The sequence below is a fragment of the Gopherus flavomarginatus genome, chromosome 8 (assembly GCF_025201925.1).
Source record: "Gopherus flavomarginatus isolate rGopFla2 chromosome 8, rGopFla2.mat.asm, whole genome shotgun sequence".
Lineage (NCBI taxonomy): Eukaryota > Metazoa > Chordata > Testudines > Testudinidae > Gopherus > Gopherus flavomarginatus.
The window spans coordinates 92,939,582-93,227,939 of NC_066624.1; the positions used below are offsets into that span (position 1 = coordinate 92,939,582).

General features: G+C 41.8%; 3 protein-coding genes and 1 long non-coding RNA gene across 12 annotated transcripts; 2 read left to right on the forward strand and 2 right to left on the reverse strand.

Annotated features, from left to right (window-relative positions):
- Nucleotides 1–20,295: 20,295 nt before the first annotated feature.
- Nucleotides 20,296–20,883, reverse strand: ARL14 (ADP ribosylation factor like GTPase 14). Its single transcript, XM_050966181.1, has one exon. It carries the CDS (start codon nucleotides 20,881–20,883, stop codon nucleotides 20,296–20,298), a length of 588 nt encoding a protein of 195 aa, XP_050822138.1.
- A 7,102-nt stretch (nucleotides 20,884–27,985) lies between these two features.
- B3GALNT1 (beta-1,3-N-acetylgalactosaminyltransferase 1 (globoside blood group)) lies at nucleotides 27,986–42,556 on the forward strand. 7 transcript variants are annotated; one of them, XM_050966108.1, is made up of 7 exons: nucleotides 28,008–28,079; nucleotides 30,576–30,715; nucleotides 31,833–31,986; nucleotides 34,592–34,691; nucleotides 35,029–35,163; nucleotides 35,577–35,716; nucleotides 38,922–42,556. In XM_050966108.1, the coding sequence occupies exon 7, from the start codon at nucleotides 39,016–39,018 to the stop codon at nucleotides 39,976–39,978; it is 963 nt and encodes a 320-aa protein (XP_050822065.1). In that variant the 5' UTR covers nucleotides 28,008–28,079; nucleotides 30,576–30,715; nucleotides 31,833–31,986; nucleotides 34,592–34,691; nucleotides 35,029–35,163; nucleotides 35,577–35,716; nucleotides 38,922–39,015; the 3' UTR covers nucleotides 39,979–42,556. The 7 variants fall into 7 exon arrangements, with proteins under 7 accessions (XP_050822061.1, XP_050822065.1, XP_050822062.1 ...); XM_050966104.1 differs by lacking the exon at nucleotides 30,576–30,715 and having other exon boundaries at nucleotides 27,986–28,079; XM_050966105.1 differs by lacking the exons at nucleotides 28,008–28,079; nucleotides 30,576–30,715 and adding an exon at nucleotides 28,094–28,269.
- Nucleotides 42,557–46,669: 4,113 nt separating this feature from the next.
- Nucleotides 46,670–223,400, reverse strand: PPM1L (protein phosphatase, Mg2+/Mn2+ dependent 1L). 3 transcript variants are annotated; one of them, XM_050966075.1, is made up of 4 exons: nucleotides 222,202–223,400; nucleotides 109,787–109,957; nucleotides 60,597–60,758; nucleotides 46,670–51,285 (listed from the first exon to the last, which is right to left on the reverse strand). In XM_050966075.1, exons 1-4 carry the CDS (start codon nucleotides 222,602–222,604, stop codon nucleotides 50,942–50,944), a joined length of 1,080 nt encoding a protein of 359 aa, XP_050822032.1. In that variant the 5' UTR covers nucleotides 222,605–223,400; the 3' UTR covers nucleotides 46,670–50,941. The 3 variants fall into 3 exon arrangements, with proteins under 3 accessions (XP_050822032.1, XP_050822030.1, XP_050822033.1); XM_050966073.1 differs by having other exon boundaries at nucleotides 109,787–109,961; nucleotides 222,206–223,398; XM_050966076.1 differs by lacking the exon at nucleotides 222,202–223,400 and adding an exon at nucleotides 111,219–111,476 and having other exon boundaries at nucleotides 109,787–109,961.
- Nucleotides 223,401–266,605: 43,205 nt separating this feature from the next.
- LOC127057296 (uncharacterized) lies at nucleotides 266,606–283,959 on the forward strand. Its single transcript, XR_007776041.1, has 2 exons — nucleotides 266,606–270,319; nucleotides 283,287–283,959. It is a non-coding gene; the product is annotated as an uncharacterized LOC127057296 (long non-coding RNA).
- Nucleotides 283,960–288,358: the final 4,399 nt, after the last annotated feature.

Sequence of the window (288,358 nt, forward strand, 5' to 3'; positions counted from 1 at the left end):
CAATTTGAATAGTGTGAAGGGATTCCCCTGAGAAACAAACACAGTTCTTAGTTCTTTCAGTATGTATTCATAATACAGTAAAACAACCCAGAAGATATTTATCTATAACCGTACAGTTGTAGCGCTGTAAGATCTCCCATGTAGCCACTGTATGCTGACGGACTAGAGCTTTGCTGTCAGTATAATTAAACTACCCCCAATGAGCTGTGGTGGATATGACAACGGGAGAGCATCTCCCACTGACATAGCACTGTCCACATTGGCATTGGTGGTGAAACTTATGTCGGTTGGCGGGGTGTTTTTTCACACCCCGACCAACAAAAGTTTTGCTGACAAAAGTGCTAGGGTAGATAAAGCTTTAGTCAGTGTTCTTGTGTGGTGTGATATATATTTGAATATCCCAAAATATTTTAATGGGATTTTATTAAAATATGTACAAAAGATCTCTCTGCCCTCCTGGGTAGTAGCGTTCAGTCAGAGTAGAAAAATCCAAAGGTTCAGCAGGTCCCACCTACCAGGGATTCACTGAGAACACAGGACTGTGAAAGCTGGCTGACCCCCCCTTAATAGATTACAAGCGGCCAGTAGGGTGGGAGTAAGTACTGCTCATGGACACAGTAGCCTGAATTTTTGCACTCTCTCTTTTTCTCTGCCTCAAAGCAGGAAGATCCTGCTCCAAACCAGTCAGTACTACCCAGATAAGGGGAACATGAGATTTTACACTTACCAATCAAGTATTAACACGCCAGGGTCTTTGTCTGAATGTGTATAAAAGGTTTGTGAAATTTGTGTAAGACAGAGTCATTTGTACCAAGGTACAGGCTCTCCTTTTTCTGCAGAATAAAGCATTTTTCCTTATCCCTGTCAGGCTGCTAATTGGCTCTCAGCTAGGCAGACCCAATATTTCGGTAACAGTTTCTGTTACAGTCTCTGGGTAAACCCTCTAAAGGGGTTTGGATTATATGTTAAGTAAATGGCCTTTACCTGGTGTTCAGAAAGGAATGTCAAGAGGAAATTGAATAGTTAAACGCCAATGGACCATGCGTTTTTGCCCAGGTGGCAAGCCTCACGAGGGAGGACTCGGGTAGTCTTGTGAGTAAGAATGTTTAAGGGAAGAGACCAGGAAGGGTGGGGGCTAATTGAGAAGCCCACCCTCCTAGCTAAACTGCTAGTGGAACAAGTTGGTGCCCATGGAAGGGATGGTTCAGCGAGAAAAGCAGGATCAGGCCCAGGCTGGCAGGCAACAGACAGAGAGATTGGAAAACAGGTTGGAAATTCTGAGGGTATAGTGGAAGGAAGGAGTAAGTAAGTGTAAGCATGGGGATTTCAAAAACCCAGGACAATATCTTGAAATGGTGATTTGAGTTGATAAAAGTGGCTGTTGGGAGACAAGCAAGTGATTTAAGAAAGAGTGAGAAGTTAACTCTGTAGTTGCTGGAGGGAACAGCAGTTGAACTTTGTAAAATGCTAAAGAGAAAAGTTCTTGATGTCTTTGAAATGTTTGTAAATAAATTCAGGCAAGAAAATTATTAGATTGCAATCATTTGGCTATGAACAATTTAGTTGAATTAGCTAAAGAAATACATATAGTGCTATGTAATTGAAATTTTATTAGGCTCTAAGGGGCACTATAAGTAGTGATGTTTTCTTTCAGTGTTTGAAAGCAGGAGTTAAAAGTAAAAAGCAATCAAAATTCTGGTAAAGTTAATTATGTCCCTTTTAAGGTAAGAATCTTTAAGCTGTGGATAGCTTTGGATCCAAAAGCAAGCCAGAAAGCATCTGTATTAATGCGAATTATCTAACTGATAAGGTAGAAGCCACTGAAACCTGGGCTGCCTATGAAACTAATACAAAAAAAATATGGAGTAATTCCTTCGTTTTGCCTGAAATCAACAAGGGTATTCGTATATTAAAGTAATGATTGACTGCTCAGAAGGGGTAGACCTCTGATTTTCGTCTTTCAGATAATCAGAGAAAACTGATGCCAGCTGAACAGCATTCAACATATCATGCATTGACTGGCACAATAGAAATTATGTTTTGTGTTCTATGTTCTGTCTTGTGGTGTTTGTCTCGTGGCCGGAATTGTTGTGTTTAGTGTTTTCATGGGATGGTCTGGTTTGGAATCAGGCAGAGGGGTTGGATTGGAATGCAGATACTTGTTTTATTCAACTTGGAATACAAAGTGTTTGGATAAATCAGAAAAATGTGATATACTAAAGTCTAACACATTTGCTTAAGTAAAAAAAAAGAAACTTCATTGGCCAAATCTTTTAATTAAAAATTGTTATTAAAATTTGCATACCAACAGTTTTTGGGAGCAAGGACATGAAAAGTTAACCCATTCCCCATATTGTACATGGGATCCTTCTGGCTACCTCAGATTTCTAGCCAGAGGGCTGGGGATGGTGGGAAGCTATTGGACTAAAGGTTGTATTGAATGAACTCCTCAAAGTGGGTGTGCTTGTCCTGGCTTGTTGCTCCAAAGCTCTGTAATAAAGTTATTTTAGTGGAAGGGTATATGTGGCATACATTGAATAATAAGACTAATATACTGTATAATGGCAATGTTTATGTGTTTGTTGTGGGGAAAAGGTGTATGAGTGAAGAGTGAAAGTTTCCTTTGTAGGTTAAAAGAAGCCAAAAAGGGAGAAGGGAAAAAAACAGAATGAGTTAACTGGAAAGAAAAAAAATAATAGCTAGCAGACTGAAGATAAGACACTGGCTCCATTCAAGGACACTGCTCACAGCTAAGACTTGGCTGATAACCAAGAAAAGGCGGGGGGTGTGGATGTGCCCAAGCAGCTATGAGATCTGCAAAACACTGCCAGGCACTAATGAAATGTGTTAGGTTCCTTTTCTCACAGGTAAAGAAGCGCTACCCAAAGACCCTAGCAGCCCTGCTACTCCTTGGAATCAGGAGACTGGATCAATGTAAAGGTCCACCAACAAAAGACTGCTCTGGCTCCACGCTAGAAAGGCCCTTATTAAGTCCTGCTGACTACCAACACCGCTGTGAAGTGCCAAAGACTGACTACTTGGACCCATGATTCTCACTGCAAAAAGACCCCTCCACATCAGGAGAATTCTCCTACTGATGATTAGCCTATTTCTCCTTCTAGCTCCACTGTGCCTTCAGGACAGCAGGGAAAAAGTACAAGGTGAAGTGCTAGTAACCTCTCCCTTGTCCACTGACAGATCTACTGTGCCTTTGAATTTTTCTAGAAGAATCAAAACCATTACAGGGTGATGTGCTGGTAACCTCTCCCTTGTAGGATGCTGAACCACGACTGTTTCGGGGAAGAAGGAACACTCACTCCACTAAAATTTCTAAAGTCCAGGGATTCCTGACTAGAAAGGACATTAAAAACTGACCCTGGTGAAGAAACAAAGAATTATACACTGGCAGAAAAAAAAATTGTGGGACCCATGCTTGGGATTGTGGTATTAATTGGATTTTGGGGTTTGTTCTACAGGCTGCACCCTGTGTTCTGGATAAATCCTTCAGTATGTATTGCTGTCCCTAATTAGATTTAAAATGACAGGTACCACAGGCACCTTGTTGCCCCTGCCATCTCCCCTGTTACCCTGTAATACACCCCCTCCTAGGCTATTAATGTTAATGCCTTTTGAAAATATCGAGGATACATAAATAACAGATGTAATATAGTACTACACCAAGGAAAGATGGTATTGAATATCACTGAGGCTGGGAAGGCATTGCAGTGGAATCTAGTATGTTTAGAAATTCAGGATTTCCTGAATGACCAGCTGATGGCCATTCAGAGTGATTTTGAGCACCAGACTTGGCCCACTGCCCTTACAGACACATCAGGAGTACCACCTGATCTGTGGTCATGGAGACATATTTGGACACTTTCTGAGTGGAAGTGTGGACATTCACAGTGCTCCTTCCAAGCATTTGGACCAGTTAGGGGTGTGTGCGCTTCCACATACCGAATCCTGACGGGTCCATGGGGAGGATGCATGTGGGACTGGATTATTCACCGAGACATTTGGGAAATTAGACCACCTGGTATACCTAACTGATTTATAGTCAGTGCCCCAATCCCTTAGTTGTCAGACAAACAGGATTCCATTCTTTTGTCCGTGCAATCATTCCTGAGTTGGGGGTAGCTGAACTAGAGAGAGCAGTTGTAAATAGTTCTGCAGAGCTTAAGAAAGCAGCTAATGCATTAATAGATGCTTTTCAAAAGTTACAGCGAGAGATTGATAAAGTAGCAGAAGTGGCTTTGCAAAATAGACGTGTGCTAGATGCTATGAATGCTGAAATAGAGGGGGCTTGTGCTCGCATCGGGGAAAAATGTTGCTTTTATGTTAATCACTCTGGCTTAATTGAACAGGATTTACAAGCTATTAAGAAAGCTGCTGTTGTTTTTCATGCTGTATCTCTTGATCACACCTTTAATTTTGAGGATCTTCTCCCAGACCTTGGGTAATGGTTTACTGGCCTTTTTCGTACAATTGTTAAATGGATTATTTTCTGTCTGTTCTTCCTACGTATTGTTTGAATAGTAATACAATGCGCAAAATGTCTGTATAATGCTGTAACCAAAGGTTCTGCTGTCCGTAAGCCAACTCAGTACCTGTCTCTTCAGCTTGATCATAAATTATGTAACGGGCCTGGCAATCTGGGCTTGCCAACCACACAGAAGAACAAAATAGAAACTTTTGGAAATGTTATAGGGCAGATTCTATGGTGTTAGTGTAGGGAGTTGTAAATTATACCTCCCTGTACCAACAAAGCCCCCTTGAGGAGAATTCATCCCAAGAGGACACACTTACCTTCCCTGGAATTTGTTGGATTATGAATAGAAGCCCCATGAACAAAAGCTGGCAGACAACCAAGAGGAAAGTTAATTCAGGTAAAAGCTGTATTAATATAGTGTGGACTGGAGCCTCCTCTGCACTGAGGACCCTTTTTGAATGGCAAGAGACCATGTGCAAGTACTGGTAAGGAAATCCTTGACAGTGCAGCTTCAAACAGAACCACATACAGGGAAAGCTGCAAGAGGCTAAGAGGTGGTGCAGAGATACAGGACTTCTCAGTGAATTCCTGATATTTGTAGGCCGCTGGACCTGTTGTCTTCCTTCACATGGAATAAACCATTGTTCATCCTTTCTCACCCCTCCCAAAAATTAGAAGAAATTCTACAGGAAAAGTCAGTTTCCTGGCCCATCTGTGATTACTTCCACACGGGGAAATAGTCTGAGTCAGAATTAAGTACAAACTGGAGGCCAGATCAAAGTCTTAAAGAAACTAATGGGAGTTCTGCCTGAGTAGGGCCTGATTATAGCTGACCAAGGATTTGGTCCTACAACTGTCTTCAGTTACTCTGGCATTTTGTGGCCTTGTCTATGCAAAAGAAATTTTGTAAAAGTTTCACAGTGTTAACAGAATATTAGCTCCACTGGTGGAAACAAAGTTGGGAGCCTTACTATAGACAGGTTCTCAGTTCCCACTGACATTTTAGGCACTATGTTATCTAAAAATTTAGCGCAGGTCTAATTGATGTGCTTAAAAGGGTGGCACAGCAGCTGGCAGCCTATCCACACTGGCCCCTCTCTCAACATTGGTAATGCTGGTGAAGCTGAACTGGGAGTAGCAACAAAAGGAAATTTTTGCAAAAATTGTCTACAGGGCTTGTGAAACGATAGAATGGTTGTGTTGCTGCAAGCGAAGTTCTCTGTACCTTCATAGTTCAATCAGGAAGAACTGGTTGGAAAAAACCTATTGATGACTCAGGTTTCACAATACTTGTCAAAAGAATTTTAAAATGTCACTTTCAGGTCAAGGTCACATGTATACCGTGTCCAATTACAATACAACTCTGTCTTTCTAAAGATAATATGAACCAACCAAACTAGTGACTGATTCAGATTCAACATATAATAAAACAAAACACAAAGCACAGCAAATCTTCACATTACAATACAAAATGATTACGATAAAATAAATGATCTAAAAAATTAGTTTCTATTTTTTTCTCATTTGAGTGATCAAAGCACAAGCAAAATGTACTTATCAGAACATGAATATACAGAGTAAAGATTAAAGGTAAACTATAAAGCAGGAAACAAAACAAAGTGCCCTTTTTTGCCTCTTTATCCTGAATAGAGAAGCCAAAGAGTTTTTGGTTTTCTGCATGTTTTCTACATTAGAAATTTTTTTAAAAAGTCTTGACTTCCCTGTTGTTGGTGGCAATGATACTCTCAAAGGCAGTGGTTCATTTGTCAAATTCAAATGCAGCATTTCTATGATTAGGGAGAGAACTTCTCAGCTGTAGATGTTTAAAACAGTGGGTCTGGGGTGGAGTATATTATCTCTTGAGCACCTTAAATGTCAGTCAGGTAAAGTGAGACAGCCAGGACCTCATGTCATAGGCTTGTTCACACTTTAATGGCCTGTCTAAGCAGAACATTTAGCTTAATTATAAACAGACTAATTTTAGAGAGGAACTTTTGGTTAAGGTGTCTCAAGTAGGTCATTCAAAAACTGAAACAAGTGTACACTTTTTGAAAAGTTACACTTAAAGGTCATATAGAATGCCTCTGACAGAGCCAGGACTAGAATCCAGAAGTCTAAAGTCTGGATCAACCACAACAAAAAACAAACAAAATCCTCCCACCTGTAATGGTAACTGACTAGAGCATTAGCAGGTAGAATTGGTTGGGAATTTTCCATTGGAAAATCATTTCAATGGAAAATTCACTTTCTACATCACCATAATTTTGACTTTTTCATCAGGAAAATTTAAATATTTCATTTTAGTTTTCTAGAGAGAAAATCCAAACTCTGAAATATTTCATTTCATATCAGTTTAACCTGAATCATAATAATTCATTTTATGAACTGACCCAGAACCTTTCATTTTCAATCAGTTGAACAAAACATTTCTTTATCATGACACATTATCTTATGGAAGTTGTAGTTTGGGCCAATGTCTTCTGTATGGGTTATATATATGGACTACATCTCCCATTAGGCAATATAGATTTCCATCTGACTGAGCTCTCCATCTGGGCCACTAAGTAGTTCAGATCTCCTTCTGGTGTTTACATTGTACAACTGTAGACCACTTGCCTGGTGGGCTACAGGGGTGGGAAGGGGGGAAGACTTAGGCCTGCCATCCAGGGACCCTAAGAACTGCAGCCACACACCTCCACATCCATGTAACAAAACTGCTTTCAGTTCCCCGGGCCATATCCTCACAGCCCAGCCTTCACTAAAGCTTCACCCCTACCTCAAGGGCCTTTTATGTTAGGCCTAATTGCCAGCCAGGAGCTCTTCCTTGCTCCCCTGGTCCCTGCCAGCACTGAGCTGTCCATGTTACAGTTCTCTTCATCCAACCAGGAACCTCCTTTGGCTCTAGCAAGAAACTGGCTGTTGCTAGTGCTGCAGCTCCTTTTTATAAAGCCATGCTGGGCCCTGATTGGCTGTTCCCTACAGCGTTTGATTGGCTACTTCCCTTGCAGCCTCCCCTCCTGATTGGCTGCTTCCCACACATCCTCTCTAGGTTGCTTGGAGGACTTCGCTCCCATACTCTTTTCCTGGAATAGGTGTATCAGGACCCTGAGGCCTCCAGAAGGGGGCCTCTGGGCTTAGTCTATCCTGCCACACAGACAATCATTATCTTGGACTATTTCAAACTAGGGTGACCAGATGTACTGATTTTATAGGGACAGTCCCTATTTTGGGATATTTTTCTTATATAGGCTCCTATTACCCCCCACCTCCGTCCCGATTTTTCACATTTGCTGTCTGGTCACCCTATTTCAAACATACAGATAAGCCCATCCTGGCCCTTTCTATCCAGGGAGACGATCCTAACTTCCAAACTCAAATGGCTTCCACTACATGGAATAATAATAATAATCATAATTATATAAATGTCAGGCTGGAAGGAACTTCAAGAAGATATCTTAGCCCTGTTCTTGTAAACCTCTAACGATGGGGATGCCACAACCTCCCTTGGAAGCCTGTTCCAGTGCTTAACTATCCTTATGTATCTAGAGCAGTAGTTTTATATGTTATATTTTGAAAATATGTATGGCTTCAAAACTGCTCTCCATGGAGCAGTAGTGATTTTTACAGCACTATTTTTCTTTCAGCAGTGCCATTTTTATTTACATACATCTTGCTGCATTCACTGAATAATATGAAGCCTACTTGTAAAAATCGTTGTTTAAAGTTACTGCAAGAATTTAATCTGTTCCTGTATTTTGTACAGTATCTGTCTGTTAATGTTGCACTTTGCTATTTGAGATCCAATCCTGCTAACATACACGAGTAATTTTCTTCATGTATGTATATAGTTCCATATGTGAGAATGTCTGTACCAGCAAACTCTTACATTTAACAGTAAGGTTTACTAAAACGAAAAGCTTGCAGTGCAATTACAAAGTTACATGCATATAGTCACTGACAGAAATGTGATGTTATGATTTTCCCCAATCAAAATACTTTTTTTTTTTACATTTAAAAGATGAATTTGACCAAATCTCTTATTGAACAGTTAACAAAAAAACCCAGCTAGAATGCCATGTCACAAAGCTGGAAAAAAACAACTATTCACTCTGTTCCTGTGAACTACATTAAGAAAGATTAAATTCAGGGCCTCATTTTCTACTACATGGATTACTGCCATATACTGGAGTGGAACTCCTAGAGGTTCCTTCTACTTCTTTCTTCAATCCCCTCAATTTCTTTGTGCTTTCTTCCTCCAGCAATTCTAATCCAAGTCCCTTACTCTATAGCTGTCCTTTCATTATCCTCTTACTTCTCATTCCTTCCCTATCTTGATATTGTAACTTTCCCTTTTCTTAATATGCTCCTACAATATATTCTTTCCTCATGCCACCTCCATACTCCCATCTTCTGTCTGTTTCCTTACTGTAGTTTCTCTCTTACCTGATAAGGTTCTCAGCCCAGAATATTCCTCTGCCCAACATTCAAATCAACAGATACCCAAGGTGTGGTGGAGATAACTTTTCAAAGTGCTGCTTGTTTGTGTTGTTGAATGCTTTTATATATGTTGACATCATCGCTGCATCATAATAAACTGGGACTTGGTATTTCCGATGGTTGGGAAAAGGAAGAAGAGGTGAAATTACAAACTGTATATACAACATAGAGTCAATTAAAAAAGGAAATAAAATGTGAGGCAGTGTATAACATTTGTTGTACTTAGAACAATTTTCATTCTTCTATCTCTAGCTATAATTTTTCTCCTAACTGACAGTGGACTCTCCCTATTATGATTTATTTTCAAGGTGATTACTTATTGGTGCAAAAAGAGAGCAAACATTTCAGTGCAGATGTACAGGAGTTGTGTCAAAATCAAAATGGTGGCATTGTGTTTTACTTGATGTCAACTGAAGGGACAATGTTAATCTTTTCATATTTAAAAAATTAAGATACTGTTAACAGAAAGGTAGAAGCTAATTTTTTTTTTCTGATTCAGTCTCTTCTACTTATATTGGCTCAGGGGGAGGAGGACCTCATCTGAACTAGAACAAAATAACCTAAGAAAAAGATTGCTTAGAGATTGAAAACCATGAAAAAATGGTGCTGCATAGAGACAGGTTGGTCTGCCAGCCTGAGTAGTACTGAAAGACAAAGGAATCCTCTCTCATAAGCCAGGGAGTCACAGTAGAACTGTTCTGCTGCAACTGTAGCCTACTTGCAATAATGGTCTCAATTGTCCTTGTCCCTGGAAATCCACAAGAAGTGTGGTGATTCACTAGGTAGTGAGAGAAATCATACTCTTTTTCTTTCAGAGTGGTAGCCATGTTAGTCTGTATCAGCAAAAACAAGGAGGAGTACTTGTGGCACCTTAGAGACTAACAAATTTATCTGAGCATAAGCTTTCGTGGGCTAAAACCCACTTCATTGGATGCATGCATAAATTTGTTACTCTCTAAGTTGCCACAAGTACTCTTCATTCTTTTTACTCTTCTTCTTGGTTCTTCAGGTCATTATTGTTGTCTGTATGGCTGAATAAACATAGGGAACCTGCAGGTGACAGATTTCTAATTAAGGTTATGCTTAACCATAGTGGGCAAATAATGTGACATATCTGCAGTTCATGTATAGTTTTAATTCCATTTGTCAGAGTTCTCCTTAAATTCTAACATCATAGTTTCATTAGACTGTAATGCAAAAAGTTAATGGCTACAGGGCAATGTTCTAAGGTAAAAGTCATTGCAGATGTGTATTTCTAAGTAGGTATCTTATGAACCGAAATACATGACCTGATTCTGCTCTTAAATATACCACTTTTGCACTCCAGTAATTCCACAGACTCCAGTAGAGTCACTCCATATTTACACTGTGAGAATTAGTGGAGAATCAAGAGGAGAATCAGGCTCAGGGAATGCAGCGAAAGTATGGGTGCATGATGGAGGAAATATCAGTATTAATTGAGCATTATTATTCAAAATAAAGACAAGGAGTTTGATTCTGTTCTTACGTCTTGTCTAGATGAGAAAGTGGCAAGTGAGAAAGTTTAAACTAGCTCAAAATAAGCCACTCTGAACAAAAATAAAAATGTCCACACAGGGTTTATATTGGTTTAACTGAATTGATTTAAAAAACAATTTAAGTTAAACTGGTGGGACTAGTGGCAGGCAGGATGAATGCACCTCTTCAGGAAATTAGGCTTCATCTGAGTACTAGAACCACTCCAGCACAGTTAGGGTATTTTGTGCCTTTGTGGTCACAAAGGAAGTGGCAAGACTCACTCCTTTGAGCATTTTTGCCAGATTTCTGCCCATTTTGTTGAACAGGTTGCCAACTTTAGTGAGAGAGAGTATGTTTAGTGGCTGAAGAAGGGGGCAGGGAGATGGATTATCTGGCTTCTATTTGAGCTCCCCAACTGATTTTATGACCTCAGACAAGTCACTTAAAGAAGCTGAAACACAAATGGATTATTTGTAAAATGGGCATAATAATCCCTTATTAAAGAAAGTCTATAGTATACTACAGTAATAATTTGGAGACTGCATTTTACAATACTGATACTTCAAAATTGGGAGGGGCTGTTAGTGGTTACTGTAGTGTAGAACACTGTAGTATTTATATAAGGGTTACCTTCAACCCAAGGGGGTTGTAAGGTTTAATTATTGGTTGTAAACCACTCTGAGACCTTGAATGTTACAGAAGTACAAAATTATGAGCTGAGAGATTAATTTCAAATACAATAGTTAAGTATAGGCAAAATGTCATTTTTTAAAATGTTTATGACTTGCATCAGTATCACATGATAGGCTCTTGTGTGAATTGACTGCAGCCCTCAATACAAACACGGCTTCCCAGAACGATAAATCAGAATGAAAACCTTGGGAGACTAACATTTTTCAGTATTTAATTTATGTGCCCTAGATAAAAATATAACTGAAAAGTATTGATTAAGGCATGTGGCACCTTAGAGACTAACAAATTTATTTCAGCATGAGTTTTCGTGACCTACAGCTCACTTCTTCAGATGCATAGAATGGAACACACAGACAGGAGATATTTATACATACAGAGAACATGAAAAGGTGAAAGTATGCATACCAACAGGAAGAGTCTAGTCAATTGAGATGAGCTATCATCAGCAGGAAATGATGGTTTTTTAGACTCTTATGTGCCCTAGATAAAAATATAACTGAAAAGTATTGATTAAGGCATGTAGCACCTTAGAGACTAACAAATTTATTTCAGCATGAGCTTTCGTGAGCTACAGCTCACTTCTTCGGATGCATAGAATGGAACACACAGACAGGAGATATTTATACATACAGAGAACATGAAAAGGTGGAAGCATGCATACCAACAGGAAGAGTCTAATCAATTGAAATGAGGTATCATCAGCAGGAGATGATGGTTTTTTTTCTCCTGCTGATGATAGCTCATCTCAATTGATTAGACTCTTCCTGTTGGTATGCATACTTCCACCTTTTCATGTTCTCTGTATGTATAAATGTCTGTGTGTTCCATTCTATGCATCCGAAGAAGTGAGCTGTAGCTCACGAAAGCTCATGCTGAAATAAATTTGTTAGTCTCTAAGGTGCCACAAGTACTCCTGTTCTTTTTGCAGATACAGACTAACACGGCTGCTACTCTGAAACCTGTGATTAAGGCATGATTGTCCATAAACAGTCCAACACAAATATTGTAGGCAGATTACCTTTCCTTCTGTTGGAATCAGTGAAGTTGCTGCAATATTCCTCAACAAATGCCAAGTATAACAAATCATACTTGTTAGAAAGAACATACAGCGTTCCATTTTCAGAAGCAGAAGTTGAAAACATCTCAAGTTGTACGTGAAAGGTTTTGAATGCCCATTTTTAGGTGCCCCAGTACCTTTGGATTGATGCATAGTTTGTTTTAATTCTAGGCACTCAAATTTAGAGGTTGGGTTTTGTCATTGTTTCATAAGTTTAGGGAACCATCACTGCATTAGGTGCTAGGACCAACATTTTCAACAGGGGTCACTAGTTCAGGCCACCGAGACATCTAATGATGTGATTCTCTTCTAACTTACACAGGTATACATCAACCATATGTGTAACTCCATTGAAATCAATGAATGCACATTGGTGTAAAAATGGTTTATGTGCCAGGAGAAACAATCCAGAGGTGTCTCACAATGAGCAACCAAAATCAGTGGCCACTTTTGAAAATGTTGGCCTACAGCTATTGCCTCTCATATATAAGGTGTAGAGAGCGTTCGTCCCACTCTGGGGCAGTGGGGAACCACACCGCCTCCTTAGTCCTTGCATGGCCCCTTGGGGAATCAGTCTGGCCACAGGAGTCCTGGCTCAAGCTGTCCGGCAGGGGGCTGAGTACACATAGGTATCAATTAACAGATAACAAGCCCAGGCCCTGGGTCAGGGCGGGGCAGCAAAGAGTCCAAGGCTCAGGCCCTCAGGCAGAGGCTGATCAACCACAAGTAAGTAGCACACCCAGGCTTCAGGCTCCAAGTGGCCTGGGAGAGGGGGAGACTGCCACCCACACATTGGGTGGTAGTGGGGGCGCAGGCCCTCCCACTCGACTGCGTCCCAGCCTGGGGCCCTAGCAGCAGCCACAGGCCTGCTGCTGTGTCAGTGGGGATCCTGGCTGGAACACACTGACATGGGTTCTGGCTGTTTTGCAGCCAGACTCAGATCAGCTGCCACGCAGCTACTTCCTCACTCCCCTTCTGGAGGTACCTGAGTTGAGGTGGTGTCCTCAGGGAGGGTCGATCACCACTGGAGCTTTGAGGTAGCTGGCGAGGGGTAGGCTCAGCGCCTCTTCTGAGTAGCTGGCGAGGGGTAGGCTTGGCAACTCTCCCACACGCTGGCCCACATCAAGTGTCAACCAGTCAGGCCAGTCTCCAGGTCCATTGCTGGAGTCTCCCTAGGGGGAGCTGGGCCAGAGGTGTCTGGCCTCTCCAGTGGCTGCCTCCCAAGTGAGCTCTGGGGTTGAGTTCTTATACTTCCTGTCCGGCATCTGACCCTCTGGGGGACATGCTTGGAGTGTTCTGGCTCCGCCCACTCTGGTGTCCAGCCCACAGAGGCGGCTTTAGACATTTTGCCGCCCCAAGCATGGCGTCATCCCACAGGGGATGCTCTGCAGCTCACCGGTCCCGTGGACCTCCCGCAGGCGTGCCAGTGGAGGGTCCTCTGGTCCCGCAGCTCCAGTGGACCTCCTGCAGGCATGCCACTGAAGGCACTCTACTGCCGCCCTCCCGATGACCGGCAGAGCGCCCCCTGCAGCATGCCGCCCCAAGCACGAGCTTGGCGTGCTGGGGCCTGGAGCCGCCCCTGCCAGCCCAGCTCATCCCTCTCTGGAATACCGGGGAACCACACTGCCTTCCTACATAGGGTCTGATCCTGCTTCCACTAAATGAATGGCAAAACTTCCTTTGAGTTAATTAGAAGCAGGGTTGAGTCCACAGAATCCTGGGAGTTTTTAGTCTGCAGAGAATGCCAGATCAAGGCTATAATACTTTTTGGGACTAGTTGAATTTTTTGGACTAGTTTTATAAATAGTTTGTTGAATCAGGAGTTTTTAAAGGATCATTTGGGATTTAATAAAATGTTGTAAGTGTAATCAAGCATGAAATTTAACTATAAATAAAATGTTCATAGTACTAATCTACTTTTGTGAACTTGAAATCAAAAGACAATCACTGACACAAAGAAACAAAAATGTTCTCTAGTGAGAACCAAACAATAATTTTTGGACATTGATTTCAGCAGCAGGGCTCCTTTGAAATTTCCACAAATGAGGAAGGTAAGCACTGGGACCGGAACAGAGGTGGATGGCTGTAAAAGAAGTCTACTGTTAAAAAGATGAAGAGGAGCTTGTAATGGCCTGTGATACAGGGACAGAAATCTTAAACTCCGTAGAGAATTAGTGTATTATCTTCACAGTCATATTAGTATGATGCTGTTCAAGCTCCAAGTCACATGGTACAGGAGCGCCAGCAGTATCCCTCCGGCATAACAATCTGTCCCTAGTGGAGCAGGACACTCTAGGAATACAGTACCCTGAAATGTCCAGGTTGGCAGCATTTTCTGACCTGGCCCTCCCTAGGTTCCTTTAAGTATTGTATAGCATAGAAAAAACAAAAAATAATTACTTATGTTGCAGACTATCAAGTAATGAGAAGCACAGATAATTTCTTATTCTTTGACTACAGCTTTAAGGAATACATTTTCCTCAAATCAGTTTCAGTGTGTCATTTTGTCTAATTAGAGAAATCAGTGCTAGGGTGATCAGATGTCCCGATTTTATAAGGACGGTCCCGATATTTGGGGCTTTGTCTTATATAGACTCCTATTACCCTCCAACCCCTGTCCCGATTTTTCACACTTGATGTCTGGTCACTCTAATCAGTGCCCTTATTAAAAGCAATGTCAGTAAGAGCAAATGTCCCTGAGGAGGTCCTCAGTCTACTGAACTGGATTAAGGTTTATAAAATCAACATGTAATTAGATTAAGGTAAATACCAATAGTTTATACAATGGGAGAATTAAACGTATGTCAAAATACTTACAAAGCTCTCCATCTAGAATGTTACATTCTTTCTCTATTTAACATTTATTGGGATCACAGCAGAAAAAAGAATGCTTCTGCTTCTCATTTCTCAGCATGATTGGATCAGAACCTGACATGGCACTTCAAAGGACTAGGCCAGACCTTGAAAGGGCCTGAACGCTAGCAAGTATCTGCCTGTAGAAATACAAATGTTCAGCATGACTCAGGATCTGGCCCACTATCATAAATATAAGTTTTAATAGAAAGTTCTGTTAAGAAACCCTCTTCTGTTTACCTTGCTGACTTTTCTTGAATATTTTTTGAATGAGTCAACATGTTATTGCTGGATGCTTTCCTTCTTGCTTAGCACTTGTGAAATCTGATATTCCAAAGGCCCTGTAGTTCTACCTGTTTTCATGGTAACTTGCATGTAGGAAGAACTGAAATAATCTTTTACACATGAATTACTTAGTGCATAAATTTTGCCACTGGGGAAAACAGGCACATTGAAATTGGCAGTAGCTTTCTCAGAAGGGGCTATAGGGAAGTACATTTTATCAGTGGGGAACAGAAGCACAAAGAGAGTAAGGGCTTGGCTACACTTGTGAGTTACAGTGCATTAAAGCAGCCCCGAGCGCACTAGTTTACGCCCCGTCCACACTGGCAAGGCACTTAGAGTGCTCTGACTCCGTGGCTACAGCGCTGCTGGTACTCCACCTCGGCGAGTGGAATAATGTTTGCTCCGCGCCCGCTGGAGCACCGCAGGGCCAGTGTGGACGAGGTGTTGCATTACTGCACTCTGATTGATCTCTGGAAGTGTCCCATAATCCCCTTAAGTCAAGTGACCACTCTTCTCATTGTTTTGAACTTGCTGTAGGAATGCGGATATGACATTTGAAAGCTCCGTTTCTGACAGCCAGCTGCTTATCTGCTCCGAGACAGATAAGTGTGTTCCAAGACAGATTAGTGTGGAATGCTGTGTGTGAGAGAGAGAGAGGCGGGGGGGTGTGTGTGTGTGGTCTGCTGCTGTCTGAACTTACAGCATGCTGACATGCTCTCAGCCCCCCAAAAACCCACTCTCTCTCCCCCCACATACATACAACACACTCCCTTGCACTCTCCACTCCACCCCAACCCATTTGAAAAGCACGTTGCAGTCACTTGCATGCTGGAATAGCTGCCCATAATGCACCGCTCCCAATGCTGCTGCAAGTACCACAAATTGCCAGTGTGCAAGCAGCTGTCAGTGTGGACAGACTGCAGCACTTTCCCTACTGCACTCTCTGAAGGCGGGTTTAACTCACAACGCTCTACATCTGCAAGTGTAGCCATGCCCAAAGTGACTTGCCCATGGTCTGAGAAGCCTATGGTAGAAACAGGGAAATGAAACCCTCCTCTCCTGGGTCCAAAGCAAGCACCTTAAACACTGGGCTACCCTTCCTTTCCTCCGAGAGGGCTGCAGATTGCTCAAAATGGCTGGGAATGTAACATTATTTAAACTATAAATGGGCTGGGGTTACTGGTGGAAATATAGGAATAATAATCTCATTATGCCTCTTCTCCCTGCTGACAAGGCAAGTTACCCATGTAAAATGTCTAACATAAATTAAATCTGTCACAGGCACCATTACTTTTTTTAGCCTTAGAATTAAATTATGTTAAATTCACAACACTGGGGAAAGGGTGATTTCAACTATTATTGTTTTAATTCAGTATCTTGAATTTTTAACTGGTTTGGCCACGGAGGATTATGGATACAATGAAAAAAATCAAGCTTTATTTTGCTCCAGTTATCAAATTGTTAACATTCCCTTACTGGAATCCCCAATGGTAAAAGTACATAAGAAAAAGATACTTGACTGTGCTTGTGTTCTTTATGGTGTTATTTTTGTCTTCAGTAAGGATTCCTGCTATGTATTCCAATAAATTATGAATGGGAGATTCTGTGATCAGGTGGCATTTTATATATTTACTGAGTATATGTATATAACAAATATATGCTGTAATAAAATACAGAGAGAAAAATCATAACATTTTCCAATGGCTGGGCAATTAATTATCTGCATTAAAAAATTAGATCTTGTTAGTTCCATGGCAGATTTTAAATGTGTCCTGAAGAAGCATCATTATATAATATGCTACAGTGTAGCAATAGGTCCTTATAAAAAAACCCAAGTTCTAAATGCCTCCAAACTTTTTGGAAGTTTGTATCTAGATCCAAATGTGACAGACTTGTCACATTTCTACTATTTAAGATTTTGGTGCTTAATCAAAATTGCTGTGTCAGAATTAGGCCTAAATGCTTAACAAACTAATGAGGGGATGGGCAGGTCCACCCAGTGCTCCCTTTTGAGTTTTTGTTTGTTTTTAAAGACTTTGGTCAAAATTTGAGGATGGATGTGGGTACTTGCTAACTAAAAACCAAGAAAAGGGGAAAGAGTGAGATTCACCCTCATGCCTGTCTTCCCACCATCTCCTGGGATCCACTATGACATCACTGAGTCTTCAGCATCCTAATTCCAAGAAAAGTCCTGACAAGACTGGGCCAAAGAAAGAGACTCTGTGCCATTGCCACCTCCACCGGCTCTGGCAAAATTCTAAACACCATCTGGGATGTGATACTTTGTCACACACTGCTCACCCCATGTGTCTTTTTCTTTTACCACCTTATTTCTTTTCTTTCCTGTCCCTCTTCTTGTGCCTTCTGTCTAGTACAAGTTTGGCTTGGCAATCCTGGATGATGTAGTTTGCAACACTGCTGTAAGCCCATGACCAGACAAACCAATAAAAACAGTATCAGTATCAGGCTGCTTAGAGCAAGACTGGTGAGTCTTGAAGTGTCTAACAAGACCATGGGCTGTGCCTTTATTTCTCCAGCAGTAAGGCTACAAGTAAGACTTTGTCTACACTCGCAAGTGAAAGACAAAACTTTTGTTATTCAGCGGTGTTAAAAAAACACTTCCCCCCAAGACAAAAGTTTTGTCAACCACAAATACTGGTGTGAACCCTGCTTTATAGGCAGTAGAGCTCTCTCCTACCAACAAACAGCAGCTACACTGTGTGCCTTTTAGTGGCATGGCTGTATTGGCACAGCCATGTCGCTGAAAACTGCATAGTGTAGACATAGCCTAAGAGTCAACACCAGAGACAGAAGCTGCATTTTTCTGTCTTTGCTGCTGTATTCTCTCCCCCATGTGTGTTTTGTTTTTTAGGAAATGGCATTGGATTTTAACAACAGCTCTACCCCATCCCAACTAATTTCTTCTGTTTTTCCCCCAAAAGAGAAAGTTATTGCCATCTTTAATACCATCTCAAAGACTGTCAGACAAGGGGTTTTCCTTACAAAAACTATCTACATCTATAGGGAAAGGGAATGAGGGTTATGGTTAATATAAAAGCCTTACTTAATACTTTACATTTAAAATGTTTTAACTGTTTTTCCTGTCTTTTCTGTATCTTTAATATAAAGTTTAAAAGATTTTTAATAATGTGTTTGCCGTGGTACTAAGCAGGCTAAAGTCTTTGTATACCAAACCCTGAACTTTGTGTTATGGTAGACAGTTTCAGGGTCAAGTTAACACCTTTGACTCTTTGGGCCCCTTTATTCCATCTAAATTAATAGAACATGACCTACAATATCAGAGCAGCAATACACAAAGCAAAAATTATGCACACAGCAAGGATAGCCATGACTAATGCCAGTGTTTTCTGGCAACAAAAACAGAATAATTTCTGATTTTCAAAGATTTATATTTTTAAAATGTCAGATATGCATTATATTAATACAAAAAATATGTATAGACAAACATGGGCAATATGTAATCCTTTACAGCACAAAAATGCAGTAGTCTACATTATTGTACATCTGAAAGTCAGTTTTAGAACATAAAAATGTATTAAGTGATCACAAAACAAGTCTGACTGCTGCCAGGTCTCTGCTTCAAGCTGGGCTGCTACCCAGGCTCCTGGCTTGTGCTGCCACCCAGGCTTCGCATTGGGATCCCAGCTTCCCGCTTCCTAGCAGGAGCATGGCAGCTGACCCGGGCTCCAGAGGCGGATCTCCCTGGGTGGCTTCCTGCCTACTCCTGACTGGGAGTGGGAAGGCAAGAAGCCCCAGGGGGCAGCTGGGCTCCCTGTGGGGGGCTGTAGGGAGCTGAGAGCCCTGGCTCTCTGTCCCACATACTACCCCTCTTCAGTCTGTGGAAACGCTCCTGGTGAGGATGCGCACCACTGACAGAAGGAGGTTATTGTGGACATCAGCCACTGCAGTAATTAACGTGTTGACTGTTAAGTCAACCTAATATAAGTCGACTTAAGATTGTACTGTAGACATAGCCTAAGTCTTGGCAAATGTTTGTCCATGCTTTCCAAAACAAGAGAGAGAAATTTCATTGGTACTAGGCAGTTCATTTACAATGTTCAAGTAAACTGCCCACTAACCTTCAAGGTACAGAACTCAGCAGAACTCTGTTCGTAGCCACTGAAGTTGGGAGAGTATACAAACTTGATTGGGATGAAGGATTCTCACATTGCAAAAAAATCTGTATACTGGCTGTTTGTCTGTATTTAAGTACCCCTGCAGGTGCTCTACACAGCTTTGAAAAACTTGACATTTGAGATTGTCCAGTGCATTCTGTCCTTTGTACTCAAGTCTTGCCAGCAGATCAGATGCAATGTTGTACACTTCTGTTAGTAATGTCAATCGTGATTCAAATTTAAGTACTGTCTAAACAAGTGGAATTGCTTTTAAGTATTGGTAAAATGATATGAGTTAAAAATAAATTAGCTATCAAAATTACTTTCTAGTGCAAGAATTTATATATGCCTGTATAATAAACATATTCACAAAGCACTTACAAATACAGTATGTTATGTAATATGAAATAATGTTTTTTACTTTTTCTTTGCTTGCTCAATGACCCATTTATCTCAGCTCTTGTACATTTTGTGTAATTAAACAAGCATAAATAAAATGACTGTAGTACATTTAAAATGTTTAAATGCACCTTTTTACTATTATATCATGCAGTTTAGCACTGCCATATATCTGGACTTAGGCTACATATGTGCCATTTAATTAAAATGCTGTGAAACAGTAGTTCTGAAAGAGTATGCAAATGTAATAACATAGTAATTTAGCTTGCTCTGACTACATTTTGCTATATAATAGTCTTCTAAAAGATCTGCAGAATTCAATATGCAGATTTAATTCCCATAATAAACTCTCCATGTTAGCTTTCCCTAGATTGGGCTAATGAAGACTCTTACAACTTTTCATCTTGCCTGAAAATTGTAAAAGCTTCTTCTCTTGATTTTTTGCAGTTTTTTGCAAATGCTGTTATTCTCTGGAATGCTTCTGCCAGACCTTCCCCAGTGATCGCACAACAAGGCTGTACATACCAATTTCTATCACTGCAATGTTTCTGCATGTTGAATTTCCTGGTTATTTCCTCAGCGTTCAAAGCTCCAGGAAGATCCTGCTTGTTAGCTAACAAAACAATAGGCACATTCTTTAGAAATTCATTCTTTAAGAGAAGTTCAAATTCTTTCTTTGAATCTTCCAGACGTTGCTTATCAGTGCTGTCCACAACGTACACTAGGCCATCTGCATTTTCAAAGTAATTGCACCAAAATGTCCTCATTTTCTGTTGCCCGCCAACATCCCAGATTGTTATAGCAATATTTTGCCCTGTTTCAATCATCTCCACGTTAAAACCGATTGTTGGGAGTGTTAGGAAAACATCATTAAACTTTAACTTGTACAATAGTGTAGATTTCCCGGCTGAATCGAGTCCTAGCATTAATACCTTAGCTGGTTTGACTTTGGAGTGTTTGGAACTCAGCAGACCCATTCTTGCTGTAATTATCTGTATTATGTCTTAAAGATATTATTTCTTCTATAAGGGTGATTTTTGTCAGAAAGCCCTTCTTTCTCCATAAGATGAAGCAAAAAAAGTAAAAGAAGAGGAAGTGGAGAAGAGGCTTTGTGCTATGAAGAAAGAATAAGCCTTTGTGTATTTATATAGAGTCCTTATCAACCTGATAATAGGCAAACAGTATTTTATGAAGGTGCAATGTTCACTGCCTAGCCTATGGGTGGAGCAGACATGAGAATATAATAATTAGTCACGGAGCCCAAAGGTTACAGTATTTCTGAACATGCTGAACAGTGGCAATGCCATACTTATATAAAAAGCCTGCTCTTGTGGTTTATGGGCTACTTAGATGTTATAAGAGGAGGAGGGCTAGCTCAGTGGTTTGAGCATTGGCCTGCTAAACACAGGGTTATGTGTTCAATCCTTAAGGGGGGGCGTGGTTTGGGAACTGGGGTAAAAATCTGTCTGGGGATAGGTCCTGCTTTGAGCAGGGGGTTGGACTAGATGACCTCCTGAGGTCTCTTCCAACCCTGATATTCTATGATTTTATAAACACATAAAACAGTGTTCTAGACACTGAACAGGCAGTGGATTTGTAACTACACACAGAGCATATGCTTGGAAATCACCAATTTTGGAGTTCTAATCCTGACTTACTGTGTGGCCATGAGAAAAAACACTTAACCTCTCTCCCTCAATTTCCCTTTCTGTGAAACATGAATAATAATTCTTACTTACTTACCTCATGGGTGGGTGGAAGTGTTGCATGGATTTCTGATCATTTCAAAAGTACAAGATGACAAAGTTCCTGGTCTGATCATGCAAACCCTCCTTATTTGAGTTGTCCCATGACCTAGAATAAGACATAACACAATGAGTGATAATCACAGACAAATACATTAACTAACTAGTTAATGTTTTTATGGGACATTGAATGTTTATGGCTTGATCTTCAACAGTGCTCAGCACTCACAACTCTCACTAATGTTAATAAGAGTTGTAGGTGCTTGGCAAGTCAAAAGAAGAGCCATAAAGTGGTATATCAATAATATTATTAATAATTATTAGAAGGAAAGCATTTTACAGAGGATTTTCAGGCCCTAACTGCACTGGCCTTTAAAATCTGCATGGATGTGTGCCAACTCTTTTACACACTGTTTCACCTAAACTGGTTTCTAATATAATTTATCAGGCTATAGCAGCAAAGAGTCCTGTGGCACCTTATAGACTAAGAGATGTATTGGAGCATGAGCTTTTGTGGGTGAATACCCACTTCATTGGGTGCTCCAATACGTCTGTTAGTCTATAAGATGCCACAGGACTCTTCACTGCTTTTACAGATCCAGACTAACACAGCTACCCCTTTGATACTTATCAGGCTATGTTGACCAATTCAAACCATAATAGCTTAAAGCAGGGGTGGGCAAACATTTTGGCCCAAGGGCCACATTGAGTTGCAAAACTGTATGGAGGGCCAGGTAGGGAAGGCTGTGCATTCCCAAACAGACTGGCCCCCATCCCCCCGTCTGACCTCTCCCATTTCCCACTCCCTGACTGCCCCCCTCAGAGCCCTCGACCCATCCAATGCCCCCCCCACTCCTTACCCCCTAACTGCCCCCTCCCTGGACCCCCCGCCCCTAACCACCCCAGGACCCCACCCCCTATCCAACTCCCCTGCTCCCAGTCCCCTGACTGCTCTGACTCCTATCCACACCCCCACCCCCTGACAGGCCCCCTGGGACTCCCATGCTTATCCAACCCCACATCCCCTGATCGCTCCCCCCACAGAACCACCACTCCATCCAACTGCCCCCTGCTCCCTGTACCCTGACTGCCCCTGGGGACCCCCTGCCCCTTAGCCAATCCCCCGGCCCTGGCCCCCTTACTATGCCGCTCAGAACAGCATGTCTGGCAGCTGAGCTGCCCGGTTGGAGCTACACACGCTGCTGCGCTGCCTGGCAGGAGCGCGCAACCTGGCCGCCCAGAGCGCTGCCCATGCAGCGGCATGGCTGTGGGGGAGGGGAGACAGTGGGGGAGGGGCCGGGGGCTAGCCTCCCCAGCTGGGAGCTCAAGGGCCGGGCAGGATGGTCCTGCGGGCCGGATGTGGCCCGCAGGGCGTAGTTTGTCCACCTCTGGCCTCAAGAAACATATTTTTAGTTCATTCATTTACTCCTGCTTATTCATTACCTGAAGGCATCGTCTTTGATTGTAACATCAGCGTTGGTTGCTGAGGAAGTTATAGTCACAAACAGCAAATTTGTTACATTTGTGTCTAATTGTTTATAAAGGTGCTCTGCCTCTCAGAGTCAGCATACATACCATCTGATACAGCCCTTGATAAGATGCAACTTTGCCTGAAATCATAATCTTCTGTTTGTTTCTGTATCATCACGCCCACAGCGACAACTTGTGATGGTACAACAAATAAAGATTTTGTTTTTGCACCAATATGCTAGGCAACGGAACAAGGTGGGGAGAGAGGAGAGAAGCCAAATCAAGAGAGTCTAATTGTTTCTAAACAGTATGACACTCATAGTTTTCCAGAACTTTCTGTGGCTCTACATAGGGATCAAGCCTTCAGTGATCTTCCCCGGGGCTCTTTTAAATGTTGCAGTAATTTAGAACTATATTGAACACCCAGAAGTATTATTATTTAGGGTTACCATTTATCTCCACCTAAGTAACATACTATACAGAATCACTAGTTTTCTTTTACAAATGTTCTGTGTTTTCATTATTAGTGGAATTGGGACTCAAATGCAACCTCAAAACTGGACAGAGCCTATTTTCCAAATCTGGTTCAGATGCAGGCCAAGGTGACAGAAATCTCTCAAGAACAGTTTGTGAGATTTTGGTGCTGTCAAATGTAAACCCAAATCCTAGCCATGGGATAGCTGCATGTTGATGAGCAGCCTATTTCAATGCAAATACCACCTCCTTGGCCCAAAGCTAATTATTATTTACATAGAAAATTCCAGAGCTTGAGCTACACCCTTTTCAGCTAACTCTGAGCCTGGTCTTGTAATGTGCTGAGCACCTTCAGTTATGAAGTCTGTTGCAGATGTTAGGGTTCCCATCACCTTTCAGAAGATGTCAATGCCTCAGAGGATCAGGCCGATGTTTCCATTTAGAATTAAACAATTTTGTGGTGTCTTACTGCTTTCAAATAAATAAAACTTTGAGTCTCAGGTCCTAATAGACAAAGCAAGTCCTAGTTTTTCCTTATAATTTCTTTTAAATGATAGAGCCACTCAAGGTGATTGTCCTAAAATGTTACATATGATTAATTTATTTTGATTCATTAACATGAAAAGGACCTATCCATTGATCTAGAGATAATTGTAAATACATTTGTTATTACAGCTCCTTTTATTATCATCCTTACTCCAGTAATTATGCCAGACCCTTAACTGTCAACAGGCAGCCAAAATAAAGATCAAAAGAAATTCCTTCCTCTTTCACCACTAACCACTGTCATAATGCTCATCCCTGTTCAAAACCTAGAGAGAGAGCAGAGCAGCTCTGTAGCTGGGCAGTGAATTTAAAGTGAAGGGGCCTTCATAAAAAACATCTAGAAGCAGAGGAGAATTCTGTGAGAATTCTAAAGCACGGTGAGACAGAAACTTAGGGCATGTCTACACTTATCTCAGAAGCAATCAATCCAGCAGGCGTCGATTTATCGTGTCTAGTGAAGACACGATAAATTGACTGCCGAGCACTCTCCTGTTGACTCTGGTACAGTAACTCCTCGCTTAACCTTGTAGTTATGTTTCTAAAAAATGTGACTTTAAGTGAAACGATGTTAAACGAATCCAATTTTCCCATAAGAATTAATGTAAATGGGGTGGGAGGGAGAGGTTAGGTTCCAAGGAATTTTTTTTCACCAGACAAAAGACTATATTTTACATACACAGTCTATATACACAGTGTAAGTTTTAAACACACAATTTAATACTGCACGCAGCAATAATGATTGTGAAGCTTGGTTGAGGTGGTGAAGTCAGAAGGTGGAAGAGGGTGGGATATTTCCCAGGGAATGCCTTAGTGCTAAATGAAGAACAAGCACTTGGCTGAGCCATCAAGGGTTAATACATTGTTGTTAATGTAGCCTCACACTCTACAAGGCAGCACAAATGGTGGGAGGGGAGACAGCATGGCAGATAGAAACAGAAACACACCATGTGTGTGAGAGAGAGATGTGCATTGCCCCTTTAAGAATGCTGACCCCACTCTAAGTACATTGCTCTTTTAAGTAGATCAGCAAGTTGAGACAGCAGCTGCTGCCAGCAAGCTCCCTCCATCCTGAGCCCTGTCATGTGACATCCCTCCAGGGCTGGTGCAAGGATGTTTCGCGCCCTAGGCGAAACTTCCACCTTGCACCCTCCCTCCCCCCTGCCCCTGCCCTGAGGTGCCCCCTACCCCCTGCGGCAGCTCCCCACCCTCCCCCCACCCTGAGCAACCCCCCCCATCCCAGCTCACCCCTACTCTGCCTCCTCGCCCGAGCACACTGAGGTTGCTTCACTTCTCCTGCCTCCCAGGCTTTCGGTGCCCATCAGCTTAGGTGCTGCAAGCCTGGGAGGTGGGAGAAGTGAAGCAGCTCACCCCTGCCCCCGGCATGCTTGGGGAGGAGGTGGGGCAGGGGTGAGCTGAGGCGTGGAGTTCCCCTGCGTGCCGCCCCCCCACTTGCACTTGCTTCAGACGGCCCTTCCCGTGATACCCTGCCCCAGCTCCCTCTGCCTAAATGCCAGCAGCGACCGGAGCACCCAAAGATCCAGCTGCCGTGGTCGCTGCTGAAGAAAATGCCGCCCCCCGAAATCCTACCACCCTAGGCAACCGCCTAGGTCGCCTAAACTGTTGCACCGACCCTGCATCCCTCCCCCACACTCTATAGACAAGGGGTAAGTGGGGGGCAGGAGCAGGGGGGAGGGGGACACCCTAACATTAGCCCCCCTCCTTCCCCAGCTCCCCCCACCCCCAGCAAGCAGGAGGCTTCCAGGATCTATGATTCTATGATTCTATGTAAGCGCAGCTTCAAGGCAGAGGGCAGGATTGGCACATGGCAGTGGGAGGAGGTCCAGCTGAACTGCAGGCAATTGATAGCCTGCTTGGCGGCTGCCGCACAGGGCACTTAGGGGAGCGGGGAGCTGATGGGGGGGGTTTCTGGAACACCCAGGTTCCAAGCCCCCCATCAGCTAGCTGCAACGAGCTGCTCTTTCTGCAAGCAGTGGACGAAGTAGGTGGCTCCAAACAACATTATATGGGAGCATTGAGCAACTTTAAATGAGCAGGTTGTCTAATTTATCAGCAACGTAACAACAAAACAACGTTAACTGGAATGACTTTAAGTGAGGAGTTACTGTACTCCACTGGAGCGAGAAGTGTAGGCGGAGTCGAGGCGGGGAGCAATAACAGTCGACCTACCACAGTGAAGACATTGCGGTAAGTAGCTCTAAGTACGTCGACTTCAGCTATGCTATTTTCATAGCTGAAGTTGCGTAATTTAGACCGACTAAGCTCGTCCCCCTCCCCCAGTGTAGAGCAGGCTTTAGGCATGATAATGCTAAGCATTGACATCCCCAACTTTAGAATCACTGGGCTGATGAAAGAGAATGACTCTGTAGCCTGGCAGCCAGAGCACTTAGCCACCATGTGGGAGATTCAGGAGGTGATTTTCCTACTCCAAAGATACTTTATTATTTATCCACAGTGGAACAGCTTCAACACATCAAACTATCCCATAGCGCAATAGTTAGGTCACTCCCCTAAGAGATAGCAGATCTCTGTTCAAACCTCTATTCCCACTCAGATGGAGGGGAAACTTGAACAAGGGTAAGTGCCCTAACCACTGGGCTAAAAGTTATGAGCATCCTCTACATCACAGCTGTTTGGGGGAGCTTGCGTGCAGGGCCCAATCCCATAAGCAGGCGCCGAGGCTGCTTACCATATTGGGCCCCAAAGCCAAGTTAGGTGAAGGAGTGTGTATCTTCCCCTGGTTTGTCCATTGCACTGGAATGTAGGCATCCAGACACATAGAGTGATTCTGCAGTACATATGTTCAGAGGTAGAAACTGAGGTACCTACCAGGTTTCTGAATACCAATGGCATCTCATGCTGGGATTTAAACATCTAGGGCAGTGATGGGCAACCTGTGGGCAACCTGTGGCCCGTCAAGGTAATCCGCCGGTGGGCCGTGACACAGTTTATTTACATTGACAGTCCTTCAGGCATGGCCGCTCGCACCTCTCATTGGCTGGGAACAGCGAACCGCAGCTACTGAGAGCTGTGGGCGGCTGTGCCTGAGGGACAGTCAATGTAAACACACTGTCTCGCAGCCCACCAGCAGATTACCTTGATGGGCCGCAGGTTGCCCGCCACTAGGGCCTTTCGTGAATCGAGCCTATAGTTCCTAGGCCACTTAGGGCTTTTTAGGTCTACTTAATTGCCTTTAGCTCTAAGCAACATTTATTAAAAGATGACAACTACCTTGATGTCCTTTTAGCTACCAGTCCAAGATGTAAAGTTTGGCTCTGAGCCAAAATTCCCCAAAATTTGAGTGTCTCTGTATTCAGAAATGTAGTTAAGCCCATTAAGCCGATAGTGCTGTACAGAAAGGGATAGGAGACAGTTGCAAAATTGAGATCCAGATGTGAAACCAAGTGATTCAATGTTTGGATCTGGGCCTTTGTTCACACAGCTCTATTATGTTTTAGCAGTGAGATGTGGGATTTTGGTCAATAGGATCCATTGTTTTTCTTTATACACATTTTAGTATAAAACACACCTGTTAGTACTGTAACTTCGGGACTAAGCCTTCAGACACTACTTAGTCTCAGGAGGAGTGCTTACTGACATGAGGAATCAATATCATACTCGTAGTAAGTCACGCGGAGCCTGGAAATGAAGTCGCTGGAGCTATGCAGGCTTGTAGGTCCGCACTGGAACAGAGGCGTCTAGCGGGGCAGTTGGGCATGTACGTCCGACCCTGGGTTCTCAAATTCCCGTATAGCTGCTGCAGGCTGGGCGGGGGTAGGGGATGGGGGCCCGGCGCCGCGCTCGGAGGAGGTGCGGGGCTCCGGCCGGAAGGGGCGGACCAGCGGCCTGGACTCCTGGCTGGGTGTGGAGGATTGATCCGCCGCCCATGCGCAGGGCTGAGGTATGCGGGCGGCCCGAAGGTGAGTAGGCGCGGGATCAGCTTCTTAGGAGGGGCATGAGGCTGGCCCCATCGCCTCACTGGGGATGAGGGCTGGGCGCTCACCCGCCCTGGAGCGCGGCTGGCGGCTTGGGACGTGTGAGCGCCGGGGAGGGTTGCGCCTTCACCCCCACTCCGGTTACCGTGGTGTCAGGGCCGTTATTCCATAGAAGGTTAGTGCGCATGCTCAGTAACGTCTGCCTAAGCCTCCCCTGACTGGCCCTGAGAACAGCTGCTGCTCTGGAGCGGGGCTAAAGGGAGAGAAGGAGGGTGGGGGATGGGTGCAGCTTGCCCCCGGGGTGGAAGGAGGGGCAGGAGCTGGGGTTAACAATGGTGGCCATGGGATGGCAGGGGGGGGACACCTGCAGAGTGGTTTGAAGTGACCATGGATGGGGGGAGCCACCTGCAGTGGTTGCCAGAGGGGCAGGTGTTCCTGGCTGGCTGTGCTGCCTCAGCGCCCCTGCCCCAGGGTTGTGGACTTTAGAAGTGCAGTGTGGCTCTATGCTGAGGTGTTGCAGCTCTTGTCAGTCTGAAACAAGGTACTGAGTGGCCAAAAGAAAGTTGGTTCCCTGACACAACTGACATGTCCACCACCCTAAAACTGGTAACAATGCTGCCTGGGTTTGTGTGAGGAGAATGCTTCTGCAGGTGTAACGTGTCTGTAAGGAGCCTTACAGCAGTGCCAGGTTTGGCTTAGCTACTACGGTGTGCCTGCCTGGGACTCAGTTTCCTGTTTCCCACTGTAAATGGTGCATCTTACTATTTATTTTACTTATTTGGTTTTAAAATGGTATTTTATTACTAATTGCCCTTAGCACACAATCCGTTCCCTTGAATAACTCTATTCAGGTGTGTGTCATTCTTTACCTGTAACTAAGTTATGCACTGTATCACGTTATAGCTCCAGTTCCACTTCTTTTTCCTGTTCAAATGGTTTACCTTTGCCAATGTAGCAGCAACATTGCAAACTTCTAGTGTCTTTGTAATACACTGTAGATCATCATGACCTTTAAAAACAGGCAGGCTGTGAACTGCAGCAGATCAAGATTACAATATCTTTACTAGGGCATTTTCACTGATGTGTCTATTGTCGGTGTATGAAACATAGATCCAAAAACAGGCCTACTAACTGAGTGATTAGACAAGATTAATATTTTATTGGCGCTGCAACAGTATAGCCGCACCATAACAACATGTTAGTGTGGAAAAATTAAGCTAAATAATAAATACTTTGAGATGTACAAGTTGTCAACCAATGATTTAAAATTATAGTAACTTATCCTCCCTTAGACAATTTGCTTCGCATTACAGATTAAAATTTTTATATATTTCCTATATAATTGACTATGTAAATAAGACCGGATGTTTCCAATGAATAATTGTCTTAGAGCAACTTCATATTACAGGTAAAAATGTAAGGAAAAAAATCATTAAGGTTAAATCATGCTGCCTCCTGCAGTGAGGAGGGTGCGCCAGACTTGCCTTTCCCCATGCTGGTGCTGCTAAAGGAAGAGGGGGAGGTCAGAGTTGTGCAGGGAAGTATGGGGTGCATAGGAGGGGTCCATACATGTCCTCCATATTTATTTTCCTTCAAAAAATAGGCCTGACTCCATGTAAGTTCCTGCATTGTTCCTGCATCCCTTCCCAGCTTCTTAACTTGCAGGACCTCTGCTGCTGTCTGCTCTGGCATGGGGAGCACGGAAGACCAATCTGTTGAACAGGCAGAGAGACAGGAGGCCCCTGAGTTGGGGAGATGATGTTGGACAGTAAAGGAATTAACATGCAAATTGTCTTCAGTGACACTGGTAATCATCAAGTAGTCAGTGGCTGTGGACAGGGGGACCTGGGTTATGGAGATACTGAGAAATTATATATTTAAAAAGAAGAAGAAAAATAAAACCAAGCCCAAGGAAATTAACTGCCTAAAAACTTTAATACAGAATTAAGGTTGCCAAGTGCTGCTTCATGCCTGTGCAGAGAGCAGATAAACTTAAACCTCTAAAAAACAGGAAGTACAAATTTAAAGTAGCAAAGAGTCTTCTGGAACCTTGTAGACTAACAGACGTATTGAAGCATGAGCTTTTGTGGGTGAATACCCACTTCGTCAGATGCATGCGGATGCAAATTAAGGGATGCAAATAAAGGTATGTGCCACCCTTGCAATGTGACCTTAACTTTCCTCCCTTTTAGCAATGCCCAATAACACACATACACCTCTACCTTGATATAAGGCTGTCCTCGGGAGCCAAAAAATCTTACCGCGTTATAGGTGAAACTGCGTTATATTGAACTTGCTTTGATTCACCAGGGTGTGCAGCCCTGCCGCCCCCGGAGCACTGCTTTACCACGTTATATCAGGTCGCATTATATCGAGGTAAAGGTGTACTATCACTTTATCCTTAGAGATGCTGCAGCACACTTTGGGAACGCAGCACATGAGCATTATATAACAAAGTCTAACTCTTTCTCTTTGCTACAGCGAAACGTGGGCTTAGGTTCAGCTAAACAAACTGGAGCTACCCACACTTAGACACTGAGCCTGCTCCACACAGCCCATCCCAGACTGACAAAACATACAGAACTCAGTGCTGAAATGAGACATATCTGAGATCCCCCAAGGTACATATGCATCTCTCATATCCCAGGCACAGATCTGCAATTCAATAAAGTTAAATCTAACACAATTAATGGCAGCTGGAGTGCATGCAGATAAGTGCTGGAATTTGAATCTGTAGAACACAACACAAACAATGGCTTAGTCTCTTAGTCGTGCCTCATGTTTGCTTATTATGGCAGCACTGTTACTGAAGCATTGCCAGTGGCTTTTGCTAGCTCCACGGGGCAGCAGTAAATCAAATTTTATTCAAAACTGACATCACAAGGATGGGGAAAAGTGAGGAGCAGCAAATTCTGACAAGGACAACCCTCCTATTATAATTTGCTGCTTCTGGACCAGGGGACTGAGAAAGGTGAAGGCAGCAAATTTTGCCTCACATCAGCTTTTGCTACAGGTAGCAGTTTCTGACTTTGCTCGAGTGTTGCTGGCCCTTAGCTTTGGTATAGTGGTTGTATGCCCTCGAGCATTGGTGGGGTTAAATTTTAGAGCAGATGATGTGTTTCCACGCTGGTATGGTTTTGCCATTGAAAGGTGTGTGCTTGCACACAAGGTAGTTTCCAGGTTGCTAATATATAGAGCAGGGGTAGACAACCTATGGCACAGGTGCCAAAGGCAGCACATGAGCTGATTTTCAGTGGCACTCACAGTGCCTGGGTCCTGGCCACCAGTCCGGGAGGCTCTGCATTTTAATTTAATTTTAAATGAAACTTCTTAAACATTTTAAAAACCTTATTTACTTTACATACAACAATAGTTTAGTTATATATTATAGACTTAGAGAGAGAGACCTTCTAAAAAGGTTAAAATGTATTACTGGCACATGAAACCTTCAATTAGAGTGAATAAATGAAGACTTGGCAGACCGCTTCTGAAAGGTTGCTGACCCTGACATAGAGAGACCGGTAGCTCTGTTGCAAGCCCATTCCATGTTGTCCCTTCATAACTCTCTGAAGAGGGAAAGAAAGGAGGAGTCTCAGAGGGCTGTGTAGACTTGATTGCAGGGTTGATAACATTTGTGGCTTCTGGATGGTGTGTATTTAAGCCAGGATACGGTGTGAAGAGGAAACAAGTGAGGGCGTTTGTTTAGATGCTCCTACTTCTGCATTTCTGTTCCGTTAGGGAAGAAGAGGAGATGGAGTTGGGGGCCTCTTCATCCTCCATCTCATCATTACCAAAAACAGAAGGCAATCACTCCTCTGCTAGGCCATGAAACTGTCTTCCCCTCCCCATCTGTCACTGGTGGTGAGAGTAATCTGGAATTAACATCACAATGGTAGGTTTGGGGATGTTTTCTATGATCCACATATGTTCCTTGGACAAGCTAGTAGGGATCCACAGTCTAGCTTGCTGTTGTGACTTATAACAAGCTTGTGATACTTGGTATCTTTTTTAAAGTACCTAGGGTCATGTGATTACATGAGAATCTCAGCTGTCATTTAAAAAAATAACTTTCTAGCCCTTGTACTTGTGAACAAAAGCTCAAGAAGGCCCAAAAACTAGAAGGCAAACAAATAGCACTGTAAACTTTTTTTTAAAAATCTTGTGATTTTTGAACATTTGGAGTTGCCAATACCGTTGTGCCAGTTTAAGGTAGGGGTCCAAATTGCTGTCATGATCACATATATCAATCCTGTCCTGGAGCCCCTGTTTCCATTTTTTTAGGAGGAGAATGGTACATGCGTTTCTAGCATCCTGAGCCTGGATCCAGAGTTGGATCCAGGCAGTGGTTTTATCACATGGAGGGAGAACATCACTGACATCCAACCATGATTGCCTCCACACACTCCCTTTTAGATAGGGGAATAAACCCGGTTCTCTTCTAAAATACGGTTTTACATTTCTTATAACTATATTAAATGATACACAGAGTGTCAGTGAAAAGCAACTGCCTCTGAAGTGAAAGGGAACATCCAGGCATATAGCATATCTTATGAGGTGAGCAAGGGGAAATTCCATATGAACTGTAATGTCCATGTAAGAGAAGACTGAATAAGATCTTCTTGTAAATAGGAAGAGTGACTGAACTTCCCAAGATGTAGTGAATCTGATTTGTTTGGTAATGCCATACCATTACTTATTAGCAGGAATCCCAGTTTTCCGTGGAACCCCACCCCAAATACTCTGATAAAATCCATAAGTATCTGTGTCTTTCTGCAATTAAAATGAAACGCTGAACTTCAGTTTTCCTAGCCACAATATATACAGAAATCAGGTGAACACAATGTTTATCCAAGCCTCCATTATCCAACTCATTGTGTTAGCTGAACCACCAGCTGCCCGAGGCTGACTGCCCAAGCCCCCATCTTAAAATAAGGGATAGAAAGCTCTTTGCCCATTCTTCTGATTATCAGAATTTTTGATTATCCGATTTGTCCCTGATCTCAATTAGATAGGATAAATGAGGGTTTCACTGTGTATGTTTTTATTTGTTCACAAAATGTAAAAACTAAAGATTCTCTGTTTAAAAACAAATTCTGTGTTTTTCTGTGGCAAACAGATTTCTAGGATCCCTGCTTATTAGCAATAGCTCAAAACTGAACACATTAGAACTTAAGTATCAGAGGGGTAGCCGTGTTAGTCTGGATCTGTAAAAGCAGCAAAGAGTCCTGTGGCACCTTATAGACTAACAGACGTTTTGGAGCATGAGCTTTCGTGGGTGAATACCCACTTTGTCAGATGCATGTTTTGTTTCCTTACTTAATTGAACATTAGAACTTGTTTATTTGGGAATACCTAATCTCTTGTATGGTGCAGATGGGCATATTTCATCTTTTTTTTTAAGAGCCTTCCAAAGATACCATTTCTGATCATATTGGGGTAGCGATTTTTGCACATTGAGCTTTAACACTGCCACTGCTGTAGCATAACTGCCAGCACTCATTATGTTAATGACTATATTGTGTGAAATTCTGTGTCAGCTTTGGGAGACTACTGTGAGAGAATGGATCAGCTAGGGTGTGTGTGTGCGTATACATTTCAGATTGCTAGCTTGTATCTTCTACTCTCTGTGCTGCTATCTTCTTCCAATTCTTACATTATCTGTAAAGCAACCAAGCAGTAGAAACAGAAGGGATAGGGTTAGTCCTGCTCCCATTATAGTTGATAGCAAGACTCCAATTGACTGCAGTGAGAATAGAATCAGGCCTGTAGTTTGTATTCTGGAATGGGATTCATATGTATTTTCTGAGTAGCAGCCGTGTTAGTCTGTATCCATAAAAGGAACAGGAGTACTTGTGGCACCTTAGAGACTAACAAATTTATTTGAGCATAAGCTTTCGTGGACTACAGCCCACTTCTTTGGATGCATGGAATGGAACATATATTGAGGAGATATATATACACATACAGAGAGCATGAAAAGGTGGGAGTTGCCTTACCAACTCTGAGGCCAATTAAGTAAGGAAAAAAACCAAAAACTTTTGAAGTGATAATCAAGATAGCCCAGTACAGACAGTTTGATAAGAAGTGTGAGAATACTTACCAGGGGAGATAGATTCAATGTTTGTAATGGCTCAGCCATTCCCAGTCCCTATTTAAACATAAGGTGATTGTATCTAGTTTGCATATCAATTCCAGCTAAGGCAACTCCCACCTTTTCATGCTCTCTGTATGTGTATATATATCTCCTCAATATGTGTTCCATTCCATGCATCCGAAGAAGTGGGCTGTAGCCCACGAAAGCTTATGCTCAAGTAAATTTGTTAGTCTCTAAGGTGCCACAAGTACTCCTGTTCTTTATATGTATTTTCTGTTGAATGGCAGTGCTGTTCATGCCAGCGTGTTGCTCTGATAGCTTGAATCACATGCTGCTTGGTAGTTTTGTGATGTTATGGCATAAGCTTTACTTTGTTTACTGACTGACCCTTCTTTCCTTTCAGGATAAGACATACTTGGCTCTTCCTGTCCATAGAAGGAGGAATTGCTAGTTGGGATATGACATTCCGTAAGAGGTTTCCTGCTGTCCTCTGAGGCCCAGGAGTAAGGGCATCTGTTATTAATAAACTTAGCAGAATAAAAATGTCTTTGGTAACTGCCTTTTCCACCATAGCTTCCTCAGTTTGTTCTGCTTCTTAGGGATAATTCCTCTTTTCCTTGCTTAGTGAAAAATCTCATTGACTTCATTGGAGTCTTGAGTAAGGGGATCAGGATTCTTAGTGCTATCAGCTGCATTCCCCTGCTGTATTTGATTAATTTCATCTGGTTTTTTTTTTTTTGGGCGGGGGGGTGGATTGTAGGGTTTTTTGGGTTTTAGGTCTGCAGTGGAATTCAATATTTTCCTCTTTCATAATGAAGTAAAAGATCTTAAATTTCTTAGACAGTCTAACAGCATCATACTTTGACGACATCTCCAGGGCATTATCGAAGAGAAATGTTCACAGAAACTTTTCCTGTATAGTGGATGAATAAGAGGATGAAGGAATACTACAAACAGCAGCAATATAGTTGACAGGTAAACATTCTCTCCCTTTAGTGCTCTGAAACATATCATTATGCTAAAGTAATTTTTAATTGGAAAGTTAAACTGCTGTAATATAAAAGCAAAGTATACATAGACAATTTCTAATTTGCAAAATTGGAGATTCAAAATATCTTTCCATAACACTTAGAATTTCTTTCAAAAATACTCATATTATGTAAGCACCTAAATAATGCACATAGAAGCACATGCTAAATTGCAGCGACACAGTTCTGTATATGTTGAAGCCACACAGTATTGCATGTAGTTATTAGGATATTCTGGCTTGACCAGATTATCCTAAAAGTCATAGTACACAAAAATATGTATTAGAAAGTCAGTATACTAGAATTCTTTTAATAGTGAGTAGTGTCACTTCTCTCCTCTTCTTCCCCCTTCTCCCTCAGAGTCCCTTTTCCCTTGGATAACTTCACTGTAAGCAGAACTGTGGTACCATTGCAAAAGTGGAGTGTGCTGAAGTAGGTTGGGACACTTGCACTACTTCACTATAAAGGAAATTCCAAGACAAAAATATATTGAAATGGAGGTAAAGTTGAAAGTACATATCTGTAACTTAAGTAAAACACACTTCAGCTATTACAAACCCAGGAATTCAGATTTAAGGTTACGTTTAAGAGAAATCCAAACACGTTAAGGTATGGCAAACAACCTTAACTGTGCCCTGTAGTGAGTCTGCACAATACCAATGGATTATGATTCAGGTTAGATTAAGCTGATTTTTAAAGATCAGTTTATTTTAATATTTTTCTGAGTTTTAACTTGTTTTGTTTTGTTTTTACAAAAAATACATGTGCTGAAAACTAGTTAAGTGTCCAGTTATATTTTGTATTCTGGGCTGTGGTCTCATCTGAGTGAGGGTAAAGCGCAGTGCAGAGTGATAAAATGTTTATATCACAGTTGTCTTTTAAATAAAGCAGTCTAAGTCTATTTTTGTTTAATATCAGCAGGGGGCATTAGATTTCTTTTTTAGTAAGCTAAGCTTTTAGACTCTTTGTAGGTCTATAAATACATGCAACGCTGTTTGAAAAAGATTACTCAAGATTGTTCAGACTCTTTAAAAAAAAACCAAGTAGTTTTTTGAAGTCTTGTTACAATGTATCTGAATTAAAAGTCTGAGGAAGAGCTCTTTGTAGCTCAAAAACTTGTCTTTCACCAACAGAAGTTCCTCTAATAAAAGATATTTGCTCACCCCTCCTTTGTCTCTCTAGTAATCATTATGAGCTAGCATCTTCCAAAGGATGCCTTGTACATGTTCTATTGGTGATCTATGTCCTTCAGGAAAATAAGCAGAAGCAAAGAAATTAGACATTGTATTTTCAGATAATTTGTGCCTGTTAGCTAGAAAAAGATTGGATTTTTTTCTGTGGTGTTTGTAAGCATCTAGGTTTGAATACCATGGGTTATGAACTTCTGGAGGGGAACCACATAGCGCTATGATTGTATAAGAGATGGTGCAATCTTGTCAGCGCTGGAAGTCTTAAAAGGCAGACAAGGGGTAGGTGGAAAAAAATGGTCATTTCTAGTCTTTGTATTGGTGACTGAGGCAGACAGAGATGTGGAGCCAGATCTTGGCTCATACTGAGGTACCTGATCAAGACCCACATTTCTGAAGTGCTGAGCACCCAGCTGTTCCCATTGTGACACTTATAGGCAGACTTTCAAAGTGCTCAGCACCCACTTACTTTGGCGTCTAATTGGCAGCTGACCTCTTTTAAAATCTGGTCCTGATTGTGGGTGCAGAGTTGTCTTGAAAATCATACCCAAGGTCAGACAGGGAGTCTGAGACAGGGCTGGGAATAGAATTCAGGTGTCCTGAGTCCCAGTCGGATGCTGTAATAAGAGGGCCCTCTTCCATCCCATGAGGATTAATTAGTGCCATTCCTTTCCAGTTTGTCTGACTGGCAGGCTTCTACTTACACTGAAGTCATTGTGTCCAAGGTTAACTGGCTCATAATGCTTGTAATGTTTTAGATTTTTTACATACATTGGCTGCTAGTAATTAGTGGTGCCATCTTTACTCCTTTCTTTTCCCCAGAGTTCTCTTCAGTCCTTGGAGCACATTGTTCTCCAACCTGTTGTTTAATATTTGGAATCATGTCCTCTGCACTTTTAAGTAAGTAGGGATCCGCCTTGGTAGAACTTGTTCCCTTTCACATCAGGAGTAGGGGAAACTTTCTGGTCTTTGGTTTTTGTTTTGTAAACTTTGGTTGTCAAGCCCTGTGACATGCATACTATGGAGTGCTATTTACTTAACATTAAGTCTGTATACCAAAGGTGAGGTTATTAGATGATCTGAAGAGCCGTCATCAGAAACAAGCAGCTGTACAGAGTATGAATAGAGGGAAACAGTTTTCCCCGCCCTCTAAGCTGACTATGTATGGGAGGAGGTGGGAATCTTCTGTCAGTATTGTAATGGGTACCCTAATGACACCTCTACCTTGATATAATGCAACCTGATATAACACGAATTCGGATATAACGCAGTAAAGCAGTGCTCCGGGGGGGCGGGGCTGTGCACTCTGGTGGATCAAAGCAAGTTCGATATAACGTGGTTTCACCTATAACTGTTCATTATTATTTGCATTTCATGCAGCTTGAACTATGAAAGAAGACTAGTCCAATTCACTTTCTGGCTCTCATGCACTGTCACAGTCTTGCAATATTGGGATTAGAGACACTGCAGGGAAATATTTGAATAGGAACAAATCCTTTCTTAAATCTGTTTCATGACGACAGGGGTATTTTTTGTAAAGGTGTATGTGTTTACATGCTAAGCTTGCAAACTTCTGGCACAAACCTTAAGGTTTGAACCTGATCTACTTTACAGTGGACCAGTCCTGCTCCCATTTAAGTCAATGACAAAGCTGTTTGGCAGGATTGGGTAGATTCTCCATTTATGTAGTTGGCTAGTTCAATATGTGCATAACTAATTGTTTTTATTGTATAGGTTTTTTTGAAGGAAATAGCCATTTCTTTGTGTGTTCAGCATATTATAAGGAGCTTGGTCTGTGTCACTGAAATACTTACGGATGTAGGCTTGTAATTCTAATATTTGTTTAGTTTGCTTGTATAGAGGTTGACTCTTCACTAGCATATTCAGCCAAGAGCAAGCAGTTCATGAGGAGATGAGGCTGTGCCAGGTCTAAAAATGGGAAGAGACAGCATATTTGTCTGCACTTGTTTGTGTCTTTTTGTGTTTATATCCTCCTGGTCACTTCCTGCTTACATAAAAAAACTCAATAACTACAAATGTAATACAATTATTTACCTCTTTTCCATCAAAAGAAATTGCCAACTGTTACCAGGTTTTGAGCAGTAATTTAAAAAAACACTTTAGTCATCTGTTTTTGTGTGTCACCATCCTTCCAGCATCAAGCTTTAAATGAGTATAAGACACTGGGTTGATGTGCTGAGAGCCCTTAACTATCTCTGGAATTAAGGGTGCTCTATACTTCATCCTTTAGTAGATGAGACTCCAAAGGAGAAAGCTGTTCATGAATAAGATCAGTCACCACTCATCTAGTCACCAGCAAACTTCAATCATAATCAGAATGTGGTGTTCAAAATATAAGTGGTGGCTAAAGAACAGTGTTTAGCAGGGCCAGTGTAGTTTTCCTTTTCTGATCTCATGATACCAAGCCACATTTTGTCGTTACAATTTTAGGCAGATGATAAAATGAGTACAAGTGCATTCTTAATGTACTAACCTTTTCCATCTGCATTTCTTTCAGCAAGAAGCTGGCTCCCAAAAGTTGTGACCCAGGATTTTGTAAGCCTCTTGAAGTTCTGCTGCACACATCTATCTTGTAGCTGCTTCTAGTGAATATGTCTATGAAATACTTAAAATGGAGTTTTTTGGCACTTTCGATGCTTTCTGTCATAATAATGACATGGTACCTGACACTTCCTTTGCATACTGTGATAGAGCATACAAACTGGATGTATTTCTATGAATATGAGCCAGTTTACAAGCAGAACTTCCTCTTCACGCTGCGGGAACGTTTGAAATGCAAAGATACAAATCCGTTTCTGGTCATCTTGGTGTCTTCACAACCTATGGAGATAGAGGCAAGGCAGGCCATTAGAATAACATGGGGTTCTAAAAAATCCTGGGGGGACAGTCAGGTTCTAATACTGTTCTTACTAGGACAAGGAGCTGAAAGAGAAGACAGCTTAGCATTATCAATAGAAGATGAAAGTATTCTGTATGGCGACATAATTCGCCAAGATTTTATGGATACTTACAACAATCTTACCTTGAAAACAATCATGGCATTCAGATGGGTGTCTGAGTTTTGTTCAAATACTAAATACATTATGAAGACTGATTCTGATGTTTTCATCAACGCTGGCAACTTATTAATGTTTCTTCAAAATGTCAATTCTTCAGACAGTTTTTTTACTGGTTACCCTCTAATTGATAACTTTTCCTACAGAGGGTTTTACAGAAAAAGATATATTTCTTATGACGAATATCCATTTAAGGTATATCCTCCCTACTGTAGTGGAATGGGGTATATACTTGATGGAAAACTGGCTCTGAAGATTTATGAAATGATGAGTCATATCAAACCTATTAAATTTGAAGATGTTTATGTTGGCATTTGCTTAAATATACTAAATGTGAACATCCATATTCTAGAAGATACACAACTCTTCTTTTTATACAAAATTAACTTTAACATCTGTAAATATAGACACTTGATTGCGGTACATGGTGTGTCTTCAAGTGAAATGATCAGATTTTGGCAGGATTTATTGACTGACACCTCACTCACTTGCCACTGATCCCAATTAATATATGTCTGTCAAAAGCTGACCTTTGTCCTGGCCTCTTGGTTTGAATTGCACTGTAGAAAGTGTCTAAATTGAGTTTTGTAGAACAAGGAAATGGAAATGGGGTTTTAGGAAGGATCACTCAGGCTTATGGGACCATCTTGATTTCGAGCACCATTAAAACAGCAGAATATCTCTATAGAGGGTTTTCAGTATTGTGGTTTTAAATTGAGAATGAGACTTTGTTGCACCTTTTTTATTTCAGAATTATTTAGATTATATAGTAACAGTATTCTGCTCACTCTACTCCTCTGCTTCATTTCTGAACAGTCTGCTGCAAGTATAGGGTCATCCTGCCACCTCCCCAGGAATCTGTTGTCCTGGGATTTATGGAACTACAGCAGCATCATCCCTTTTTCCTCTCAAAGAACTCTCCCACAAACCTAGACCCTGGGGAAAACTCCTGTTTTCCTTCATATGGATACCCAGCCCATTCTAGGGAGTGTCTCATCCTGTGTCCCCATCAACACATGAACTCCTCCTCTGCACTTCATGATGCTCAAAGTTGCTTGCTTAGTCAACACGAATTCCTTTAGAAATATTGTGCCAAGATTTTCAAAATTAGGAGCCTAAAATTAAACAGCCATGTTTTCACTGAAGTCAGCAGAATTTCCAGGTACTCTGCATTTCAGAAAATCTGGCTTCTTTTTTAGGTGCCTATATATGTATTTTATAGAATTGCTTTAATGACTTCAGATAGCTGCATAATTTTATGTAGTGGTAATTGTGTTCTGAGTATATTAAAGTAGAGGGCCAGTCTACTTAGTTCAAATAAACTTACTTTCAAGTTGCTCTGCAATATAGGACAGCAAAATTTATGCACTAATAGGCCCATCTCCACACCTATCAGAATCCAGGCAGGGAGAATAAGCAATGAGATTTGCTGTGAAACTTGTCAGTTTAAATGGCTTTCAAATGCTGAGATCAGCTTCCATTTGCAAAATGAACTCTTTGCTTCAGAGTTTAAAATAAAAATTTGGAAATATTGTTACTAGACTTTTCTCTAACAGGAATTTTAACAAAAGAAAACAAATGCAATTTTGTATGTAAAGTCCAGTATTTTATTGTCTTAGTCATATCAGCAAGGCCATGTTTCCAGTAGTTTACGCTTCTGGTAGACAATACAGAATCTGCAATTGCATTATCATAGTTGTTATTCTTGATACATCTAAAATCTATCACATACCAAAGATACAACAGTTACATCCTGTACATCTAGCACTGCCACTTTACTTCTAGTCATACTATAGCTAATGTTATGATATTTACATTTAATTTGACTTTTAAGTAGTCTCTTAGAGACAAATGTAGAATAGATATAAAAAAACTCCACTACTAATACCACGAATGAGGTTTCATCAATATTTTTTATGTGCACTATGATCAGTGTTGAATTTTGATAACTTTGTAATAGTAACAGCTTATTATTTTAAACCTACTATGACTTGAACATTTGTTTATTTTAATTGTGAGTGTTTGCCCCATGAACACTGAAATTCAGTATAGCCGGACAGTGGTTAGTATTGCTTTAAAAAAAATACATTAGATTGAATCACAAAAAGACTTTGCAGTCTTCACAAATCTGATGTAAGGCAGACGGCTCCAGCTGAGAAAATAGGTATGACAATAAGAGAAAAGTAACTAATTTTCTCCGAGCAAGATATTTTTGTGCCTGACAAGGTTCTATGGCCCAGAGTGAGAAACACTGATCAGCGATTGCAGGGCTTTTGCCTTCAGAAATGTAGATTTATACATTGTTTATTCAACCTGAAATTGTAACTTAAAGTGACAAAAAGTAACTTAAAGTGACAAAACTGATCTTTTATTTTGAAACAACCTCCTAGTAACAGACATTTTTCTTGCTTCCCCCATTTCCAAACATCTGAATTTATTACTAGAAGCATAAAAATATGTATTGCTGCTTGCCATGTTACTTCAACAGAAATGTTTGCTATTTTTAAAAAAACAAACCTGATTGTAAGAGGGGAATTTAAAATAATCTTGTGAATTTACACCATCAGTCAATTTTAATGTAGACTACAATCTGGGCCTGGACTACTATGTCCCCTTAACATGTTCTGATGAAAATGAAGTGTAAACTTCAGGCCAAGATTTGTTTATGACCCTGTTTATGAACTTATTGGCCTTGCAAATGATGCAGATGAAGCAGGTCAAGCATCCTTCAGGACCATACATGTTCTTAGAGAGAGCTGGTATGAACAAAAATGCCTCAAACAGTGTTTGGTATTTAGAGTTTTATTCTAGTTATTGAAAATAGCATTCACAATGTAAAATTACCACTGTATCTATCACCTGTATAGTCTGCCAGTAGTGTTTGCATATTTAACTGTTTAGACATTTTTACTGGGATTCATTGATTGCGTACCTTCAAATACAAATAGTAAATACTTAACCTGACTAGGTGCATTGCAGGATTAACCATGTTAATGAAGACCAGAGACTACATAAATTGTTTGCCTGTACCTTGTTTTGGCATTGTTTTATGTCTGCCATTTGTACAGTAATAAAAGAAGAAAATTTACAGCAGTATTTACAGCAAATTGTGTTAAATCCCCTGTTTCATTTATCTTGGTATAATTAGTTTTTAAAAGTTTGAGTAATTTAAACTGAATTTAGTTATGCTTGAAGTCTGTATTCAGTGTACATAATATACCACACAAACTTGAACTAGAAACTGATTGAGGGTAAACTATATAGGATGTGAACACTGAATTCCTAATCTGTCTATATCAGACATGTTACTATATGTTACTTAAGTTATAAAACCCAGAAGCTGCAAACGTGGGACTCATGCTGCACTCCTTAGACAAGATTCCCAGTGACATCAAGGGGATTGGGGTTGAGTGATGTTTTGGATCCTTATAGGAAAACTGTAGCTCTTCCTATTCTTGAAATAGAATCTGTGATTTGGGAGGGATTTGAAATGTGTTCCTCTGAATGCTGCTTGTTAAAGTGATCTACTTGATGCTATATACACACATACTACACTTCAAAGATTGAAAAATCATGTTTGTATACTAGTAGTAACGTGATGGAAGGGAAACAAACACTTTCCACAAAGCAAGGATATATGGCTTTTGTCTTATTTCCATGTGTAGTGGGGTCTATGTTTTCTAAAATATTAAAACTGTAACTTGGTTTATAAATATATGTTGGGCTTCTGATAATCATAAAGGGATTATAATCCCTAACAGGCCAATGTGGTTTTAGATTGTTTTTCTGTAGATGCCTGCTAAGAAGGTATCTTTCTAATCTCTGAGAGAATATAACCTGTGCTGTATTATGGTTTGTCTCACCTTCAGTTTTAGGGCTTTATTTTGCATCCTTAAAACAAGCAAATGCTGTAATGTATTGAAAATATCAAGTAGAATAAATTAAAGCCAACTGAGCCTAATCATTAGGTGTTAACTTTATAGCTAAAACTTCACTAGCTCTAGCCTTGTGACTGAAGTTACTTATAACATTACTTTCTGCAATCCACGTTAATCTGACTGGCTATTAAAAATCAGACTTTTAAAAGTTCATTTAAGGTGTCAATAGTATATACATGCTGACTCACTATGCAAGATATGGAAAATTTAATCTGCTGTCTTGCCCAGGACTCTTTGTAATGCATTGTCTGCAGTGTTCCTTAAAGCTATAGAGAAGACCTTTCTCTCACAATTTAGATTTTTGAAGTAAAAATGCAAACTCTAAGTGCTTTTGGTTTTGAATGAAAAGCAACTGCAAACTTTGTAAAGCATAGAGAGGATCTTGGATATGATGATGTAAATGTTAAACAACACTACTTGTTTTAACAGTGTGGTTTAGTTACTGTCATACCTCAGGCTCTGCTCTTTTAATCCACAAAATACTGCACTGATCTGATCTAACAACCCAAACAGCAATCATTAAAAAAGTAAGCATTTTTCCTGAGCAGTCTTCCATATACCAGGGCCAGACATGGTTCTACAACCTCTAACTGCAATACTGGTCTTTGTATTATTACTTCTAAAGTACCCTGCTGCCCACCCCCAACCCCTTCTCCTCATCCCACTACAGCAGTAGAATCACAGGGATCCCACTTAATTATAATTAATTAAAAAGTGAATGGTCATGAAACTAGACAAGGACTAGGTCTTTTTGGTAAAACCTGCCTTGGTAAACCACTGTCTATATTTCATACCTCACACCTGTATAATCTGAGTAGTTTGTTAAGGAGAGTTGAATTGAGTCAATATAGAACAAAAACTACTTCAGAAATTTAGCTTTTGAACACTAATGCTCTAAAGGGATGTTCCCTGTGTGATAATCTTTAAAAAGTGGTATTTTACTTAGAGACACTCGACAGACAGACACGATTGTCTGTTCTGGGACCAATGTTATTTGACCACTAACCGAAACCAATGTGTTATGGTTTAATAGATTATGCACTGAGATTTATAAAGAATGTAACCATAACTGATTAGTAATTTACTGTGAATTACCTGTATAGAATACACACTGAACTGGATTTCTGAGCAGCTGGTTCCCTATAAACTAATGCACCTCCCAAGGTTCAAGGGATAGAGCTGTTGAAACCCAGGACTTGTAAATGCAGGGAAATACTGTCCCCCTTTCCATTTGTGGCTCAAGGAATATGGACTTTTTCCTCTCTTGGTCTTACGAAGATACAAGAAACTAGCCTCTTCTAAAATTAGGATTCAAACCTTTTTCCTCCAGAAGGCCTCTAATGTGGTTTTCACAATCATATTTATAGTTTTAGATAAGCCTCAGTTGCTTTGACCTTTTACATTTTACGGTACCTAAGATACTCATATAATAGTTGATTCTATATATACTCCATATTCAGAGGTCCTGCTCAATGAAACTTTTGCATATGACGCACAAAAACCAAGTCCTTCAGTGCTATATAAACAAACCTAGTAATTCAATATACAAAAGTATACTTCAGTTAGAATGTAAATGTCCTATGAAGTTCCAGTCTTTAAATTTGGAAAGATAATTATAAACTTAACCACCATTAAAGATTAGCAGCTATATCACATGTCTGCTAAACCTCAAGCTGCTAGTCAAATTAATTGCCTGTAGCTTTAATAAAAAAACCTGAACCTTCCATTTTTCAAAACTACTTTTTTAAGGGCCTGATCCTAGATGTTACTCTGGACTGGTGGTAGATTGCTGCAGAACAGCCTTCAAGATTGAGGCCTAAAACCTATTTTAGAAAATGGAAGGCTGAGGTTTAAAAAAAAAAATACAGATTTTTTTCCTCTCCATATGAAATAAACACTCATGTATCACCAGTATCTTCCTACTTTTTAGGGCAGTGATATCTTGTCTGTTAAAAGGTAGCTGGTTTCTTGAAAAGCTTTTTTTTATATTTTCAAAATACAGAGTTAGAACTTATTTAGCAAATATATTGTTACTTCAAGCTGGCCTAACTGCTCTAAAGCAAAGAATTTCTTCTGACTTACTAATAAAGTTAAAGCACCATCAGACAGCTCGGGTCGGCAACCTTTCAGGAGTGGTGTGCCAAGTCTTCATTTATTCACTCTAATATAAGGTTTCATGTGCTAGTAATGCATTTGAACTTTTTTAGAAGGTCTCTTTCTATAAATCTATAATATATAACAACTATTGTTGTATGTAAAGTAAATAAGGTTTATAAAATGTTTAAGAAGTGTCATTTAAAGTTAAAACACAGAGCCCTCCGGACTGGTGGCCAGGACCCGGGCAGTGTGAGTGCCACTGAAAATCAGCTTGCGTGCCACCTTTGGCATGCATGCCAGAGGTTGCCTACCCCTGTGATAACTGTTTTACAGAGTGAACACTAAACCTCTTACCCACCACAAGAAGGTTACCATAAAAATAATGTCACTATACAAACAATAACCTAATACTGATTTTACAATTGATCCTTTCACTTAATGACAAATCTTCCACTCACTTCAATGGGAGTAAGATCACTATTCCTGCCCTTTATTTTTAAAAATAATCTTCTGGCACATTTCACTGACCAGACACTTGCATTTCAAACGCTGTGCTTAATACTAAATGTTACAGGAAAAAAAAGTTACAAAATAAAACAGCTGGTGCTGCCAACCTGGAGACGATCTGTGAATTTCAGAACCTGCATGTTTGGCCACGGTGGCCAGAACAAGCTGTACCGTCACCAAACTTTTGGATGCCACAAACAAACAGTTAAGTTGCTTCACATGCATTCACTGATACGATAAGGTAAGACAACCATGTTTGGAGAGATCTTGGCAAGAAAGACCAGGCAAGTTGATGACATGGCTCTAAATGCCAAACAGGTCCTCAAACTTTTTGGTGGCTAAATTCTGCTCTTGGATCTGTATACGTAATAAACCATGGGTGCATATGTCCAGACACCACAATCATCAGTGGAGACTGAATCTGGGACCTTCAACACTAGTATAAAGTGCACTTCTGTGCAGTGGGAATGCGTAGACCTTACACAGGACCTCTGCACTGGGGTAAATTTCATGCATCGTCTGCTTGTGCTAAAGGAGCTACTACAGTAACACCTCAGAGTTATGACCACCTCAGGAACGGAGGTTGTTCGGAACTCTGAAGAAAATGTTATGGTGGTTCTTTCAAAAGTTTACAACTGAACATTGACTTAATGCAGCTTTGAAACTTTATTATGCAGAAGAAAAATGCTGCTTTTAACCATCTTAATTTAAATGAAACAAGCACAAAGTTTCTGTACCTTGTCAAATCTTTTTTTAAAATGTTCCCTTGTTTTTTTCAGTAGTTTACATTTAACACAGTACTATACTGTATTTGCCTTTTTTGGGGGGTGGGGTGCGGTGGGGGTGGGGGACGGCTCTACTCCTGCCTGACTGCAGTTCCAAATGAGGTACGTGGTTGACCGGTTAGTTTGTAACTAGTGTTTGTAACTGAGGTTTTACTGTGTTAACTTTCAGTCAGTAGGCTACTATACTTGGGCAAGACACTAGAGGGAGAGATGATCACACAGAAAGGCAGTGTGTTATGCACATCAGGACCTTGCTGACAGACAGAATATGAGGATAGATTATAGTTCTTTAATTATTAAAGCACAGACTTTGTGAAGAGTTCATAGTACAGCACGCGTATAACACAACACAGTAAAACTGCAAGGGTCTGCTATAAGAATATGTATCAAAGTGTACTCAGTTAATTTGGCTCTGGAAAACCACCAGTTTAGAATACCATTGCCAAGAAGAGCAACATTTTTTTAAAAAGTGAAGGGTAACTACAAGTTTACAATATTTAATAATGAACAATACACATATGTTGGACACTGGCACCAGTTTAACATAGCAGCCTCTCTCATCTGGACACACAGACTCAAGGTTCCAGGTACTTGGAAATGGATACAGCCACTTTAGGCTAGATCCACAAAGGGACTTAGGTGCCTAGCTGCCCCTTTAGATGCTTAAGTCCACACTTAGGTGCCACTGAAATCCTCAAAACCCCTGCTCAGATGCTGCCTAACCCTGCACCCACCTAAGCTCCCCAGTAGATCTGCTACTGGGCCTGTGCAAGAGCACCGAAGGTAATACCACCAAGCTGCTCACTGCAAGTGAGGCATTCCCTGCCTCTCTTGCCTGTGGTGCCTGATCCAATAGGTATGTGCTGAGCACCTCTAACCCCCTTAAAGACAGCGTGGGGCAACGAGATCAGGACATTTTTTGGGGAGTGGGGGCAAAGCAATGTGTGTCCACCCCCACCAGGAATACATAATAGGCCAGTGGTTTGAGCATGCATCTGAGAGACAGGAGGCCTGTTTTCAAATCCCCACTTTGATGTGGAGCTGTGCCTTGAGCCTTGGTTTCCCACATTCCAGATGAGTGTCCCAACCACCTGAACATTAAAGGCTTTTATAAGTGAGATGCAGATCATCTTAGTCTTGTCCCTAGTAGGTAGCCGTCCACCTCAGAAAATCGCTATAGATTTCAGCATGGCTCCGTATGACTGGCAGGGTTTACTTAGGAAAGTAGGTTTTTAAGGTAGATGCATTGACAGAATATGGGGGCAAATTTGCACAGTTCCTGCCCTCTTCATATACCACTTTCTTTAACTCTAAAGTGAGTCAGCCCCCCCCATTTTTTTTTTTTTTAAGAATAAAATCCACCATTTGTATCAAACACAGATGGTGGAAGTGAATTTCTTTGGCAAAGGAAGGGAGTTATTGCAATTATTGACAGTGCTATGGCAGACTAGTAAAGCCACAGGTTTCATACACCATGCATAGCAAAGAAGTTAATGGTCAAGGAACACAATAAAAGGAAAATTCAAGACAGACAACAATAACTAATGCTTTCCCGAATGCAAACATTGAACATAGGCTGAAATAGCTTTGTTCAGGTATCAGACGAGAGTAAGTTCTGAGAATTAATCCTGGAATAAATACGAAGGTCAGTGCTACCCACAAAGCAATTCTGTGATCCAGTACTGGGTTTCTCAAATGCTTCCGGATTGTGGGAGAGCCCAGCCTTGCGGGAGGACTAGGATCACACAGATCCTGCTGCCATAACAGTGGGAGCAGGCTTAAAGAATAGTCCTGTGCAGGGCTCTAGACTGCAGCTCACTGCTAAGGCAACAGTATCTCATGGATCACCTACCTGCCTTCCCAATCACCACCCCACACCTTACCTGTGTCAGCTATGGTACTTGAATGTGTACATGTACAGTTAACAGCACAGTCAAATCCTTTTTCCTGGGCTCCTGATACAGGCCTAGCTACTTCACAGTAGGTGGAGTGATTCTAGCTGCATGCCTGTAGAGCTCTGGAGTTCCCTTCTGTGATCTGCTGGCTGAGCTAAAGGGAGCGTACAGGGCCTAATCTTGGTACCTGCTTTAAGAAATTCCCTTTAGCTCATGTGGTAGAGGCATAGAGAGGGGGGTTTTGGTAGCTGAAGGACCATCATCCCCACCTGTGTATGTATGGAAGACTTAACTGATAGATTCATTACAGCAAGATTGTAGCTATAGGCTGAAGGGATTCAGCTTTCTGCTGAAGTACTTGATTGAGATAGCTCCAGGGCTATATTCCCTGCTCATGCCTACTGGTTCCTCCTCTACATTTGTAGTGGTCCCTTAGTAGAGTAAACCTCACAGTCTCTCTTTCCCCTAAGCAGCTGTTTCCACAACCATTTGGGTTCTTTTCTGCAAGGAGGGGCCTGTCTGCCTCTTAAAGCAGATGGAAAGCGGAAGGTAAAGCTTCACGATGTGACCAGCAAGTGCTCCTTGGAGCCCACTTTGAGAATTCCTGCTCCAGCATTGTACACGGTTTCACACTTAAAAGGACCATCATGAAACCTCTGCAAAACATTCACATCATTTCAGAGTACTCTAACCTGGAAGAGCTTTAGAAATGAGATCAGTGCAATTTAACTGAAGCATGATCATTAATATTTCCTCTTACCACTTCAGTTTGATTGCAAGGTACAATTAAAAATCCGCTAAATTTGATTTTTTCCCTTAGTACAGCAGTTGGATCTTTTAATTAAATCTTTCACTTAAAGAATCAATTCCATGAAGGTCTCAAAACGACGTAAGAAGCCTGTGCCCACACTCTTCTTTCAGTTTTAGATTTTCTGGTTTTCATTAGTATGTATGACCTATTATTCACAAAGAGAATTCAAGGTTTCTGCTAAGACACTATCTAGTCTCTGTTACTGTTCTGTTTCCAGATCACTATATGATAAAGCAACCAGTAATGCCTAAAATTTCCAGATCTATACCAGATTTGGAAGGTTGCTGTCTATAATAAAATGTACATTATTCACAGATTCCAAATACAATTATTGTTGAAAATCAGAACTTAAAAGTTTTGTGGTTAGAGTTATGAGAACATTTCACCACTAAAGCATATTCCCAATAACTTACATGGCAATGATGGTGTACAGAGTTGAACCCTCAGCCTTGTAAATCTTGTTTTAGGTTTTTCTTCCTTGACAAATATTTTGAATTAAGCTTCAGTGTTACTGAAATTCCTTAGAATATCATAAAAAGTTCTGCCTTGCTTGAAAGCATCTTGAATTTTTTTCTCTACTTGTCTCTGAAAATTCTTTGCTAAAAAGCAGAAGAAAGTGTGAATGAATCAATGCTAGGCATTCTTCAACAATGAGAGAACTAGTTCCTTGGTGACTGAAGGCATCAGACCTCACAGTTTGCTGAGGGAGTTTATCAGTTGAATTGAATACAGTATGGCACAGGGGAAGGTAATGAAAATCATACACGGAATGGATTGTCATATGGATGCAGGGAACTCAATTATTTACCTAATTATGTAGTAGAAAGGGCATATTTAATTTTAAAAAATGAAGAGCGTGGCCAATTGTGGACTGGCAGATGCTAGTGTTTAACTTCTCTTTTTCCTTCATGTAAAACACAGACCAATAATTACAAATCTTTTTCAATCTATCACTGCAGATTAGATAAACAAGGATGCGAAGCACTGAAGAGTGCAGTTGTGAGGTTAGTTACATATATGAGTGAAAAGCAGTGTCATTCCTATCGCTCGCTTATGACTGCCTTACCCCTTCAGTGCCAATCTGAATACAGCTTCAGCTATTAGAAGGGAAAGTTAAGAAATAATCAGTATTTCAAAAAACCTTAGGCAGGAATTTTAAACCTTAGAAATAACTATAATATGACTCCACCCTTCCATTTCAAAGGAGGGGCAGGTCATGTGAGACAGGACAATGTGGGAAACTTAATTATTATAACTATCCAAAACATACTTGCCGTGTTGTTCTTTTTGTTCAGCAAAGAACAGATCAGATCTTTTCCATTCCTTTTACATACAATCCTAATGATAATTACTAGAACTTTCTACTACATTAAAATGCAAGAGTTTGTTTTAAGTTCACCAGAGAAGAAGGAGAGAGCTGTTATAAATTCACTGTTCTGTTTTGCTGCTATTCCTGAACTTCACTACCATAACTGTTATGTTATCAGGACATCCTCTATAAAATGATTGCAGAACTATACTCTTTGCACCAAAATGTGGTTCATCCAGGCGTTCCTTGATGAATCGAATAGCCTCTTCATTGCTGAAAGCATCCCACAGGCCATCAGATGCTAAGATCATGAACTCCGGCTGTAGTTTGTCCAGATCAAAGGTCAGAATATCTGGGTCAGGGATAACAACATTCAGATTTTTCAGTGGATAATCTCCTAGCGAGCGGGACATGGCCAGAATACCCTGAACACGCCAGGAGCCGTTAAAGCTTATGAAGCCACCTGCAATAAAACACAAACTCTGTTAAATTGCATTTCTCTGACTTACTGCTAGATTCACTGTAAAATCTGTGATATTCCCAGGTAGAAACATTACATATCTCAAAAAGTAGAAATGCCTGAAGTAAGATAAACATCAATACAATGCAGTGAAGAGTTAGATTGGGTCTACACGTGAGCCAGTGCTATTGAAATACCTGGAACATAACATCACAAACCTCCTTTCAAAATGAAGCACAGCTTTGTGTTTTTTACTCAACTGAGTCTGACAAACTGCTGTGAACAGAGGTCTCCCTTATTCCAGTGAGCCTTGTGTCAGTCCTTACACAATACACTGAAAGTGAATCTCTTGATTCTGGTTTTAATAAAGCTCTTCGTCTGCTTTTGTACAATTCACCAACAGGTTTCCCCTCATTTAGAAGGATGTATGAAGGAAATGGAACATTGAAAACACTCGCAGCAAGACCAAAATCTCACTCTAAGGCACATATACAAAAGCATTTATGGACACCTCCATCAAGTTGTCTTGGGTGAGCTGTAATGATAATAACCCAGAACACTCTTGTTCTGAAAATAATGCTTGCTACGAACAGCAGCACCATCCTCAAAGCTAAGCATAATTCATGATGAATGGAGGGGGAAGAGGGGCAAATTATGGTCACACCCAAGTCAACCACAAAATTCCCTTCTGACTTCAATGTGGTCAGGCTTTGGTCCTTAAACAATAAGATTTAAAAAGGCAGTTTGTGTGCTAGGTAACTGTATAATGCTCAAGCACAAGGCATCGAACTAACAGATCAAGATTTATTTATATTTTAATACACTTTTTGTTCTCTTTAAAATATGAGCATTAAAGTTATGGAAGTTCTTCATCCAAAAAAGAAAAATCAGTAAAATTGTCACTTTGTCTTCACTGTGGATGACATATGCATGAAAAATTCACATTTGATAAATGCAGTCATTTTTCATGATTTACAAATTGTCCAGATTTTTTTTTCTTTTTTACAAATTTGCGATTCAAAATTATATTTTTTGCCTTGCAAATAAATTGCAGCCTATTATTGCTTTCAAACTATTTACTGCAACTATATTATTCACAATTGATTATTTGGATTTGCGTGACAGGTCACATAAGTCACATGATTCCCCGTTCCCTAGCTGGATGACCTAATCTTTAAACTATTTCTGCTTCCACTTGAAACTGTATTTCAGTTAATGAGTAATTGATTCTTGGTTAAAACCCAAAACTAAATTTATGTGAACATCAGTTTGAGCAGAACATTTTTGCCTGAATGTTTGCAAAGTGAATAATGAGGGGCATGAAGGAAAATTCTATTCAGAAGTCTCAAATATTTGTGCATAATTCTCACTCCCTGCCCACCTCTATTGAAGACTTTTAAAATGGAGTCTCAATATTAAGATATGCACAGTTCCCAACAGTGGGAATTTCTAAGCCTGTATTTGAAATACCTTTTCAAACGTGCAGTCAACCAAACCCTGGGCAGTTGCTATATGCAATTGTACATTTCTGAGTGGCCTCTTGGAACGACATGTAGCCAGTGCACTTATTTGCCTTTGCAGAAGATCCAAAGGACAAACTGGCGGAAAAAACATGATTACAAGAGAGCAAATAGTCAGAATGTAGTCTTGTGTGTTTTGGGATGATAGGAAAAGGATAAATTTGCAATACATGACAGTTAATTTTAGAGCATGCCATACACCTGTAATTCAAGGAATGCATTGCCTGCATCTTTTATTATGCTTACAGAGAAGACATCTGATGCAACAGACTCATTTTATCTACTTATTCGAATTTTTACAGCCAGAACCAGGGGTGGCTCTAGGCATTTTGCCGCCTCAAGCATGGCAGGTAGGCTGCCTTCGGCGGCTTGCCTGTAGGAAGTCACCGTCCCGCGGATTCAGTGGCACGCCTGAGGGAGGTCTGCCAAAGCCATGGGACCAGTGGACCCTCCGCAGGCATACCGCTGGAGGCAGCCTGCCTGCTGCCCTCGCGGTGACCAGCAGAGCGCCCCACATGGCTTGCCACCCCAAGCACGCGCTTGGCGTGCTGGTGCCTGGAGCCGTCCTGGGCCAGAACTGATGGATACAAAATGATTGTTTTGCTGTCTTTGTAAGGCAATGACTGAAGTTTTTCTATGGCACATGTTGTATACCACAGGGCTAGATGAAAAAGTATTTTTTACTACTTTTAATGTTTTCTTTGTTCAATCATACAAACAAAATACTAAAAAATTCTCATTAAAACGAAATATTCTGCGTCTCTAACTATTACTGATGAGGAATAATCCCTATTTACAGAAAAAAGATTTGGCAACAATACAAAATTTTGCTTTTTAGACAGCAAAGGATTATAAAGTTCAAGGTGAATAACTTGCGTTTACATCAGTGACAGTCAGTTTGTGGCTCCAAAATTGCATGTGGCTCTTCACAACCCTAAATGGAATCCTTTCAAGGCAAGCATCTAATTTGATGCTTCACAGCCGACTCTACTTGGGTCTCTGAGCTTCCATCAACACAGCTACCAAAAATCCCCTATTCCAAACGAAAATCCCCTTCTGTCAGGCTGCAGTGGTTGTAGACTGCATTTATGCTACAGGGCTATACCACCATAGCTATGTCAGCATAGTCTCCATAGTGTAGACCTCTGGTTCTCAACTAAGGGTATGTGAACCCCTGGGGTACACAGAGGTCTTCCAGAAGGTACATCAACTCATCTAGATATTTGCCTAGTTTTACAACAGGCTACATAGAAAGCACTAGCGAAGTCAGTACAAACTAAAATTTCATACAGACAATGACTTGTTGATACTGCTCTACATTCTATAGACTCATTCTATAGACTGAAATGTAAGTACAGTATTTATATTCCAATTGATTTATTTTATAATTATAAGGTAAAAAGAAGAAAGTTAAGAATTTTTTTTAGTAACACTATGGTGTGACGCTTTTATGTTTTTATGTCTGATTTTGTAAGCAAGTATTTTTAAGTGAGGTGAAACTTGAGGGTGCGCAAGATAACTCAGATTCCTGAAAGGGATACAGTAGTCTGGAAAGGCTGACAGCCATTGGTGTAGACATATCCTAAGTTATGATCAAGTTCCTGTGACTTAAGCAACACATTAGTTCTAGTATCAGAGGGTAGCCGTGTTAGTCTGGATCTGTAAAAGCAGCAAAGAATCCTGTGGCACCTTATAGACTAACAGAGGTTTTGGAGCATGAGCTTTCGTGGGTGAATACCCACTTCCTCAGATGCATGTAATGGAAATATCCAGGGGCAGGTATATATATGTGTGCTAGCAAGCAAGCTAGAGATAACGAGGTCAGTTCAATCAGGGAGGATGAGGCCCTGTTCTAGCAGTTGAGGTGTGAAAACCAAGAGAGGAGAAACTGGTTCTGTAATTGGCAAGCCACAGTCTTGCCAATTACAGAACCAGTTTCTCCTCTCTTGGTTTTCACACCTCAACTGCTAGAACAGGGCCTCATCCTCCCTGATTGAACTGACCTCGTTATCTCTAGCTTGCTTGCTAGCACACATATATATACCTGCCCCTGGATATTTCCATTACATGCATCTGAGGAAGTGGGTATTCACCCACGAAAGCTCATGCTCCAAAACCTCTGTTAGTCTATAAGGTGCCACAGGATTCTTTGCTGCTTTTACATTAGTTCTAAACTATGTGGCAAAGACCCCAGTATTATGCGGTGTCTCACTCCCAAAACCCGTTTCTCCCCTCTCCTAGTCCAGTCAGTCTTGTGTTATTTACTTTGGTATTAGATTTAGTTTATTTTAGGCAGCCCCCAAAATTTGTACTTTCAAAGTGCTGCAAGGTTTGTTCTGACAATGAAGAGCAGCAGTGAAGGACCTGTCAGGAGAATATGGAGGTTTTGTTGTTAGGTAGGGAACACCAGGAGGGTTTAGCTCACAGGAAGCTGTGAGGTTGTTTTGAGAGCCAGCTGAGGGGTTTGGCATTGAGGAGAGGATTCTTTCCCTTCCGCTTTTGGCTGTGAATAGAGGCGTGTCTACAATGAGATGAGAGGGAGGGGGCTTGAATTCCTCATCCCTCACTCCAGCAACCCTTGACCCACCCCAGTCCTCTCCCACCGCACTATCTGCCACTACATACAAAAGTGACAGATCAGGTGATATTTGTCACCTCACTGTTAACATGCTGTTGAGATGTACAGGAAAGTTAACATTTTCTCTGAGCCATTGTTTCAGGCTATTGTTTGCAGACTAAGGCAGAGATTACTGCATCAGTTTATACCAGGTTCACATTCTGATGGTTGTCTTCTCCGCCCCAGGGCTAGGGACTTAACTTTCAAGTGAAATCTCATCCTGCAACACAATTATGCAGCTGCATAATTGTATTACATAGGGGGCCCCTGATTGTGATACTGCCTTCTAATGGAATGTGATGAGGAAAAATTGTAATTCAGCATCATGATGTGGTTATTTTGTGTCTTTCTGTAATTGCATTTGATAAGATTAACTGTCCACCTCTTCAAAGGTAATATCATGGTTTTAAATCTTTATAAATGTATTAGCATAAAAATCTTATGATCAGTTAATGGAAAAATGGAGCAAAATGGGGTGACAGATATATTATGGTATTGCTATAGACTTCATAATTACAATTTTAGCACCCTGTGTCTATGTTATATTTATTGTAAATATTAAAATCTCAAGGGTTGTTAAGCAATATGTAAAAGTATCTAGCAGTTGTATGGATTGATGTCTGCGTTGTTAATAGCACTGTCTACATTATAAAAGCAGAAGGTTATATTAATCATGATAATAAAAATGGGACAACACACAATAGAGAGGAAAACACATTAAGTTATTAGGCTAGCAAGAGTATTTTTTGTTGAGTGGCAGAGAGCTGGAACATTAATCTTTCTAATGAGACTTGTTCTTCTGGAGATAAGAAAAAAAAATCAAGAAGTTCAGTGTCCCTGTGTAGACAAGCCCTTAGAGACGATCTAGGCCAAAAACACAGGAACAGGGAATTATCAGAACAGACCTTTAGAGTTTTCAAGTTTATTAGAAAACTTGGCTAGCTCTTGCTTCTGCTCCGTTCTGGAGCGCTGCTCCAAGTAGTCTTGCCTAGCATCCAGAGAAAAAGGTATTGGTCTAATAACAACAATGATAATTATAATAAAATCTGAAAATGAAAGGAACTCCAACCAAAAGGAAATATGTCAGAAAAGCCTAAACTCTCGGCTGATCATGCTCAGAATAAGCACAGTGTGCTCCATTGAAATTCAAGATTGGGGATTAGAAAAGGAAGCCACAGTTTATGGAAACTGTTCTTTTATTGCAATACTTTGGTGGAGGACATGCTACACAGATGGGTTTGCCATTACGATCTTCTCAATATCCCCTTAAAAGCAGCAAAGAATCCTGTGGCACCTTATAGACTAACAGACGTTTTGGAGCATGAGATTTCGTCACATGCATCTGACGAAGTGGGTATTCACCCATGAAAGCTCATGCTCCAAAACGTCTGTTAGTCTATAAGGTGCCACAGGATTCTTTGCTGCTTTTACAGATCCAGACTAACACGGCTACCCCTCTGATACTCAATATCCCCTTATTGCTGCCAGATATTTGCCTTTTCTACTGCCATTACTGAGAGAGTGTCCTGCATTTAACATTAGGTATTACTACTGCTGCAACTGTACTTTGTGGATAAAGAGGACGTTGATATTAATTGGGTTCCCTAAAGGCCCACAGTCACAGCCAGTACTGAAAGAAAAGGCATCAGGAGAGAGGGCTGTATTGAAAACAGACCCTGTAGCCCCTGGGGGCACTATGAAACATGGTAAAAGACAAAACAAATTCATAACTAACATTCATCCTCATAAAATGAAAGGAATGGAGAATGCAGATGTCTGGTACACATTTAGAAAAACAGGAATGAGAAGGAACAATAATAAATACAGTGCTAATAGAATCCATTCTGAAATCCCATTTTGTGGTGGGAAATTTCTAGGGAATTTTTAAGAAGTGGGAAGAGAACGGTCTCAGGAGACTGCAAGCTCCACTCCCTGGTGATAACACTGAGCACTTATCACAGTTTTAATTCACAGATCTCTAAATGCTTTACAATGGGGATAAGCATTATCATCTCCATTTTACAGACAGAGAAACTAAGGCACAGCACAGAAGTGCTTGTGCTAAGGCCAAACATCAGTTCAGTGATAGCATTTTAGGAATGGAAGCCAGGTCTCCTGACTTCCAGTCTGCTGCTCTGTTAAATGTAATATTCTGCCTCCCAAGGCCACCATAACAAAGATGTGATTAGCTGCCTGTTTAAGATACAAGAGTTAAAGGTATGGTAATTTCCTGCATTATTCTTGAAACACCTTGCTGAATTGTGTTTAAGTATCCTTGGAGTCTATTGTATTAAATGAATGATTTATGTATTAGTGTCAGCCAAGTCTGTATGTAACTTCTGTAGGGTGAGGGGGAGAGGCAATGTGAACTCTGAGAAGTATTATGAACTTCAAAGGCCTGTACTGCATAATGTGCCAAACAAAAATGAACTTTTGGACAAAGCGGTGTCAAGAGGTTTGCCTGGGGAATCTCTAAGGGGAGGTGAATGCAAGTTCCCCACCTCCGTTTATGCAAAAGCCCAGCCTTTTGCACCTATGCCCTGAGAAGGAGACCAATGTCTACTGATCACCTGTTCCTAGAGTCTCAAGTTCAAAGGACCAGCTACATAAAGGAAAGACGGAGCTATTCATGGGGGTGCTAATTCTCAGCTGGGGCTGGTATGAATTTGTAGCCACAGAAAAACCTCTTAGCGTCTGAAGGACTGACTCCTACCAGAGCCCTTGTTGAAGTTGGGCTGATCTCTGGTAAGCTTATTAGCATATGGGTAGGTTATTTTTTGTTTTTAATGTTTTCTCTGTAATGCTTCCACCATAAGAATAAATGTGCTTGCTTAGGAAGAACTGTGTAGCTGCAGGCAATTACAGCTGTTCATAGCTTCCTGAAAGACAGCAAAGTGCACATGCTAGCCTGTTTAGGCAGTCTTGCTTACTTGGAGTATCATAGTGTAGGTAGGGAACTGTACAGTCTGGAAAAATTCCTGGTCAGGAGGGAGAGTTGTGGGTTTCCACCCAAGAGAAATGACAGCTGAGGAGCTAGGAGCCTACAGTGGGTGCCCTTGAGAATCCACGGTGGGTGAATACAGGTGCTATTGCCTTAAACTATGACAATGATAATCGCTAAATGATGGGTGTTGTCTAAGTGCAAAAATTCATCAGAATGAGGCTCTGAGGCTTATTTTTCTTTAAAAGACAAAGGGTTAAGGAAGATGGAAAAGGTAGATTTGAGCAGCACAAATGCTAGATACAGACAATGCTGTCATGGAGTCAATGTGACTGGAGGTCTTTCAAGTACTGAGACACCAGCATCCCTTGTTATAAAACACCACCCCTGGGAAGATGCCTCTGTCATACAGGATGATTATGATATCCCAAGACAGATGTAAGAGGAGTGGGTGACAAGGATGGGGAAGGCACTTTTCTATCAGCAAATTTATTTTCTGCAATTTGTTTATCTAATCTTCTCAGGTGAGGGATGAGCAATTCCAAGAAGGGGTTACAATGGTTTAAAACAAGCATGTCTACTGTATCTTTGTGAATACTCAAGCGGCTGAAAAACTATAAGGAGCATCTGCAAGTTTTTGTTTTCTCGGGACAAAGAACAAACAAAAAATGCTTGTGCTCATTTACACAGGAAGACAGGAATTGACATATTGGATCAGATCCAAGGTCCATCTAGTTCAGGATCCTGTCTCTGACAGTGGCGGCCACCAGATGCTTCAGAAGAACGTAGTAATGGCCCACTGGGTCAGACCAGTGGTCCATCTAGCCCAGTATCCTGTCTTCTGACAGTGGCCAGTGCCAGATGTTTCAGAGGGAATGAACTGAACAGGGTAATTACTGAGTGATCCATCCCCTGCTGTCCAGTCACAACTTCTAGCTGTCAGAAGTTCAGGGACACCCGGAGCATGGGATTGGGAGAAACCCAGCAATAAGCAGAGGTGAGACAGTCTGACCTTATGAAGATCTCATTCTAATCCTAATAGTTAGATTGGTTTAAACTCTGAAGCATGTGGTTTTACCTCTATTCCAAAACTCTTTGTTAGCATTTAATATTTAGTCCTGCCTTGAGTGCAGGGGACTGGACTAGAAAACATATCGAGTACCCATCCAGTCTACGATCCAATTCTATGATTAACTAATGTAACTGGATATTTTTGTTGTCCATACAAATGTCCAATTCCTCAGTCTTTAATTCTTGGCTTCAAGCTACATATCTACCCTAAAAGAATATATACCACTCACTAAATATGAAACATCTTCCTAAGCCCTTCATGACTGTGGTTCAGAACTCAAGTTATTATCACACAAGTGTTATGTTCTGAAACCTCAATTCCAGCTGACATCCTTGATAGCAGCTTCAGGGGAGATGTTGGGTGGGATGGGAACTGAGTTACTGCAGAGAATTCCTTCTTGGGTGCTGGCTGGTGAGTCTTGCCCACATGCTCAGGGTTTAGCTGATCGCCATATTTGGGGTCGGGAAGGAATTTTCCTCCAGGGCGGATTGGCAGGGGCCCTGGAGGTTTTTCGCCTTCCTCTGCAGCGTGGGGCCTGGGTCGCTTGCTGGTGGATTCTCTGCAGTTTGAGGTCTTCAAACCAGTTTTGAGGATTTCAATAACTCAGTCCTGGATTAGGGGTTGTATAAAAGTGGATGGGTAGGGTTCTGTGGCCTGCCTTGTGCAGGAGGTCAGACTAGATGATCATATTGGTCCCTTCTGACCTATCAGTCTATGAGTCTATGAGTAAGGTTCAAACAGGTTATGCAGACTCAACTGCCCTCATTCCTAGAGGTGGTCTCTTGCTGCAAAAGTTGTTGGTGTTGTATGGAGAAGCTTGCACTGCTGCTGCCACTGATTAACCTATCTGTGGAAGTAAGCAACCGGGTGCATTGGATAGTATCAGGAGACTTGGGAGCTATTGCCAGCTTTGCCACTGCCTTGCTAACGAATCCTGGACAAATCGCTGACTCAGCCTCTATTTCCCCATGTGCACTTTGAGATCTATGGCTGAGAAGTGCTATATAAGTGCTCAATATTCTATACCACAGAAATGTCATTCTCCAAGATGTCAACTTGGCAAACTTTCAGGAGCATACATACATGAAAAAAATAATTGTCTATTATCTACAGAATAAATCATTAAAGAATGCCTTATTTGAACTGACAAGTTTATAATCTTACCAGCTCTTTTAATCCTCTTTCTCTCCTTCAGTTGATAGGGTTTGTGATCATGTGACAAAGGGATAGCATTTCCATCCTTATCACATAGGACTCCCCGTGAATCACCAACATTGGCCACTGTAAGTTCTTTATCTGACAGCAATGCAATCAAACAGGTAGTACCTGAAAAAGAAGGGGGAGAAAAAGAGGCAAGACAATGAAATAAACGTCGCCACTAGTTACATTGCAGTTTCCTCCCTTGTTATCTGTACTCAGCAGCCATAGGGAACAGTAGCAACACATGTATCTGACTGAAACATCTAGTACTTTGATGACAATCTATTTAATGGGATTGATCAAATGTGACAGTCCATTTTGTCTAACAATATTTTTAGTTTATCAGATTTTAACTCTGATGTACTGGGAGAATGACCCTGTAATCCCAGCCTAGCATCTCTCATCTGCTTTGTCGTTTAGACATGTTTAAAATGACTCTATATCATAAACCTGCTTGGAAACAGAAACTTCTTCCAGGACATAGCTTGTATATTTCTCTCATTGGATGATGGGTAAAATCGCTGTTAAAAAATAAGGTGTCTATTGCTCAGACCTGATAAAATTCACTAGCAGGAGAATGTGCTCCAAATTAAGAAAGGCAGAGAGAAGGTGGGATAGGGGGAAATCGGTTCCCATTTTAGGCCTGATAGCTGTCTTCTCCTGCTGGTCAAGGAAAGTAATAGAGAAAAGTTCTCTCAGCACAACAGCCTAGTAACAGCCTTACTGAATGGCAGCTACTACTTAAAAAAACCTGCATTCATAAAATAAATCTGGTAGAAGTATAACCCTCTGGGTGCCTTTACGGAAAGAACAGGTGTCAAATTGGGAGCTTTTGTACATCTGGCCATGCCAACCCTCAGCATTAGATGTAAATAGATTGTACATCCTCTGCAGGGAGCTATCAGGGTATGAAGTATGATTTAAGATAGTGGTAAGGGCGAACTTGAGGATATGTTGCACTGTATATTCGATGACAAGACAAGAGCAGAGTGGCTAAGGTCACTGTTAGTAAATAAGAGATTTGAAGGATGTAGTATGTTGGTTGTTGTATCAAATAAATAAGGATACCCAGGTATTGGGGCTCATTTGTCCATTCAGTAGAAATTAAAATGAAAAAAGGCCAAGTTTAATCAAGCCATTATTTCATATTTTCCATCTGATTAACTTGATTTTATGTATAAAGTTTTATATACACATTGTATCTTGTATTAGTTTGAGGAAGGCAAAAGACAGATATAAAGTCAAACTGAAATCATTGTGTGACCTGGAGGCCCAGACAAGTTATCTATATGAAAATATGAAGTTTTGTAACAAAAGATAACTTCAAAATTGTCATTACATTAATGCTTATTGCTTATGGATCACACTTGCACCTGGACAAGATGGTGTAAATGCTCCAAAACACTGAAGAGTCACAGAAATAAAACAAGAATTTGAGTTTATAAAAACAGCCTGCAAAATAAATAAAAATGAACAGTTTACAGTCATGAACCCCACAACCTAGCTGTGAGCTAGGTAAATATTATATAATCCATTTTTGCACTGTTGCACTTTCAGTTTGGTTTGCACTATTTATTTAAAGGTTTGCTTTTTGTTGCTTAGTCAGATTGTTTTGGTAAACATATTTTCAAACAAAAAGCAATTGTTAGTTATCCATCAGTTCATTCAAACCTTATTTCTGGGTTTTGTTACGGTTTCATAATAAAAACCGTTTATAATCCATTTTAGTCTATTATGAGTCATCACTGCATGTAATATAAAATCCTTTAAATACAGCTAAAATAATCATACAGTTTTACAAAAATATATAATTTCCCACTTCCACCATCCATAAGCAATACTGCACTGCTCACTATCTACCCCCATCTTTCCCTCCACAGATTAGCATGTTCAAGATAGAGACTCAAAATATAAACAATAGGAATCCAAACAATATTCTGCAGGGTGTGAGAGTTCTCTCTGGGGCACGTTGCTGGCTGCTCAAATCACCAAGCCTCTGTGCCCTATGCTCCCACCCATCGTTAAGGCTTTCTCCTTTAGTCTCACAGATATTGGGCAGAGCACAGACTGCAGCTATAATTGTCGGGATGTTTTTTTCTGTTGCTTCCAAATGATTGCATAAGCAGCACCATTTGCCTTTCAAACAGCTCAAAGAACACTCGACCTCCATTCTGCAGCTACTCAGGTGATAGTTAAAATGTTCCTTCCTTCTGTCCAAGCAGCCTGTGAATCAATTCATTAATCAGGGCACCAGAGGATAAGTGGGGTCTCCCAGAGTACTGGACCATCCTCTATACCATTAATGTCCACAGTGGGCACTGGGGCAAACAGTCCTTTCTCCATTAATTTAAATAAAACTGAGTTCCAAAAGATCCTTGCCTTGCGGACCCTGCCAGACCACCCAACATTTATGTCTGTAAGCCTCCCAGGGTGGACCACCAGTCTTTGGAGAAGGATGGAGAAATACCCCTTTCTATTTATAAATTCTCTGCTGTGATCCTACGGAGTGTGTGTGTGTGTGTGTGGGAATGATAGGCACCTGGGTGCCATCAATTGCTTCTATACAGTTTGGGCACCCTATGCATGCAAAGCCATCAATAATCGACTTAGCGTTACCCAGCTTTACAACCCAGCTAAACAGTACCTTATCTCCACTAGAGCGGCAGCTCCAGGGCCAGTTCTGCACAAATCTTAAGAAAAGATGGCCCTCCCCCATTCTGAAATTCTCTCACTACTGCTGGTCACCCCAAGTCTGCAAAACAATCCTCCCCCACCTATCCATGCTGGTTTGCTGGGCCTAGAAACAGTTCTGAACGCTGTGTAGCTGAGTCAGGAACTGGTCCTTTAGTTCCAACAGTTCAGTGTCCTCGTCCTGCTGCAACAGCTTTGTAGGGTTCTCCTGCTGCTGCTGTTGAATATTCCCCTGCACCCAGCACCACCTGTTCAGTGGTGCAGCGGGCAAGGTCTAGTGCCAAATGTATTCAGTTTTGAATGCTGTAATACAGTGAAGGAGCCACTGCATATTCGTGCTAGTCACCATGACAGTGCAGTGCATTTCTGGGTACATGCTGGCATGCAGCAATTCACAAATGGCGCGAGCAGGGGAAACAGCAGAAACATTTTTTTTAAATAGTTTGAACCTACCTGGCTTCCCCTTTGCATCCTACAATTCACAGCAAAAAAATCTCATGCTGCACTCTGTTCAGCCGCAAAGCAAAGGACCACAGGATACCCCTGAGAATGTAACTCCCTCTCACTTCACAGCACCTGCCATCGTGCGTTCACACAATGCAAACTGAAAACGGGACAGGTGCCTCACCTGCATGCTAGTGGTGCAATTTACCATTAACCCCCCCCCATCTGAACATACTTTAACTTTCATGCTGTTATTGAAAACAAAGAACCAGGAGTCGTTAGAAATAAATAATACAAGCATGTTATTGTGGAGTATCAGAGGGAACAATGATGGTAAACATTTTGGAGGTGTATCTGTTGTTTCTGTTCCTGCATTTCTGTCCCTTTTCCCTAAACTCCTTAGTCTCTTGAAATTGGAGGTCAGAAAAAACCCCCAAACTGATACCTTGTAAATCATCCTAACTACAAAACATACTGTCTGCATGACAATTGTTGATAATCCCTTCCCTATTTTCCTTTCTGCACTATTTCATTATAGCTGGCAAGGATATACGCCTCTCTTCTAGACACCTATTGTGTTTTCATCTCTGGACAATATGACAAATACTCATGTACTAGCAAGTTCTGTTTTAGGCAAGATATATTTTACAGAATACTTCCCGACAAACGGCTCTGTGTAAAGAGAATATCCTTGAATTACGGAATAGTATTTACCTATTTCAGATGCCTATGACATTTATAAACACATCAGAAGATGATTATTTTTAGTACAATGATTTATCAATATAAATAAAATTACTCCAGCAAAAACTAACAATGAAAAAATAGCAGATAAACATTAAAACATCACTGAACAAACCAGCTTTTCTGAGAGAGAGAAGCATGTTCTTGGGGTTTGCTTTAATTCTTGATGAAAGGCCCTATTGTACTGTTAACTGAAAATCAGCAAGCAAAATTTCCAATGGACATGGCAGCAAAAGCTTTGATACTTTAAGCCTTCCACAATTCGTGCTTCATGAACTGCTGGAGAGAGTGATTACATGGCTAGAACACCCATCAAAACAAATGCCAACAATGTAAATCGCCAGTAGGGAACCCAGAGATGCAACAAAGAAATACAGGAAGGCATGGCTATCCACCATCATCATCAGGCCCAGGGTTCTTAATATTCCTCATCCACTCACACAGGTGGTAGTGGTCAATACTGATGTGTCATCCCAGTTCCATCATCTTTTTAAAAACTGAAATGGCAGCAAAGAATCCTGTGGCACCTTATAGACTAACAGACATTTTGGAGCATGAGCTTTCGTGGGTGAATACCCACTTCGTCAGATGCATGTAGTCTACATGCATCTGACGAAGTGGGTATTCACCCACGAAAGCTCATGCTCCAAAATGTCTGTTGTCTATAAGGTGCCACAGGATTCTTTGCTGCTTTTACAGATCCAGACTAACACGGCTACCCCTCTGATACTTAAAACTGAAATGTTATTCGTTTCCAATATTTAATTGATAGAGTACAAAAGCTGCACAAAACTAAAACCAACAAAGAAAACACATTCTGTTTTTTCTTCTTTTCCATCACTACAATATATTGATGGTCATATACATTTGAACTCTAGCTTTTTAAAAATATTGCCCTGCTTTAGAGGACTTTAGACTTCCTATCACAATTTAATGAATATTTTAAAGGAGCAAGCAAGCAAACAAGCCTTTTTCAATGTTCATTTACATAGTTTCAAAGAAAGTTACTGACATTTAGCTGAGACTACGGAGTACTGCTGAAATTAATTTAGTTTCACATCAATATAACCCATACTCCAGTATAATTTAACAGTAAATAAAATTAAATTCCATGACTGCTTTCTTTTTTTTTTTTTTTTAGTACAAGGTGAATTTTCACCTGTTAGTTAATTTATATCTGATTATTCATAAGAGTGAGGTTTTTACCATCTCACATAATAGAGGCTAACAAGGAAAAATAGCGTAAGCTGGGAAAAGACAGGGATGGCGGTATCCAAAATCTTTCATAACTTTTCTGACATGTATTTATTTATCTACATTAGAAGGAGTATGGCGCATAAAGCGATCTTGATAAAAATGGAACTCAGAAAACACAAAACACTTCTACAGCACGTATATGCCCATCCTTACGTGGATCACAGGAAAATAGATAAACCAAACTCTCACAGAAATGGACTAGGCAAATCAGGAGGGCTGCACATAGGAGAAGAACACCTGCAATTATGGAATCTGCCTGTAGCTCCTAGGACTATCTAAGGTAAATAGCTAATGATGCAGAACCACTATGCAGCCAAAAGGAAGGAGGTGGAGGGGAACAGCTACGCTACATAGCATGTTCCATGGAGAAACTACAACTTAGAACATAAAGCCCATATGTTACTGCTGTACTGTGGTCATATGCGGCCAGTTAGTAGCAGGGAAGCCGCTTCTTGTGAGCAGAGGGCAACAGGATGATCTAGCCATGATGCCAGTGCCAGGGAGGGGACCGTGGGAGCTGCATGGAGCTGGTAGGTGGGTTATATAAGATGGAGTTCTGCAAGAAGTTCCTGATGGCATGTCCTACAGATGTTGGTCTAGTGGGAATTTGAGATCATAGATTTAGCAATGCTAGCAAGCCTGCTTCACCAAGGGCTCATATCATGGCTTCTCAGGAGTACATGGAGTGCTTTCAAAGCAGGATCTCCCCACTTGAATCTTTTTAAACAAAGATTTTAAAGATTCAGAGAATTCATCAAACTAGAAGTCCTATACATCCAACTATTAGCAGTGACTTCAGGCATCTGTGCCTTGACTTCTGCAGAGATGATTTAGGATTTGAGCTTATGTTCTGGGGGTTTTAAATCTAAATCCTTATAATGTCAGTGACTTGCTGTGTGGTTGTCCACATCAGAAATTACAGTGTTTCAGTGTTGCAATCCCTGTGTTCATACTTGATAATGTCATGACTGGTATAAGTAAAATATTCTGTTTAGATGCACTGTATGGGTTCTCAAGGGTGACTTTTAAAATAAGGCTCTGCTCTGCACAGTTCAACGTGGAAATATTTTTCACTATACAGTTGGTTATATAATTTTTTTGCAGCTGACTGAAAGGTTATAAAACTAAGTGGGAACAGCTTCCAGTTTGTTGCTAAGAAAAAAAAATATTAATTTTAGCATGATGAGACGCACAGTCAGGAAAGTAACTAAAGTACTTTCCTCATGGATTGTATTTTCTAAATGGACAACCTACCTAATTCTCAATTACTGAGGGACAATCTCCACGCATTGTTATATTTTGCTTTCCACAACCAAATCTCTGTACAACTTTTCATGAGTTATGTACCTGAGTATTCGGATTCTAATATCTAAACTGTATTGTTAAATCTATTCACCTAAATTTGGGTTATTGCTGATTATGTATTCTATGTATCATATGACTTTAAAAACAAACTTCGTATTTCTGGATTATATAATCTAAGCACTATACCCAGATGTAGAGACACTCTTTTCTCAAACTATGTACTATATAATTTTTTTAAAAGTTTTAATAACATTGTTGAGGGTTCACCTAATTACAGTATATATAGAGAAGCCTCTTATGCAAAAACCCAAGGTGCCAACAAAAATCAGTTGCCTGTCAGAAACATTCTTTAACTAAATGTCAAACAAAATTGTACTGAAGTCACTGAGTTTATTTAAAATGGACACATTAAAAGGGCCAGTTGTAATCTACAGGATTGAGCACCATGCAACCTGTATTCTATTACCAACTCTGCCATATGCTCACCTCATAGCTTTAGCTTATCTGATCTTATCTGTACCAGGTATGAAAAATTTCCCACAAGTGCAGCTGCATTGGTGGTAGTAATGCTGATAGCACTAACACAGACAAGGCACCAGTGGCTACTAGTGTTACTGTGTTGTATTGACCTGATCTAAGCAGATTTACAGGACTCTGTGATTTAAACACTAGCACCTTCTGAGAGCACTGTCTGTACTAGCATTTCCATCATTACTTACCACCAATGGAGATACACCAGTAACAACAATGGTGGAAACTTTTCTTTAAAAGCCTAGTATGTATACAATCTTAATGATTCATTTACCTCTATTTGTAAATTAGGGATGATGATCCTTACTCAGGGCCGGTGCTTCCATTTAAGCGGCCTAGGCAATCGCCTAGGGCGCCAGGATTATTGGTGGGCGGCATTTTGCTGGAGGGGGTGGCAGGCGGCTCCGGTGGAGCTGCCATAGTCGTGCCTGCGGACGGTCGGCTGCTCCCGCGGCTCCGGTGGACCTCCCGCAGGCACCACTGCAGCAGCTCCACCGGAGCTGCGGACCAGCGGACCCTTCGCAGGCACGAGTGCGGCAGCTCCACCGGAGCCGCGGGACCAGGACGGCGAAATTGCCGTGCGCCTAGGGCGCTAAAACCCCTAGCGCCGGTCCTGTCCTTACTCATATTTGTGAAGTTATCTGAGATCTATGAATAAGTGTTCCTGTTAAATATTACTATTATTAGTATTACTGCTTAAGATGACAGGGATTTGCCAGCTGGAGCTAGCCCTTAGTATAGGATAAGATTGCTACCTTTCAGGACCCTGGGTAGCAAGCCTGTTAGTCTGCAGTTCAAAATGAAGGATGCAAACTATTTTGGCACAGTGCAGTTGTTCATTCGAACTAAAAAACAACATACAGCAAGTTTGAGGTCACTGAATTCTCTGCCTGAACAACAGTTTATCAGTTTTTCAGTTGCACAAAGCTCCTTCTGAATAAGAAAATTAAGGCAGGAGACTACACCCTCATGTACCCTCATTTACTTCCTGTGTCAGAGGTACAAGTAAGTAAGTAAAATGCTGTCAGACTGCAGGGATCTAGAGAGTCCTGAAATCTGCTGACTGCCATTTTGTATATGCTCCTAAGACCTAACAAAACATATTCTTTAACATTTTTTAAAGCTTTGTTTTCAAGCCAAATATGGTGGAGCAAAGGTAAAGGTCAAATAACCCATCTGAACTGAAAATAAAGCTGAAAAGGACTCATTGCATCTCAGGAGTGAAATCCAAAATAGCAACCAGATGTAACAGGACTCACAAACAGTACAACAGCTGGTATTATCTGTACATTTGCCACACTTTTACAATTATTATTACTTTCAGAGTTTCAAGAGTAACACTGGAAAGACATAGTAATTGAAAGGTGAGTGGATAGCATAAAACCTCAGTTTTTAACCTTAGTTGCCTTCTTAGTTTGACATTTGGAACAGACTCCATTGTCTCTCATGTGAACAAATTTGTCTTGATGCTCAGCAAATAACCTTCCCCTTTTCTAGTGATGCTAACAGAACATATATTTTTTCCCATTGACTATGTAAATAAGGTAAAAACGAATACCATCAGGTGTACAGAAACCTGAAGAATATACAGGTAAGAAAAATATTACAGATGACACTCTGGAGATCAAGATATTTACAAAGAAAAATATTTCATAAACGTAATTTTTGTTTACCATTTGTAATTATGGATGTAACTATTAATATAGCCTTACGGTATATATGTGCTATGTGAGCATGAGAGAAAAGACCTCAAGACAGGATATAATTTCCAGTTTGATTTATGAAAGTTCAGTAGTTTCAATCTTTACCACACTGCCTGAATGATGGCTGAGTTAGCACTGAATCCCTGACCTCACTATGCACCCTGTCATTGCATGAGAAAGCAAACTTATTTTACTTTGTTTTCTTTTCCATCTATTTTATTTCATTCGTTTAACCTTGTATAGAGGTAGAAAACATTGTGCTCATCAGTTGCATCCAGATTTAATGCAATTGCACAGTGGAAAATTCCCAACATAAAGGGTCAGAAATTGAGAACATGTTGTATTAGTCCCTAGTTACAACCAGCTGTGCAGTTTAAAAAGAAATCACCAGGAAATTGAAACCCTGTAGTATACTGGCTGCACAGACAATTTTTTTTTAATGGAATAAGATTTCTACAATTAGAATTTAGAGTTAAAAGTACAAATGGTAAACGTCAAGGATGCACTGACTCTACTGGGTTTTACATAATTATTTTGTCTAAAGAAGAAAAATTAATCAGAAAATAAGAGAAACCTGGTTAAAAGTAATTACATAGTACAGGCAAGATCCAACTCTCTTTACAGTCCATTGAAGGATTCCCATTTACTTCCTTGGGAGTTGGATATGACCTTATATGGGTCTACAAAGTGGGTCAGGGTATTTGCAACTGGATACAATGCTTTCCATCTTCATCAGGTCATTGGTTCAGTCTCACTCTGATGAATAGTCATTGCCAGCTGAAGGCTGTTCAGTGGGCTATGAAAAATGAGTTGGTGTTGTAAGTCCAGTATCTATTGGACAAACATCCACACAGTTAAATAAATAAAATCAACCACCAGTCACAACTGGCACAGTGATTAGCGGTCTCTGCAGAAGGGCTATGGTTTAACTGATTCTGTAGATTTCCTCTCAGGACTAGGTTCAGCTTTAGGCATTGTATTTTAGGGGAGAAATGCAAAGAATTGTGCACCAGTGACCTTTCTTGGGAACAAAGTCCTTTTTTTAAAGCACAGAAGTTATACACCCCAGTTATACATTTCTTTGCACTGCCACTGCCTGGGTTCTAGGACTTCTATGGCTACAAAAGAGGACTTTATTCACAATGTATGTCCATGTAGTTTTTTTCATGGACACTATATTCACCTTGTAAAGAAAAATACCGACAAACGAAGACCTTATTTTGTTGTTATGGCAACTAATGTTCCATAAATTACTATAATCAAAGAAATATTATTGAACAGTTTGCTTTATATTCCCTTTATTGATGCTCTGAACAGTCCTTTTAATTTCCAAATCTGCCGAGGAGGAGCAGCATCAGCACCAGCCATTATTTCATCGAGGTGAAAAAAAATTAACAAAAAAAGAGAGAAAACGAAATTGGGCCATGTGGGAAAAAGAATAAAGCAGCATAAGATTGACATAGATAAATATGGAGAAGAGCACAGACTGAATCTAAAAATAGTTGAAGGTGCCCTCCTCTTGCTAACAGGATTTCACGTTTGGATATATTCCCTGAAGGATGTTATGGGGGGAGCTAAGAGATGATGTAGCTGATGCAGGCAGAAAGGGACAAAGTGGATGTCCGGGACCAACATCTATACACAAAAGTAATTCCAAAGGCTGAATTCAAAAGGAGCAGTGAAGGACTGGAACTTAGTGAATAACAATGCGGACAAGGCGAACACACATTGACAATCACACAACAGGGAAAGATTAAATAAGTAGATGTAAAACGAGGACTAAGTTCTTTGGGACAGGGACTATCTTTGTTTTGTGCTAGGTGCTGTAAAAACACTGAAGTCATGGACCAGGACCCTAAGGCACTACAATAATACAAATAATAACCACCACCACCACCACCACCAAGATTACAGCAACTGTGTAAGGCTGTCCAGACAGCTTTAAATATCAGCTCTTTATCTGATCTGCAGTCCTGGATCAACTCTCTCACTCCTCAAAACAGCTATTTGCTTTACTTGATCTTCACCAAATGCTGCTCTCTCTCAGATCAATGAGTTGTTGCACTTCTCCTCTCTGACCATAACCACCTTGTTGGAGAGACACGGTAAGGTAATATCTTTTATTAATCCAACTTCTGTTGGTGAGAAAGCAAGCTTTTGAGCTTACACAGAACTTTTCTTCTGACCACAAGTGAAGAAGAGCTCTGTGTAGCTTGAAAGCTTGTCTCTCTTATCAACATAAGTTGGCCCAATAAAAGATACTACCTCACCCACCTTGTTTCTCTAATATCCTGGGACCAACACAGCTACAACAACACTGCATACATAACCACCTAGTCTCTTTCAGCGTCACCCATCACCCCCAACTTACCCTCTCACGTCACACTTCCATGACTTCCAGTCTGTCAGCATAGATGACCTCTCATTTGCTCTGCGCATTCTCCTCCCTGTGCTCTCTTCTTTCTTCCATTGATGTGGTTGTTGATTTTCTCCAGATGTCATTCCTCTTCACCACTGACTCTTTTGCCTCTCTCTCATCCCTTCCACCAACCCCCAGTCTGGCTAACCTGCAATATTCACTTCCCCTGCTCCTGCCCCTCACTCTGTGGAGTGTCTCTGGTGGAAAGCCCGTGACCGTCTCCAACTTAATTGAATTCTACCTGCCTTTTCGCCACCTTTGACTCAGCCCTGAAGCCCTCCCGATCTTCTGCCTCGACTTCTCTCTGTGCACAGGATCTTGCTGATCTCTTTCAAGAGCAAAATTAACAAAATATCACATGACCATTCCCTTCCCATCAAGTTGCCTTTCCTCTTCTACAACTGTCTCCTCCTTCCCTGTCACAGACATAGACATTTCTTGTCTGCTCTTCTGTTCTAATGCCTCCACTTGTGTCAGTGACCCCATCCCAACCCATCTCCTCAATCTCTCACTCTCTGTTGGCTCATTCCCTTCACAATGGAAACATTCTTTAGTCTTCTCCGTCTTAAAAAACCCTCCCTTGACCCCACTTTCCTCTCCAACTACTGCCCCATCTCCCTTTCATCTCTAAGCTTATTGAGTGCACTGTCTATAACAGGAATAGGCAACCTATGGCATGGGTGCCGAAGGCGGCACACAAGTTGATTTTCAGCAGCACTTACACTGCCTGGGTCCTGGCCACCGGTCCAGGGGGCTCTGCGTTTTAATTTAATTTTAAATGAAGCTTCTTAAGCATTCTGAAACCTTATTTACTTTACATACAACAATAGTTTAGTTACATATTATAGACATAGAAAAAGGCCTTCTAAAAAGGTTAAAATGTATTACTGGCATGCGAAACCTTAAATTAAAGTGAATAAATGAAGACTCGGCACACCACTTCTGAAAGGTTGCCAACTCCTGGTCTATAATCAGTCTGGAATTCCTCTCTGCCAATTCCATCCTAGACCCAATCTAGCTTCCACCCCTTGCACTCAAATGAGCAGCTCTGGCAAAGTCTCTAATGACCTCTTCATAAATAAAGCTCAGAACCAGTACTTCATCCTCATCCTCATCCTCCTTGACCCGTGAGCCACATTCAACACCATCAACCATACTATTCTTGAAATCTTGTCCTCCCTTGACTTCTGTGACTCTGTTTTCTTCTGATTCTACCCTATATATATATAATCACTCCTTTGATGCATCTTTCAGAGGATCCTCCTCATTCCCTTTCCAAATTTTTTGTGGTGATTCCATGGGGCTCTGTCCTTGGTTTTCTTCTCTTCTTCCTCCATACCTGAACTCAAGTAATCTCATCCACAAACAAATTCAGCTACTAGCTTTATGCCGACAACACATAAATCTGCATCTCTTCTTCAGACCTGTCTCCGTCTGTCCAAACTAAAGTCTTGGCCCATCTGACATCTCCTCATGTCTAGCTGCCAGCACAAGCTCAACATGGCTAAAACAGAGCTTTTGGTCTTTCCTCCCAAACTCTCCTCCACACCTTCTTCCTGATTACTGTGGACACCACCACCATCTTGCCTGTCACTAAGGCCCATAACTGGGACATGGTCTTTCACTTGGAACTCTCTCCAGGTCCTCATTTCAAGGCTATGTCTAAGTCTTGTAGATTCTTTCTGCATAACATCTGTAAGATATGACCTTTCCTATCCATCCACACAGTTTAAATGCTAATCCAGGCTCTCATCATCTCAAGTACTACAACCACCCTTTTTCTGGCCTTGACAAATGCAATCTTACCGCACTCATAACCATTTAGAATGCTTCGTCCAAGACCATTTTCCTAACCTGTCCCTTTGACCATGTCCTCCTTCTCATTGAATCCCTTCACCAGCTTCTCCCTCTCTATCATACCAAACATAAGCTGTGCGACTTCACTTTCAGGCTCTTCGTAACCTTCCCTCCTATACACACACACATCATTTTTCACTCACTACTGAGATATGAACTCCTGCCTCTGATTGGCCTGTGGTGGAAGCTTCCATCACCCACTTGCTGAATTTTCAAACAAGCACCTTTGTGCTTTCTCCGATGCAGATCTTTAGGGTTGGGAAGAGCTCCCCAAACACCTCACAAACACCTGATTGTCCTCCTTAAAATTCTCCTTTGCTATGATTCCTACAAAATCTTGACACTGGGTAGGCTGCTGGTGTGCTGAGACGACTGCCTACCATCCTTGCCAATACTGTATCATTGTTTCTTGTACTTCCTTGTCAGTCTGTCTGTACCCATCTGTTGTCTCTTGTCTTATGCTTTGATTGTAACTTCTATGGGGCAAGGACCATCTTGATCTGTGTATGCACAGAGCCTAGCAAAATAGGGTTGTGGTCCATGACTAGGGCTCCTAAGTTCTCTGGTAATACAAATAGTAATGAGGGCAGCAAGGCAACAAGACTATAGCAACTGTGTCAAGCTGTCCAGGAAGATTTAAGTCATAGATGGTACAAAACACAGCATTGGCCTCAAGATGGACAAGGAGATTGAAAGTACCAGGGTTAGAAGTTAAAAAAAAAAAAAAAAAGCCCTCATTACACCCTGCCCCCTCCCGTCACAGGGAAGTTCCAATACTGGGAATGGGTGGGGGGAACAAATCACTGAAGTTATTTTGGGAGAGGTGGCTGAATATGTGAGAATAGGACTTTTCTCAAGATTTTTCTAAAAACAAGGAGGGTTGAAGGTGGGACAGTGGCCCATGGGGAAAAAATTGTTTGAGAAAAATTTCTGGGAAGTAAGGCGCTGGCAGAAGCTTTGAAAGCATGTGAAAAATACACCAGCAGCTGTTTATTATAGTGGCACAGTATGTGAAGGTTGAGATAGAAGAAGCAGGGGCGCTGGAACAGGAGGGCTGGGGGCCCATCACTTTTTACCAGCTGCAAGGGCAAGTGATGGGAGAGGAGGGGGTGGAAAGGAGTGAGCAGGAGGGTGAGGCCTTGGGGAAGAGGTAGAGTGAGTGGGAGGCAGGGCCCCGGTTTGGGTGCCAGTGGCCCCCCACTTTTAGGGAGCTTCTGCAGCTCCTGATGAGAAGAGACAAGGCAAAAGGGAATACATCTGAGAGGTGAGAACCAGGGAGATAAATAGGAGAATAAAGATATGGAGCTAAAAGCGGAGCGGAGCGTTTATATTGGTAGAGAAGGAACAAAGCATAACTTCTTAAAATGTCATCTGCATTCTAAATTAAACCAGAAAAAATGTGTCTGCTGAGCTTGAAATCTATTTAAAGTAGAGAACCTCTTTTCATGGGAAGAATCTCTTGGGGCAAATTGTTTACAGAGCTGCATTTTCAACAGAATTAGGTGAAAGTTCTAAATCTGTATCAGTGGGGCACAGCCTAGAACTCCAAAACTGGTACTTGGAATAGACAGAAGCACATCTCCAGTCAAGGAAGGAAGGGATCTGTTTAAAATAAAATTATACCTTGTTGCTCTTGATGTCTGCATTTCACTAGCTGGCTTTCTACTCAATTGCCCTTTGCTGTTACTTGTCTCTTTCATTGCTGTTTTCGGATGGCTAGAGGCTTAAAGAGGCAAAGCGAGAATTGCTTTTGCTCCATTGGTTGCTAAACCTGAATAATAAAAACTGCTAACACTAAATTACTATGCGTGGCTTTACTGCCACTTCAGACTCTTTATTATCAAGACATACCTGAATACCCATAGTTATGTTACGTAATTAATAATTTTCTGGTTTGCCTACCCAACAACACTGCGATTTAGAAATTAATAAAAATAAAATCTACAACGTGCTGCAGGAATGGAAAATTATTTGGTTTGTAGTTCTGCTCCTCTGAAGATAGCATCAGGCAACATTCTTACTTATGGGTCTTGTGCCTCAGGTGTAAAGCTTTCCTAGTGTTCAAGGTTTTTGACTCTCTGCAGCACAAAACTTGCTCTAATCTCAGAGGCCTCAGAAAATTCAAGCCAGGATCTTTCAAAAGCAGCAGATAACAGATCCCCATACTTTTAATTACATACAAAATGCAACAATTTTCCACTTCTCTCCTCACTTCTTAATGAAAAAGGGGTCCGAGAAAAGAAAATGGGCAATGGAAAAATAAGTATCCAAAAGAGAGACACCTGACACACAACCTCATTATTTTAATCCCCTAACTCTGAGAGGAAGTGGGTGAGAGAAAAAATTTGCATAATGATATCTTCAGAGGAGAATTACAAGGCAAGTAATTTTCCCTTCTCTAAAGATACCAGCAGAGAAGGACTCTCACTCCTTGAGAATATGTAACTCGAAGAATGTTGCAGTAAACAATGTCATAATAAATGCAACAATAGACAGTATGAAAAACATATCCAAACAATTGACAAGAGAGGCTGTTTTTTCTTATTTAAGTTAGAAGGGGATAAGATACCTCCTCAGGTATGAGAATTAAATAGAAATGCGATAAAACTCTCAAGAAATGGAGGAAGAATGAGCAAGGGAAGCCACCCAAGCTCCAAAACTTACTTTTCAGAGCAAAGGCACCTGGGAAAAGAATTGGCAAATCACCATATTCACTGAGTGCAATTTGCCACCGTAAAATAAAAATAACAATAGAGCCCTCTTGGCTGTGAAAAGGAGCAAAATCCCTCAATGAAATTACTTCCAAGTGCATTTAAAAATTGTAGGCTAGTCAGATCATCCCAAGAGGGAACCCAGCCACAAACTAGCTAAGTGAGAAAAATTCCTTGCAGTACAATGTTAATTTATTTTGCAGGGAATGAAGGGGTGGCAGACTGGCAGGGCACACATTGAATTTTCACATGATCACAGTAAACAGTGGTATTTAATTTTAAAATTAGCAATAGATTGGGAGATTTTGAAAGGCTCCAGAGGACATCTCTCATCACAGCAAGCAGCATGCATGCAGAAAACAGCTCAGAAGGTAGCTGTAAAAAAAAAAAAAAGAAAAAAAAAAGAAAAAAAAAAGCTTACCTGGACAAGAAGAATGGCCTGTGGTAAAGAAATTGTAGGTCAAGCAGATTTTCATTAGGACCGGGAATATTGGTGACTGAAAACAGAGACCCTGCCAGCTTTTGTAGTATTAAATGAAGAAGTTTTTGAGCTGGTAATGAAAACATAACCAAGACCAATATAACCAGTTTGCTAAGGATGAGAGTGGATATATGGATGCAGAAACAAATATAGGTACATTGCTTTGAAAAGCACCTGCTGTGGGCTCAAGAACCAGACAGACAATTACAAAAGGTCACAACTCCTCATTCTGCATTCCACTAGAAACATACAGCTGCACGCACCAAGACTGACAGACAGTGGCTGAATATATTGGGCCAAATTTCTGCTCCCAGCTTCATCTGTGTAACTCCAGAGTATTTTCCTGACTTCAGTGGTTATACCAGGTGGTCCTCACCTCTTGAAGTCAGGCCACTTATTTAATTAGTGCCTAACCTTAGGCACCCAAATTAGGAAATTTTGTCTACTGCATACTGACCTGTGGTTTTACCTGTAACTAAATCAGTCCTTTATCCAAATACATTTTATATCCCCCTCATCTTGTTTGTCTAATCAATACTTTACTATTAGTGACTTGAGGCTGAATGGTAAGGAAAAAAATCAGCTACTTTTGGAAAGTATAGATTCCATTTTGATTCATTTGTTGGTATACAGTTTCTTCACTGCTTCCATGATTTTTGGCACTAGAACGCAAATCCATCATATCCACTGAGTGTAAACGCATACAGAGAGACTGAGAATCAGGTATTAATTTAGCAGGACGAAAATGAACCTTTCCTGCTTTTATTCAGTGGTGCTCAGGCATGAATTTACACCATCATTAAGCAAGGTCTAATATTTTCAAGCTTAAATAGTCTCCCAAAGATGATACAATTATTCAAAGCAATTCAAGACAATGGAAAAATTGAAACAGATTTATATGTACACTTACACTCTTGTGCCAAACCACAGTACATGTAGTTTCCCTCCTTATTTATACACCATATAGTTTATCTTGGAAGAATTTTAGCTTATAACTAATAAATGTAGTGTAGTTTCTGGGTCCAGATATGTAATTTTCTCTATTATTGTAGTTCTTATCTTCATCACCCTTAAATTCAGGTTCTGCCCTAGACTTGTCATGCAGCTCTTGCTATGTAGCTACTAGACTGGTGATCTGCATGGGCCTCAGGCAATGTGAGCAAAATGCAGATCACAGCGTGTAGAGCAAGGAGCAAGGCAGTGGACAGGTGCGAGGGAATAAAAGAATCTCCGCCCCCGCTTCCCAATAGCCAGGAGGAGCATGGGATAGAAAGGGGATAATACTGTTCCATAGTCAATATAACAACATTGCACGTCATGCCACAAACATTACAAAGCAGCAAGTCCATTTGAAGATTGAGGGTATGTCCAGACTAGTAGTGATCTATTTTTTGGGGATCAATATATTGCGTCTTATCTAGATGTGATACATCGATCCCCGAACGTGCTCCCATCGACTCTGGAACTCCACCGCAGCAAGCAGCGGTAGTGGAGTCGACACGGGGAGCCGTGGACGTTGATCCCGCGCGGTGAGGATGGGAGGTAAGTCGGAATAAGATACTTCGACTTCAGCTACGATATTTCCGTAGCTGAAGTTGCGTATCTTACATCGACAGCCCCCCACTCCCAGTGTAAACCAGGCCAGAGTGGCTCTCCATTTGATCTAGGTTGAATCCCCCCTCTGCTTTAACTTCTTTCCCCACAGTTGTAATTGGCCACATCTTTTCTAGAGCTGATCTGAAAATGGGTGTTTCTTGCACAGAAAACGTCTATGAAACCCAAAACAAATGAAGGTTACTTATCCATAACCAGAGTTCTTTCGGATCAGCCTCTCTATATTCACACTTGTGGGATCAAGGTGCCTGCACTGCAAACTCCCGGAACCTTCTGGAAAGTAGCGTACTTTCACATACAGGGAGGGTGCCCTGTCCGCGCTAGCGGCTTATAAACTAAGGCTTTTTTTTTTTTTTTTTTTTACAGGTTACTTACACAGGAGAGGCTAACGAGGATGGTCACGACCCTCCTACACCTGCCTTCAGCAAAGAGCGTCGGCTAGTTTTAGGGAGATGGTGCCGCTTACTTTGATTGCGTCCAGTCAGATGATCAGACTGTCAGTAGCCCACACGGAAAGGAAAGGGGGAGGGAAGATGGGTTCACACGCTCCTAGACCCAGGTAGCTTTCTTGCTGGATGATGCCAGGCCGAGTCAGCCGACCGTGGGTTGGATCTCCTAAAGTTCCACTAATTACCGGGCTTGCATTAGAGTAGTTCTGGTTACGAGCTTTTGCTTCGCAGGGTACTTTGGGCATTTTTTGGTAACAGTTACTTATATTGGTGTACACACACACCCACCAAGGCCTTTATTTTTAAATACCACGATGCATTTGTACTTTACGTTCGGACCCAATACCATGAGGCGGTATAACAATCCCTCTTGAGGCGGTAAAAACCCCTCAGCACTGGTGCATACTGTGATAGGCCCAGGCCAGTTGGATACAGCAGACTAGCAGAAGGCAGATATACTGGCCACTGGATTAACAGTTTTCTGTTCCCTGACTGACCAGAGCAGGGGCTGCTCCTGGCTAATGAGAACACCTGACTCTAATTAACCTGCAAAGAGTCAGGTGAGGCCATTAAGTTAATGTGACCACCTGACTAATTAAGGCCCTGCTGATACGATAAAAAGGGCTTACTCCAGTCAGGCAGAGGAGAGCCAGGGAGCCAGAGGAGAGGAAGTGCGGCTGAAGGGCTGGTTACTGAAGACACCCTCAAACCATCATTAAGGGAGCCTTAAGGTAAGGATGAAGAAGGGAGAAGCAGGAGATCTGTGGGGAAGTGGCCCAGGGAAATGTAGCAACTCTGGTAGTGAAAGGTTGGCTGCCAACAGCTGTTACCATTAGGGTCCCTGGGCCGGAACCCAGAGTAGAGGGCGGGCCCGGGTTCCCCCCAACCCACCCCTACAGGAACATCTCCTGGAGGGGAAGTCAGGCCACTGTCAGGACAGGAGGCTAAACAGAGACTGTGAGAGTTCTCTCACCAACCTCCTTGCTGGCCTATGATGAAAAGGGCTCAGTAGACTGGAACCCTGGCTCTAGAGAGAGAAGGGCTACGTGGAGGGTCACAGTGAGCCACTGAGGCTAGCATAAACCGCCTAGAAGTGCAGGACCCACGGGAGCAAAGTCAGAGCTCCGCCACAATACCTAATGCATTTCACTGTGCATTAACCTTATTGGCCAACCAAGCAGTTCCCCAGTACTGCTACAAACTAACCTTGTTGGGGTGGCAAAACCATTCCCCAATACCACTCTGCATCTGATCTTGCTGCACAGTCAATAAGTTCAGATGGCGTGAGTCCAACAGGGACAGACGTCCCCACGGACAGTCCTTCTTCGACACCCCAATAGAGATTTCAAAAGGTCTCTTACCTTTATTGTGGCGCCATGGGGTTTGAAGGGGAATGATCCATAGCAGCCGTCTGTGGGTCCGTGGGCATTGCCATCCTGGACGAGCCCCCAAATTGTCGGAGAAAAACTTAGTTCTCGCTTTTTGTTTTGCTGCACCCAAACAAAAAGCGAGAACTGAGTTTTTCTCTGACAGGCATAAGCTTTTGTGGGCTAAAACCCACTTCATCAGATGCATGGAGTTGAAAATACAGTAGAGAGGTATAAATACACAGCACATGAAAAGATGTGAGTTGCCTTTCCAAGTGGGGGGGTCAGTGCTAACGAGCCAATTCAATTAAGGTGGAAGTGGGCTAGTCTCAACAGTTGATAAGAAAGGAAGGGAAAAAATCATATTTGTAGTGCTAATGAGTTCAGTGTAATCAAAGTGGCCCATTTCAAACAGTTGACAAGAAGGTGTGAGTATCAGCAGGGGAAAATTACTTTTTCTAGTGACCCATCCACTCCCAGTTTTTATTCAGGCCTAATTTGATGGTGTCCAGTTTGCAAATTAATTCCAGTTCTGCAGTTTCTCGTTGGAGTCTGTTTTTGAAGTTTTTTTGTTGAAGAATTGCCACTTTTACGTCTGTTATTGAGTGTCCAGGGAGACTGAAGTGTTCTCCTACTGATTTTTGAATGTTACAATTCTTGATGTCAGATTTGTGTCCATTTATTCTTTTGCATAGAGACTGTCCGGTTTGGCCAATATACATGGCAGAGGGGCACTGCTGGCACACGATGGCATATATCACATTAGTAGATGTGCAGGTGAAAGAGACCCTGATGGTGTGGCTGATGTGGTTAAGTTCTATGATGGTGTCCCTTGAATAGATATGAGGAGAGAGTTGGCACCGGGGTTTGTTGCAGGGTTTGGTTCCTGAGTTATTGTTTTTGTTGTATGGTGTGTTGTTGCTGGTGAAGAACTCCCTGAAGAAGCACAGGAACAAATCCACACAGACACATCCCTAGAGCCTCAACCAGGGGTATTCTATCTGCTACCCAACATCCATGAACCTTGGAATCCTGGTCCAAAAGGACTCCTCTTTGTTCTTCCTATCTTCATTGAGTGGCCTCTGCATATTCCCACTTGTGGGACTTAGCAAGCAGTATAACTGCCAGGAAGGGCTGAGGATAATCCCTTCTGACTTTAAAGTCTATGGATCTATGAGACACCAGAACTGACAAACAAGTATCAGCTCTGGATGTCAGGTCAAGAGTAAATAGAAGCAAATCGATTTTGCTCTCCTAAACACGTCTTAAAGAAGGAACATCTTTGCTAAAAAACACATTTCACTGCACTGTCAGTCATACAACATGATTAGATGACAATAGCTTGAGGGCATTCGTGGATGCTGCCTTTGTCCTATATGAGGACTAACAATTCCAGGAAGCTGAAGCCCTGTCAGATCATGATAAATGTGAAAATATGCAATATATGGCCAGCACTGAACAGTCAGATGTCAGATCCTCATGCTGGCTAGATGCCAAATAAATGGGATCCATTCTTGGCAACTGTGCTTGGCTGTCCTTTATGTTTGACTTTGGAATCTGGATTCAGGCTCTTCCTGTGGATCCAGATAGATCCAAAGCCATAGACAGTAGTGCACAGTTGGTTTTTTTGTTTTTTGTTTTGGGTAACTCTGGATCTGTGTTCTGTTCTGGATCCAGGTTTGCAGCCCCAATCCATACTAGGCTGCTGGATCAGAATTATGTGGATCCAGATCCTTTGGAAACTGGAACCAACAGCTAGAGAGCCAGACCCAGTTTAGGCACATAGCTAGGTCTCCTAGGTCAACCTGGACAGACCCAGGGAACCTTAGCAGTGACTAGCCTGAGATGACTCCCTCATGCAGGGGTGCAAGAGATGGCCAAACCCACTCCTGTGGGACAATCTTTGAAGCTGACACTGAATTTATTCAGTGCCATCCTCATCCACTAAGCCTGTGAGCAGAGGTGCATGAGCTGACCCAACCTGCTCCTGAGGGACACGTCTCAAAGTAGATGCTGAATGTATTCAATTTCAAATGATACTATGTTAAAGCTCATTAGGGAACTTTTAGTGCTCACCAGCAGGATCTTGGTGCTCAATACTTTAGTGCACTTTACAAATCTCACCCCTGTAGCGTGTACTACCACATCACGCAGACATGGCTTCTGTGGGCGCAAGGACAGAATCTAAAAATCGTTGTTTCTCAGGTATGAAAACAACCGTTAGCAGATAACGAAAACCTTCTGGTGACATTAAGGTCTGGTCTACACTAGGAAATTAGGTTGGTATGACTATGGCACTCAAGACTGTGAAAAATCCACACCCCTGAGCAATACAGTTAAATCGACCTAGCCCCCAGAGTAGACACTGTAGGTTCACCTATGCTGATGGGAGAAACCCTCCTGTTGGTGTAGGCAGTGTCTTCACTGAAGGGCTGCAGTGGTGCAGCTGCACTGCTGTCGCATTTTGAGGCTAGATATGCCTTAAGTTTTGGGTGTGAAGTAACGAAAGATAATTACGGAAAAAATTGAACTACTTGTTAACAGCCTCTCCATCTTCTAGACCATTCACTGTATTGCCTCATCAATACAGTGCAGCTCTCACAGCACAAAAATGGATAGCAATTCAGTACTTCCATCTTCACACCAGTCAAAACCAACGTGATTAATTTCTCTCTTATAAGAGAGATAATCTGAGTACAAAAGGGAACTTCATATCAGTTCAAAAATGTTTTTCTTGGCATTGTTCCTAAATTTAGTTTCACAACAGTTTAGTTTACTGGCTAGGAAAATGTTTTGCAGCTAGATATTCTTTTTCTTACTGGTACTAAGAATACCTTGACCGTGGATGCTGGGAGTCTCATCCCTGGTGCAGTTAACTGAAATGTTCAGGATGCAGGTGATGTGTCAGAGGAGAGGTGGCCTCTGTGACAGCTTAAGCCAAGGCCATTGAAAGGCTTGTTAGATGTTAATCAGCAATTTGAATTTCACCTAGAAAACTGACTAACAGCTAATTCAGAACACAGGTAAAATATATTTCAACAGATGGGCGACTTGATTCTACGTTACCAGAATCTTCTAAGTAAAGCCAGACAGGAACTTTACATGGGGCTATTGGCTATTTTAAGGCACTCTCTCATTTTTTCCACATCCTGATGTGGAATGGAAACAATTGTTAAAACCGTGAAGTTTTTTGCAAAATTGAATTCTTGTTTTCTGGCTACCCCTACTTCCAAGGGGTCTTCACTGCACTGTGTTGCAGCAGTCTACTTTGCACATATCAAAGGAGAGGAAGGCCTTGGCAAGGTCTTCACATGAAAGAAAAGGAAGTCTCTTGCCAATGCTTCCCTGTGAGCCTTGTACTTCTGGAGACTGAAGTAGTAAAATAAATAATCAGTTTAACACAACCACTTATATACGTGCTACAAATATAAATTGTTCTAATTATAAAATCCCTCCAAGCACCAGCAACAAAACTAACCGTATACACAGCATTCCCGCTAGCCACATACGCTGCTACTGCTGTTCAGAAATGTATAAAGGTCTTTTATTGACTATTAAATAACTCAAGCCACTGAACAAACAAAATAAACAAACAAAGGAACTATCTTTATAGTAACATGAATAGTCTGGGTTAGAGTAAAGTTTAAAAAGTAACTAAGCAAAGAACAAAGACACCCAGCATCTTTTTTTTCCCCCTCAGATTCAGTCCCATTGAGTCTAGTGACAACAGTATATTTTTGTATTGCTGTTTACTTTTAGTACTGCTGAGCTACCCCAACTGAGAAAGTGTGAGCTGGATTGTAACAGGGTGGGCTAGCCCATGAAGGGCTGAGGCCAGCCATCTGACAAAATTCCCATTGACTTGAGTGGGACTAGGATTTCACACCTAGAGCCTGCTTTTTTCAGAGGTCCACAAACCCAGTTGCACTCAATAAGAACAGCAGATGCTCAGTACCTCCAACATTCATGCTCTAGGACTCTCAAGTTGGATACTCAAAGAATTAGGTATGCAAAACTGGTGGACTGTTTTTGCAAATGTTGGTATGACTGCCTTATCCTGGTTCACAGAGTGAGTCAACAGCAGATTTGGGAACACAACTGAGGAGAGTCCAGATTCCGTCTCCTGCTCTCAAAAACAACCAGACTACCTCTCTACAATCCCTATTCACACAGTCTGAACCTAAGCTAACAAATAGCATTGCAATGGTAGGCTTAATCAAGTTCTCAGTGTTACTTTAAAACAGATTGGGACTTAATGTAATTTGTGAAATGACAATGCATGTTCAAATGGTTAAAGCAGAGGACCAGGAGACCTGGGTTCCATTTTGGCCTTCTTATATATGTTGTGTGAATGTGGGGAAGTCACTTAGCTTCTCTGTGCCTCAGTTTCTCCATCCAAAAGAGTGAGATAATGCCTACTTTTCAGGGTGGTACATACCTAAATTCATTCATATTTGTGAAGGCACAATGTAGAAACTGCAGCCTTTCAAAAAACCCAAAAAAGTCCACGTTGAGGATTTTTTCTTCTTTTGATGGGTGACTAAAATATCACTAGTTTATTCATTATCAATCATCAAGGTCAGACAGAGAGTAGATTTTGTGCTTGCACTGATACATTTTCATGACAATTTTGCAAGGCTGGAATTTTATACCACCAAATTCCAACTTTTTACACTGTGATATTACTAGTTTCAAAGAGCTTTTGGACCACAGTACACTAAACATAAAACCACCTTAGTTTCATATAATGAATATACTCTGTGCACCATATGACAAAATAAGTTCCCAAGGTTTCTAATATTTTATTTTTTAAAGCGATAAACAGCTAATGTGCATGGGAAATAACTACTTTACATGTGACTTAAAATATTCCTTCTGCAAAACACCACAAAAAAACAGCCAACATTATAAACAAGAAACCTGTGATACGCTATGCAACAAACGGACAAGAAAGTAACTGTGTAGCATGCAAAAAAAGTGCCTTGAACCACAAAGCTACTGTGGTTTTCCTTTTGTATGTTAAAAAGTACTAAACTAATTAAAATATCATTCAGAAATTCTCCTTATCTTGGCTGAAGTTTGAAATCTTAATTGATAAGTTGAAATAATAGCTGTATAACTGGTTTACAGCAAAACGTGTTACATCACTATGATCATACCAAAATGCTCTCTAGAAACAAAATGCTACATTTTGCTAACTGGATTTAATTCAAAAATCTGAATATTCTTTCCTCTTCAATTACTTTGTTAATTATGTATGAAATATGCAGAGTACATTGTGTAATTCCAATTATACAAATAGGCAGTTTCAGGCTTTTGTATTAATCAGAAAACAAATGGTTATATATAATGGTACACAAAGGAACATAAAAATAAAATAAATGAAAGGATTTGTTTTTAGTATTTTCTTGCTCAAAAGTCAGAGCTATATTGTGATCTATGAACTAAAATTCACCATTTCTACCTTAATCTCTAGTTATGGTTGTTACTTCCAACTAGGAATTAAATTGATTTTTCTCAGTCTACTCTTAAATGTGTTTTCTCCAATTCTTACACTAAAGTGCCCAGTTAAAGTCTAAGGGCAATTTCATGTTATTTATCTATTTTGATCTGGAGTCACTCTTATAAACCATCTGTTTAATTTTAACTCAAGTCACTATGCTAAGTGAATTTCATTTTAGTTTGGCAATTGTACTGAATAATCTCAAAGTCCTGATAGAACAGAGCTGATGCCTTTCTATTGGGTCAAAACAGAACATAGTAGAGGAATCAAATGCGCTAATTACCCTTCAATCATAGGAAAATATTGTCTCTCTCTAGCAGGGGCGGCTCTAGGCATTTTGCCGCCCCAAGCACGGCAGGCAGGCTGCCTTCGGCAGCTTGCCTATGGAGGGTCTGCTGGTCCCTGCGGGAGAGTCTGCTGAAGCCAGCAGAGCGCCCCCCGCGGCTTGCTGCCCCAAGCATGCACTTGGCGTGCTGGGGCCTGGAGCCACCCCTGCTCTCTAGACTCAAATGGGGATGGAATAAAATGTGCAGGATAAGTGTGTAAGGCATTTAGTGCATCTCATCAGCAACACGGGCTACTGCAAACATATCAAACCTGTCCTTTGCCTTCTAGACTAGCTTCCCATAGAATCTCAAATCAAGTCCAAGGTCTTAATCCTTATCTTCAAAGCACTCCATGGCCTGGTCCCAGGATATCTAAAAGATTGTTTAAAGATCCAAGAGAAAGGTCATGGTTGACAAGTACTCTCCTCTGGTTAGTTGAGAATGGAATTCTCAACTATAAAAGTAAAGCTTGTCTGTGCAGGGCACAAACCTTCTCTGGGGGCAGTCTGACTGTGGGACGAACTCCCCGAGTAACTCAGGACCACAACAAACTTTACCACCTTCTGCTTCAATTGCAAGGCACGTTTCTTTGACCTTGCCTTTTCTGACATAAACACATAACAGGTGTATATATTTTTCCCTGTATAAAACACTTCAAAAACATGATGCTCCATTGCACAAGCTTCTCCCTCTGGAGAGAGGGTGAGAGAACTAACAACACATGACAGATGTTAGTCATGTGGCTTAAAGGACTACCAGAAGGAACTCAAATACTACAGTGATAAGTATGATATAAAAACCTATACAGAATAGAATGGAAAAAAATAGGGTGATTCAGTGAGAATCCCAGCAACTTATCTATACGGAAGAATGGACAGAGTTTAAAGGAAAAAGCATAAACTAATGAAGATCTTACAGGAAGATAGTATTCAATGTCTTCTGTTGAGAGAGATCCCAGATTCAATGAAATGTCTTCATAAGGCTGATGTACCACTGTGGGTTCACTGTGTCTATTGATCCACTAGGAGCTACATCACTGTCAAAAGTTTAGCACTATTAGTATTTTCCATGCACTGCAGCTAGAGAAGACAATTGCTGTTTAAGATAAATGTTTGATTTAACACACACACACACATGCGCACACACACACACACAAAGGGCAGATAGGTGGGTGGACTTCGTTCCACATTCTTCTAGCATTAGATTAGTCACTAAACCCAGAGCTCATAAATAATTTAGAAATGTTTCTTCTTTTCCATGCAAATCATCAACAAAGACATTGCTGAATATTTCTCAGGCAACATATTAACTGGGAATCAACAGGAAGACTTAGCTGCTAAGCTTTAATGCAGACATTAAATTGAAATAAAGCCATATATGGATATGAGACATCAAATAAAAAAAATCAAAGCTCTGGCCCACCGTACAAAGCTATAGCAATATCACCAAATTGCCAACAAACTAAAGAATTTCATTAAACCAAAGACTATATTCAAGTATGGAAATAACCCAAACTTAAAAGTAAAACAGAATCTGCAGAGGTGATTTTATCTTTTGGAATTACCATCATTTTAGTGTTTTCAGACAAACATCAGATGCTATAACCTCAAAGCCAATAATATTTCAAGATTTGTATTTGTGGCACTAATTTGCTTTGAAGAAGTAAATTACACAATGACCTGCAACCGAATCAGGGTCTACATTTTAAGCACAACAGACTGCTTTGGGCAGTATAAGGGCAGTCAAAATGCTTAGTGATTGTGAGTTTTGCTGTGAAATGCAGAAATTTCCCAGAACAGCAAAAATAGCCTAGAGCCAGCCCTGACCTTCAGTATTCCAATATTTGCTCTGTCCTCTTGCAAACAGGCTAATGGACAACTTGGTATCCTTTTCAAATGATGTTGGCTATAAAGCTATGTGAACAGAGAGGCTGGACACAACCACAGGTCACTTGTGCCAAAGGCTAAAAATTGAATTAGAGTTCTGTGACTTAAAGTAACTGGTTAGAATAACACACAGAACATGTTTAACTGATTTTAGTTAGCTCAAGTAACTAGACTGGCAATCAAATCAAGACTGAAAATTAAACAGACTAGCAGTCAGTGGAACAGGAAAACTGGTTGAAAAGTTGAAAACATAAGAAGGATCTTGTTCTCCTCTCATTTGCACCAGGTTTATACCAGTGTAACTCTACTGAGTTCCATGGAGTTACTCTTAATTCACACTGTGGTGAGTTAGTGAAGAATCAGGCATAATCTGATTGATAATATATCATATTTAATCTGAAACAAAAAAATGAACCTGGATTTTCTGGGCTATCTACCTTAATAAGCATCAGCTGTGAGAAAAGTCTCAGCTGGTAGGTACTAAAATCAATTTAAGGGATTTAATTAGAAAATCTATCACAAGAAGTATAAATAACAACTAGTTTATAGATGCTGTGAACATCTGATTGCTCAGTCAGCACTAGCATTAACAGGACACATCTGTTCGAAAATCCCCTTCAGGACTGGAGATTGCATTTGACAAACTGTTTTTACTACAAATGCATTATCCATAGGCTCTCACAATCAAGTTTTATGAAGGATTAACAAATATCAGTTGCACAATCATATGTCAGAATGCAGCCAATTTAATTGAGGACCACTGTAAATAACTGTCATGCTTTTCTGCTATCTTAAACATGCTTAAGTGAAAGATCACTTGCATTAACTCCTAACCAAATAAAACTTATTAGCATATAAATGGGGTTTTACAGTAGGTAGGCATTTAAGAATTATTTAATCAGTAGTCAAAGTAGTCTGTTTAAAAAACAAACAGAAAAGATGGATTGTAAACTCTTTGGGCAGGGTCCAACACTGGAAATTGTGCCAATGGGAAGAATAAAGGACGTGGAAAAGATGGAGAAAAGAGAGGCTGTAGGGTATAATAACTTTAAGTGGTTATCTAGGCTTGTTTCTGGCACATCTTAGTTTACCCATTTGGATACGTCTTCACTGAAGAAGTAACCCAGACTCTTACCCAGGTGATATCCCCAACCCTCCTACTGTCCACACAAAAAAACATCTGACACGAGTTTGGTGGTGATTTAAACCTGGGCTAGCTGGCCAGGCTGGTCATATAGGTTTGAGCCCAGGCTGGTAACCTGCCTACTTTCCACTGAGGACATAGGCTAATGAAGCACAAGTTCTGACAGTCCTCCAATGCCTTCCCACAATTCCATATGGACCATATTTTCTTACCCTCTACCTACTCCCTTCTTCTGCATCAAAAGTCACCTTCCAGTTTCTACAGTGACTGTTTTAGGGTTCAGTTAGGACAGTCTCTGGCTGGAGTCATGGAAACTCTTTGGGGAGGAAACTGAGGAGCAGAGAGGACACAGAAGAGGAACCAGCATCGCTGTAGCTGGGTAAGACATAAGAACCGCCAAACTGAGTCAGACCAAAGGTCCATCTAGCCCAGTACCCTGTCTACCAACAGTGGCTAATGCCAGGTGCTTCAGAGGGGATGAACAGAGCAGGTAATCATCAAGTGATCCACCCCCTGTTGCCCATCTCCAGCTTCTGGCAAAACTGAGGCTAGGCACACCATCCCTGCCCATCCTGGCTAGTAGCCATTGATGGACCTATCCTCCATTAATTTACCTAGTTCTTTTTTGAACCTTGTTATAGTCTTGGCCTTCATAATATCCTCTAGCAAGGAGTTCCACAAGTTGACCATGCATTGTGTGAAGAAATACTTCTTTTTGTTTGTTTTAAACCTGCTGCCTATTAATTTCATTTGGTGATGCCTAGTTCTCGTGTTATGTGAAGGAGTAAATAGTACTTCTTTATTTTCTCCACACCTGTCATGATTTTATAGATCTCTATCATATCCAACCTTACTCATATCATTTTTGAGATGGGGCGACCACATCTGCATGCAGTATTCAAAATGTGGGTGTACCATGGATTTATAAAGAGGAAATATATTTTCTGTCTCATTATCCATCACTTTCTTAATGATTACCAACATTCTGTTAGCTTTTTTGACTGCCTCTGCATATTGAGTGGATGTTTTCAGAGAACTACAATGACTCCAAGATCTTTTTCTCGAATGGTAAAGCTCATTTAGACCCCATCATTTTATATGTATAGTTGGGATTATGTTTTCCAGTGTGCATTACTTTGCATTTATCAACACTGAATTTCATCTGCCATTTTGTTGCTCAGGCACCCAGTTTTGTGAGATCTCTTTGTAACTCTTCACAGTCTGCTTTGGACTTAACTATCTTGTGTAGTTTTGTATCATCTGCAAATTTTGCCACCTCATTGTTTAACCCACATTATATGTTGATGTTATGGGAGGTATTGCAACGTAAGGGGGAGTGGCTTTGCCTGTTTATGGCCAGTCTCACTACTTTAATGGGGGATATTATGTGCTGTAAGGTGGACTTTGAAGGAACCTCTGTTTTTCCTGCACCCTCTACCTCTCTTCCACCCCCAGCCATGTGCAATCCAAGATGGATTCCAAATGGGGGTGGGAGACAAACGCAACCAACAATTTAACTTGGCGTGAAATGCTGCATGCATATAAAACGAGGATTATGAGTGAAAGCAGAGTAATCCCTACAGAGGGGCGGCACAAACATATAAATGTATATATCTTGCAGCGTGCTTTTTCACATACTGGCACTAGCATTAAAATGTTTTCTGAGATAGCCTAGATTTTAAGTCTGCTGCATGACAGTATGAAGTCCTGAGCAGTGGCAAAGACCTTCAATACCACAGTGCAGTGAAGTATCGCTGCTCTGGGTGGAAGGAAGGGAGAGTAGAGTGTTACAAAGGCATATCCAGTGGTGATTCTATGCTGCTGCATCCTACATCAGCATTCTATTTATACTGGCACAATTTTTTGTCCATTCTGCTACAGAAGAACTTCTCATATAGAAGGAACTCTAATTCTAAATGGTCTGTCAAGTTTCTAGGCAGAGCAAACTTCCCATACCCCACTTCATAGTTCACTAGAGTTCTCTAGGCATTATTCTCCAAATCAGTCACCAGGCAAAAAAAGATCTCCAAATCACAGATGGATGGCTTTCTATCACAAGCCTGGAACAGAAATTCTTTCTTCTAAACTGGAATTTCCAGCAAATTGACATCTTCCTATACCACCACTGCCTGAAATAATGTTAAGATAAGCAGTGCAACCAACATGCTCTGCATGCATCCACAAGTGTTATTTCTGAAGTCAGACACCCCAACAGTTAATTAAAAGTAAACTGAAAAGAGGGAAAAATTGGGCTTATGCTTTCTTATTGTGCACAAGTTTGCTTCTTTATGATGTAGAACAGTGGTCCCCAAACTGTGGGGCACACCCCCTCAGGGGTGCAGAGGAATGTTTGGGGGGGCATGTGCAGCAGGGCCCAGGTCAGTCTCCACAGGGAGCAGGGAGAGAGCACCACCCAGCCCAACACTGATCCTGCCCTGCTTCAATCTGTCCCCTGCTCCCCACAGCCACAGCTCCACTCCATCTCTTGCCTCTAGCCCCAGCTCTTCCCCCATCCCCAGTTCAGCCCCAAGCTCCGCCTTCAAGCCCAAGCTCCTGTGCTGAGCCAACACTGCTTGGGGTTTTTTGTTTTGGTTTTTGTTTGTTTTTAACCCATAAAAATATTCAGGTCTTCTCTACCTTGAAAGATTATGGAGACTGGAGAACTAGTGAAATTATAGCACCACAACAACCTGAAAGCTTAGCATTTGAGAGGTGAAAGGATTATTAGTCAGACTCTTAATCCTTTTATTCCCTTAACTTCTGTGACTAACATACATTTTGAATAAATGTTGTCTGTTATACATTCAGCAATGCCATTCCTTCAGTTAAGTTGTAGGGTTCACAATTCACATGTATCAAGATTCTGACCCCACCTTCAAGGCCTCAAGCAAAAAAACAACCAGAGAAAAGAAACATTTAGATCCCTTATATTAAAGAGATAAAAAGACAGCAGAAAACCTCCCAATTTTATTACAAATAAAAAACTTTCAGGCCTTTATTCATAGATCCATAGACTTTAAGGTCAGAGGGGATCATCGTGATTATCTAGTCTGAGCTCCTGCACATCACAGGCCACAGAACTTCACCAGGCTACTCCTGTAATAGACCCATCACCTCTGGCTGAGTTACTGAAGTCCTCAAATCAAGATTTAAAGACTTCAAGTTACAGAGAATCCCCCATTTACTCTAGTTTAAACCAGCAAATGACTCATGCCCCACACTGTAGACAAAGGCGAAAAACCCCAGGGTCTCTGCCAACCTGATCTGGGGGAAAATTCCTTCCCACCCCAAATATGACAATCAGTTAGACCCAGAACATGTCAGCAAGACCCACCAGCCAGACACTTGGGAAATAAATTCTTCTTCAGGTGCTGTCCCTCTGGGTGCTCCACTTTTTCTGTAGTGACTCAGAGACATCCTCATTTAGTGTCCCATCTCCAGCCATTGGAGATATTTGCTACCAGCAGTCACAGATGATGTATAAAACACAGAAATAAATACACCTCATACTTTTGTTTTCATGCCCGTTTCAATTTTTCTCCTGGTTTGCATAATATACTATAGTCCAGGGATAGGCAACCTATGGCATATGTGCCGAAGGCGGCACACAAGCTGATTTTTCAGTGGCACTCACACTGCCCGGGTCCTGGCCACCAGTCCGGGGGGCTCTGCATTTTAATTTAATTTTAAATGAAGCTTCTTAAACATTTTAAAAACCTTATTTACTTTACATACAACAATAGTTTAGTTATATACTATAGACTTATAGAAAGAGACCTTCTAAAAAATGCGAAACCTTAAATTAGAGTGAATAAATGAAGACTGGGCACACCAGTTCTGAAAGGTTTTGCTGACCCCTGCTATAGTCAATTTGTCCAAGTGGAACCAGATTGATCTGACCTCACCGGAGCTCTGTAAACAGAAGAGGGCTAGCCACACTGCCGGGCCCCAGACCCTCTCCCAAGAGCAACACATTACCAGGGTTTCTTTGTGAGACAGATAGATTTGCCAACCTATCAGACTGACATTTAATCTTGGATGTTTTTGCCTCTCTGTATTTCAGTCCGAATGTTGTAAGTGGTTTCTCAATGACCCACGGCATTGGATCCAGGCAGGGACATGCACAAAAAGGTGTGGCAAGCAGGGGGCAGGCCCCCTATCTCCCTGATAATCAACTCTGCCACTGTCTCCAACTTCTGCCCAGCCTCCCCCCCCATCCCAGGATTCCCACCCCTGAGCCTGTCCTCCTCTCTTTCTTTCAGGGTGGGTGTTAGGCTGAGCACCATCCCTTCCTCACCTGCAGCCTCTGGAAATGTTTGGAGCCCACCTGGGGTGTGCAGAAGGGAGCTCAGGACAATGGGTGGGGGAGGCAGTGAGGCACTGCAGCTAGCGCTCCCGCTGGTGTTTAAGGTGCTCCTCCAAAAGTAGTCACATTTAAATCCCTGTGCACGGCCCTGGATCCAGGCAGATTGCCATCAGTCTCCAATCCTAAAGTTTGAGGGAAATCCAGTAATTCTAAACTTGGGCTTGAATGCAGTTTACAGAATGCTGAGTCCTAAAACAATCTTACACAAGGTATGCAGGCTAACCATAGGGTGACCAAATGTCCTGATTTTATAGGGACAGTCCTGATTTTTGGGTCTTTTTCTTATATAGGCTCCTACTAACACTCCCCGCCCCCATCCTGATTTTTCACACTTGCTGTCTGGTCACCCTAGCTAACAAGCACCAGATTGGGTAAGGAGAATCCATCTGACAAGGCCTATTCATCATCTAATCGTGCATGGATTCAGGAGAGACAACAACGCTTTGAGGCATTTTGTGACTTTTAATGAGGAGAGAATGCACTGATGAGACTGAAGTAGCCATGGTGTAAAAAGCCCCATTTCATATACAGGTAGTGTAAGATGTACTACGATACTAAAGGCTGAGGGTACGTCTCCATTGCAATCAGAAGTGCGACTGTAGCACATGTAGACATAGCATGGGCTGGCTTTAATCTAGCTAGCTCCATTTACAGTAGCAGTAAAGGTGTCAACATGGGCTAGCCGCTCAAAGACATACCCAGGATCCTCAGGGGTGCTTGTACAGGCTGTGCTGCCAAGGCTTCACTGCTACTGTTATTTGAGCTTGCTAGATCAAAGCTAGCTAAGGTATGCATGCACATGCTGCAGTCATAGATCTGACTGCAGCATAGACACATCCAGTGTTGTTCCTCAGTTGAAAGTAACTTTTGTTCCTAAGATCAGAGATTTTGGACAGCTAGGGACCTGAGTTGCTAGTGTACAAATGCTCAGTAAGAAAATAAATCTCAGATGTGATTGGTTTCATTTAGCTAGCCACATTGAAAGGGGATTAGAAAGGAAAAAAGGTGAGCAAATAGACTAAAAAGCATAATTTGTAAAGCAAAGGACTCTGTACAGGAGAGCAGCTGGCGTGCAGTGTCAGCAGCTGAAATAAAATAAAGTTATCTGTTTCCCTCAAATAGGGTATCAGTTCAGATAAACATGCAGAAAGTGATTTGTAGAAATGCGGAGATCCAGCAATCACCTTTCCACAGTAATGTGCTTCAGGTGTGTGGACTGAGAGGTAACTCTGCCTTAATATTGTTTGTTTTGTGGTAGCACCTAGCAGTCCCAATCAGTGATCAGGACCCCTGTGCGCTAAGCACTGTTCAAACATATAATAGAAAAAGTACTTAAAATCTTGGCATATGATGAAACAATAGGTGGATAACCCAAACAAATGGGGAGGGAGGAATGGGGCAGACAAGGTAACAGTGAAGCAGGTAACTAGCTTCCTCAGCACACTAACAATCTAGCTATTGCCTCAGATAGTTATAATATTTCCAATTACCTTTGAAAGCACAGAGTGAGTATACATGCACAGTAGCAGCCATCAGGCTTTAAGATTGCCAGCTCCCTCAGACCTCAGGTTATCCCATGCCAAAGGGCTTGTTACAGAGATGCCTTTTACCTATCAGAGATTTAAAAACCACTGCGGATCTCTGGTCTGGCTGGCCCTTTTTGCAGGGGGAAATTACATCACCCAAGTTTCAACATTTTCTGTCGGTCACTTGATGGCAGGGAGAAATTGAGTATCTGGAGTGCCACAGAATGATAGACAAGATACTGAAGTTCCAAAAGTCTTCAGGGTACAAGTCATCAGGTTTTTTTTTTAAGCTAACCTCAGAGGCTGGGGGCGGGAGGGGAATTACAAGAATCCCCTATCAGTCTTTGACTTGTTTCTGAAAACGTACTCAAAAATTCAGTGCCATGATGCCTTAGAAGTATCCCAATCTTTTATTTGTACAGAATAGATATTAACTGTCCCAGACATTTATAAATGCAGTAAATATAAGACAAAGGATTATTGTTCAATAAGGCTCCACAGGAAAAAAGGACCCTTGAACAAAATTAACCCAACCTTAGTTAGTCAAGAATACAATTTTTTGCACTAAGGGATTTAAAGATTATGAGAGGATTTGAACCCATCTGTCACATTTGGCCTGGTTTCATTTTGTGAAGCTTTCTTAGTTAAACTTCACTAAAAAAGCTTGTCAACATATGACTATATGACTATTCTTAGATGATCTCATTCTATATGCTGGCTTTGATGTACTGATTTTCTACAGGGAAAGATTTACAAGGAGAGGCATTAGGAACATTGGCTCTGCTGAAGTTGCAAATGATTAATATAACATGCTATGGCAAAAAGGCAAAATTAACATGCAAAACTGTAAGATAAACCCCAGATTATTTAGCAGGATCTTTTCCAAAAACAATTGTACTTGGCATCTAACAATTTGTTGTTTAACAAGATCTGAATTCTGCAAGGAGCAAAATATTGGAAGTCATTGGAGGGAAGTAATAGTTCATATACACAGTTATTTAAAACCATCTATCTGAGTTTTTTTTTTTAAAGACATCTATAACTATGCCATCAGAGTGCCGATATCCATGTACTCCTCCTCCAAGGAGTTTACTGGAATACTGTAAAGGGAAGTGGAGCCTGAAATGTACTTGCTCCTGAGCAGCAGGCAGAAGCTCCCCGTAAATCCAGTTTAGCCTCAGAGATGGCTGATAAAACTGCTCTCAACGTAAGAATGACAACCAACATTTACTTACTCCACATAAAGAACTAATTTAGATGCTTATCTATCTTTTTATCTTTGTATGAGTGCAACACCATTAAGGGTAGAGCCTTGTTAAAGCCAATTTCCAAAATGAAGTTTCAGTGTATCAGGTACTTCATATTTTGTAACTTTTCAATATCTCTGGCTGACACTTAACAGACCCCCAGCTGCTTGTGATTACAGATGTTAAGCACTGGAGAGTCAGCCACAAGATACATTTTGCTGACATCCAGCATACTCTCCAGCTGTTGTAAAAGGACACAACTATACTTTTAAGTGGAATTATAACAATCTGTTCTCTTTTAAATTACTATGTTTGTCACCTCATTCCTGCATTCCATATATACTGGAAATGGTTTGATCTTATTACATTAAAAGGTGTCTGACATGGCAAAAATACTGCAGTTTTTTTTCTTTTATACACAACAGAAGGTGATGCTGCCAATACAATTGCTGTATCACTGAATAGCTGAAGGACTTGGAATTGTGAACATCTGCAGCAATTATTTTTAAGTATACATATTTTTCACTGTACTTGTAATCAGATCACACTTCAGGAACAGGTAGCATCATTTACTACTTTTGTAGTAAACAAGTGACTTGATTAGAATGCTAATCCAGCTCCAGCTCAATGTTTTAACCATTAGAGGTATTTCTTCCTGATTATGGTTCTAAATATTGGCTCTTGGGTTACAATGTGTTGCTCTAGGTATTATTTTTAAAATGTATTATACATTGAGAGACGTTTCTTACTTAGATATGTATAGAGTTACTCTGCACAATTGCTTCATTTCAACATTTAAATCCCGAAATATTTGCACAGTCTTCCATTGCACAAACATGTATTTTTCAATAAAGGAAAACAAGGTTTTTTTTTTTCTCATCCATCCAACAAGAATTGTCAGTTTTCGCAACTACTTTTTTCTTCTTAACAAACCTCTATGAATCAAAGTGACTAAAAACAGATGACTGTACGATTGGTATCTTTGTTTTTTTGCTATAAACTATTTAATATCAACAAGTAATTAACATTTTGGAGAATGGAAGCCCCTGTTAAGACCTCATAATACACATCCTGAGATATCCAAGCTCCTCCAGAGAAACCGAGGAAGACCAAACTTGGTCTTTCAGATATTTTTAAAATAGAACACAAGCAGAATTAAAGGCACAATTTTAAAAAAAATTCCTTTTGCTAGTCATGTTAAGTACTTTGCCCTTCAAGAACCTAAATATCTTTTTAGTACATAGTATGTGTAATCTGCAAATGGTTTTGTAACTGAGAGTTTCTGAGATCAAAGTAGTTAAAAAGAATCAGTGGGCAAGTGATCCAGTGGGCAAGAGTATAAACAAAGCAGATGAAGTAAATAAATCTGGCTACTAAAGCGTGAGTACAAAGTTGTAAGAAAAACAATTCAAATGTGTCACTACTGTATATTGGTTTTTCCAAAGTTGATTAATGAAGAGAACCTCAGATGACGGTAATTATTAGGAGATTATTCAGGTAGATTATTACTGGGTCAAAATCAATTATGGACTTGCCTATATGGAGTCAGCATATTTTCCAGTAAATTACATTCCAATACACTGATGTGCATGCAAAAAAGAATTTACAAATATCTGAACTAACGCATGATGGATGGTGAAGGAAAAACTAGAAAAACTAGGATTTTTTTGCGATATAATCGTTTCTAGAATTTGTCAAAAACATTGTGTGACATTTTCACAATGCCTCTACAAATGCATCTGGCATTCATTTTCACCACCTACACTCTACTTTGCTCATATGAGAGAACGCATTGGTTGACACTTGTCGAAAATTGGGCCTATGGTGGTAAGGTGTAAATTTAAATTCTGTGGGAAAAAGTGTTTCAATCCCTGCCTTTAGCATTCATGCTAATCTTTCCACAGGAAGGGTGAAATTAAAAGATTGATGACTCCTCCCCCTGACATTCTGTTCCAGTTGGGATTCAAGATTTCAGGTCTCTGTTCCGGGTTATGGTTCTCTAACAAATGGGAAAAAGCGGTTCAGAAATTATTCTAAAAAGATCTACAGTTAGAAAGTCAGGACTATGTTCTTCAAGTTTTCTATTATCTTCTCTAATCTGGTGCTGTTTGTGACAGTACACCCCCTAAGGCTTTATGGAAATATGCTTATAAATGTATATATGACATAACTGGAATACGTTTTATGCTACATATGCCATATAACATATCTCTGTAAAGGTTATGATCTACTGAATCTATTCATCCTATTCATATGCATGTATTCAGAGTTATGGATATTGGCTGTGAAGTTGCTTGATTTTTAAGTAGCCTTAGTAAAGCATTTGGTCAGCTTCTTGAGAAAGGAATGGGCAAATTAAGTGCCCAATCAGAAACACTTAATGAAAAATGGATCTTGGAAGGCTCCAATTCACATAAGACATCTTCCTGGAGACATTCAAGATAGCATGTGGGCAATGGCCGCTGCCTGTAAAAAAAGACGGTTACTCACCTTTGTAACTGTTGTTCTTCGAGATGTGTTGCTCATATCCATTCCAGTTAGGTGTGCAGGCCGCGCGTGCACGCTCGTTGGAAGATTTTTACCCTAGCAATTCCGGTGGGTCGGCAGGTCGCCCCCTGGAGTGGCGCCGCCATGGCGCTGGATATATACCCCTGCCGACCCGTCTGCTCCTCAGTTCCTTCTTGCCGGCTACTCTGACAGTGGGGAAGGAAGGTGGGTGTGGAAAGGATATGAGCAACACATCTCGAAGAACAACAGTTACAAAGCTGAGTAACCATCTTTTCTTCTTCTTCGAGTGATTGCTCATATCCATTCCAGTTAGGTGATTCCCAACCTTACCTAGGTGGTGGGATTGGAGTGAGATGTTGCAGAGTGCAATACGGCGGAGCCGAAGGCTGCGTCATCCCTAGACTGCTGAACCAGGGCATAGTGGGAGGCGAAAGTGTGGACCGAGGACCAGGTCACTGCACGGCAGATTTCATGAATGGACACGTGAGCGAGGAAAGCAGCTGATGATGCTTGAGCCCTGGTGGAGTGCGCAGTCATGTGGCCCGATGGGACGTGAGCCAAGTCGTAACGGGCGCGGATGCACGACGTTACCCAGAAGGAAATCCGCTGCGAGGAGACAGGAAGCCCTTTGATCCGCTCAGCTACCGCGACAAAGAGATGGGGGGTTCTGCGGAATGGCTTAGTTCGTTCTATATAAAAAGCAAGCACTCTAAGAACGTCTAGGGAGTGTAGCTGCTGCTCCCTGCGAGACGAATGTAGTTTTGGGAAGAAGACAGGGAGGAAGATCTCCTGGTTAACGTGGAAGGCCGATACCACGTTGGGGAGAAAGGCCGCATGCGGTCACAACTGCACCTTGTCTCTGTGGAACACCGTATACGGGGGGTCCACCGTGAGGGCCCGAAGTTCCAAAACCTGTCTCGCGGACGTGATGGCCACCAGGAAAGCGGTTTTCCAGGAGAGATAGAGAAGGAAGCAAGTTGCTAACGGTTCAAATGGAGGGGACATGAGTCTGGCAAGAACCAGGTTAAGGTCCCATGTTGGGGCAGGGCGGCATACCTGAGGGTAGAGGCGCTCTAGGCCCTTAAGGAACCTAGACACCATCGGATGGGAAAACACCGAGCGTCCATCCTCTCCTGGATGGAATGTAGAGATGGCCACCAAGTGGACCATCAGAGATGATACCGCCAATCCCTGTTGTTTGAGGGACCAGAGGTAATCCAAGATGTTAGATATGGATAGCTCGGCGGGAAGGAAGTTCCGCTCCACGCACCAGCATGCGAAGCGCTTCCACTTGGCCCAAATATGTAGCTCTAGTGGAAGGCTTCCTGCTACCCAGGAGTACCTGCTGTACCGGGGTGGAGCAATGCAGCTCAGAGTGAGTCAGCCACGCAGGAGCCACGCCGTGAGGTGGAGCGACTGAAGGTCTGGGTGACGGAGCTTGCCGTGGTCCTGGGTGATCAGGTCCAGGTGAAGGGGCAGGGGAACAGGGTCGGCTATGGATAGGTCTAGCAGCATGGTGTACCAGTGCTGTCGAGGCCACGCTGGAGCTATCATGATCAAGCGGGCTTTGTCCCTGCGTGCTTTCAGGAGGATCCTGTGGACGTGTGGAAACGGTGGAAAGGTGTAGAGCAGGTGCGTCGTCCACGGCACAAGGAAGGCGTCTGCCATTGAACTTGGTGAAAGGCCTTGAAAGGAGCAGAAAGTCTGGCATTTCCTGTTCCCGTGGGATGCAAAGATGTCTATTCGGGGAAACCCCCACTTCCAGAAGAGTGAAAGAGCAACGTCCGGGCGAAGCGATCATTCGTGGGAAAGGAAGGATCTGCTGAGGCGATCCACCAGCGTGTTCCGAACTCCTGGGAGAAAGGACGTGACGAGGTGTATAGAATGGGCTATGCAGAAGTCCCATAGTTGTAAGGTTTCCTGGCACAGGGGTGAAGATCTCGTGCCGCCCTGTCATAAACAGATAGCTAAGGGTTAATGTCTCTTTCACCTGGAAAGGAGTAACCTGAAACACCTGACCAGAGGACCAGTCTGGAAACAAGACTTTTTCAAATCTGGGTGGAGGGAAGTTTTGGGTGTGAGTTCTTTGTCTTGTGTCTGTGCCCTCTTGGCTCTGAGAGTGATCTTTCTGTCTCCTCGCTTTCTAATCTTCTGTTTCCAAGTTGTAAGTACAAAGATAGTAAGACAATAGGTTTATATTGTTTTCTTTTGTATTTACATGTGTGTAGATGCTGGAATGTTTAAATTGTATTCTTTTTGGATAAGGCTGTTATTCATTTTTTTCTTTTAAGCAAATGACCCTGTATTTGTCACCTTAATACAGAGAGACCATTTTTATGTCCTTTTCTTTCTTTTTATATAAAGCTTTCTTTTTAAGACCTGTTGGAGTTTTTCTTTAGTGGGGACTCCAGGGAATTGAGTCTGCAGCTCACCAGGGAATTGGTGGGAGGAAGAAGTCAGGGGGAAAATCTCTTTGTGTCAGATTTACTAAGCCTGACTTTGCATACCCCCTGGGTGAGGGGGGAAGAGAGATTAGCTCTCTCAATACTTGTGTTTCCAGGACTGGAAACAGGGAGGGTGGAGTCCCTCTGTTTAGATTCACGGAGCTTGCTTCTGTATATCTCTCCAGGAACCCAGGGAGGGAACACCTGGAGGGGAGGAGGGGGAAGGGAAATGGTTTATTCCCCTTTGTTGTGAGACTCAAGGAATCTGAGTCTTGGGGTCTCCCAGGAAAGGTTTTGGGGAGACCACAGTGAGCTAGGTACTGTATAAATCTCCGGCTGGTGGCAGCGTTATCAGGTCCAAGCTGGTAACTAAGCTTGGAGGTTTTCATGCTAACACCCATATTTTGGACGCTAAGGTCCAGAGCTGGGAAAAAATGTTATGACACGCCCTGTTTGTTTATATAGTGCATGGCCGTTGTGTTGTCGGTGAATACCGATACACAACGGCCCTGCAAGTGTTGTCGGAACGTCTGACAAGCGAGGTGGACCGCTCTCAGCTCCTGGACGTTGATGTGGAGGTCCAGCTCGTGAGGTGACCAACGGCCTTGGGTGCGTAGGTGCCCGAGGTGAGCCCCCCAACCGAGGGATGATGCGTCCGTTGTCAGGGACGCCGAGGGCTGGGGCGGGTGGAACGGAAGCCCTGTACACACCATGGAGGGATCCATCCACCACTGGAAGGAGTCTAGCACGGTCGAAGGAATGGTGACAACCATGTCCATAGGATCCCTGGCTGGACGGTATTGCGAGTTGAGCCAGGATTGGAGGGGCCGTAGGCGCAGTCTTGCGTAGTTTGTTACGAATGTGCAGGCCACCATGTGGCCCAAGACAGCGAGGCAAGTGCGTACTGAAGTTAGCGGCGCTGCTTGCAGCCTCCGGATGATGGCCATCAGAGCCTGGAACCGTGGCAGTGGTAGCAGGCTTTGGCAAGAGTTGAGTCCAAGGTGGCACCAATAAACTCTATCCTCTGAGTGGGGATTAGAGTTGATTTTTCCACACTGATCATTAGACCTCGATGTAGGAAAAGGTTCTTGACAATGCGGACATGACTGAGGACTCGTGTCTCGGAGGTCCCGCGGATAAGCCAGTCGTCTAGATATGGAAAGATGTGTATCCGACTGCGGCGAAGGTGGGTGGCGACTACAGCCATACATTTGGTGAATACCCTTGGGGCTGTAGAGAGGCCGAACGGGAGGACCGCGAACTGAAAATGCTGCCGGTTGACACGAACCGGAGGAACCTCCTGTGAGGTGGGAAGATGGCTATGTGGAAGTAGGCATCTTGCATGTCGAGGGTGGCATACCAGTCTCCAGGAATAGGATAATGGTCCCCAGGGATACCATACGGAACTTCAACTTTACCATGTATCTGTTGAGTTCCTGCAGATCAAGGATTGGTCTGAGACCTCCCTTCACCTTGGGGATCAGGAAGTAATGGGAATAAAACCCCTTGCCCCGTTCATGCTCCGGTACCTCCTCTATGGCTCCTTTGGTGAGGAGCGCTTGCACCTTCTGTAGGAGGAGTTGCTCGTGAGAGAGGTCCCTGAAGAGGGACAAGGGTGGAAGGGGGGGTTTGAAATAAATTGCAGATGGTATCCAAGTTCCAACTTGCGTAGGACCCAACGATCTGATGTTAGCTGGGACCACGCAGGGAGGAAAAAGGAAAGCCGGTTGGAAAAGGGCGGGGACGGATCCTTTAAAGAAACTGGTACAATGCCCTTGGGCGCACCTTCAAAAGGAAGGTTTTGGCCCAGAGGGAGGCTTGGAGGAGCTTTGGTTCTGGCCCCCTTGGTTGCCTGATTGTCTCCGGCGGCCGCTTCTGCCTCGCTGTCTGGCGAAGTCTTGTCTCTGCCGGGGTTGAGGGTAAAGGCGGTGCTGTTGGGGTCGGAAGGGCCTGCGCTGAGTTACAGGCGTGTGCATCCCTAACAAACGCATAATGACCCTGTTGTCTTTTAGGCTCTGCAGCCTAGGGTCAGTTTTGTCCGAGAACAGCCCTTGACCCTCGAATGGAAGGTCCTGAATCGTGTGCTGGAGCTCCAGGGGGAGGCCGGAGACCTGCAGCCACAAGATACGGCGCCGAGTCACGCCAGAGGCCAGAGTCCTGGCGGCTGAGTCCGCGGCATCCAGGGAAGCCTGGAGGGAAGTTCTCACGACCTTTTTCCCCTCGTCGAGGATCGCTGAGAACTCCTGCCGTGCATCTTGCGGAAGCAGCTCCTTAAATTTGTCCGCCGCCGCCCAGGTGTTGTAGCTATAGCAGCTAAGGAGGGCTTGCTGGTTGGACACCCGGAGCTGGAGAGCTCCCGCAGAGTAAACTTTACGCCCAAGCATGCGCCTCACGTCCTTCGATTTAGGGGCTGAGGCCTGCTGGCCATGGCGCACCCTCTTGTTAACCGACTGGACGACAAGGGAGCAAGGAGGAGGATGTACATGTAGCTATTCATAGCCCTTTGAGGGCACCATGTACTTGCGCTCTACTCCTCGCGCAGCGGGCGGAACAGAGGCCGGAGACTGCCATATTGTAGTGGCATTGGCCTGTATGGTTTTGATAAATGGGAGAGCCACTCTAGTGGGGGCATCAGATGACAATATGTCCACCACTGAATCTTGGACCTCTGGGACCTCCTCGGCTTGTAAGTTCATGTTCTGTGCAACATGCCTGAGGAGGTCCTGGTGGGCCCTGAGGTCAATTGGAGGAGGGCTGGCCGATGAGGTTCCAGCTACTGCCTCGTCAGGGTAGGACGAAGATGAGAGACCTGGAACGAGCGGGTCTGAAGAGGGCTCCGCCTGAAGCATCGTGTCCGTCTCCCTGGGGAGCTCAGAGTCCTGTGGCTGGGTCACCCCTTCCTCCATAGCAGGAGGCGGAGGGCGGGTAATCGTGGCCTCTGGTGCCCTGTGTTCTGAGGCCATCGAACGCGGTGGACCTGGGGGAGGGCCTTGGGCTTGATGGTACGCCCAGGGCGTCCAGAATCCCCACTGCTGCGGACCATGATCCTGAGGCTGGGGCTCGCTGAACAAGGCAGCAGGCATGTTGGTGTCCGGGGCGTATACACTGTCCGCCTGAGAGGATAGGAACGGCTGTTGGGATGGCCATGGAGGAGCCGAGTGAGGCTGGTATGAGTCCCTCGCTCCCGTCATTGGAGACCTCCTCGGTGCCGGCGATCGGTACCGGGAATCCTATCGGTGCCGAGACCAAGACCGGGACCTCCAACCAGCGCGGTGCTGGGAGGTCGACCTGGATCTCGATCGTCTACGATGGGACCGGCTGCGAGAGTCTCGGTGCCGGGAGTGGTGCCTGGAGCCGGAGCGGTACTGAGAGTACTGACCGGGATGAGAGGTGGATCTGCGCCGCGAGTACGACCGGTGCCGCCTGGGTGAGCGGTGCCGGGACTGCGAGCGGCGTCAAGATCAGGACCGACCGCGAGACCTGGAGTGGTGCCGAGACCTGGATCGGGATTGGTGCCGGCTCGTCGACTCCAGTGAAGGAGGCCTCATAGCGGCAGGCTTGCCTTTGGAATGGAGAACCCGCACCGGCGGTGCCGGGGATTGAGGCAGGGCCGATTCAGTCATCGCAATAAGGTCCCTGGCCGAGGAGAATGTCTCCGGCATGGAGGGAACCGTCAGCTCGACCCCGGGTCTCACCGGGGAGCTCTCCTGGACCGGACTTGACGGCCCTCTCAGGACCGGAGTCGACGGTACCACAGTCGTCAGTGCCGCGGCAGGGGTAGGTGCCGGGCGATCCGGGCGAGTCTGCACCGAAGGTGTGGAGGAAGTTGAAGGCCTTCGGTCAGGTCCCTGCACCGAAGAAGGCCGGTGCCGAGGTGTCTTGGCGGGGCCGGTGCAGTCCAGTGCCGGAGAAGCGCTGTCAGCACTCGGTGCCGAGGACGGAGGGTTAAGGGCTGCCTCCAAAAGGAGAGTCTTTAATCGAAAGTCCCTCTCCTTTTTAGTCTGTGGCTTAAAGGCCTTGCAAATGCAGCACTTGTCGGAGATATGCAATTCCCCGAGGCACTTTAAGCAAGAGTCGTGGGGATCGCTTGTGGGCATCGGCTTTTTACAGGCCGAGCACGGTTTAAACTCTGGTGAATCGGGCATGGGCCTGGGCACTGGGTGCAGGGAAGGGCTAGAGCCCAAACTATAAACTATAAAACTAATTATACTATGAACTAAGTCAACTATTCACAACAAGAGATCAGACGAACGGAGAGAAGCTAGGGAAGTGGAGGACAGCTAAGCCGCGCTCCACTGTTCCAACGACCAACACGGGCAGTAAGAAGGAACTGAAGAGCGGACAGGTCGGCAGGGGTATATATCCAGCGCCATGGCGGCACCACTCCAGGGGGCGACCTGCCGACCCACTGGAGTTGCTAGGGTAAAAATCTTCCAATGAGCGTGCATGCACAGCACGCACACCTAACTGGAATGGATATGAGCAACACATCTCGAAGAAGAACTGAGTTATGCATGGATGTGTGACTTGCCCATGTGACTTCAAAACTCCATCTTGGAGCTGGACTTTGTATAGGGGAGAGAAGGGAGTCTCCACACACAAGAGGAAGTCTATTTAAGCCCATGGGAGACTTCTCCATTTTGTCTTCAGCTGGCTCAAGAGATAGCAGCTCCACCCCAAAGGATACCTGAAAGAAACTGGAACAAAGGACAGTAACCACAGGGGTGTGAGTGACTGCTGGACCCAGACTAGAAGGAGACAAGTCTGTAAAAGGAAGCTTACTGGAACACCTCTGAGGGTGAAGTTTTATCTGTATTCAGTTTTTTTTACTGTATTAGGCATAGACTTGCATGTTTTATTTTATTTTACTTGGTAATTACTTTGTTCTTTCTGTTACTACTTGGAACCACTTAAATCCTACTTTCTGTATTTAATAAAGTCACTTTTTACTTATTATTTAACTCAGAGTATGCATTGGAGGGGGGAAAATAGCTGTGCATCTCTCTCGATCAGTGTTATAGAAGGCAAACAATTTATGATTTTACCCTGTCTAAGCTTTATACAGAGTAAAATGGATTTATTAGGGGTTTGGACCCCATTGGGAATTGGGCATCTGAGTGTTAAAAACCGGAACTCTTCTTAAGCTGCTTTCAGTTAAGCTTGCAGTTTGTGGGACGTGGTTCAGACCTGGGTCTGTGTTTGTGGATGGCAAGCGTGTCTGGCACAGCCAGCCAGGGCTCTGGAGTCCCATGCTGGCAGGTAAAGTAGGGGCAGAAGTAGTCTTGGCACATCAGTTGGCAGCCCCAAGGGGATTTTCTGTGATCCAACCCATCACACTGTTGATAGATGTAGCCACTTCTTCCTAACTATTCTTTTTTGTGAGAGACTAGACATAAGAGACTAGATATTGAAGGGAAGGATGGTCTAGTGGGGCGCTTGCCTGGATCTCTCCCACAGGGTTCCTGTGTGACTTTGCGCAAATCACTAAGGGGCAGAGATACTATCTGTAAAATGAGGAATAACACTACTTTCCCGATCTTGCAGGGGTGCTGTGAATGTGTGTTGCTCAGACACTATGGTAACAGAAACCATATACTTTAGACAGACAGAGGACTTACAATGAAAGAGTCCAGAAAGGAAAACAATTTAGGAATCGGTGTGGTAATTCAGAAGCTGCTCATTTAGAATTCTCTCTCACACTATGAAGAGTCCTTCTCCAATAACCTCTGGGGTTATTTTAATGTGTTTTCTCTACAAATTTCTTCGGCATTATCATGTGCTAGAACCTCCTCACTACCGATGTGGCAAAACATTTATTGCAGAGATTTTGGGGCAGCTAGCACTTCCCGAGTTTGTGGTTCTATTGCTTCACTGGCTACTCTAACAGGCTATGTAAGAAATACGAACAAATCAGTTTAGGTAGACCTGTCACAATGGGCAGGAAGTTACTTATGTTGAAATAGACAGATAGTACATCTGGTAGAGGAGAATAAAGGGATTAAGACGGCAGAAACAGGTTAACTTTGAATCAAGAACATATGAACAACAGAACCCTAAAACTGTGACCAGCTATTGACTAACACGGAACATGTGAATACCTTCAAATTCCTACTGCAGCCTGATCAAAGGCACTCACATTTTATTTATTATAATTCATATACTAATTAAACCTCCTACAGTAGCAGCAATGGCCAAATATTCAAGAAGCCATGAAAATAAAAAAAAATCCAAATTAATTTCCCCAATTATCTTCATCTAAGCTAAGACAGCTAAAAAACCTGAAAAGCCTAAACAGTATTTGCTTACTGACATGGTACGAGAGTAACAATATAGACTATATGTTAAATAGCTTTGTTCATAAAGGATGGCAATTTGCTGCAGGCAAGGATATTTTTGTGTGAATCTTCCGTATCTATGCTTTTTAAAAAACAAAAGGGGTATTAAAAATTGTAGCACACAACCCTGTGTGAAAATGTGCCAACTATTCATTTCGTCACTGAAATTAAGATGGAGGAAAAATATGATCAGGAAGTTTGCTATTTCTTCAGTGCCTAACAGGCTGCATTTTAATGGCATACGTAAAAGCAGTTTTAATTAATGTATTTTGTTTAGCATTTAAATTGTTCTGCACAAACATTCTTGATTAGTATTATGCACCCAGTAAATAGTTATTAAGGTTGTGTTATTTTCACTTGATGTATTATTTACTAATGATGCCATCAAAATATATTTGGGTTTGTAGAAATATATGGTATATTTTTAACACACACACATTGAATGAAACCAGTCCATACAAAATCTGCAACACAAAATTGTAATATACACAAAAATGCATACAATGTTCCTAATTCTGCAACTGCATCATTATGGGTAGATCTTTATGTCGAGGCAGAGTCCCAGTGATGTCAACAGGGCTCTGCACAGGTGCAAGAGTCCATCCTTATAGATTCAACTCTAAGATCAGTGTCTTAAAATACATACAAACCCCAAACTATTTTAATACTGAAACAAATAAGGTCCCCTTTTATTTTATTCCTTGCTTGCGCAGTAGCATCATTAATGATGTCAGACTAAGTATATCAGTTAATAACTGTTGAAACAAGCAGAGTTAAATAAGATTTTTTGGATAGCTTACAAAAAAGATGGTAGATGGTTTTGATAAGAAAAATTAGGAGATAAGAGGACTGGATTTAAAACATTCCTTTAAACTCAAATAATATCCTCAGGACATATCCACAACTCCCCGGACTAGAATTATGGTTTCAGAGGGTAAAGGTTAGGATTCCAGAGGGTAGAACTCCCTGGGCTAGATACATGATGCACACTGATAGCTATTTTTGAAAGTTAGCTTCTGTGTATCAGCATGTAAATACTGTACCCATTTTCTCAAGATGCTTCTTTCCACCCCCTCCCCTGAGCACACCCCATCTCCACTCTTCCCCCTCTCTCCCAGCACCTCCTGCACGCCACGGAACAGCTGGGAGGAAGGGAGAGGAATTGGGTGGGGGAGTTGATGGGAGGGCCGGCAGACCCTCTGGAGTAGCCTTGTGGGCCCCCAGGAGTCCATGGACCCCAGTTTGAGAAATGTATTTGAAGATTGGATCAAGGACTTAGAAAATGGAGTGCCTTACCAACTGGATTAAGAAAAGAAGCTAGTAAATAATAACAAATATTACAAAATAAACAATCAAGAAACCCTGTTTGAACTATCAAGATATGCAAATACCAGAACTGAAGAACCATACAATTGCATTGCTACAAACTTATGTCTTCTGTCACCCCATCACCTCCCTACTCTTGCCTACCCTCCCTTGTCATGTCACATTCAAAATTTAGACTGTGCTGTCCTCAGGACAGGATCCATGCCTTTCTATTTTTTTTAGGAAAATGCTTAGCACATTTCTGGTAATGTAAAATAAATAAAACATAATAGTCCTGTGGCACCTTATAGACTTACAGACGTATTGGAGCATGAGCTTTCATGGGTGAATACCCATTTCGTTGGATGCATATAGTGGAAATTTCCAGGGACATACACTTGCCCCTGGAAATTTCTACTATATGCATCCGACGAAGTGGGTATTCACCCATGAAAGCTCATGCTCCAATACGTCTGTAAGTCTATAAGGTGCCACAGGACTCTTTGCTGCTTTTACAGATCCAGACTAACACGGCTACCCCTCTGATACTTAAAATATAATAATAATAATTAATAAGAATAAGCAAACAACAGTAACAATGTCAAATTTGGGGCTTACTGTTTAGGAACAGTTGCATTATTACTGCAGAAGGCATTACAGATAGACTGATCTGAACTTCACTATAAGACAGCAAAATTTGGAGATACATTACAAAAGTAAGAGTAGATCAATCAACAACAGTACATTAAAAAGGACAAACTCATCATTAGCAAAAATAGCTGTTCCTCCAGCTACGTGATATTCAACCCTTGAATTGGGGCATTTCCTTGATTTGAGTTGAAGAAATGTGTTACTGAGTCACTTCATAACTTTGAGGCCGAACTTTAAATTTTTCAACACAACCACTACCTACTTAAAGGAATTTCAAGGCTGAAGGAAAGCTGATCCATTTTTAACATTAGTTGCAACATAGAAAGAAATGTGAATATACCTGCTTCATCATAGGATACAGTCAATTTTTCCAGCATTTCTCGATCAATTGACAGAATTTGCTGTTCCAGGATGGTTTGGTAAGACAACACACTATTCTCTTTGTCTTTCTCATAGTCTTGAAGATGTTGTTTCAGGACTTCAGGCAGGCGGGACTTCACATATTCTGCTGCTGACTATAAAGAAAAGAACCAAAAGCGTCAATTAGCTCTTAGTGCAACTTCTTTTGGACAGCTTTATCTACATTCCTCCTAACCTCCCCCACCCCACAAAATCTTTTTAAATTTAAGAGTTAATGTTCCTCCAGTATATTTCTTCACACTGCTATATATATAAAGAAATTACTTAAGATAACATTCACACATAGTACTGCCATCCCCCAAAAGTGCCAAAATCACAAGTCAGGCCCCTAAAAATCATGGTGTTTTTAATATTAAATCATGGTTTTTGGTCTGTGTTCTGATTTTTGAGCTCCGTCTGCCAACCCCCAACGTGAAAGTGAACACCTTATTAATGTGGATTTCTAAAACACATAATTTGGCATGCTCCTTCCAAAAGGTAGTGGCCTATATTATCTGTACATATAGATTTAGTTCCTGGACCATCTTTTCATTTTGCGTTTGTACAGTATCTAATACAATGTGGTGAAGATCAGTGGCTGGAGCTTCTAGGTGCTAAAGTAATGCAATCAAATCAAATCAATCAATCAATGGCAAATTTCAACCTTAACCGTGGACCGGCTATGACTCAGCCATAATCAGAGCCTGAAAACACTATATTTCAATGATACACCTTGCGCAAAGACTAGTCTGAATACAATAAGGTTGGAATTAAGTATAACACTTTCCTCTGTACTTTTCACTTCCATTAGCGTAACTGGGAGTTACACACATTCATTGATGGAATGACCCCTAGAAAATTGTAGTGAATTAGAGAGATACTGAAGAGATTTGATTCAGCTCCAGTTGAGGCATATTTAAATTAATCAGCAGGAAGTTTATGGTGTAACATTTGGGTTCAGTAATTCGGTTACCCATGCTTGACCAGTCATTTACAACAATAGCTAAATTTGCTAATGTACATAGGCACGCACGCACACACAAAATATTACATCACACAATGTATAAGTAGCATCTTATGTGAACTTAAAGCACTCTTCAAATCACACAAAGCAACCACTTTTCCCACTGTTAAAATGCACTCAGCTCTGGGAAGGAAGGTAGAAGCACCCAGGAACACTGTACAACAAAAAACATAAACGATTACCACAGTATGCCCAATAAATGCCAGAAAGAAGCAAATTAGCACATGGTGGCATGGTTGTACCAAATTAGGGGGTTTTGAGCTAAAATTTAACTGGCAATCAATAATGACCGAATGTGCGTCCACATCACTAAAATAACTGTTAGTATTAAACTAATAAGTACTCTTACCATTAGTATCAGTTACTCTCTTACTATTATTGGTGGTTCCTTCAGATGAAGGATGAGATACTTTGCTGAGTCAGTGTGAGGGAAAGCTGTTCTGATACTGTCTTCTGTGGAGAAATACAGGATAGCCTTCTCTTTTCTAGTGCTGGAACCTTTCATGAACACCAGTCAAACAGAAAATCCTTCTCCTCTCTAGGCATGAGATTTTTGCTCCTGTCATACCAACATGGTTGGAAAGGAAAGATGTGGCAAAGGCCATTGCTGAGTGCTTGGGCTTCCCTGCTAGTATCAAAAAAGATGGAAATATTTCAGGCCCAAGACTGATCAGAAGTTACCTCTTTAGTTCTGCACATACACACTTCCCAGGTTTATAGTTAGTATTCCTAAATCAGTTGGTGATTAAATTACACCTTAAAATATCATTGTAGTTGTGTTCAATTTGTCTGCAACCTGGCAGTGCAAAACAAAGAACATTATCCAGTAATGTATCACTGGAAAGCCAAAAGGTACACCATAAAGTAATTAGCCTCTCTCTGTCAAATTCAGACATTTACATTTAAATCTTCTTGAAAATAGTTTACGCTTTCTATAAGGATATTTTTGTATTATCCTACTGAGACCATTCTAAAACGAAGGATACAAACAACAGAACTTTGGCCAGAAAACCCTTCTTACAACATACATACATTACACAGTAAATTTATATTTCTCATCAAGATGATACAGCCCCTTCAAAACTTTCCAAGTTGAGATCAGACATTTCAGTACATGCCTTTATAATCTGAAGATACCATAATATTTCAACATTCACTCTTAAACTGGGTACATTTTTGAAAGTTACAGAAAAAAATTACGTGATTTATATTTCCAAACAGATCTCAGGAAACCACTGTCATACTGAGGTATTATACTTAACAGGGAAGAAATTAGACAGTTCTTTAACCTTCTGAAGCCAAGAAAGGCAGACAGACACCACTTGGTTATTTAAACAAGCGATAACATGTACACATGAAAGATTACTTATAGGATGACCTGAAAACAAAATCTGAAGGGAAGACTAAAGTAGAAATTGAAACACTGTTGAAAAAAATCTGTTCGGTCTTTCATGTACAATACATTTTTCTTAAAGAAGAAGAAAAAACACATGCAAATCTTGCAGCCCTTACATATTACATCTATGGTAGACATAAAAAAATTAAACATTCAATAGATAATCTCTACAGGTTTCAAAAACTAAAAGTACTATGACTAGACTAAAAAATTATTTTGATGCAACTACTAAGCACTTGCAGTGGATCTGAATTTGTCATTTAATAAATTAAGAGACAAAGCATCTTAATAGACCAAAACCAACATCTACATGCAACCACTAAGTGAACTGGTCAGATGACATAGACTCAAGTGCCAGCAATATGTAGATGATCAACAGCTCTATCCATCCTTCACCACATAGATAGCTGAACCTGAACAAAACAGAGGTGATGCTGGTGGGCAGAGGAAAAATTTTGAAGAGTATGCAGCCACCGTGCAGTCTCTTTTGTTTGAAGGCAAACACTCACAATTAATCAATTCAGTCTATAGTCTAAGAGTACTCTTGATTCCTAGCTGATGCCGAGCTCTCAAAGCATCCATGAGTAACGCTTTCTGCCGTCTCCAGTTGGCTAGGCGACTCCATCCCATCCTGAAAGATGAAGACCCGACCTCAGTTATTCTTGCCTTCATCACCTCTCGGCTGCACTACAGTAATGTTATATAACTTGGCATGAAGCCTTCAGCACTTCGGAAACTCCAACTAGTACAGACCATTATAGTGCATGTTCTCAGCCACATAGGCTCCTGCGAACACATCAAACCTGTCCTCTGCTCTCTACACTGGCCTCCCACAGGATTTCAAATCAAGTTCAAGGTTTCAGTCCTCATCTTTCATGCACCCAGGTCCTGGGCCCCAGATATCTAAACGACTGTCTAAAGCGCTGGGACAAAGACTGTGATCCGGAACAGTAAGTGTAAAGCTCATCTGTACAGGAGACCGAACTTTTTCTGGGGGTGGTTGGGACATTACCCAAGGTACAATCTGGACTGATGAACAGCTGTGTCCCCTCAATCCTCCAACCTGGGGTACCTTTTACACTGCTTTGCTGTGAGAACCTCCACTCCTGGTCTGCTCACACACAGCCTCCAGCAGCATGTAAGTTACTCCCAATTATATTGTATGAGTGCTATAAGCCAGGCAGTCTTGAATTCCACTGCAGAGCAACACCAGCAAATTCCCAGTCCCGGACTTTCCCACAGAAATGTGCATCTTGTACTGCCCAGCTCTCTCCTGGACAATAGAAGCTCATATAAAGTCCTTCATTTTATTAATAGAAAATCCTGCATAGATCTACAAATCTACAAAGATAGTTTTTAAGTGATTACAAGTAATGAGGCATAAAGGTCAGCATTGGTTACACGCTAAGTGAACTCAAAGCAAAGTCTCTCTCACTACATGTTCCAACAGTCTTACTGGATGAATTTCATTCAGTCAGGATCCCTCCCCTAGTTCAGTGCTGCTTCCTAAGTTTTTGAAGTGCTGTTGATACCATGAGTAAGGCTGTGAATCTGTCATGGAGGTCACGGATTCTGTGACTTTCCAGGGCCTCCATCACTTCTGCAGAGGCGGGTGCGACTGATCCCAGGGCTGCCCGAGCCCTCTCCCCAAGCACCAGCAGTGGTCTCGGATCGCACACACACACTCCAGCACCAGCCCAGGGCTGCTTAACACTGCTGTCTTCCCCGCCCCCAGCAGCACCCCCTTGCCGACCCCTGAGCACCAGTGGTGCGGTGCCCCCCAGTCACCTCCTGCCTCTCTCTGCCAGCACTAGCAGTGCACGCAGGCTATCCCCACACCCCAGTGGCACCCCCAGAGCCCCGACCTCCAGACCACTCGTGGTGCCCCTGGAGCTCCCCACCTCCAGAGCATCCTTGGTGCCCCCAGAGCCCCCCTCCAGAGCCCCCAAGATTTAGTCAGGGTTATATAATACAAGTCATGGATAGGACACGGGCTGTGAATTTTTGTTTACTACCCATAACCTGTCCATTACTTTCACTAAAAATACACATGACTAAATCTTAGCCGTAACCATGAGTAGAGAGAAAGGGAGAGCAGACACCCCAGGTTCTCTCCCTTCTTATAGTTCTTTCTCTTCTTTGAGAATCATTTCCAGCTGAGGTTCAGGAGACAGAAAGTCTGTGTGGATGGGAACCCCCAGATATTTCTTTGTCAAGATGTAGATTTTCACCCATATCCTATTTCCTGCCAAAGAATGGTCACTTAACCAGTGCATTATGTCCATTTGATTTTGTTGACACGTGGCTAAGGCATCAGCTAGCCTTTTGTCTCTAGGGAACTGGCTTGTGACTGCTCTCCAGACTTGGAACTTGTCTTAGTAATATCATACAATAGAATCTTATAACTTTACATACAGTGTTACCACACATAATTTACCAGGACAATAATGATCAGCAAATTATGAGTTTTCAAATGATACCTCACAAGACATACTTTATACAACTTTATCATGGTCCTTGTGATACAGCCTGGCCAGAAGGCTGCAGGAGAGTGTTAGCAGGAAGCCTTAGTCCCTGCAAGGGGAGGAAGGTTTGCTATAGATTAACTAGAGCACCTGAAGCCAATTAGCGCACCTGAAGCCAATTGGAGCACCAGCAGTCAGTCATGTGATAAAAACCCCTCCTTCAGTCAGACAGTGTGGGATTGGAGCAGGAAGGTTTGGTTGGAGCAGAGAGCATTTTGAAGGAGTTGGAACAGAGAACAGTTTTGAAGAGAGACCAAAAGGAAAGTTTGGAGGAGTGCTGCGGAGAGCTGAGAAATCCAAAAAAACCCTAGGGAAGGGGCAACTGGCTTATGTAGAAGGAGGGCTAGAACCCCTTCACTAGCTGAAGGGCAGGAGAGGGAAGTAGCCCAGGCGAAGGAACTGCTAGTTCAAGTGGTTCACCACAAACCTCAGGGCCCCTGGGTTGGGACCTGGAGAAGAGGGTGGGCCCAGGTCCCTCCCTCTCCACTCCCCTCCTCAAGGACACTAGTGGGCTAATTAAAATACCGATTCAGAGGCAAGCAATGGTGCCCTGAACCTTCCCCAAAGAAGAGAAAGCGTGAGACCCAGCATAACAGTACTGGCAATTTGCCACATCCTATAAAAGGGGTGAACATAGGGGTACAGACTGCCACAGTGGTCCAAGACAATGACATGAAATACATAGAAATTTAGGATGTTCACAGATCTCACCTCTTTCTGCTCCAACACAAAAATAGCAACAGGCCTATTCATAAAGAAAAACCCAGACCCTATCAAAACAAGACACACTTCTGCACATGCTTCTCCCTCTGGGAACATGATGAGAGAACAAAACATGTGATAGACATTGCTTCATGCATGACTGGAATGCACTCAGTTATTGGCAATTAGCATGGTATAGAACAGAATAGTATTTAACTATGATAAACATGATTCCCCATTAAAAAAAAAATCTAAAAAGGTTTTAGGGCTGTTTTCCTAAAGTCAATTCTAGAATCTGAATTTTTCAAATTCTTTTGATTTCATTAAATCACATTTCCTACTCATTATAAAACAATTGAAATATGGTCATTTGAGCAAAGAAATATCTTCATGCTTCATTGAACTGAATAGGACAATTATTTTTTTTCCAAGCGCTACTGAAAAGGCAGCATTTTATTTATTTTTATTAAGAGAAGGGAGTGGGGAAGGAGTGGCTTTCTCAATGGCATAATAACAACACTTTGTGCTACCTTCTGGGAACCCATAGATCAGAAATGGTGTTAGGCTTCTACAGAACACCAGTCTTGAAACTGATGGAAGCTCAGTGTTTGCCTTTTAAGCACAGGAAAGTGCCAACTGCACCCTCCCATGACAACCAGCAGCAGAAGAGTTCCAGCTCAAAAGAATTTATATCAATCAACTACCATTTTAGCTAGAGGACTGCATGATAGCAAAGGGAGTAAGATGAATCCAGGGTACAGCAGTGAAAAGAGAAGAGGAAATAATATTTAAAAAATAATGGGAAATAAGGCTGAATTATGTGCAAAATAATTTAGATCAGATCTGCAGGTTCTTCTACCATGTATACAATTTAAACCCAAGAGAGGTTAAAACAAGCCTTCTGAAACTTTGTCAGCACCTTGCTGTTGCATGAAAGGATATTTCAGAGGGCTAATATTCTGTCATACTTTTAGCACAGTCAAGGTTTCATTGCCCTTGAAGGAAGCTGGATGTACACGACAATCTGGCAGCAGTAACAGCAGCAGCACATACTTTAATTTACTTCTGTCTACCTTGAAATTCATCTTTGTTACAGTAGCATATCATTAAACTTCTGACAACTGCTCTTTGGCTCCAGGCTCCTTGGAAAAACAGTGTCAGGATGCATACACTTGATCAGTAGGGAGGAACTGCAAGGTATTCAATTACAGAACATTAAAATCTGGGTTGGCTTACAGTCTGTTACACTGTGACAGGCAAGCCTTTAGTTGAATTTTTAATAGTACTGACAACAGCACTATGTGCAATTTTATGCTTAAGTCCTTATTAAAAGAAGGGAGAGGTCATTTTCAGTCCCTGAAGAGTTAAAAATGTGAGAGAATATGGTACTCATGAAATTGAGGGAGTATTAAATACTACTAATTAAAACTAGGCACAGTATGGCTAGGAACTGTGTAAAGTTCCATACAGACAGTTCCGCTAATGCATTTTAGTCCTGATCAGATACACCCCTGTTAATCTAGTCCTGGGTAAAGAGACCAGACCAGACAAGACAGACTCCTCTGATGGTTCTGTGACATAGGTAAGTCTATAAGACTATGATTTAACCCAAAACACATTTCCATTTGTATTGATAGGGGGGAGGGATATCTCAGTGGTTTGAGCATTGGCCTGCTAAATCCATGGTTGTAAATTCAATCCTTGAAGGGGCCACTTAGGGATTTGGGGCAAAAATCAGTACTTGGTCCTGCTAGTGAAGGCTGAGGGCTGGACTCGATGACCTTTCGAGGTCTCTTCCAGTTCTAGGAACTGATTGACGCTGCAAGCATAGGAGGAGGGAGAAGTGGAGCGGCGAGGGTGTGCTCGGGGAGGAGGCGGAGCAGAGGTGAGCTGGAGCAGGGAGTTTCCCTGCGTACCACCGCCCCCCCCTTACTTGCTGCAGGCAGCCTCCTTGTGCCTCCCTGCTGCAGCTCCCTCCGCCTAAATGCCGATGACAACCGGGGCGGCCGAAGATCCGGCAGCTGCGTTTGCCGCCGAAGGACCCGAAATGCCGCCCCCAAAACGCTAGTGCCCTAGGCGACCGCCTAGGTCATCTAATGGGTTGCACCGGCCCTGCCCCTGCTAGACTCCTTCAGAACTGGTTTCCTTTCTCTCTGTGTACTGTAGTCCTAGATATTGTAGTTTGTAAAAAAGGAACACACTTCCTTGTCACCAGAAAATGTTAACATTCAGTCCTACAGTTCCAAATGACTTAAGTGGGAGTCTATGCACATATCTGAGACAAAACTAGACCTTGCAACAGAAAAGAATGGTTCCAGTAGCTTGCCTTGATTCAAATAAATGCATCCATAACAAACTAAATACTTTCTAATCCTGCTTGTGTGTGACATGACAGGTTTTAATTAGTCATAGTGTGAGTTAAATGCAATAAATATTCAAGTTCTTGTGGGTTTTGCTAAAACAACTCTCTAGCAACTTTACAGATTTTGCCTCTATCCTGACAAAGGCATTAAGGCTTGATCTTGAGGGAAGCTCAGGTTGTTCAGGGATACAGCTGCACAAGTAGATATATACTGTATTTAAAGAATTTTCTCGTACGTTCCTATACAATCTAAGGGTATAGATATGGTGAAACAGCATTCCGCACTGCAAGTGAGCTGACAAAGTATTATCTGTAAAAGGTCACAAGTCTTTGGTTTCTTTTGAAGCATGTGACATACAATACTAAACAATTTATTTCACCATTATCTATGAAACATGACAGATTCCTTTCATAGATCTATAAAATGGTTAGAAGCCACTGGGCATAGGTAAACAATGGTAGTCTTCTTCACAGACAACTTTCCATTCTATTTCTACTCTCTACAGTCAACAGTTTATAGCATCTTCACTTCTCATTTAATAGAAAGCTAGAGAAACAAGAAAAATTATGATCTAAAAGAGCCCTGGAGTGAGACCTTGTGATTTGTTGGTTTAAAGTGGTGGAAGATACACCTAGGTGACCAGACAGCAAGTGTGAAAAATCGGGACGGAGGTGGGGGGGTAATAGGAGTCATATAAGAAAAAGACCCAAAAATCAGGACTGTCCCTATAAAATCGGGACATCTGGTCACCCTATCTATCAGAACAATCCCGGAAAGGTCATATACTCTATCAGAGCACGCATAGCCTGTGGACTCAGGAAACCTGCATTATCTAGCACTTTGATTAATACAGCCTCGATTCTCTCTGTTACATGGATTTGTTTAATTCTGTCCTTAAAACATATAGATGTCTTGACCCTATTTTGACTGCCCCCGTGACATTCAACATTGTGACATGAGTTTAGGAAATTCTTATCAATTGGACTGAGCAAGCTGTTGAATTCTGGTAACTTCCTGGTAATGTATTTTGGAGAAATCCACTAACTCCTTCCTCACACAGATCACTGCTTCAAGAGAATGACTGAGAAATGTAAATTAATGACTCATTTCTAGGCTTATCTAAAGTAACCCATCATTTGCTTAGGGGGAGAGGATGTTTCTATCCATTTACTCCCACTACTCAAAAATGCAGCAGCTTGAATTCTCACTAGGTTTACCTCCATTCCTAAATGCCCTTACTCCAATTTCCTCAAAAAGTACTTAACTGATTTTAAAGGTGTATATATATCTATATTAGTATAATTTAATTTTTTTAAAAAATCATGCAATAAAGAAAGCACAGGTTATTCACAAAATCATATATTTTCCCTCCATTCACTTTGAATAAACATATTAAAATCACATTAGGATACGTCTCACTCTGTAATAACCTGAATCCCAAGAGTAATTAGCAACCCTCAGCTACATTTTTTTCCATGTCATGTCACTTTACTTGATGAAGAATCTCTATTTAAACTGAAAGTGCTTGAAAATCCATACGAAGGCTATGTCTACGCTAGGAGATCTTAAAGTGGCACAGTTGTACTGATGCAGCTGTGCCATTGTAGGATTTCCTGTGTAGCCGCTATGTGCCGACGCGAGAGAGCTCTCTCATCGACATAATTAAACCACTCCCAACTAGCTATGTCGGTGGGATAAGCTTTTCCATTGACATAGTATTGTGCACACTTCCACTTATGTCGGCAAAACTTACGTTGCTCAAGGGAGTGTTTCTTTCATACCCCTGAGCGACATAAGGTTTGCCAACATAAGTGGTAGTGTAGACATGGCCTAACTCATTGCTGAAAATTGGTCTCCTTTTCTGTAGTGTGACTGTTTCGGAGTCTCATTGGATGTGTATAAGTGAAAGTTTGAAACAGTTAATTACCAGGTTTCTTCCTAAATCTATTCTAAAAGGCAAGTGGTGACTGGATCAGAGAAAAGTCACCCTGATTTACTATAATAGGTGAATTCAAATATCAGTAGTGAGGAATTTAGGAAAAGAGCAGCATATCTTATATACCATATATCCTCATATCACATTTCAGACACTGTACCCATCTTTCATATATTTATGAGTGCTTTCCTGTCTGTCTCTTGCTAGTACTATAAATTGCTCTTGAGCTGTTTTGGACAATATCTAATACTGCAAATGGTGGGTGAATGGATCTTGGTATTGTCCAAACAGTGACTAAAAATAATCTTCAAATGGAGTCAGCCAGAGATGTTATATACAAGATGAGGAGAGTATCTGATATGTGAAAGACAACTCCATATGTATAGGAAGGTTACATACGTCTTCATTTTTATCACATTCTGCACAGATTGCTAGAGCTCAAAGAATTTTATGGCCTGGAATTACCAATCTGTTCAACCTTAAAATTCAGAACTTTTCACTGATGCAAATTCCCTGACCTTGAATATCTCTCATACATGGAACATTCTGAACCACGTCTCCAGCAGCCTGTGGGGCAATTAAGCAAGTCTCATTAAACCACATATATCAGAATAAAAACTCATCTGTGGCAAATATTCTCAAACTGACAATGATCTGGGGATCTGCTCATTGCAAACTCTTACTTGCTATCCTCCATCATCACTGACAGATGGTAATGTGAATGCTGAATATAGAGAGCAATTGGGTAGGAGGAATACAACATTTATGTCATCTACTGAATTACATAACTTTCCATGCACAATTGAAAGAGCCTCTTTTCCAAAAATCAGAGTAGTTCCAACATCAAAACTGTGAATAAGATAATACTCAACCGAAGAGACACATACACGGGCACACTTGTAAATGGTTTCATGTACAAGAACTGATCAAGTTACTTTATTACAAACTGTTTATTAAGAAGGCAAATGCTAAGCAACCCTTCGAAGTCTGTGAAAAACAAGTGCACCATTTTTAATGCAGCAGACAACAGTTATGATAAGCATGCTCACATATAAATCAACTGAAGAATCTAATTACCTGGAAGGGAGGTCACCATTTATAATAAAAATTGATTTCCAATGTAGGGAACTGGCAGAATGAGGAATTCTTGCCCAGTGATTTGCAGGAAACAAAGCTGGAGTACAAACTGATCACCTTTGTACTTTGTAGGCATGCAATTCTGCCCTAGCAGCTGGGTTGAGTGGGGTGACGCACTGCTTTATTTCTGAATTTTCTTCTGCTACAGTCTAAATATGCACCTTTAGTTGAATGGCTTAAAAACATAACCAAGGTTTTCTCCCCACACCTTTCAGCCTCCTCTTCTTTCTGCATATATTTCTCTCTCTCTCTCTCTCTCTTTAAATCATAGAATATCAGGGTTGGAAGGGACCTCAGGAGGTCATCTAGCCCAACCCCTTGCTCAAAGCAGGACCAACACCAACTAAATCATCTCAGCCAGGGCTTTGACGAGCCTGACCTTAAAAACCTCTAAGGAAGGAGATTCCTCCACCTCCCTAGGTAACCCATTCCAGTGCTTCACCACTCTCCTAGTGAAAAAGTTTTTCCTAATATCCAACCTAAACTACCCCTTCTCCCCATCCTCTTCCTGGTTCCACATGAAAGCTGGCTTCTTCCGAGGAGGACTTCTGTTTTCGCTATCAGTCTAGTATCTTTTCTAAGCAATAACTTCACCAGCTACATTAAGCTCTCAGTTTAACTATAAGAGACACAGTTGCCATTAAACAAGACAGAAGCTCACATGATCAAAGGGGAAGAGATATATGTTACAGATGGTCAACTTCAAACTCCCTTCTCCCATACAGGGGTGCCTTTTATCATTTATATTTTTCCAATTTGCATGACAACATTAAATACTGAACAACAATAAACTCTATCATGCAAATTATCTGGTTTCATATTGCCAAATATTATCTAGCCATATTATATAAAGCTCACTTCTGTAAATAATACACTACCACCATATAACTGTACTTGCTTGGTTCTGTACCCAACATTATACCAGGTGCCTATTAGGGTCTGAAATGTCTGTGTATGGTCTGTGCTTGAAAGTGAATTTTTTTTTTATAGTTTGAGCAGATTCTTTTAAACTGTTTTTTAATCGAGAGAGTGAAGTAAAACCAAATCACACCACTTTTCTTGCAGTAAAAAAATTCTAGAAACAGTTTTCTGAACATGACTACAGCAAAAAAAAAGGCAGATTTTGTAGATGAGTTGTCAAGGTATTTATCCCCCAGTTTGAACTTTAGCATCCAAAAGTGGGCACCTGCATGGACACTTCTAAGCTTAATTCCTAGTTTAGATCTCATAACGCTGCCACCAGCCAAAATATAGTGTTTGGCACACTTTCTGTTCCCCCAAAAACAGAACCCAAAACCCAAAACCCAAATCCTTTGGTCTTAAAACCAGGAGAAATAAACCATCCCCCCTCCTTTCCCCCTCCCAGACTTCCCCTCCCTGGGTTACCCTGAGAGGCTACACTGATCCAAACTCCTTGGATCTTAAAACAAAGAGGAATTAACCTTCCCCCCCTCCTTTTCCCCCTACCAATCCCTGGTGAGTTCAGACCCAATCCCCTTGGATCTTAAACAAGGGAAAAAATCAATCAGGTTCTTAAAAGAGAAAGCTTTTAATTAAAGAAAGAAAAAGTAAAAATTATCTCTGTAAAATTAGGATGGAAAATGTTTACAGGGTAGTCAGATTTATATAGCCTAGAGGGACTCCCTCCCCCCTAGCCTGAGATTCAAAGTTACAGCAAACAGAGGTAAAACTCCTTCCAGCAAAATACACATTTGCAAGTTAAGAAAACAAACATAAGATTAATCCGCCTTTCCTAGCTAGTACTTACTATTTTGAAACATGAGACACTGATTCGGAAAGATTGGAGAAACCTGGGGTGCACGTCTGGTCCCTCTTAGCCCCAAGAGCGAACAACAAACAACACAAACAAAGACTTCCCTCCACCAAGATTTGAAAGTATCTTGTCCCCTGATTGGTCCTCTGGTCAGGTGTCAGCCAGGTTCACTGAGCTTCTTAACCCTTTACAGCTAAAAGAGACGTTAACCCTTAACTATCTGTTTATGACATGAGTTAGTCCCTTCTACTCTGTCAGACACACAAACAGGTCTGCTTGTCTTCTCTTCAGAGATTATTAATAGTTATATGTTATATTATTATCACTTATAGTTTATCACACAGTTCTTTCTAAGAAGAGATATTTTATTCTTAAGGTAAAAGCACTATAGAGAAAATACATTAAAAACAAAAGAACCTACATGCTCTGTCTGGGTGTCAGTCCTCCCAGCTCTTCCCAAAGGATTGGGGCCCTCCATAGACTGGAGCATAGGCGCCAACTTCGTGGGTGCTCAGGGCCTGGAGCACCCACGGGGAAAAATTAGTGGGTGCTTTGCACCCACTGGCAGCCAAGCTCCTCACCTCCCCACCTCCTCCCCTGAGCATGCCGCTTCACCACTCCCCTCTCCCTCCCAGAGCTTGCCGCCACCAAACAGCTGTAGCAATCTCCAGCAGGGAGGGAGGAGGAGCGGGAACGTAGCATGCTCAGGGGAAGAGGCAGGGCCAGGGTGGGGATTTGGAGAAGGAGTCAGAATGGGGCAGGAAGAGGGCGGAGTTGGGGCAGGGACTTTGGGGAAGGGGTTGGAATGGGGGTGGGGCAGGGGTGGAGTTAGGGTGGGGCCGGGGGCAGAGGTGGGGTCGAACACCCACCAGTGCCATTAGAAGTAGGTGCCTATGGACTGGAGGTCCTGTCCCTTTTGGGTATGTCTACACAGCAAAGAAAAACCTACAGCTAGCCCATCCCAGGAGACTCAGACTTGCGGGGGCCGGGCTGCAGGGCTGTTTCGTGACGGTGTAGACTTCCAGATCTCCCCACCTTGCAGGATCCTACAGCTCATGTTTCAGCCCAAGCGTAGAAATCTACACAACCATGAAACAACCCCCACAGTCTGAGCCCCAGGAGCCCGAGTCAGTAGTGGCACGGGCCAGTCACAGGTTTGTTTTTCTGTGTAGACATATCCTTTGTCAGCTTAAACTCAGGCTATTTATTCAAAAGTCCTTTCTTTGTCTGTTAATTTCTAGAGAGTCTAGTGTGAACCTTTGTAGAAACCATGAATACATAATCATCCAGACAATAGGACCCCTCCCCTGGGAAGAACCTCAAAGGGCAGATAACCGGAGGAATTATATTAGCATACTCCCTCCTCCTAAAGAAGCTACACACAATATCACAGTAATACAAACAATTGCATTTTAATACAATGGACCCCAAAGGTAATAAACTTAATTCAATAAGGTTTGTCCAGGATATTGCAGAAAATTGTCGCCATCTGTCATAATAACCACATAGCCAATGAGTATTCCAGAAAGGTTTGCTGTGTTATTCTGGAGAGCTGTAAAGATGCCTTCCATTTTCCTGTTAGCCTGAAGGCTTGCACGTCCAATAATGTGCAGTATTTTAACTCAAAACAAATATCTGATTTCCCTCAAACTAAAGCTTACATATATCCCTAGAGAGAAAACTTTCTATACCTGTGATATATGATAGTGTGATATATGATAGTGTGCAACAAAACAGAAGTGTAGACACTGGGAACAAGTGTATTCATGTCATCTTGTTATAATAATTATAGGTGTTGTTCCTTGACATCCAAGAGGTAGTGCATCAGCAGCATTGTTTTGTGCTACCATGAAAGTGAGATGACTTGAGGATACCCTCATGATTCCTGTTTCAGTGCAAATTTGGCACTATCTACACTAGAAAGTTTTTTACCAATAAAACTTTTGCTGACACGCAGCCGCCAACAGTGGAGGGAGGCTGTGTCAGCAAAAGACACAATACATCACAGGTAGGCATCCCAGGGTCCTCTGGGCCACTGTCCAGCACACTGCCTTGTGGGGCTTTTTGCACTGTATTGTGGGATATGAACACTACACTCAGGGAATTACGGGTGCTTTAAATCAAGTTCCCACAATTCACTTTCTTCCATCCCATATGTCCCATTTTTGTGCTGTTTTTAAAAAGTTCCTCATGCCATTTTTCAATCTCAGCATTTTGCCAGTAGAAATGTGGACCCTGCACAGATAAGCAGAGTTCAAGTCAGTTTTAGAGAGAGGGCACATAATTCTTCTGTATATTTGCCAAACATCAACAATTATTACTACTAAGAGTGTCCCAGTGCTGTGATTAAGATAAGACAACTAAGGACAAATGGATGTATAAAAACCACAAGGTGCTGTAAGCATTCGCTGACCATCTTCACACGGTGGAGCAGCACTTCTGAAATCATGTAATGGTGAGCACTTAGTGGTGGGATCATATTGCAGATCTGGTACAATCAGCAGCGGCTGCAGAAATTTCGGATGCAAAAGGTTCAATCCCTTGAGTTGTGTGCCAAGCTTGCTCCAGCTATCCAGTACAGAGACACCATCATGAGAGCTGCTTCAACAGTAGGTGGTGATCATGCTCAGAAATCCAGGCTGCCGACTTCCAATCAGTCAGTGTGCAATTAATTTAGTGCTGGCAAATCCGTGGTGGGGGCAGCTGTCAGCCATTAAGCATCTCCTGAGCACAGGACTGTGACTCTCAGCAATGTTCAGGAAGTAATAGAGGGATTTGAAGCAATGGTCTTCCTGAACTGTGATGAGGTGATAGACAGGACGCATATGCAGATTCAACACCACCCTCACACAAGGGCTTAGGGCATAGCAAGCCAGAGTGTGAATCTATAGCACTAGCTTGCCGTGCAGTAACATTCCGTGTGGACGTTGCTACAGTGCACTAAAAGTTCCACAGAGTGCTTTGCCATTTGAAGTGGGAGTATGCCAAAGTGCATCACAGAACTCTCAGTGAGCTGTTGAAGTGTCCACATGGGACATTACTGCACAACAAGCCAGTGTTCTGTAATGTCATATGTTAGCTTGATGCGCACCAATGTCCCATGCAGACAAGCCCTAAGTACGTAAAGAGAAAGGACTATTTTTCCATGGTTATGCAAGCACTGGTGGATCCCCAGGGATGTTTCACTGACAGTAACGCTGGCTGATCAGAGAAGGTGCACGACACTCACATCTTTAGGAACACAGGACTTTCTGAGAAGATACAAGCAGGGTCATTCTTCCCAGACTGGTACACTGACCATGCACAAATTGTTGCCGTTTAGAAAGAACAGCAGAAGTTTCAGATACTATGATGGGGAGAGGGAGAAAAAAAGAGTCATCCAGTAATAAATCTATCTGACCTCACTTCCTCTTCCTCATTGGGCTCATTTGGGCCTGCGGTGGGTCCGTCTGGGTACTGAAGAGCTCCTGGCTCTCCATAGGGTCTGCATTCCCCTCCACAATAAGCTTGTCTTTATTGAGGTTCCCTCCCTTGATCTCGCAAGGCGTTCACAGTCATACTGAGTATGGTGGTGGGGTACCCGCCGAGTGTAGCACAGAGCTCACCACAGAAGCAGCAAGTATGGTTGGCATGGCCCCAGATTTTCTGTTGGCCTCCTTCATGTGCTGGTATGACTGCCATAGCTCCTTTGCCTTCACCCAGCATTGCTTCTCATCTTTTTCATAGCCCAGCTCTTGCACCCCCTTTGCAATGTTCGCATAGGCATCTTTATTCCCATGGTTATTCCACAATTGGGTTTATGATGCCCCTTCTCCCCACAGGGGAAGGAGAACCTGGACTTCTTTCCTGGTCCAGACAGCAGCACAATTTTAGCTGAAGCTCATCTTTGTGCAGAGCCATACCTGTCTGCTTGAAGAGGTGGGCTAGTAGCTGTGCTTGCAAAAGAAAACAGGCATTTCCAAAACATGCTAGGGATCTGAAGAGGGGTAGGTTTCTCATCAGTATGAGCCCTGGGCAGAAGAGTTCAAAACTGTGTCCGGTGCAGTCACTGTCACAAGGATAGGGACATTGTAGGACTGTTGCTAAAGGAATATTTTTACCAGTACAGGTAATTCAGCATCCACTCTGGCATTTTGCCCACAGAAATGTCGGTAGAGGACTTATGTCGTTTGAGAAGATGGTTTTATTTTGGTGAGAGAAAGTCTGGGTTTTGCATCAAATTTGGGTGTGGATGTATGCAATCTTGTGCTGTCAAGACAACTTTTGATGGCAAAACTTTGTAATGTAGACCAGGCCTTAGATTCACTGCAGATAGTACACCTCTACCCCGATATAACGTGACCCGATATAACATGAATTCTGATATAATGTGGTAAAGCAGTGCTCCAGGGAGGGGTGGTGGTGGGGAGGCGGGGCTGCGCACTCTGGCGGATCAAAGCAAGTTCAGTATAACGCAGTTTCACCTATAACACAGTAAGATATTTTGGCTCCTGAGAACAGTGTTATATCGAGGTAGAGGTGTGTATCTTCTCAGAATTCTGTGACAGTCTATTCACATTACAATGCAAGAAAAGTTTGTGTTGATTGAAGTAGATATTAAAACTCTGTCTTCAGACACACATGTGCCACTTCAGCTGATTTCAAAGAGTACTGAACACATGTATCTGAGTCCTGAATTTGGCACTAGATATTTAGGATCTGATTGTGCTCTCACACCAGTATGAATCAGGAATAACTCAACTGAAGTCAGTAGAACACTGGTACAAAAACCTTGTGAATAAGATGATAGGCAGACTCTTAATATACATATGTAATAGCACAACATAAATTGGGGTTGTGAAACCCTAATATAAGACCTCTATATGACATTAGGAGAAGTGTTAGGAATTTGCCCCTTAAAGCAAAGAAACATGTTTTAAAATAGTTATATGCAAAGAAACACTTTGAGAGCATTCCCTTAGTGTGTTACATTTTTGCCATACTTGGTATACTTTTCCTGTTATAAAAAAAAGTAGTACTTTTCCCACAAGAGACTATTCAAGAACACAGTACAATATGTGCATAAGAATTATACCATTTATTGTTGATCACTGTGTAATTTAAAAAACCCTCAAACAGTTTTCAGTGTTTTAGACTAATAGTAATTCGCAGAAAAAGGATGATGCATGAAAGGTATCCAGAGTTCAAAAATTCTGTTTTATGACACACACAAGATTGAGCACTAACATCATCACTGTCATCCTGCAAATAGTTCACACATGATTCTGCAACAAGAAAAATGTACGCAACATTAGCTTCACAAAGTCTTTAGTCAATCAGAAGTCTCATAATCATGAGAAAATTAACCTGGTTCCAAGGAGACATGTAAAGTTTGAGTTAGTATTCACACTGGATTTTCAGGGATATATTAAGTCCATAATTACAGTAATCCACAGCTGCTTCAGTTGTAGAAAATAATGAACTGCCCAGTGAGAACTGGTGTCCATGAAGTGGAAAGAAAAGGCCATCTGTTGTAGAGCTTTGCTCTGATTTTATGCGTTGAGCACAGATAGCTTGCCCATCCTTGACGTAGTCTATATGTGGATGCATGGCTGCAAGCGCTTCCAAATAATTACATCACAAAATGGAAAAGGTAAAACTAACAGATAATGCTGATGATTTATGGTTCTAAATTCTGCATTTTTGTTACTTCCCCAAGATGGCACTTTTCACTCTTTAAATAGGTTATTTAAATATCCTAGGATAAGAAACAAGTAAGTCAATATAATTTGTAACATAAAAGTTATATGCTCTGTTCCCTCCCTTTCTCCAAAACATTATTCAGATGAACATTTGTTATGTAAGACCAGGCTTATAGCAGAATAGTTGTAAGACATTTGTGGAGAAAATAGTATCTGCTTGCTCCATGTCTTGAAGCTAGGGTAACCAGACGTCCTGATAAAATCGGGACTGTCCTGATTTTTAGGCATTTGTCCTGCGTCCCGGTCGATGTTTGGTCGGGACATAATTTGTCCTGATATTTCACACTGCTGGTTTTTTTTTGTTTTGTTTTGTTCCATTCCACCGGCGGGACTCCACTTTTTTCCTTTCTTTTTTTCCCTCCCCCCCGCTAGTGTTCTAGTGAAGTGCAATAGAGAAGACGTGTGTTGTTCACATTTTTTCTACCAGTCATAATAGTCATGTCAACCACTCAGCCTAGGTGCAGAATTCCTTCCCCACTTTGTGTATTTTGTGGTCTGAATGCATTTTCAGATTCTGCACCACTTAACCACTCATTAAAAAAAGTTTATAGACTTTTTGCTTATAAAGAAATGAATCGCGTGTACATTGAGTTTTCCTGATTCTGCAACCAGCGGGAAACAAGAGTTCTGAAAAGTGTAAACACTCCCTAATCTTTTTAAGTTGATTAACTCTAGAACCTAACAACAATTTGCCAAATGTTTAGCACTAACTGTATCATGGGAAGAGGTGGAAGTGAAGTCCACAGAGGAAGGAACTGGAAGTTGATACATGGAAGAAAGTGCAGAGGGAAGGAGGGGGAGACACACAAAGACAGGAACGGAGGAGAGAACAGAGAAAGGCAGATGGGGAAGGAAGAGGAAAAACAGGCAGAATTAGTAGCAATCCTAGAGATGAGCATTTTTTTCCAGTGAATGATGCAGAACACAATAATTAAGTACTGACCACATAAAAAAAGCAAAGGTCCTATTGCTGCTCAAATAATTATTTTAACTACCAGGATAGTTACTGCATAAAGGATATATTCTACACTTGATCTCCATGTAAACTTCCTTTTGACATTAATGGCAGATCTGCTATGGATTGAGGACAGTACGCATTCCTAAATTTATACTCCAGCTCACAGACTGTAGGTGAGCAACAGAATCAGTTACTAAATAAATAAATAAATTCTGCTAAAAGTAATCAGAATTGTTACCATGGATGACTATTGAGATATCCAGATTTATATAAACATAGGATGAAATCCTGGCCCCAGTGAAGTCAATATAGGTTTGCCATTGATGACTGATGTTAATTTTTATTTTATTCTAATTGTTTTATTGATCCATACCAGTATGGAATTCAAGCAAATACCAGTAAATAAATTAGAGAGAGAGAACCAAAAAACAGATTAATGGGAGTTCTGAACTCACAAATTTAGCTAGAAGTACATGTATCCATTAATATTCAGATTTCATGGGCACATGAATGAACTGTGAATCAAAAAACCTAATTATACATTGACCCAATGATCACTGATGACCAATCATTTTTAGGTAGCCTAAAAACAAGATAAGTAGATTACTTTTCAAAAGGATGTGGCAAAGAGGCACAACAAGGAAACAGGTAATTTATGATGTCCCAGCTAGCCTAATAATTATGAAACTAAAGCTTATTATAACTAGGGTAATAAATCTTTTTAAATCCTGGTACATTTGCAGGCCTAGACTCCTATTTTGCCAAACAAAAAAACCAAACAATTAGAGACCTTTGGAAGCCAGAGTAGACCTTGCAGATTTAAGCATAGTTGAAACGATCAAGATGAGACATGCATCTGAAGAAGTGGGTATTCACCCATGAAAGCTCATGCTCCAAAACGTCTGTTAGTCTATAAGATGAGACTAATATTCTGGTAGTAAACATAGTACAGCCTTTTGCCAGTATGTATGATTTACACTTAATGGAACATAAGAAAACTTTTTGAATGAGGCACCAAAGAAAGAAAAATTGGAATGTCAAGATTAATCCCAGTTTTACTGATAACTTACTAGAGAAATCCCTTAGAAGTACAATTGACTGTGGTCAACCCGTTACAGAAGCAACAGTACTTGAATCAGCTTACAGTAATGAGATTAATACATACAAACAATTTAATGAATCATTAGATCAAAAGCTTTCACTAATTCTGTAAAACAGTTCTAGGACTTGCCCTTTAGCAACTGACAGTGCAATGTCATTATGATGTCTCAACAAATTGTGAGCACTGTGGTTGCAAGTGATTGCTATAGTACTAACACATTAATAACAATGATAAAGTCTATTTGCTGAGCAGCTATACTTTTCTCAATAAACCTTCACCCAGACAGGAAGAACTGAAGTCAGTTGATATTCTTTTTTACCATCAGTACAACCAGCTGTAAACAATGAGGAATCCAATCAGTGTGCTTATTCAATTTAGGGGAAAATGTACTTATAACTATTACAAAGCACATTGAAACAGCAAGAAGGGCGTTTTTCCTTTTTAAATTTTCTTCCTTCCTTTCAAACAACAAATGAGTGATTATATAGTGATCTTTTGGTCTAAATGGCTTCCTCTGGATCAATGATTTGACAGATCATCTCTTTCACCAATTCCAGTTAGTCTGAAAGCATATTTACTAGGCTGAATCCAAGACAACTAGAATGCTTCAGTTTGAACTGAGAGATTGTAGAAATGAGTGTGTATGTACATCTGTGTACAGGCAACGCTCCCTATTATTAAGGTTGCCTAACACTTCCCACTATAAGACTCTGTTTTCAGTTACTTACAACTTTAACCATTTGCACTAAAATTCTACATGTCAGGTGTCTGCCTCAGGGTGGCTTTTTTTTTTTTTAATATTTCATTTCAGCCAAAAATAGTTCAGTTGTTTCCAAGAATGAGGCTAGGGAAAATAAATTGTTTTTGCCCCATGTTAAAAAATTCTGGTGACCTTTTCTTTGCACAACATTAGCGCCCCAATACTTCAGAGCATGGACTTCAAATTTGGAAGACGATGACTTTTGTGTCAGGAACATGCCATCTGCTATCCTGGTGAAAGTCTGCCTAAATGTGGCCAAATTATAAGCCTCTGAAAAAAATGCAGTTTGCACTTGCTTAGTGGACACTTCCTTGGTGTTAAATGCTAAACTCTCTGAAGATTCCACACTCACTGAGCATGCCTGAGTCTCTCACATCTCCTTGTGCTGACCAGGCTTTGCATACACCATCCCCACAGAGCATGCTCCCTCCCCTCCAAGGTAACAAATGTGATTGGACTGTGCATACGCAGATTGAGCATGCTTCCTCCCATCCAGAAAAGAAGGGTGAGCCCAAACTATCCCTGTAATGACTGTTCCTCAGCTGCTCTGGCCTGGGGTAGGGCCAGGCACTGGAAAGGGGAGCAGGGAGCCTGTCTTGCCTGTGTGATCAATGCCCCTACCAGTACCCAGGCAGTGTGGAGGAGGAAGCCGTTTGATTAAAAGGCAGAGGAGTCAAAAACTGGACCAGGCAGCACAGAAAGGAGTAGATTAGAACAGAGTCTGCTGAGAGTGGGACTGAACGGGAGGAAAGAAAATTGTGCCTATGAGTAGCTAAGAAAGGAAACTGGGACCAGGAGCCAACGTGGGAGAGGAAACAGGGAATGGGATACCATGAGGGAAATGGGGAGAGGGGGGGAGAGACTGGGAGCCAGTTCACTGACAGAGGGAACATAGAGTGAGGAATTTGGCAGAAGGGGAGAGTGGAACTGGCTAGACAAGGAGACTTAGATTGGGAAGAAAACGAGGAAGGAGGAACAGATCTGACAAGGAGCTGTGGTCTCGGGGGAGAACTGGGACAATGACAATGAGTCAGTGAAGAGGGGGAAAGATTGAGATTAGATGAGGATCCTAGGAAAGGAGACTAGCACTAGGAGCTAGCAGGGGCAGGAATGGGAGAGAAGGATTGGATGAGGTACTGGGGCAGGAGAGGAACTAGAACTGCTTGGGCAAGTAGACTGGGGAAGAAGCTTGAGTAGTGGTGACTGGGACTTGGTAGGCAAGAAGACTGGAACTGTGTCCTGAGAATAGGATCCAGGGGTGGGAAAAACAGCACTGGGACAAGGACAGGTTGGACGGAACAGGGTAGAAGGTGGTCAAGCTTGGGGCATGGGCAGAAGAGTGTGTGTCCCTCACCTCTCTGCCAGAAAGGCTCCAAGTAATCTGGCCGCTGCTGCCTTCTCCCCACTTTCTCCTCCCTGGAGGCTTCATGACAGCTGGACATCAGCAGGGTGTACACTCAGAGCTGAGCAATTGATTTCCTTGCCATCAGTGCTGGTGTTACAGGAGCCCCCGGTAGCTGGAAACAGCCACTGCAGAGGAAACCTTGCTCTGTTACTGTAGCCCTGCTGAGAATAAGAGAGGCTGAAAGCAGACATGACATCTCACAGTACACTCCAGACAGCAAATTGCATTTTCTTATTTCCAAGATTACTAAGGAAGAGAATGCATAAGAGTTCTCACTCCATCAAGATGGTGTTCCCTTCCTCTCCAGTAGACCTGGCTCGGAGTTTGAGAAAGCTTGTACTCTACAGGAGGAGTCTAACACTGAGGACACTCCTAAGGAAAATGAAAGGCCCAAACAAATGTCAGACGACCTTAAAAACATTGCATTAAGGAATCCCATTGAAAACCTCTCTATGGTACATCCAGTATTGTAATTAAAAGAAGATAAGAATAATGAAGATAAACCACTTCAGGATTTTTTTAAAAAAAGAAAAACTATTTGATGTTGCAGAGCCTAATGGTTAATCCAGGATCTGCAGATGTGTTCTGCAGTGCCTATCAGTCAGCAGAACATGAGAAATTAATAAGTAGCTAGCGAAACAGCAGCTGGTATCAGCAGTAGTTTTTGGAATCCCCTATTATCTCTCTGATAGCGCTAACAAATACTGGGCATGACCAGTTAAAAGGAAAAATGCAGTCATCTGATCTTTTAAACAAATTTAACACATGGGCCTGATGACATTTTCCTTTAGCAATGGATATGGAAATTAAATATTGTCAAGGTAATGACTTTGAGGATTTAATGAGCTCTATTTAAAATATAATTTTAGCTCCTTTACTGAGGTTCATTCCTCACTAAGTTTTTGAGAAGGCCAATACGTTAACCTATGCTATAAATAATGGGGAAGAAGGTGGTTCAGAAAGTGTAGCATTCACTATTTATGCAAGACTAATTAGCACCACTCAAGAATGAAATAAATTCCTGTCTCCTGTAACTCTTCTGCAGTGCAGCACCATTCACCCAGAAAAAAACACATTTTTTTTTGCTTGCCAGATTTGGGGATCATGGTGGATAATCAGCTAAACATGAGCTCATAATGCAACACTGTGCATAAAAGGGCTAATGAGATCCTTGGATGTCTGAACAGGGGAACATCAAGCAGGAGTAGGGAGGTTATATTACCTCTATATCGGGCACTGGTACAACCACTATTGGAATACTGTGTCCAGTTCTGATGCTCACTTTTCAAGAAGGACGTTGAAAAATTGGAAAGGATTCAGAGAATAGCCATGAGAATGATTAAAGAATTGGAAAACATGCCTTATGATAAACAAAATAGACTGAGCTAATTGAGTCTAATAAAGAGGTGGTTAAGGGGTGACTTGATTACAGTCTACAAGTACCTACGTGGGAACCAAAAATTTGATAACAGAGAGCTCTTCAGTATAGCAAACAAAGATATAACAAGTTCCAATGGCTGGAAGTTAAAGCTAAATATAGTCAGACTAGCAATAAGGTGCATGTTTTTAACAACGAGGGTGATTAACCATTGGAACAATTTACCCAGGGTTGTGGTGGATTCTTGGATATTTTTCTAAAAAGACATGCGCTAGTTTAACAGCAGCTATTTAAGTAGCAATTAATTCAGGGAAGTCCCATGGCCTGCGGTATGCAGGAAGTCAGTCTAGATGGTCTCTTCTGGACTTAAAAATCCATGACTCAATTGTTTTTTGTGACTGAGCTCTGTGAACCCTGGATCTCTTGTTCCTTAGCTTTCAGAAAGGCAGGAGGTGTCCAAGTAGAAAACAAGATTTTCACGCCCAATCCTTCTCTCTCACAGTTGCCCCATCAATGGGTTCCAAATGGAAAGGTCAAAAGTTTACCTATCATACCCTTCTTTTCACTAGTCACTCAGTCTAGATTCTCTTCACCCAGCATGGGGCAACTGCACTAGCATAGAGAAAATGAAATTTGATCATACAAGGAAAACTGACAGAGTGAACAAGCTGGATGCAGGAATGGATCAAGTGGGAGAGTTCGTAGATAGAAGCTTTCTCTCCCTCCTGAGGACATCTGAAGAAGACAAAGGAAGTTGTATTTCATTAACTCTTGCACTGGAGAGGTAGGCTTTGCAAGAGGCATTGAGGGAATGCCAAAATTTCTCTTTTGCTGTTTGAAGGGTTAGGCTAGAAGATAAGGAGGGAAACGTAATTAAGATGGAAAGCAGACACCACGTTGGAATTAAAACAGGACCAGTGCAGAGAACTAGTTTTTCTTTGTGGATGTTGTCAGCTGGAAGTCAGAGCTGCTAATTCCCTTTTTCTCATGACCAAAGTAATGGTCACTTGGAAGGAAACTTTCTAGGAGACAAAAAGTGAGGAGGAATGCATTTAAGTACAGTAGAACCTCAGAGTTATGGACAGCAGAGTTACAAATTGATTGGTGAACCACATCCCTCATTTAGAACTGGAAGTAGGCAAACAGGCAACAGCAGAGACACAAACAAACAAACAAAAAACAACAGTAGAGTACTGTGGTAAATGTAAACTACTACAAAAGTGAAGGGGAAGCTGCATGTTTCTTCAGCCTAGGAATGTTTCAAAGCTGTATTAAGTCAATGTTCAGTTGTAAACTTTTGAAAGAACAACCCTGAAGTTTTGTTCGGAGTTACGAACAACCTCCATTCCCGAGGTGTTCGTAATTCTGAGGTTCTACTGTAGTCCAAAGAGGTCTGAATAGAGGGCTGTTAGGGCTATTGTAAGGGTCCAGAGAGGGCCCTAAGGTAGGAAAAGCCGTAGGACACTGACCACTAAGGAGTTACACTCCATTAAGTAGCCTTTGAGGGCACTAAGGGCCAATACCTGCACCCAAAGGATGTTAAGTCCTTTTTGAGCCACTCCTGAATAAATTCAAAGACTACAGGGAAGGAAAGAAGAAGGCTATGCTTCCTATGGAAGGAACCAGACTGCCATAAAATGGAGCACCTGCAATCCTCTACCCCGGAGAGACCCTTACACTTCACAATAATTAATATTTATAAATCCTACAGAGGAGCAAATGTAAATGGTCAGCTTAGAAGAATCCTTCAGGTAAAAACATGCCTTGCTGGACAGTACTGAGTCTCTTGGTATATAACTCAAAGTAATCTCTATAATACATGAAATACAGTATAGAGTAGCTCTCTCTCTGACCCTACACTGAGATAAATATTTGATAGCAATTCTTTCCCCTCCCCAACCCCCAACAAAAAGCAGAGTGAAGGAAAGAATTGGCAGATCAGCAATACAATGAAACACACAGCTCCAACAATTGCCATGAAAATGTCTTTAATTTAGGATTTTTATTTTTTGTCTCCCAAGTTATGGTACTTATCAACTTGCAAAAAATACCCTCAAAACATACCCTCTGGTAAGAAACACACAACCATCCAGTGTGTGCAAGATTAATGATAGATAGTAATTGCATTATTAACTGAAATAGCTATAACAGCATATAAACTTCATTAAACAAACTCAGACAGGCACTTTTATCAAACTGAAAAGCAGCAAATTAAAATCCATAAACAGAAAAAGATAAAGTCCCCAGCGTACCCTCTTCTTCTGGAGCCATTACCACCGCCATTTCAGTATACAGAAACACTATAAAGCGGCATCCTTAGGGAAAGGCAAGCTATATGACGTAAGTTGCATCTCTAGACAGGAAAAGCCCAACTATGTTTTATGGTCTCACTTTACAAGGTACATAGTCAAATTAAGTCATATTAAAAAGATTTTCTTGTCTATGTTACCAATGCCTTCTGAGATAACTGAATCCAAAGGCATTTAAACAGATAAGGGCCAAATTTTGTCCTCAGTTATACATATGCAACCCTCACTTAAGAAAATAGCAATTACACATGCACATCTGAGGGTAGAATTTGCCCCCTCCCCCATTTTTGTTTTTTTTTAAAAACTTATATGTAGGGCCTGACTGAGGGGTAGAGGGTATCCCATGCCGGCACTTCTCTGGGGCATTCTTTCCTCCATCCCTTTAAAGGGAGGAACAAACACAGAATAAGGCTGGCCACATTCCTCCTTCCCATGTGGGTATCTGGGAACAGATCAGCAAGGAAGCCTTGTCCACAGCAAGGAGATCTGGGAAAGCCAAAGCTCGGAGACAGCTGCTAGCAGCAGTGAAATTCTCTATAGTTCTCCATAGCCTTCAATTTTACCTTTTGTTTGTTTGTGTGGGGATTGTTTGTCCTCCCCTCCTCACACCTTCCCCAGACCTTCACCTGCCATCAATATTGGGTTGCATTGGAGTGTCTAAGCTATATGCTCACATCTTGAGTGGTAGGGGTTAAAATAGTAGTGTGCCTATCCTTCTAGATACCTATATTGCCACTACCACTTTAGTATCCAAGTGGATGAGGCACAGCAAGATTAAGTAACTTACCTAAGATCATGCAGGGAAAGAAAGGGATAAGGGGAACTAATGGGAGAGAAGGAAAAGAGGAAACAGACACCGAGGACAACACGAAAAAGAAACAAGGAAAACAAAAATAAATTTACAATGGGGTGGAATAAAAGGCAAGGAGAGAAAGGTGTCATGAAAGCGAGGGAGATGAAAGTTACACTTTCAGAGAATAAAAGTTGATTGAAATACGTTATCATTAAATAGAGCAGACAAAACAATACATAACTATTTAATTTCTTTACATCACAGGAATGTGGCCACAGAGGTTTTTTCACCATGACTGGTAGGTTTGGTCCTTAAAAATATAAAAGGTCAGGTACATTTTTCAAGTCCTGATTCTCCTGATGTAATAGATGGAGCAACTAAGGCTAAGCAATTAAGTGATTTATCCAAGGTTACACAGATACCCTGTGGCAGAGCTAAGATTAGGATTCAGTACTCCAGCAAACTTTTGGTCCTGAGAGTTAGCCACAAAAACATCATTCCTCTGTTGTTTAAAAAATTGTGAATGAACCAGAGACAATTAGAATGGAACTATTTCATTTGGGTGAGTGAAAAAATCAGTTCCATTGCATTGTAAGATAAAATAAAGAATGAACTAAATAAATTCTGTTAGGTATCCCAAGTTCTGTTGGAGTGATGCTATATGTTCATTGACTGCAATAACAGACACATACCATGAACCTTGAGGTAGTACAATTAAAGTGTATGTTGTAATCATCACATTCAGTACTTTGTACATCATACCACCACACTGTGTTTATATCTAATTTAAGTAATTTCTTCAGTAAGATTCTGAAAGATACTGATATGACTGGGTTTGCTTCATACTGAAACTGAATGAGCAAACTCTAAAAAGTGAGACTGATTAAATGTTTAAACAGCTTCTTTGTGTTATTGCTTCACTTTGCAATTTCTCACTATTTTAAGAGCAGACACAGCACACATTAAATGTCAGTGATATCACACCAGAAAACTTCAAAGACACAACTGGATATTATTCTGCCTTTCCAGAAGAAACTCCCTGAAAGAGCTCCTGCTCTGAAGAGATAACAGCACAGCTTTGATTTCAAGCCTGTTATATTGCTCAATATGTTTGTATATTAAAGTGACACAGTCTGAAGTTTTCAGCTTTCATAGCGAGTCTTGAGATGATGGAATGCACATTCCTTTATTGGAAACATGAGCAAAGCAACGGATGGAATAGAATTTAACATTTTGGAAAGTTCCCACAAATATTTAACCTTTAGCTTCTAAAGGTTTGAACAGGAATTTAAATAGGGCTGAGCCAATATTTCTAAATAAGAAAAACAGGTTTGGCATTTGAAGAGCTCAATAAAATGTACAGCCTGCTTTGTCAAGTGGTTAGGCAGCAGAATAGGGTGTTACCTGCCTTTCTAGTGAAGCAAGTGCTGGTAGTGACCTCAGAATTGCCACCTCTTTAATCTATGGAGCCTAGGCACGAATAGCAGAGACAATCTGTTTTGAAACTGGTATTGTGAGTGAAGGAAAGAGGGTGAAAGGCTGCCACTCCCACAGCACTGCCTTATGTGCACTCTGTGGAAATAAGTTTTATTAAAGTTTCCTGCCACACACATCAATCACCATATCTGAGCATCTGAAGTTGAGGAGACATCATTGTCTTTATTTTACAGAAGGGAAACTAAGTCACTGAAAGAAGTGGCTTGCCCTAGATCACACAGGAAGTTAGAGGCAGAACTGAGATCACAATTCAGATCTCCCAATCAAGTCCTAGCCAGTGGACTACACAGCCTCCCAATTCATTGGAAGGCCTTACACTGTGCTTTTATTAGCCTCCTATTAAAGACAGGAAAACTGAACAAGGCAATTATTATAGGCCCATGATATTAGCGCTCAGCACCAATATCACAATTCTCCCACACTAATTGCTCCCTACACTCCTCAATCTGTTACCCAGCTCCTGATTCCTAGCTTTTCCCTTCTATTCCATCTCACCTTCCAAAACTAAATATTAGGCAATAGTGTCTGCAATCATTTAAAATTTAGACGTTAAAAATGTTTTTTTAAAAATCTACCTTTCCCACTTCATTCCTCTTAGCTCTCGACAAAATCGTAACCTTAGCCATTATCCAAGTCATTTATGAAGATACTGAATAGAATTAAACCCAAGACAGATCACTGCAGGTCCCCACTCGATATGCCCTTCCAACTTGGCTCTGAAATATTGACAACTATTGATATCCTCCTCCTGTGTCTTATAATATAAGCTCTTTGAGGTAGGGACCATCTTTATGTTCTGTGTTTGCAGAGTACCTAATACACTGGGGGTATTGGGCAAGATCTCTGTCTCCTAGGTGCTACTGCATACAAAAATAAAACAACAACAATAGAATATTCAGTAGTATAACCCAGGACAGAGTTTTGAAGGTGAAGGGCAGGAAAGTTTGAACTTTATGAGAGTTGGAACCACAGTAAGTATTTAAGAAGGGATAAGCTGTGGTCAGAATAAAAAAGATGGAAAAGAAAATTGTTTTGGTTGCTGTGTCTGCATGGACTGGAATGATGGATATGGGAGAAAGGGTCTCGAGAATAGAAGGCTGGTGGTGTCAAGGAGTAGACAACTAAGAAATGGACTAGTTTCTTGGCAACTGAATTTGAAAGATAGGGACACTCTGTAAAGAAAGTAGCAGTACATTTTTACAAGGCAATGAGAGAGGAGAGTGAGAGGACCTCAAGAGTTGTGAGAATGGTTGACAGGAATGCTGATGCTGATTTTTATGAAGAAGGGATAAAGGAGAGGATCTGTGGGTGTTGAGAGAGTTGGGGTGTGGGGATCAGGGGGAAGAAGACCTTAGTTTTGAACACAGCAAAAGAAACGTTCACAGGAAATGTTGGAAAGAGTCAGACACACATGACTAGATGAATCTGGAGCCACTAACACTGAAACGGCAGTGGAAATCACAGTAGAGAAAGATCACCTACTGAACGAATTTGAAGTGAGGAATAGGCAGAAGGGAGACAGGAGGTGCAACCTCAAAGTGGGTTATGATGGCGGGTCAGAAAAGTATGGAGAGAGCCAAGACAGCACACTGCCATGGAAACCCAGAGATAAGGTGCAAGGTGGATTAAGTCAAATCAAAGTGATTTAAATCACTGATTTTAAACATGATTTAAATCAGCAATTAGGAAACCTTGGTTTAAATAATCAATTTTAACCTTATTTTATATTTGTACTTTTTAGTAATTTTTCTAAAGAAATGTTTTAATTGTTTTCAACCTATTGATTTGCAACTTTGGCTCCAGATGCTTAGCCAGTGACTTCCAGAAGATTAGTGGTTTGATTTTCTTTAAAACTTCAGCAGCACACGCGTACTGCATGAATATTATTTTTTAATTTAAATGATCTTTATAATTATAGTATATTTAGGCCTTACCATAGATTGCTTTTACATGACATTTGGTACTTCCTTTTGCTAACCAAGAGGATACACTATAAACATTTTAAAGCATTTATTCATGTCCCGCTGTCTGGATTGGCTCACAACTGTGAGTGCCTACCTCAGAGCAGACTATCAAAAAAAGGGCAGACACTCCAAAGTGGTAGTGTGTTCTATATGTTAGATTTCACCAAGTCAGTAACAAATGTGTGATATCAAGTGATCCTGGATCATTATAACAGTCTTACCATAGAGTCACAGACAGTCCCTTTAGACCCAGTCTATCCAGTCTATTTTGCCACTCAAACTGGGTTTAAAGTGATAAATGGTCACTTAAACCAAAAATCAGACCACATTCAGATTGGCTCCACTTCCAAGAGACCAGTCACTTACCCCAGATTAATTGGTACCCTAGATGTCTTACAAAGACATTGCCTTTAGCCAATCCTGTAATAAACTATTTAAAGATTATTAACTAGAAAAAAGGAATAAGTTATTTGCAGGTTAAAGCAAGCAAACATATACACATAAATGAGTTGCCATCTAAATCCTAAGAGTGACAGAGTTGAAGTGATCTGTCAATTCAAAGAGTCTTTCAGAGCAGCCCCAGAAGGCATCCCTGGGGATCTCTAGCTTCAATTTAGTCTCTGGCCCTTTAGAGTTCAATCAGCCAAAAAGATGAAAAATCTTCACATAGACTATTTTTATTTCTCTTTTCCAGCATTCAAAACTATGGGATGAGGCCTTCTGCACATACTCCTCTATGAGTGTGATAGGGCATTAACTAATTCTTTGTATTGCAATGATCCTTGATGGCCCATCTGATTTTGACAAGTTCACAAGTTTAGAGCAAGCATTTTCAAAGTTATAAAGCAAAACTTACATATTTTCTTATAGCATGGAATACAGACATTAAAAGTGAGATTAATGCATGCAGCAATTTACAAGTAGTTCATAGAGTCTAAACTCTAAATACTTTCTTATAATACTAATACCTATTTTGAGCAAAACTAACATACAAATGACCTGGTCTGGTCTCTAGCTACAAGGCTGTCAGTTCTCAGCTAATGCCTGAAGTCTGGGCAAGAGCTAGCATCTGGTCTGCCGATGTCACAATTCAGATTATTAATTTTTACTTTATTATGTTAGAAAATGATAGACACCTTTCTTATTTACTAGATGATTTTTTTTTAAACTTCAGATTTGCGTCAAGCTGCATTTGGATAGAAATTGGAATTCACTTAAAAATGTACAAAACCAGCATTTTAAAATTCTTATTTGTAAAAACAAAACTACCCTAAATGTGCTGGATATTTAAAAGAAATTAAGTTTACCAAGACAAGTTTTGCATATAAAACTAACTGATTTATTAAAAAGGAAAGTATTACCTGTAGTTAAGAAATGGAATGATTATTACTGGTTACTATGTGCTTCAAGACTTTAAACTAGTAGATCCCATTCACATTTTTAGTCATAGATTAGAAGAGGAAAACAAGCTTTCCTATTTATTCAGCTTCCAGTGAGCTAATCATTGAACTGAAGTAGTTAAGCGAACTGAATTGAAGAAAATATTCTCTCTGAACCTAGAGCAGAGACCACGTCTGTCAAAAGCTGGTTTAGCATTCATCAGACTCTGGCTCCAGATGCTTAGCCAGTGACATCCACCAGTTTAGTGGTCTGACTTTAAAACTTCAGCAGTACGTATGTGCTGCATGAATAGTTTTTTAATTTAATTTAAATGTTTTTATATTTATAGTAAATTTAGGTCATAACAAGGTTGTCAATTTTAAATTTAATTTTAAATATTTTATTTTAAAAGGAAAAATTTATTTAATTTAAATATTAAATCTGGTTTAAAACCAAGACAACCCCATTTAAATAAAACATCCTTTTAAAAAAATTCATCAATTTTCATCCACCCTGATAATATATAAAAGGAAAGGCACTGATCAAGGACATTAAAGGCAGCTTTGACTAAAGGAAATAGGAGTCACTGATGCTCAGTGCTTTTGGTAATCAGACTACTTATTTAGGTGCCTAAATATGGATTTAGGACTTTTAGGCACTCATTTTTTTAAATCTCTGGTGCTGTAGTTAAGCATACAAAAGATAATCCCACTGCCCCAAATCCTTCCTGTACTGTCACAATACATTGGGTGTCCAATGCACCAAATGGCAGCTGCACACAATTTTCCCCAAAGAGAAAGAAAACCGTGGATCGGAAGTTAATGCTGCTACTAAGAGCATCAGTAAATTCCAAGAGGTTTGCTGCAGGCAAATCTCCCAAGTTTCTGACATCATTCAGTGTACTGCTCGACATCAGGGCACTGCATAAACTTAAAGACTATTGATTCTCTCTTAACAGAGATTATCTCATTTTCAAAAACCAATTTTTCTGAAAACAGCTTCTTTGGTAGGCGTGATTGTTGATAAGAAGCTCTAAGCTAGGCTCCCATCAGAAGCAGGAACTTTGTACTCGAAAGTGATGGAAGGTATCTGTGCAAGCTACAGAATGAAACAAAACAAAACACTATGCCAATCCATCTCACAGTGTATATGCCAGCTCAGTACTGCAAAGCCAGATTAGTTTGCCTTGCTTGGCCTTTTTGATTGACTCTTGAATACTTTTATATCCACCTCATTACAGAAACAACAACAACAGAAGCTTCTACAAAATAAATACTGGATTGCATGATCCTCATCCTGCAGAGCTACAATTATAAAAATACATTATAACTGAAGTGTTCTGGAAAGAAAGGTAATCGAACCTTATTAACTAAGAACAAGTCAGCATGACATGGTAAATTTAATTTAAGCATTGTTTGTCTACAAAAGTTATACTGTAAAGAAACACAATTTTATTTTCCATTTAAGATGCTCTGCAAATGTCAATACCAAATAAATAAGCTTTTTCACTTAAGAAAATTGAATCAAGTCTACTTCTGAACTTCTCATTTCAATTTATGTTGTCCATAAAGCCCTCTTTTGAAACATGTATATGCAACACTTATGAACAGAGGATATTACTGAACTAGTAAATCAAATTTGCTGAGCAGTTGCTGTAGGAAATAGTGATAAAAATCCTCATGTTTGATGCACATTGGTAGATAAAACCATAAAAACATTTTATTGCTGAGGATTTTTATTGTTTTTTTTTCTGAATTTTGTATTAGACAATTTGAATATGAGCTACAAGTCATAGATGAGGGATGAACGTGACTAAGAAATTCAAAAGATGGAAAGGAAAGGACACAGAAAAATCTAGATCAAATTATGCTATAAGGAAATAGCTCATAAAACCTATATACTAAACAATGTGGAATAAACTATGTGAATGTGAGATTGCTGTTCCACAGAGTCATGGGAAAATGTAGTACTTACTGCCCAGCAATTATAGAAATGCAGTCACAAAATCAATCACAGTTAGTCTGATTGTGTTCCATTGGATAAGAGCTATCACACATGGAAATTCTTCAATACATTGTATCGTGAACGGACTTCTTGCTTTGTAAAAGTTACTGTAATTGTTTAAAGCTTTACACTAGCTTCCACTTATAACTGAGGAACTATAAGACATTATCTATTTTCTTGATATTTTACAAGCTTCATTCTTCTATTGCTATTTCTAAATGTCATGTTTTTAACCTTCTCCCCAACTCTTTGGAAATCTTTTCCTCCCCCTCTCTCTTTATTAAATTCTCATTTATTTTAAATCCTGTCTCAAGACATTCTGTCTTCTTAATGCCATTCCTTCCAATAATTTACTTCCCATCCCCTTTCTTGTAAGTCCAATAGGGTGATCCTCTCATGTCTGGTTATGACAACTGTGTGGACGGAATCCATTGGTGGTGTGGCACAAAGTGATATCACTACACTGGTGGATATTAGGAAACACTATTTCACTAGGAGGGTGGTGAAGCACTGGAATGGGTGACCTAGGGAGGTGGTGGAATCTGCATTCTTAGACTTTTTAAGGTCAGGCTTGACAAAGCCCTGGCTGGGGTGATTTAGTTGGTGCTGGTCCTGCTTTGAGCAGGGGGTTGGACTAGATGACCTCCTGAGGTCTCTTCCAACCCTAATCTTCTATGATTCTATGTCATCAGTTGGAGAGTAACTTCATTGTTTCAAGTATCAGAGGGGTAGCCATGTTACTCTGGATCTGTAAAAACAGCAAAGAATCCTGTGGCACCTTATAGACTAACAGATGTACTGGAGCATGAGCTTCCGTGGGTGAATACCCACTTCATCGGATTCGTATTCACCCGCAAAAGCTCATGCTCCAAAATGTCTGTTAGTCTATAAGGTGCCACAGGATTTTTTGCTGCCTTCATCATTTGCATTGTCTAGCCATCACAATATAAACCAAAAAGAATGTGCACTCTATGCTACTCTGACAAAATATTGCCTAAATAAGGTACAGGTTGTTTCTTTCTTAAGCAAAGTAACTGACACTTATTTTAAAGCTCTTTCTAAAAAACCTAATAATATTAATGATTTCCACGGTGCTCTATCAGACTGATAAAATATTCATTTAGTAAATATATTGAGGTGGAAATATGGCAAGGAGTTCAGGGCAATTTTTTTTAAATCATTGGCTCTCAAGCAATTCTGTGGCTGGTTTCCTCTTCACTGTCTATTAAAGGATTATAGCATAAAAAAACATCAGATTTAGCACTTTAATAAAATACCAGATGCTATCATTACACTGATGAGAAACAAAAGCCCGTCCGAAATTATTTCTACAATGATTTAGTTTAATTTATTTGTGTTCTGAAAAGTTCCACCCCCTTGCAGCTCTTTGAGTGATTAACTTTGTTTGGATCACAAATCACATACTACAGATCCAACATATGCAAACCTGCATGCTTCAGTTCTGCAAGGTGGAGCTAAAGGTTCTGTGTTATAATGAAATGAAAGGGTGGAATTGGATAGATTTCACCAGGGGCGGCTCTAGAAATTTTGCCGCCCCAAGCACGGCATGCAGGCTGCCTTCGGCGGCTTGCCTGTGGGAGGTCTGGTGAAGCCCCGGGACCAGCGGACCCTCCAGAGGCAAGCCGCCGAAAGCAGCCTGCCTGCCGCCCTTGCGGCGACTGGCAGAGCGCCCCCAGTGGCTTGCCGCCCCAACTACGCGCTTGGTGTGCTGGTGCCTGGAGCCGCCCCTGGATTTCACCAAGCGCTGACAATAAAAGGAGATAAAATTTTCTTCTATGGACTATGCCAATGGGAACTAAACAAGTGTGCCACTTGTTAGAAATTTGAAAAATTATATGCTGTAATACATGGAAACAACTTTATACTCCTAGTTACTGACTACCGAGTAGTGTAGATCCATTCCTCTGATTTAAAAAAAAAATTAAAAACCCAACCTCTGATTTCTGAAGGGCAGCTGAGGGGGGAGGGGGCTGCATCAATTCCAATAACTCTTAGCTGTAACTTAGTTCTCTGTGGGGAATCACAATTACCATTTCTTCAAAAGGAAGACTGGAAAAATCCATAGCTTGGAGATTTGGCACATAAGAAAAACACTTTGTGTTGACCCTACTACTTTCTCCAATTTCGAATACAAGTTTTCTTATATTGGATTTAGAAACAGGAAATTTTGGTCAACCCAGGGACTATGTTGAAGTATCATGAGCTGCAGCGAGACACTGGTTGTTTGGAGTTTTTTTGAGTAATCACAGGTCACTCGTTCCTCTTTCCAGTGGAGCTCAGTCAAATCATGAAGGAGGTAATGCTGGGCTGTCAGGGAGGTTATAGTGAGGGATAGTCACTTGGGGTATGTCCACACTGCACCTAGGAGCACGCCTCCCTGCCTGGGGAAACAGGCTTGCTTGAGCTAGCATGCTAAAAACAGCAGTGTTGACATTGTGGCTCCGGCAGAGACTCAGGCTAGCCACCCAAGCTCGGACCCAGGCAGCTGGGTAAGCTTGAAAGCCCAGGCCACCACCCAAGCCACAATGCCTACACTGCTTTTAGCATGCTAGCAGAGCCCTGTTAGTGAGAACCTGTTGGCTAGGAGACTTGCTCCCAGCTGCAGTGTAAACATACCCTTGTTTCACAAAGATCTCCTTGTGACTAATTTAATGGGCAATATTAGAGTCTCTCTTGAAGCTGGAAGAACAACACTATAACTGTGGCTATTTACAGAACACGAGGCTGAAAGGAATAACATACCCCACATTAACCCCAAATCCTAGCAAACTTAGGAAACTGCCTTTTCCTATAGCATGTGGTAATGGAGGGAAAGGCAAATGAGGGTGATAGGCTGTAATATTTGGATAACTGACAAGATAATGTGTAAAAGATTGCTTTCCTACTGTGTAACAAATTCACAGTTAAGGATCCTGGCTAGATTCAAATAGTCTATCTTATTAATATACATTTTTATGACTCAAAGAATATATTTTAAGGAGAGCATTTTCTTAACAAATTGAGAACACGATGTAATCAAATTCTGTAGCTTTAGAACTGGGGGCAGGAATAGCTCAGTGGTTTGAGCATTGGCCTGCTAAACCCAGGGTTGTGGATTCAATCCTTGAGGGGGCCACTTAGGGATTGGGGCAAAAAATTGGTCCTGCTAGTGAAGGCAGGGGACTGGACTCAATTACTTTTCAAGGTCCCCAGTTCTAGGAGATTGGTATATCTCCTATTATTATTATTATATTATATGCTGGTAGACTACTGCAGCTAGATGAATAACTGGTGCAATAGAAGGAAGATGATCTGTCTGGTTTGACCATTCAGAAATAAATTATTTGCACAAGCTAGTACTTTCCCTTTTCTAACATTTTTACACCTTTTTATTTACAAATCAAAATAAAACTCAGCTGTTTGCAATTAAGTTTGTGAACCCACAATGCCATATCACTGAAAAAACATACCAGGTTTGCAGATACTTCATCAACAACAAAGGCTTGTGAAACATTAGTGAATATTCCTAATACCGCAGTCCTACACAAAGTTGTGTTTGGAGGTTTGTTTTGGGCTGGGGAGAAATGTCCTATGAGATCCCTCTCAATGGGTCCTTTGTTAGACTGAGCCATTCCCCAGCTACTGTAGTTTTTAACCACAATTACTTAGTTTGTGAGTGTCTCATGTATTTAAAAGCTGAATTATAGTGACATGGAGCAAATTACAGCAATTGATGTTCAAAACACATGCTTCTCACCACTCCCCTTCAAATCTGGCCTTATCCACCATGATTTAAAATATTTCCAGGTGAGAGTCACCTAGAACTGCTGGACTGAGTAGTCAGATTATAAGCAAAAAGAACAGGAGTACTTGTGGCACCTTAGAGACTAACAAATTTATTTCAGCATGAGCTTTCGTGAGCTACAGCTCACTTCTTCGGATGCATAGAATGGAACACACAGCTGTGTTGTTCCATTCTATGCATCCAAAGAAGTGAGCTGTAGCTCACGAAAGCTCATGCTGAAATAAATTTGTTAGTTTCTAAGGTGCCACAAGTACTCCTGTTCTTTTTGCGGATACAGACTGCTACTCTGAAACCTGAGATTATAAGCAGTCAGCTTTCTCCCCACTACATGCTTGTCTTGGAAAAGATTTAAAATGTATTGTGTTTTTATGTTCTCTAAGCCAGCTGTAGTATATATTGATTTTATGTTCATTTAATTCCCATTTAATTCTGTGTTAATAAATTCTGTATTATCTTGCTTCTTTTACTACGTCATCTCTGCAAGTTTTAAGAAACATTCTTTTCAGATTCTTTTGTCATCACTAGATCCAGAAATCCAATAATCAAGAGTTCTCTCTAATATTAATGTTTACAGGTAATCTACATGCTACCTTTAGAAAGAGTTAATATTTCTGTCTAACCATCAGGTGATTTATAACACTTTAAACCTTTCATCGTCACCACTAGCGTTAATACTATTAAGAAGGAGCTCATCACTGGAAATTAAATAGATAGGAAATTATATCTGATCTTTATTACTGTTCCAAGATACCACTACCTCCGTTTGAGCATGCTCAGAATACAGCATTTTCCAAAACCATCTGGCTATGCAAATGATAATAAATAACAGTATTATTTGTTGAGCACCAACTATGTTTTGTGCAAGACAAGATTAAGACAATGTAAATAAGACTCAGCCTCAATATGTGTGTGGGAAAGGGCAATTTGAGGGGAGGGAAGGACAGGTTTAGGATGGCCATATGTTCCCTTCTGGTGAAGCACCGTGGGAAAAGTTATTCTGCAGGAGGGCCTTGAAAGTGCAGAGGGCTGTTGCTTAGTTAATTGGGAAGTCAAAGATTTGGGAGTGAGAGAAAGAAATGAACAGGTTATTGCTGGCAGAGCGCAGAGGAAGAGGATCAGAGGTGTGGTCTGAAAAGTATTTGTATAGGGCCTTGAAGGAAAGCACAAAAAGGTTAAATCTGATGTGGCAGAAAAAAAGGGAAGCCAGAATGAGGATTTACTACAAAACACCCACTGCTTGATAAGGATGAAGAAAGCCCGCTGGATTCATAACTTGCTTAGCTGAGCATTCTCTTACAAGTCAAAACTGCCACCTTATATATCAGAAACTATTAAAAACTCTCTTCCCATAATAAAATATACATGAACTGGAAGTGGAAGTCATGTAGGTCACCAACAGCACAAGAATGGACTGAAAAAACGTCACAACATCCGCCCCCCTCCCAAATTCTTGGCCTGTTAGTTCAGGAATAGTTTAAAAAAAATCTCTCAATGCTTGGACTGATCAAATCACAGCACTTTTCTGACTTGCTAAAGGATTTACGTACCTCTGCTATCTGCAACAGAAACAAACCTATTAGCACATTTTTGTAGAATCATAAATCCACTATTTATGTATATTTTTTAAAATTAAACAGAAGATTCAGTTAATAAAATATGTGTTTTTAATGCTTGAGAATAATTTACCTATCAGGTAAGGAGGTTATTTCCATCTGGACAATCTTGGCTTGTAAAGCTCAAGTATTTTCTAGAACTGCCGTACTATTGGATTGCTGATGCATGAAAGAGCCTGAAAATGCCTGTGTTAAACTAAGCTGTCAGTAGGTTTCAAAACGTTCTGGTATTTGTGAGTAATAGGTTTTTCTTTAAAATATTCTTTCATAGGAGATTCCTCTCTCACATTCTTAAATGAAACCAGAACTTTGCTCCAGTTCTAAGTTTCTATCTATATAATGCTGCTGTTACCTTTCTACTGGCCTCAACTGTTACTGCAATGCACTTATGGGTCGATCAATTTTACATAGTATTGAAAACACTAATCTTTTACCACAGGGATCCAAAATCCAATCCTTGTTTATATTACAAGTGAAACATGTGTTTGATAGGCTCATCATAGTCTTAATTTTTGCATACCACAAAACCAGGACACTGTCAGAGATGATTGGCGTTCTACACTCAAGACAGGCACAGAACTGGACTACAAGGCGTGTCATAGGTCAGAGATGATTTTTGAAGTTCTAAGCTTGCTGTAAGGAACACAAACCAAGCAGAGTAATTAGTGCTTTTCTTTCATGAGCACTAAATCAAACAACAATTTGTTATTAACAGAGAATTAACTGTTTTTAAAGAGAAACAGTTACTAACAGGAGATATCCTTTCTTATGAAGAATTTGGAAAGAGGGATGTGATCATACTAAGAATGAATTCTTTAAAAAAGAGCTTGAAAGAGAACCACTGATTTTAAACAGCAAAATGTTAGGACTGATAAGTATTAAATACTATGCACTGTTCTTGTAACATCTAAATTAATTTAACTGCAATACAGAACATAAAATTATAACTAAGCACTAGTCACAATGGCTCATTACACATGATCCAATTAAAATGAAATTATTTTACTTTATCTGTATCCACAGTGAATATTTTCCAACAACTGAGCTAAAATCCCATATGTTAAAAAGCTCATTTAGACACCATTCCCATGTGACTGGCAGAAATGGCCAAAGTTCAAAATAGTTACAGTCTGTCGCATCTTGGGCAGGGGTTCCGTTCCACGGTTATCACGTAAAGCGAAAACCGCGTATAGTCAAAACCCCAAGCCCTTTAAATCCCGCTGGCAGCTCCGGCGGTGGGGCTGGGGGAGTGAAGGGCATTTCAACGGCCGGTGGAGCCCTTTAAATGCCTTCCCCCCCCTGGTCCCACCGCCGGAGCTGTGAGTGAGATTTAAAGGGCTGCCCCCCGCCCAGCTGCCACAGCTGCAGGCGGGATTTAAAGGGCTCTGCCAGGTTTCCTGCCATGGTGGGGAGCCCGGAGGAGCCCTTTAAATCTTGCCCGCAGCTTTGGCAGCCGGGCTGGGGCTGGCATTTAAAGGGCCTGAAGCTCCATGGTGACTGGAGCCTCAGGCCCTTTAGTTCATCTCAGGGGGGGAGCTGCAGCTGGGAGCCCCTTGGGTGATTTAAAGGCCCTGGGACTCCCAGCCACAGCTGGTGCCCCAAAACCTTTAAATCTTGAGGCCACACCTCTTCTACTTGAGGCCACGCCCCCTCCCAGACTCCAGGCCTTTCAGCGTAAAGCTGAAATCACGCATGTTAAATGCACGTAAGTTGCAAGAGACCTGCACAAATATAGCACTTACAAAAATCTCTTATGGCTGAGATTTTAGTAAATGTCACATCAATCTGCCAAACACAAAGGCTACGAAAAGCAGGTATCTGCTAACTAAATTATCCCAAATCCTTTCTGAGGTGTCTGAGTTATTTTGAAAAAGCATGCAAACTTCAGTCTGAATGTACTTGGAGAAGAAAAAATGCCTTCACTATGCTTCGGTGAGTGATTTCTCATACGAGAGTATATGAAGTAACATTCATACTCTATATCTGCAGTCATAACTCATTGGGTTGTGATACTGTCCAATTTCCCAAACTATGAAGGATCAATGTTTAGATGGGAGATGTCCAAAAAAACACCTACAGGATACTACAGAAACTGGTGTTTAGGAGAACTAGGATGGCACTCTTCCCTCCAAACAGCACATTAGAGGTCATTAGCTTAAGTACTATCTTTTGGGTGAAATACAAAATCTAAGTCCTAAAGCAGAGTTGTTATCCTTGTGTCCTGGACAAATTTCTTTGGGTAGTCACATCTGAATTCCCATCTGTTTTAACTAGATACAGTATATTCTTCCCTCTTTTGTGCGATATGTAGAATTATTGTACACTTGTTACAAGAACTGCTGCTTTCCACTCTGGGGACACTACCTTTCACTAAGGTGGCCACTCACGCATCCCCAGAATACTGGACATTCCAGCACTTCCAGGAATAGAATTGGCCCAACCCCACCAGTGAGACCTCAACTGCACCATGTGCGCCCAGTCATGCCACATGGAGATTCCATTTTGAACCATATGCCACCCTGCCACCACCTGTGTGATCTCGCATGTAGTCACGCTAGTGTGTGAGAGGTAGCATACTCTTCAAAATAGCATCCCACCTCACATTGGACAAAACCATATCCAGTTTTCTCTCAGTACCCAATGGGGGACAAACCTTAGAAAAGCAGGACTGTCTGTCTTAAAACCGGATGAATGGCCTGCCTACATTTCATTGACAGGTGAAGACATTCCAGTGTGGCAAGTTTATGAAGTACTTGAGATGAAAGGTGCACCATTATTGATACTAGTGTATTAATATAACATGACTTATTTTTGTCTTGTCCATGATTAGCATTTTCAGAAAACCCAGAGCTCATTTTCCAGATGTGAACACCTTAACAAGATATCCAAATCTTGTAGCCGTAAAGAGGAAGCATGGTCCAGTGATTACAACACTAGCCTAGAGCTTGGGAGATCACAGATTTCCTGCTCCACCACAGATTTCCTGTGTGATCTTAGGCAAGTCACCTCACCTCTCTCTGTAACTCAGTTCCCATCTGTAAAATGGGATTATGCTAGCACTTTCCTACCTCATAGGAAGATAAAACCATTAAAGACTGTGAGGCATTCAGATACTACAGTGATGGGCTGATCTAAGTAGGATAGACAGAAATTAAAATTGGCATTCATATACTTGAGTACTGACCCGAGTACCCACACATGGGATGTGGATGACTTATTAGGTTGCTCGCAATTGAAAACTTGGCTCAGTGTATGCTAAACAAACAGCATTGCAAATCACTTGTAATATTTTAAATACACATTTTTTGAAATTTTAACTCAATATCTGATACCTGGTCAAAATAAGACAATATTTTTTTAAAATCAAACATATGAGTCTACACCTGAATAATATGAAAATCACTTAAAGTGCAGAAATATATAGATACTTCAGAAATATTTACTACAAGCATAAAAAGCTCATCCTCTTTTCATAGTTCCATATTATCACAAACTAGGTCAATTGTAGGATTAGATTCTGGCATCTGGACTTAAGGTTTGCTAATAATTCATATATTTATGTCCTGAACTTGGCAGGGGAGATTTCTACAAGTTTATGAGCTTCCATAAAAGGAGATAAGGAAATTGTTGGATGCCAACAAGAGAGATTTTTGTTTCCGTGACTGCTGAAGCATCTCCCTGGCACAATTCCAAAAACTGCACAGAAATGCACCTCTATTTTTGGACATATTCAAGGTCAAGCAGAGCAATAAAAGATGAAAGCAGAGGGATTTCATGACAATAGTTTGAGAAGGAAAAGACCCAAAAGGCAAACCTCCTCCAACAGAAACACTTCAGGAAAACAGCTGCGTTTTTGAAAGGAAATTCCCAACAGGTGGCAGGGGTAGTAGGAAGCTGCACCATTTGATGTTATTTTACCTTTGTTGAAACTGCACCCCTACAAAAAACGTTATATTCAACATCCTCAGGTTTTTCCACAATAGCTTTCAACAATCCATGGTTGTAAACATTTTGTACATTTTTATTTAGTGCAGTAAGGACAGGGTGATAATTAGAGGCCAGTGTAAGCCAATTCACGTCATGGGCACAATGCTCATACCCAAACTCACAAAGAGCTGTGAAAACACAAGTTACCCAAAAGGAAGCACGTGCACACACACGCACACACACATCTATAGCATTTCCCTACCACCTCTGAACAACACTCCTATAAAAAGAATCATGGACCAACTATAATAAACCTCTGGGAGGCTGGTCTCTAGAATTACATATCAGTTCTCTGTTTCCTAAAACTATTCTGCCGGTGGGATGCTGTGCTACACAGGACAGGTTTAGGTTAGTTTCCACACTTTAAAAAAAACAAAACCCGACTACTACACTAACATTATATACAGTTTAAATGTGACTTGATTCTTGTGAAAACTGTGATCAAAGGACCAGGCAAGATTTAAAGTGAGACTCCCAGAAGCAAATGGGGAGGGATGTTGTCACTGAGCTCTGTCATGGACACAGACAGGTCCTGTGGGAGTATCTAAAAAAGCTTGGACCTTCCCCTCTTCCAGAGAATGGTAAGTCTTACGGGAAGAAGACATGCAAGCACATAGACTGGTTCATTATTTTAAATATCTGTTTTCTCTTAAATGCTTTTGTTCTAATAAATATTCCATTGCTCCGAGAAGGGTGTCTTGTCACTGGGTACCACTGTCATTGCTCCTGGAGAAAATAAAAATAGTTGCTTACCATATAGTAACTGTAGTTCTTTGAGATGTAGTCAAGCAGGTCCTAGCGTAGGCACACATGAGGCACATGCACACTTACATGTACTCAAAGAACTACAAGTACTGAACAGAAGTCAGACCTGCTGACGTAATCACAGCTGAAACAAAGGAGGGTTTAGTCTCAGAACAGACGAACGGTGTGACTCCATCATGAGAAAGGTGATACTTGAGGCCTAAAACCTGAAAAAGGGTGCACTCAAAGAGACAAGGTGGGGTCAGAGGTGCAGTTAGCCTGGTAACTGAGACAGTGAGCTCCACAGGGTGAGACACTTTTACTATCATGAAACAAAGAAAACTAAAGATATGACCCAAAACAATGTCTTAAAATAAAACGTTTCATGTCTAAGCTGGAGCTCACTTTGAAACGTAATGAGTCCTCAGCTGAAAAATAACAAATGGGCTTTTATCCAATGGCAGATCATTAAGGCCCCACTTAATTAGCAATACTGCAGATATTGCACATTCCGCAATATTAGGCTTCCACCACAGCTTTGACAGCGGGATCCCCGCCAGGAGCGGGGCTAAGTGAGAAACTGGGCAGCAGCTGTCAGCTTCAAACAGTCAATAGCAGGATCCCCTATTTTTAGCCCATGTTCCTGCTGTCAGTCCCAGGCCCCCGCTCTCAGCTCCATGAGGCCGGCAGCAGAAACTCGCAGACAAGTAATAATGGACTTTATTACCATAAATAATGTCAGTTATTACTTTTCCACAGTTTTCTATGGCTTGTCTGCAACTCAGCCACAAATTTTTGACAATCATCCCACAATTCAAATAGGGCCTTACATATCATTCATAAGGGACGGTAAGGGGTTTCTGAGGATATGTTTGCACTGCAATCAGAGGGGCGACTGCCATTGGAATAGGCACACGCGTGCTAGCTTTAATCTCACTAACACTGCTAAAAAACAACAACAGTGAAAATGTGGTGGTGCCGGCTTCAGCACAGGATAACAATGTAAGTAGGTATCCAGGGTTCTGATCAGGCTTAGCCTGAAGCCCATACCCCATACCTTCACTGCTGTTTTTAGCATGCTCCTACAGGAGACTAAAAGAGATTGGCTCGTTTAGTGTAGCAAAACAAAGACCAAGAGTGGATTTGATTTTTCACTCAAAACACTTCAGGGGGAGTAAACACCAGGGAGGGTGAATATTTAAGCTAAAGGACAATGTTGGCACAAGAACACATTGGTATAAACTGGTTATGAATACATTTAGGTTGGAAAATAGAAAAAAGTTTCTGACCATCAGAGTGAAGTTCTGAAATAACTTCCTATAGGAGTTGTGGAGGCAAACAACATAACTACTTTTAAGAGAGAGCTTGATACATTTATGAGTGGGATTGTATGATAGGTTGCTTGTGGTGCTGGGGAGCAGGGTACAGCAGCTCTGGTAGTCCCTTCCACTTCATGTCTTGTGTTCCTTGTGTTCTCATGCTTCAGAGCTTTAGCTGGTCGGTCAGGGTCAGGGTCAGGGTCAGGAAGAAATTCCTCCCCTCCACACCTACCCCCATTTTATTCTGGGTTTGTTGTGTCTCCTTCCTCTGAAACATCAGAGATGGCCACAGCTGGAGATGAGACACAGGATGGGGTGCTCTCAGATGGCACTGAGAATTCCTTCTCTCAGGTGTTTGGCTGGTTCGTTCTTGGTCACATGCTCAGATTCTAACTGATCACCATATGTGGGATGGGGAAGGTATCCCCCCCCCACCCGCCCCAAGACAGATTGGTAGTGATGTTGAGGTTTTTTTCACTCCCCTCTGCAGTTACAGGTTACTTGCTAGGATCACCTGGCTATCTCTAACTTCGATTCCATTTCTTCACAGGGGCCTCAGGCATTAGTATCTTTTGGTCCCTCCTGTTCTACTGTGTGCCACAGGCAGAGTTTAGTCTCCTGTGGGCTGTAATACTTTGGTCTAGTTCCAGTTGTTGGGGTTAGTGTGTGGGTGATTGGGTGGGGCTAGAGGCCTGTGATATAAATGAGGTCAGCCTCAGTGATCTGATCATCCCTTCTGTCTTTACACTCAATGACTCTCAGATTAAAGCTAAAATGTGTGTGCCTACATGAACTGCAATCACAATTCCAACTGCAGTGTTGGCATACCCTGACAAACACAAGGAACGTGCTGAAATTGCTTGATTTTTCTGCTTAAAATCAAGGGCAACACACTCTTTGGATTATTATAAGTTCCAGTTTAGGTCCAACTGTCCTTTAAACAGCCATCCATTGTGGGGGGGGAGGCGGTAAAAATCAGGGAACATTGTTTTTCAAGCAGCTAGAGGGCAAAGGGAATGGAAAGGTGGGGCATGGGGGCTGGAGCCTCTTGTATCTATAGGCAACTAGCATAAAGACAGACAACTACAAGTTGCACATGACAGCACCCAGTCCATAGAAAAAGAAGATCAAGAAAAGATATCTGTTGGTAAAAATGCCACATAATTCCCGATAAGTCACAAAAATGCTCTGATCTGTCTTGACCTCCCTAAAATTAACAGTTCTTCATTGTCTGGGTACCTACTCAGACATTTCTGGATTTGTTCTGAAAATAGTACACGGCTCTTTCTTGACCACATACCTACAGAAAGCTGGGGATACTGGTTTTTAAATATTCAGGGATTTGATGTACCCACTAGTAGCTGCATTTGAATTCTGTTTCAAAGGAGCTGGCCTGCAGGAATTCATACCTGAGAATTCCTCCATATTCTTCTCCTTAATCCTCCACAATTTCATACAACTTGCCCAATGCAGAGTGCTTGAGGAGATGCGTTCAGAACATTTCTACAGATGAGAGGGCCCACAGTCCTCTTTCAATACAAGTAAATTTTAGAAGAAAAATATTTTGCCATTTGCTATGAGGTGTGCTAATTCTACCAGATGATTCTTTTGTTTACAGAATACACCAAAAACAAGCAAGACACTTGACTGAGCACATACCCCCCCGCAACTGACTGTTTTGTGCCTTCTCTCTCAGTTTTGAGTCACTTTATCATAGCAGCTGAAGAAGCTACGAATCTCAGCTACAGAACAGAAATTGTACCATCTAGGACTCTTATTTGCATCCCCCACCAAACTCCTTCATAATTATCTAACTGAAAAGGGGTCATAAGAAACTGAAGACATAAATCATGTACAAAATGACACCTATGTAACAAAATTCTTTAGACCCAAACAACAGTCACTATTCTTAGGAGAAAAAAATCCATACACACATTGCACTACACGTAAATTAACAGAATTAGCTACTCCTGTAAAGGATTTTCTAAAAACTGGGCTTGTCTTCTTTTTCGCTCAACCCACACTTCTTTATAGTATATAGAGAGGGCCTAAAAGACTAAACGCGCAAACACCCTTTCCTGCTCATGTCTTATCAGAAATTCAGATCTTGACTAACCTGAAAGACTATGATGGAGAAATTGGGAAATTATGATATCACAAGCACAGAGAGCAAAAGCTAAGCAATGAGGTGATACACAATTTAAACACAGAGTGGCAAGTATGTGGAATGGGCTTCCAAGGCAGGTGGCAAAGCCAAATAGTAAAAATTTTAAGCAAAAATTAACCAACTAAATGACATTTTTCTACCAGTATCACTACATCCACACTAGAGATTGTACCGCTTTAATTATTTTGGTAAAAAGAAACCACCCCTCTAAGAGAAATAACTAAAATCAGTACAAAAACTGTGTGTAGATCAGTACTCTGGAATACAAGGTCACACTGATTTTCATTGGGATCTGTCCTCTGAAATTACTTAGGTGGTCTGGAAAAATCCCACCATATTTAATATATTTTGGATCCTACTGCAACACAATTAATAATAAGGAACTATTCTTTGGAAAATAAAAAGGAGGGAGAAACTTCTGTTTAAAAAGAAATGTACACAAGCAAGCTATCTCCACATCTCAAAATTGTTATTCCCCTCACACACTCCCTTTCACAGTTTATTGAAATTCATATATTGTCTCTGCCGCAGAAGAAAGGTTGGAAAAATAATTACAGAAAATGAAAAATGAAACAGATTACATCCAACATGTAGCCGTAAACCAAAAAATAATGGCTTCTTTACATCTAATGTTCTGAGATATTTTTAAGACTAGAAAGGTTAGAGGTTAATTCAATAAACATGAAACCGTTTGTCAGTTTTAGAATCCATGCAACATAGCCCTTAAATACACTACAGACCCACAACATCTAAAGAGAAAATTTAATTTATATTAATGAAGGGAGAAACATGCTTAAGGCTTTTCTAGAGATTGCTCTGGTTCCAGTTAATGATCTGACTTGCATGAAAAGGATTTTGAACATATTAGCAGTTCAGGCTTGCTTAAAATAAATAGCTGTTTAATTGTAAAAAATCAACTGAGCTCCTACACAGTCAGGTGTACTATACTGTCAGCTACGAGACACAAATTTTAAAACTGATGTAGGGTTCAGTTTGGACACTCCTAGGTTGGTCACAGCAATAAGTGACATGTTTAGATTACTAACTTGCTTTATTGGCTCCACCTCATCACATTGTGAATTATTCAGACTGGTCTCATACACTTTTCCTGGCTAGTCAGGGCAACTGTAGTTCTTTAGGGAATTACCCTGTCTTCTGATCTTAGGAAACAAAATTTGCACAAGCAAAATTATGGCTATTATTCCTTATCCTGTACTTTATTTAATAAGAACTATAATCAAAGGAATAAAAAGAGTTTCTGGGGGAATTCTGTACCAAAAAATTAAAAATTCTACAAAATTCTGTATATTTTATTTGTCAAAATAACAATATAATCATGCCAGTTTCAATTATTTCGGTAATTTATTTCAAAACACCTGTCAGCAAGTATGCTGCAACAATACAGACACACACAAAAAAGATTCAGGTAATTTTTTTTTTTTGACAAATAGATTCCTGATGAGGCATATTAATACAGAACTTCGAGTAATTCATTTAAACTACAATACAGAAACCTATTTCCCGCACCCCTCAGAAGCAGTGCAAAGGCTTGGGGAAGTCAGAGGTAATGGAGGAGCTGAAAGAGAGGGAAGGAGCCTGGGAGTGAACCTGAAGGGTTATGTGGTTGGGAGAAGTATGGATCAGGGTTTTTTTGGTGGAAGGGGATTGATAGGGAGTTGGGAGCCTCCCCCATGCCGACCGCAAGCCTCTCCCATTCAGTCAGGCACATCTCCTTCTCCCTATGTGTCCCCCACAACCCCTGTCCCTATGTGGCCCTGCAGCCCCCCTCCCATTCAGCCTCTGGCTCAATGCTGTCACTCCACTAGCTCCTGAGCCTGCACTCCAGTCTGTCCCACAACTAGCCCTTCTGAACCCCAGTCTGTGACCCCTCCCCAGCAGCCCCATGTGCCCCACTCTGTCTATCCTAACCTGACTCCGCAGGCAGGGTGCTGTGATAAATACAGCTCGCTGTTTTGGCACCACAATAGCCTCTGGTGGGTGAAAAGTGGAACTGCAGCACTTCATGGGCAGAATGTATTTTCTCCAGGGAAAAAAAATTCTGCGCCAGACATGAATTGTGTGCATGAACACTGATGCAGAATTCCCCCAGGAATAAAACAACCTTCAATATGAGCACCATTAACATCAATTATAGCACCAGCCTTCACAGCAGAGGTTACAAGCTGCCCTTCATGCTTGTGACATATTTCCTGTAAACATCCCCAAAGCCACTTCATTATTCTCTTTCAAATCTTTCCTTAATACTCTCCTTTGCCATGATGCCCACAAAAAAAATTGACAACAGGTTAGCTGCTGTTGCTAAAACCACAACCTATCATGCTGACCAGTATTATCTCACTGTTTCCTTGTACTCCTCTCAGTTGGTCTGTATCAATCTGTGTCTCTTGCTTTATATATAGATTGCAAAATCTTTAGGGCAGGGACTGTCTTTTTCTTCTCTGTTTGTATGGTACCTAGCACAGTGGAGTCTTTGTCCATTATTAGAATGTCTCAGTGCTATGATAATACAAATAATAAATAACCATAGCAGAGCCAAAAAAATGAGAAGGAGAAAAAAAGAAAATTCATTGGCCTAAGATATACCTATGGGCAAAGAAGAAATCATCTGCAAACACTTGGAAGGTGGGAAGGTGATAGGGAATAGCCAGCATGGATTTGTAAAGAACAAATCATGTCAAACCAATCTGATAACTTTCTTTGATAGGATAACGAGTCTTGTGGATAAGGGAGAAGCGGTGGATATGGTATACCTAGACTTTAGTAAGGCATTTGATACGGTCTCGCATGATATCCTTATCGATAAACCAGGCAAATACAATTTAGATGGGGCTACTATAAGGTGGGTGCATAACTGGCTGGATAACCGTACTCGGAGAGTAGTTATTAATGGCTCTCAATCCTGCTGGAAAGGTATAACAAGTGGGGTTCCGCAGGGGTCTGTTCTGTGACCGGCTCTGTTAATATCTTCATCAACGACTTAGATGTTGGCATAGAAAGTATGTTTATTAAGTTTGCAGACGATACCAAACTGGGAGGGATTGCAACTGCTTTGGAGGACAGGGTCAAAATTCAAAATGATCTGGACAAATTGGAGAAATGGTCTGAGGTAAACCAGATGAAGTTCAATAAAGACAAATGCAAAGTGCTCCACTTAGGAAGGAACAATCAGTTTCACACATACAGAATGGGAAGAGACTGTCTAGGAAGGAGTATGGCAGAAAGAGATCTAGGGGTCATAGTGGACCACAAGCTAAATATGAGTCAACAGTGTGATACTGTTGCAAAAAAAGCAAACGTGATTCTGGGATGCATTAACAGGTATGTTGTAAACAAGACACGAGAAGTCATTCTTCCGCTCTATTCTGCACTGGTTAGGCCTCAACTGGAGTAGTGTGTCCAGTTCTGGGCACCGCATTTCAAGAAAGATGTGGAGAAATTGGAGAAGGTCCAGAGAAGAGCAACAAGAATGATTAAAGGTCTTGAGAACATGACCTGTGAAGGAAGACTGAAAGAATTGGGTTTATTTAGTTTGGAAAAGAGAAGACTGAGAGGGGACATGATAGCAGTTTTCAGGTATCTAAAAGGGTGTCATCAGGAGGAGGGAGAAAACTTGTTCACCTTAGCCTCTAATGACAGAACAAGAAGCAATGGGCTTAAACTGCAGCAAGGGAGATTTAGGTTGGACATTAGGAAAAAGTTCCTAACTGTCAGGGTAGTTAAACACTGGAATAAATTGCCTAGGGAGGTTGTGGAATCTCCATCTCTGGAGATATTTAAGAGTAGGTTAGATAAATGTCTATCAGGGATGGTCTAGACAGTATTTGGTCCTGCCATGAGGGCAAGGGACTGGACTCGATGACCTCTCGAGGTCCCTTCCAGTCCTAGAGTCTGTGAATCTGTGAATTATTAAACATTTATATTGCAGTCATGCCTGAATGTTCCAGCCAGGCTGGGCCTCATTGTGCTAGGCACTGTGCAAACATATAATAAATGAGAGCTTACTGTCTAATAAATTAAGCTTGCAATCTAAATAATTTGCCTCTACGAAGTGCTGGCATCAGATCTCAAAATGCTCTACAGCTGGATAAACTAAGACGAAAATGTACAGTATTTTACTTGGACAAGGTCACACTACAAGTCAGTGGCAGAACGGTTCATAGAGGTTCAACTGCCCCAGTTCATTTTCAGCTTTAGGTTTGAATTTTAATGAAAATTAAAAGCAAAAAGCAAACTGATTCTGCCAAGATTCAGCTCGTTTGGACATTGTATAATTAAAATTTTACAGAGCTCCAGTTTTAATACTAGAAAGCATGCAACCTGTAAACTCCTTTTTAAATCCTATGATTAATAAGTGGCCAAATGGTCTCCAACATATGCCTCATACTTCAGCTTTCTCCCCTCTGTTTTCTTCCCAGCTATCACTATTTAAACGCCTAAGAAATATCTTTTGTAGTGGAACAGTTACGAGATCCTAAACAGAGAATCAGGGAAAGTACCGCAGTGCTGGGATTTGAATTTCAGGGGTAATTTTGTTCTGGATGTGAATGCAAAAACATTTACCAAGATATAATCATTTTATGTTTAAAGAAAGCTATTTATGAGTTAGCTGTATAGAGATAACAGCTCTAAATACAATGATCCTTCTCTCATAAACGTCAAAGAAAATGTTCTAAAACCTGTAAGTTATTCAAACATTTAACATATTTAAAAACACTGACACAAACTGAAGATACAAGTAAACACTTCAAAATAAATGAACTGGATTCACAATACATGAATTCCCACCCTCCTCTGCCACACCCTTGGGGTATAATACATTTCACTGACATTTAGACAGTATGGCAGTGAACACGGCATAATCTATTGTTACCTGTTTGGATTCCTTCTTAAGCACTTAACGATAACCTGTGTACAATGTCTCTCTCATGCAATAGTGAATGAACATCAATCCTGTATTTTGTTATTGTTGATTTTAAAAAAAATACAGGATACTTAGGAATATATGTAGCACAATAGTCTGTGCCATTGCAAAAAATAATACAGAAATGCATCATGAGCTAATGAGAACGCTGTGGTGAACCTGCATCTTCAATATATCATAAACTGAGAATAGGGCCTATTGTTGCAAAATGTGGAATCTTTCTAATAGACTATACACATTTTTGTTTAATGAAAAGTGCAAATGGAGCCCTGGCCTCCAGATCGCTTTTACTTGCATAATGGTATCCACAGAGAGGTGAAGAGTCTGAAGCTTAAATGTTTCAGTTGCTGATAACATGCACAGTTGTTTTAAAAAGTTCAAAAGGATTTGTTTCTGCTTTAGAAATCCTTCATGCTTTGGAAATCATACAGTATAATACTAGCATTGATTATGGCCCTGTTTTGAAAATAAAGTATGCCTGGGAGGGAGATTGAGCAGCTCAGAGAAGCTGACATCTAGGTGGCAGTTTACACACAATTCAGGTTGATAGTATCAAAGCTTACTCCTGAGGGAATTCTGCACCACTGCGCAATGCAGAATTTTGCAGAAATTCATGTTTTTTGCACAGATTTTCCTTCTCCCCCACAGAAATGGGCTGCAGTGCTGCTGGCTGCACTAAGGGCCACAGGACCAGGCAGAGCACAGCTCACACACAGAAGACACTGCAGTGGGGGTAGGAGGGAGAGTAGCAAGTTCCTAGCAGCTGCAGTTCTCCACATGCCTTGAGGGAAGGAGACGGCAGCACGCAGGAAACTCCACACAAGCCTGGGACTGATCATCAGGCTGTTTTCCCCTTTGGATCCCTGGGCTCTGAGGAGTAGGGTGCAGGTGTCTGGGCTGGGGGGCCATGGCTGGGCCCTAGGAGGGAAGGGAGCAGGTGTATGGGCCGGGGGGACGGGACTGTGGCTGGGCTCTCAGGGGGGGTGCAGGTGTATGGGGTTGGGGGCCCCTAGCAACTGGGCTCTGGGGGTGGTAGGGAAGGCAGTGTCTGGGCTGGAGGGGGCACAACTGGGCTTTGGGAGGAGGGGTTGTGGGTGTCTGGCCCCCTGACTGGGCTTGGGGGGGGGATGGTGGGGAGGGGATAGAGAAACAGGACCTGGATTGTCATAGGGATTTCTTTAACTTTCTACTCCTGGGGAATTTTTGTGTGTGTCTATACTGTCACAGGCATACTTGCTGACAGGTATTTTGAAATAAATTACAAAAATAATTGAAACTGCCGTAACTATGTAGTATTATATTGACAAATAAAATGTGCAGAATTTTGCAGAATTTTTATTTTTCTGGTGCAGAACTCTCCCAGAAGTAAAAGCTGTTTCCAATCTACTCTGTGTGAACTGAGTTGGTGGCCTTTGTTCAGCTATTACTAGACAAGTGTCCTCATGGTGAAATCACCATTACAGATGGCACTCTAGTTGGCAGACGCAGCAGAGACATCAAGAAATTAGCTATCTTGTATACTGAGGACTTGTCTATACTTGAAGATTAAGGTAGGGTATGAATTTAAAGCATAATAGCTATTCCTGAATAACTCCAACAGTTTCAAAGTGGATTACGCTAAACTGGAACAAAACACTCATGTTCTGGAATAGGAGCGCCTACACCTGGAGTCTTCAATAGTTATTCCTGAATAACTGCAAGTGCACACAAATCCTAACTAAACCTCTCACCCCTGAAGCTGATCCCTACAAGTAAGTGGAGCAGTAGGGCAGGGAAGCTCACATAGCTACTACCCATTACAATATATACTGCTTGTATATGGCAGGGTAGGAGTCAGGAGATGGAAAGAATGTCAGTGTGACCATGTTAATGGTCAGTATCTAGTTCACAGAGAGGACAAAAAGAACTTTTTACTAGTACCAGTTCATGTAGTAGAAGCCCCTTTCAGAACAGAAGGATGAAGGCTCTAGTCCCACCTCCACCAAGGATATGTGTATGATTAGCGGTATATTGATCTGTACATAGGTGTTTTGACATCCTGTTCTGCGCCTGTTATGTACGTCAGTCTCTAGAACTGTTAAGCTGGTATCTTTTACTAGCAACAAAAATAAACAAACTAGAAACACATATTCTGCATAAAAAGTGCAGGAGAAGTTGTGATATGGGTTTTTAAAAGGTACAAATTCAGTCCCAAACAGGGTGGCTAAAAATTAAGGATTTAAAAAAAAAAAAACAGATTTTTTTTTAATAAAATTCTTTTTGAAGGAAAAACCTATCTCATGATAGTTTTAATTAAGACACATTATAGCTCAAAGATATCTCCATTATAGCTCAAAGATATCTCATCATGGAATATGGATTATAAATTCTAATTCTATAGTAGGAGACAATATTCATAGAATGTTTAAGAAACGTTTTGTAAATGAGTTCCAACAGTTCATGGATTAGGGACCCAATCTTATAGGGACTTCTGTATAGATTATTTAGGTTAATCTTTCTATCTACCGCAGGGGTTGGCAACTTCTCAGAAGTGGTGTGCCAAGTCTTCATTTATTCACTCTAATTTAAGGTTTCGCGTGCCAGTAATACATTTTAATGTTTTTAGAAGGTCTCTTTCTATAAGTCTATAATATATAACTAAACTATTGTTGTATGTAAAGTAAATAAGGTTTTTTAAATGTTTAAGACGCTTCATGTAAAATTAAATTAAAATGCAGAGCTGCCCAGACTGGTGGCCAGGACCCCTGGCATTGTGAGTGCCACTGAAAAATCAGCTCATGTGTGCCTTCGGCATGTGTGCCATAGGTTGCCTACCCCGATTGGGATTTAGTGCTCAGTCTAGAAGATACCATCAGGGATGCTTAATTTTGCAGGTCTCAAACTGTGGATTTGTGTCTCCAGAGATAACATGCTTATTAACAGCAAAAATGTTTTCCAATAAATAAATAAATAAATAGAGGTAAATAACAGACCTCAATCCTATTGTCCCTCTGCAAATGTGTGTATACAAAGTCATCCCTTAATTCTCTCTAAAAGTGCAAAGTTTCAAAAAGTTCAATGAATAGAAGATTGTTGAGGGCGGAATTGATCTGGACAAGGAGAAGACGTCTGGAGATAAATGTGAGAAGGGAGGGACAGGCAGCAGAAACAAAAATGAAACTGTTTGAGCAGCATATTCCAGAAGTCTTGAGGTCTTTCGGAGTGTAGCCTTCATTGATTTGAGATCTACCATACTGATAGGGAAACCAACCCCCCTTAGTTTAATAGCCTTGTTTATGTAAGTTTTACGGGCCCACATATAGAGGCCTTAGGCTTCTGCTAACTAATACTTGTAGGAGTTAAAGGTTTAATTGCTTTAAGGATAAGGAAACGGGGTATGCAACACTGACAAAAGAGGACCTGGAAAAGAGACAACGGGTCCCCTAGAAATCTGTTCTGCTATAGATAAATATATTTGTTTTGGCTTGCATATGATGCATAAGGTGGATCCCAAGGAGGGGTAACCAGGTAACCAGCTCAATACTGCCCTATCATATAATACTCGATAATGGCTTCTAATAGAATTCCCCTTTAGTTTGAGTAAGTTTTATAACAAAGGCTTTGTTGGCTTTATGCTAACTTGCCTTACTAACTTGTCTGTTTGTATAAAGTTAAAAGCTTGTTTATCAGTATAAAATTAATACTTGTCTGTCAGCGCAAAAGCCATCTGGCTGGAACTGGGGAAACTGGACTCCAAAAGAGGATCCCAGGAGACCATGTGAAACTTGCTCAAAGTAACCGCAAGTAGGGGTAACAGAACAGTCAGGGCCGCATGATGGCTAAAGGACATCAACAAGGAAATGCATAAGTCAGTTGCTTGCAAAATTGCAATATGTATGCCATATAAGGAAAATACTGTGTTTTGCAGTGTAAGCTATATAATAATCCAAATAAGGTTGTGTTAATGCGTAAGCAAGATATGATAATTAGCGGTTTTAAGCTTTATAAGGTAGAGGAAAATCTGTAAGGGCAGAGCAGTTTACCCCTTGCTAGGGGATATGCTAGCTCTCCCGGTATGCATACATGTGTAACAATAAAGGAGCCTCAGGCTGTCTGATCAAATCACTGAGGTGGTGGTTTTTTCCCGGACAATACCATTCTCTCTCTAGAAGGGAAAACCTATAATGGCAGCAGGCCATAAAAGAAACCCAGTTTGGGAACAAGAACCATTCAAGAAATATATGTTTGCTGATGATGTTTTACAGAAAGTCACACCAGTGACCTGGTAGAAATCACTTAAGCACTTGGATTCAGAGATTTTTGAAGTGATAATCTTACTTTTAATAGTGAGTAGCTTCTTCTGCCAGTGTAGAAAGAATATTTTCTTCCTTTGGATTAATTCATTCCAAACTGAGAAATCGTTTGGGACCGGAAAAAGCAGGAAAGCTTGTTTTTTCTTTTCCAGATTATGAACAAACAGGAAAATGAAGGTGAAAACGACTGAGTTAGCTGCGGAAGCCAACATTTTAAGTTTCTCATGTTGCCCTGTCTGACATAGCCCATTTAATGTTTGTGGAGGGTTTTTTAATATTTCATTTAACTCTTTTAAGTTAAATTTTTTTTAACAAAAACAAACCTGATTTTAAAAAACTTGAATGTTTAACTAAAATAAAAAAGTCACATGTGTGTTTTGTTAAAATATTATATGTTTGCTGTTGAAGAAAAAAAATCCAGAATACATAATGTTGTTGTTTCAGTTAAATAAAACAATTTAAATGTCTATCTGGTGATGTTCTCCTCCTAATACAGCATGGCAAGAAAATCCTCCAAATATTAATAATTAACCTGTTGAATTAGAGATAGTTCACCTCCCAATGACTTCATGAAATCTGCTTCAATTACCTTTGGTAAATGAAATAACCAAACAATCATTCATTTTCTGATATAGCTGTAAAACTAGTCTGAAAAGTTTTCAAAATAAATCACTTCAAAAATTTATAGTGTGTACCTTCTAAAAATGAAAACTACATCTATCTCTGAGTTGTGAAGACTATGTATTAAGGTTATATCAACCAACAAGAATGCACTTTTATGTAGAAATCCATGATTAAATCGAGTCTTCCGGACTAGTGATTTAAATCAATTCGATTTAAATCAAATCCACCCTGGTCCCAAAACAAAGAAAAATAGAGATAGCGATACAATGTTAACAGCAATTCAACCCAAAGGTAAAGTGGGAGGATGGGAGACTCCCACTACATCTTATGAAAGTTATTAAAATCCAACCCACATAAGGAAAGTGATGCTAGTGCTAAGCCAAGACAAGAAGGACCAACATATAATAGAACACTGAATCAGAAGATAATTCTGTGCTATTGTTCTCTATAAACTCTGAAGATAACATCTGAAAAATGACACTCCAGAAAGATTAATGTGAACTATGGAATCTGATTCAGAGGATTTAGAACAAAAACAAGTTAAATAGAATTCCTGTCTTACAAAAGTAAAAAGGTTTACTATGACTGGTTTGTCGACTCAAGTGCATTCTTCGGAACAAAAGAAGACCCTAGCCTACTGACTGTCATCTATTTTGTACTCAGTCACCGCAGTTGCCGGGGGCCTGGCAAGGAACGAGTCTTCTAATCTGTTCATGTAGTGAGACGGTGCAGTTCATATTCAGTCATGCATTTCATGGATTAGATATGAAGGCACTTCTGGCAGGCAAAAGGTCATCAGTGCTAAAAGGAAAACATCTTTTGCCACACTGTAAATTGCTAGAAACTAGGGCTGTCGATTAATCACGGTTAACTCACGCGATTAACTCAAAAAAAGTAATTGTGATTAAAAAAATTAACTGTGATTAATCACAGGTTTAATCGCACTGTTAAACAAGAGTACCAATTGAAATGTGTTAAGTATTTTTGAATGTATTTTTAAGTTTTCAAATATATTGATTTAAATTACAACATAGAATACAAAGTGTACACTGCTCACCTTATATTATTTTTATTACAAATATTTGCACTGTAAAAATGATAAACAAAAGAAATAATATTTTTCAATTCACCTCATACAAGTACTATAGTGCAATCTCTTTATCGTGAAAATGCAACTTACAAATGTAGTTTTTTTTGTTACGTAACTGCACTCAAAAACAAAATAACATAAAACTTTAGAATCTACAAGTCCACTCAGTCCTACTTCTTGTTCAGCCAATTGCTAAGAGAAAAAAGTTTGTTTACATTTATGGGAGATAATGCTGTCCACTTCTTATTTACAGTGTCACCTGAAAGTGAGTACAGAAATTCGGCGTAGCCAGCACTGCAAGGTATTTACATGCCAGATACAACTTTAGATAATGTTTTCACCCCTCAGCCATAAGGCCGAGAAGCGATAAAAAAAAAACCACATTCGTTTGTCCCTTTATACTTTGGCCACCATTCCAGAGGACATGTTTCTATGCTGATGATGCTTGTTAAAAAAGTATTACATTAATTAAATTTGAGACTGAATTCTTTGGGGAAGAACTGTAGATCTCCTGCTCTGTGTTTTATCCACATTCTGCCATATATTTCATGTTATAGCAGTCTCAGATGAGAACACAGCAAGTTGTTCGTTTTAAGAACACTTTAGCTGCAGATTTGACAAAACACAAAGGTGGTACCAGTGTGAGATTTCTAAAGATAGTACAGCACTCAGCTCAAGGTTTAAGAATCTGAAGTGCCTTCCAAAACCTCAGAGGGACGAGCTGTGGAGCGTGCTTTTAGAAGTCTTAAAAGAGCAAAACTCCAATGCAGAAACTACAGAACCCAACCACCAAAAAAGAAAATCATCTTCCGCTGGTGGCATCTGACTCAGATGGTGAAAATGAAAATGAGTCAAGTCTGCACTGCTTTGGATCGTTATTGAGCAAAATCCATCATCAGCATTGAAGCATATCCTCTGGAATGGTAGTTGAAGCATGAAGGGACATATGAATCTTTAGTGCATCTGGCAACGCCAGCTACACCAGTGTCATACAAATGCCTGTTCTTACTTTTAAGTGATACTGTAAACAAGAAATGGGCAGCATTAGCTCCTGCAAATGTAAACAAACTTGTTTGTCTGAGAGATTGGCTGAACAAAAGTAGGACTGAGTGGACTTGTAGGCTTTAAAGTTTTACATTATTTTATTTTTGAATGCAGTTATTTTTTGTACATAATTCTACATTTGTAAGTTCAACTTTCATGATAAAGAGACTGCACTACAATACTTGTATTAAGTGAATTGAAAAATACTATTTCTTTTATTTTTACAATCAAATATTTATAATAAAAAAATAACTAAAAAGTGAGGACTGTACACTTTGTATTCTGTGTTGTAATTTAAATCAATATACTTGAAAACATGGAAAACATCCACAAATATTTATATAAATGGTACTGTATTATTCTTTAACAGCACAATCAATCGCTCAATTAATCACGGTTATTTTTCTTAATTGCTTGACATCCTTACTAGAAACCTATTTTTATAATGCTGCTTTGGAGGTTTGCTGTTTGTAAATGAAAGTCAAAGTTCACCTCACTCCACAACAAGCTTGAGTAAATGGTGGTATGAGGAAGTGGGTAGATTTACAGCTCATCTGCACATAGGTGCTGGAACTATGGGTCTTGGGGGTTCTGCCGCAACCCCTGGCTTGAAGTTATTTCATTATATATAGGGTTTGCAGTTTGGTTTAATAGCTCTCAGCATTCCCACTATAAAAATTGTTCCAGCACCCCTGCATCTGCAAGGGGCCGGGGGTAAGGGGAGGATGGAGAAAGGGGTTTGGGCTGGACTTCTAAATGTATGCAACTGAGGATCTGATATTCCTTCCTTCATTTCACTCCATGATTCATAGCCCCTTCCACCACATGCACGGAGTTCTGGCTGCTCTGCCACAAGGAGGGTTAAAATGATGGAGCGGGCCTATACCAACCCTCCATGGGTGAATGAATTTCACTTCTGGTGAATAAAGAAGTTTGTTTACGCTAATTTAATGCAGAGTTTAGTAGTCACAGTGAAGTTTATTCTAGCCTTTTCTAGCAGCCACAACATTAGTTCTGCCAAGTTGCACACACACCTCTACCTCGATAGAACACTGTCCTCGGGAGACAAAAAATCTTACCGCGTTATAGGTGAAACCACGTTATATCCAAGTTGATTTGATCCACCAGAGCGCACAGTCCTGCCCCCCCGGAGCACTGCTTTACGGCGTTATATCCAAATTCATGTTATATCAGGTGGCATTATATCAGGGTAGAGGAGTATGTAGCTCTTCTGTTCCTGTTCTCCTTATGAAATGCAAACCTGTACATATTATTGTGTGTGTTTAATGTTTAAAATTGAAATACACACATACATGCACCGTGTGTATTTGGCAGACTTAAGGATACAGCAGAAATGTTCTCTTTGGAACTTCCCAACTTTTTAAGTGCTTGATTTCTCAACCTTAACAATGCACGAATGCTAAAGTTTGTAGTTAATAAAGCAGGATGCAGCTTTCATTGACTGCATTATCATCTCAGAAATGAAGTGTCTAATATTTAGACATGTCCGGATAAGACTGTAATGAAGGGATACCTATATCATTACAGTGATGACTGTCAGTATTTCCATAACAAACAGAGCTTTCGAAAAGTTTTATGAAGTGGATTGTAACTTTTCCTGTGGGCTTCAGCACAGAAGACCCCAGTTTCCAAGCCAAAAGCTATTTTATTGAACATTCCCCATTAAAGATTTTACAAAGATGTTCATTCCGGAAATATTATCAACATCTCTTGTGATACATCCACTGAATGTTCCTGCTCTGAACAATTTAATTCCTTGTTTTTAATTGCACAAATTAAACAGTTCTTTTCAAGACTATATCCCAACAGAACACACGTTGTACCTGTGAATCTTATTACCTTAATAAGAAGAAATTAAGAATTCCCATCTCTTCTTCAGTGTTTTCTGCTCTTTTACTCTGGCATAACCACCATGCTTCTACATGCTAAATGTCTTGGCTGAAGGCATCAGCCAGGAGCTGAATCAGTCCCCTTTAAAGGTCCAGAGTTTATATAATATTCATAACTCATTCTAAAATTAATTCTACTCTACGAAATATAAATTATGGACAGATTAAAATCCAAATCGGACACAGATATACAAAGACTGAGTGTAAATCAAGTCACGATTCAAGGGAGGTATATATCTAAAGAAGTGTTCCTGAGGACTGGTTACAGTGAAGTGGGAATGGAAGATGCAGTAAAGGAGGGAGGGTAAGGTGAAAGGATTGTACTGTAAATACTATGCTAAAGGAAAAGAAAGAGTTTAAAAAAGATCTGAAAGGTGGGAACAATCTGATGCTTCCATATGTCTGTCTACATAGCATAACTCTCTGACTATTTCTCAACTGAAACTGAAAATGGCGAGGCAACCTGTGTAGACTGGGTCAAATCGTGCTCAACATCTAATTGTACATTTTCTGAATCGGGCTAAAATGTAGGAAGGCAATAACCCAGATAGAGGGGGCAGCTGCAATGTAAGTAAAAGAGTAAGGCCCAGCTGAAGAGACTACTCAGAGGAAGGAAAGATCCAAATTCTGCATTCAGTTTTCACATTCAAATCCCATTGAAGTCCCTTCCTCTCTGTCTATGAAAAACAAACATTCAAAGAGTGTAATTTTTCCTTTTAGGCCCACAAGAAGAGGTAAAGAAAATCAGAAGAAAGAGAGTTACCTTGTTTCTTTGTATTTATAGTGAATCCTTAAATCACAAAGAAAGATTTAATTTGATTATAGCTTCCTTTTTAAAATTTGGACTTACGTTGTGCTGAAAACCCAGCAGGGAAAATAACAGATGAAAATTAAATATTAAATAATATTTGGTACTTGTTCCTGGGACATCATTTAACAAAAATGGAAAAATAGTCTTTGATAAGCTTCACTGAAAGTAAACAGTACGCTCTAAAGCATTTATGATACTTTTAACATCATTACATTGCCATAAATAAAGATAACATATATTCATTTTAGGCATTTCCCTGTATTAGCCCTTTGCTTTAAATACACCACAACAAACTTTATCCAACATCAACTTAAGGAAAAGGCACTGCTTTAAAATTAGTGTCAGAAGAAGTGTTTTAGTTTTGCAGTTTAAAGATTAGACAGCTCACATATCTAGTTTAAGTGTTGTAATGGAGAGAGGAGCAGCAGCTCCGTCTTATATTAAGAATCTGAATGTTTTTTGTTTGCATGATGGCATGGCAACATGTTTCAAATGAAATAACTTAATAAAACTTGCTTATAAAGAAGGCCGGGTATCCTGCATTATTAATAGGCTGATGCTGATATAAAACCCACAATGACTGCAGAGGAGATATGATTTGTCATCACAAGAATAAAGTAACATGATTAAATGTTCTCAGCATCACTGCAAGGAAGATTTCATTTCTGGTTATATAGTTTAAATTTACAGTATATCTCACCACAGAAAAGATACTTTATGATCCTCCACAGTGATCAAGAGAGGCTTCATACACAAGAGTAGAGGTTCTCAACCTTTTTCTTTCTGAGACCCTCTCCACCCAAACACGCTATGAAAACTCTATGGCCCACCTGTGCCACAACTACTGGTTTTCTGCATATAAAAGCCAGGACCAGTGTTGGGGGGTAGCAAGCCAGGCAGTTGCCTGGGGCCCCATGCCATAGGGGCCCCTGCAAAACTACATTGCTCAGACTTCAGCTTCAGCCTGGGTGGCTGGGCTCAGGGCCCTGGGCTTCAGTGCAGTGTGGCTTTGGCTTTCCACTATGGGCCCCAGTGAATCTAATGCTGGGCCTGCTTGGCAGCCACCTGAAACCTGCTCACAGGCCCCCAGCTTCCAGTGGCTGCGGTTTGCCGTTCCTGGCCAATGGGAGCCACAGGGGCCTGTGCCTGCGGATGGTCACCAGAAACAAAATATTTCACAGCCCACCAGCGGATAACCCTGATGGACAGCATGCCGAAGGTTGCTGACCCCTGTTTTATATCCTCTTTTTAAATGGGGTTTTATGCTCGAGAAAGGCTAACAGCTCTGGCAATTGAAGTTCTGTTTATTTAAGGGATATGTACAGCCTGGGCAACAACACTGCAAGTTTCCCAAAATCCTGACAATTTGCCTCAATCCTCATCTGGTGAATAATCCCCTCTAGGGGTGAGGACAATTCTGTCTCCATGCTCATTTCATCCTTAGGCACTCTGCTAAGGCTGCCCATAAAGTTGCCAGTTGGCATCTATGTGGCGGTGGCAGCAATTCTAAAAGGAGAAGATGTGCCCAAGTTTGATTGGGCTCAGAATGAGACTCATTTCTCTTAACACAGCGTACAGGCATCAGAGGGTAACTACTCTTTACCACCAACAACCTGATTTGGTTTTACATAGCTGCATAATTAAACAGGACCGCAGGCAAGCCACAGGTCCATCATGATTAGGATGGTTCGATGACAACTTTTCCACCTCTGCTAAATATATATTTTTAACAAATATCAAGAATGAAAGAAACTTCTCACCCCACCCTTATTTGTACCTTGACCAAAGCAGTCCTCTCCTCCTTGAACAGCACTTACAATGGCAACATGTCTTCTGTGCTTACACTGGAGACATGGCAGATAATTTATTCACAGCCCAATTCTGTTAAGTGTTTACTTACAAAGAATATGCACGTGTTTTTACTAAGAAAATTAATAAGATGACTTTATATTAGATCCAAGAGTATCAATCACTCTGATTACAGCAGTACCACACATACTGTACATCACTATTGAGGTTGTATTTTCTTACAGATTAAAGTTTTTTAAAGTTTATTATTTCTTTTCTAAACTCAGAAGAGCCTTCTCCATCCATGTTGCACTTTGAATGACTATAGAGTTTAAAAGCAAAACTCTTATTTCCGCATTCCTTCTCCTCTGGGCTTATAAAACAACATTTCACAGAAGAAACTCACTCATGCCTAGCCAATTCCAAGATACAGAGTAACATAGTATAAAATATTACTAAAACTCATGAGTAAAATCGAAGTGAATGGAGCTTTGAGTCTGCACATTCTAAATATAATTCATATCTATATTATACTATGAATAATTCCTCAGTTCAGGAATACTGAAGTGCCTGTTTAATTTTCTACTCCAAATCTGTAATTTGGGCAAATGATTTTGCTGGAGGCTCTTCTCTTTAGAAAGAATATCCTAAAATAATTTCTCCCTTAACAGTGTAGTTGTCAATGCTCCATTTTCCACTATAATCAGCCTTTTGTAATGATACAGCATTTTACATACAGGGAGCACCAATGGCATGCTTTCCCCTCAAAACATGGTTTCCACATGACCATTAGGCAACCTTGGGTCAGCAGAGAACAATCATTCCATGATGTCAATCTTTTCTCTAAGTACGTAAATGATTTTAAGAAATGTGAACAAGCCTCTTGCATAGTTAATGGCCATTTTGAAGAGCATAATCTTCTAGAACACAATCAAATAGGACTGTTTATCTTCTCTTCAAGTTTCACTTCGCTTCCCCAAAACAAGAGGAGGCAGTATTTTCTACAGGCTAAAGCAAGGATTGGGAGTCTGGACTCCTATTTTCTTTTACAGACTCCTTGACTGACTCACTGGGAAACCTTTGGCAAGTGACTTGGCCTGAATTTACTGACGTGCCCACTAGTTCTGGACTCCTCAGTTTTATAGATGTCCAACTTGAGACACCTAAAGCCTGTTTTGCAGAGGTACTGAGCACTCACAACTCTTTCAAGTCAACAGGAACTATGGAAATTGGGCCTTGGGTGTCTCAGCTGGACAGCCAAAAACTGAGGCCTTAACCTCCATGAACTTCCATCTGCAAAGCCAGAAGAATATTTACCACTTTACACAATTTTTTGAGGCTTACTTAATGTTTATAAAATGCTTTGGGATTCCGTGGATGAAAGTGGTGCTATGTAAGTACATATTCCATATTATTTTATAGAAGCATACTGTTGCTAGTTAGAAATCATTATTTTAGCATATGGTAGTAATAAATCTATACTTGAAAGTCTTTGTCAAAGAAGAAATCGAGAAATTTACGTTATTCGTACAGTTAATTAGGAATTTGTTTTACTTGCAACAGCTGCATATTGATCATAGTCATTACTGTTGATGAAGTTTGAGAGGTGCTTTTAAGCATGAAACAGATAGTAATAAGCATGTCATTTATCTTTCATAAGGCTGACTGCTGTCAAAACAAATGCCTTTTTAAAACAAGGTTTAGGTGCTGCTAGCTGAATACTTGTTTTGACAAACATGCTGGGTTCATAGCTACTCATCATAAAAGATACAATTAAAGCAGAATGAACATACATCATTTAATTAACAGGTTAGTGACCAATGAATTGATGGTTTCAATACATGTGAAAATGCCACTGCACTTTAACAATGAAAAGATACAGAAGAAGGCTACAATTACTTTAAGCTGAAAAGAAAAAAAAAATCACTAACTTACAGAACCATGGAAATGTAGAGCAGGAAGGGACTTTGAGATGTCATCTAGTGCAGGCCCCATACTGAATCAGGATCAAGTAAACCTAGACTATCCCTGACAGGAGTGTCTAACCTGTTCTGAAAATCCCCTAATGACAGAGATTACACACCACCTTTGGAAGCCTATACCTGAGCTTAAGTATTCTTATAGCTAGACAGTTTTTCCCAATTAAGCCCATTACTTCTTGTCCTATCTTCAGAGAACACGGAAAACAATTGATCACCAGCCTCTTTGTAACAGCCCCTTAACATATTTGAAGACTGTCATCAGCCCCCTCCGCCTCATCCTCCTTTTCTCAAAACTAAACATACCTAGGTTTTTTTTAAACCTTCCCTCATAGGTAGGGCCTTACCAAATTCATGGTTCATTTTGGTCAATTTCACAGTCATAGAATTTTTAAAATTGTAAATTTCATAATTTCGTCTATTTAAATAAGAAATTTCACGGTGTTGTAATTGTAAAGGTCCTGACCCAAAAAGGAGTTGGGGGGGGGGGGTGTCGCAAGGTTATTGAACGGGTGGTTGCCGTACTGCTACTTTTACTTTTGTGCTGGTGAAGGCAGTGGTGGCGCTGCCTTCAGAGCTGGGCAGCTGGAAAGAAGTGGCAGCCAGCCAGGATCCCAGCTCTGAAGGCAGAGTCGCCCCCAGCAGCAGAGCAAAAGGAAGGATGGCACGGTATGGTATTGCCACTCTTACTTCTGCAATGCTGCTTGCAGAGCTGGACCCTCAGTCAGCAGCTGCCACTCTCTGGCCATGCATCTCTGAAGACAGCAATGCAGAAGTAAGGGTGACATGGTATGTTATTGCTACCCTTACTTCTGTGACACTGCTGGCAGGGCGCCACCTTCAGAGCTGGGCACCCGGCCAACAGCCATTGCTCTCCGGCCACCCAGCTCTGAAGGCAGCGCAGAAGTAAGGGTGGTGATACCATGACCGCCCTAAAATAACCCTGCAACTCTTTTGCATCACTACCTCCAATTTGAGAAACGCTGGTCTCCCCGTGAAATCTGTACAGTATAGGGTGAAAGCACACAAAAGACCAGAATTCACAGGGGGGGACCAGATTTCATGGTCCGTGATTCGTTTTTCATGGCCGTGAATTTGGTAGGGTCATACTCATAGGTCAGGTTTTCTAAAACATTTATAATTTTTGTAGCCTTCCTCTGGACTCCAATTTGTTCACCTCTTTCCTAAAGTATGGCACTCAAACCTGGATGCAGTACTCTAGCTGAACACAATACAACAGCAACCAATTAGAACCGGACAATTATCTGCCGTGTCTGACATATGACACTCCTGTGAATACACCCCAGAATGATATTAGCCTTTTCAAAACGGCATCACATTGTTGCTTCATATTCAATTTGTGATCCACTATAATCCCGAGCTCCTTTTCCACAGTACTACTGCCTAGCCAGTTATTCCCTATTTTGTATTTGTGCCATTGATTAGTCCTTCCTAGATGAAGTACTTTGCACTTGTCTTGAATGAAATTTATTTTGTTGATTTCAGACCAGTTCTCCAACTTGTCAAGGTCATTTTGAACTCTAATCCTCTCATCCAAACCCCTCCCAGCATGGTGTCATCTTTAAATTTCATAAGCATACTCTCCACTCCATTATCCAAGTCATTAAGGAGAATATTAAATAGTACTAGATCCAGGACTGACTGCTGCAGGACACCACTGAAGTCCTTCCAGTTTGATGATAAACCAGTGATAACTACTCTAAATACAGTTTTTCAACCAGATGGTGAGCTTGTGTAGCATTTACACTCTGACTTTAGGGCTCAAAGAATAAGACTCAAAAGTGCTCATAAACAAAATGAAATATAGGTGCTCTATTTTAGATGACCAAAAGCCAACCAACCAAAAAAACCCACATATACCCTGGGACTGGTTGGATCACAGAAAACCCCTTGAGGCTGCCATCTGATGTGCCAAGACTACTTCTGCCCCCGCCTTTTCTGCCAGCTTGGGACACCAGCACCCTGTCTTGCTGAGCCAGACACGCCAGTTTGCTCCAACGTAGACCCAGGGTCTGAACCATGTGCCCCAAAGCTGCAGACTTCACTGAAAGCAACTTAAGAGGTGTTCCTGTCTTCAACACTCAGATGCCCAACTCCCAATGGGGGCCAAACCCCAAATAAATCCACTTTACCCTGTATAAAGCTTATACAGCAATGTAAAGTGAAGCAATTTACTAGTTAGGGTCCAGACTGTGATGTAAGGCTGCTCCTGAATCAAAGAACTATTGCCAGGAACCTGCCCTGCTGAAAATGTTTTTATTTGAAAGGAAATATAGGGCATTCATTCCTATAGTGCCAGTTCCTTTAGTTTTTTAATACAAGAGGAGATTATCAGACAGAAAGAGAAAAATAAACAACAGAAGTGTTTCAGGAGGAAAGGTAGATTTGTATTAATCAATGGGAGTCAAACAGTAGCAAAACACACACACCAAAGGTCAGATTTGAAAATGAATACACAAGAATGCATGAGACATATAAAGTGCTGCATCATTTTTAGTACAAGGAGGTTTCAAAACTGCTTCAGAAATGAATGAATCACAGCACTTACAGTCAATCATAATGATTAAAGAACATACATTTTCCTTGAGAGGATATTTTTCATAGAATATCAAGGTTGGAAGGGACCTCAGGAGATCATCTAGTCCCACCCCCTGCTTAAAGCAGAACAAATCCCCAGGCTGTTTTCTTTTGCTCTGTTCCCTAAATGGCCCCCTTAAGGATTGAACTCATAACACTGGATTTAGCAGGCCAATGCTCAAACCACTGAGCTATTCTCCCCCCCCGTTTGTTGGCCATCTTTATCAGAGGATAACATATCCTTACAAGAGAAGTATTTTCGGCTAGAATGTGTGTGAATAGATTCCAATAGTAATGCTATGGCATGGCACCATTTAGAAGGCATTCAGAAGGAAATGGGGGCTTCAAGGAACTGACTAATCAACAATGGTGTGTTTAAGGATTACAACTTTTCACAGATGCTTCTCTAACATGCTCTTAAAAATCTCTTAGTGATGAAGATTCCACAACCTCCCTGGACAATTTATTCTAGTACTTAACCACACTGACAGTTAGGAAAAACTTCCTAATGTCCAACCTAAACTATCCTTGCTGCAATTTAAGCCCATTGCTTCCTCTTCTATCCTCAGAGGTTAATGAGAACCATTTTTCTCCCTCCTCCTTGTAACAATCTTTTATGTACTTGAAAATGGTTACGTCCTCTCTCAGTCTTCTCTTCTTCAGGTTAAACAAATCCAATTTTTTCAATCTTCCCTCATAAGTCATGTTTTCTAGATCTTTAACCATTATTGTTATTCTCCTTTGAACTTTCTCCAGTTTGTCCACATCTTTCTTGGAATATGGTGCCCAGAACTGGACACAATACTCCAGTTCAGGGCTAATCAGCATGGAGTAGAGCAGAAAAATTACTTCTTGTGTCTTGCTTATAACACTCCTGCTAATACTTCCCAGAATGAAGTTCGCTTTTGATTCACATTTAGCTTGTGATCCATTACGACTCCAAGATCCCTTAATGCAGTACTCCTTCCTAGGCAGTCATTTCTCATTTTGTATGTGTGCAACTGATTGTTCCTTCTTAAGTGGAGAACTTTGCATTTGTCCTTAATGAATTTCATCCTATTTTCTTCAGATCATTTCTCTGGTTTGTCCTGACCATTTTAAATTTTAATCCTCTCCTCCAAAACACTTGCAACCCCTCCCAGCTTGGTATTGTCAACAAACTTTATAAGGGTACTTTCTACACCATTATCTAAATCACTGATGAAGATATCGAACAGAAATGGACCCAGAATTGATCCCTGCAGGACCGCACTCAATATGCCCTTCCAGCTTGACTGTGAACCACTGATGATTACTCTCTGAGAACAGTTTTCTAATTAGTTATGCACTCACCTTATAGTAGCTCCATCTAGGTTGTATTTCCGTAGTTTGTTTATGAGAAGGTCATGTGAGATAGTATCAAAAGCCTTACTAAAGTCAAGATAGACTACATCTACTGCTTTCTCCTCATCCACAAGGCTTGTTACCCTGACAAAGAAAGTCATTAGGTTGGTTTGACATGATTTGTTCTCGATAAAGCCATGCTGTTCCTTCCACTTTATTATTGTCTAGATGTTTGCAAATTGGTTGCTTAATTATTTGCTCCATTTTCTTTCTGGGTACTGAGGTTAAGCTGACTGGTTTTGTAATTTCCCAGGTTGTCCTTTTTTTTAAAAAAAATAAATCTTTCCTCCTCCGGATTGTTTATTTCCAGCCAATTCTTACAGTGTTAGCATATCATCTGATCTCTTGCTTTGTGAAACACTTGCCATACCTACTAAAAACATCATTCATTACTCAAAAAATATGTTAACTAATCTTCGGTTACCTCCAGCATTTAGAGTTTGACCCTGAGAGAGAAACAGAACAGACCACATTTGTAACACATTTAAAACTGGGTGCTTCTTAAAACACTGCAACTTGGAGAGCTCTATAATTAGTCATTCATCAAAATCATTCAATAAATTCACTCTGTACAGACATCAACCAACTCCTGAACTTGCAGTCAGTTTGACCTGGACCACAATCTGAAGCAAGAGACAACAACAGTATGTATCTAGCTAAATCTGTTGTCTTCTGTGCTGTAGATTAAGGACTCTTCATTCAGGACCACAGCCAACATGGAAAATGCAATAACCATTTGGACTGGCTCCTTCAGCTCAGTGAGTGATCAATGGCAGAGACATGCAGAAATCCATGAGATTGTCATTTTATTCAAAATAGAAACTTGAGACTTGTTCTATAAAGTTCACAGAAAGCTACGTTAAAATCAGTGAGGATGTCATTTAGAGACATGGACAGATTCTCTCCTGCATCTAGGTTCATTTTGGTTCTGGTTCTCTGTATGGCTGGACCTATGCACAGGGCTAAGCTCCCAACCCCACAAGATACTATCTGCCAACTGGAAATTGCTGGAGCACTCTGGCCAACCTGGTCCCTGCTACCAAGCTACACTTTCTGGGTAATATGGAGAAAATGGCATAAAAACTGGCTCCACATTTCCTGTAAAACTGCTCCTTGCCTAGGGAATCCTCAGCTAGGGGTTCGCAGTCAGTTGCCATGCTCTTTGTGCCACCTAAGCAGCATACAGAGAGCAGAGAATCTGCCTAAGGCCTAAAGCCGGATTTAGCCATGGATACACCCTTTAATAGCAAGAGCCATACATGGCTAAATTTTTCTGCACCACTTTGAAAACTGAAGAGGGGCTAACTAGCCAAAGCTCACTAACAGGAACCAACATTTTAAAGAAAGCGTGATCTACAGCAGATGTCCAAAATCACCTGGATTTTTATTTTAGAATCATTAGGAAAGTACACGGACATAACTAATACAGAGTAGAGAGTAATACAAAACATGCATTTTGAACAACTACATTGAGTGAAGAGATGTTCTTTAGGAAAGAAAAACTAATGATCAATTTCTGAACGTTTTGGTCTATTGAAATGAAGTCATGGAGAATGTAAACACACATAAAAGATTTATATTCCTATTAGTGAGGTATGGCTTGCTACATGTCTACCTTCCAATCCAACGTTCAAAAAGTCACTCTAATGAAACTGTATAATGAGCAGTAGAAAATATTTTTAAACAATCAGAATTTCATGCACAGGCAATTATTTGGATACTGTCACACTGATGCTGAATTTTTGTTTATTTATTTGGCTAGGAAAAAGGAGACAGGCAATTTTATTTACATTGATGTTGATTTAAAGTCTCGTAAAGATACACAGGACCTGAATTTTCATTTATTTAGCTCCTACTTCAGCAACAATGGAAGAGGGAGGGGGGAAAGACAACTATGCCACTTTAGTAATCCCTGTATGCTAGGGCAATGTAGGGAGCCTGCTCCTCTCCAGGCACAAGTTAGCTTAGCCACAGAACTGTTCCGATTTATACTCTCTTCCACAGCCCCCTTTGGGCATTGGGACACAGAAAACAGCCATAGCAAAGTGCACTCTGGTATGCCCCTCATAGGCCCATTAGGCTGTGGACTAGAAGCAGGGACAGCGTAGAGCTCTTATGATAGTTTTCCTCTAGGAGGCATGGAGTAATTTCCATCTACTTTAAGACCTGTTTATGCTGTAAAAGATGCATCAAAAGCTGTTAGCCTAACTGCGATTCAGGCCCACTCTGTTCAAGTTTCTTTCTTATTCCAATTATGCTTTTCTTTGCAAGATATTTTTTCATTTTGGGGTGAATTTAATAAAATATTATTATTCCTGAAAGTAAGAAGCTCTTAGCATGAGCTTGTGCCAAGCACACAGCAGGAGGACTCTGCATCAACTTTTCCTATCAAACCTGCCAATAGAAGCCTGACCTTCAAAATTCCCATTCTTTCAGTGTTGTACTTCTCCCAAATGCTTACTGCCACTTGTGTCGAATTGTGTGGTCATTTCAAGAAGAGAACAACACTGACTACAGAACAAATTATTTTCACTTGAACCCTGTATGTTCAAATTTGAAGCCAGATCTTCAAAGATCCAGAACAAGAGCATAATCTACACAGACATACACTATGTAGACCTTCAGACTTTGTACTTTTTATTTTAAATTCTATTTCCACCAATTCTCCATACATTATATGCATTACATTCTTTTTTGTGCAAGACAATGCAAAATATATGCTCAATTGTGCTTTGCAGGTCTTCTAAAAGACTTTCACGCTCACTGAAGGAGAAGCAATAGGTTTAATATTTGCAACTAGATTTCTGTTCTTTCTGTAAAGAAAACATGATTATATTATATGCAGTGGACTGTGAAAAGAAAGGAGATGAAAATAACCTTCTTCTAGGACTCTGCCAAATGTGTATGCAGAAAGTTGTATTTCTCAAATTCTTGTGGTACCTCTCTGAGAATATCATCTCATTTTAAAGCTCTTAATACATTAAGTAGGTTTACGCAATTGTTATGTTCACATTTGTCACATTTATTTGTATGATAATTTTGCTATTTTGGACAAACAAGAGTTACTTGTTTGTTTAACTCAAGAACACCAATCTAAATATAGAACTGAGTGCTGTATTTTTATTGACGGATTTATTTAATCTGCCACTACATTATTTTTTCACACTTGGATAACTCAATATTTTCACTACAACTGAAACATTTGGATTATATGCACTCCTATTAGAATATGCAGCTGTGTATTTAATTTCAGTGGAATTGATGAGTCAGCAAGTAAACTAGAAAAGGAGAGCAGTGTAATATCATTTGACTGGTGCCTTAAGCTGCCCCATATGTTCATGGAGGAGTCCCATCTCGTATGTAAGGAGATGGACTCCAAATACCTTGGGTATATGGCTCCCACAGAATTCCCAGTTTTAAAGAATTATGGACAGAGAAGGATGAGCCAAAGATTTACACTTGGAGAGAATGAACATGTGGCACCAATTTTTAAAAAAAATAATTCTTCACTTTTAGGACATCAATCAACCAATGTCAGCTTCACCAATTTTAAGAAAATAAAATCTCATTAAAAAATCACTGAAGGCATGTGAAAAATACAAAAGCAGCACAGTAGACAATCTTTGCATGTCATTTGTACTAACAACCCAATAAAACAATTACATATTGGAAAGTAAGATTAATACCTCTTCCTATTTACATAAGTATTATTATTGAGACATTTACGTATAACTTATGCCAAGCTAGCAGTCATAAGGCTAAACATAAAACAAAAAGCAGTTCTTCATTAAATGACAACTGAACCAAACCACAGAATTCACTATATGAAGAGTCCTTTTAAAAAAAGATATTTTAGCTTAACCTTCCTGATGATCTTGAATCCTCTCTCCCAGCTTTCCATGGTCATGACTTTCATGAGTTAGCCAACTGTCGTTACATGGTATTTAAAACTTAACAGTCTAGAAGTTAAACAGGAAGTGTTTCAAGCTCATAGCATAGCTCTGAATAAAAAAGGAAAATTGAAGGATACAAGCGGGGAAGCATTTAAATGAGACAGACATGGGTCTGTGATCACCTACTTTAAGTTTGAAAACCTTTAGGTGTTCACGTGACTAGATCCCAGCATCTAATTTTATTTTCTCTAAGTATAGAGGATGCACATCCTAAGGAAATGCTGAGAAAGAAGGAACTCCATCCCTATGACTGTCTACACTACAGACCTTACAGCGGCACAGCTGTACTGCTAAAGAGAGCGCTCCTGCTGGCATAATTAAACCACCTCCAATGAGCAGCATTAACTATGTCTGCAGAAAAGCCTCTCCTGCCAACATAGCACTGTCCACACCAGCACTTTTGTCAGTGAAACTTATGTTGGACTGGGTGTGTAAACAAAGCCTAAGCAAGGCTGAGGGACCAGCTACAAGAGGGTTTTTCAGTACTTAGACAAGCCAAAAAGTGTTTGCCCTTCACATCCTGTAGCCATTTACATACACTTAGAAGTCCCTATGCGATTTCCTGGCCCTAATGTTTTACTGCTTATGCAAGAGAGTATCTAATCCACGTCTGTCTGCCACACATCAGTTAGAGCCTAATCCAAAACCCACTGAAGTCAGTGAAAGCCTTTCCATTATCTTCACAAAACTTTGTATGAGACACCTAATGAAAAGCATTATGGAGCTCCAGAGGAAGTACTGTGCTCAGCTGGAAAGTGAATGGCTGACATGATTAGGAAACTTAAAAGCAGGAGTAAAGGACTGATGAAAAAGAGTGGAGGGTAAGGGGTAGCTAAGGCATAGGGAACCCCCCAAATCATCTGACACTGGCTGAATATTTAATTTATTGGCACCCAATGCTGAAGAACTACACAGCTTTTTCTCTGTTTACATTCTGTACCTCTCTCAGAAACTCTACTGTCTGTATAAGAATCACAACTAAAAAGAGATAGCACTGGATTAATTTACTGTGATTAAAAGACAAAAGTAAGTGATGTTAGGAAGAATTCATTCCAAATTCTAAGGTAAAAATCAGTTTAAAAAAAAAAAGATCTGGCAACCAAAAACATTTGTGAATGCAAATAAATTAATTTGTGAATGCAAATACCCTGCTTCAGAGTAGGCACTGCCATTCCAGCAAGAGAATAAGGAAGCCAACAGTGTAGAAAGCTTTCAAAGGAACAATTGCCTTCTATTAGGAAAGCATGCGAAGTAGGCAGATTTTTTTTTTTTTTTTTTTGCACAATCCATCATTGTTCTTCTCCATTTTCTTTACTTCCCAAACCCTCAGCACAACTGTTGTCTCTTTGGGATTGGGTGGGAGGGAAGTTATGTCCCTGTACTAAAAACACAAATTTTGTTCAGTTATCTGCAAAATCACAGCCTCTTCATCAAATTAGCATATCCCTATCTACAGCTGATAACTCTGTATGGCTGATCAAAATGAGAAACCCATAGAATGATAGAGCACTGTCAGAGTCAACTTTTCTCTTTTCCCAGCTGAGAATTGTACTAAGCAGTCAGCTGTTTAATTGTAAGAGGTTCAACCATGATGCAAAAAATGTTCATCTTAAGTGTCTGCAAACATGGAATTTTAAAGGTAACGCTACTCATTCAACATTACAAGTGACAAATTTAACTATATCTTTTTTCTAGGTTGTGTTTCAGATTTGTATTCCTAAATGCTAAAGCAATACAATTAGGCACAGAATCATGGCTCTGCCACTGGAAAGTATCTGAAAATGTTCTGATGTGACTTCTTTTATTACTGTAAGGTAACTACTTTCATATCAAACCCTGTAATGTTTGTAACTGTGCCCCAGCAACCCTGGAAGTGTGATCACTCTATAACAGCCCAGAACCTCTGTGAATGAACACTGCAAACCTCCTCCCTGCCAAAAAGCCATTATAATTTGGGCAAAAAATACAGCTTCTCTTTTAAGAAGGGAGGAGGGACAGAGTATTTGGAATGCAGGCTGATTTCCCAGAAATGAGAGGAAACAGGTAGAGAAAGGAAGTAGAATGCTGATGGTTTCTGTATGTCCGAGAAGGCGTAGCCTGAAAAGGAACACTGCAAAGAGGTAAAACGGATCAGTATTAATATATTTGGGAAAGAGGAGAGGTTCCGAATGCATTAATTGGTGTGTGCGCACTGGAAGGCGTGCCAGATTATTTGGGGGAGGGACGCAGAATTCATTCATTGATTTGGGACCTTTGATGTGACCATGTAAAGCATGGCTCAAGTAGTGGAGTATGGCAGTGCAGGAAGTTTTCATCTCGGCTGGTAGGCTTGGTCCTCAGACAAGCAAATGTCAAGAAGGATTACAATAGTAACAGTGCAAGAGGATCAGAGTTTAGACAAGAATTCTGACATTTTAGTTTGGATGAAGGGAGACCAGGCCAGAGCATGAAGTTGGTAGTGTCTGCCATGTTTAAAAGGTGTAGAAGGAGAACAGGGGCCAAGATCAGAACCCTGGGAGACTCCCACGAAAAGAGGAAGAGAAGGATCCATCAAACAAGACACTGAAACAATCCAAAACAGAGGAGGAGAACCAGAACCAGGAGATGATGCAGTCATAAAAGTCCAAGGATGACAGGATTTCAAGTTGAGTATGATCAACACTACAAAAAGGCAGGCAGACAGACCAGATCAAGGAGGAGAAGGATGAAGTATGGACCCTGAAATTTGGCCAGTAAAAGGTCATTATAGGTCTTGGTGGAATGATTTGGGGAAACTGTCTGTACAACTTATGATTTCTGATTGATATTATAGTTATAAAATTGGTGCATCAGAGAATGCCTCCATTTGCTGGTATGGGCTGCAGCACGTACCCACCAGACCAGGGAAGATGGAGAGTTGCTAACGTTACGTTAACAACTGTACTCTGACCAAAACGATGAGCATGTTAAGAAGACTGGCTGCAGCTAGTTCCAACAACTTGTCTGCAGGGAGGGGGAAGTACAGAGAGTAGAAAATTCCCAAACAAGACAAAGGAAGACAGGTGACAATGAAGGGGTTTAAAAAGGACTCATGGAGGAACAGAGGTGAATGCTTTTGAAGGGACAGGAAGTTTTGGGCAGGCAACAGAAAGAGATGGGCAGGCTTTTGCAGCAAGAGGAGTCTGGACTTTGGTTTAATTGCTTGACCAGCCAAGGTCAGAGAAAGCTAGCTGAGTTGAAAAAGCTTCATGATGCTAAAGAGCAGCCACGAACTGCAGAAAAAAGGACCCTTGACAAGTTAGAAGACTCTACCAAAGCCCAAAGAACCCTTATCAGTTGTGAGGATCCTGAGACAGAGAAACGCATATCGGTATGTTTATTATTTTGTATAAATCTGTGTTCTGCTAAGCTAAGAGCAATTTAGAATTCTGTGCAAAGTCTGTGTGTCTGTTGGTCTTCACTGTCAAATGTCCCCGAAGAGGTAAACAGTAAACCACAAGGCTCACACATTTGATGGGATTCTAGGGAACATGCAAGAGCACTAGTTCCAGGGCCTAGGCAATTGGACCATGCATTCCTGTGATGGGGTGTTAACCCCACACTTGCCCTGAAAAGGTTAATGCAGTCTGAGAACAGGCTAATTAACCCAACAGAGCACAACTGAGAATAATCAGGTGGCTAAGCAATCTCCTGACTGAGTGAGGAAGCTCAGCTGAGGAGGAAGGAGCTGGGCTGGGATTATAAAGGCAGGAAATTGGCAGCAGAAGGGGGCTGCTGGGAAAGTCTGCGGTCACTCCAGTCTGGGAGGAGGAGGAGGAAGAAGAAGAAGAAGAAGAAGAAGCAGAAGCAGAAGCAGCAGCAGCAGCAGCAGCAGAAGCCAGGAAGGTAAGACAGGGCTCAGGGAAAGGCAGTAGAAGTCTAGAAGGGAACAGGCCTTGACTGCTGGCTAGAGGATCCCTGAGCCAGAACCCAGAGTAGATGGTGGGCTGCTCTTAGATTTAAAGTTCAGTCTTGACAATGTAAACTGAACCAAATTGTTTTAGACAGACACAAAACAATTTGCAGGGCTGTAGTAAAATTTGGAAAGAAACACTTAAGTTTGTTTAGTCTCATCTACACTGACAAATGAACTCTTAACAATATAACCTAGTCCCCCAACACAGTAATGTTACAGTGTAGAGTGGAACTGTATAACCAACTAGCTTTTGAAGTAGCTTCCATATCAAATCACTTTGCTGAATTCTGTGCATCAGAATGTGTACCTATTCCAGAGGAGACTGTGCTACATGCTGACACATAAAACAATAATTACAATTTTTGATGCAAACAGATACTTCATTAATTACAGGACTGAGAAGAGCTTCTTCTCTATGGCAAACTTTTAAAAAAGAAACATTTATATATGTATTAAGCAGATCAAATTTTCCTTCACATATTTATAGTAATTAAGAAGTCTTCAGAAGTAACTGTTTCTGGCCCTCAGGTTTTGTTCCTATTTTGTACTGCACTATATTTTGTTTCTGGAGTTTGAACTCCAGTAGTTTAGCTGAATTCTCCAACCTCTGAAATTTTTACAAAATGGTGCCATTTATAGTACACATGCTACTTAAATCTCTATTTACAAGCAAGTAATAAAAAATAGGATTTTATTTCTAGTAGTCATAGCTGAAAAGTAAAGCAGCTATCTATTAAAAGGTGGCGGGGAGTCCTGAGCCCTTTAAACCTCAGCCGTGGCCAGGAATCTCTGCAGGCAGCCCAGAGCCCTTTGATTCCCGGCTGCAGCTGAGATTTAAAGGGTTCAGGGCTCCCTGCCACTGCGGGCAGCCCAGAGCCCTTTCATTCCTGGCTGTGGATGAGATTTAAAGGCCTCTGGGCTCCCTATGGCTGCGGGCAGCCCAGAGCCCTTTGAATCCCGGCTGCGGCTCCAGCGGATGGGCTGGGGCTGGGATTTAAAAGGCTCAGGCTCCCCTCAGCGGCAGGAGCTCTGGGCCCTTTAAATCCTTGCCCCAGCCCTGCAAAGCTCCGGGTTCCCCCAGCGCCAGAGCCCCGGGCCCTTTAATTTGCCCCTGAGGGCTCCTAGCCCCCTCTTCAGCTGGGAACCCCTGGTTGATTTAAAATCAAGTATCACCTCCCCACCCCCAACCTTCCTTTTTGACCCACAGCTGTTTTGGTGGGGCAGCGCTGGGGAAGGTTGAACGGTGCTGGGGCAGGTTGTTTCCGCAGTGCCAGGAGATACCGGGGAGCGGAGTTTCCGCGGGGTAGGGGGGTTTCAGCCATCAGCTGTTTTCTTTGGAGTAATGTGGCCCTCGCCGCTTTACGAGTTGTGCAGGCCTGTGTTAAAACAAAATGCTGAGAAGTTAACATATTGATACTCCTGTACATTTTGGGGATAGGGTTTCTATCTTCATATTCATCCATAAAGCATCTAGCCCACCATGGGTACTTTTTAATTTAAGTAAATACACAATTTTAAAATTAATATGAATATTTATTTTCACCTGGTCAGATTCACCTGCCTTTTTTTTATTATTATTAATAAACAAAGTCAAATAGTGATGCCTCTTCAGGGGGCAGATTACACATACTAGCTTCACAGAAGACATGCCCCAAAGAGAGCTCACTGAAGCCTTTTAAGAATGTCGTATACTGAATTTTCCATCTTTTTATATTGCTGTTTGTCACCATTCAGTTTTACCGTACCTTAATGGCCTTCTAAACCTCACATCTCAAATAAAAAAAACTGAAAATCAATATTATGTGGCGCTCTAATTCATAATGGTTTTCAAATTATCTTGCCAGGCTAAAACTGTGTTGCTGTGTTTATTTTTCTGACTGAATCCTTGAATTGAAAATACCAAGTAAGCAAATATTTCTGCAGACTGAGATCTTAATCCCAAACCAATACACTGGAAGGCTGCCATTGTCTCGGGCTACAGCCATAACCATTTTCAATATGATTCTATATTTGGAGAGACAAATGATAGAAAAGAAGTATAAATATTCATCTAGCATTGTAATAAAGAACATATTTAAAGTAATTTTAAAATATTTTTCTTCAGCCAGTTTCTGAAATCAAACTTTAATTTGAAAAAATCTCTTTAAAAATGTTAAAACTCAAATTAAGAAGCAATAAAAAGCAAGTGAGTTTATTTTTCTCCAAGAAAAGCAACCAAAAATGCTACCATTATGAAGATTTTAAAGACCTGAACCAATATTATAAGTTTTCCAAACAGAAACTTTCAATTAAGCTTATTTAAACTTTTTTTTCCAGTTTTTAAAATTAAAATGGTTTTCCTTTCATTTTATGTGGTGTATCTCCTTAAAACAGAACTCCCAACTACATTAAGCAATCAACGGAGCTTAGCAACAACAGCAGAGCAGTTTGCTGCCCAACAATGTTAAGCTCAGGCAATTACATTGAAGGGGAAGGTTTATGAGATTAAAAAACAAATACCCCAGAATTTATTCTAGCCTAAGAGGGTTCTTTTTTATATTTAAAAGAAAATACCATTTCTACTGTCTTACCCCACCCAGGCCAAACTGTGTCAGAATACAGTCAAGCAACTGCCACAAGTCAGTTGCTTGTGTAGAGTAGAAAGAACATTAACCCACCTTCAATTCCCATAAGGGATGAGCAAATACACTGCTACCCCAATACAACGCGACCCGATATAACACGAATTCGGATATAATGCAGTAAAGCAGCGCTCTGTGGGCAGGTGGGGGGAGGCTGCGCACTCTCGTGGATCAAAGCAAGTTCGATATAACGCGGTTTCACCTGTAAAACGGTAAGATTTTTTGGCTCCCAAGGACAGCATTATCTCAAGGTAGAGGTGTATAAAGTTTACAAATATGATTTGATTTTCCTCTAACTTAAAGGAAACAACAGCTAACATCAAAAGTAGACCTACTTTTGGAGTGGTTTATTAAAGTCTCGATTCGTTATAATTTATAAGATGGCTGAAAAGAAACAGTGCAAGCTGTCAAGATGCATGAAAGCTTATTTGGGCAAATGGACATTTTTATTACATTATAAAAATGAGCCATAACAAGAACTTGTAAGATATGCTCAACAATGAGGCCAAGACGAGACTGCCTATGAGCTGTCTGCTGATAGGACCAATAGCTGTCAAACCAAAGGCAAACTGTTCAACACGGGTCCTCGTGTTTTTGAAGAGCCTCAGCCTTATACATACAGTACAAAATCCAGGCAGTCAATTCCAATGGTTTATTGTTGCTTCCATAATCACAGCTGAAGTTATGACAATGTTGCAATGCATCTTTGCCATTTATTGTAGTTCCAATGTGTCAGACACTTATGTAAGACATCACAACAAACATCCCACATCAGAGAACTTTTTTAATTCTGTATTTAAAAATGAGAATTCAAATAATAAGCAAGTTTATATATCACACATATGCAGCTGCAACCAATTACTGAAGCAAATCAAACACTTGCAAAATTTACTGGTAACTATCTGACAGAGTTCTTTTAAGTCTGCATTCATTCAGCATGTCTAGTTAGAATGTTTCCATAAACTACATTTCTAATTTTAATGGAAATAGGATTGTTTCAGGCACACCTCCTTTCAGAGAAAGTGAATTAGGTCGCACATATCTATGTCTCTTAGTGGTGAAATGGTCATATCAGAAATGTCATGCCCAAATAATTTCTCCCCTCTCACCAAAAACAACCAAACATACCCTGACAAGTGAAAACGTTTAAAATTAAGGTTTTTCCATATATTTATGTTCAATGAGACCAGAAGAGGAGTTCTCTTAATCTCATATATAAATTTAGATTAGCTAAAGCACAACTAAAGAATCAAGGAGAGAAGCAAATTTCTGGTTTTGTAATAAAGTCCCAGGGAGCTCATTTTTTTGGTTTACGAGAGAGCTAGTTTTTCAGTCTCCTGAAGTCAAATAGCTGAATGCAGAATCAACTCTCCATCATCAAGGGGAATCTTACAGTAAGATAATAGATTTTCTATTATTATCTCAACTACAAATAGACTACAACAAGGATAATACATAGTCAAGGACATAATTCAGTGCAAGGAAAGTGGGCGGGTGGAGATTGGCATGCAAACGGAATGAGGAAGAAAAAAAATGTCTCACGCCGCAGACAGCCAAAAGTAGCTTGCAATAAACTTCATCTGTGAGCCAACCTCCTACAGCCATCCCTATTTATGTATTCAAAGGAAAAAGTCTCCACAGGAAACTTTCAAATAAACCAGGGGTAGGCAACCTATGGCGCGTGTGCCAAAGGCGGCACACAAGCTGATTTTCAGTGGCACTTGCACTGGCCACCGGTCTGAGGTGGGGGCTTTGCATTTTAATTCAATTTTAAATGAAGCTTCTTAAACATTTAAAAAAAATCTTATTTACTTTGCATACAACAATAGTTTAGTTATATATTATAGACTTACAGAAAGAGACCTTCTAAAAATGTTAAAATGTATTACTGGCACGCAAAACCTTGAATTAGAGTGAATAAATGAAGACTCGGCACACCGCTTCTGAAAGGTTGCCAACCCCTGAAATAAACCAATGTATATGGAGAATTTTAGAACAGTTTGATTGAGATTATAAATTGATGTCATATTAAATAAATATCGGGGTGTATGGGGTGTCCAGGGAGGGGTAGTACCTCTGATGGGGGGACTTGTCATACCTCTTCAGGGGTAGTCCGTCCACTTTGGTCCCCACCTGTCACTCAGCTCTCACCTGTGGCTCCAAGTAGCTGCAGCCTGCGCAGTGGCCACACCCTGGGCAATGGCTTCGACAGGCCGGCCAAACCAGGTGAGTGTAACTGATGGGACTCAAACCCTCAGTGAATTAGTGGTATGCCTACCCGCATGCGAAGTCAACTCCGGCGGACTGGGCGAAAGAGATCTCTATGATCCAATGGCCAAGAAGGTGGTTCTGCAACGTTTTGGGGAAAGTGAAGGGCTTGACGAGGCACAAAAGACGTCAAGGCCATCCACTGCAACCAAAGAAGTTACCAGTCGTGACGATTTTTTGTACCACTGGTGTTTGGCTTCTAAGGTCAAGAGAGTGGGATTGCTCCCGTGCAACGGCTCTACCACTTCAAAAGCTTTCACACACAGATCCTGTGCAAATCATCAAACACCATCATACCACTCACGTCCTGTGGCAATGGGGGAGGGGCAAAGCGACAGGTGGAGGTTACCACTGGGAGTCGTAGTCCCAATCCTGCAGGCAGGCGGCCTGTGGATAGATGGTCGTCCAGCTCTGTACTTGGGGCAGCAGAGTTGCCCGGCAGCATCCCAGGCATCTGAGCAGCCCTCTTTAGGACAGCACTGCTCGCCCTAGTAAGGGAGGAGTCTAGAAAAGGTGGCCTAAAAATTGCCTGCCCTACAACAGCTGGCCAGCAAGCCGTGGCTGGCAGTTTAACCCAATCTGTGGCCGAAACCAAAAGAAAAATTTGAGAAAACTTACCATTGGTGTATGGAATGTTCGTACCCTCATGGATCAAGAAGCTGTTGCAAGACCTGAGAAGGACAGCTTTCATTGCTCGAGAACTAGTCCGCTACAACACTGATATAGCGGCACTAAGCAACACAAGATTGCCTGGGGAAGGTTTCTTGAGCGAACCAGGAAGTGGTTACACCTTCTTCTGGAAGGGTAAGACTGAGACAGAGGACAGAATACATGGAGTTGGTCTGGCAATAAAAACCTCATTGCTGCATCAACTCCCAGACCTTCCAGTGGGTATCAGTGAAAGATTGCTGAAACTACGCTTCCCACTAAATGTCAAATGTCATGCCACCATCATTAGTGCATATGCACCCACTCTGACAACTCAAAGGAACAATTCTATGAAGATCTCGACAGACTGATCAAGGCCACACCTGTAAGAGACAAACTACTCCTACTTGGAGATTTCAACGCCCGAGTCAGGGCTGACAATGAGAAATGGAAAGGAGTAACTGGGCCACATGGTGTAAGCAAAATGAACAGCAGTGGACTACTGCTTTTGAACCTTTGTTCTGAAAATGACCTGACCATTACCAACACTCAGTTCCGACAAGCGGATAAATACAAAACAACGTGGATGCACCCTAGGTCCAAACAGTGGCACTCCCTACAGACTGTCTAATCAAGTTCAAAGTCCTGATCTTTATCTTCAAGCCACTCAATGGCTTAGGCCCTGGGTACTGAAAAGATCATCTAAACTTTAAAACTCTAGGGTGAAGAGTGTTCAAGAACCATGGCTCCCATGGCACAACAGAACTTCCTACAATAATGGTAAAGCTTGTTTATGCAGAAGACAGAGCTTTCTCAGGGGCCAAAAACAGACACAAATTCTCAAAGGAACTAAGACTCGCAAACTTCATGACCTTCTCGAACATATTCATAGTGCCATGCATTTGTAACTGTGTAAGAAAATAAATTAACAACAATTCATACACTTCTGCCTCTGGAGACTGGAGGAAAAGACAAACATGTAACAGATGTAAGTCACGCGGCTTAATGCACAATTGGAAGGTATTTGGATACAGCAATAAGCATAGTGTCAGAACCTATACAGAATAGAGTAGGCTGGGTCAGCCCTTCCAGTGGCTTTTTCCTCAGTGACTGATTGGTGGAAAACCCTGGAGAAGAGCACCAAATATTCACTCCTCTATGGCTATCTAAGACTATATTTAAGTAGTTAAAGATTTCGATTTTCTTTTCAGGAAATAAAGAGGGATCGAGCCGGAATGAAGGAGGTGGCTGCATCACCAAATATTCATAAACTGACACTATTCTGTATTCTATACCTCTATTTCTCTCTTCTTAAGGAAGATTTAAAGTGCAATCCAATATCCATTAAAGCTTCAGGGTTGTGCACAAGATGCTCTTTTCCCTGATTAGATGTTGTATTAGAGAGCAAGACTTTGCTCTTTGCAAACCTGTAAGCACATTATCAATATTGAGGTGCACTGCAATTAGTGTGCAACCTATTCATCTCTAATATGGCTATACTGGCAACAGACCTTTAAAATTGCATCTGAAATTTTATTTTTGCATCTGCCATCCATCTACGTTCTTATACTATATCAATCATTTATAATATCATAATAGCCCAGTAATATGAAGCGCACCCAAAAGATATCTAGAGCTTCTGTGGCTCTCAAAATGGATTGCCCAGAAAGCTACTCCTTTTCATTAGTATGCATTAAACAACTCATACACAAATGGATAGCTTTTGTAAAAAACTGAGGACAAATGGAAACTGATGAAGACATCAGAAAACTCAGGAACTGGCTTGGAGAATGTGTTGGAGAAAAGCTACAACCAGCCACACAAACTCTAATGCTTGAATGCTAAATTAAACACTGTACAACAGTGCAGCCAGACAGAATAGGATACTTGCAAATTACAATAAAGTTTGTCATGTTTCAGTTTTATTTTGTTTATACACTAGCATCCTTCACTGCAGTCATGCATTATGTGGCAGATGTTAGAAGATCAACAGTAATTGCAGCTATATGATGCTGCTAAGTATAACTTTTTTAGTGTCCTGTATAGGATTTCAATTTGTCATGTAGTTACTGACTTCATGCCCTACAGCCATGATTACAGATTAAATTAGCAGTACAAGCACCAGAACTTCACGTTTCTTCTTCCCTGTAACTTTGTCAAATGATACTGCTTTTCCGTGAGTTTGTCACTTTTTTCATTTCAGTATTTAGAATTACAACTGAGGAATTCCATGTAAATTGTGAGTAAAAGGTTAGGATCTAAGGTCAAGTCTGCAGTACATTTTTTCCTAAAAATTGCCCTATGGTTGCAGCTCCATAACTTGTAGCCATTATCGGAACATTAATGTAGACAGGATGCAGGCAACACAACGAATATTCCACCAGAGTCACAAAACAAACAGACTGTTATTGCAACAATTTCACAGGTGCATCTGAACTTCAACTGGCCCATGAGGAAGTTTAAACATGTTTTTTGTGTGTTTGTTTTAAAAAAAAGATGTGTTTGTAGCAATCACCTCTCTGGCACTTTGGCTGTTCTCTCCCCTAAATATACTATTTAAAAAGTCTTTCAACACTTCTGACAACACCAACTTCTACATCTCACTCAACTCAACAGGTCCTTCTGGGAACATTTCAAAACTGAAACGACAACTTTAGCCTCTGTTCCTAAAAGGGAATAAATCCCACTTCTTTGGGAATCATACCAAGAAAACAGTCTGCAGTGCCTACAAATCTGGAGATTTTACTTGTGCTCAAATGAAATGTGAAGCAAACAAATTTATTTTTGCCTTTTAGCATTTCACTATGGTGAATAAAATTGATTTTTATTTTTTTTTTAAAAAAAGGAAGCTCTTATGAACGTTTGTTTTGTTTCCTACCCACACGCGCATATTTTGGAAGTATCAGGCTTTCATTTCCCACTCTTTGCTATATCAGGCTCTTTGTAGAGCCTGAATTATAGTGTCTCACAAGGCTGTAACCTCAGCTAGTAAAATGAAGAGCTGCTAATTAGACAACCTGAGAATCATTATCCTCTCTCAACCAGATAGTTGGTGATTGCAGAGGGAGGTACATACTGCTCAGTTACAATTTCCTAGGACATTTTAATTCAGATTCTTCAGGAAAGAGGATGCAAAACACAACTGGATTTTAAAAACGTCTTACAGACGATGTTTGTAAAAAAATCAGTTCAAGTAAAAAAATAAATGTTTTGTTTGAACTTCACAATTTCTCTTACTCATTTCATAGTAACTCCCCCTTAATTTAAGGTATCTGGCTCTCTTTAAAGTGACAAAAGGGCCAGATATAAATGCAATTCTAATCTGAAAAATAGGGATGTCAAGCAATTAAAAAAATAATCGCAATTTATCGCACAATTAATCACACTGAAACAACAGAATACCATTTATTTAAATATTTTTGGATGTTTTCTACATTTTCAAATATTTATTTCAATTACAACACAGAATACGAAGTGTATAGTGCCCTTTATATTTTTACAGTGCAAATATTTGTAATAAAAATGGTATATTTCAATTCACCTAATACAAGTACTATAGTACAATCTCTTCATAATGAAAGTTGAACTTATAAATGTAGAATTATGTACAAAAAAATCTGCATTCAAAAATAAAACAAAGTTCACTCAGTCCTAATCGCTCAAAGTTTGGTTACAATTTGCAGAAGATAATGGTGCCAGCTTCTTATTTACAATGTTACCTGGAAGTGAGAACAGGCATTTGCATGGCACTTTTGTAGGCGGTGTTGCAAGATATTTATGTGCCAGATGCGCTAAAGATTCAGATGTCTCTTCATGCTTCAACCACCATTCCAGAAGACATTTGTCCATGCTGATAACAGGTTCTGCTTGATAATGATCCAAAGCAGAGCAGACCGACATATGTTCATTTTCATCATCATGAGTCAGATGCCACCAGTAGAAGGTTGATTTTCTCTTTTGGTGTTCAGGTTCTGTAGTTTCTGCATCGGAGTGTTGCTCTTTTAAGACTTCTAAAAGCATGCTCTATACCTCATCCCTCTCAGATTTTGGAAGGCACTTCAGATTCTTAAACCTTGGGTCGAGTGCTGTATCTATCCTTAGAAATCTCACACTGGCACCTTCTTTGCATTTTGTCAAATCTGCTGTGAAAGTGTTCTTAAAATGAACATGTGCTGGGTCGTCACCTGAAACTACTATACCATGAACTATATGGCAGAATGTGGGTAAAACAGAACAGGAGACATACAATTCTCCCCACAAGGAGTTCAGTCACAAATTTAATTAACACAATTTTTTTTTAAATGAGCATCATTAGCATGGAAGCATGTCCTCTGGAATGGTGGCCAAAGCATAAAGGGGCATATGAATGTTTAGCATATCTGGCACGTAAACACCTTGCAATGCCAGCTACAAAAGTGCCATGTGAATGAATTCCTGTTCTCACTTTCAGGTGACATTGTAAATAAGAAGCAGTCTGCAGTATATCCTGTAAATGTAAACAAACTTATTTGTCTTAGCAATTGGCTGAACAAAAAGTAGGACTAACTGGACTTGTAGGCTCTAAAATGTTACATTGTTTTGTTTTTGAGTGCAGTTATGTAACAATAAAAAAATCTACATTTGTAAGTTGCGCTTTCATGATAAAGAGATTGCACTACAGTACTTGTATAAGGTGAACTGAAAAATACTATTTATTTTGTTTATCTTTTATAGTGCAAATATTTGTAATAAAAATAATATAAGGTGAGCAGTGTACACTTTGTATTCTGTGTAATTGAAATTGATATATTTGAAAACGTAGAAATACATTCAAAAATATTTAATTCATTTCAATTGGTATTCTGTTGTTTGACAGTGCAATTAATCATGATTTTTTTTTAATAGCAGTTAATTTTTTTGAGTTAATCGCATTAGTTAACTGCTGTCAAGGCTGATTCCCCACTCTTACACTTTGAGTGCAGAAGGTGGGGGCCTGAAAGGATTCTAAAAATTAATACTGGCCACTCCAGGCTTGTATTAAACTTATAGGTTACAGCTTTTTTCTGACCTTGGATGGGTAGATGATGCCATCACACAAGTGCAAAAAAACCCTTTTGAGAGCCTAAGAAGGTGCACTTGGGAATTCCTTCCTGTGGGGTACCTGCCAATCCTTTCACCCTGCTTCGGGGAAGAGCTGAGAAAGAAAACAAAGGAAATCAGCTGTTGCCACCAGCTAATCAAACAACATATGCACAAACCTCTGAGGGACACAAAAATCCAATCCTGTTCTTTTAAAAAAAAAAAAGGTAAAGTTTATTAAAACAAAAAGAAATACATTTGAAATTTAGGCTTTTTGCTAGGTTTTAAAAAAACAATTAGAAGGATTAAGCATCAAGATAGCTTCTTGAGGTCCAGTTTAAGGATTACAAGCAAATCAAAAGCACCTGGAGTTAGCACAGAGGTGTCCACAAGCAATAAAGAAATAAGAGATAAACCTGCTAGAACAGGGCCTCATCCTCCCTGATTGAACTGACCTCGTTATCTCTAGCTTGCTTGCTACCATATATATACTGCCCCTGGAAATTTCCACCACATGCATCTGAAGAAGTGGGTATTCACCCACGAAAGCTCATGCTCCAAAACGTCTGTTAGTCTATAAGGTGCCACAGGATTCTTTGCTGCTTTTACAGACCCAGACTAACACTAACACAGATCCAGACTAACACGGCTACCCCTCTGATGCTTGAAACCTAATTGTGTCTTCCTAGACATTCCCTGACCTACTTCCAGATCTGGGGTTTCAAATGGGCAGTTTCTAGGTATAATCTGATGATTTTCATACCTGTCCCAAAGCTTTTTACAGCATCGCTGCTCTGTACCCCCTCTCTGGAGAACCACAGACAGACAAGGGGAAGTTCTCCCCTGCCCCCCATTTTAAAAAGTTCTAGCCTTCCCATTGGCTCTTTTGGTCAGGTGCCCACTACCTTCCTTTTACCTATGGACTTTTTAACCCTTTACAGGTAAAGCAAGTAGAGAACAGATACTAACAGGGATTTCATAGCTAACTGGTTGGCTGGGCGTCCATAAAAGGGAGTTACACACACACCCTTCATTTATCACAACTGCAATTAATCGACAGACCTACAGAAAAACTATGATAAAAATCTAACCCTAAATATCTGCTCCCCAGTGGATATCTGGAGACTACTCTAACTTTAGTGACAGGGTTTTTTTACTCCTGTTAGTGCTTCAGAATCAACACTGCTAATCAAATTAAACTCTGGCTCATGCATCAGAGATTTTAGCAAAATTCCAGTTTCTGTTCTGCCACTAGATATAACTGAGTGAGGACAACGGAGCTGCACAACTGAGAGCAGAATTTGGCATGCAAAGCTTCAACATTTCTTTACTGTTTGTGAAGCACAAACCAGAAAGAACCCATCTTAGGTGTCAAATGCCAGGCTGAGTTTTTACAGATGACACAGTCTGAAAAAAAAATATTTCTATTTACAAACTGTGGCCAAGCTTTTCCAAAATAGATGCCTATGGTGTTAAATCCTTAGTTTGTCCTGATTTTCAGGAATGGAGTGTACCTAGAAACTCATGTTGAAGTCAATGAGTGCTCACAATTATTAGGCCACTTATTTAGGTGTCTATGGCTCTAGAAACTTAACAATATGCACCCATTTTGAGAGGCGTGGCTTGAGCCAATTTGAGCCACAATTCACTGACACAAAAAGGATGTTATTTTCAAAACCACCTATGTGAATGTAGAGCACAAATCCAATGGGAATTGTGTTCCTAAGTGACATCAATGCTTCTGAAAATTACATGCAAGTGTGGAACTCTACAACACTATTTCTACAGATCAGAACTGTATATAAACTAAACAAGGGCTTAAGCCTACTGCAGCAACGTGTGTCAGCAGCAGGGGCTTGCACCCCCTCAAAGTTCTTTTGCTTTATTAAAGCTATCTCACTTGCTATTCACACCCTCCACCTCGCCGCCTCCTTACCATCATCCAACTGTCACTTTGCTTCCTCTTCCCTTCTTTTAGCTGCTCTGTTCCATCCTCTTTCTTTTAGTTCCTCATACATCCCAACTCACTTGTTTATCTGTGTTATGTCTGCACTACAGTTTTAAGCTCTTCTCAGAAATAATTTCTCTCTTTTTTTAGCGTGTAGACCCTAGCACACATTAGGTGAGACAAATGTTTGTCGCCATCCAATTTTTCCACTTTTGACATTTGAAGGCATTCTCTACTATATCTATCAAAAGGCCATATAGTAAATAAGTTTCCACTGTATGTCAAGAAACTCTTGTCTGATATTACCTTTGGTAGCCCTGGCAGCATCACCATGCAAGAATCCACAAAAATAGGAAGAAAATGTGGTGCTTTTTTGTTCCTGGAGATGACCAAGCTAGCCTAAATCAGGGGTGTTTAATCTGCCTCCTCTTTGACCTGTACAACTAGCTTTCATGAACAATGATCCCCACACTTTGATATTTGTTTAGGTTAGTTCTGCTAATTATTTGATCTTGGCAAAGAAAGCTTAATGGTTAATGATGTGGGTTAAGATGTGATGCAGTGGTTGAAGTCTGCCTTTCTAGCCTTACTCAGTAAGTTTGTGCGGAGAGCGAGGGTTTCCTTGAGCTACAAAAACTTGACCACTCTTCCTCTCTACTGTAAGAACTACAGTAATATATCGTCTCTCTCATTTGCACATGGGATTCTCTCCAGTAACCATGGAGTTCCCTGAATTATTAGCTTTCAGCTATGCCAACATCCCTATTACGAAGATAGTGGACACATGTTCAGCAATCTAATTTATTCCGTTCATGTGGTTTCTCTCCATACATGGGGAGTTCCTTTAAATACACATGCTGTAGCCCCTGACACTTTTCCTCTATTCTTATTTCAAAAGCACTTAACTTCCATTTACCGTTCACTTCAATTTTCCTTTTTCACCCTACTATCACCTTCATTAATTGGTATAATTCCCATCAGTGATGAAGCATCCCACTCAACCGAAACGGCACAGAGCAGAATTTCACTCTTAATTTTAATACTTTTTAAAATTGGTGGTGAAATGCACTGACATCACCTTCTTTGGGTCTATTTCTTACCCCAAAAGAGCCATTTTGCCTCAGAGAGGCACCAAATCCACTACCCCAAGAAGGAAATAAAGGGTTTTTGTAGGGAAGAGATATCTAAGAACTGGCACAAGACTCAGCTCAGTTTCTATCCACCTGGAACAGCACAGAGGGAAACTGGAAGCCATAGCTAGTTAATCCACAGGGGTCATTGGGAGTTAAGCCCACTGTAGACTTGAGGCTCTTGGAACTGGTGCAGGCACACCCCTTATTATTCCAGCTGCTCAGTGGTGTTCTGGGGTATTAAATAACTTGAAGCAAAAAGCACACACTCTTTTCAGCAGCATCCTGTGCTTGTGGTTCTTTGCTGCACCTGGGACTATCAGCCTGAACCAGAAAGTTACAGTGTGCAAGACAAAGAATCAGTTTAGACATTTTTTCCCTGCACAAAAGTCACAGGTATTTTTCTCGCAAGCTATCAGACCCTACCATCTCAGCTTCACATGCTTAGTGTGTATAAACAGAGCAGAGTCACTTTAAGGGCCAAGTTATTTATTTATAGGCATCATTCCCATGGAAGAGACTTCTTACAGAAAGCTAAACCTTACTTTTCAATATAAACAAAGCTAGGATTGGGCTCCATACAGTCTCTTAAGGCAAAGAATTATATAGCCAGCATCCTATTACTAGGAAAGCTCTGATCCCAGCAACTGATAACCTAAATTTAGATCTTTATAGCCACATCAACTATATTCTGGAGTGCAACTACATTGGGAGGCCACAGAAGGTGAGGCAATTTCTCTAATAGCCAGGTCCCTCTCTCTTATAGCTCTGTAGATAGGCCAGTACTTCATATTCTGTTCAGAAGTGAAAAAGGAAACTAGTGGAGTTCAGACATAAACAGGTGTGAGGAGTCTGTGGCTTCTTTTTCATGTACACCAGTAGTCCAATGTAGAAAGTGTACATGTCTGCCTGGCCAGTCAGAGAGGAAAGAAATCCATCTGTGAGAAATCTTTATGGAGGAAAGTTCTGCATGACTTGGACTTCATACTAATTTGACAATCTGATCTGATGTTGTCTATTATTAGTGAGGTGAAACTACTTGTAAGTAAGATGATCTCTGTAAAGCCCAATGCAATTACAAATCTTACAAAACTAAGGTCTTGTCTTACACTACCAGGGTAAGTTGACTTAAGTTATGCTACTCCAGCTGCGTGACGTAGCTTAGGTCAACTTACTGCAGTGTCTTTACTGCGCTGCGTCGACGGGAGACACTCTCTGATCGACTTACTCTACTCTTCTCGAGGAGCTGGAGTACCAGAGACAACTGGCACTAGACCTGCTAAATCGACACCCGCTGCATTGATCTCTCAGTAGTGAAGGCAAGCCCTAAGGAACTACTTCGGATTATCAAGCAAAAACCTACAGACCTGTTTTCGAGCATTCCACACAGATCACAATATTTAGACAGCCAGACAGCCATCAAAGTTCATAACGCCACAAGTAATTATGTCTTCCTCCAGTTGAGCTTTAGCTACCTGTTCTTTATCCCGCCATTTCTCTGTTCCAGGTATTAAAACATCTTTGTGATAAGCAAGGGGGGCACAGCGGGCAAAGTACAGTAACTCCTCACTTAAAGTCATCCTGGTTAACACTGTTTCGTTGTTACGTTGCTGATCAATTAGGGAACATGCTCATTTAAAGTTGTGCAATGCTCCCAAATAACATCATTTGGCAGCCACCTGCTTTGTCCACTGCTTGCAGAAAGAGCAACCCGTTGCAGCTAGCTGGTGGGGGGCTTGGAACCAGGGTGGACTGGCAGCTCCCCTATCAGCTCCCCATTCCCCTAAGTTCCCTGTGTGGCTATCAATTGCCTGCAGTTCAGCTGTCCCTCCCCCCACTGCCATGTGCTACTCCTGCCCTCTGCCTTGAAGCTGCTCTCCAGAGCCTCCTGCTTGCTGTGCGGGGGATGGGGAGGAGGCTAGTGTTAGGGTGTCCCCCTCCCCCCTGCTCCTGCACCCCACCTACCTCATCTTCCATAGAGCAGGGGGGAAACATGACATAGCTCAGGACAGTGGGAGCTTGCTGGCAGGAGCTGCTGTCTCAATTTGCTGATCTATTTAAAAAGGCAATGTACTTAGAGTGGGGTCAGCATACTTAAAGGGGCAATGCACATCTTTCTCTCTCACACACGGTGTGTCTCCATCTGCCACGCTATCTCACATCCCCCATTTGTGCTGCTCTGTAGTGTGTGAGGCTACATTAACAACGTGTTAACCATTGAGGGCTCAGCCAATTTCTAGTTCATCATTTAGCAGTAAAGCATTTCCTGGGAAATATCCCACCTCTGACTTCACCACCTCAACCAAGCTTCACAATCATCATCACTGTGTACCAGTATTAAAACTGTTTAAAACGTGTGTGTGTGTGTGTGTGTGTGTGTGTGTGTGTGTGTGTGTGTGTGTGTGTGTGTGTGTGTGTGTGTGTGTGTGTGAAAAAAATTTCCCTGGAACCTAACCCTCCCTCTCCCCTCCATTTACATTAATTCTTATGGGGAAATTGGATTCGCTTAACATCATTTTGCTTCAAGTCACATTTTTCAGGAACATAACTACAATGTTAAGCGAGGAGTTACTGTAGTCAAGTATCATCTGCACATTAAAAGTACTGGTAGCATGAGTCCATGATATTGCACATCCTGAGAGGTCTCATGGAGATATTTAGAGAGGAAAGAATATTGTGTATTACGGGAAGCCACAAAAAAGAGGGGCCTGTTTGGTTATAAGAAAGTGCCCTTCATGACTCCAAGGGATCCAAGCACCTACCCTACTGTGATCCAGCAAAGACATCCAGCACGGTTTCTCATTTGAGGCCCTAAGATTCATCAGAATTAGCAGGGCCTTTGCTATATCATATTCTGCCCTAAAAAATTATTGTGAAGGATATGCAATGCTGATGGAGGACAAGTGATGCTGGAGCTTAGATGCCACCACTTCTTGATTAACTTGCCAAGAAAAGAAATGCTAAATAGTTTAAGAGGTGCTTAAGAATTTAGTTTCAAGAATTCTAATAACAACTGTGTCTTATTTTCAGCTCTCTCTCTCTCATCTGAAGGGCCCTACCAAATTCACAGTCCATTTCGCATTCATAAGATTTTAAAAATCGTAAATTTCAAGACTTCAGCTATTTAAATCTCAAATTTCACAGTGTTGTAATTGTCGGGGTCCTGACTCAAAAAGGAGTTGTTCGTATGTGTGTGTGGTGGGGAGTTGCAGTACTGCTACCCTTACTTTTGCACTGCCGCTGGCACTGCCTTCAGAGCTGGGCAGCTGGAGAGCAGCAGCTGCTGGCCGGGAAACCAGCTCTGAAGGCAGAGCCGCTGCCAGCAGCAGAGCAGAAGTAAAGATGGCACGGTATGGTATTGCCACTCTTACTTCTGCAATGCTGCCTGCAGGCCTGGGCCCTAAGTCAGGAGCTGCCACTCTACAGCCGCCCTGCTCTGAAGGCAGCAGCACAGAAATAAGAGTTGCATAGTATAGTATTGCCACCCTTACTTCTGTGCTGCTGCTGGCAGGGTGCTGCCTTCAGAGCTTGGTGCCTGGACAACAGCCACTGCTCTCTGGCTGCCCAGCTCTGAAGGCAGTGCACAAGGAAGGGTGGCAATACTGAGACCCCCCCTAAAATAACTTAGTGAACGCCCAGCAACTCCCTTTTGGGTCAGGACCCCCAATTTGAGAAATGTTGGTCTCCTCTGTGAAATCTGTATAGTACAGAATAAAAGCACATAAAAGACCAGATTTTAAGGTCCGTAAAGTGTTTTTCATGGCCATGAATTTGGTAGGGCCCTATTCATCTGTGTTTTAATCATAAAGAGTTTTAGGATATGCCCTTTCCTGTTGTTCAGCAACATGGTTTAAAACAGCTGGCTATGAAGGAAGACTTCTTTAAGAGATGTATACTCCACCTGCCAAAAAAGCTTTTAAATCTCTTTGGAGAAGCCAGTGCAGGTCAAGGCCAGCCTCTTAAGAAGTTGCTGGTACTCTGCATGCACTTTCATTTGATTCTTCTTTTATGATGTTATAAATTGAAAATGCTGTTTAGTTTATCCGAAACAGCTATAAGAATCCCCAGTCTAGTTCAGAAACAAGTTTACATTAACTTATGTTTAAGAATTTGTAAGCATCATTCCAAGCAACTGAAAAAAAAAAAGGAGGGGGGGAAGAATGATTATAATGAAGACTTCAGGTGCACTCTGCATATTCTCCCAGTGAAGTAATTCAATGACTGATGCTTGAGTAAAGCTGGTTTTGAAGACAACTCATGTAGAACTCTGCAACCACATCCAGCATGCAACTGCCATCTTGAAGTAATACTTAAACAATTATTTTATATTCAAGCAGATCATCAAGCATTTCTTGGGAGGCAGCAGGAGACAGAAAGTGCTTTTGTCCTAGAGCTTTAAAAACATCATTATTACCTTTAAAAAAGGTATTATTCCAATGCACTACTGTTTTTGGCTCTTCTATGCAATGTTCATCCAAAGGGGATACAATCACTCTGAATGGTCTGCTATTTCTTCCAATATCACAGCTGTAATTACAGGCAAGTCTTAACTTAGGCGGGGGGTCTGTTCCGCGGTTATCGCATAAAGCAAAAACTGCGTATAGTTGAAATTATATCCCCAAGCCCTTTAAACTCCACCCGCAGCTCTGGCGGCCAGGCCAGGGGAGCATTTAAAGGGCGGCAGGGAGCCCGGTGGAGCCCTTTAAATGCCCCCCCGGCCCCATCGCCGGAGCTGCAGATGGGATTTAAAGGGCTCCGCCGGCCTGGTGGAGCCCTTTAAATGCTGGCCCCAGCCCCGGCCCGCCACTGGAGCTGCGGGCGGGATTTAAAGGGCTCCTCTGGGCTTCCTGCCGTGGTGGGGAGCCCAGAGGAGCCCTTTAAATCCCGCAAGCAGCTTTGGCAGCCAGGCTGGGGCTGGCATTTAAAGGGCCCAGAGCTCCACAGTGACTGGAGCCTCGGGCCCTTTAGGTCACCACAGGGGCTACCAGCCACCTCTGCAGCTGGGAGCCCCCTGGGTGATTTGAAGGCCCTGGGGCTACTACTCACAGCTGGTGCCCCAGGACCTTTAAATCTTGAGGCCACGCCCCCCCACTCCAGCCATACGCATAAAGTTGAAGTCGCGCGTGTTAAATGCACGTAAGTTGCGAGAGACCTGTAGTAGCTTTGAGACAAGTTCTATTCAGTAGCCATGTAGTTCACTTATGCATACAAATAAGATGTTCTAACAATCATTTTCAATGTTACATAGCAATCCCATCTTGATTATGAGGAACTGAACTGTATTAAGTTAAGTATCAGAGGGGTAGCCGTGTTAGTCTGGATCTGTAAAAAGCAACAAAGAATCTGTGGGTATTCATCCACAAAAGCTTAAGCTCCAATACATCTGTAAGTCTTTAAGGTGCCACAGGACTCTTTGTTGTATTAAGTTAGCTACATGTTGACTTCATTTGTATTAAAAACACATCTTTTTGCACTGTTTTGTTTTCTCCCTATTGCATATAAGACTCTTGCAAGAGTCAACATTTAGAACACTTATTTACCTCTCTTCCAAAAGGAGAAATTAACTTGCCCATATTTGTTTATAAACTTAAGAAGCATCTTATGTTAGCATTTCTTTTTAGAATAGAAGCAACATTAAATGCCACACAGTTCTGGGAATTGTGACACTCCATCAACTGCTACTGCAAAACATTCAGATGGAAAACAAAATACTGAGCCAAGCCCTGAGTCATGAGTATAGGCACATGACAACAAACTGATGGCCAGCAGTAGGAGCACAGAGCAGAAGTTAGCTTTCCTGATTCTGGACATTGGCATACTGGAAATGCTGGTCCCTAGGCCTTCCATGCAGGGACATCGCCAAAGTGTCTGGGGCATGGTCTGCAAGTTGACAAATGTTCCCTCAGTAATGGCTGCTATGCCAACACCTCATTCTGCCCTCGACTATTCTGTCTCTTTGTTGAAATATAATGGTAGTATGGCAAGCTTGCTAGTAGCCTATGTACAGCTTCATGTTAAACGCCGCTTACAATAGCACACATATCCACTTGTGGAGGAAGAGAGGGTAGCTACACCACCTTTCATGCTCTTGACAGAAAGCAGTCCATCGTTTTTGTCACGGTTCAGTGCCAGTTGCACCATAGACCTTTCTCTTGTCTCTGCAACCCTCCCCCACGTATTAGGCCTCTTGTCTTCACCTGTCCTGGGACAGAGCCTTATGTTTCTCCCACTCTTAGGGAGTGTCTCTACGCTGCCCTGCTGTTGGACTAATGGGGAGGGGGACTAAATATCAGTATGTACCAAAGTAACTCCCCTATGTGGATGCTGCAGTCACAAACTAAAACATTCCTAGTTCACATTAAAAAAGTCCTATTTGAAGAGGATTACAGTAATGCAAACTGGGAACCTGGTAGTTTGCACCCACAGCATCCACGTGGGGGAGTTACTGCGCAGCACTTCAGTAGGCACTGTTATTCACACCCGCATGAGTGCAAACTGTGATTACTCAGCAGGTCTCATGAGGTTTGACACCTTTTGGTGTTGTGACCACTAGTGAAAATAGCTTTCTCAAAACAAAATAGTTTAATCCCAGAGGTAGAAACACTACATCACAAAAGAAAAAGGTTTTAACAAAACCATCTTACCAAAGGTTTAGGTGGGCCTAGTTTCCCAGGCTCCAGAGGTGGGGGTTTCAGTCCTTGCCTCTCTTCCACACACACCCTGAGCCCCACTTCAGGGTTGTGCTTTTAATTCCTCCTAAAGTTCTTTGTTACAGTTTCTGCCTGGATCCATCTCATCACCCCTGTACCAAGCCAGGATGTTGAAATCAGCATGTTCAGAGTAAACTTCAGAAAGCAAATGACACCTCCATGGTCCATTCAGTGAACGGTGCTGTCTTGAGACTACTGACTACTTTCCTGCCTGCCTGCCTGGAATTAACCCTTGTAATCAATACAACAAATGAGACAACAAACAGATGAATCTATTCATAAAACATTTCAAGGATCTCCCACATCCCTCACAGTTTTGTTCAATTTCCTGTAAAAAGTTTTTTTTTAAAAACTAGGGAGACTCCAGAGGGTTTTTATGTCAAATTATAGCATTTTAATCAAAATTCAGGTCTAAAAATCATATTTTACTCAAAAAAAAATTCCACTCACTAAGGTTCCATGTCACATGCACAGAACTCTGAATTTATATTTTACATAACATTTAATCATTACCAGTTATCCCAATACAATTACCTCATTGGTTTGGGAGAAGAGATTTAGGCAATTTCAGTTTAGTGATCTATCTAGATTACCTGCAAGTTAACTTCCTCATTTAAATGCAAGGCTTGTGTGTTTTGTTTCATTTTTTTAAAAATGTTATGTGACCTCGGATGGATCAGAGAACTACACTATGGGATATGCACTTTCACTTATCAGAAGAAATGCTTTAATGCCTTCAAGCAGTTTTACAATTGGTAGAAAATGAAAAAGCAAAGACATTTATTTCATTAAAAAGTTTATTGGTTGAACGCAGCACTGACAGACAGTCTCTGCTATTAAAAACAGAATTTTATTAAATTAATGTTTATCCCTAAGGGGGATTTTGTTTTAAAAAAAAATGATTTGCCAAGATTAATCATGACTAGAAAATTTGCAAGGAACAACAGAAATGTTAACATTGAAAGTAAATGCAAATAAATGTTCATTTCTCCAGGGGAGCTTTGAGGTTTGCCGACACGAGGTGCAGTGGATAATTGCATTGTGGTTTAGCAGTTACAACACGTACTTTGATTGTCTGGCTGGAGATGTCAGCTGCTCACACAGCTGTGAATCAGACAAGGTCAGAGATGATGAGAGCTGGCAGTGTTTCAGCATCATAATAATCAATTTGTATCATCAGCAGAATGATTGGTACTCCATGCTGTCATGCAGCTCTCTCACTGAAGTTCATTAAGGCTCCCAAGAAGAATAATTATGCTGCTGCTTCTTCACCCTGCCCCACTTCATTGGATTACCTGACAATCCTGGGGCTTCTCTACTCAGTTAGCAGCTTTGTCCCACCTGAGCACCTCTCAGCCTTGAGCTACTTTCCTAGAATGAAAATTCATTGTTTCATAGAAAATACAATCAGAATATTTTATGGCCTCTTTGTTATTCTAGACCTGAAATCCTACCAGTCATTACAAGTATTTGTTTTATTTCATGAACTAACTTATTGAACAGATAAACAGTCTGCAATAGCACCATCTATACATTTATCTAAAAAGAGCTGTGCCATTTTACAATACATAATGGCAGTGGTTGCCAGACGAAGGACTGTGGTGGTGGTGGTGGAGCATCCGCCAAAATGCCGCCGAAATTCGGCGGCATTTCAGCAGCGACGCCTCTCGATGACGTCACGTGTCAGCGGCAAGTGGCATCATCAAGAGGCGTTGCCACCGAAATGCTGCAGAAATTAGGCGGCATTTCGGCGGCTGCTCCACCGCCGGCCAGGATGCGGGCACATTTAGATGCCCCCATGGGCGCCATGGTGCCCACGGCCACTGCATGGGGACCCCTGCATTATGGTATAATGGACAGCTTACAAACTGCTATTAAAAAGCATAAAACATTTCAAGGATCTCCCACATCACTCACAGTTTTCTTCAATGTCCTATAAAATGACCTTTTTTTAAATTAGAGAGAATCCAGAGGGTTTCTCTCTCTCTCTCTCTCTCCTGTTCATTCAATAAATTAAATTATTTGCTAACATTCTGATAAATTGCAGGAAAAAGAATCTGTAGAAATGTCAGAATTTAAGTTTTCTATACTGTACTTTTCTGATCACATCTGTACATTTGACAGTAAGCATTAAAATCCTTTAATAATAACAGTCTAAAGGATGTGAAAACCAGAAGTGTGCTCATACAGTGTACTCAGTACATTTGATGAAAGGGCTTGAAAAATCTGCTCAGAGAATAGGAGAAGCCTTCTCTGGCAAGTGTGGGGGCATAAGTCATCAGTGTTAAAAATCTTAAAAATGAAACTTTTTAAATTATTTAAAGTTATTACTTAGCCTTTCTAGATGCAAAGGGTCTTCCTAACAAAAAAAAATGTAAACTGATGATACAATGCTGCCTTCCTACAGCGGCAGTGCCTCTACCGGTATACAGGTTTACCAGTCAATTGAGTGAAATTAACAGGACATTGGTCAGTTTCACTAGCTGCTATTTAGATCCTTATGGGAAGCAATGAGACTGTTAAGAATAATATCAATTTCTTGTTGCTGTTTGAGCTTTGAGTGAAGCAGAAGACTGGAGTGATTTATGGAGGAATAAAGCAACTACAAAAAGATGGGGGGGGGGAAATGAATTGAGAATAAGAGCATCATCTGTCTTGTAATATCCAGGCAACACTGGAAGAGGGAGAAAAGAAAAAGCTTCTTCTCTTACCCAACAGCTAGAAGCAGAACACTCCAGCTCTGCACTGGACTATTTTTTTAATCCCCGTCCCATCCCACTCCACAATACCCGCTTCTGCATTGTTTCTTGCATTTTTATTCTGTTCCCACCCACAAAAATCTTAGATCCCACAAATCCTGCAAGAGAGAGAGCTTCACCATGCCACTAAAAATAAATAGGGTCTGTTATCACATAAACGGACTTCAGACAATTTTTACAACTAAAAGAATAAAATAAATCTTGCTTAAACCTTGTTATAATACACATCAAATTTCTTTCTATCCCATGCTTAAATTTAACTATTTAAATCTTTCTTTAAAAACAAATGGCTGAAATTCTATTTATGACAAACTGAGGGTACGTCTACACTACGGGATTATTCCGATTTCACAGAAACCGGTTTTTTAAAACAGATTGTATAAAGTTGAATGCACGCGGCCACACTAAGCACATTAATTCAGCGGTGTGCGTCCATGAACCGAGGCTAGCGTCGATTTCTGGAGCATTGCACTGTGGGTAGCTATCTCGTAGCTATCCCATAGTTCCCGCAGTCTCCCCAGCCCCTTGGAATTCTGGGTTGAGATCCCAGTGCCTGATGGGGCAAAAAACATTGTCGTGGGTGGTTCTGGGTACAGCCTCACCTCTCCCTCCATGAAAGAAGCAGATGACAGCTTCATGCCTTTTTTCCGGGCTGAACTGTGCAAACGTCATAACACAGCAAGCATGGACCCTGCTCAGATCAAGACCGCAATCATGGACGTTGTAAACACTTCGCGCATTCTCGTGCAGTTTATGCTGAACCAGGACCTGCAAAGCCAGACGAGGAGGCAGCAGCTACGGCAGCGCGGCGACGAGAGTGATGAGGACATGGACACAGAATTCTCTCAGACCGCGGGTCCCTGCGCTTTGGAGATTCTGCTGGTAATGGGGCAGGTTCTAGCCACTGAACGCCGATTTTGGGCCTGGGAAACAAGCACAGACTGGTGGGACCGCATAGTTTTGCGGGTTTGAGATGATCCGCAGTGGCTGCGAAACTTTTGCATGCGTAAGGGCACTTTCATGGAACTTTGTGCCTTGCTTTCCCCTGCCCTGAAACACCAGAATACCAAGATGAGAGCGGCCCTCACAGTTGAGAAGCGAGTGGCGAAAGCCCTCTGGAAGCCTGCAACGCCAGATAGCTACCAGTCAGTCGGGAATCAGTTTGGAGTGGGAAAATCTACTGTGGGGGCTGCTGTGATGCAAGTAGCCAAAGCAATCATTAAGCTGCTGCTACGAAAGGGAAACATGCAGGTCATAGTGGATGGCTTTGCTGCAATGGGATTCCCTAACTGTGGGGGGGCGATAAATGGAACCCACATCCCTATCTTGGCACCGGAGCACCAGGGCACCCAGTATGTAAACCGCAAGGGGTACTTTTCAATGGTGCTGCAAGCACTGGTGGATCACAAGGGACGTTTCACCAACATCCACGTGGGATGGCCAGGAAGGGTTCATGACGCTCGCATCTTCAGGAACACGACTCTGTTTAAATGGCTGCAGCAAGGGAATTACTTCCCAGACCAGAAAATAAAAGTTGGGGATGTTGAAATGCCTGTAGTTATCCTGGGGGACCCAGCCTACCCCTTGATGCCATGGCTCATGAAGCCACACACAGGCACCTGGACAGTAGTCAGAAGGTGTTCAACTACAGGCTGAGCAAGTGCAGAATGTGCATTTGGCCGTTTAAAGGTGCGCTGGCACAGATTACTGACTCGCTCAGACCTCAGCCAAACCAATGTCCCCATTGTTATTGCTACTTGCTGTGTGCTCCACAATCCCTGCAAGAGTAAGGGGGAGACTTTTATAGCAGGGTGGGAGGCTGAGGCAAATCACCTGACCACTGATTACGCGCAGCCAGACACCAGGGCGATTAGAAGACCACATCAGAGAAGCTTTGAAAACGAGTTACATCACGGGCCAGGGTACGCTGTGACTGCTGTGTGTTTCCCCTTGATGAACCCCGTCCTCCCTGATTGACTCATTCCCTGTAAGCAATCCACCCTCCCCCTTCGATTATAGCTTGCTTAAGGAAATAAAATCACTATCGTTAAAAATCATGTATTCTTTATTAATTCATTATAAAAAAGAGGGAGAGAACTGACAAGGTAGCCCAGGTGTGGTTTGGGAGGAGGATAGGAGGGAAGGAAAAGGCCACTAAAAAAATTTCAAAGTAATGACAGCCTTTTGGTTGGGCTGTCCACGGGGGTGGAGTGGGCGGGTGCACGAAGCCTTCCCCCACGCGTTCTTACACATCTGGGTGAGGAAGATATGGAACATGATGAGGGGTGAGGGTGGTTACACAGGGGCTGCAGCGGCACTCTGTGACCCTGCTGCTGTTCCTGAAACTCCACCAGACGTCGGAGGATGTCAGTTTGATCACGCAGCAGCCCCAGCGTTGCATCCCGCCACCGCTGATCTTCCTGCCGCCACCTCTGATCTTCCTGCCGCCACCTCTCCTCATGTTGGTCCCTCCTCTCCTCACGTTTACTGGCATCTTTCCTGTAATTTGATACCACGTCCTTCCACTCATTCAGATGATCTCTTTCATTGCGGATCACTTTCATGATTTCTGAGAACATTTCGTCTGGTGTCTTTTTTTTCCACCGCCTTATCTGACATAGCCTTCGGGATGGAGTAGGGAGGCTTGAAAAATTTGCAGCTGCAGGAGGGAGGGAAAAAAGGAAGAGAAGTATTTAAAAAGGTACATTTTACAGAACAATGCTTATACTCTTTCACGGTGAACAACACTATTCACCTTACATAGCACATGTGATTTCACTACAAGGTCGCATTTTGCATCTTAATATTGAGTGCCTGCGGCTCTGGTGTTAGAGATCTCACAGACGCAGGTCCAGGCAGCAGAATTCAGCTTGCACGTGGCCATGGTAAGCCATTGTCTTTCGGCTTCTGCAGCCTTCATATACACAGTGCCCTCCTTTCCCAAATACCAAGCAAATCCCATTCAGTGCTGCTTCTTTCCTGTTAACATGCAGCAGCAGAAACCAGCCCCCCATCCAATTCTCTGGGATGATCGCTTTACCGCTCCCACTACCGCGTGGCTGGTAGCAGGGAAGATCACTGCTAACCACCCCTTTTCCCCCCACCATGTGGCTGGTAGCAGGGAAGATCCCTGCTAGCCAAACGCGAAAAAGCTCAGCGCCATTCCCCCCCCACTGCCCTCCCCCTGCTTAGCTACCTGCAAGGAAGGATTTCTTTTAACCAACAGGCCAACAGCCCAGTAGGAATGGCCATCTCTGTCCCCTTAATTAAATTCCTGAATTTCAACCAGGTTACCATGAACAATATCACTCTCCTGAGGATAACACAGTGAGATAAAGAACGGATGTTGCTTGAATGCCAGCAATCACCGGGACCATACACAGCTAGGCTTTGTCATGCAATGATATCAGATTACTTGCTACATGCATGGCGTGGTCAAGTGTCCTACCATGGAGGACGGAATAAGGCTGCCCTGCCCAGAAACCTTCTGCAAAGGCTTTTGGAGTACCTCCAGGAGAGCTTCATGGAGATGTCCCTGGAGGATTTCCGCTCCATCCCCAGACATGTTAACAGACTTTTCCAATAACTGTACTGGCCGCAAATGCATCCCAAGTCCGTAGGGCAAATTAATCATTAAAAAACACTTGCTTTTAAACCATGTTTTATATTTACAAAGGTACACTCACCAGAGGTCGCTTCCATGGCTTCATTTTCTGGGCTAGTGGCTTGGGAGGGCTGGGAGGGTAATTCCGTCTGGGTGAGAAAAAGCTCCTAGCTGTTGGGGAGAACGGAGTGCTGTGTGCTCTCTGCAAGCTCGTCCTCCTCTTCCTCCTCCTCATCTTCCCCATCCACAGAATCCTCATGCATGGCTGAGATTACCACCCCCACCTCAGAATCCACGGACAGGGGTGGGGTGTTGGTGGCGGACCCCCCCATAGAATTGCATGCAGCTCAGTGTAGAAGTGGCATGTTTTCGGCCCTGCCCCAGACCTTCTGTTTGCTTCTTTGATTTTCTGGTAGGCTTGTCTGAGCTCCTTAACTTTCATACGGGACTGCACTGAGTCCCTGGTGTGTCCTTTCTCCATCATGGCTTTGGAAATTTTTTCAAATGTTTTTTCATTTCGTCTTTTGGAAGGGAGTTCTGTTAGCACAGAATCCTCTCCCCATACAGCGATCAGATCCAGTACCTCCCGTGCGGTCCATGCTGGAGCTCTTTTTCGATTCTCAGAAGACTGCATTGTTTCCTGTGCTGATGAGCTCTGCATGGTCACCTGTGCTGGTGAGCTCTTCACGCTGGCCAAACAGGAAATGAAATTCAAAAGTTCGAGGGACTTTTCCTGTCTATCTGGCCAGTGCATCCAAGTTCAGATTGCTTTCCAGAGCGGTCACAGTGGTGCACTGTGGGATACCGCCCGGAGGCCAATACTGTCGATTTGCAACCACACTAACCCTAATCCGACATGGCAATACCGATTTCAGCGCTACTCTTCTCGTCGGGGAGGAGTACAGAAACCGGTTTAAAGAGCCCTTTATATCGATATAAAGGGCGTCGTTGTGTGGATGGGTGCAGGGTTAAATCGATTTAACGCTGCTAAATTCGATTTAAACACGTAGTGTAGACCAGGCCTGAGAAGAGATTTAGTGTTTTTCTGCAAATTACCAGAGTCTGGGTTTTTTTTGCCCATCCAATCCCACCCACAACAAAGTACATTTTACCTGCTCCAGCTGTTATCCCAGTCCCACTGCAGGGCTCTACAGAACACCACTTCTACAAGCCACAGGCTAGTTTGAAAAGTCAAGCCTCCCGAGTCCCGAAAATTTCAGTTATTCATTTTGACTAAATAAGAAAGTGTCAAAATCTCTCAAGCCAATACTACAGTGTCATAAAGGAGTACTGAAGAGATGTGAACCAAGAAAAAGCTAGAGTGCCTTGTGGGGTCACCAAAACCTTAAGTCACATAAGTATATACATCTAGCTTCTTAAATTATATTTTATCTACTATACTTGAAGGAAGCCAGTTTATTAATCATTTCTGTTCCTCTAGTCTACTACTTTACTGAACTATAATTGCATTTGTCAAAAGAGAAATAGAAAAAAAGAGTTCTACTGTATACAGACTAAAAGTTTAAAATGTTCTGAACTGCTGCATTAACTCCAACATCATTATCTGGACTGGGAAAATGAGTAGTAGGGTTAACCATAACCAGCTAACATAATATTTCTACCACTAGGTGCCAAGTGTTTTAAAACATATTACCATAATTTATGTTAACGAACATATTAGAACACCATTCGTTTCCCAGTGTATACAAGCCCTTGGCAGAGATTTAACTAAAAGCGTGTGTTTAAATTGATTTAGTTAAACCAATGCAAGTCCCCATATGGACACACTTATCTGTTTAAAATCATTTATCCCAGTTTGGCTTGCACCGTAAATTTACCAGCGCAAACTAAACAGATAAGCCAGGTTTAAAAATGAAATTAAAGGTCTACATATGGTTTTGACCAGTTTAACTAAATTGTCTTAAATATCAGACCTTTAGCTTAACTGCAGCAAGCTTGTGTATACAGCAGGTATTAATCAGAATGATATAAGAGTTATTTTGCAATGTAGGAAGTGTAGGTCTCTGACATCACACCTGTGAGCTAAGACTGTTTTACTATCCAACAATAGATTTCGGAGGAGTAGCCATGCTAATCTTTATCAGTAAAAACAACAAGGAGTCCTTGTGGCACCTTAGAGACTAACATATTTATTTGGGTATAAGCTTTCATGGGCTATAACCCACTTCATCAGATGTATGGAGTGAAAAATACAGTAAGCAGGTATAAATAACGAGAAATTGCAGAACTGGAATTAATTTTTGAACTTGACACCATCAAATTAGGCCTGAATAAAGGCTGGGAGTGGCTGGGTCACTACAAAAAATTATTTTCCCACTGTTGATACTCACACCTTCTTGTCAACCGTTGAGAATGGGCCACATCCACCCTAACTGAATTGGCCTTGTTAGCACTGACCACCCCCCACACACATTTGGTAAGGCAACTCCCATCTTTTCATGTGCTGTATATTCATACCTGCTTACTGTATTTTCCACTTCATGAATCAGATGAAGTGGGTTATAGCCCACAAAAGCTTATGCCCAAATAAATATGTTAGTCTCTAAGTTGCCACAAGGACTCCTTATTGTTTTTAATCCAACAATAGAAATTTTGCTATATTTCGTTTTATTTTGGGGGGGTTTCTTTGGGCAAATAGAGGTCTGAGACTCATGTATCAGCATAACCCCGTCCTTGTAAATATTTATTCAAAACATTAAGTGCTTTGCAAAGGATCCCAGATTGAAGAATGAAGTAAGTTACTATAAAAGGAAAACCATTAGCAACCATATCGATTCCTTATGCTTATATGAACTCTGATTGACTTGGAAAATGTACATTAAAAATGATAGTGTTATCTGGCAAATAAAAAAATTAAAGCTCATTTCCTTTACTTCCTTCAGACATAATTTAAGTTAAAATTCTTCTAAAATGCAAGAGTAAAGTCTGCAAATAGGAACCTTTAATGTCAATTAATCAAATCAGCCCAAGATGAGGTGTTGTTTTTTTTTTAATGTTAGTGACGAAACTTCATCTTCAGTGTTACAGGAAATAGACAATTACCTCTGTGTCAGGTAAAATGTTTTGATAAGCTCTGTGTTCAATAGATACCAGTAAAGGCAAAACAACTGATCAACCTGTTTTCTTCCTTATAATAAACTGCACCAAAAGCTCTAATTATCAGGTTAAAAACTAATACTTGAGGGGAGGGGAGGGGGGTGTTTCCGTCAAAAAGGCAAAAGCAACCACTATTTTCCTTCCAGCAGTCAGCCATCATCTCTAGTTGGTTTAGTAAGCATAGAATTTTTACAATATTTGCAAAAGGCTGGAAGGGCAGGGTGACCTACAAACAGTACATTCCTGACGACATTAGTAAGGACTCTACACTGTTATCTGATGGCCACTGCTCTCCCACCGCCCACTTTATATATTGCTGCACCAACTAAATTAATTAATTATCAGCATCTCCTACTGATTACTTAAGACATTAATTTCTAGATCTTCTAGAACAAAAGGTCTGCAAGTATTCTAAATAAACCATTAACTGTTTATTTGGTGAATGTCTTCCGCCTTCTCCCTTTTGCAAGACCCCCAAAAAGTTGAAAAGAACATTCAACATTCTTAGCATTTAAACAGGCCAATATGACATGAATTACAAAATGCTCCTTTTACCCTTGTTATTGGGAGCATCCAGTATGTAACTACTTACTGAATTTTTTTAAGTTTTCCTTACCATATTGTTAAGAAAGGCAATACAGCTATAAATTTAAGATTATCAATGTTAAAGTCTGACTAAACATCCCTTCCTCTTTCAGCTGGTCTGTTTTTATGCTTCTGGTTTGCTATTATACAATTCAACTAAATTTCTATTCCTCATACTCTTCCAGCCTATATAGGACCTAAGTTTCTTTTTAAAAATGCTTAAACAGCCTTTCAGGCCTTCTTTATATCCTGAAGAAACTAAAAAAGGCACCAACCAGTTTTTTACCCCCATTTGCAGATCACCTTTAAGAGAACTGTCCAAAGTCACACCATAAAGTGTCAGACAAACTGATTCCACATCTTCTTCTGCCCAGTTATCTACCCTAACCATTTAAACAAACACACTGTAAGAATAATTCATATTGCTCTTCAAGAAAGTCAAATCATTTTTACCCAAAGAAAGTTTGCACTACACACGATATTATAATGTATCAAATTTCATTACCCAAAGTAATTTTCCTTTTAACTTTTATAACTGCAGTAGCTAACCAGACCCTTAACTAGAACATATGCCACTAGTATTTATTCTTGACTGTCTACTTATTGTCTAGGCAGCCATCAAAATTTGCAGTGGGTGGCTACTGACCATTCAGACTAAAGATTGCATCTCTTGTCTTGTAATTCCCACACTAACAACAGAATTACTTATGCAAAACTAATATTAAAACACTTACAATGTTCACAAATTAACAACAATTAATATTACTTGGCTGATGCTTCTCTGTCCTTCACTTGATGTGGCAACAGATAATGGTAAGGGAGAATTAATTCAGCATTTTATATTTTCAGTGCTCTTTGTTAAGAAAAGCAAAATCTGCCTCATATATTGTTCCACATATAACTCAGGGACTGCCATTCACTTGTCCTTTGCTTCCACGATGAGAGGTTTTATAGAAGCTACTTAGCCAAAAAAAAAAAAAAAAAGGGGAAATTAAAGTCATTATGAAAACTTTATTACATGTTTAGGCACAGTATTCCAAGGAGCCATTAACCTTGTTTTACACTCCCCAGATATCCAGAAAAAAAATTTAAAGGTAAGACTCAAAAATGAGATAAATATTTTGCACGCAGTAAAAACAAGCATTGTGCTACTCTGTTCAAATCAACAAGGCATATGTAGATAAAATTAACTGTTATGCAAACACACTGTTTAATGTAATGCACACAGGCCAGGCACTTCATGCTCTGACAACTCATTTTCTTTTATGAGACACCACAAAAACAGAAAACCATTTATGTATGAAGCACTTAGACACTTGCTTTTTAAGAAAAGTAGAGAATCTGTATTTTAAGACATTAGCTTGAGTGAAGTTTGGAGAGATCTATTAAAGCCCTCAAAATTAGAGCTTTTTATTTTTAACACCACCCTACACTGTCAATCACGTAGAACAAATTCTCAGAGGCACCAGCTGCAGGTGGATATTAGTATAGAAGATAAACAAGGTTTGCGGAGATATAAAGTTATTCGTTGAATATATCACATGCATATAGTGTTAGAATCTGAGGTTAGACCTATGTCTATTAAGAGTGAAAGTTCTTCTATTAATATTTTTGTTATTTAACAGCACTTTCTAATCTTACATTATTTAAGATCTTCAGCTTTAGAAACAAGTGCCTAGATTTCCTCTAGCACCTCCTCTCCCCACAGAGGAGGGGGCAGAACATATATATGATGCAGTTGAATGAGACACACAATCGCTATTGTGTACTATGCCAAGGGCTAAATGCTTATATTATGTATTTGTCTACATTGGGCTTTTTAAATCAAATTCAATGTTGTTCCAGACACAGTTTGACTGGTGTATACAAGGAAAATTGTTTAGCATTTTCAAAAAACAATTTAAAACTTAGATTTCTACTCCACATTCTGTTTTCAGACATGGCTCAGAGGGCAGAGCAGTTCAGAGGTGATCTTTATCAGGTTTGTGGAAGGCAGGGAAGGTATGAATTTGTGCTTTATACAAATTAACTGCTGCTTGTTAGAGGATGGCTAAGAAACTAGCACTGCCATGCACCCCTCCTTCCAATCCAGGAGGAAAAATATGGTATCGATCATAACCAAGTATAAAAACCTGACAAAAGCCTTTAATAAGCAAAATGTTAATAGGTTATTACTGAGGTGACAAAATCCTAACCAAGGCAAGACAATAGTAATGCAGACCTCAATCAGATTGTCTGAAGCGAGATAAAGACAATTTTCTCCCATTTGTCCAATGCATGGGGTTTAGAAACAGCACATTTAGGTTTAGAAGGGCAGCAGCTGCTGTCCTTGTGTGTTCCCTCAGTGCCTGATCTCTGTCAGAACTTTTCCAGGAAGATACCTTGGCTGCTTGATATGTGAGAGCAGCTGAAGGAAATCCAAAGCAGTCATGCCACAGCACAGTAACACACAAACAAACAAGCTCTTCAGCTGGTGAGAAGAAATTTTAATATGCATCTCTTCTCCAACTCCTCCAAAAATCTCCTACCCTAATCATACACAAACCTGATACTGTACACATAACAGTGCTGAACCTAGGATATCATAAACGGACCTTCCTTCTAAATTTCCTTTCCACTCTGAAAAATAAGCCACAGTTACAAGAACTTGCTCTTTGTGTGCAACGCAAACAGCTGAAGGGTAGCTTTGTATTCCTAATAGGGGGGAAAAAGCTAAAGAAGGTTTTCACAGCTACTGTTTGAGGTAAAGATGCATCTCATCAAGTAATAATATAAGCCACAGAAAACAATGTGAAAAAAAAAGGAAAAACTTCCTTGGCTGGGAAATCAAAAGTTTAGCACAAGCAAGCAGAAACATTTAGTGGCAACAGGAATTTCCCTGGCTTTTCCCTCAAAAGGAGAAACAAATCATTAACAGGAGAGATGCACGAGATGAATAGAAACTCTGTGGGCTTCTCTTGCCTTGACCAAGAGGCTGGGGTACCGAGGGAGAGAAAGCTTCTTCCCATGTATGAAAATTTTGGGTTGTCCATATTAATTCTTAAGAAAAAAAAAAGTTTAATCTGTGTAGTCTCCCCCTGGACCAGGGGTCAGCAACCTTTCAGAAGCAGTGTGCCGAGTCTTCATTTATTCAGTCTAATTTAAGGTTTTGCGTGCCAGTAATACATTTTAATGTTTTTAGAAGGTCTCTTTCTATAAGTCTATAATATATAACTAAATTATTGTTGTATGTAAAGTAAATAAGCTTTTTAAAATGTTTAAGAAGCTTCATTTAAAATTAAATTAAAATCCAGAGCCCCCCAGACTGGTGGCCAGGACCCGGGCAGTGTGAGTGCCACTGAAAATCAGCTCGCATGCCGTCTTCAGCACATGTGCCATAGGTTGCCTACCCCTGCCCTAGACTAGCCCCTGTTGCTGTTGCTGAGCCCAGTCCCTCGCAGCCTAGACCACACCATTCCCTAACAAAAGATTATCCAGGCAGTCTGTATTAATTGTTCTGCAAGGCAGAATCCACCTCCTGGAGCTTTTACTGACCAAACAATTCTCTGTTGTAAAGCATGTCAATGCACGGATTCTCCCCGCTTCCTCCAAGAGCTCTGATACTGGAGGACAAGGGAGACCCAAGACTTAGTCCTCTCCCGAGCCTAAGAACTCTCTGTTGAGATTAAAAAATAAATTAAATAAAAAAAGAGATGTGAACACCTGGCCCAAAAGAACCCTCAAAAATGGGGACTCATCCATTCATTCCCCCTTGTAAGCATTCATCACCCCACAAACTTGCCTCTCCTCCGTGCCCATCAAATATTCCGAAGATAGAGGGATGGGTCCTGTTGATTAGGTCTGTGACCACTTCGAACCTGTCCTCCATGTGGTCCCTCCGCCCTTGGATGGAGTAGACAGCCACATTGTGGCTCTTGAACTCCCAGGTCTTGGAGAACTCCGCATCCAGCACATCCAGCCCGCCGAACCTGTCATTCTGCATGATCTCGGCCACTTTGCCCTTCACCATCTTCACAGCATCCCTGCTGGACTTGACAATGGTTTTCACCTCATCTGTGTGGAAGAAGTAACTCCAGAGGGCCAGGCTGATACACAACAGGAACAGGGTCTCTGGTCTTAGCAAGAAGTAACGCATGATCCGGCCCAGCAGAGACAGCAAAGTCATTGTATCCTCTATCATTTATTATAGAGACAGTGTATCTCCCACACCATGCACCACGCACCCCGATGGCTGGGATGGGTCTAAGACAAGGCAGCAAATCAATGCATGCTGTGCTAATGCAAGCCCAGCGAGGGCAGGGCTAGCCGCAGCCTCTTGCTCCTGCTGCTGCTTCAAGTGGGGCTCACTCACTCAGACGGCTGGGATGGGTTTGAGGCAAGGTAGAGATCAGCGCATGTTGGTGCTACAAAATAACCCAACCAGGGCAGGGTGGGTTAGCCGCCACCTCCTCTTGCTGCTGCTTCAGCCAGCTCCCATGGGGATAGCTCTGATGTGAGACAGCAAAGACCAGTGCACGCTCTATGAGTGCAACAAACTCAGGGCAGGGTTATTCTGATGCTACAGCGGGATGTACACGGCCCGATGACACCATGCTCTGCTATTGAGAGGCAAGGTCAGGTCCCTCCGGCGGCCGCTGCTTCGGGGGTCTCACACAGGGATGGCTGCTGCCAGCTTAGATGCAGGGCAGCAAACCGACTGGTGTTTTGTTCTACTAACGCAAACCCAAAGGGAAACCTACCCCGCTCCAGCGTCAGTGGGGGCCACCCTGCCCGGTGGCTAGGACAGCGCACAATGCAAACCCGACAGCAGCGGGGCTCCGGCTCCGTTACTACGGCAAAGCCGGGGGCCGGGTCCCACTCGCGCAGCCCCCCGGCTGCTGCCCGCCTGGAGCTCACGCGGGCACCGGCTGCCTCAGGCCTGGGCGGCTCGGGCGCACACCCCGTTCTCCCGCCTCACCCCTGCCCGGCCCCGGCGCCAGCGGTCCGGCTGCAGCACCGATGGCACCAGCAGGGCCGCGCGCAGGTACCAACCTGCCTCACGCCCGTCCCTCCCCCGGTCGAGGCGGAGCTCAGCCGCCTCCTCCCCTCCAGAAGAGGGAACCAGCCGCCTACAAGCCCCAGCAGCCTGTGCGCTTCCGCCGCGCTTCTGATTGGCAGGAACCAGCACAAAGGCTGCTGGGGCCTGTAGTCGGGGGAGGGGGCTAGACGAGAGCTGAAGACTTTTGGCCCTGGCCTAGTATTGGGCTGGACCTTGGACAAGGACTGAAAACGCCTGGCCTGGCCTAGACAGGGTCTGTGTGCTGAGGGGTGGGTGACTTGGCCTACCATGGGCTGGGCACAAAACAGGAACTGGATTGGAGGGGAATGAAGGTTTCCACATCTGTTCCCAGTCCAGTGGGAAAGAAATCGAGACCTTGCACATTTTCTTCTGGAAAGAGGGAGGGAGAGAGAGAGAGAGAGTCCAGCCCAGGGCAGCCAGGGCTTCTGGCATTCAGCTCACCTGGGATGGGGGTCAGATCTCTCACTGCCCGCTTCAGAGCTGGGACTTCGGCCTCCATCTTCCCTATGTAGAAATGTTGACTGCAGAACTGTTGACTTTGGGGTGGTCTGGTCTCTTTCTGATCAGAAATTCCATGCTAGGCCTGAGAAATCTATGCAGAGGAAATTTCATCAAAACTGTGAGGTTGAGGTTTTCAGATGAAAAAATTGGGGGTTGAAAAATTCCCAGCCAGCTCTTGTTCCTTCCAGCCTCCCATCTGCAACTCCTTTATGAGACAGGGGGAGGTGTCAGGCCCGGAAATAGCCTTTGCAAGGGTCCATCAAGCTAAGGCTGGGTTCCCCATCCCTGCGGGGCCCCACACCTGGCCTTTATTTTGGAGGACTTTATCCATACCTTCATTCCACCCAAAGTTGATGTTCCTTCATTTTTGCTATTGAGAACTCTTTACATGAGAAGTAAAGAATCAAATGAAGGTTATTGAAGGTTATTAATGTTACGAGAAGGAATCACCATTCTGAATATCTTCATTAAGCTTTTCAAAAGGGTGGAGGGGCTCCTTCCTTTGGATCTTGGTTACACATTTGGGCCTTGGCAGGTTGAGTAAATCTCTTAATGTGAGGGGTGGGAATGGTTTCACAATGCTTGTGAAGATGGCCAGTATAAAGGCTACAACACATTTCCTGGTGACTAAAATACACATCCAGCATATAAAAGAGGCACTCTCAGAAGAAATGAAGAAAATGAATAAGCTGTTTAGGTTTTAATCTCCAGGCTTTGTCAAACAGCACTGACTCTAGTGCTAAGATTTTGGTATAACACCTTAGTTAAGAGAAGGAAATGAGTGTTAATTTGAGTCACATTTTTTCAGAGGTGAAAGTAAGCCAGTCCGGTCTGGTCCGGTGTACTGGCAAGAGCCAGTACGCCATGCCGGACTGCAACGGCTTCCACAGTGGGGATTTAAAGGGCTCTGGACTCCCTGCTCCAGCAGGCAGCCCAGAGTCCTTTGAATCCCGCCCAAAGCTCTGGTGGCTGGGCTGGGGCTGGGGCTGGGATTTAAAGGGCTCAGAGCTCCTGTGGCTGCAGGCAGCCCAGAGCCCTTTGAATCCCGCCTGTGGCTCCGGCGGCCGGGCTGGGGCCGGAGTTAAAGGGCTCAGAGCTCCTGCGGCTGCAGGGAGCCCGGAGCCCTTTAAATCCCGCCTGTGGCTCCAGCAGCCGGAGCTGAGGTGGGGATTTAAAGGGCCAGGAGCTCCGCGGTGGCCAGAGCCCTAGGCCCTTTAATTTGCCCCTGCGCCCTGGGAGCTCCTAGCCACCTCTGCAGCTGGGAGCCCCGGATTGATTTAAAGGCCCTGGGGCTCCCAGCCACAGCCCTAGGGCCTTTAAATCTTGAGAGGCACTGCCTTTTCTGGTTGAGGCCACGCCTCTTCTGAATGAGGCCATGCCCCCCCTCAGGACTCCAGCAGTATCAGTAAGTCCTGTAAGTTACTTTCATCCCTGCCCTTTTTTGTTTCTGAACACTTGTTCTGTGGCTTTATGACTTACCTTGTCATCTGCAGCCAGCTCTGTTCACAGGGGAGAAGACAGATACTGTCAGACAAATGGTCAGCTCTCTTTGCAGAGGTAGAGGCCAAAAATATATATTTTAAAATAATGCATTTAAAAGAAATGACATGGAAGTGAAGATGGATGCAAACTGCTAGATGAGACTATACTACAGCTTTGATATTACAGATTTTCCAGACTTCCTCATCTCAGCAGGAAGTGGCATCAGAAGAACATGGCAGTGAAATCATAAGCTCAGCTCAGACTGAAGATGAATATTTCTAAATCCAATAGCAGCAACTCCTAGTATGATCTTACTGGGTCAAGATCTAATGAAGTTAAAAAACAAAACTGTGATAAATTTGGATCTGAAGGGAGTTTAATATTAATATTTTTGGATGAGCCTGGTAACTGGTCCTAAATATTCATATTCACAGACAGGTAGAGGAATGAAGGTAGCAGATTTTCAGTTTCCAAATGATTAAACTACTAGTAGAGCTGGTTAGCATTTCCATCCAGATGACTTTTTAATAGAAAATAAAACACAATTTTTTGAAAATGTTTTGTTTGTTGACTAACTTTAGCCAATAGATGTGTGTCTACTAATTAGAAACCAGTGAAAGCTACCACATCATGACAGTATTGCAGAGAACATTGCTGGAAGAATAATGACACTATATTGTTTCTGTTGCAGATGATTTCCAGCTAGCTGACAGATGGTGCTTTTAAAAACTGACCAAATTTATGACAGCTGACATAACCCCCACCAACACAAGTGTGGCTGGAAAATTAATCAGAGAACCACAAGAGACAAGAAAACCAGTCAACAATTCAAACTGAAAAACATCATAGAATGCCTTTGGCCAACACTCAGTGTTTAGGGATATGTCTTCCAAGTCTACCAGCAAGCCTTCCCTTCCTCATACATTTTTGTCAGTTAGAAGGAAATATCTAAGCACTAGATTTCTTAGCTTATTTTGCAAAGATCAGTTTAAGCACTTTATGTCAAACAGCTTAACCTAATGGAAACCAGTAACGCCTGTTTGTATACATCTGACTCACACATCCAGGCATCAGAAGCAGGAAAGTTAAGGTCTACTGCTGGGTATGAAGAAACTGAATTGTAACATTCATACAGCACTTTTAATTCAACTATATCAAAGCACCTATACAAGGTTTGGTATTATATTCATGGGGAAACTGAGAAACACTATTGCTGTGTGTCCTTGAGAAAATCCTTTAGGCCTAATTTTCAGGAGCCTCCATTAATTTTGGGTGCCTCAACTGGTGACACCTAGTGAGTTCAATAGAGTTACATTGCTGTGTAAGTGAAGAAATGCAATGGTAAATCAGGTCCCTCATTTTCAGAGGTGCTAAGCACCGGCAACTCCTCTTGAAATGTATTAGCATTAAGGGTGCTCAGCACTTCCAAGTCAGGCCCTAAGTATCTCAGGTTGGGCACCCAAAATTAGTAGACACTTTGGACAGAGTAGTATCAGAACCCAGGTTATCTGATGCCTAGATCCATTCTTTAATCACTACTCTATGCTGCCTCCCTACAGAGGGCACAATCCATATGCTATTCGGGAGGAGAGAGAGAACAGTTAGTACCTGATCAGATTATATTGTTTTAGTGCTGACCAGATGAAAAGGCATATTGCAGATTTTACCAATGTTGTAATGTAACTTCCCATTGATAAAGACATTCCCACCTTGAATTCTGAGCCATTTGAAGTGAGCTCAGTTCACATTTTCAGGATTTTCTCTACAGTCACAAGAGCTAGAAAAAAACAAGTTGAGATTCTCTTGTAATCACTCCCCTATGGTACCAGGACCTTGTATAAACACCAGTATTTCAAAACTCACATCAGTTTTTCTCTATATGTTCTTCTAAGTACTTTTCTATTACAAGGGACATGTCTTTCATTTAATACAGGAATATCACCACTAGACTTACATAAAATGTCTCCAATAATTGCTTTGACCTTTATTTACCTTCAGCTCAGGAACAAAAGGAAACTAAATAATTTTCCATATTAAAGTTGTCGTCTTGTCTCAGCAAAGAATTGATATTAACGTATCCTCTTTGCCCTTTTTTTAATCTTCCAATATATTTAAACACAAACTACATTTCTTGCCTTTTGAGACAACCAATACTGTTCTGTTAATATGTATGGTCTCATAATAAAAGCAGTTACAGGAAGGCCACAATTTGTTGTATAGTATAGTAAGAGAATACTCCAAAAGCATTCTCAGGGCAACCAGCATTTCTGTTGGGAGGGTTATCTACTTCATATATACAGTTCAGACCTCCCCACTGCATTGGGCTGCAAGCTTTTTAGCTGCAGTCCAAGATTTGGACCCAGGGTTTTGCAATGTGATTGCAATACAGGCCTTGTTTATGCTAGTGTTCTACTGGTAGAGTTCTACCAGCAAGCTCAGTCTTTCAGGATATGTCTACACTATGGAACTTACAGCGGCACAGCTGTACTGCTACGCTGCTGTGAGATCTCCTCTGTAGCCATTCTATGCCAGTGGGAGAGAGCTAGGGTGACCAGATGACAAAGGTGAAATATCGGGATGCAGGCGGGGGAGAGCAAAAATAACAAAACAAAAAAAAGCCACAAAAGGCCCACCCCCGCACCAGCTCGCCTTGTCTCCACCTCCTCCCATAGGGGAAGGTGCCCAGCTGGTGCAATCCCTCCCACTCAGACAGCATCATTTCAGGCAGGTGGCAGCTCTGCCCTGCAGCACAGAGCACCCTGGAATTAGGAAGTGAGCAGCTAAGGCGTGCTCAGCCTGTGGCCCCTGTGACCCCTGCATGTGGGGCGAGTCTGTCCCCATGTACAAGAACGGCCTGTAGCGCGACCCGCGTGCGACCTGTCCCTGCACTGTGACCCCGGGGGGTTCGCAGCAGGGCACACAGCGCACGCAACAGCTGGGCAAAGGGTCCGGGGGACATGGGAGCCCTTGAGGAACGGGGGCTGCCAGCCGCCCCAGGGAAGGGGGCTGGTGGGCGTCAGATCTGCCCCTAAGGTGCGGGGTCTGGGCGCAGCACTGGCGGCCTGGCCAGGTGCCCCGTGGCCTCTCCCACCTTCACGCAGCTCAGGATGCTGGACAAACAAGCAATTTTGTCCTCCCCAAATCCCCGCCCTGGCCCTACCTTCTTCATGGCCAAGCCACGCACGCTGGTGTCACCCCTTTCCTCCAGTGCTTGCGCCACCATACAGCTGATCAGCTCAAGCCTGGGAGGGAGGAGGAATGCGGAGTGCTTGGGGAAGAGGCGGGGCCAGGGCGGGGATTTGGGGAGGGATCCAATGGGGGAAGAAGGGGGCAGAGTCGAGGTGGGGGGGCACGAGCCCCTCCGGGTTCCACCTGCGTGCTGGAGCGGAGGGTAAAATTGCTTGTTTGTCCAGTGTCCAGAACATCAGTTGGGATGCAGGACAAAAAGCAAATATTGGGACAGTCCCAATAAAATCAGGATGTCTGGTCACCCTAGAGAGAGCTCTTCCACCAGCATAATTAACCCCCCCACCCAATGAGTAGTGGTAGCTATGTCGGCAGGAGACTCTCTCCCGCTTACATTGCGCTGTCCACGCTGGTACTTTTGTAGGTGAAACTTTTGTCCATCGGGGTGGTTTGTTTTTTTCACACTCCTGACAGACAAAAGTTTTGCCAACAAAAGAGTTAGTGTAGATATAGCCTCAGACTGTAAGGTCAGAAGGGACCATCATAATCATCTAGTCTGACTTCCTGCACATTCCAGGCCACAGAACCTCAACCCACCCACTCCTGTAACAGACCCCTGAGACTTGACCAAAATAAGCTGTACATGGGTGGCAGGTCAAGCTTCCCCTGGGGGAGGCTAGCTCTGTCCCACCTCTTTCACATGCGGCCCTGCCCCAGACCCCTTCTCTCTTCCACACACCCTTCCCTGCAAGGCCCCCCACTTGCTGCTCCCCACATGCCTCCTCTCCTCCATTTCCATCTTCCCCTGTTAGCCCCCCAGCCCACCACTCCCCACATCCCTCCTCTCCTCCAAACTCCTCTCCCCCATGAGACTCCCACCACCTGCAATTCCCTGCCACTCCTTCCTCTCCTACCCCCTTCTTCCACAAGGCCCTCACCACCTGCAGGGACATGGTGAATGTTGGGGGGTTTGTTGGGGAGAAGAGAGGAGAGGCACAGGGAGTGGTGGGGGCCTCTGGAAAGGGGGAGTGGAGTAGAGGAGAGGAGGGACTCACTAGGCAGTGGTGGGGGCATCACAGGAGAGGGGGGTGGAGGAGAGGAGGAATGTGAGGCGGTGGAGGCCTTGCAGCGGAGGGGAGTGGAGGAGAGGAGGGACCCAGTGAGCAGTGGGGACCTCCTGGGGTATGTGGAGTGGAGGCAGGTGGCAGGGCCTTGGGAAAGGGACAGAGCACAGGCAGGGACACCACGGCCCAGGTGCTGGCAGCTGCACCAGGGGAGGCTTAGCCTCCCATGGCCTATTATACCCACCGCCAATTAAGTTATACAAGCAAAAGGACTTTTTTGGAAGGTTTAACTGTCTACAAGGAGGCTTTTGCCAGGACATCTAGGGTGACCAGATGTCCCACTTTTAAAGGGACAGTCCTGATTTTTGGGTCTTTTTCTTATATAGGCTCCTATTACCCCTCACCCCCATCCCGATTTTTCACATTTGCTGTCTGGTCACCGTAAATACAGCTGTGTCAGTTAGGATCGTGGTGGTGGTGGGGGAAATCACACCCTAATAGACATAAGTATGCCAGCAAAATTTGTAAGTGTAGACCAGGCTATTATTTAGTCCCCTCTAAACAGGCAAACTATTATAACACAATCTCCTGGCAGTCTATTTGCCTGTGTTGATGGGCCCTCAGAGAGCCAATTGTTTCTTCCTGGCTTTTTGCTGTATCTTCTGCAGTAACTTCTTTTTGAAATGCTGTATTATATTAACTGGATAGCCTCATGTGAGAGATGCCTGTGTCTGCTACAGCAGCTTTTGTTCCATAATGTTTTTAGTAACTGCTGAATTATTGCTTCTCTTCTTGACATCTACTTCTGTTTATTTTTGTGTTTAAAGGTTTACATACATTTTAAAATGTAGAAAATAACATTCGCTACAATCAAAGTAATTCATTGCACATTTAATTATCACTGTCATGAAATAAAAATGTATATGGTATCCTGTGGGTACCACTGCTTTTATTAAAGTTGTGTTTCATGGACAGTTCTAGTTCAGGCTGTAGTAGGATTTACAAAGTGAACCAGAATGGTTCCATCCTGGATGATGTGTAAGTCATGCATCTTGCAATAGTGGTTCCTAGCCGCCAGTAAGCAACCCAGGATTGGTATTTCAGGTTGGGTGACTGGTATTCTACATATTTATCTAGAGGCCTGATTCAGCGAGGTGCTGAGTACCCTCAACTCCCATTCAGTCCTATAGGAGTAGAAGGTGCTCCAACCATGCTGATTCTGGCCATTAATGACAACACACTGTTGCCTGCCTCTTATTGAATTGTGCATGTTCTAACCTGCCAGTGAGCTCGAATTGTTACAAACTCATCTTTGTTGGAATATTCTGGAACCCAAACTGTAGATTAGATTAGAGCATGTACAGCTGAATGGGAAGCAAGGGAAACTACAGCGAACAGACCAGATCCGAATCTGCTAAATTGGTACAATTGAAAAGTTTGGGAAAGAAGTTGCAATAGAAACAGAAGCATCTTCAGAGAATGCTGTACATGTACTACAGAGCCCTATCTTCTTCCATTCAGCACCACTTCAAATGGAACTGTCCAATAGTTAAAATGGAACAATCTGAGCACAAGTTCCACAGCTAAGCACCTTACATTCAAAGTTATGGAATTCAGAAGGAATGTTCAGTCAGACCAATGATCTGAGCCGGCATGAATAACTGAACACCTAAGTGTTTTACAGGGCATTCTTTGGGTTCAGTCCTGCACTGCTCATTCAGGAAAGATACCTTCCTGTAGTAGTGGGGTAAATGGGAAGACACTGGCAAGATCCTATACTAACCATTCCAATGCTGCAAATTGATAGTGAATTCATAAGGTTTTTTTGGGTTATTGTTTTTTTGGGGGGCATTTTGTTTGTTTCTGAACATGAACCATAATTGAATTAACTCCATAAATTAATAGTCTCCACTACACTGATAGTAGTAGTCATTACATAATGACCTTTGAAAATTTAAAGGCATTTCTTGCTCAACAGCTCCTTCTACTGCTTACAAAGTACCACGGAATACTAAGGTTGTTGACTCCATTTGCTTTAGGTGTTAGTTGCAATAGCAAATTAGCTGTTACTATAAATCAACATTCAGAAACTATGGTGATGATAGAACATAGAGAGATTAGATATATACTGCATAGGGTGATGAAGTAATTTGGGGCCTTTGGAATTCAGTTTTAAAATGTTTTTATTCTGAAAAAAATGCAATGCATGATTTTCATTTGTCAGTAATTTCCATGGTAACCAGAATTCAAAAATTAATGTTGGGAAAGTAATTTACTGTTGGGTAATTTACACAGCACTGTTAATGCTGTAATTTCTTGCTTGTAATGACAAGAAGTTTTTATTCTCAGAATAGGTAATTATATAAAGACATGTATAAGGCACATTTAAATAATAATCAAGCTATAATTCTATTTAATTTATTCTGGATGCTGATTGAGTGCATCATTATTTCACCCTGGGGATGGATTGAGAAAAGATGGTTCCGTAATTCTGCAATCTGCCTAGTAAATGTTAAAGTGTCATTTAGGATTCAGTTTAATGGAAGTTTGCTTGTAATAGTCCTACCTAAATTCTATAACATATATATTTTATAATATTCTCTGTGACAAAGATTTTGAGGCAAGTTTTCTTCTCAGTTACCTTGAGGTACATTTAGAGTGATGCAAATGGAGTCAATTCCAGATTTACACCAACGTAGCTGAATGGAGAATTAGGCCCTCTATCTGTAGGAAAAAATATTGGATTGTATGTATTAAAATCATTAAAGAACCTTACAAGATATTTTCCCCTTTCTTCTACTGATGAACATATAAATTAGCCAAAAGTAGTAACAGAAAATCCAATATTAGCGCTAACTATAAAACCATTTTTTTAAGTCTTTCAGATAAGGAAAAGCACCTTTTTTGGGGGGTATAACTCCTGCTGATTTATGATTATTGCTTATTATTTCTGATATTTAAAGAAACAAATCTGAGAACATTCAGAGTGTTCTCTAGACAGGACAAAGAAAAGAATATCTCCAGAGGAATTACAGCACTACAAGATATTAAATTGTCTTGTACCATTGCTTTCACAATAGAAAACTAGAGCCTAAATTTTCTTGTCAGAACTTCCTCTTTTCTTTTGATCTCAAAGTTAAAAATCATCAAAGCTTTTAGAATATTGTTTTCAGAATGATATATATATATATTAATCTTGTAGTGAATGGCAGGTATCTCAGTGTGGAATCTTCCTTGTGTCACTTAACCCCACCAAGGGAATTTGCTATAGAGATGTTGCAAACAATATGCACTGTAATATGGATACATGTAATATCTGGGAGCAAAGGCTATAGGCCATATGCACAGGAAGGGGGAAATCTATGCTGAGAAGCAGTGACTCTGAAAAAGATTTGGGGGTCATGGTGGATAATCAGCTGAACATGAACTCCCAGCATGACACTTTGGTTAAAAGAGCTAATGCAATTCTAAGATGCATAAGCAGGGGAATCTCAAGTAGAGGTAGAGAGGTTATTTTACCTCTGAATTTGGTACTTGCAGGACTACTGCTGGAATACTGTGTCCAGTTCTGGTGTCCACAATTCAAGAAGGATGTTGATAAATTGGAGAGGGTTCAGAGAAGAGCCACAAGCATGATTAAAGGATTAGAAGAAATGTATCATAGTGATGACTTCAAGGAGCTCAATCTATTTAGTTTAACAATGAGAAATTAAGGGAAAACTTGATTAACAGTCTGTAAGTACATATATGGGGGAAAATATTTAATAATTAACTCTTCAATCTAGCACAGAAAGGTATAATATGATCCAATGGCTAGAAGCTAGAGAAATTCAGACTGGAAATAAGGCATACATATTTAACAGAAAGAGTAATTAACCACTGGAACAGTTCACCAGGGTTATGGTGGCTTCTACATCACTTAAATCAGGATTGGATGTTTTTCAAAGAATATGCTCTAGGATTTATTTTGGGAATGTTCCATGGCCTGTGTTATGTGCAGTCAGATTAAGATTTCATGGGGCCCTGAGCCAGAGCAAGTGGGGGACCCCTCACCACCCCTTCTGCCTGCAGTCCTGCCCCTTCCCCCTGCCACGTTCCACACACACAGTCAGCCTCATTCTGCCCCCACACTGCAGCCCCGCAGCCTTGCTCCTTTCTCCCCTCCCCCCCCGCATTGCAGCCCCAAGACTGGAGAAACTGTCCCCTTCCCCCCCATGACCCCGGGTCACAGCAGGGAGACCTCCCCCAGCCCTGAGGCCGCAGCAGGGATCTAGAGCTCCTCCAGTCCTGGGGCCATAGGTGTAGTTTGACTGCTATATTTGGGGAGGCAAAGCGTGCACATGCAGACTGAAGCCAGTCCCCTTGTTTCACTGGCTCTCTCCCACACCTACAATGGTACCTGGGCTGTGAGTGCTGTGGGGGATGGAACGGCATAATGGGGGAGCCCCAGCTGCTACTGGCAACCCCTCCAGCACTGGCCACTGCAGTGATGTCACTGCTCTAGTGCAGTTGCAGTTGCCTCCCTGCTGGGGCTGCTGCTGCCCAGGGAATGCTACATGCTGGGCTCCTGCTTCCCCAACCCATTCCCATATCCCTTTCTCTTCTCCTCACCCCACCTCCCTTGCTCTGTGCCCCCTGTCTCCCACATTCATGTTTATGGAGGAAACAGACAGGCACTAGGACCCAGGAGGCGGCATCCAGCTGCGGGGCAGGACCCTGAGCACAGGGGAAAAGCTGCTCCCTCTTGCTCTGTCCTGTGACCCCCACAAGCAAAAACATGGTGGTGGGGGACGCAGCATGGGAATGACAAAGTCCCTTCCTCCCCAGGGCAAAGAGTGTCCATTTTTCCAGTCCCCCCCAACTGGCCAGGGCCCCTGAACACAGCCTGTAGGACCAGTGGCTAATCTGCCACTGGTTAAACAGGAGGTCAGACTAGATGATCACAATGATCCCTTCTGGCCTTAGAATCTATGAAACTTTGAAATTGAGCTAGGCCAAATGCTATAGGATTCAAAAAGATTTCAACCAACTATTTGCTTTGAGCCACTCTACTCTGTTCTCTGTGCTTCTCAGTTTCCCTTCCCTCATAATAGGCTACATTTTGTGCCCAAATACATAGTTTCTGATTCTCATGCTCTGGCAGTGTAAGGGGGCCTAAGACTCAGGCCCGTAGTGTATACTGATGAATGACTGACAGTGATTTTCTGGGACAAGAAAGTGGTGCTTTAACAGCATCTTTCACGTAAATCCCCATTTGGCAAAATTCTGCTTTTGGGTTTACATACATGTGGTGAGACAAATACAGATGAATAAAAACAAAGGGCTGGAGGGATAAAGATAAAATAATTGCAAATAGAGGAATTTACACATAGAACAAGTTATTTTTCTCATCTCCAAACACAAGTTAAAAGGTCAAAATGGTTTATCTTGGGTTTGACTTCACTCCTAAATACCAAGGACCATATCTTTAGCTGGTGTATATCAGCATAGCTCCATTATATCAGCAAAGGATCTGGTCCCAGAGCTGCAACATGACTTGGTCTTGTCTAGGTCACCCAATGTAGTAATACAGCTGGGATACTGTTTCGTGATCCAAATGTTGGCCTGCAGATTGGATCCAGCCTGCAGGATGAGTCTGTATGGTCCCTGAATGCACTCACCCCCACATCAGACCAGGCAAGATGGCATACTCCATATGGGGTAACTTTTCACCCAGGGGTGAAAGTAAGCTGGTACAGGCTGGTACAGTGTACTGGTAAAAAGTGGCCGCTGGTACTGGCAGCGCTTTAATGTCATTGCCCATTTCCCCCACCCCCGGGCTGCCAGAGCCCCAGGCCCTTTAAATCGCTTCTGGAGCCCCAGGTAGCGCTAGCCAGGCAGCGCAGATCAGCTGCCTGGGCCACGCTGACCCCCAGCCCTACCCTTTCTGGTAAGTGTTAAATGTTGCTTTCACCCCTGCTTGCTCCTACTATACATGTGAGATTATGCGGCATGGGCAAGTCTTTTTTGTTGAGCATGTATTTCTGTATGTGGCCTGTGGAAAACTAGCATTCAAATCACAGCACTGAAAAGGTTGGACCACCAATTTTTAACTAGCCAGTTTGGCTGTAGAGGCAGATTTAAGATTTAAAGTTAGAAATTGTTCTTGCTAGAAAGATGTTATGTCAAATTCTGAGATATAGAGGAACAAACAGCTGAGTCTATTATAGTTTATCCTATAGATTATACAGAATTTATTACATTGTTAAATTCTGTCTACGCTGGGATTAGAAACAGTAAGCTTTTTCAGCATGGTTCATACCAACATGGGTTACTTTACACATATACACCAAACCACAGAGCATATACAGAGAAGCTGTATATTCTTGGGCCATTGGTGCATGTCCTGAGTGTGGTGGGAAGCACAAGATTGAAGGCTGTTTTCACTACGTTATACATGGACAGAAAACCCAGGAATGCACACACAGAAAGCATTACTGATGTGAGGTTTACACAATTTTTTTCAATAGACAAACATTGAGTTCCAAAACCAGAAAAATATTTCTACCACTGGTACTAGAAAAGTCTCAGAGAAAGAGATTACATATTTTTGTCTTTTTTTTTATAACATGGTATCACAGGATTCACCACTCACCGCTGGTCTGGGAACTCTTCATTACTTTACGACAGTGGTCTCCAACCTTTTTACGCCCAAGATCACTTTTTAAATTTAAGGGCAACCCAGAATCTACCCTGACCCTTTCTTGAAGCCCCATCACTTCCCCAAAGCCCTGCCCCCTCACTCTATCCCCTACTCTCTCCATTGCTCGCTCTCCCCACTCTCACTCACTTTCACCAGGCTGAGGTAGAGGGTTAGGGTTCAGGAATGAGTGCAGGCTCTGGGTGGGGGCTGAGGGGTTCGCAGTGTGGGAGGAGGCTTTGGGCTGAGCCTGGGGCAGGGGGTTGGGATGCAGGAGGGGGTGAGGGGTGCAAGCTCTGGGAGGGAGTTTGGGTACAGATGGGGGCTCTGGGCTGGAGCAGAGTGTTGAGGTAAAGAAGAGGGTGTGGGGTCTGGTAAGGAGTTCTCGTGCAGGAGGGGGCTGAGAGCTGGGGCAGGGGCTTGGGGTGCAGGGGGGGTACAGGGTGCTGGCTCTGGGAGGGGGCTCAGGGCTGGGGATTGGGGGGCAGCCTCCTGCCACGTGGCAGTTGCCTTGGGCAGCTCCCGGTCTGGTGGTGCAGAGAGACTAAGGTAGGCTCCCTGCCTACCCCGGCCCTACGCCACTCCCAGAAGGGGCCACCATGTCCCTCTCTGCAAGCACCACCCCTATAGCTCTCATTGGCCACAGCTTCCTATTCCCGGCCAATGGGAGCTTCAGGTGTGGTGCTTGCAGGCAGGAGCAGCACGCGGAGGGAGACTCCTGCCACCCCCCACCTCCACAGTTTGCACACCATCACTCTGTCTCTTCCTATGGTCTGTAGTCCCTCTCCCACTTCAAGAACCACAGCATCCTCTTCATGACTGAGCCCTCCAGCTGGGTCATTCCCCTTTCTAGGGTAGGAAAGTCCCTTCTCCTTAGCATCCTAACCTCCTGTTCCTACTCAATTAGTTCCTTGCTCCCTGATTCGTCCTCCAGGTGTGGCCTGAGGAGTTAATTAGCCTACCTGGTTATCTTAACCCCTTCCAATCTTGTGTGGGGTGGGCACCCCATCACACATGGCCAAGTGTGTCCTGAGAAACACTGAAGTCAGGGGAAGATGTATGCACTTGTTTTAAGGCACAATTTGGCCCGGTATCTCTATAACAGATAATTTGTGACGTTCACTACCCTCCAGCACCTATGATCCAAGTCACCAAGGAACAGAATTGGGCCTGAACGGTTGTTTTAATTTGTTATTAGTTATTATGATAGCATTGCTGGATCCCAAAGAGGAATTAGGGCCTTGTACTAGTCACTATACAAAGAGAAAACAAATATCATCCCTGTCCTAGAGAGATTATAGTCTGTGACACAGACAATATGCAACAGGAAATAGGCAAATAGGGAGGAAGAAGATAAATGGGAGGACAAGAAGAGTTACTGTAGTCTCAGTAGTCACAGGTAGTTAGTTTCCAGACTATCCAGATTTATAACGGATACTTTCAAAAAAACTGGAACACAGAGAGATTAAACAATTTGCTTAAGGTTACATGGGGGCAGAAATGGAATTAGAAACCAGGGATGAAATTCTGCTTCCACTGAAGTTAATAGGAGGTTTGTCTTGGATCCCAATAGAACCAGAATTTCACCCTGGAAGTCTCTGATCATGGTCATAACCTATAAACCCTCTAATTGCAAAATGCCCTTTCATTTACCACAGATTTCCATTATTAGGCCCTTAATGTTGCAATTATTCAATGCATGTATTTTTCTAATCATTATTTTCCAGATATAAATTCACCTGGGGTTGGTACATGACTGGGATATCACAGAACAACTCAATGGGTGAATCAGAAGATTATCTTGACTGCCAAAGCCTTGTGCTAATGCATTATCTCATTAAATATTTATATTGTACCATAACTTTGCATTACTACAAAGTGAAGATATATTTGGAAATGTGTCAGAACAGTGGCTGGTGGATTAATGCATCACATACTTACCAATTATATGAAAAAGTCAACAAGGTGTAAGCAAAAAATATTTGTTTAGAGTCACTTTGAATTGGCAATAAACTGGTAGCTTTCTTATTACATCTTCTCAGACTTGGCACAAAAAGATAGAAAGCAACAACAAAAGAATCCTAATTTTTTCATTAATTTTAACTTGGTTTAGCAGATGTTTCTTGTATTGTGTTCTACACTGTTTAATTTGCATTATGCAACGTGCATAACTTTGATTGACAAGCTTTAATTCCTTGGACCTTTACTTCCTTCAAATACACTCTTTGTACAATATTATTGGCTGTGTTCTGGGCTAGATTCTTAGTCTGGCCGAGCTCTGCTTGGTACCAGGTCTGAGGTGAGAGAGAGATCATGGTGACTTGATGCCACCTTTACACCCTCCCTGCATCTAATCCTAAGGCTGGTTGGTCTACCTCAAGGTTACTCTAACTTGCATTCAGCTGCAACAGGCCAGAAGGGGACCTGTTACAGCAGCAGTGGACATGGGTGGCAGGTTTGTAGAAATTTTGGTGGTGGCCAGAACCCGCCCCCCCCAACTTCACCCCCAACCTGCCTAAGGCTCTGGGAGGTAGTTTGGGTGGGGGAAGGAGGTATGGGGTGCAGGTCCTGGGCTGGGGATTAGGGTGCAGGAGGGGTACAAGGTACAGGCTCTGGGATGGAGTTTGGGTGCTGGGTGCAGGCTCCAGGCTGGGGTAGGGGGTGGGTGTGCAGGAGGGGGTGAGGGGTGCAGGCTCTGGAATGGAGTTGAGGAGTGGGAGGAAGTGCAGAGGGAGGGAGTTTGGGGGCAGGAGGGACTATGTGGAAAGGGGGATGGGGGTGCAGGTTCTGGAGGGAGTTTGGGGGCAGGAGGTGGTGTGTGGAAAGGGGGAAGGGGTGCATGCTCTGGGAGGCAGTTTGGGGATAGGAGGGGGTGCTGTGAGGGTGAGGGCTCTGGTGCTGGGGATGAGGGATTCATGATGCAGGAGGGGGCTCAGGGCTGGAGCAGAGGATTAGCATGTGGGGGAATGAGGGCTCTGGCTGGGACTGAGGATGAGGGGTTCATGATGCAGGACAGGGCTCAGGGTTGGGGCAGAGGATTAGGGTGCAGGGAGATGAAGGGTTCATGATGCAGGACAGGGCTCAGGGCTGGGGCAGAGGATTAGGGTGTGGGTGGATGAGGGCTCTGACTGGGGCTGAGGATGATGGGTTCATGATGCAGGACAGGGCTCAGGGCTGGGGCAGAGGATTAGAGTGCGGGGGGATGAGGGGTTTGGGGCATTGGAGAGGCTCAGGGCTAGGGTGGAAGGGCAGGGTGAGGGCAGCCTCCCCTGCCATTAGCAGTGGGGGGGCACTAGGGCCCTGAGGCAGCAGACAGCAGTTGATGTGGGGAGTGGGTGTAGTGTAGGAATGTGCTACACCGGCAGCACAAGCAGGCATGGGGGAGGCACCCGCCGCTTTCTTTCAGGCAGGGACATGGCAGGGCAGGGAGGGAGACACGAAGGGGGAGGAGTGGCAGGCGGGGACCGGGGCCTGCTCCAGGCAGGGCCCGGGGAGAGACCCAGCTCCAAATATTGGTGGAGCGAGGCCCTTAGCCCTGAATATTCCTGGAACCCGGGCACCACAAAAGAATATAACTCGCCACCTATGGCAGTGGATCTCTGGAGTGCAACAGTACTGCAACCATGCCACCTTCCCTTTACCAGGCTCCCAACATATCTCACATGGTCAGGCCTGGGTCTGATGGTTGCCAGAGCACCCAGGATTGTGAAGTCACCTTTTTATGCTCTTCCTCTAGCGTGCATGAGGGATACTTGCTTGTGCTTAGCTGGGTGTCAGCTTTCTACCACCAACAACCAGCCTGCTAGCCACTCAAGTACTCTCTTCTGAGCTATGTCATTCTTTACTTTGCCTTGCAGTTTAACAATACATACACCTCAGTCCCCAAGTCTCTTTGAAACATTCCCCTGGGATATCTATCCCCTAACACTGGCTACTCACAGAACTACTAGTTCCACCATTCCTAAAGGAACATAACACACTAGCGTGTAAGATTCAACTCAGGGTCAGCACTTTTCTTAACATTCTAGCAGAAAGATATAGTTACAGTGAAAACAAGAATAAATTTATTATCGAAGATTCAAGATTCAGGTAATAGTGAGTAAGAACACTGGAAATAAATGGTTACATATAAAACAAAAATGCTTTCTAGAAACTAAACGTAACTAACAGGTTAACCTCCTGCCTAAAGAAGTTTATCTCAACAAAAGTTCTCTGCAGAATTTTCAGCCAAGGTTGGTTGAGATCCTGTTTTCATTAATGTAAATACACTGTCCATTTACTTTGTAGAGTAGGAAGATGGGTGTCTTCTTGCCTTCTAGCAATACCCCACCCACAACATTCATTATCTTTGCACACATCCAAGATAACCTTCCATGGCTTGTTTATTCCGGTGGGCTTCTTTCCTGTTAACTTTGTATGCAGATGGACAGTCATTGCATTAGCTTACAGTGCTTAAGTTACATCCCAAGAGAAAAGATGGGTGATATTACCTCACCCACCTTCTCTCTTCCATATCCTGGGACCAACATGGCTACAACAACATTGCAAACAGTAATTTACATCCTAACAGAGAGAGATACTCTTTTTTTTACCTCCTGTCTGGAGATAAACCTGTTTTCCATCTTTGCTCGTACATTCACACAGACTTTAAAAGATATTTGAAGTATATGTATACACACAACTCCTTAATTAGTATCTGTGCATATATTTCACTACAATATTAAGGGCCAAAATGACCGCAGTTTCATCTGAGACCTCACATGACATTCTTTGGTGAACTAGAATGCAACATGCCAGTGTCACGTTGTGCTTTATGGAAATATGCTTAGAATGTGTTTTATGCTACATATGCCATGTAACATATCTCCGTAAAGGTTATGATCTACTGAATGCATTAATCCTATTTGTATGCATGTATCACTTTTGTATTCAAAGTCATGAATGTTAAGAATGTTGGCTGTGTACTGACTTGGTTTCTAAATAACCTTAGTAGAGCATTTGGTCAGTTCCTGGAGAAATTAAGTACCTAATCAAGAAACATTTAAAGAACAATGGATCTTGGAATGCTTCAATCCACATAAGAAATCTACTTGAGGACATTCAAGGTAGCATGTAAACAATGGATGCTACCTGTAAAAACTGTGAGTCATGCATGGACATGTGACTTGCCCAGGTGACTCCTAAATTCAATCTTGGAGCTGGACTTTGCATAGGAGTGAGGAGGGGGTCTCCACTCACAAGAGAAAGTCTATTTAAACTCCTGGGAGACCCCTCCATTTTGTCTTCAGCTAGCTAAAGAGAGGAGCCATCATGAAGAATCCCCTAGCTACCACCTGAGCTGGAACAAGAGCTGTACCAGGGGAAAGAATTGTGCCCAGGCCTGGAAGGTGTCCAGTGTGAGAAAAAAAATGTACTGACGCATTTTTGAGGGTGAGATTATCTGTATTCAGTTTGATTAGACATAGATTTGCGCATTTTATTTTATTTTGCTTGGTGACTTACTTTGTTCTGTCTGTTACTACTTGGAACCACTTAAATCCTACTTTCTGTATTTAATAAAATCACTTTTTACTTATTAATTAACCCAGAGTATGTATTAATACCTGGGGGAGCAAACAACTGTGCATATCTCTGTATCAGTGTTACAGAGGGTGAAAAATTTATGAGTTTACCCTGTATAAACTTTATACAGGGTAAAATGGATTTATTTGGGTTTAGACCCCATTGGGAGTTGGGCATCTGAGTGTTAAAGACAGGAACACTTCTGTTAGCTGCTTTCAGGTAAACCTGCAGCTTTGGGGCAAGTAATTCAGACCCTGGGTCTTTGTTGGCACAGATGGGTGTGTCTGGCTCAGCAAGACAGGGTGCTGGAGCCCTGAGCTGTCAGGGAAGACAGGGGAAGAAGTAGTCTTGGCACATCAGGTGGCAGCTCCCAAGGGGGTTTCTGTGATCCAACCCATCACACACGTGTCCTGTAACCCCTTTGTCAGTTGTCAATAAGAGGTTCTTGGGTTGCACTGGGACAGGGGTGGTACAGAGCTAACGCAGCTCTATACAACTTTGGAGATTTTCCCCATGCCTAGCAGAATCCTAACCAGACAGTCAAGTTTCTTTCTGCCTACTTTACAAGTCCTGAGTGACATACAGCAGGCAGCATGAGGGCCCTATGTCTCTGGAAGTGTGTGGGCAGCTCTCATTAACTGCCTCTCTTTCCATGTGTTATGATAACAAATGGACTCATCTGAGGTGCTCAAGCTAACACCAATTTATGTAATTAAAAAGTGGCTGCAGGGAGAGCATTTTCAGGGCGCGGGGTTGTCAGTTGTGGATTTCATTTTCTATTTTGTTTGGTCAAAGCCCAAGCTGAACAGCGCATTTATTCTGCAAGACTTTGTCTGGTGCAGACAGATTGGTGTTTAAGTAAGTGTCATAGGAGAATTTATTAGTTATTTGTTGGGAATTTGGAGAATTTACTATGGTTTTAAGACTTTGCTTGAATGGTTGTTTTAACTGTGAAATGGTTGTACCCAGTGCATGAGATGAACACCTTTGAGAAGTCAAAATGAATCAATAAAAAAGTTTGGCCAGTAAATTATAAATAACATGGATGTGGAAGGTGTGAAGTAAAGCAGTTTGGACTGTAAATTATAAATGACATAGAGGGGGAGGGTGGAATGGACTTGCATTGCTGTTTAGAGTGCCCCAGAGGCGCACTGTGGAAGTACTATTGATGGCCTCTGGAACATTCAGACCTCTTCACCAAAGGGAGAGTTGTTGGGACAACTCACAGAAACAGGGGCAGCACCTCTGGATGGGGCAGTGCGCAGAGCTGCCTGGACACACCTCAGCATAGGAGACACAGGGGGGACATGTCACTGTTTCCGGGAGCCGCTTGAGATAAGCGCTGCCCGGAGCCTGCACCCCTGACCTCCTCCCATGCCCCAACTCCCTGCCTCAACCCTGATCCCCCTCCTTCCCTCTGAATCCCTCAATCCCAGCCTGGAGCATCCTCCTGTACCCTAAACCCCTCATCCACAGCCTCATCCCAGAGCACTCAACCCCCTGCCCCCGCCCAGAGCCCCCTCCTGCACTCTGAACTCCTCATTTCTGGCCCCATCCCATCCCAGAGCATGTACCCCAGCCAGAGACCTCACTCCCTCCCACACCCCAGGCCACAATATCATGAGCATTCATGGCCCACCATACAATTTCAATACCCAGATGTGGCCCTCAGGCCGAAAAGTTTGCCACCTCTGGTTTAAACTGAAATAGCTGCACCAATTGGTACTGTCAGCAGACTCTCAACCTTGCCCGTTTTATGAAGTGTAGAGACTACAGCAGCATCTGCTTAACCCCAAGGCAGATTTGCAGCATAGCAGCAATATTTTTTAGGGCAAAAATCATCTGAGCAGAATAAAATTTTATGTCTGTTTTAAATTTCTTGCTATCGCCATTATTTTCTCTAATTCCCACAACCATCTCCCGAGGCACCACACTGTGAAGGTGATACCAGCTCAGGGGAATGGGTTTGAAACAGTTGCAGGCTTTCCTACCATCACATTCTACTAATCAATATTCACTTCTGGTCAACAATATGTTTAAGGTAAATGATACCAAGATAATACTAAATCTATCATTCCTCCCTGCAACCGTGACTGCTCTCAGCATTCACATGACCCCAACTGTCTGCAAGTTTGCCACAATCACATTATGTGAGGCAGTCCATGATGACACAGAGTAAGAAAAAAAGTAAGAGAGAGCCAGATTCATTCCTGGGGGTACAGTTTGCTCTTATGGAACCCCACTTTTGAATGATGTGACCAGATGCTGTGAACTGTTTTGTTTATAGCCAATCACTCCTGCAAACACTCTACTCTCATCTGACTGTCCACCTTAAGAGATGCTTTGGGGCTGCCTACCTCACAGTATGCCTGACCATAACCCTCTGCCCCCAATCTTAAACAACAAACAGAGGATGGGGAGGGGGGAGAAACAGACCAAATACTGTGTTTTTGTCCCAGTGTTTATGTTGTCTCTCTCCATCCCTTTGTCCCCTACCCACAATTATTTATAGCTCTTAATTACCATTCTGCAAGGTAGTAGTCCTTAGAGATAAAAAGAAAGTATCTTCAACTCCATATGGCATCAGTGGAGTTACTCAAGTAACATATTAAGATGCTTACTGTCAGCTCCGCACAGAAGTGATCCTGTCTTGTTAGTCCCTTGTACTGTGCCATGCCCATCAGTGAAACTATGTAGCAGTCATTAATAAATGATGGGAACTGCAATTTGATAGGGATTTTAAGTAATTAATCACTGTTTCTTAGAAAGCCCAGAAAGCAATGCAACTGGCTATCACCAACCTATTTTAACAGGATGGCTCCTGCAAGTTCTGCTGTCATACTCATTAGTACTAACACAGTGATTTCAGCTTACAGCAGTAAAAATTGGTGCACCATGAGCACCATAAGTGGATCATATCCTTTACTTTGACCCCCTGAACCTACTGTATCATATATGTTCCAACAGCTAGACCTAGTGAGACTTCAACTTCAACACTAAGGGTATGTCTACAGTACAAAATTAGCTCAATTTTATAGAAGTTGATTTTTAGAAATCGATTTTATATGATCGATTGCGTATGTCCCCACTAAGAGCATTAAGTCAGCGGAGTGCGTCCTCACTTCCGTGGCTAGCATCGACTTACAGAGTGGTGTACTGTGGGTAGCTATCCCACAGTTCCCACAGTCTCCACTGCCCACTGGAATTCTGGGTTAAGCTCCCAATGCCTGATGGGGCAAAAACATTGTCGCGGGTGGTTTTGGGTACATGTTGTCAGTCGCCCCTCCCTCTGTGAAAGCAATGGTAGACAATCATTTTGCACCTTTTTCCTGGGTTACCCATGCAGATGCCATACCGCAGCAAGCATGGAGCTCGCTCACCATCTACAATGCTCACAACAGCAATGGTAACACCTCGCACATTATCCTGGAGTACAACCAAGCTAAGAGACACAAGCATGAGGAGGATTTTGATGAGGACATGGACACAGATGTTCCTGAAAGCACGGGCTGTGGCAATTGGGACATCATGGTGGCAGTGGGGCTGGTTGATACAGTGAAACGCTGATCCTGGGCCAAGCAAACAAGCATAGACTGGTGGGACCGCATAGTGTTGCAGGTATGGGATGATTCGCAGTGGTTGCAAAACTTTCGCATGGGTAAGACCACTTTCCTGGAACTCTGTGAGTTGCTTTCCCCCACCCTGATGTGCAAGAATACCAAGATGAGAGCTACCCTGACTGTTGAGAAATGAGTGGCGATAGCCCTATGGAAGCTTGCAACGCCTATTACCAGTCAGTTGGGAATCAATTTGGTGGTCAAGTCTACTGTGGGGGCTGCTGTGATCCAAGTAGCCAATGCAATCATTGATGTTCTGTTATCAAAGGTAGTGACTCTGGGAAATATGCAGGTCATACTGGATGGCTTTGCTGAAATGGGGTTCCCTAACTGTAGTGGGGCAATAGACAGAACGTATATCCCCATCTTGGCACTAGACCACCTTGCCAACCAGTACATGAACCGCAAGGGGTACTTCTCAATGGTGCTGCAAGCACTGGTGGATCACAAGGGACGTTTCACTGACATCAGCATGGGATGGCTGGGAAAGGAGCATGACGCTCGCATATTTAGGAACTTCAGGCTGTTCGAGCAGCTGCAAGAAGGGACTTTCTTGCCAGACCAGAAAATTACCATTGGGGATGTTGAAATGCCAGTAGTTATCCTTGGGGACCCAGCCTACCTCTTGCTCCTATGGCTCATAAAGCATTACACAGGCAGCCTGGTCAGTAGTAAGGAGTAGTTCAACTATAGGCTGAGCAAGTGCAGAATGGTGGTAGAATGTGCCTTTGGATGTTTAAAAGTTCGCTGGCGCTGTTTGCTGGGTAGGTCAAACCTCAGCACAACCAACATTCCCACTGTTATTGCTGCTTGTTGTGTGCTGCATAATATCTTTAAGAGTAAGGGGGAGATGTTTATGGTGGGGTAGGAGGTTGAGGCAAATTGCCTGGTGTCTGATTTTGAGCAGCTAGACACCTGGGCAATTAGAAGAGCACAACAAGGTGCACTGTACTTCAGAGAGGCTTTGAAAACCAGCTTCATTACTGGCCAGGCTTTGGTGTGACAGTTGCGTGTTTCTCCTTGATGCAAACCCATCCCCTTTGTTCATTTTAATTCCCTGTAAGCCAACTGCCCTCCCCCCTTTGAAATAAAGTAACTATTGTTTTGAAACCATGCATTCATTCTTTATTAATTAAAAATATATATATATATATATATATATGATAATGGACAAGATAGCCCGGGTGGGGTGGGGGAGGAAGGAAGGACGGACAAGGCCACATTGTTTATTGCAGCCAGACTAAGAAAATCAAACTGTTTGAATGACAGCCTTCTGTTGCTTGGGCCATCCTCTGGAGTGGAGTGGCTGGGTGCCCGGAGCCTCACTCCACCTGCGTTCTTGGGCATCTGGGTGTAGTGGGTATGGAACTTGGGGAGGAGGGCATGTGGTTATACAGTGGAGGCACCAGTTGTCTGTGCTCTTGTTGGCTTTCCTGCAGTTCTCACAGGTGCTTCATCATGTCTGTTTGCTCCCACGTTAGCCTCAACATCGTGTCCTGCCTCTGTTCTTCATGTTCACTTAATTCTTTCCTGGCTTCTGCCACTGAATGACTCCATGCACTAAGCTGTGCCCTATCAATGTGGGAGGACTGCATAAGCTCAGAAAACATGTCATCGTGAGTGCGTTTTTCACCTTCTAATCTGTGATAACCTCAGGGACAGAGATGATAGGGGGAGCATAGAAACATTTGCACCTGGGGGGAGATAAAAAGGGAGAGTAAAATGTAAGATGATACATTTCTGAGAACAAAAGGGAGACTCTTTCACAGTGAATCAAACAACTCACAGCAGACAGCACATGTGCTTTAGGTACAAGGTCGCATTTTGCTTTTTATATTGAGCACCTGCTGGTATGGTTACACATCACACAAGGCTGGGCAACAGAATTCGGTTTCCAGGCATGGTATGTGGATTTGGCTTCTTATGCCTTCATAACATGTGGAAATATTTTCAAACTGCAGCACCCTCCTTTCCCAGAGCAAGCTATGGGTTAGGTTTCACATTTAAAAGGAGGAGCTGCGGTTTTCGGGTGGATGTGCAGCAAACACTTACCATCACCCCACCGCATGGCTATTCTCCGGGATGATCCCTTCATCCCTCCCCCGTGCGGCTATTCTCTGGGATGCAGGGCTGGCTCTACTGTTTTTGCTGCCCCAAGCAGCGCACCGAATTGCCACCGCGGATGGTGGAGGCAGTCCGTGTGCGGCGGCAATTCAGCACAATGCTTGGGGCGGCAAAAAACACACGGACTGCCACCCCTTGCAGATTGCTGCCCCAGGCACTTGCTTGGAATGCTGGTGCCTGGAGCCAGCCCTGCTGGGATGATCCCTTTTAGCCAAGTGCAAACAGCCCAGTATGAACAGGGTCCTTTTACTGTTCTCTTACAAAAATTCCCCTATTTCAACCAGGTGACCATGAATATCACCACTCTACTGAGCCTAACACAGAAAGATATAGACTGAATGTTGCTTGAATGTGACCAAAACCCAAGACCATTCGCTGGCATGCTTTGTGCTGCAATGATTCCAGAATATTTGCTACTGGCTTGACATGGTAAAGTGTTCTATCATGGAGGATGAAATAAGGCAGCCCTCCCCAGAAACCTTCTGCAAAGGCTTTCAGAGTACCTCCAGGAGAGCTTCATGGAGATGTCCCTGGAGGATTCCCGCTCCATCCCCAGACATGTAAACAGGCCTTTCTAGTAGCTGTACTGGCTGCGAATGCATCCCAGTTCTTCAGGGCAAATCAAACATTAAACACTATTGCTTTTAAACCCTGTACTGTAGTTACAAATGTGCACTCACCAGAGGTGACTTCTCTGGCTTCAGGGTCAGGGATCCCACCTTAGGAAGGTATTGGCTCCAGAATGATGAAAAGGTCCTGGCTGCCAGGGAGAATGGATTCACCACTTGCCTGCTGCACATTCTCCTCCTCCTCCACAAAATCCTTCTCCCTGTTGCGTGAAACTCCCCCAATGCACGTATCCACAGACAGTGGTGGGATAGTGGTAGGGTCCCCCCCTAGAATGCCATGCAGCTTATCATAGAAGTAGGCTTGCCTGAGTTCCTTAATTTTCACACGGCACTGCTGTGTGTCCTGTTGTAGTCTCTGTCCAACATGCCCTGTGAGATTTTGGCAAATATATCTGCACTTTTTTTTATTGGAGTTCGGTCTGCACAGATGCTTCTCCCCATACAGCAATCAGATTCAGTGTCTCCCTTTCAGTCCATACTGGATCTCGTTTGCAATTCTGGGGGGACTGTGTGGCCACAAGTGCTGCTGAGTTCACCATGCTGACCAAACAGGAAATGAAATTCAAAAGTTCCTGGGGCTTTTCCTGTGTACCTGACTAGTGCATCGCAGTTCAAAGTGCTGTCCAGAACTGTCACAATGGAGCACTCTGGGATAGCTCCTGAAGGCCAATACTATCAAATTTGTGCCCGCACTACCCCAAATTCGACCCAGCAAGGTCGATTTTAGCACTACTCCCCTCATCGGGGAGGGGCACAGAAGTTGATTTTAAGAGCCCTTTAGATCGATGGAACAGGGTTGGTTGTGTGGACGCAGTCATTTTTAAATTGACCTAGCGTGGCTAAATTCAACCTAACCCTGTAGTGTAGACCAGGCCTAAGGAAAAGATCAGTACACAGGGGTCATCTGTGCACTGAAGAGACAGCTAATTCTCCATCCAGTGCTGCCATGTCTAACACTAAATACTCCTGTTTTACAGTTATCTCACCTCAGTCAGAATTTTCAAGTTGGATGTTTTAGGAGTCTATGCTTGCCCTGTCACCTTTCCTTGTCAAACACTGATTATCCTCTTCACAGTGAAACTGCGCAGTCAAGACACAATTCATGTTTATGTGTCATGTTTACTTGTTGCTGTACAGAAGTTACAGACAATATCCATGCAGCATATGGAGGCACATTCCTCTGCTGGAAAGTGATATAACACTGCACACGGCCCCACGTGAGCTGTTATCGAAGAAGGGAAGGTGACAGCCTCATTCCCTTCCTCCATGTGCAGTTCATGCTCCTGCTGCAGCTATGCTCCTCCTGCTGCCATTATAACAGCACTGATTTATGCCTCGGGACACTGAAAACAGTACAGTAACTGCCTCTATTTGCTGCACTGCCAGTGGAGCTGACAGCCAGGATTTATTCTGGCATGAATCTTGAGCTCTATAGAAAATTAACAGAGACTGTGCTTATCTCTCTCTTGAGTGAAGTAGCAGCATGAAAGAACATGTTTACCTTGCTCTATACCAGCCCCTGTAACACTTTAAGGTCTCGCCATTAAATATAATGAATGCATTTTGTGCTCTAATGAAGGAATCTACTGCAGAGATGCAGACTCACCCCATGTGGTGCCTCCTGCTGGTGACTTCCAGGAATTAGTTCATTCCAGCTCCAGAGCACCCTCTGCAGGCCAGTGATCCACCTGTCCTCTGGCCCCTGTGTCCCTCCCAGACCCAGTGCCCTGTTGTCTAGGGTGCTGCCCCCTGGCAGTAACCTCCCAGTCTTAGGGTCTCCCCTCTCCAGGGAACACCCACCCACTACCCCCACCTCGCCTCAGTATATGGCTACTGCCAGCCATTGTCTAGCACCCACACCCTGGGGCAGACTGCAGTATCAGCCTACTTGTCACTTGCAAGGTTGGGTTTAGACATGCTGCCTTTGCCTACCCCTGGGCTGCTCTCTGCAACTCCCAGTACCTATTAGCCCAATGCTAGGCCACAGCCTGGTGCTTTCCAGGCTAGAGCTCCCCAGCTCGTCTGCTTTTCCCTAGCCCTGCTCCACTCAGGTACCCTGTCTCTAGCCCCCTGCAGCCAAGCTCATCTCCCTCTACAGAGAGAGACTCCTGAGCTCCTAGCTCCCAGCCTTTTTATACAGGCCAGCTGTAGCCTGACTGGGGCGTGCCCCAGCTGCAGCCACTTCCCAATTAGCCCAGCTTAGCAGCTCCCAGCCACAACCTTCCCCCAGGGCTGTTTTAAGCCCAAAGGGCAGGAGCGGGGTAACCATCCTGCTACACCTACTCATAGCATCCCGGAAACCCAATAGATACACCTACTCATAGCAGATTTGGAATGTGAAAAAAAAGTGAGTTTTAGAGGTGAAAACTACTTCTCAGTGCAAGGAGGGAGCAGATGCTGCCTTAGGGCATTAACATTATCCCATCAAAACTAGAAATGGGCTAAAACTGAAACCTCACCCCCAATCTCGCCTCTCATATTTTGTTTCTGGTGTGGCACCAACATGGGAAAAGGTCTCTTTTTTAGTTCTCGTTTGGATGGGGAGACATTTGCTGTTCTAACCCCCAACAGGGTAAGGAGACAATGCCTTTTGTCAGACAGCAGGTTTTCTGATATGGGAGGTATTTATCTTAAAGATATGCTCTGGGAATTATTTTGAAGAAGTCCTATGGCCTGTGTTATAAAGGAGGTGAGACTAGATGATCACAATAGTCCCTTCAGGCTTTGGAATCTATTTATCAGTGAATTTACATTCTGTAACTTATCTTCCCAGAAAGAGGGGTGAAAAACTTATTTTTTCTTTAAATGAAAGCTTAAAATCTAGGAAAAATATTAAAATTCTCTGTAGAGGGATGCTAAATCTGAAGAATTTGTGAATCCTCTGTGCATGAATTTCTATGACCATGCTTATATCTTTCCTTCACCCATACTTTCAATTTTGGAAGCCCAATAAAAGCAGCACAATAAAAATTGTTAGAAGTAGAATATACAGCATCCCTACATTAACTGCTGTTTAAAACAGGGGACAACCTGCTCCTCTCCAATGTATGTCAGCTTAATGCTTTTCAAAGAGTTTTCTTCGACAAAAGATGATGCCGTCCATCCATACTAATTAGTAATATCTTACAGATGTTCCTTCATATTTTATTCTTGTAATGATTAAAACATTAAATAATATTGCGAAGGATTTTTCTTTTATCTTCCCAGTTTTGTAACAGCAACTTTCAGCAACAAGTCTTCTGCATTGCTGCACTGCCAAGATAATCTATAATGCTACTTTTTCATGCGAACTTGACAGAAGTTCAGTCTTTTCCCTATGTATGGATCTTAAGCTCCTTTTATTCAGATATTTTTTATCCCATGTCCTAGTTTCACTAATGCAGTGGAATAATGAAAGACAGGAAATTGGCTTTCACCATTAATGCCAAATCAAAGTTAAGACAAAAAAATAAAAAACTGGAAGTACGTATTTTGAAAATGTATATTAAAAAGTATGATGCTCAGCTAAAAAGCACACACTTTGTCGTTTCAAACAGTGCATAAATAGTATGTGATCCCAAAATTAAAGACTGTAGCTACACAAGAGGGCAGAACTGATGTTACACGGGAAGCCTTAATTCTGGCATTTCCAAATTTTGAATGCTTTATTTTGCATCTTTGACAGTGTTCCTTTAATATAAATTTGTTTGGTTTTTGCTAAAAAGAAAACTGGAAAAAAGGCTTATTTATGCAACTCTAATGGTCATCATCAGGGTTTGAACTTAGGGCTTTCAGATCCTTCCCACAGATTTCTACAAGTGGAGCTAAAGGAACAGCTCCATCAACAGATAGCAGCAGTAGGCTGCTATCTCCAGCAGACATGTACTTTGCTTTTGGGTGCCATAGCTATTTGCTAGACAATAACAGAATACTGGGAATCAGGTGTCTTGGGTTTTATTCCTGGCTCTAGAGGGAAGTGTGATCTGATGCTTAAACTGGAGACTGAGAGATATGTCTGCTGGGTGCTATTAGTTGTTAATGGTACTTTGCATTTACAGAGTGTTCAGTCAAGAGTGGGTCTCAAAGGTGGGTATGCAGAAGTAGTCCCATTCCATAGCTGATTGGAATTTAGGAAGCTATTACACTGATGATACACCAGACAATAGATTCTAGAGGGCACTCGATTTTAGCTGCATTGACACTGCAGGCCTGTTAGGAGTCAAAAGCAATCAACTCTGTCTTTGGCCACCAAATATGAAAATATCTGAAAGAAAGTTTCTGGAGTAACCATATTGTATACATACTGTTTGTACCTGTAATAAGGCTGGGGTTGTCACCAGGTTGGTAAGGACTCACTCCCCCTCTGCACCCCCATCTCTTAGGCAGTTTTATTGTCCAAACTTAAACAATCAGTTCCTCAGCTTACCCTTCATACTCTATGTTCTCACTGCCTGTCTTCCTAGGGGACTCTGGTGGCAGTGGTACTGCTCTCTCTCAACCAATTGTGACTCACTAAATCATTCTGATCCTTCACAGCCTCTGGTGCAGACCTGCCCACTTAATTGGCCCAAGTGGGAGCACCTGTTTTGGCACAGTGGTGCTGAATCTACTTCAGTTAGAGGGGCCACCCATCCTGTAACAGTGCCCTTTTCTTGTTAGTGGCCATTTATTATTGTAGCGCTTTAGAGATTTTATGGCTAGTTTAAAAATATCTTCTCTTATACATATGCAATATCCACCTTTACCATTAATAATGCAAATATCGCAAGTGGTCTTCTAAGAAGACTGATCTCTTTCAAAACTTAAAGAAGCACATTCACTCCACCCCCTGGTCTGATCATAAATTAGGACATATTCTCATCAATGGAGGAATGAGATATTACTACTCTGTATTAATCAAAGTCTGAGATCATGTTCTAATTTAATCAAAGAGAGAAAAACAACTCTTACTAGCAAATGCAGGCATAATCATCACATGACTGATAACTGAGGGTCAATGATGTCATGTCTTATAAGAAATATAAACCAGAGATGTTTAGGCAGAAGATTTTACTTATTAACCTTTATAATTTAGCTGGGAAGAAATATTTCTTAGCAAGAATTGTTTAATGCCCATAGTGTGGCACTTGAATCTTCATGGATTTATGAGCCAGTATTCAATTATCTTTTTAATTCTTTCCTCACATACAGTACTTCATCATTTTACAGCTACAAAGCACCATAAAATTATTCAGGACCGTGACGCTTCAGAGAGACCTATTGTTTCAGGTGTATGAGAAGACTTACTATTAGAGCCCATTTCATGTTTCATAAATCTTTATATCAAACATTTGTCCCTGATCTGCCTTCCTATATGATTGGCATATCAGATTATTTTAGATAAATGAAATCCCTTTACTCTTCATCACTCTTGATGCAGACTGATAGAGCCTCTGTTGAATGTATCCCTTGAAGGTGACAAAAAGACCAAAGAATATTTTGAGGAGAATTATCTAATACTTTTAGAAACTAAGGAATTTTGTTACTGGCCGACTGAGGGGTCCAGCAAATGTTCCCCTGTGAGAAAATATAGGGTTGAAAGCAACAAAGAGTCCTGTGGCACCTTATAGACTAACAGATGTATTGGAGTATAAGCTTTTGTGGGTGAATACCCACTTCACCCACAAAAGCTTATGCTCCAATACATCTGTTAGTCTATAAGGTGCTACAGGACTCTATGTTGCTTTTTACAGATTCAGACTAACACAGCTAACCCTCTGATATAGGTTTGAAGTCACCCTGGGTAACACAATGTTCTTCCTACACATTACAGATGCTTAAAGAGCAGTTTGTCCTGTTCTCTGTGATTAAGTGCTCTGTAACAGACAGCCTTAATTTTACTAATAACAGTGTCTTTGATGTTTTGTACCACTCCTTCCTCTTTTCCTCATCCTCTTCTTATGGCGCAAGTTGTATTAATCAATTTTAACATTCCAGTCATATGACTCTGTGATGGAATGTACTCCCCACACTGCCCCTGCAAGAGCTGAATTAGGCCAGATGGGTTTTATCAGCCAATTAAGCTGCAAAAAGGGGAGATTTTGGCTGTGTACAGGTTGCTGATTAGGAGGAATCTCACCTGTGAGGAGTAGGTGGGGGGCTTCTATAAAACCAGGATGCTGGCACCAGTGCCCAGTTCCTGTCTGTGAAATAAGAAACAAACAGGAGAGAAGTAGCATAGTAGGAAAGAGTCTAGGGTAAAAGTACTAAGGTTGGTGTAACTGCAGCCCTTTGCTACTCATTGCAGGCCTCTGAACTGGAATCTAGAGTGGAGGGTGGACCTAGGCTCCCCTACTATCCATTGCAGAGCACTATTCTATAGGCTAGTGAATAGGAAGTCTGGCTAAGTCATTACCGGAGTGACCTTGTCAGGGCAGTAGGTGTGAAGACTGCCTGACGCTGCTTGTGGAGAAAGACTTTGGAAGACTCCTCCAAAAATGAAATTAAAGTATGACCTGGCCAGAGGACTGAGTCATGAAGCAGTTGTACAGTGACTCTGTGAGTGAGAGAAGAGTGCAACAGCAGGAGATAGGGTGAACTGGGTGGAGCTAATCCTTGGAATTGCCCAAAGGGGCCACGATCTAGCAAGGAATGAGAATCCTGTGACAGACCCATATGCTATTAGAAAAGAGAAGGTGAGTGAAGTAATATCTTTTATTGCACCGACTTCTGTTGGTGAGAGAAAGGTGCTTACACAGAGCTCTTATTTAGGTCTGGGAAACTAGTTGGGGTTCTCAACAATTGTTTTGGTGGCCTCAGAATGTAGCCACCAACTCTCGCTGGTATCCACTCTGATAATTTTTCCTAAAATTCTTAATTTTAAGGAAAAAAATAAATATGCACATATACATGTCCAAATCATTGTAATTTATTTATGTAAGGGTGTAGTTTTTTAAAATTCAATACAAATAATATATAATTGTCTCTATTCTTTATTGGACTGAAACAGAACAGAAACAAAAATAAAGTGCTTTGCATGTTCATCTTTTGTTATTTCTCTTGCTTGCTTTGGTTGCTTTTTTAAAACTTGCTAACTAGTAAGTCAGCTGCAATGAAAAGTGATATTTGTATGTTTGTTAATATCATTTTTTCATATCAGCACATACAAATATCACTTTCCACAACAAATTTACAAAGCCCTGCCAAGCTGGGGGACAAATTAAGCCCTGGATGGGGAGGTGGGTAGCAAGGCATAGGGGGCTAGAGGAAGTAGTGGGGCTGGGGGCAGTGAGCTGGGGGAGGCAGCGGTCCTACTTGGGCTGCTGCAGAAGTAACAGAGGTCATGGAAACCGTTACATCTGTGACCTCCATGACAGACATGGAGCCCTATGCATAGGTGATAGGGTATTTTTTTCTTTTCTTGTTTTCCTGTGTGAGTTCATTTGGGAGCATTGTGATTGTCTGGCTTGCCCACATAGGGGCTGTTGGGGTATCTAGTGCACTGGATGGTGTATGACACATGTTGTGATATGCATGTATCAGATGTGGGGCTCTTGAAAGGTGGGTTTTGGGGGGCAGGGGTGTTGATACCGTAGCAGTGGAGGTATGTCTGCAGGTTTTTCTTCTGTTCTGGTAAGGTGGTGCCACTTTCAGCTGGTGTCTCCTTGACTCTAGAGTTTGCTTCTGATGAGGTTGAGGGGTTCTTTGAAGGCTGGAAGAAGGGATTCAAGAAAGATTTCTTTCAGGGTAGGGTCCCCATTGAATATGGGGTTTAGTTGTTCAATGATATCCTGCAGGGGTTCCAGTGTGGGGTGGTAGGTGACAACTAGAGGTGTGCAGTTGGAGGGGGTTTCAAAAGATATTGGCTCATCTACCTTCTCTCATCCTGGGACCAACATGGTTACAACAATACATATAACCATATCACATGTTTTCGTATGAGCATCTCCAACTCCTTGTTTAATACTTTGGCGCCTAGTATTAGTATATAGACAATTTAAAAATGTATTCTTTACATACTCATGCTTGGATTCCTCTCATGCATGACCCCATTAGGCTGTTTTCCATATTTGTATGTTGCCCCATTACCACCACACTCCTATATTGTTTAGAACAGTGTCTCTAAAATGCAGCCACCCAGTGGCTCTTATTGTGGGCAAAACAGCCTCCTGGGTGGTGATTGGGAATAGGGGGAGCAAAGCAGTGGTCCCCACCCCTCCCTGTTGATCCTGGAGGTACTGCCTTGGAGTTTGCTGGCACCACCAGCCAGGGATGATGTCCTACACTGCCTCTAGAGACACATGGGGCACAATGCTGGAGGAACCTTGGACTGCACAGGAGGCAGGAGAGTTCCAAACCCACCATCCTAAGGGCCCCTACTGCATCCTTGGGCTCCTTCCATTGCCTGCCGCCCCATTGCCTCCCCATCTATCCCCCTTCAATCCAGTGCTTCATTTTGTGCTAGGGCTGTGCCCCAGCACCTAATAGTGCAGACTTCACAGCAGATTTACTAGCTAGCATGAAATAAATTGCAATAATTTGGCTGTGTACATGTGCTTAATTTTTTCTAAAATTAAGTACATTAGGATAAGTGTCAGAACAGCCACCAGCAAGAGTTGGTGGCTGCACTCTGAGGCCACCAAAAATGTCATGGGAACCATTGGTTTAGAGCCCTCTTGCCTCTGACTAATCATCCAGGAGATCGGTACCCCAACTACTGACATGGAAGCCATCAGAACAATACAACCCCGTTTTCACAGCATTGCCTCAGTGTTCCACAAAACCAAAACCTTCTCCTCTATACTATTTACCTAATCATCTGTTCACCTCCAGTATCTTTTGCCTTCTTTCTTCTCTCACTCAATGGATAAGCAGGATTTCCAAGAGGATCATCTGGATATTCCTTTCCTTCAGCTCTCTTCCCAGATCACCAAAGTCTTCCAGGAACAGTGGAACATTGTAAAGTCCTTCTGTGGTTCCTTGCTGTTTTCTTTTATTTTGAATAACCTAAATACTCTTGTCTTGTGAGGGGATTACCCTCACTATGCAGTCTAGTAATTGAAATGCTAACTTGCTGTCTTGCTCTTTAAAGTGGTAAAGATGCTTTACTTGATTGTGTGGACAGTTTATATTAAGATGAAAATATGGTGTTAAACTTCAATTGGTTAGAATGTGATACTTGGAGGGTTTTTTCTTTTTTTAAAGATCATATCTGCAGATTTGCAGCTCTTCACTAGGGCTATGTCTACAATACACAGCTTTTAGCAGTACAGCTGTGATGCTACAGCCGGGCTGCTAAAAGACAAACAGCAGCTACACTGCATGCCAGCAGGAGAGCTCAACTGCCAACAGACTTCAATCCCCAATGAACCGCATTAGTGTTGTCAGCAGGAGAGTGGTCCTGCTGACAAAGCACTGTTCACAACTGTGCTTGTCGTCAACAAAACTTGTCCTCTGTGGGGGTGTTTTTTAACGTCTCTGGATGACAAAAGTTTTGTCATCCAGCTTGCCAGTGTAGACAAACCCTAGGATTTAGCATTGGAGGTAGTGTCATCTAATAGACAGTAACCGGGATTGGGAGTTGGGACATGTGGGTCCTATTCCTAGCTCTGCCACTGACCTGCCATATGACCTTAGGCAACTCACTTCACCTCTGTGTGCTCCTGTTCCTTCTCTTAGGTTATGCCTACACAATGAGCTAGGGGTGTTATACTCAAGCTAGCTTGAGCATAAATTGCAGTGTAGCTAAGGTAGCATGGGTATTGGCTGAGCTGTGCTGAGTACAAACCTGCTTGAAAAAGATGAGTACCTGAAACCCCTGTTTTGCAGTGTAGACTTAGCCTGTCAGTGTTGTCTGTTTAGAATGTAAGCTCTTTGGGACAGACTGTTACTAATCAGAACAGTACCATGCACAATAGGACTTTGATCTCCGTTAGTGCTTCTAGGCACTATTGTAATGCAAAAATAAATAAAACCACAACGGTTCTCAACTTTTCCATGTTGACCCCAGGTTACAATTTTAAAGTGTTTCAGGATCTACATCTAGCCATATTGACAAGGAAGGCAATTATGCCCTTCAACACCTGTTCTGACCTTTTGTGTGGGTTGAGAACCTGTGACTTGGAGGGACTTAAAGAAAAGTGAATGATGCATAATACGGTTCAGCAGCATGACAGAAAAATTATGCCTGATAGGACTAGTTTAATTTTTTGTCTCATTTTTAACATCCATTATGTGGAGCTGTGTGACTCAGACACTAGAACTAGCAGGACAAATTATTCCTAATGATTAAATATCTGTTTAAAGAAAATGAGTGCACAAGCAGTAAAATCAGTGTAAACAAGGGTTCGACAGTTAACAGGAACACAGGAGGGCATAAATAGAAATGTTACAAGCACACATACATCCATTTAATAAGGGCTCAGTGGCTATCTTATAACAACCCTGTACAGTATTTATGCTTTCTATTTCTGCAATAAGTGATCTTTCTATTTTAGTGTCTATGCTATTGATGTTTTACATTTGCAGATAACCTGGATGCTCTTAGCTTGGAAGCTAAACAATGCTGAGCCTGCAAACACTTCAGCACAGGTGTAGTTTTACTTGTGTGAGTAGTCCTGTTGACTTCAATAGGATTACTCAGGTGACTCAAACTGTCTATATCGGCATTACAAGGTAAGTGCCAGAGGGCCCCAGCTACCAGAGCACATGCTTGAAGGCAACATGACTCTTCATGTGTTTAAGTGCTTTGTGGGATAGGGGACATACATTGTAGAAACTAAATGTAGTTCTACAGATTTCAGAATGTTTCCAAAGGGTGTCCCAGACTCCTAGCCCACTTGCAGTCTAGTTTGAATGTTGAGCATCACTTGTTAACTCACTGGCCAGCAGCAGCTCCTGTTGAGGGGGAGAGAGTGCTTGTGCAGCTCACCAGCGACTCCTCCTTTAACATTGGCATCCTATGGCACTGACAAGCTAGAGACTCCTATTCAATTTAAATGGGTTGTAGAAATGGTATATAGCTGTAAAATGGGACTTTTATGGTAAAGCTGTGAAGGTAAAATTAGAGTTAACTGGAAAGTTTCTCAGTTTTATAGATGACTTCTCATTTTCGCTGTAGGAAAGGAACAGATTCATGTAAAGTTAATAAATGAGTGTCCTTGAAAAGATTAAAGAGATTAAAATGTACACAAGTTAGTGGGCCTTTGTTTCATATCTTTATATAAATTCCCCAGAGGCATTTGATTACCACAGTCTTAAATGTTGACTTGACTATTCAAAACTAGTTTTCTACTTTTTATTTTATAGAATTAGTGAAACTAGGACTAGGGAGTTCCAAAGAGGATGGAGTTTGGCTGTTCTCAGTGGTGGCAGATGACAGAACAAGGAGTAATGGTCTCAAGATGCAATGGAGGAGATTTAGGTTGGATATTAGGAAAAAAAATTTCACTAGGAGGGTGGTGGAGCACTGGAATGGGTTACCTAGGGAGGTGGTGGAATCTCCTTCCTTATAATTTTTTTTAAGGTCAGGCTTGACAAAGCCCTGGCTGGGATGATTTAGTTGGGAATTGGTCCTGCTTTGAGCAAGGAGTTGAACCAGATGACCGCGTGAGGTCCCTTCCAACCCTGATATTCTATGATTCTAGGACAGATGTAGTAAAATATCTGAATAAAGAATCAGTTTAAGATCCATATATAAGGGAAAATACTGAACTTTTGTTACGTTCAGTTGAAGAGAAAAAGCAACATTACAGATTATATTGGTAGTGCAGACATGCAGAGGACTTGTTGAAAGTTGCTGGTAGAAAATTTATGAAGATAAAGAAAACCCTTCTCAAATTCTCATTCACACTGAGTCTTTCTTATCTTCATTACAGAATAAAATATGAAGGAAGCCTCCCTTCTCTGTAAAATGTTAGTAATTACTATCAATGGACAGCACTGACTTTTGCTGAGGAAAACTCTTTGAAAACTATTGAGCTGACACACTAGAGAGGTGCAAGCTGTCCCATCTTTTAAGCAGTAATTAATATAGGGATGTAGTATATTCTACTTCTGAAGAGGTTTACTCTGCTTTTTTTCTTTTCAGAAACATAAAGACATAAGTAGGATTTAAAATAAGCACACAAAGAATCCAAGTTTGGCAGATTTAGGGTATTTCAATGAATGATTTTCCAGCTTCTAAGCCTTCATTTGAAAAAAAAAAAAAAAAACACCAAAAAACTTTCTGCTTGTGAAGACTGCTTGCAGAGTTTAAACTAATGCAGTACAGTATAACTAATATAGTAGAATATCTTCACTGCAGAATAAATACAGTATATCAACCATCAATTATCCAAAAGCTCCTGTCATTTACATGGTCAGAGGTATGGCCTGGACAATGGAAGTTGCCAACTGGCTCATCTCAGTGAGGAAAAGGGAGCGGCAGGAAAAGGACACGAGTTAGATTAAGCCTTTATACACCTAAGGGCTTCTGCATAGAAATTTCTACCAGGTAGAGTAGTGGGGAGGAGGGAAGAGTGCTTCAGGCAGCTTCAACTTCTCTTCCTGGTTCCTCCTATCATCCCTTCTGACCTCAGGAGGCCTTAGCCCAGGCCACAGGGATACAAGCTCCGCAGGCTGTAAATAAAGAGTCCAAAGCCTTGATTATCCAAAGTTTGCATTGTCTTGCCTTTCTGAGTCTGCCTCCAGAAGGACTAACAAGCATCAGAGGGAAGTGTGAACTCCTTAATTTGTCTCAGAAGGGCATCAACTTTGAAACCTTATTACTATTTAAATATGACCATTTCGGAAACATCTTGCTAATGTGCTTATTTATGGTAGCTATCTGAACCAGTAATGCCCTGATGCTTTCTTAATTAAATCAGCAGTTCTCAAACATTTTCATAGGGTGAACCATGCCATAATAGTGACTCATGGACCACTTACACAGTCATTCCTAATTGCACAGATCATCTCCCTTCCCATTTGCTATCGCTTAGCAATCCTGTACCTGAAATGGTAAGATTAGCAAAATATTTAGTAATTTCAGACTGTCTTTAAAGTGATTTTTTTTCCCCTCATCCTCTTTTTGCAAAAAGTTAATCTCACTATTTTTACAGAAATAGAGGTGGGGATCAGAAGGTGACTAAGAGGGAAAATATTAATAATCGTATCCATTTGACAAGAGAGAAACAATTGGGACTATTTAGAAAGGAGAGGAATCAGAAGTGACATGATAGAGCAATACTAAATTATACATAATAGACAAAGCACATGTGAACAAGTGATATCCAATGGAATTTAAAGGCAAAAAAAATAAAACTTCTAAAAGGAAATACATTTTAATATTGCATATAATTAACCTGTGGAACTCAATACCAGAAGATATCAAGACCAACTACTTAGCAAGATTCAGAAAAAAAAATGTACATTTGTATGGCTAACAAGAAGAGCCACGTTTATAAAAATTGATATTCTGAAAAATTTGGAAATATTAAAATTCTGTTCATTTTAAATTTGTTCTAGTAAAATTAACTTCCTGCATCAGAGACAGAAAAGAGAGAAATTCCTGACAGGCACACTTAAACTTTAGTTCCTTAGAGTTAAAGCAATTTTAGAAGACAAATTTAATGTCTTGTAATGCTGTAATTCCTCTAGAGACTTTACTGTTATGGTCAGAGAATATGCTGAATGTCCTAAAATTTTTCTCTTTAAAACATCACTTATGAAAAGCAAGACCTATTTTTCTCCTCTAGCACTTTTTACTCATGACCTGACATATGCAGAAAAAGAATGATGCTGCAGTTAGATTGTATTTGACTTTTTCCTGTTACTTTTTATGAGAAATTTAGGAGTTGATCAATAACTATATTGCTATCTTAAAATAATACAGTGAAAAGCTGGTATATTGTAACTTTGGCAGAGCTTGCCTGAAACACCCATCTCCGTTAGCAGGTGTTGACCCTCCTGGGAAAGTGTTAAGTGGGTTTTGCTGACTCAGTGGTCAGACAGGTCCTGAGGGAAAAAGCCCTAGGAGCAGCTAAAACCTCTAGAGACAATTTAGACTAAGGGTATGTCTATACTGCCCGCCGATCCGGCGGGCAGCAATCAGTTTATTGGGGATCAATATATCATGTCTCATCTAGACGCAATATCGATTCCCAAACGTGCTCCCATCGAGTCCAGAACTCCACCAGGGCGAGGGGTGGTAGCGGAGTCAACACAGGGAGCTGTGGCCATTGATCCTGCGCCGTGAGGACAGGAGATAAATCGAAATAAGATACTTCAGCTACGGGAACAATGTAGCTGAAGTCGAAGTTGCGTATCTAACATCGCCTCCGCCCCCTAGTGTAGACCAGGCCTAAAACAAAGCACAGGGATAGCCAAATCTGAGAAGAATATTTAGTCTGGAGTTTCATGTCATATTGGTTTTGGAATTGCCATTTTGTTAATGTCAGGCTGCAGGAGGGATAAGATTTTGTTTGCAGTGAGGCAAGGGATTCCACCCATTCCATATAAAAAATTTAAAGTGGTCTATGTAAGGATAGTGGAAAGATTATAATCTGCGAAAGGGACTCCTGTAACCAGAATCCATCTCTATTTTAGGGAATTGGTGAGTTTCCTTTATTTCTGGAGCAAATGTTCCAGCAATCAACAGGAATGTTAAGTATAATGGCATTACTGCTCTAAGTGAAAGGTACACATGCTGCAAGAGAGCATAAAGAGCAACTATAGGTGGTCCTCTTGACAACAATATCAGATTTGCATTCTTACTCTTCTGTCATTGTCACAATGCAACACTTCCCTCCAAAGTGCTGTATGCAGTAAAAAGTATTTACTCAGAACACTGCAGCAACGCCAGGCTTTACAACTTGTTTCAAAAGTGTGAAGGTACCTGAATTTCTAATCCTTCTTCTTTTTAGAAATAATCTCAATTTGTACTGTACATTCCACTATAAAGCACTCAGTGCAAGGTTTGTGACAAGATTTTGATGAGCACCAAGTGTCCCTTGGAAATAGATGAAGATGCAGTCTAAGCATAGCCAGACAACTTTAAGTGTTCACAAATGCACCTCAATCACTAAGAGTGAAGCTATTAAAGATGTAGGAGTGCAGTAACACTGTCCTGAAATAGGAGTTGTAAGAAGAAATGTGTATCTTCAGCAGTGTTGATTTTGGCATTTCCACAAGAAGGAGGCAAAGCTGACTGCAAAATATATTTCATATGCTATTTCGGAGTTTCAGAAGCTCTTACAGTAGGGCAGGGGTGGCTAGCCTGAGAAGGAGCTAGAATTTACCAATGTACATTGCAAAAGAGCCACAGTAATACACCAGCAGCTCCCTCCATCATATCCCCGCTGCTCCCAGAGCCTCCCACACACTGGCAGCCACGCTGATCAGCATCTCCCCCTCTCTCCCTGCACCTTCCAATCAGCTGTTTTGTGGCATGCAGGAGGTTCCGGGGGGAAGACTGATGGCATGGCAGGCTCAGGGGAAGAAGTGGAGTGGGGGCAGGACCTGTGGCAGAGCCAGGGGTTGAGCAGTGAGCAGCCCTCAGCACATTAGTAAGTTGGCACCTGTAGCAGCAGCCCTAGAGTTGGTGCCTACACAAGGAGCCCATATTAACTTCTGAAGAGCTGCATGTGGCTCCAGAGCCACATGTTATCCGCCCCTGCTGTAGCATTACAACTATACTACTGGCCTTTGTTATAAAAACTGCAATATGCCCGTTCATCTTTAGAGACTACTACAAATTTATCATTAGAATAGATTATGTAAATCCTTATCAGGATCAACATTTGTTCCCTCTTCAGATTGGCTATACAGTCAACTAGCTGTAGCATCGGATTTGGAGTCAAAGTGGCCTGAATTCTGTTTCAGACTCTACAATTGGTTTGCTATGTGACCTTGAGCAAGTCACTTGACCTTTTAAAGCTCCATTTTCCCTATCTATAAAAAGGGGATAATACCAAAAAAAGTGTAGTGGTTTGTGATTCTCAGGTGAAAGGTGCTATATAAGTGTAATATACTATCATAATTATACCTAACATTAGCTATTAACTTCCTGCTGTTTGGATGCACACTTGCGCACACACACATCCCCACATACAGAATCGGGGACTTACCTGATTTTTCCTTGGGTTGAGATGTATATGCTGATTTTTGCAGAACTAGCCAAGCAAGTTTCCTCTTCCTTGGATACATCCTTATGGATTACGAACAAATATGTTGAAGGGAGACTTTTTTTTTTTCTGACGGAAGTGAGAGACAAGCGAAAGATATTGCTTTTAGGGAAAAAAATTGTTTGGTATTTCTCCAGCATTGCTTGTCAGTTGTATTGTGTGTTTCTAGAAGCTCCATGATACACTTTTCATCTAGGCTTATTATGGTTTGTAAATTGTTAGGTGGAGCAGTATCCTTCTTAAAATTGGTAGTCAGATCCTACCATAAATTTACTAAGAACTTGGAAATCATTCCACATAATTTGCAGCAGAAATAACATACAGCTATCATCTTTCTTCACAAACAACCTTCACATACAACTTCCACTTGATAGTTTTTGCTGATAATAGTTTAAAATTGATTTTGTTCTTTGGCAACTGGAAATCTTGCCCTGTTTCTTTCGTACATTGTTTAATAGGATGAATGCTAGTAAGTTGTTCCCTATTTGCTTATTTTATTTTTTAATTTTCATTAGTCTAAGCCAGTATGGTAATATGTAGCATTGCTGCTATGGTGTTTGTCGTCAGGATTTTTAAATGATTGTTCTCAGTAGCCTACATGAGTGTGGTGAGACCTGTACAAACATCAAAGAAGGCAATAATCCCACCCCAAAAAGCTCACAGTTAAACTTTACAATTCCCAAATGATCTTATGCTGTCATTACCATGTTTTTCTTATGCCACTTGCTGGCTGCTCTAATGAGAGAGTGTGAGGAATATGCAGCATAGAAAGTGTTACTCCTGTGTGTACGTAAAATGATAAAAGTGTGGGTACTGAAGCAGGTCTCTGCTCCTGGGCACCTGGATGATGGTTATCTCACCCCTGCTCCTCTTTATATCTTTACATCAACCCTGATATTTTTTTGGTGATGGTTAGTAACATGTGGAACCAGCTGTAGGCACAGCTGATTAGAAAAAAGGAGAAAACTAGTTAACTGTCTCACAGCAGAGCTTGATCCATGTTCCTGAGGAGTGTCAGGAAAAGGAGTGAGGAAGGGGAATCAAATCTATTAACCCTATTACAACAGCAAAACAAAACAATCTTAAATTAACACATAGATTCACACCACTGACAGGTGAGGGACAGATCCAGGACTTTGAAAGGCTGCCTCCCACACACCACTTGCTTTGATTGCAGACTTAGGCCTACGTTTTCCATGCATGTACGGGGTCCTGCACTTCTAGAAGCCTTGCCAGCCGCATGCCTACCAGCAGGACCGGCGCTAGTGTTTCTAGTGCCCTAGGCGCACGGCCATTTTGCCGCCCCGTGTGCTGGTCCCGCGGCTCCGGTGGACCTGCCGCAGTCGTGCCTCTGGAGAGGGTCCGCTGGTCTGCGGCTCCGGTGGAGCTGCCGGAGCTGCCGCAGCTGTGCCTGCGGGAGGTCCACCGGAGCCGCGGGAGCAGCGAACCGTCCGCAGGAATGCCTGCGGCAGCTCCACTAGAGTCGCGGGACCAGGGGACCCTCCGCAGGCACCACTGCAGAAGGTCCACCGGAGTCGCCTGCCCTGCCCCCCCGGCAAAATGCCGCCCCCCAATAATCCTGGCGCCCTAGGCAATTGCCTAGGCTGCCTAAATGGAAGCGCCGGCCCTACCTGCCAGTGGCATCCCCTCACACAGCCCAAACTTACTTCACCTCTGTGATTCCCCTCTGACCAGCTGGCTACAGCAAAGGTCAATGCCCTGGATGACCTGATTCCCCCCCTCACCCACCCAAGAGGTGAGGAGTTATAGCAGCAGGGAGGCTGTGGAGTAACCAGAGGATGGAGATGGCCTGTAGTACCCCCACAGGTGGTCATGGGGGCACTCACAGATGGAAAGAGAGCTGGCTGTATAGGCATTGCAAAGCCTAGTACTAGGCCTGAGATGCTGCTCTGTCTGCTGAAGAAGTTGTGGTGGGCAGGCTGGGGCTTGGGCCCAGTCACTCCACCAGGGCTGGACCCTATGTAGGCCCAGCCTGTTGCTAGGCAGGGCAGGCGTCTTCAGTCCTCTCTGTTGCTAGGCGCCCAGCCTGCTCCCCAGACTACAGCCCCCAGCAGCCTTGGGGTTGGTTCTTGCCTATTACAAGCGAGGCGGAAGCGCACAGGCTGCTGGGGCTTGTAGGCGGCTGGTTCCCTCCGAGGTTCTGGGGAGGAGGGAGCAGCCGAGCCCCGCCCCGCCCGGGGAGGGACAGGCGCAAGGTGTAGGGGGCGCACGAGGCAGGTACCTGCGCGCGGTGATACTGGTGCCATGGCTGCTGGGTCTGCGGCCGGGATAACGCCCGGGTGTGCGTCTGGGGGAGCCGCTGCCGGGTGAGCTCCAGGCAGGCAGCAGCCGTCGCGGTGTCCCTATTTGGACACGTGCGGGTAGAGGCCTTGCGCCGTTACCTGGGGGCGCGCTTCGTCGCCCGCTGCCCCGGGAGCCGCCAACGGCCCTGCTCCCACTGGGTTAGTTGTAACACCAGCTGATCTCCTCTCCCTTGCATCGATCGGGCCGCCCCAGCCGGCCACGGGCCAGGAACCGCGGCAGGCGGTGGCACAGGGTGAAGGGAACCATCGTCGGGTCCGGAGGGATGTGGTGAAGGTGGTGATGGAGAAGTGGCCAAGATCATCCGGGATGAGCAGTTCGGGGGCTGGAGGTGCTGGACGCGGAGCTCTCCGAGACCTGAGAGAGGAGTCACAGCACAGAGTCCTGCCTCTCCCCCAGTCCCACAGCTCTTGAAGAAACGGCGGAGAATCCGTGCATCACGTGTTACGCTTTACCTCAGGGAATTGTTTGGTCCATAAAAACTCCAGGAGGTGGCTTCTGGGTGTCCAGACTAATTCATGCAGACTGCCTGGATAATCTTTTCTTAGGGAGTAGTGCGGGCTGGGTTCCCAGTTCTGTGAGGGGCTGGGCTCAGCAACAGCAACGGGAGTTAGGCGAAAGGGGAGACTACACCAAATTTATTTATCTAAAAAAGTGAATGTCAGCAACTAAATTTTTCAGTAACCCTTTCTCTGTCCTAGCCCAGACAAGAGAACTGAACAGAGCTCATCCTCCTCATCTCTTGCATGTTGTTTCTGTGAATGATATCTAACCATGTCTCTCTCGTCTCCCTTCCCCCAAACTTTCTGGTCCCTGACTTTCACCCTTTACCAGCCAGGGAAGCTTTTTCCTCTTTGCATCATCTTCTGGAGATGGTATTATTACTTGCTAGTATATTTTGAAACATGGAGAGCAACTTCAGATGTCTTTTTCACTGCTCTTTATAGATCTATAGCACAGACTGCTAGTTTGTTTCAGGGGATAAGGAAAACACAAAAGGGGTATCTTCATGAATTCCTAGTTCAACTCCCCCATTATCTTTATCTGGGTTACGTATAGTAGGGTTGACTTTTTTTTTTTTTGTTTTAGGTTTTGTAAATAGGTGTGGGAAAGGTTCATGCTGAAGACTGATTACGGGGGGGTGGGGAATTGTCTGGCTGAAGAGTTCATTTATTTTGTGTTTGCTGCTATATTATGGCTGAGGGCTTTGGATTTTCTTCATCTGCTCTGAGAGGTCAAGCAGCAGAGGTATCTTTCTTGCAAAATTCTGACAGTGATCAGGCACTGATGGTGCACAGAAGGACTGCAGCTACTGCCTCTCTGAGCCTATACATATATTGTCTCAACCTCACACATTATATGCAAGGGAGAAAATTGCCTGAAATCTGCATTACTGTTGTCTTGCCTTGCTTATAAATCTGTCAGTGTAGGAATAATGAGCTATGTCAGAAACTCTTTAATTTACTCTTAGACCTTTGTCAGGATTTTATTTCTCTGTTACATAGCTATGGAGTAGATTCAGTTCAGAGTTTTAATCACTGAAAGTTTTATGTCAGTGTGCCATTTATTTGCAGATTCAGTGGAGCCCTTTAGGGTGACTTGTTGAAATCCATTGCAAGAGTCAGTCCAGAGAGGTTCACTCAAGTTACTCACTGTGGTGTGGATTTTGTTAGGGTATTCCATTCGGTTACTTCTTGTGTAGCTAATAAGAATAAACTATCACTGTCAAAACCGGTTAATGACAATGTGAGGAAGATTTAATCATAATTGAGCATTAAAAGTAATCTTATGTTCCAGAATTGTTTGTATTATTTCCCTCAACTTGTTTTAAAAGGTCTGTACTAATTAACTGTTCCATAGCAGAAGACAGAGCATGACTCGTGTGCATAATGTTGTACAAATTGGATATGTGTGTTTAAAGAAGAAAATCTAGGAATACAAGAATGGATGTAGTCTGTGCTTAAAATAAAAGGGAGCACACTTTTTCCTGATCCCACTAAAACAGAGGAGGAATTTCCTCTCCTCAGCCAGTCCAGTGAGAGCTCTACTTCCTGTTTCAGTCTGCTTTTCACATGGGATGTGGTGCTGTGCCACATAACTTTACAACAAGATACCATGGTTGAAAATGAAGCTAGAGAAATTCTGATAGAAAATAAGGTATGTATTATTAACAGTGAGGGTAACTAACTATTGAAATAATTTAACAAGGTTTGTGGTGGTTTTTCTGTTACTGACAATTTTCTAAGCCAGGATTGGCTGTTTGTCTAAAATACATGCTCTAGTTCAAACAATAATTAATTCAGGGAAGTCCTATGGCCTATATTATACAGAAAGTCAGATTAGATTATCACTATGATCCTTCTGTCTTTATAATCTATGAAAACTGAATGGTAGCAAATATGTCAGTCTTTATTTTAAAACAAATTGAAGAAGTGATTCTGGAAATTACAGATCAGTGTGCCAGAAAAATTGGTTGCAATAATAATCAAAGATAAAATTATGAAATATTAAGGGTAATAAAAAAGTACTGTCAAGGACTGGCAGAGAGACACAGAAGAATACATAGGAATAAATGGTCAATATTCAAGTTGACGAAAAAGAAACAGTGGAGGGCCACAAAGTTCTGTACTAGGACTGGAATAATAGCTAACTATATGCAATTTGGGTTCTAGTTTCTTCTTCTCTTCCACAATACTACATGGCTGAGTTTCCTGTTTATAATCTAAGGCTGCCTTTCCTTGCATGCAGTATTGCCCTGTGGCATTGAGCGTAAGCACTTGAGATAGAACCTCTCCATTTAAAATGAGTGGCAGCAACAAGTAAGAGAAATGGTTTTTCAAGAGGGGTCCTTTGCTTTGGAATTCATTTTATCTTTGTTCTGCCAGAGCCCAAGTTATTTAACCATGTAGGCACAGTAAAAAGCCCACTTTCTTTCCGCATGTGGGGAGGTGGTGTGTTGATGGGTCATCACTGTAAAGAAGACTAATCTGATGACAATATGGCAGAAGCTTGGGAAAACCATAGAGAAGATCACACACTGACAGTGGAGGTTTAAAAATAAAATAAGAACAGATTTGTGTATCAGATATCATATGGAGTGAGTACAGGACATTTAGGGGTTCATGCCGAAAGGGTGTTAATCTTGGCAAGCCAGTTGTTCCTTTATGCCTTGCAGTCGGTTCTATCCCTGAAGCTATTCTGAGAACACAGACTCTAAAACAGGTGATAAATTAAGCCCCTTTAGTTAAAAGACAAAACTATAAGAGTGCTAATGCTGCACTTACAGTACTCTGATCTAATAAACTTCTCTGTTTCATGTAAGTATCAGTGACTGAAATGATTCAGGAAGACCTATAGTTCTTGAACTTCAGACTCAGATAAGTCTTTCAATATACAACTTGTTTTCTTCCATTCTCTAAGTGTCAGTATTTTCTTTACGCACCCCATTTTTGAGTCTTTAAAAGCCTTCCCTGCTCTTTTCAGGATTTCCAGGCTGCAGCTGACTTGCCTCACAGGATAAATGCACAACTGAATACTGTACAAACACAGGTAAAACCCATGAGCCACTATACTTGTTTCTTTGTCTCTCTCATCACTGTTTGATGGGAAGCATCAGTGGAGTATCAGATCTTTGAACTCCAGAGGCCTCTGGAGAGCTTTGGGGTCAGCTATCATGTCTTGATTTCTGTTGTTAGAAATTCAGCCTCAGCCACGGCCAGAATGAAGTCTGGGTAAGGCCTAGAACCCTGAGCTTTGGCAACTACCTTATTGGTTTCCCAGAACTAATTACTTCTGCTTAGTCTGCTATCACTAATTGCCTCAGGCATTCTGTTCTCATATATGATCCTTAATCATGGTCTTGTATCTGTCTGTTGTAAGCTCCCCAGGATAGGGACCTTGCTTCCTGTACTCTCATGCTCGACTTCCTCGTAAGGTCTTGTCCATTTCCTTCTTTTTGGGGTCCATCAGAAGTTAATACTCAGTGCTCCCTACCTGTAACTCCAACCTGAGAATCCTAAGGCTAAATAAATATTCTTAGCACCTGACTTTCCCATTAGTTTTATGAGATATTTTGGTTCCAGTTTCTCTTTTCTTTATGCTCTTTCTGCATTCACCATAGCCCTTACACGCCATCCCCAAAGCACCAAAACTCTACGACCCGTCCACCAAATGAGCAGAGAAACTTATGCTCCTCTTTTTTGCCTTAACTTCCTTGCCAGGCGACCTCTTTAGCATGGAAGTGTTTCTGATCTCTGTGCCTGTTCTGTTCATTCCTGGCTCCTAATACTACTTTTAGCAGCCTGCCTTTACCTGTGTCGTGTCATGAGATAAACGTGGGACCTGGCAGGAGAAGGGAACTGAGGCAGTCCTTCCAGTCAAGCAGGGCAAGTAGGAGGTTCCCTGACACTGGGAGGTGTCCCAAACTGGCTTTTTCTCTCCACCCATTTCCTCCTCCAAATCAGAATGCACTCTACAAGATCTCACAAGCACTAGGAAATTGGCTAGCTCTGATGAGTAAAAGCACCTTTTGGACATCCCAGTATTTCAAGGATTAAATGGACTTAAAATAACTAGTAGGGAGGGGAAAACACCTAAATGCTTTAATTACATAGATGCCTCTTAGGAAGCATCATATTGTTTTAGCGAAACATAAGTGAGTAATCATCAGTTTGTTAGCACGTAGGTCAAACCTTTTGAAAATTTATGCAGTTATGATAATAGAACTGTTAGTATATAGACCAAAGTTCCCTGAAGCTTTGTGTAGTCATGCCAAGAGAGATAATTGCAATTACTAGCAGATGAACTTTGTATTAGTTATGGAATGGAAATATATCTTGGGCAGCGGTCCCCAAACTTTCGAGGGTCGCACCTCCCTGCCCCTCTCCAGAGCCAGGGCGGGGGACATGGGCAGGGGCAAGGGGGCTGAGGCTGGGGCTGCAGGGATTGGACTAGAGTCAGGGCTCGACCCGCAGCCATGGGCCGAGGTTGGGGATGGGAGCAGTAGTAGGGTTGCAACAGAACTGTGGTGGGGGCTGGCAGCTGGGTCCATGGCCGGATATGGCTCCACTCCTGGCCCCACCTCACTCCACCCCCAGCCTTGGCCCTGAGTGGGAGTGGAGCTGCAGCTGGGCCTCCAGCTGGTTTCGGTGTGGTGTCAGTGCTGGGAGCCAGGGGTGGGGGCAGGTCTGGAGCAGAGTTTGGGGTAGGGTGGCCTGGACCTGCCCTGCCCCGCCCCCCCCGAAAGGTACAGCTGCACCCAACACTTTGGGGACCGCTAATCTAAGCCATGACCCATTTTTGCAGTTGCATAAAATGTTCTAACCACAAAGAACAAAATGACATACACCTCTACCTCAATATAACACTGTCCTCGGGAGCCAAAAAATCTTACTGTGTTATAGGTGAAACCGCGTTATATTGAACTTGCTTTGATACACCAGAGTGCGCAGCCCCGCTCCTCCAGAGCACTGCTTTGCTGCATTATATCTGAATTTGTGTTATATTGGGTAGCGTTATATCGAGGTAGAGGTGTAATTGCTAAAGATGTATTTTATGGGTAAACCACAAACTACAAAAAAGGTAAACAAGTAGGCTATAAAAACCCACAAAATTTTAACCAGTTTGGAACAGACAAAAGTGTGAATCTACCCTCAGAAGGGTGAGTTGTATTAATCTTTTCTTTTTGGTATTTGTGCTGATCTCTTGTTGTTTAATAAACTGATTGAGCCTAGGTATCTGATGTCATGTTAATCAATAATCTAAACCAAACCGTCTTACAAAGGCTGCATTTATGATCTTGGACAGAGAAAATTTACCAAGACGCTGTAAAGTAAAATGGGAGACACTTTTTTGTAGCAAGGAAAGTGTAATATTTGACTTCTGATGTGCTGAATCTTTACCTATTTCTGTTACTTTGTGCAATATGATTTTTAAATTTTGTTTAGACAATAATCCAAACTATAAAAAGCCTTGTTAGGATACTGGAATGTCAGAACAACTGATATCTTGGAGAGTTACATTGGCATATGTATGTATTTTTCTAAATACTTCATTTTGTAGGATGAATCATCTTCCTTTGCAAATTTGTTGCCTCTAATTTTGGTTTGAATCAGAAATGTTGACTTAGTAAATGTAGTACTCATGAATGGTGGTAACGTTATTTTGGTATTTTTCCATGATTGGCAAACTGTCATTTTAAAAAAAAAAAAAAAGTTTAAGAAAAGCAAGTACCTTTCCCTACTCCAGCACTAAACCTTACAGTTTTTCTTTCATTTTCCTGAATTATTTCAGTAAATGCTTTTGGTTGTGGCCTTCACTGTCTCTGAAGATACTATATTTATTGTAAGCTTAATTGTAATTCCCCCTAGCTCTCAAAAGTTTGGGACCTTTGAGACACAAGTGGGGGAGTGTCACTGTGACAGCTGCTTGCTAATGCCTCCATAATGTTCCATTTCAGTTCTAGTACTCCCTGTTCTGACTTGGCTTTGGTCAGGCCTAGAGTGGGTGGTAACAGGGATATACATAGGGATAAGTCCTGGAGGTAGTAATGTCAGGGATTGAGAGCTTGTATGGGAGTTGACAGAAGGGATGAGTGTCATCTCAGGCTCACCCATCCTCATGTAGCTTGTTGCATTCAGTCAAATTAATATGGCTAAATAAGGCTATCTGGGGTGGTGACCAGTGTGAGAGGGGGTTTAATTACTGAGCTAGAGTCTGCATGCTAAATTAATCCACTGAATCTATTTGGAGTTATACCTTTGAACTATCTGGAAACAAGCTAATGCAGAATGTGGCAGCCCACCACATAGGTGGAGTGTATAACTATAAGGACATTAATCAAATGCTGTGTGACAGCTGATTTTCAGGTGAAGTTTAGAATGTTGATTTTGACCTATAAAGCCCTAAAAGTGGTACCTGGGATACCATCTCTCTTCAACAGTGGCAGAATGGCATGAGGAATTGGCAAAGCAGATTGAGTTGGAGCCCTACTGCTATAAATAAGAGTTACTGGCAGGGCATTCTCCATCAAAGCTCAAGGACTTGGGTATTTCCCCCAATTTTTCTCTGTCTGACTTTGATAACCTTCAGGACATGTTGCAAAGCTCATCTTTGTTCTTAGGCATTTAAAAATTGGAAGAATTGTTGGAGGGGGATTAGCTTGCAAGTGCCCTGGGTCACAGCTAGTAAGTTGTACTGTTGAACTTGTTGGACTGAGGTTCATGTACTCAGCAGTTGGATCTAACAAATATTTATTAAGGCAAGACACTGAGTAGTGATTAATTACTTAGGCCACGTCCAGACTAGAAATTAAAATCGATTTTAGATACGCAACTTCAGCTACGTGAATAACGTAGCTGAAGTCGAATTTCTAAAATCGAGGTACTCACCAGTCTGGACGGCGCTGCATCGATGTCCGCGGCTCTCCGTGTCGATTCCGGAACTCCGTTCGGATTGATGGAGTTCCGGAATCGATGTAAGCGCGCTCGGGGATCGATACACCGCGTCCAGACTAGACGCGATATATCGATCCCCGAGCAATCGATTTTAACCCGCCGATGCCGCGGGTTAGTCTGGACGAGGGCTTACAAGCGGGAAGCTCATTAAGAGGATCTTATCACAGTCCCCTCCAGCACCGGATAATGCAATGTCAACATCCCTTTTTTACACAAACTTATTTATAACTTTTTGTTCTCTTTTCTTGTACATATGTATTAGTCTCTTATTTCAATATAATTTTCCTCCCCCTGTCAGTATAGGGTTAGTTTCAGTTCAGACTGGTCTTTTCTTGCTTTTTAGTTACTGTATCTTTTTTTGTTCTCACAGGCATGATTACGCTTCAATTTCTTATACAGTTCTACTTATACTTACACTGTTAAATGTTATTAGAACATACTTGAAATCCACAGTAGGCTTCTGTCCAGGCCTAAATATACCTTTGCTCTCAGCAGCACTGGCTGGTTTGATGTATTTTAGTTATGTCAGTGGCACCTAAATAAATGTGTTTGCGGCTGGGGAGGAAAGTGGCCTGGTCTAAAGAGGTAGATGAGAGTTGTTTCCAGAGTGGATCCGGGTGCATCCCTCCACAGCTTGAAAGCTCCACAGAACAATTTTTAAACCTTATTAAAACTTAAGTAAACTGCCAGACAAAAGAATTCCTGCTAGTTTGCATCAGTCATTGCATGATCTTTCCTTCCTGTTCTGAGTAGACATCCTGTGTCACTATTGCATGCTTGCCCTCAGATGACTTCAGGCTTCACCCTCCTTACTCATTTGATTACCTTTCATCATGTAATGTAGAAATGAGATTGATTTTCTTGAATGTATTTAGCGCTCCAAGTCTTCTACGTTTCAAACCAGAAATGGGCTAGAGGACTATAAATGTCTCCAAATGATTGGAAGGATTTGGGGTGATATCCCTGCTTTTGATAGTGTCATCCTCCTCTCTGGATATTTCATGTCGGATTGTATGGTTTTTGTTTTTTTTTAAATGTGTGGCGCATAAATGCTTCAAAATTGCCTTCAAAATGCACTTAGGGATAGTTCGTTTTTTTTTTCCTAAAAGATCTCGGTTCTCACTGAGTTGGGGACTACTTTTCGTTTTAGAAAGTGGAGGAAGAAACCAGGAGGGCAACTGTTTTTAGACTTGATTCTGACCAACAGGAAATTGTGAATCTGAAGGTGGAAGGCAATTTGAAATGATTGATTTCATGATTCTGAGGAAAGGAAGGAGTCAGAGCAACAGAATAAGGACAATGGACTTCAAAAAAGCAGACTTTAGCAAACAATCTTAACTAAGGTCCCATGGGAAGAAAATATAAGGAATGAAGGAGTTCAGGAGAGTTTGTCAAAGTGGCAATATTAAAAGCGCAATTGCAGGCTATCCTGATGCTAAGGAAAGATAGGAAGAATAGTAAGAGGCCAATATGACTTCATCAGGAGCTCTTTAATTACCTGAATCAAAAATAAATCCTACAAAAAGTGGAAACATGGACAAATTGCTAAGGAGGAGTACAGAAAAATAGCACAAGCATGTAGGGACAGATTCAGAAAGGCTAAGGCTGAACTAGCTGAAGCGAACTTGGAACGATTAGCAATTACATTCAAGACGTCATGAAGGAGAGGCGCGGTCCCAGAGGACTGGAGAAGGACAAAAATAGTACCTATTGTTAAAAGGGGAACAGGGAGGACCCAAGTAATTATTGACTAGTCAACCTAACTTTGAAACATGGAAAGATACTGGAACATATTATTAGTGGTTTGGTAAGCACCTGGAGGATAATAGGTTTATAAGGAGTCGTCAGCATGGATTTGTCCAAAACAAATAATGCCACGCCAACCTAATTTCCTCCTTTGACAGTTACTGGCCTAGTGGTGGAGGGAAAGCAATAGACATGATCTATCCTGATTTTTAGTAGGGCGTTTCATACAATCTGCTGTGACCTTCTCCTAAGCAAACCAGGGAAATGTGGTCTAGAAGAAATTACTATAAAGTGGGTGCACAACTGGTTGAATGACTACTTAAAGTATAGTTATCAATGGTTTGCTGTTAAACTGGCAGGGCGTCCCGCAGGGCTCAGTCCTGTGTCTAATACTTGTCAATATTTTCATTAATGACTTTGATAATGGAGTGGAGAATATGCTTATGAAATTTATGGAAAACATCAAGCTGGAACAGGTTGCAAACAATTTGGAGAACTGGATTAGAGTTCAAAGTGACCATGACAAATTGAAAAATTGGTCTGATAGCAATAAAATTAAATTTAATAAAGAGAAGTGCAAAGTAATAGCTTAAGAAAGAAAAATCAAATGCACAACTACGCAGGGGGGAATAACTGGCTAGGTGGTGGTATTGCTGACAAGGATTGGAGGGATATAGTTGATAACAAATTGAGTCAACAGTATCATGCAGTTATGAAAAAGGCTAGTGTCATTTCAGAGTGTATTAACAAGAGTGTAGTATGTAAGACGTGGGAGGTAATTGTTCTGCTCTGTTCGGTGCCGGTGAAGTCTCAGCTAGAGTACTGGGTCCAATTCTGGGTGCCACGCTTTAGGAAAGATGTGGACAAATTGAAGGGAGTCCAGAGAAGAGCAACAAAATGATCGTAGTTCAGGTTTTCTAAACCTTTTAAGAAAGATTTAAAAAAACTGGGCACATGTTTAGTCTTGGGAAAAGAAGACTGAGGAGGTGACCTGATAACACATTTGACAGAATTAAGGGCTGTTAAAAAGAAGATGATGATCACTTGTTTGTCCACTGAAGGTAGGAGAAGAAATAATGGGCTTAATCTGCAGCAAGGGAGAATTAGGTTAGATATTCAGAAAAGCTTGCTGGGTCATTATCCAAGACTGCTATAACATGAAATATATGGCAGAATGCAGGTAAAACAGAGCAGGAGACATACAGTTCTCCCCCAAGGAATTCAAGTCACAAATTTAATTAACACTTTTTTTTTTTACAAGTGTCATCAGCATGGAAATATGTCTTCTGGAATGGTGGCCAAAGCATGAAAGGGCATATGAATGTTTAGCATATCTGGCATGTAAATACCCTGTAATGCCGGCTACAAAAGTGCCATGCGAATGCCTGTTCTCACTTTCAGGTGACAGTGTAAATAAGAAGCAGGCAGCAGTATCTCCCATGAATCTAAACAAACTTGTTTGTCTTAGCAATTGGCTGAACAAGAACTAGGACTGAATGGACTTGTAAGTGCTAAAGTTTTACATTGTTCTTTTCTGAGTGCAGTTATGTAACAAAAAAAATCTACATTTCTAAATTTCACTTTCGGGGCTGGGATTGAGAGGTTTGGAGTGCAGGAGGGAGATCAGGGCTGCGGCAGGGGATGTGGAGGAGCTCAGGGGTGCAGGCTGCAGGTGGTGCTTACCGCAAACAGCTCTTGGAATCATGTCCCCCCTCCTGCTGCGAGGTGCAGCCAGACCTGTGCGTACTACATAGGAGCCGGAGGGGAGTCATGCTGGCTGCTTCCTGGGAGCCGCATGCAGCGAAGCAATCCCCGACCCCGCTTCCCAGCTGGAGCGCAGGAACAGGGCAAATGCCAGACCCTGCTCCCTGGCTGGAGCAGAGGGACTGATTAAATGGTCTGACGGGCCAGATGTGGCCTGTGGGCAGTTGTCCCCCCCCCCCCCCCGTTCTAGACAGTGCAGTGAGCATGGGCTTCAGAAGTTCAGGTGAACTTTTATGTAACTGACCCATCTGAAATTTATCCTGCCTGCACAGTTCTTCCTTCCTTTTCTTTTTCCTGTGGGTAGTATTTATTTAGAAAGCATCTTGCTGGCAATAACTCTAGATCTGAAATTGAGTGGTAGTCGAATTCTTATTTTTCCCCAAGGAAGACTTCTGGCATGAACAGGATTTTAATTTTTCCACCTGAAGGACTTTACTGAGCCTAAATGAAAAAGAGGTACTTAGTGAGTAGCCATTTAACTTCTGAATTCCAGATATTTGAATGTTTGTTTTGCTTTTTTCTTCAATTTATACTTGCTGAATGTTGGAAAGGACTTATTGTGGCTGCTATAATAGCAGGCTGGAGTCCTTCTACACACAGCCCTGAACCACAGTTCTTCATGTGTGTCCAAGTGAAAGAAGGATTCTAGGAACACTGCAACACCTTCAAGCTTTATGACCTTTGATACCCTTCCCTGCTCCCACCACGCTACTGACAGTATGGCTAGATTGCCCTACTCCATGGCTTTTTCTGTCTGAATGTGCTGTGTAGAGGAGCTGCTCCATAATTCCCCCCCTTTCCTGTCAGTTTTGCAATGCTCTACTTGTGCTTGGAGGCTGTTAGCAGATATGCAGTAAGCCAGTGGGATGCTCTCATATTGCTGGCTATGCCTAGTTCCACACTTTTGCTTCCCTCCATGCTATTTAATTCAATGGAGCATAAATAGGGGTCACTGTGACTGTAGCCTGCACATATCTCAAATGTCTCCCATCTCCTGCCATAATAACAAAGTAAAACAATGCAGCAGTTTTTTCCAAATATGGTCAGAACTTACAGAAAACAACCATATAAATCATAATATTCTGCATGTCACTTAACTTTAAGAAGTGCCTAGTTCACAATTAGCATTTGAGGAGCGTATTAAGCATCCCATAACTTCCCACTACATTCTTCTGAGCCTACCCTGTTCCAGGCTTATGTAAATCAATGTTGATCCCCAGAGCAGTGATTAATTTTGGTTCCACACGTGGGACACTAGGGAGGAGAAGCTTCAGTTCCTTATTGTGAATGGAAAAAATGGTGAGGTTGGTGGCAGATCATAGATTAGGGTTGGAAGGGACCTCAGGAGGTTATCTAGTCCAACTCCCTGCTCAAAGCAGGACCACCCTCCCTAGAAATAACGTGCTGTCTAGGAAAAGCCTTTTGCTGCTGTACAGAGCCACAGCAAAACTGCAGTACCGCTTCCCTGCAGGGGATTGGACTCTTAAAGTCCCTTCCAGTCCTACAATTCTGTGATTCCCCAATCATAAAAAACATATTGGCCTTGATGGAAATTTTTTGACCAGTTTTAATAGTTTCAGGCTGTGTGAAGTAAGGAATGGAATGGAGAAGAATAGACTGCAACTCTTAAAACATTGCTTGGGGCATATCAACTGAAGACAGAGCCTTTATTAGCTTGTGGAAATGGTTTGGCTGTAGGCAGATCTGCTGTATAAAATGTGATTATGAACCTGGACAGATTTCAGTATAATCTCTTTTAATCAAGATGCCTCAGATCTCAGTGCTACATAAGTGGGTTTGTGTTTTTTAAACGGCAACTTTACCGTCATCTTCTTGCTCCTAATCTTGCCAATATATTGTCTCAAGTGTTTGCTCCTGTTTTAGAATCTCTGCATCAGGGTGGCTAGGGTAGGCAGGAGGACATAGAGTGACAGAGAGGCTTGAAGTACTGTCTCAAAAGGAGGTTTGCAGGAGGCATTGGCTTCCACCTGGGGCTTTGTAGCAGCACAGTAATTCTCTATTTTGATTAATTGGCTGAAAATCAAAAACTTGATTTGAAAATGGTGCTATGGTGCCTCTGTATGGCTCTTCAGTTGCTGTACAGTTCCAAAACTCTGCATTGCAAATGCATTATTTGACTTGAACAGCATGGGTACATACTTGACAAGTACTATCCTGAAGTCTTACAGGAGCAGAGGTCTGAACTTTGAGACTCAAAATTGGGGAAAAGCACTGCTTGTGGCAAGCCTCCACTGCTTCCTTTAAGGCAGTGGTTTTTAACCTGTGGTCTGTGGACCCCATGGGATCTGCAGACTATTTCTAAGATTTCCAGTGGGGTCCACACCTCCATTTGAAATTTTTTAGCAGTCCACAAATGAAAAAAGGCTGAAAACCAGTGCTCTAAGTAAGGCAATATCCCTGTTCTGTCTCAGCCTGCATGTGGTCCTGATTTTGTGCAGGTTATCAAATTAAAATTGTTGCAGAACCTGTCACACAAACTGGGTGCCTTGGTTGCAGAGATTGAAATTAATGTTGTTGCATAATATATGGAATCTTGTGCAGAGGTGTGCTTTTAGCAATGATGAGGAAGGGTGGGGCAGTTGAAACACCATGTCGTAATTCAGAACCAAGATCAGTGTTGACACTTCTCAATTCAGTTAGTAGATCAGCAACAAAAGGCAGGAGCATTAGGGAGCATCACTTGTCCAGATTTAACATCATACACCCAGGAGAGGAGTGAGTGTTTTGTTTTGTATGGAATGTGCACTACCTTTTTTGCAATATTAAAAAACATTTCTTAAGGGAGAGACAACCTCCTTTCTTAAAAGTAATTTGTAGCGATTAAGTTGCTTTAATGCGGGATTTTAGCATAACTGGGTTTTTAATATAAACTATATGTAATGTACGGCAAGGTGAATGTTTCATTAATGATAGTACTGAGCAATTCTATATCTTGTACTCGGGCAAAAGTTTTAAGTGGATGATCTGGTATTTCCTTCTAGCCTTAAACTCTGTGACAGTGATTTGTCCAAATCCACAAAAGCTTGGGCTTAATTACTCAGTTAAATTTCTGTTGTAATAACTCGTAACTTTTTTTAAGTTCCTGGAAAAAAATTGTTTTAATTTAAAGAATAATAATAAAAAAAATAGGGTGGTGGTGGTGGGTTTAAAATCCTGGCCCATTGAGATCAGTGGGGCCAGGAACTCACTCCAGATATTTGTATTATATTTTAAAAAAAATCAATGTTCCAACTAAAAACAAAGTAAAGTAATATGCTTTCAGTCTTCTCTGTTTTCCTTCTAAGTTTTTTTTTTAATGGCAAGTATAATGAACTGGGTTAGTGTGGTACTTATTGTCTAGAAAAGACAGGAGGCCATGAGACAACTGAAATGATAGCACTTCTATTCAAACCCCTCTGGTGACCTCACTGTGTTGGTATATAATGCAGCATGCTGTGTGATATGTTCCAGGAAGAGAACAGAGTAGGTGAGAGAACAAATGTACAATACTTCCTAAAATACCTACTTAATAGACTTGTAAAGTGTTCATCTCATCTGACAGGCTCCCTGGGTTTTGGGTGTTGGTGTCTGATTTGCCTAGTCAGTGTATTATTGTTTTTCTCGTTAATCCCTTTGCTCTCATTGGTTTTTGTATGATGAATTTTCAGACTGTGTGCCAGCAATTAAGTTACTCTGCTCGAGTCAGCCTCCAAAATTCACATGAAAGAGAAGGCGGGACAGTGAGTGAGGAGATAGAGGAATTTATGCATTGCAACAAAAATTGCAATGAAATTTTTGTGCATTTTTGTCAATTTCCTTTGGGTTTGGTCTTCTATAATGTAGAACAAAATAATAAAAAAAAATGACTGGAGGAGGTAGGCAAAGCTCCTAATTTGATTGGATTAGATTGTGAACCTTCTCCTTTCCTTTATGATCACACAAAGGGGGAAGCGTGAATGGAAACGTAATTCCTCTTGGACTCCCCTCTGATGTCCTCAGTGACTGTGCCAGAAGAAGACTGTCAAATACCCTTCCAAAAGGACTTCAGTCAACTTGACTCCCTTCCATTTGTCCCTGGGAAAATGAAATGCACTGAGGGGGATGTCTCCTGAATGCATTTTGAGGTTTGGTGCCTCATGGGAGCTTGTGAAGTCCCCAGATCTTCCTTCTTCCAGTTTTGATTGCCTGCAGAAGTCCCAGGTTTCCCAGGGTCTGGTGGATCCTGCAGCCATTCTGGGCTCCCAGTCTGGCCTTGATTACTATATTTCTCCCTCTGAACTCTTAGCATTGAGAGGAACTGCTTTGGATCTTAGCAGAATCTTTAAGTCCGTGACTCACAATGACTTGCTATGGTTCAGAGCTGCTCCTGTAGATCGTGACATAATCCTCTAGGAGGCAGAGCTGGAGAGTGACTCAACTATGGGGCTTGGGGAGAAGTTAGGGAATACTTCTAGGGAAGCTTACATGTTGAGTCTCCCTGAAGAGCGAGGGATCACATAATGCTCCCATTTAGCTCAGAATTTCAGACAGAAGAGGCACAACAGGTACCTTGATATGAGATGGAGTGTGAGCCATGCTCATTTTTGGATGGCTTCTCCTCTTTCTTGCTCTAGTCCAGGGGTGGCCAACCTGAGCCTGAGAAGGAGCCAGAATTTACCAGTGTACATTGCCAAAGAGCAACAGTAATACATCAGCAGCCCCTCTACCAGATCTCCCCCCAATCTACTGATCAGCACTTCTCCCTCCCTCCCCGCACCTCCCGATCAGCTGTTTTGTGGTGTGCAGGAGGCTTCGGGGGTGGGGAGGAGTGAGGGCAAGACAAGCTCAGGGGAGGGGGTGGAGTGGGAGCAGGGTCTGTGGCACAGCCAGGGGTTGAGTGGGGGGCACCCTCCAGCACACTGAAAAGTTGGCTCCTGTAGCTCCAGCCAGGGGCAGCTCTAGACATTTTGCCACCCCAAGCACGGAGGGTCCGCGGGTCCCGCGGCTTTGGCGGACCTCCCGCAGGCACGCCTGTGGAAGGTCCGCCAAAGCCGCGGGACCCGCGGACCCTCCTCAGGCAAGCCGCCGAAGACACCCTGCCCGCCGCCCTAGCGGCGACCGGCAGAGCTCCCCCCACGGCTTGCCGCCCCAGGCACACACTTGGAGCGCTGGTGCCTGGAGCAACCCTTGGCTCCAGCCCTGGAGTTAGTGCCTATACAAGGAGCTGCATATTAACTTCTGAAGAGCTGCATGTGGCTCCAGAGCCACGGATTATCCACCCCTGCTCTAGTCTCTTAGCATCTGATCAACTCTTCACACTTCAGAATGTGTCTTTAGTTCTAGGATTTTCACAAAGGTGATATTATCACTGTGGTTTATGTTCAGTTGCAATATGTGACTGAGTGCTTCATTCCTTGAATATGTCTTTCAGTCTTCACAATTGTGTGAAACAATTACAGCACACAGAGCTGTGCATGGCATGGCTTTTCACTGAATCATACTTACTTTTACTTTATCCAAAACTTTTTACTTTGTCTTTTCCCCTGCTGACTTTCCTTTTTTTGTTCTAATAGGTCAAACTTCCTGAAGCTGGTAAAAAATGAAGATGGCTGTTAAACGTTTGATGACCTATCTCTATTGGCTATACTATCAGTATAAACTGATCACCTGTAGTGAACTCATGGTACCCAGTGAACTATTGATCTTCTACACTGTTGTTGTTCCTATGCTTGCGGTGATTGTGTACATGGTTTACATCTTTATCGCTATGCAGATCAATCTGGCTTTCCAGTTTTTCTTATTTGTCTTTGGAAACGAACCTGAAAATACTGTTTCTATTACAAAGTAGCCTAGCTACCATCATGGTGGCTTTTTGATCCTGCATGCTGTTCTCATAAAGCTATGTATTTGTTTAGAAGCAATTTGAGGTTTACGCAAACACTGCTTTTTGTGTGTGTAAAATCTGCTTAAATAGGAATTATACAGAAGATAAAACCAACCTTTATTCTGTAATGGACACTTCATCCTAGATGTATTACTTACTAAATATTCTACTTGTTCACCTTAAGAATAGTGTTCATATACAATATTTTAGATATACTGAAATGGGATAAATTAATTATCTAATCGTTCTACATTAGAGCTGGTAAAAATATTTCAATATTTAGTGGAAAAATTGTGGAAAAAAAGATTTTACATTTTCATGAATGCTTTTTGACCAGCTTTATTAAACATACAGATATCTTACTCTTTATCATAGTGGGTAATGTCTAATGTAGAATGACTTACTTTTTCTAGTTAAGATCTACATACATTCTTGAGCAGGATTTAATTCTAATTGTTTATATGAAAATGTTTGGAGAAAAACAGCATAAAATATTTATCAAAAGAGTAAGGGAGGAAGAAAATTGTAAGGTATTGTTTCAAGGCAGGCCATTAACTTGCTATATATAACTTCTGCTTCTGTAGAGAATATAACTGTTACTACTTTACAAATCATGTAAAATATTTGTCATGATTTATGATGTCTCTTCCATGGACCTGGCTTATAGTATATAAAAAATATGAGTCCAGCGCAGCATGACCTGAACATTGCCAGTAAAATCCTGGCCCCACTGAGGTCAATAGCAAAACTTTCATTGACTTAAAATGGGCCAGGATTTTACCCCTAAAGTATATGGATCATTTCTGGTAATGTGCTCATTCATAAAACTGGTAGATCCAAGACATAAAGAAAATTATCTAAAAACTGCCCAAAAATGAGAAGTCAAGAATAAATATGCAGCTGGGTTTACTATGGCTTTATTACAGTCTGAGCAGTGGTGGCCGCTATATGTAAGATTAAGGTTGCATAATATTTTAGTTCAATCCCCTCCCCCACTCTCTTTTCCTTGGCTGATAACTTTATAGATTTCCTGTGTTGGATGTCTCTGAAGGTGAATTGCTTTGGAAAGTTTCAGAAAAATGGTTCAACTGCTACTTGTTGTTTGTTGGCTTGAATATTGACTTTTTTTTAAAGAGCCTTCTAAAAATGGTGAGAGATTTGGCATTGGAAAAAACTCTGGAAATTCAAAATGACTTTAGTGTTGGAGAAATAATTCGTTTGGATTTCACAGATATTTGCCCTGGGAAATAGTGTGCTGTACACGCATAGTAGATCTTGTATGTTTTGTTACTAAGCTTGTAAAGTGTGTATCCAAGGAAATCAGGGTGCATGGCTGACTTAGCTGTGTATTGGAAAATGTACGTAAAATGAATATCACTCAGCTGCTGCGCATAGGAGGAACACTACAAAGAAATCACTCTCCTTTCTTTTTTGAAGACCTTTATAGGGATACAGACCAAGTCTAGAAGTCTGGTGACATAGACCTAGCATTTATATTTGTGTTATGATAGTGCCTGGAGGCCCCCATCCTGATCAAGGCCCCATTGTGGTATGTGTTGTAGAAATATAATGTGACACAATCTGTCCCCCAAAGAGCTTATGGTCTAAATGGACAAGAAATAGGCTGTAGGAAGGGATGGAAATACACTGACTGATCAGAGCAGTAGTTTCCAGACTTATTTCAATTTTTTTATTACAAATATGGCAAGAATATGCATATACTATTTTCCTTTCCTGATGTCACATTAATTCTGCATTTTTTGGCTTTTTCTTTCATATACATACATCTCATAGAGAGATCAGATTATAACATGCTCTAGTTAACTCAACAGTTAGCAAAAGGTCAATTACCTAGGGACGATTGGGTGCAAGTTTCATGTGATTCTCACGATGTGGGGGTTGGAATTAGTCTCCCTAGCAACCTTAAATATGTATTTCAATACTGTTTAAGTAGTTGGGGTTTCCTTTTTAAGTTGAAACTTCATTTTGTATTTCTAGGTTTAACAAAGTTCACATTTTTAAACTAAGTTTTCTTTTTAAGGCATTGTCAAAGAACATGAGTAGAATGTCTGCTCAACCTCAATGAAGGGGGTTTTGTTTGGGAATTTTCTAAGGTTTTAAAAGCACTTAATTATTTTAATTGACAGGAATCCCTTGAGTTCAGGGATTGTAGGAGCACAGATGGGAAGCTATGGAGTGAGGGAAGGCAGCTGTGGAGGGGAGAGGATTTGCAGCCAGAGAGCTGGCAATATCAGTTTCTCAGCCCCAGCTGTGTTCAAGAACAGTCCTGGCAGAGCTTACAGGCATCTATGACTGGCTTGGAGAGAAGCAGGAACTAGCATGATATGACTCTAATTATGTTGTTTCATATTAAACCCTTTTGCTAGTGTCCACCATAGAGTTGTGCAGGTGGGGGAAGTGAAATGCATGGATAGGTTGCTGGTGTCCTAAGACCAAAGCCCAGCATGCTGACCACTATTGTCTCGTTCTCTTCTTGTACTCCCCATCTGTCTATCCATCTGTTGTCTTATATCATAAGTTCTTTGGGGCAGGGACTGTCTTTTTGTTCTGTGTTTGTACAGTGCCTAGCACAATGGGGTCCTGGTCCAGGACTGGGGCTTTTAGGTGCTACGATAAAACAAATAAATAATAATGTTCTGAAAGAGCTCTGGCCTTTTCTATTGCTACTTGCCCCTTTTCTCTCAGCTTTGGGTTTGTGCTGGTTGTAGAATGATTTCATTATCCATTAAAATTGCCTTAGAATAATTTAAAACACCCACAAAATTCCACCAGTTAATTGGACCCCAGGATGCCTAAATTAATTTGGCAGAAAAAGCTGTTTATGTCCATGAAAATTTTAAATTTTTTGATGAAATTAATAACTAAAATTTTCATTTTTAATGAAAAAATAACCTGTGTCAAATTTTAATCAAAATGGAACTGATTTTTTGCAAAACACTTTGATTTTTGACAAAATTATATTTTTAATGAAAAAAGTGTTCAGTTGAAAAATGTCAATCCGCTCCTGGTTTATACACTGATTAGTGACCCTAATCTTCATCCTAAAACCCCTCTTCCTCTCCCCTGCTCTTTCTGATCCTGTTACCCCTCCCCCCCCAGCATTCAGATGTGTCTAAAATTAAGATATTTGCTCAATGTTCATACTTCAGTGCAGTAGGAGAACTGGACAGCTCAGCAGCAGGCAGCACCCATCCAGATTTAGTGTAACACACCTGGAATAAGCAGGGAGTTTCTTGTATGTATTTGGAACTTGTAGAAATGTTTCTGGAATAGCCTTTCCTTTCATTTTAAAGGGCATAGAATCTTGTTAAAAATAGTGCATGGCTATTAAGCTACTTTGTGGGTTGTTTGTATGAAATGAGATGTGACGCTTTCTGGGGTACCCAGGGTTATGAGGCACTTCACTATTACCTGCTGGTAGCATTAGGAAGACTTGTCTGTGCCTGCTGTGAGTCAGCTCTCCAATTTCCTGGCAACAGAAAGCCCTCTGTTCTAGGCTCTCCTGTCACTCTGCAGGTTAGTGATTGGAACACTCCAGCACTTGCGCCCTGTGAGCATTTCCCTGGGTTGTTCAGCTGCTGGTTCACTGGACACTCGAAATATTTGCAGATTTGCTTCTTCCCAAGAAGCAGTACATCCCAGCTTGCCAGTTTCACCTCTGATGGCTTCTCTGCTTAACACACCACTTGGATGTGTTTATAGTGAAAACAGATGTTAGTCTAGTTAACAAAGAATAGAGATTCAAATAGTAGTAAGTAGAAGTATTGGAAACAAATGGTTACATATAAAATAAAATCATGACACACATTCTGGAACCTAGACTTAATTAACAAGATGCTCTCACATCTAACAATTATTGCTGACCCAAAATCCTTGCCATATCTAGATGGCCAGGTTGACTGTGACCTTTTCTTTCCTTAGTCGAGCCTGATGTCAGCTTGCCTCCTTGGTGAAAGATCCAGGATGTCGCTTTCCACTCTAGATACACCTGAACAATCCTTTGTCTTTATTCATAAACAGGACACACCCCTGTTGTTTGTTTTTCTTCCTGTAGATTTCTTCTCTTGCACATTTCACAATATCTCAATTAGCCCTTTTCTCCATATGCAAATAACCATTCATTGTGAGGCACAGTGTACCAAATGGCCAGTACCCAAATGGAGATAGATATCTGTTACCTTCTGCTTGAAAAGACCACTTCTGGAGGTGGCCACTTCCTGGTGGCCTGCCTTAACTCCTAGACCTTAAGAACATTTTTGGTATAGGTACATAACTCCTTAGATGTTATCAGTACATACATTTCACAATGATTATGATGACCAGGGAGCTACTGGCTCTTAGTGGAGACCTCACACACCACTCTATGGTGAACTATTTGCAAATCTCTGACCCAAGAGATGCCTGTAAAACTGTATGCATCCGTGTCCTCTGCCAGAGATCCCTCTGTCACAGATGTATATAGATAATATGTATAAGCTGAATGTATTAAGATATCACTTGAAGATGTTAATATTCATCACTTACACAACTCTGTACACATTCAAGGCATGGAACAAGCATTAACTTCCACAGTATCATCTGTGCAAATATTTTCCCAATTTGCAGTTAGTGAAACTGAGGCAAGTATGTAAATGACTGACTGAAACTCAGAAGAGCAGTTTGAGCCTAACTCATTTTATTTCTGTTGAGTTGGATGGATGTTCTTTGAGCTCTGGAAACAGTTTCTCCTGCCTTCCATTC

Excerpts from the sequence above, each read along its gene's own strand:
- PPM1L (XM_050966075.1), bottom strand. The coding sequence starts at position 222,604 with ATGATAGAGGATACAATGACTTTGCTGTCTCTGCTGGGCCGGATCATG. Across the intron at positions 109,958-222,201 it reads TGGGCACGGAGGAGAGGCAA|CAGCAGAATATGTGAAGTCC; the intron begins GTTTGTGGGGTG and ends CTTTATAGTCAG. Across the intron at positions 51,286-60,596 it reads AAAGAGGATTAAAAGAGCTG|GTGGCTTCATAAGCTTTAAC; the intron begins GTAAGATTATAA and ends GTTTTATTGCAG.
- ARL14 (XM_050966181.1), bottom strand. The coding sequence starts at position 20,883 with ATGGGTCTGCTGAGTTCCAAACACTCCAAAGTCAAACCAGCTAAGGTA.
- B3GALNT1 (XM_050966104.1), top strand. The coding sequence starts at position 39,016 with ATGTCTATGAAATACTTAAAATGGAGTTTTTTGGCACTTTCGATGCTT.